Here is a 288,358-nt window from a genome sequence, read left to right as displayed (position 1 = left end):
TAATGTTGCATGCTTTGTCACAAGTGGTAGATTGTATTTTTATAACCCACAAGGAACTCAGCATTGGCTAGTGCACATACAAACAGCTCTTATTTATTTATTAAAAATAGTTCTGACTGGCAGAAGCTGTGAGGACTGAAGCTTCCTGTGTAGACACACAGCTAGTACAACAGGGTCAACCTTTCCTTACCCTGATTTACCCATCTGTCTCAAGTCTATCCTTTGGGCTAAGAGGGTAGCTTCTCCCCATTCAATCTGTAGCCTCTCTGCTAACTCTGACACCTAATTTGTGGTGGTGATTTTATGCTGTAGCATTCTCCTGAAAAAAGCAGCCTTGCATTAGGTGCAAACAGAGTCATTCTGTAACTACAGAACCACAGAACTCAAGACACAGAAAGCAATGACTCAAAATGGCAGCAGAAGCCAGGGCTTAACTATCCAGGTAACTACCCCCTTTTAGAAATTGAGCTAGGAATGAAAGAGGGGGTAGAACACCTTCCTTTTTATAAAGTAGTAGTATCCCAGAATTCTCTGTTACCAATTACCTGGGCCTGATTCTCTACTGCCTTGCACCTGGTGAAGTAATTTACTCCTGAGCTGAGTGGGTGGTACCATTCGGATTAGGTAGCATTCTTACACTCACTATTCACAGGTGCAAGGGAGTGGCTAATCACTCTCCTTAGTGCCTATTTCCAGTGACTTAGCTTTCTAGTCAGAACAACATCATTAGTCCCATCAACTCCCTCCCACACCCAGTAAAAAAACTTCCCCTTTAACTCAAGCCTCTCCAAGCACACCCTTAGAGAAGCAGAAAGCTGCTGTTGAAGGAACTATTCTCAGTAAGTAGTGCTATGTTCAGTTGAACAAGAGCTCACAATGTGACACTGTGGCTAAAAGACCTAGTGCGCTCCTGGGATGTATAAACAGGGGAATCTTGAGTAGGAATAAACAGTTTATTTTACCTTTGTATTTGGTGTTGGTGCAACCACTGGTGGAATACTGTGTCCAGTTCTGGTGCCCACATCTCAAGGATAGTGATAAATTGGAGAGGATTCAGGAAAGAGCCACAAGAATGATGATAAGCTTAGAAAACATGCCTTTTAGTGACAGATGCAAGGAGCTCAAGCTATTTAGTTTAACAAAAGGAAGATTAAGGAGTGACTTGATTACAGTCTATAATTAATTACATGGGGAACAAATATTTAATAGTGTGCTCTTTGATCTAGTGGACTAAGGTATAACACAATCCAGTGGCTGGAAGTTGAAGATAGACAAAGTCAGACTGGAAACAAATGTGAAAGTCAGGTGAGGGTAATTAACCATTGGAACAATTTACCAAGGGTCGTGGTGGATTTTAAAATCAAGATTGAATGTTTTTCTAAAAGATCTGCTCTAGAAATTATTTGGGAGAAATTCTGTGGTCTGTGTTATACAAGATGTCAGACTAGATGATCACAATGGTCCCTTCTGGCTTTTGAATCTATGAATGAATCTATGAAGACCATACCAGAGAGAGACACCTTTACTTGTATAACAAACATGGTAAAGCATTTGAAATCCATATATAGATGGAAGATTTTAAAAAGAGTGAAATAGAGGAGTTTTATCACAGAAAGTTGTAGTAAGAAGTGAAAGCTTAAAGCCTGTTTTACCTCGGTTACCTGCGCAGAGCTCGGACAGCATCTACACAGGGACACACGCACGCAGCCCACACTGATAAACTTTGGTAACCAACACAACGACTACAACAAAAGTCTTTCAACCTCCTCCCAAGCTAACAAGCTCTTAGTTTCTAAACAAGCTCTTAGAGGGGTGGCTAACCCACCCCTACAGGGAGATAAACCAACTCATTCACACAAAGGGTGCTGGGCAATGATGCATCACCTCTACCTAACATGGGTTGGATTTGAAAGTATAGTCTTTTCTCACTCATCTTATGTGTGGCACATTCTACAGAGGAGTGGGAACACTCAGGCTTCCTTTGGAGGGTCCACTGTATGTTAGCTGTTAACAGCAATTTATTTCACATAGACTGAATGCATAACCATCAGTCTATAGTGAATGCCAGTCATTACAGAGCTGGGTTAGAATTAGAACGAACGATCCAGGAGGGAAAGGCTTTGAATGTCCTTATACACTCCCTGAGGTAGCCACTTCCCTGTGCCTTCTCTCCCTATTACAGTGTTAGTGCTCCGTTTGCCCTAATATCCAAGGGAAAAGTCTTCAATTCCCTCCTTCAAGAGGGTGAATCTAGAGTAATGTCAACATCAGAGCTGGTTAAAATGTTTGAAATTTGGTGAGGATGGGGGGAGGAAGAGAGCAGTTTTTCACAAACATTTTTGCAAAAACTGTTCAGCCTTTTTTTGACCACATCTAGTCAACATCCAGAACTGGAACTGAAATGTAAAATTCCAAAGTGACATGATCCATTCCATTGGGCCGGAGCGACGCACAGTCGGCCCAGTTCAAAGAAAGGTGTGATGTTTAACTAATGTAACTAAACTGGTGCAACTGTGAGTGTGGATACTCTGACATGGGTTTAGCATAGCCTCAAACTAAACCAATGTTAGCAGGGTTTGAACCAACGTAAGACTGTCCATGCAAAAAGTTACACCAGTTAAACTTAACTGGTTCAAATTATGTGTTAACCAAGTCCTTAGTCTAGCCACACTGTGAAGGCCACACTACCGATGATTTGCTCTCTCTTGCTATGTCTACTAGGTGCCTCTTAATGATCTCAATGAATAAAGGGAGGCAGCATTGTCCAGTGGCTAGGCCCCTAGCTAGGGAATCGGGCGTCATGGGTTCTATTCCTTGCCTTACTAGCCTGCTGTGTCTCTTAAACTCCTTCTGTGCCTCGGTTTCCTTATCTTTCAAATAGGGATATAGATACCTCCCTTTTAAAATGTTTAAGATCAATGGATGAAAAGTGTTATACAGGAATGAGGTATTTATATAGTGTGCCTAGAGATTATAAAATAAAAACAATATAAATAATATAGGTAAATATCTGTTTAGTTTTAGTGTTCAGGAACAAAGTGAGAGAAAAATTAAGTCCGTGGCCTATTTATTGGTTGGTCTCTGCTGGAATAGCTACCAAAGGAAACTGCCTCCTCCCTTTCCCCTTGGAATTTGAAAACTCTCTTCCCCAACTTTTCAGATTTTTCTGTTCAGTTTCCTGTGTTTCATTGGTTGTTTGTTTTGTTTTTTCATTTTCTGTCCTGTTAATACCTTTTTGTTGAATTAGTAGCTTGTCATGGACTCCTGGAACAAGAAACCTAAGGAGCTGACAATTTTCTATCCTTACTCTGATAAGAGAGCTACAAAACTATTGCAAACAGGAATATTCTCTCCCCCTCTGTTTTCTTAGACTGTTGGAACAGAAAACGATCCCTTAATACAAGTAGGAGGTACCCTCAGAATAGATATCCTGAAATGTGTTGTAAATTGGATTCTTAACGTGGGCTGGTTGGAGGCTGTCATAATGAATTAAATATTCCCCGTGTTCAAAGATTTTGAACATCCACTGCCAAATATTAGGAGTTACTATTAATAATAAACTTTTGTGCTGCCCCTTCTCTAATATGTGATGATGTTTCCAATACAAAAAGGGCTCATCCTGGCAGGAGCAACACATGTACATGATTTTCATGTTCATGAAATATGCATGCATTCCCTGTCAAAACACAGACCAGAAAAGAGAACAGAAGAGAGGAGATGGGATTATTTTATGGGCCATGAAAGCAAGGAGAAAAGAAGATACACAAAAAGAGAATAATGTACAAAGAAAAAAAGGGGTAGAATTATAGGTCCTGATTCAGCAAAGTACTTAAGTAGATGTCTAACATTAGACATGTGAGTACTTCCATTGACCTCAGTGGGATTATTTATGGGCCAGATTCAAAGACCTTGAAGTCAATGGGGACTCTTTCCGTTGACTTGACCGGGCCTTGGATCAGGCCCTTAGGCATGGATGATGGATAATAGGGAAGGGAGGCTAGGCCTCCACTGGCACAGCCGTTGGAGGCCAGGGCCGTGGTGGCCCCAGCTCTTTCCGTCTCTGCTCTGCCCCTTCCCTGAGGCCCTCACGCTGCCCGCTGCATTGCTCCTTTTGCTCCCTGGGGTTCAGGGCTACTCCGGGCATTGTCCAGGTTTTGGGGCTGTGCTGGCAGGCTGCCAGGCAAGAGCAGGGGTGGAGCAGAAGGAGCGGAGTGGGGGGTAGGGCCCCGGGTGGAAGGGGCTGAGTGGGGGTCCTTGGACAGAAAGTGCGGGGCAGGGGGCTAGCATCCCTGAGGGGGTGCGCAAACACGGCCCATGCCCTTAGGGCCAGATTTTTAAAGGAACTTAGATTCCTAAAGATGCAGACAGTGGGATCCTCAGAACAACTTAGGTGCCAAACTCCCATTCCCCTTCAAATATCTGGGGCTCGAGTCACAAAGATTCTTCTGCATGGCAATGCTCGGTGTTGCCACACCAAGCTCCTAGGTGCCTGGCTGCCTAATGGAATTTTCAGCCCCAAGTGCGGTGCGCAGGCTCCCCATGTGAATCCTGGGGAGAGTGAAGTGGCTCCGAAAGGGATTCTCAGAATCCAGCACGCTGAGTGGGGAGCCACCTTAGCTAGCCAAGAGTCAACGCACAGGAAAGGGGTGGGATCTAGGTGCCTAACTAGCATGGATCTGGGCCTGTAGATGTCTGAATGACAAGCTGGAGGAAGGTGGCTCCCTTTACTTGGGTTCTCAGCTGTGAACCCTCTTCTGCAGCCAGATGCCTAAGCCTGATCTGTTGTTTTTTGCAAAGAGAGAGATGTTCTAGCCCAGTGCTTAGTCACCTGGGGTGTGGGTCTCTCAGTCTCTTCTGATAAAGCTGTTCCATTCTGTATAAATCAGTAAATGTTCATTAGGTCAGAGGCAATGAGAGATTGGCTCTATAGCATGGTGGTTATGGCACTCACCTGGGATATGGGTTCAAGTCCCTGTTCCAAATCATGCTGAGCCAAGATTTGAATCTGGGACTCCTACATCACAGGTGAGTGCCCTAACCAACGTGTTATTGGCTATACTGAGATGGGCCCTTCTCTCTCTCTCTCTCTCTCTCTCTTCAGAAGCAAAGTCTGGGTTTCATCTGTTAGAGGAAAGGCTGATGTAGGTGCCCAACTCCAGAACCGGGTTCGTGACTAAGAATCCTGAGCTGAGAATCCTCCCTCTGTCATGTCAGCCAGGTGCCTAGAGACCCAGAACAATGAGAGTTAGGTACCCAAATACCTTTGTGAATCTGGGCCCTAAGCCTCACCATTATCCTCCACATTTCACTCTTGACTAACTTAAGCAGCTCCTTGCTCAGCTTGCTGGCTTCAGAGGATCCCTTCCTTAGGCACCTAACTCTCCCCATGCATTGTAGAGGGAGCCTGGGTGAGTAACTCTGGGCTGTGGATTCCACTCGGTAGCATTACAACCCCTAAGCATCTGTGTGGAGTGAGCCCCTAGCACCCTTAGTGAAAAACAAAACAAAAACCACAGTTCTACAGAAATAGTCCAAACCACGATAGTCTCCCAAGACACTGCTGTCCTCAGTCACTTCGCTCGTCAGTGCTCACTCCTAACGTGACACCCAGAAGGAATGAGTCAACAAGACATTTATTTATTTTTCTAAATTTATCCTGGGGTTGGTGCTTTTCTCTCTCTTTTTTTTAACTGGTCATTTTATTGCTGCTGTAACCTTCCTGCCCTTCCTCTCCCCAGTGTTTTGCAATCCCCTTTTGTTGGGTCATGTCTGAAATTAGGACCCAATCTATAAACACTTATGCACATGAGTAGTCCCAAGTTTTGGTAATATCTAGCCCTTACACTGTAGCTCTTCAAAGTAGGGGTATGACTTCTTGCTTGTGCTCTGAAGTGTCTGGCCCATTTTTTTGGGTGCTGTAAAGCAATGAATACGATTAGGGATGAAATTCTGCTCGCCTTTAAACCAGTGCAAATCCAGATTAACTCCACAGGTGCCAGTAAAAGCAGAGTTTTGCCTTGTGCCATTTAACAGGGTTCCTGCAATGTTCTGACATATTAGGGCCAAGTCCTATACCAGGGCACTTCACTGACTTGCAAAATTCTTAAGCCAAAGTCTGCTCTCACTTACAGCTTGATCCAAAGCCCCGTGAAATCAATGGGAGTTTTTCCATTGACTCGAAATGGGTTATGGATCAGGCCCTCATACAGGTGCAATTCCTACTGGGCACAGTGTGCTATCAATTACACAGGTGCACAGTAACTGCTCTCACTGCATTTATTGACACACTCCACTGCAGTCAATGGAGTAATTTTGTGTTCATATCTGAGCAGAATTTGGCCCTCTGACTCCAGGGTGGTTCTACAGCTGTAACTGCAGGCAGCATTTGGAGCTTGGTGATAATCCTGACCATATAAAGCTCTTAAGCTCATTATTAACCTTAAACGAATGTGCAGTCTCACTGACTTCAGAGTGACTATGCTGAAAATTAAACACATGCTTCAGTGCTTTGCTGGATCAGGCCACAATGTTCAGCACCTTGCATGGCTGAGCCATCATTCCTTAGTGTAGAATACTGTAATAACTTGTAAAGATGGTTATAATGCACAGTCTCCATAGACATCAGTCTGAACAGGATTGAGCCTTTGCGGGCCAGATTTTAAAAAATATATATAAGCGTCCAGGTTTTCAAAAGGGTTCAACACGTTGAGCGCTGAACTCCTTCAAAGAGCTGGCCATAAGTGACCCAATGGGAGCTGCTGGCTGCAAGGAACTTATTAAAATATCTGGCTCTCATGGAGGTGCCTAAACAGGAGCTCAGCTCTTTTGGAAATCTGGCCCCAATTGTGGGTGGTTAGCATTTGAAAATCCAGCCATGAGCTCTTTTGAAAATCACGTCCTATGTAATACAAGAAAGAGGAAGAAACAGAATTAGGAAAGTTCAAAGGGAATGACCATGGGCCTGATTCCCATTTTCAATTTAAGACCCTCCCGCCCCCCTTTTTTTTTTGCACTACCCTGAGCAATACAAAGGAACCTTAGTGCAGATGAGAATCAGGCCAAGTATGTATTGTTTGTTAGGAAGCAAAGCTACTGAACAAATAAACAAAAACGAGGAGAAAGTGCTTCGAAAATATCAGCTCTGCCATTGCCCACAACTATGTTTGCACAAATATATGAAGGCTATCAAGAATTTTATAATGATACTGCATCACCCGTGGTTCTAGTTAAAACCACTGTAATAAACAAAACATACAGAGCACATCACTGGCAGCGGAGGCTATAATTTTCTCTGAGCAGAAATATTGGAGAAAAAAAGGGCGGGATTTCATCCAATCTAAAAAGAAATCTATGTAGATCTTTCCTTTCATTAAACCTTCTCAACTGTTATTAAAGGAAAGTCAGTAGCCAAAATTCTTTGATGATGACATTGAATAATTTGATTACATGAATGTTCTGAGTATTTTGAGAAGGGCTGTGAACACAGATCCCTGGTAAAAGCTTGAGCTCTGGGAAGACTTAACTTTCACAAGCTGCAATCCTTCCCTTTCTTGAGGGGAAATTCCTAACTCCCCCTGTGGAAAAATAAATGTAAGTTTTCCATTTAATGCTTCTGTTTTGCAGTAACAAAAGAAATGGCAAAAATTTTGCCATTTTTGACTAAACTTCTTGGTGATTTTGGATAAAGGCAACTATAACGGGCCAGGAAATCTGGTCTCTCAGAATACAAAAATATGCAATGCACAGGCTCGCTACTAATTAAGGGATTTATTTTCCTGTCCCGCTGCTCAGACAAATACATTCAATAACGAGGACCCTGTGAGCACCCAGACAAATTATTAGTCGACAATACACTACAGCACAGTAGTTAACACATGCACTGAACTATCCCCAAATCCTATCAATGATCTGGCCACGTTTTTCAAATGTGACACAATTTGGGAGGCTTTGGTTTTTGGGTGTCCAGCTAGAGATGCCTTGAAAGGGGACTGTGACGCTGGCAAACAAGGTTCCAGCTCATGCCCAGGCCCCTAGGTCTCAACTGGATTCTGACAAATACAGAGCTGGAACCAGTCTGGGTCACCTGTGTGTTACTGTTGTTAAAATAGGATCGGGGTGGCCAAACTTACTGACCCTCCGAGCTGCATATGATAATCTTCAGAAGTTTGAGAGCCACAAGACATGCACAATCTTGAATATTTCCTGGAGCCACCCCACACCCATATTCTCCACCTACCAGTCTGGGGGAGAGGGCAGCTCATGGTTTCTGCCCTGTGGCAGGGTGGTGGGACTAGGAGCTTGTGCCTTGCCGGGGGAAGGGGCTTGGGACTTTAGTCCCATGGAGGAGGTAAGGGCACGCAAGGGCTTGGGGGTTTAACTCCGTGGGGGAGGGACGCTGGTGCACACCCCTCTCCCCCACAGGGTTAAAGCCTCAAGACCCTCCTTCCTATAAGGCAGAAGCCACGAGCTCCCCCACCCCAATCTGGTAGGTGGAGAATGGAGGGGAAGATGGGGGGCTCTATGAGCCGCACTTCAACTGTAAAAGAGCCACGTGTGGCTCATGAGCCACGGTTTGGCCATGCCTGAAATAGGTATTGGATTGATAAGAATGTCTTTAGACTTGATGAAATGCTTGTAAATTGCTGTATGCATTAATTTCACATATAATCATAGAATCATAGAATATTAGAGTTGGAAGGGACCTCAGGAGGTCATCTAGTCCAACCCCCTGCTCAAAGCAGGACTAACCTCGGCTATATCATCCCAACCAGGGCTTTGTCAAGCCTCAGCTTAAAAACCTCTAAGGATGGAGATTCCACCACCTCCCTAGGTAACCCATTCCAGTGCTTCACCACCCTCCTAGTAAAAAACGTTTTCCTAATGTCCAACCTAGACCTCCCTCCCTGCAACTTGAGACCGTTGCTCCTTGTTCTGTCATCTGCCACCACTGAGAACAGCCTAGCCCCATCCTCCCTGGAATCCCCTTTCAGGTAGTTAAAGGCCGCTATCAAATCCCCCCTCACTCTTCTCTTTTGCAGACTAAACAAGCCCAGTTCCCTCAGCCTCTCCTCATAAGTCCTGTGCTCCAGCCCCCTAATCATTTTCGTTGCCCTCTGCTGGACTCTCTCCAACTTGTCCACATCCTTTTTGTAGTGGGGGGCCCAAAACTGGACACAATATTCTAAATGCGGCCTCACCAATGCCGAATAGAGGGGAATAATCACTTCCCATGACCTGCTGGCAATGCCCCTCCTAATGCAGCCCAATATGCCATTAGCCTTCTTGACAACCAGGGCACACTGCTGACTCATATCCAGCTTCTTATCCACTGTTACCCCCATGTCCCTTTCTGCAGAGCTGTTGCCCAGTTCATCGGTCCCCAGTCTATAGCTGTGCATGGGATTCTTCCTTCCTAAGTGGAGGACTCTGCACTTATCTTTGTTGAACCTCATTAGATTTCTTTTGGCCCAATCCTCCAGTTTGTTTAGGTCACTCTGTATCCTATCCCTACCTTGCAGGGTATCTACCACTCCCCCCAGTTTAGTGTCGTCCGCAAACTTGCTGAGGGTGCAATCTACCCCATCCTCCAGATCATTAATAAAGATGTTGAACAAAACTGGCCCCAGGACCGACCCCTGGGGAACTCCACTTGTGACCGGCTGCCAGCTAGACATGGAGCCATTGATCACTACTCGTTGAGCCCTATGCCCTAGCCAGTTCTCTATCCATTTTATAGTCCATTCATCCAACCCATACTTCTTTAACTTGCCGATAAGAATACCGTGAGAGACCGTATCAAAAGCTTTGCTAAAGTCAAGGTATATCACGTCCACCGCCTTCCCTACATCCACAGAGCCAGTCACCTCATCATAGAAAGCAATCAGGTTGGTCAGGCATGACTTTCCCTTGGTGAATCCGTGTTGACTGTTCCTGATCACCTTCCTCTCTTCCAAGTGCCTTAAAATGGATTCTTTAAGGACCTGCTCCATAATTTTTCCAGGGATTGAGGTGAGGCTGACCGGTCTCTAGTTCCCTGGATCCTCTTTCCTCCCTTTTTTGAAGATGGGCACTATATTTGCTTTTTTCCAGTCCTCAGAGACCTCCCCCTGTTGCCACGAGCTTTCAAAGATGATAGCCAATGGCTCTGAAATCACCTCAGCCAACTCCCTCAGCACCCTCGGGTGCATTGCATCCGGCCCCATGGACTTGTGTATGTCCAATCCTTCTAAGTAGTCTTGAACCTGTTCCTTCAGCACTGCGGGATGTTCGCCTCCTCCCCATTCTGTGCCACCCAGTACTGCAGTCTGGGAGCTGATCTTGTCTGTGAAGACAGAGGCAAAAAAGGCATTGAGTACCTCAGCTTTCTCCACATCCTCTGTCACTAGGTCACCTCCCTCATTCTCTAAGGGGCCCACGCTTTCCCGAACCTTCCTCTTGTTGGCCACATGCCTGTAGAAACCCTTTTTGTTCCCCTTCACTTCCCTTGCTAGCTGCAACTCCAATTGCGCTTTGGCCTTCCTGATTTCATTCCTGCACGTTCGAGCAGTGTTTATGTACTCCTCCCTAGTCATCTGACCAAGCTTCCACTTCTTGTAAGCTTCTTTTTTGTGTTTAAGTTCGCCAAGGACATCTTTGTTAAGCAAAGCTGGACGCCTACCATATTTGCTGTCTGTAGCCTATGTTATAAGGTAATATTTAAGTGTTTGCATTGTAATCTTCTGTAACCGTGTAAATCACCAGATAGGAAAGAGACGTGAATTAATGTAAAATCCTGGCTTCCAACAGAAGGTGTTCGTTCCTGCCCAACAGAGAAGGCCCATTGACACCAGATGAACTACTGTGGAATGTCAGAGGACAAAAGACTCTGTTGATTGCTATCCCCTTCCCCATCCACACCCCTCCCCAATGAGGAGGAGACATGCAAGTGAATTCATCCCTAGGTGCTGGAACTAGGGGGACTGGGCATGCTGCCGCACACCCTGGCTTGAAGTGGTTTCCATTATATACAGGGTTTACAGTTCAGTTCAATGGCTCTCTGCACCCCCGCTATAAAAAATTGTTCCAGCCCCCCTGAATTCATCCCATCAACTGAGCTCAGAGAAGGGAGAAAGGGAATACAAATCCCTGACAAGGAGAAGTTGTATCTCTATGCTGCTTGGACTCTAGGAGGGCATGGTTTTTTAGGTATAAGCAAGAGATCCCCAGCATTTAGTTCCAGTTAGCTAAGGGATATATAGAATTTGCTTATTATAGAAACATCTATTACCTTTTGAAACTTAAGATTGTAACTCATTTGTTTACCTGCTTTAGCCTTTTAAATAACTCATTTCCTTTTCCTATATAATAAATCTTTAAATAGTTTATTATAGGATTGGCAACAAGTCTTGTCTTTGGTGTGAGATCTAAGATGCAATTGAGCTGGGGTAAGTGACTGGTCCCTTGGGACCAGGAATAACCTGAATATTGTTGTGATGTTTGGTGTACGGGACTATCTATCACAAAGGCAAGCTTGCCTGAGTGGCAAGATAGATTGGAGGATGCAAGGGGACTGTCTGTGACTCTGTGGTTTGGCTATTATAGTGCCTGAGGCATTTACACTTTATACACTATAGTTTAGGAGGGGCCTAAGTGCGTGATTGAGTCAGGGCCTAAGACTGGCAAGAAAGGTGCCAATTAGTGCCACACACTGAAGCATCTGGACTTGTTCAGCTGTTGCTATTTCCTTTTAATGCCCTGGCACTCCATTTACTGCATCAATGCTGCAGTTTTCTCCTTCTGAGCTTTTTCCCCCCTCCTCCTCCCATTAGCTGGTATAGTCTCTGTTGTGCTCTCAATCACAGACATTGATACACACTTGTTATAAATCATCTGCAGTTTTGTAAAGTTCAATATTATTTCTATGACATTATGACTGAAACAACCATAAAAAAATCCGTATCTCCATTCTCCTAAAGATTCTTGGGGAATTTATGCACAGAACTTCCATTAGTATTAGTAGGGATTCCATATAGAAATTCTGTGTGTCTCAGTGGAACAACAGACCCTTTGATCTCTACTGGTGGGAATACAATATTCCAGGTTGGTTAGCATTTTCATTTGTGCTTTGCATTATTTTAACCATTTTCTGAAAGTGATATGTCGGTGGAACCCGTTCTCAGTCTTCTTTGCCCCTTTAAGTGCAGCTGTATACTGAACAGTGGCTGTGTGAAAATGGCTTCTTTTTCTTCTGATTTACATTATGCTTGTACCAAGAGGCACTAACTCAAGGATAAGGGCTCCCATGTCCTAAGTGTTTTACACAAACACACTGAAAAAAATAGTCCCTGACCCAATGTGTTTACAATCTAAGTATAAGAGGAGGACAGCGGATGTCTAAAACATACAGACAGAGGAGCATAAGGTTACAGTGACAATTATGAATACTGCTGTTCAAAAAACAATTTTCATTTGGCAGGAGATTTTGAAATTACTTTTCATTCCAAACTAAACCAAAAATCAAAATATCCAATTTTTTTATGAAACAATGTATTTCTAAATATTTCAAATTGAAAACATCACAATGAAATAGTCTACACTTTTAATCAAAACATTTCAACATGCCAAAATTTGTTTCAAATAAACATCTTTAATTTTAAAAAAAAATTGTTTCATATCCCAATAGGAATTCAAAGTGAAATTTTTCCCTTTGATTCCCATGATTAGACATTTCCCACCTCTAAATCAACCATTTCTTGTGGAAATCGCATTTTCCAATAAGAAATCTTTTTGGTTGATAAATTTGAACTAGCTCTAATTACTTGGAGGAGCCCACTAATTAGCCATGCTCACCAGACCTACTCTCCTCTGTACTCAGCAGCCCAACTCTCCTTAGCGTTACATCTACTGATTTCTTTGACAAAAATAAGCATCTACTACTTTGCATCCTGGTTAGCCCGGCAGAGCTAACACGAGGATCAAGAGGACATTGCATTCTATCCCTTCTTGGGCATCAACGACTGAATTGTTGACTAAGCTCCAATTACAGAGCTTATCAATGGCACCTGCGCAAAGCCAATGAAGGTAATGAGGTGGCATTGGTGTCATGTGGGCCATAACTAGAAGACAATGGATTTTTACAGGTATCACTGAAGGAAGAAATTGGTCAGCATAATCTTTATAATGCTGTTGAAACCCGAGAAAGAAAGAGTCCAGTCTGATTTTCAGAACTCAGGATGAGTTTGCAGTGCTGGCAGTTATGGGGAAAGTTTATCATAGAATTGTAGGATTGGAAGGGACCTTGAAAGGTCTTCTAGTCCAGTCCCCTGTACTGAAGGCAGGACTAAGTATTATCTAAACCATCACTGATCAGTGTTTGTATAACCTGCTCTTTAAAATCTTCAATGACCGAGATTCCACAACCTCCCTAGGCAAATTATTCCAGTGCTTAACTACTCTCACAATTAGGAAGTTTTTCCTAACAGCCAACCTAAACCACCCTTGCTGCAATTAAATCCCATTACTTCTTATCCTTTCCTTAAAGGTAAAAGAGAACAATTTTTCGCTCTCCTCCTTGTAACAACTTTTTATGTACTTGAAAGTTGTCATGTCTCCCCTCAATCTTCTCTTCTCCAGACTAAACAAACCCAATTTTTTCAATCTTCCCTCATAGGTCATGTTTTCTAGACCTTTAATCATTTTGGTTGCTCTTCTCTGGACCTCTCTCCAATTGTCAACAGCTTTCCTGATATGAGGAGCTGAGGCCTAATCAACACGGAGTAGAGCAGAAGAATTACTTCTTGTGTCTTGCTTACATCCTGCTAAAACATCCCAGAATTACATCTCAGTATTACACTATTGACTCACATGTTGCTTGTGACCCACTGTATTCCCACAGGACTCCTTCCTAGACAGTCATTTCCCATTTTGTATGTGTGCAACTGATTGTTCCTTCCTAAGTGGAGTCCTTTGCATTTGTCCTTATTGAATTTCACCCTATTTACTTCAGACCATTTCTCCAATTTATCCACTTCATTTTGAATTTTAATCCTATCCTCCAAAGCATTTACAATCCCTCCCAGCTTGGTAATACCCGCAAACATTATAAGTGTACATTTTATGCCACTATCTAAAATATTGATGAAGATACTGAACAGAAGATGAAGATGATTATTTGTAACACTGTAGTGCCTAATGGTCCTAGTCAGGGCCCCCTTGTGCTAAGCACATAGGATGAAAAGAGCATCCCTGCTCCAGGGAGCTTGCAGTCTAAGAATGAGATGAGACAGCAGGTGAATACAACAGGCAGACAGGAGAGAATAAGGTAATGGTGAGATATTTGTAATTAGCAAAATCTTAGTGCCCTCAGTACAGCAGCCGTTGTCAATTTTCCCCTCAGATTATCTTGGTTATCCTGTGCACTCCTATAACTGACAAAAAGAAGAGCTCAAACAAAGAGCAATTGTTATGCAAGATTCTTGCCTGTAATTTCTGACAAACCCACCAGATGGCAAAAGGATCAAGAAGAAAGATTCATGCTTGTTATGTTGTGCAGTATCTCACTTTCCCTGTCTGTCTCTCTCTTTCCAACATACAGTGACACAGAGTAAACAAAGGCGTGACCGTAGCGCTGGTAGACATACCCATGCCAACACTAACTTTCATCTAGCTCGCATGGATAACAATAGTCATAAAGGTGTGATGACATATAGTAGCCCAAGTACATACCCAGGATCCCTGGTGGAGTTGTACTTGGATAGCTAACCCATGATGAGCCCATGATGCTATGTCTACATTGCTAGTATTACTCATGCTAGTTAGATTAAAGCTAGCACAGGGATGCTTGTCCATGTTACAGTCACACTTGTATTTGCTTTGTAGACATACCTGAGTTAACCTTTCATTATCCTTTATGATCTACTCTCTTTCTTTCATGTACATTTAGAATTAGGGTGGACCTTCTTGGCAAAATCTAGGTCCAAGTTCAAATTTTGAATCCCTCTCGCCACAAGACTAACTGGATTTAGGCCTCATCTTTGCCACTTTAAGACTATCCCGCCAGTAATATTTTGCTGTCAGTTTCTTTTCTAAATAAGTATCACAAAAAAATAAAGGGATGAGCATCAAGGGCCGGGTTATGAGCTTGGAGAATGGATGAATGTAAGATGGTTGAGGCTTCATCCATAAAGATTTGGATGGACTGAGGGAAGAAACCAGAAGAGTTAGCAAGATCTGTCCTTTTGAGACACAGCATACACTTGCCTGTTGTCACCAGGTTCGCACGTCCTGGAGTTTTATTAGAGTTAGGGCTGCCTTTAGCAGATCTAACAGCAAAGGTAGCCAAAAATGGTGGGTTTTTCCTCTGTGTTTGGCTAGAAGCAAGTGATCTTTTCTTACCAAAGCAGACCCCGTTATTTTTATGCAAACCTTTGTTACCCCAAGAATAATCTACTGTATATGGGACATTCGCCCACTGTTCATTTAGTCTATTTGTTATTTGCTACACATGGTGTGTGATTGGTCACCTGAACCACCATTTTGTTTCTGCTCCCTGACTAGATATCTGAAATTTTTTTAACAGAAGAATAATCAATCATGTATAGAAAATAATGAAAAAATGTCAAATGTTCATTTGCACAAACACCCACCTTCACATACGGACCTGTTCATTCCAACATATGTGGATAATAAGTAACATGCAGAATGAGCTCCACTGAAACAAGTTCCCCTTCAGTATTCGAATGGATGTTCCTCAACATGGGATCTGCAGTTTTCGAAAAGCTCTTGTTATTTTATGCTCCTCTAGCTGCCTTATCCCATCTCACCAAGTTCACACGTCTTTCTAAATGCACAGGCCAGTCTTCTCATCAACTCTTTCCATCCACTGCTTCTTTTCAGTCCACCCGTAGCCAACATTGTTTTCTTTTTCTGCCCTCCTGCTTCTCTTTTCCTCCTTCCCACTCTGATTCTGTATTTCACTTCCTCCTCCTATTACTCTTCCCCTCAGCTTCTCCTTCCTTACAATTTTCTAGAGATACAAATTAACGATCTGAGACAAACATGGGATAGGAAGCAAAAATAAACTGCATTAGAATAAAGTACACATTTGCATTTGTACTATGCTGGTCTAAAACCTGCAACTCATGCTCAGGTTTTTTTTAAATCTATAACTTTCTTCATATTCCTCTCTTCACCCCATTTGGCAGAAAGTAAGGATGGTCTTGCAGTTCAAGCACTGGACTGGGACTCAGGAGATCTGAGTTGAATTTCTAACTCTGCCACAAATTTCCTGTGTGATCTTGAACAACCATCCTCGTCTGTGAAATGGAGATAACAATAATACTCCCTTGATCTATTTAAATTGCAAGTTCTAGGGAGCAGGCACTGGAATGTTTTAACCTGACTCATGCTGGTGAGTAGCCCGTGGAAAGGCAGACCCACTGCTGGTGTGCCCCTTGTGGCTGGGCATGGCGTAGCATGCTCTCCTTCTCTAGTGCCCTGCCAACAGCTGCTCCAGGCTTATGTGGGTCTGCTTATCCTAGTAACAGAGTCCCAAACATACAGCATCTCACACAACACTAGTCAATCAATCAGCATCCTTCTGCCCCTCCACGGCTTCTTTCCCATTCAACTCTTCTGTTAGAGCTTCTCCAGGGACTCTCTCAACCAAATTCAAACACTAAATGAAACACACTGGAAGAAAGTTCTGCCCCTCCCCAGGCTAGAACGTTTTAATCCATCCTAGGTTCTTCCCAGCTTTCCCTTCTTCTGCAGAGCACTGACTCTCAGGGGCTACCTCCCTGGAGTCTTGCCCCTAATGTGGATCCCCAATTCCAGTCTACCCCACAAAACCTTCTACCAGTGGGTTGCCTTCTCTCAGGCCTACTTCAGGAGTCTCTCTCACCCCTGCTACTCTCTCCCATCAGAGCCAGGTGTAAACTCCCTCTGTTCTCTATTACCAAGAGTGGGACAGCAGAAGGTCCTTCTCTTCTTTCCCTGCAGCCTCCATCTAACCTGTGCTCCCTCTCTTTACAGTCATCACCCAGCTCCTTCCCCGACTGAGCTTCCCCGATCCAGGTGCAGCCAAGTAGCCTAATTGACTTCAGGCCCACCTTAACCCTTTCGTTGCCGGTGTGGGGATACGCACTCCATCATGCAGACACTGGCTTAAGTGACTGTGGATCAGAGCATGACAAGCAGACATCTATAAAATCAACTGGATTTGGGTTTGCATAGAGTCCTGAAGGATTAACTCTGTAAAGATCAGAATAGTCAGGACTCTGTTGCACTGCATCCACTGTCCATAGCACACTGACCAACATTGTCTCATTGTTTTCTTGTGCTTCTCCATGGGCCTGCCTGTTGCCATCTGCTGTCTCTTGTCTTGTACTTAAATTGTAAGTTCTTTGGAGCAGGAACCGAGCTTTTGTTCTGTATTTGTACAGCACCTAGCACAGTAGGGTTCTGCACCATAATTAGGGCTTGTAGGTGCTATCATAATACAAAAGTAATGATGATGATAACTGGATTCCTTCTTACCTGCAGAGACAGATGGCTTGCCAAACTGAAGTTTGAGTCAGTTGCAAAGCAGATCCACGCATAAAATGAGCGCGTGGACTAACAGAAAATAGTGTAACCCCTGTTTGTGCAGAGTGGTGCTCTGTCCCCCTCTAGTGGTGACTAGGCCCCTGAGAGAATGATGAGCCTGCAACAGAGTCACCTCAGAGAGATCTGTTGTTTAGCTCACGTAGTAGAAGTGCTAGATAGTCCTAGGTTTGATCCCCACTGCCTCTGTGAGTTGGTGTTACGATAGCTTTCTTTATTTTTCAGGTATGCAACTATCAGGCCTCGTCCTGCATTCCTTAGTTACCTCCAGCCCCTCCACTGAACAACTGTCCCATGTCCGATCCATCTAGGACCGTAAGCCATCTGGAGCAGGAAATGTGTCTTGCTCTGTGTTTGTGAAGCACCAGGTCATGTGACTGTGCTATTAAAAATGGTTTTTGATGATAGTAGGATGAATGGGAGGTTTGGCTGTGCATGGAGTAGCAGAGACAGGTCTGTCCTCATGTGAAATGATTCTGTCGTTGCCCCTGGAATGAACACACCGGCGGCACAATAGTGTTTGTCTGGTATTTCCATTCTGCTCTGATTAGCCTAGCTGAGCGAGGGCTTCATGTGGTAATTACAGCACAGCTCATTTGTGTGTGTTTTACAATGGTGTTGATATAATCCCACTAGAGCACCCCATGCACATGCGAGGCGTTCCCACCAGAAATCTAAATAACGCCCCGGCCCTGCTGACAGCTTAATAACGTGACAAAGTTCAGTCTCGTTCAATGTCAGGGACAGGAATGCAGCCCAGGCTGCTCTGACCGAGAGCTTTCAAAACATTGTACAGTTAAAACTGAGCGTTTGACAAATAATCTTTTCTTTGCCTGCTCGAATCCATCAGACGTAACCAGGTGCCACAGAGAGCCCACATGCCACAGTTAAAATGTTAAATTGAGTGGCATGGCCATCGAAAGCTCGGGAGAGGGACATTTATCTTTATTATTATTGTTATTAATAATGCAGATATTGCTTTGCATTGCATTCCAAGGTATTTTTGCAGCACTAAATCACTCGGGTGCACATCAGCGGCACTGATAAATCACAGAACAAACCAAAATTCAATGCAGCTGTCAGACCAGACCCCAAGCGAATGTGCAGTGAGCTTAATTAAAGTTCAGCAAACATGAACTAGAAAGAATAGCAGTGTGCTAGTGACATTTTAGGCTCCAGGCATAGGCCAACAGTTTCAAAGTGGGCCAACCAGTCAGAATCAGCCCTCAACTCTCACTCATAGTAAAGCTCTGTTCTTCCCTATCGCCTCTGTCCCTCCATCTTTCTTCCTCAGTCTCCTCTCTCTCTCTCTCTCTCTCTCTCTTTTTGTATTTGCTATCCCTCTCTCTTCCCTCCTCTGTCCTGCTTCCATTTGTCTCTTTTTCCTCATTCTTTTCCCTCTCCTAGTCTCTCTCCCCTCCTCTTCATCTCATTCTTCCTCTCTTTCAGCCCTCTCTTCCTATCCTGCTTTCCCCCTGCTCTCCTTATCCCCACCATGAAAAAAAATCCTTCACCCAAAGGAAGAACAAGAATTGAATCAGAGCCAACTAAATGGGCCAAGAGGCTACATATGGAACCAGCAAATCACAGAGCCATGAAGGATGTTAGTGATTTAAAGTTATGTGTGTTGAAGTCTGAATCTTAAAATGAATCCATAATGATAAAGGTAACTAATGGAAAGACTTAACTGACAGCAAGTGGTGTTTTTTTTCTTTCACATTATGTTCCCACATACTCCTCTTTTATGGTCCCCACCCTTCCCCGGCTCTCCTTTCTGATTAGTTCAATGTCCACGCTGACATTGAAAAGCAAAAGCTGCTGTTTTATGAACAAAGATTTAAACCCATATGTCATAAATACAAGTGCTACTCCACACTGATGCATGGTAACACAGCCAGCGGCTTTGTCAGTGAAAAGACTTCACCCTGTAGCCTGATTCTTTAGCAGCAAGAATCCCCGGGAATCATCTCCCTCTCAGTAAGGGGTGTTGAATTCTCTTGTCCATACAGGAATGCGAGCACTGAACTTTCACCTCAGTACGTTAAATAACATCTTAACTAGAAATGAAGGCTTCAGAAATCAGTTGAGAATCGAAAAGCTGATGTCTCCCCTCAGGTGTCTTATATACTAAATGCTCCAGTTCCTATGTCATCAACATGGCCACCCAGAAATAACACGCCACTCGAAATGAAAGGTGCGGAAGTTCTCCACCACTATATTTTTCTCTCTCTCACACACACCCAAACCCCTGTGTTAAAAGAACATTAAGGTGGCAAAGCCAAAAATGAGGAAATGCCAGAATTAAGGTCGAATGTGCAATCTTTATACAGCCCCCTTGTTCACATGCATTTTTGTGATACTGTTTAATTACACAATCACGTTTTCCACAGGAGGGACTTGCTGCAGGGATCAATCGAGGATGCATAGTAAAGGAGGCTGTTGTCTGTAAGATCTCCCCACCTAATTTGTTGCAGAAGTTGGAAGGTGCATAATTAGTGAGGCAGGGGATTACAGGCAGAGAAAGGATGGTCTCCTGTCTAAGGCAGTTGAGTGCTGCCCTTGAGAGTCTATCCCTGCCTCTGCCACAGAGTTCTCGTGTGATGCTGGGCAAGTCACTTAAAGCAAACGTCTCAGAAGTGGACACTGGTTCTATGCGCCTCATTTTCTGGGTACCCGAACTGAGACCAGATTTGAGGATGTGTTGAGAACTCTTAGCTGCACCTGAACTTTAAGGGAGTTTTGTTTTGAATGTATAGAGTGCTACGTAATGCTAAGTACTCCCCAAACATCTCAGGTCCTAGGTTTTTCAACCAGGCCACCCAAAATTAGTAGATACTTTTGACCTTAATCTCTGCACCTCAGTTTCCCATTTGTAAAATGGGGATAATAAGCCCTCATCTCACAGGATTTTTGTGAAAGTAGGTAATTGATGTTTGTGAAGCACTCTGATACTATAGCGATGAGCATCATAGAAAAGGAAATTCATAACTGTGCCTTCAGAACAGGATTTCAATAGGGCAGAGTAAATAAATCACAGAGCCAAACACTGAACAACAAGGAGAAAACAAACTATTGAATAACTGCTTTAAGTGAGCACAATCTTTTCTGTGCACTGAATGAGGCAAGGAAGGGTCTTGTGGAAAACATACTATGTGGTCATTTAAAGACTGTCACAACACATACACAAGGGAGCTGAATTAAAATTGCAAAGACCACCTTAATTCGGGCATTTCCTCACTTTTGAGTGCTTGCCTTTGCCACCATAATGTTCTTTTTAAACACAGGTTTGTTCTGTGTTTACATATATTCTATATATGCTTTCTCCATATATGAGTAGGACTTCAACCTGCTTTTCCCAAACCCTGTGCTTCCAACAGTGAAGATTCTCCTAAAGGACCCAGAACTAAAGGAAACACCCCAGATCTATGTCCCAAAACTCTAGGCCATGACATCCACTTCAGTTTTATCATCTTTTTTAGCAAGACATCCAGTCATGACTTGAAGTTTGAAAGGGATGGAGAAGCCACCATGTCCTCTGGTTCATCTGGGCTGCTGAATCTGTCCCTTTCCAAATAACTGTGTCCCATCTGGCGTAGGATTAAATTCCCCTTTCCACTCAATTTCTCTTTAATGCATGTTTAAACAGTAGTTTAGAATATGAATGAAGGTCACTTTGGTGCATGTGTAACACACTGGCTAAGTGTGTTGCATCTCATGCTAGTAGCTGAATGACATAAGAGATAAGAGTCTAGTATTACCACCAGCTAACAGTCTATCTACTTTAGCTCAAGTGGCTAAGACATGTGATTTTTGGTGTTGAAGGACCAAGATTCAATCCCCCAGTGAGGTCATTAAGCTACAGATTGTTTCCTTTCCTGAGGACTCCTGGGAGGAGGCTAGGTACTGTTAGGAGTGGATTAATATTGCCTAGATTATGGGGCATGGGGGTATAACGTATTTCAGAATATCTGTTTGATGTTTTGCAAGCATCTGCTTAAGATTTCTGTGCTTATCTAAAAGGAGAAAGGACTCCATTCTTCCCAAAGCCAGCACTAGAAAATGTCATAACAATACGGGGCCCCTTCATTTCATCCCTCGCCAAAGAGACTCCAAAGTTCCTCCGCTACTTCTTGGAAAGCCAACAGTTGTAGCTGGCAATTAAAGGCATCTGCTGGGCCCACAGAGAAAAGTCATGCATAAGGTTAAGATTCTGCCACGGGTATTTTAGTAAAACTTAGGACCAGGTTGTGGGCAAGAAACAAAAATTCACGGAAGCCTGCAACCTCTCCCTGACGTTTACTAAAAATATCAGGGGAGGAGGGCACATAGTCAGAGCCCTGGTGGGGGCTTGCAATTGCTGCATCCCGCTGCTTCAGGCCCGGGTGCTGACCCAATCGAAGCTGGGACTGACAGCTGCACCAGCCCTACCCCAGAAAGCCTCCATGACAGAGTCGTATCTTTAGTCATGCACCAGACAAGAAGGATGAAGGACAGACGGAACTTCTAAACTATTGTACTGCTGCTGCAGATCCGATTACAATTATCCAGGATTCAGCAGCAGAAATATATTTATGTATTTGAAATCAAACAAAAAGCCTACCCCAAGCAAAGAGTTTGTACCCCAAAAGGGAGAAGTGTTGGAGATTCCATGAAATCCACTAGGAATTTGCAACCGCTATTGATTTGACATGGAAGGTGCTCAGATACGATGGTGATGGGCAGCAGGATAAATACAAAGATGATCTCTGTACCAGAGCTGAAGGTGCAATTTGCAGTTGGTTAGACATGCCCACGCTAGCTCCAATTGAGCTAGCATGCTAATAATAGAAGCGCAGTTGCATCACTGTGATCAGGACTCCTGAGTAAGGGGCTTGGACAGGATCATACTCAGGTGGCTAGCTTAACCCACCACTCATGCCATCACAGCTACACGGCTATTTTTAGCTCTCCAGCTTGATCGGAACTAGAGTAGGTCAGTCTACACAAGCTGTAAATTACACCCCTCGCTCCATGCAAACATACCCTAAAATAGACAGCCAGATTAGATAGGTGAAATGATAACAGACATAATTATGGGGTTCGATGCTGAAAATGATCAGAGACATGGAAAGTCTTCTGTAGGAGGAGAGGTTGAAAGTTTGGGACGGTGTAGGTCACAGAAGAGATGATTAAAAGGGGACATGAAAGAGGCATAGGAAATAATGAATGGTACAGAGAAGGTAAGTCAGTCCATACTAATCCCCCTCTCTCATAATTAAGAATGAGAAAACATGCCAAACCAGCTTGATTTCCTTCTTTGCCAGTGTAACTGAGTTGGTGGGTAGAGGGAAATGAGGTGGCCATAATATACCTGAACTTCAGCAAGGCTTTTGACACAGCCCCACATGAGATTCTGATAGGTAAACTGGAGAAATATGGGATTGGTAGAACTACCACTAAATGGTTACATAAATGTCAGATTGGAGGGAGGTCTCAAGTGGGATTCCACAGGGATCTGTTCTGGGTCCGGTGTTGTTTTAACATCTTTATTAATGACCTGGATGTAGGAACAGAAAGCATACTAATCAAATTTGCAAATGACACAAAGCTAAGGGGGTTGCCAACACTTTGGAGGATAGAGCTAAAATTCAGAGGGATCTTGATAAATTGGTGGACTGGGCTATAGACAACAAAATGAAACTCAGCAGAGACAAACGTAAGGTGCTACACTTAACGAAGAAAAACCAAATGCACAAATACAGAATGAGGCTAACTGGCTTGGCAGCAGCACTTCTGAGAAGGATCTGGGAGTTGTGGTGGATCACAGCCTCAATATGAGTCAGCAATGTGTTGATGTTACAAAAAAAGCAAATGCAATTTTAGGTTGCATTAAAGAGGCATAGCATGCAAGTCACAAGAGGTGATAATGCCTCTCTACTCGGTGCTGGTTAGGCCTCAGCTGGAGTACTGTGTCCAATTTTGGTCACCCATAGAAAGGATGTAAAGAAACTAGAAAGGATCCAGAGGCAAGTGACAAAGATGATCAGAGGGATGGAATGCGAGCCATATGAGCAAAAGCTGATGGAACTGGTTATGTTTAGTTTGGAAAAGAGGAGATTAAGTGGGGACATGATAGCAGTCTTTAAATACTTGAAAGACTGCCTTAAAAAAAGATGGAGTTAAGTTGTTCTCTCTTGCCACAGAGGGCAGAACAAGAAGCAATAGGTTCAAACTACAGCACAGCAGATTTAGATTAAATCTCAGGAAAAAAAACCTCCTAACTGTAAGAACATTAGAACAATCTGCCCCGGGGTGGTTGTGGAAGCTCCTTCACTGGAGGTTTTCAAAAGGAGGCTGGGTACCCTATCTGCCTTGAATGATTTAGACACCACAAATCCTGCATTTTGGCAGGGGTTAGACTAGCTGACCCTTGCGGTCCCTTCTAACCCTATGATTCAATCAAATTGAAAAACAATACATTTTAAATGGACACAGGGATGTGTGTGTTTTTACACACTGCATATTTAGCCTGTGGAATTCACTGCCACAAGATATCACTGAGACTAACAGCTTAATAGGATACAAAAAAAAGATTTGATTTACGTGAATGAGAGCCAAAGGTTCATTAGAATTTTTTAGGATATGGGGCATAATCCAACCACCACCAGAGGTTGTTTAGGAAGAAACTTCCCTTACGGAGAGTATTATAAATGTCCATGATGGCACGTTCCTCTGAAGCATCCAGTAGCAGCCAGTGTCCGATACAGGACACTGAGGTGAACAGACAGTTCTGCTCTGAGCTGTTCTGGTATAGCCTACACTTTCGAAAGTGGTATTCTTAGGGCAAGCAGGGGTACAATGACAAAGGTTTGTTCCTGCACCCTGGGAGTCAATGGGAACAGGAGCAGGCCCTCAGAGTGCAGCATCAGCTACCTAAACAAAAAATGGCCTAATCATCAGAGGTGCTGCACATGGGCCATTCTCGTGGAGTCATCAGCAATTCCAGCAAAACCGAAATAAAAAATTGTGGTGCCTGCATTTATGGAACCAAGTTAGAAAAATTAGCCTTTAAACATTTATCTAGAGTAAGTCAGCTGCAGGGAACTATGGAATATACATAAATAAAACCCTTCTGCCAGCTGCTGTCAGCAGCAGAAAGGACCAGGTTCAATTATCTAGTGGTTTTTCCTGAAAACCTAAATAACCCAACTCAGGCCCACCCAGAAACCTGGGAAAACTACATTAACTACTCGAGGTACCCTAAAAAGGTTTAATTGGGTGTCAGCTGACACCCAACCACCCCCACCCCGTGGCCAGGAGTAGCTCTGTAGCACCCTGCTTCTATTTCCCCTCTTCTGAGCCCCTTCAGAACAGCACATTCTTTCTCATGGGGCTAATACCACTCCTGCCTGGGACTGGTTTAATAACAGTTCAAAATAAAGTCCATCACCACAGCACAAAAATGCATACTCAGCTCTAGCATCTTCTATCATACCTGTAGCTCTACTGCTGTCCCAGTCTACTCTGCATCAAGCCACCCTTCCTAGCTGGAGGGAGCTCAGCCTGCTGACTGTGGCTTCCAGGCCTAAACTCTTCCCCCAGTCAGGGTCCCCTGCAGGAAACTCCTACTCACTGCAGCTGTTCTTTGCCACAGCTTCCTCTCTCCTGTGTCCTGTTCCCCTCTGGTTATTTATAGGGAACACCTGTCCTCTATCAAGCCCTATGAGGGGTGCTCCACTCACCGCAGGGATAGCACCTCCTTCTGGCCGTTCTGGAGATTAGCTCCTTGAGGCAGACACCCCCTTCCTGTGGCATCATGCTGTCTCCCCGTCAGCCTGCGGCCCCCTCTCACTCCAGGAACTGCAGTGTCCTCTTTGTCCCTGCCGGGACACCCAGCATTTCCCCTCTTCCAGGGTACAGTACTTCAAAGTCTTTGCCACTCCCAAAGTGACCCAGGCAGTCTTTCAGCTCACTGCCCCCCGCTGCCACTTCCCAGTGGGGGTTAGGGGAATCCAGGCCAGCCCCCTAATCTAGGTGCCAGCCCTATAACAGGCAGTCAAGGTGTGTTCAGTCCCCAATCTTGCTGCTTACTCCCTAGGCTGCTTCCTGTCCCACAGGCTGTCTTCTCCACCCTGCTCTCTTCAGGGTACACCCTTTCCCTGGGCCAGGCCCCCACCCTTTCTCTGGGTTCCCTCCTGCCCTCTCTACTAAGCAGAGGGTGACCACAAATTTCCTCCTGCTGCCAGCGTCCTGGGTTTATACTAACCCAGCCCACCTCTGCTCAGGTGAGTTTCCTTTACACAAGGCGCTCTCTGTCTGGCCTATCTCCCTCCGTTGCTGCTTAATGGGTGAATTGGCCCATCCAACCTCCATTAACCGCTTCATGGTGAGTGTGGGATGGACACCCCTCAAGGCTGTTCATGAGACACAGGCGGGCTGGAGCAGGTCTCTCTTAAGAAGCCAGTCCATCCTGTGACAATGTGCAATACTTCCCCCCCTAGAAAGCCCTGAGTCCAGGGGTTTAAAACAAAGAGAGAACTTTATTAGAGTGCAACAGAATGAACCTGGGAAAACCATCAATTAAAAAGTTAACACTGTCTGTCAGGAAAGACGCCGACCTGCCCGAAGTGTCTTCACTGTAGTTCCCAGCCTCAGCCCTCCTCTTGCAGTTGTAAGCAGCTAACGTGTTCTAGCCACTTCCTCCGGTATATTGAAAACTCTGTTAAAACTGTAGGCTGCCACTTTAAATTTTGGGTTTCCTGCTCCTGCTCACAGACTAGGCAGCTCTGTAGGGAAGCATGCGATCTGGGCCTAGCAGCTTGCAGACAGATAGCAAGGCTGTCTGCCTCTCGGTTGTGCCCCTCGGTTTCAGGGAGCTGTAAGGTGGGTGGCCGTCCCTCCCTGTCAGTTTCGGAGGGAGGCTACACCCACTCCTTACCCTGCACCGGCAGGGGTTGGCCCAGCCCAGGGCAGGGAAACAGTCTCCGGGCTCGGGCAGGGCAGCCCAAAAGGCAATAGCCCGAGCTCCAATGGGCAGCAAACAGTCCAGAGGCTCCCTGGGTGATCAGGGAAGGGGGACGCAGGCCCACCCGACTCTACTGCATCCCATCCCAGGTCCCTAGCGGTGGCAGAGGGGTATGTCATGGAGTCAGCAGGGTTCCAACCACAACACTGACTCACTGTCTGGCCCCCCAGTCCCCGGACCAGGTGACCCTTCCCCTGGGCTACTTCCTGCCCCCTTTCCCTTGGGTACTTGGTGTGCCACCAACCAGTTGACCTCATCGGGGTAGTCACCCAGGGGCAGGTAGCAGAAGCCCTCGATGTCATCGGGGGAGTGGGGGGGGGAAGAGGTGGTAGGTCAGGCAGCTCGTTGGGGAGGTCAGCAGGGGAAGTTCCTCCAGGTCCGGCCCTGTCAGGGCCCATGCCTTGTCATCAGCCTCTGGCAACTCCAAGGGCAACTCCTCCAAGTCTGACCCCGGTATGGCCACCTCCTCCTCGTCTGCATCCGGCAACTCCTCCAGGTCCTGGCTCCTCTAGATTACTGGTTCCAGCAGGGTGTTGGGCTCCGGGGGTACCTCTGGGCTCCAGGCTACCCACCGCTCATTCACTAGCGTGCGGGTGCTGGAGAGCAAGAAGGTACATCCTTTCCCTCCAGGAGCTGGCCACTGAGTAAGCTCCTGGGCCTCTCTTTTATACTTCCTGTCCCGCCCCCTCACTTCCAGGCAGGCGGACAGGCAGTCTCTGGCTCCACCCCCACAGGCCCAGCCTGTTCCTCCCTGTCAGTTTCGGACGGAGGCCACACCCACTCACCACAGGACCAATCTGCTTTCTCTCTCTCTCTCTCTGGTTTTCGGTTCTTGTTCTGAGTGCTTAGACATAAAGCAATATTACATTGCAGCCTTCCTGCAAGAGCATTTTAAGTTTTGTATCTAACTTCTCTGTGTGTAGGCCAGGAACGTAACACTTCCCTACTCCCCAGCACCCTCCACTCACAGTTTGTTGTCCAGGGTTGGTGAAGTCCAAGTGTTCTAGCAGGCCAGACTCCAGCCCAATAAGCAGGTGCTGCCTGAGCTGCCATAGAGGGTCTGTTACCTGACATAGCTGCAGTGATTTTAGCTTTAATTGCTAGGTAGGGAAGCCTGCTCTTGAGTCCCGTAAGTAGGCGGCTGCTCTCTGTGGCTTCAGCCAAGCCACTGCACTGCCATCAACTTCCTTCAGCACTGTCTCAGCTCAGCCCTGCCTGCCACCACAAAACTACCTCAGCTCAGCTCAGCAGCTTGAAGCCATTGATTATCATGATTCTGTCTCTGTGCAGAGTCTTCAGAGGGGGATCAATGAGTGTCTAGAACCCTTCACAGAATCCTTACTACCCACAAGGCACCACCCGTGTGAAAGATAAGAGCCACTGTCCTTATTTTCTCTTTAGCCTGCTCCAGGTTCCCTTTACCATGGGTATCTCACTGTAGTCTTGGCCAGGGTGACTCCTCACCCCAGGAACATTTGGTTTAGCTCTTTAGTCCCTTCATTTCCCAACAGGGTCAATAGCATTTTATTGCCCCCAAACTAAACACTTAACTGTATCTTAACCATAATGTCCCTAACAGTCACACAACTGAAATGCAAATGAGGTCTGGCCCATACAGTCACTTCTCCTTGCTCATCAACAGATGCCAGCAGAGAGCTCCATTTTATAGGGCCTCGGTCCATCTGGAGTTCTCAAGACACTGTGGGTTGCGCTTCTCCCTATTTACCAACATGTGTCAATAGTCAGCTCCATACTCTATAGGGCTTCTGGCCACATCTAAACTAATGTAATCTAGTGTATCATAGGAATATACCCAGGGACCTGAACCAGCGAGGTTGGAGTAAAATTGGGTGTAATGACAGTGTGGGAAGTAATGATGTGAAGTGTCTACTTGCAGCCACTAGATGTCTCTGTTTGCAGAGTTGCAGGTTGTGGTGCCTGTTCTACAAAGGACACAAAGTTGGAACTGAAGCTGTATGGAAGCCTGTTTGTTTGTGTCTGTAGTTGTTGCTGTTTGCCATAATAAACACCTCCTGTTTAGGAGGGGTTTTAATTCCATATTTTGTGACAGGCAAGAGGGGTTTGTGGTCTTCTAGCAAGATGACCCTCTTAAAATGGTTGGTTTAGGAGCAGTATCAGTGGTGCTCTGTTCTCAGTTATACCAATGTAATGTCATTCCTACAACTGAGCAAAGTTTGGTTGTTAAAACAAATAATTAACAATTTAAAGAAGAGGTCAGCCTAGTATTTATTTAATTTTATTCCAATAATTGACTGCTAATCAAGATTGGGAAACAGTATTATAAATAGTTCAAATACAAATTTTAAAGCTATATGAGAAATTTCCACTCTTGTAGGCAAAGACCTAGAAAGCAACAATGAGTAGATTTTTTTTAGCTTTAAAACGTGAAAAAGGAAAAAGTGCAACTGGTTCTTCAACAATAAAATATCCTTGTTATTATATAATTAGGACATTAATTGTATTCACCGTTTGTAGTGAGTACAGTCACATAATCATAACATTCAAGGGAAATGCCTTTTCTTTAAATTATTATTATTGTTATTTATTATGTGCATTGCAGTAGCAGTTATAGGCTCCAATCAGGGTCCTATTGTGCTAGGAGCTGTACACACATTAAACGAAGAGATGGTTTCTGCCTCCAAAAGCTTACAGTCAAATTTAAAATTATAAATGAACAGAATACATATGTCACCTGAAAATGACAAATATGCTAAGGGGCCAATCCTGTTTTCCTTGCTTACTGACAGAGTCCATGGAGGCTGTTAAGGTAAATGGTTACCTTCCATTGTCAACCACATTATACATGTTTTAAAAGTAGACATAAGCTTTTTTTTTTTTTTAAAGCCTGTCCAGATCTGAGTTCAAGGTTCTTTCCAGCACTTCTCCTGCAGGAGTTAGTGAGCTGAGTAGCCCTCACAGCAGATGAGATAGGTACATTCCCGACAGAACCTTAACCGTTTCTGATATTAAAGACCCTTTGCTGGAGAAACTCGGCCCCCCTGAACTTAGATCCTGGCAGGTAACTAAAAATTTTAATGTACTTTCATATGAATGATGTAGTGTTTGTACAGTGCTTTGAAGTGGTACAGTGCAAAATAAGTGTTAAGCATGATCATTATTCATATTCAATATTTTGTTTTAAAACATATTTGTAATTTTTAGAACAGCTGTGGGTCAATTTAGGGCCTGCATTGACCCACATCAGAGACTGGAAACTCTAAATTTGCATGCATATCTTCCTCTACGGGTTTGCCCTCAGGTGGAACCCACAAATTCCCCGTGCTTCTACACTGACACCGATCCTTCTCCCTCCCTGACATAGCAACAGTGTGTGTGTGGACTCCCACTACCTGCTTCCACTTCAGACCCATCCTCAATGCCCCAGGATTTTGTCCCCTTCACATGAGGGTATCTAACAAGTCAGGATTCTAAGCAGTTTCATATATTTATTTAGAGTTTAAAGGCCTTTTTGTTCACCTTTCAGATGCAATCATATTTCCTTATCCAATTTGGTTTGGAACAGTGTAATCAATAATTGAAAACACTCCAGGCAGAAAATGTCCGTGGATTAGTGGATCCTAAATGCTCTAGATACCATGGGGGGGGGGAGGGGGGGGAATAGATCTGTAGCTGATGTAAATTGTCATGGCTCCATTGGCTTTGATCGCGTGATGAGTATTTACTCCAGCTGAGGATTTACCACCAAAGTAACAGAGCCCCCTTTGTGAAGGGATTCATGGTCTCTGAAAATTCATCACATTACAACAGTCGATTTTTCACTGAGAAAGACTTTTCTCTTTCTTTTTCTTGCCAGCAATGCCCATCAGTTGCCAGAATTAAACAATGCAATGCACTCTCACTTGTTTGAAACCAAAGACTTAGATACAAAATGACATTGGAAAGAACAAGTTAGGGAGGGTGGCGACTCAGCACACTTAGGGGAACAGTTTAAATCCATTTAGCAGGAGGTTAGTGCTGGAGTACAGTGGGCTTTATGGATTCAGACACAACAGGGTGTGCATTGTTGTGCCATAATTGCCTGCCTTGGGTGTGTGTGGTGTGAGGCAAGAGGCCAAAGGCTGAGTGCCTTAATTCACCCGCATGAGAAATGAGATTTAGGCAGAACAATGCGTGTGCTTGTTGTGCTTTATTGTGATTATAAAATGGATCTGTGTTGTTGTTATAAATAGAAAACGACTGGTGACAAAGACGCTGGTTTGAATCACTTCAGAGTCCATACTCTTACGCTGTGGTTACTGATGTCAGACCAATTTAGTGGCTGTGCTTTAGGCGCATGGGTCTGACTCACTGCTAGCCAGTCCACATCACTTGATTTCTGAATCCCATTTTATAATGTAGTGCAGTGGCAGGGGTTTCACAGCAATCTCCAATGAGGAGTGCTGGAAATTCATCCAGGAGCAGGTTAGCATATCTTAAAGAGGCCTGGATGCAGCCCCTTGTACCGTAACCTGTGCCCACCCTAAGGCTCAAAGTGCTAAGTAATTACACTGTTCCCCCGAGAGATTACTATATTATCTTGGCTACTGAAGTCCAGATCCTGCTTCCACTGAAGAAAATGGTAAAACTTCCATTTAATTCAATGGTAGCAAGATCGGGACCTTGGCTGATTCACATGAGCGTAATTCTATGACACTACCTTCCATCCAAGGATCTCAGAGCCTTTACAACGTTAATCAATTAAACCTCACCACAGGGCTCTAAGGTGGGGATGGATTATATATATATCACAGATGGGTAAATGGAGGTGCAGAGGTCCAGACTGCCACCATTGTTCACAATGAATAGAAATTGTACTCCATAAATAGTCTCATTAAAGTTGATGGGACCATTCATGGAGGAATGTGCTACTCAGTGTAAGTAAGGTATCGAGCCCAGGAAGCCGATGTGTCTTACTCAAGCACCCTCAGCAAGCATCAAAAGAGTTGGGAATGGAACAGACTTCCAAGAGCTCAGTTCCAACAACCAGACTACAATCCCTTCCAGAATAAATATTAATTTAATCCTAAATCTAATATTTAAAACAAATGGTAATCACTCTGTTTAAACAGTCTGTTCAGAATCACAGAGCTCGCCGTTCCATTTTGTGTCACCATGGCTCACTTATTGGAGAGTCTCAAAACGTTGTGGAGAAGCTCACATTTCCTGACAGGCTAAGGATGGTCTGGTGGTTGGTTGGGTTTTTTTTAAGCTCTATGAAAAAGGTAGAGAAATTTGCTATTTGTAAATGTCATTTAATTATTACTTGTTTCCAACCAACAGTAGTTAACATTGCACAAAAAGAGATTAATTTGGTGCCAGCAGTCATTTCACAAATTCTTTACAGGCTGCGGCTCTACAGGGATGGTTCAGAAGCAACAAAAGCCATTCTGTAGCAATGCGGTATCGAGGCTGATATGACCCAGTTCCAACTCTAATGGTTCTTTGGGAGCTGAAGGATGTTCACTGGTGCTAGTGTTCTACAGTATGAACTGCTTTTAGGGGGTCCCTGGAGCACCCATTACCTGCAACACCCAAACTTTCCCACTGAGGTGCAAAATGTCAGGTCCTACACGGATACCCATTAAAGCATGGTGGGATTGCTTCTCCTCCTCTAAAAACAACACCCCACTTAGTTTTCTTTAAACAAGCCGCTTCATAAAAAGAGTGAGACAGACACAATGGGGGCTCTGTTATACCGTTGGATATCACCAAAAAGTATGTGGTTCTCTAGATCCATGCATCCCATTGTATCATAGGCAATGATATTAGACAGCCTGGTCCAAATTCTGCTCTAACCTTCACTGAGGTAAATGAAGACTAATTTCTAATGAAATAATTGAAGTTCTCCATTTACACCAAAAGCAGAATTTGGCCCTCCCGTTGTGCTTATCACTTTACTGAAAACCATATATCACTGCTATTTCTGTTTTCTTCAGATATTCATTATTGCCTAAAGACAAAAGCCCAGATGGGAGTTGGGCACCTAAATACCTCCGAGGATCCACACCAAAGTCTCTGAAGAATTTAACCCATTGGATGTCAAAGGAAACAGAATTTGTGCTCTTTATTTGTATAGACTTCTCTATTGTGAGTAGCCCTAATCCAGCCAAGCACTTAAACACGGGAGTAGTTCTGATTCACATGCTTAAAGCTAAAGATGTGCTTAAATGCTTTGCTGGATCAGGACTTTTGTGGTATTCTAGTCCTAGAAGCAACGCGCACTGAAGTCTAATACACTAGGGCTAGAGAACTGGGCTCAAGAATAGTGGCATTGGAACCTCTTCCTGCTTGTCTCTCTCTTTGTCTCTGGAGCGTAGCCAATGGAGTGGTCTGTAAGTAGACACTTCATAGAAGAACCCAGCCACCCCAACCGAGCCATCACATAATAGAAGTCTCTATGTGGCAGCAGAGCCTGCTGAACTATGATAGTGTCGTAGTTGGGGGTGATTGGTTGATGAGCTGCTCAAAAAATACACTGTATTCAAAGTGTATTATTGTCTTCACTGTTTAAAATTTCAAAATCTCTGCAATGGGGGAGGGAGGAATTATTTTGATCCTGTCATGTTGCCACAGGGGAATTCCTGGCTGCCCAAAATCCTAAGTCTTAGGCCATGTCTACACTAGCCTTATGTTGTTAAAACTTTTGTTGCTCAGAGGAGTAAAAAAAACATCCCCCTGAGCGCCAAAAGTTTTGCCGGCATAAGCGCTCGTGTGCACAGTGCAATGTCGGCAGGAGAGCACCTCCTGCTGACATAGCTACCGCCGCTCGTTGAGCTGGTTTTATGATGTTGACAGGAGAGCTGTCTTCTGTCGGCATAACACGGCCACATGAGCCATATCGGTACAGCTGGGCTGATAAGTAAGTGTAGACATGACCTTCGAAATGCCACTGAGTTCATATAATACTTGCTGAATAGTTAAAAATTCTTCTACACATGCATGCTTCTGATTTCCCCAGAGTAGCTAAGAGGCAGGGAATGAGCAAAGGATAGGCTCCACCCCTTTTCCACCACTCATTGGCCATCATAGCATTGGGGGTGGGGTCAGAATTTGCTGCTTGTACAGGCCAGTAGTAAATTACTATCCTGCAAATGCAGTGACACAGAGGAATCACTGTGACTCAGAGCGTGTCTCGAGGTCACAGTGCCTCCTGGTGCTACTCCTAGGATAGACTAATTTATGCACCATGCCTTGCTCAGCACTGTGTCGAATGTCATGGTCTAGCCCATAAAATAGAGTGTTCGTGGTTACAATATCTCTAGGCTACCACATTAAAAGAAATACATATGGATTTTAAAATATAAATAGGCTTTAATACTAAATTTCTCCAAAAATTCATTAGTTCCTTCAGCTACTCAACAAGTCTAATCCTTTCCTGTCTCTTCTGGCACCGTTAGATCATCACAGATGTGAGCGTTAATGAAGAGATAAAAGATGCAGCAAAGGGAGAAAACCTGCTAGAAAAAATGTCTTTAATCAAAAATATATCAGGAAGGATTATTATGTGGAGAGGACTAATAAACCAGTTCCAACTTTGCCATGCTTAAAATGCATATCTAAAAGAAAATGGAGGATTTCTTATCTTTTCTTAAAATGTTCAACTCATTTTAAAAAGTGAAATTTTAACATCAGCGGCTGGGGCTTAACATGGTTGTAAAATCACTCTCTGCCAATGCTGCATTTATGCTACCTAATTTTTCAACAATCCAATAAACCCATCAGTAGGCCCCAACAGGAAGGAGTCACTTCTGACACCGACTTCTGCCTCTGGCTTTCATTGCATAGTTGGGATGGTTTAAAAGATGTTATGTCCTGCATCAGGAGTCAGGAGACAGATGGGATGCTCTAAAACTGGGTTCTCAATTTATTCCTTTCCCCCCCCTTTCCATAGTGTAAGATATGCACACACCCCCGAACCACTGTCCCACCATATAGCTGGAGTCTATCTGTGACCCCCTCTCACCTAGCAATATGGGAAGGGCACAGTAGTCATGACCAAACTGAGGTTGAGAGGCCTTTTGTATCTCTAGTGCCTATGGTCCAGAACCTCAAAAGTATTTATTCTCCTAACTTGCACTGATTTCAATGGAAGTGAGCACCCTACATACCTTTGGGGATCTGGGCTTATGACCCTTTTTCTATCAAGTTTTGTTATGAGGTATGGAAAATAAAGGAGGAAAGAAATGCCAGAGCTGGGCTGAGACAGGGAGAGAAGGGGAGGAAAAGATGTGAGGATTTAACAAGTGCCTCATCAGAACAGACACCAGGCAAAGTGTGTGGTCAGCCTCGCTTGCCAGGCCAGAACAGAAAAATGGCGGCTTTTCTTTCCTCAGTCCCTCTGGCTAACTTCCTTCTGATACGTGCATGCCATTTCTCCCTGCCAGTTAACATTTAAGCTGATGCAAATATGGGACAAGGCTGATATCCAGTAGCCATATATGCAGCAAAATAGATCTTGGAGCTGCATTCCTATGGGAAAGCAACATCCTCTGAAGATTTTTTTCCTCGGAGAGGGCAGGTGCTTGTCATGATTCCCATTTTAAGTGTCCTAGAAACAGATACTTCCTTAGTCTTCTCACCTTTACAGCTAAGAAGGCTTATTAGCAACTCAAATATCCTAACAGAAAATAAGAGTGTTACAAATGTGTGAGTTCTCCTAGCAGTCCCAAAATTAATATTAATGAAAGAGGAATCGACATGGATTCCAAGTATGAATGGAGTTTGGGACTGAGTGAATTAGTATCTTTGAAACAAATACCTAAGAAATGTTTGGAAGAAATGGACATCTTTACAGACATTTGGTCTGCATTTCTGCAATGTAGATGATTAAATCCACATGGTTGGCTTCTTCCCCCTCTGCACTATGTCTCTCTTTACATCTTGCAAGAAATTTATGAACAAAGTTATTGTAAATCTGTTCTGTCTGTCTTGCCACTTAGATTCTTTTCAGAAATGTTGCTTTGCCAATGTAGATAAACAATCTCCTGCAGGATTAACACATACTACTTAAAATTCTAAATACAATGGAAGGCCACAAAAATGCCTTGAGTAGAGAAATTCTGGAGCTCTTTAAAATCTACTGGTTTTTTTAAAAAAAAAAAAAAAAAAAAAAAGAAGCTTATCTGTCCCTTCTGGGTCTAGAGAAGTGGGCTGGAAATCTTAGCAGCACAATCTTCTATATGGATTTCCAGTACTTCCTTTGTCTGGTCATATTTTGAGCCAAGATGCACAAAAGTGTGCAAAAGTTACCATCTTGAAAAAAAGGGTCTGAATTTCAAACTCACACAAAGTTCAGGAGGGTTTGGATCCACAATTTTGGGTCAACCCATTGTTGAGTTAGGGAAGAGGTGCAAAATTAGGATCCAGACCCAAATGTGAATCTCCTACAAAATCTCCTATAAAATTTGACATAGAGCTGATCAGAAGAAGGGTGGGATTTTTTTCCATGTGAAAAATTTTGATTAAAACAGTTTTTTCAGGTTAATGTTGAAAAACCAAAACTAATTTAGTAAATAAATAAAATTTAGGCTTTTAATTGCTGAAAACCAAAATTGTGGTTTGGGGATTTTCAATTTTTATTAAAAAAAGTCTCAAAAGCTTTCAGAGACTATGGAAATTTTCTCACAAAAATATCCATTGCTTTTCTACTACAAAACCAAAAACAACAACCAACAAACTTTAGAAGGAAAGTTTTAAAACCAGCTCTACGTTGAGGTTGTTCAGATTTTGGTTTGGGTCTGTTTTTAATGAAAATGAAAGCAAACAATATTAGAACACTTCAGAACCTTAAGAACTTTGGTTCACGTTTGGTTCAAGAAATGGAAGAAAAGTTCACACAGGAAAGCAGAAATTGGTGTATCTCCTGAACCAGTTCACCTACCCCTGTCTGAGACCCACTGTCTGTTTGTGTGAACTTCTTAAAGGAGCCAAGTGAAATATGCACAGAACAGCAGGCTGCACCCTCTTTCTACTTCTTTATTCACAGGTCACACATCACTCTGATTAGACAAAATCTCTGATTAAAAAAAACCAACTCTGAAATGTTGATTGAGAAAGTGCAGGGTTGGCCAACTAGAGTTCTGGTAGCCAAGCCATAGTGAAAAAAAACCCAAAATGACCATCAATCAGACACAGGAAAACACTGTTCATTACAAACTAAATTTGCAGAGCCTTGGTTATAACATAGTCTTACAGAGCGAGTCAGCTCGACCAATATGCTGAGAAGAAAGAAAGAAATTTAATCAATCAAAATAAATAATTAAATAGCTTAATTTAAAAAAAAAATATACAAATAATTCCAATCTGGTTATTTTATGAAGAAACGTTTTTAATGAGCCACATGTGCCCTGTGCAGACTCTTCTAATCTCATTGGGTTTTGCTGGCTGTCACTAGTGCTCTCAGAGCCAGGCGATTCCTCAGCAATATTTTAAAGCGTGTGAGCCTTCCGTTGTGTAAATAGCCCATTCTGAGGAAAGACTAGGGACTTTCATAGACTTTCTTCCATGGTTTTGGATAGTTCAGAACCAATTGCCTGCTCTGGGCAATACTATAGTCATCAGTCAACAGGCAAGATTCCGTTCTCAGCTGTGCTGGTGTGAATGCAGAGTAGCTCCTCCAAAATCAGTGGAATTATTCTAGATCTACATCAGTGTAAAAAAGCAGATTCTGGCCCTATAGATTGTCTCCAGTCCACTAGCTTTCTAACTGCAAACAAGGACCTGATTCTGGGTTCCCCAAATAAGGGTTTGCCAATGTGGACTCCTACTGAGGTCATTGTGGTTCCATGGAGGAGCAGGGGTCTGATCAGGAGGGAAACCAAGGAGGATGTAGATTGAGAGCCTTGCTTTCCCTTGTACATAGCAGGCTACGGGAGCTCAATCTTTTATATTTCATACAAAAGAACTGTCATTCTTACTTTCTTAAAGTAGTTGACCAACAAAGTGATCAGTTCTAAGCAGATGTGTTCATACAGCGACTGCCCATAGCACAAAGTAATCAGTTTCAGAAAACTGTCCTTGTGCATAGTCAGAAGGATCATTGTGATATGCAGTGATACGAAGCAGAGAATGAATGGGACAAAGCCACCACACTAGGTTTGTGCTAGTATATTTGCCAACCTTCTGGCTAGGATTGGGAGTCTCTCTGCTTCAGGACTCCCTCGGAGCACATCCTCCTTCAGGTTTTCAGGTCAACCTGCTCTCTAGAATGGGAATGAACATTGGAAGATGATCCATTTGGAGGTCAAAAATAAATTGGGTATTTCCCCCCATTCTAGCATTCATATGAGGCAACAATTTCCATCCCTCACCCAGGGTTCTCAGCCTAAAGAAGCTGGCAAGTATACAGTTAAGGTGGGAATATCTAACATGATTCAGCTTAGCTGTGAGAATTCTTTCTATGTAATGGAGTAATTATATGGCCCCTACCACAGTAGCATCTGAGCCCTTCCACCAACTTGCAGATCCAGTGCTCTTTCAAGACCCGCCCTCTTAATCTCTCATTCTCTCTCTTTTCCTTTTCTGAGCTGGATGAAATGGAAATATGCAAATCACATGCCAAGAAGCATCTGCAGGTTTGACATATTCATTGATACTTTTCCTCAGCTAGTGATACATAAGTAATGAGCATCTTATAACCTCCCCCAGCCCTGTTAAAACAGAGGTTTTTAAATATATCTGCTGAGGGAATTTCTCCCTTACAATCAAATGCTTCTTGCTTTCATACACACTTAGTTCCTACCTCAAGGTTCTCACTAGCAGTGTAATTTTGGGTAGATCACATCAGAAAACAAAGTGTCCTTGACAAGAGCCAGAGAAGAACCAGTTCTGGACATTCCTAATTCAACTACTTGAAATTTTCAGCTACATATCCTATTTTTTAAAGTTCCCAATAAAACAGGTGGCTGATATTCCAAAAAAAAAAAAAAGAATAGTTTCAAATACTGATGATCACCAATAATAATACTCGTTCCAGCTCTCGGGTTCAGATTCCAGAGGGTTTTTTACCCCCACTGTCGCCTTATGTTTTCTCAAGGGAGAGACAGATTTGGCCCTGACCAATACACTTTAACAGCTGAAGTCATGGGGATGCCAACCAGAAACATAATGATGAATATATCCTAAGGCAACAGGAAGAGGAGTCTGAACTGGGAAGCCCCTGGGGATACTAAGCCCTTGCTGATGTCCGTTAAGGTTTGCTGAGCCGCTTGGCCACGTCTGCATAGGCTTGCTCAATTTCTTTGTCCGCAGCGCAAGTATTGGTGAATTCATCCCTGGCATAAGCATTCTTCAGGTATCGCCAGAGCCCCGTCATCTCTGTTGGGAACTCGTAGTTGCGGTATTTCTTAGTTACAATCTAGAGCAAAGAGGGGGAAAAAAAGAAACCTGCTAGTTTTAGGCAACAGACAAGGGAGTCCAGAAATGCAGGGTCCTATAGCACAAGCCATCAAAAGTCAGCATTTGCCGACCATTACCATGCAAATACATTACCTAGTCTAAGGGCTAGTCTACATGAACATTTAGTTTGCAACAAGCTGGGGCATTACCCTACCCCACTGTACTAGGCCGCAGTGCACTAAGTGTCTGCGTTGTCCAGGCTGCCACACACTAAAAGTGTACTTTGATCAGCCCCGTTTTGAAACGGGAGTAAATTAAAGTGCACTAGGGACCTTCTCGTGTGTGGCAGCAGCATACATGTGGATACTTAGTGAGTGGCAGGCTAGCATGAGGTAGATTTATACCCCAGCTCGCTGTAAACTAAATGTTCATGTAGACAAGCCGTGAAAGAAGTCCAAGAGCTCTGTGTGGAAACTGATGCCAAATCCTGACTTTGTAATAGCAAGCACTGTATCCAAAGAGCCAATAGGCTCCACCATGGTTTTTTTCCCTTCATTCCTATGAACATCACCTCTAAGAGCTGTGCTCCCCAGAATGGTATCGTCAGATAAGAAGGTTGATCAAATGACACTTTAAAAAGGTCGATAGGTTAAAGGGTATGAAATGAGGAAAGATTAAAAGAATGAAATATGTACTGCTTGGTCAAACAGGGATGGCAGTGGATATAATCATCTACAAACACTGGAAAGAAAGACACAACAAGGAGGGGAAAGAACTGTTTAGATAGCACAGGGCACCATGATTTAGATACCAAGAATTAGGCTCTGAACTGGGAAAATATATCTGCATATCAGGAAGTTTCTGATGTCTGACATTTATTAGACTGGAAATCTCTGTGCAAGCCCAACCACTAAAGATATTTAGGCCCTGATTCAGCAAGGTATTTAAGCACATGCCTTACTTTAAATATGTATATAATCAACGGGATTAATTCATGAGCTTAAGGTAAGGTACATGCTTAAATACCTTGCTAGACAGGGGCCTTTCATCCTGATTGGGCAATGAACTTAATAATATACTGTATGTAACAATCCTCTAGTGACAGAATGGACAAATTGATTGGAAGGAAAGTATTAGTTAATTTATTGGGTCGCTCCCATCTCTAGTTTTTATGGCAGCATAAAGTTATTCCTGAGCATAAAGGGAATTACATCCATATGTACTGTACAGCTCCCCTCTGTTTTCTAAAGTACTTATTAGAGTTTCTATCCATCTCAGGTTTTTCAGAACAGCTCTGTTCTTACAAGGGATTATGGTTCATTCTTATTACCAGGATCCCTTTGGTATATTTTAGGCAAAATCCATTTCTAAGTTGCATCTATGCAACCCCACTTCTTTCAGAAGTGTTTCAGACAGAGGATAGAATCCACTCATCAGTTTAGGTTGATATGCACAATTTCCAACAGAAGTCTTTTACCAAATGAGAATGTCCTTATATGACAAACTTTTTCTTGTGTCTGTAAAACAGATCTAGGGCAATAGTCTGTGGCTGTGTATGTCTATAAGAGATTTAAAATTCTACAAGATCGGTTTACCTAGCTTTCATTTTGCCTCAAGGAGATGAGAACGAGCAATAGTCCACACAATAAAAGCTTTAAGCTTTAGCATTCAAATGTGTAGCTATGCCTCCATGAGGGAAGATGAGCCAGAGAAAGAGCGAAACCAGTGAGAATATCATCACATTACTTGTGCAAGTGACTTATGCATCACATTCTGTATTTGCTTTTTACATGTGTACAGTCAGCTCCCATGGCTTAGCTTATGTTTTGACTCTTGAAGCCAAGCTAGATGCATGACTTGGCTCTACTTTCCAGCTCTCTGACTTGCCAATATCTACCAGGTACTTGTTTTATTCTGAAAAAACATGTAATCTGATAAATTGAATAAATACAGCACTTAGAAGAGAGATTGATGTACATCTTTTGCACTACCCCAGTAACCATTCTGCATCTTAAACCCTGGATCCCAGAGCTAACTTTCATTTATTAACTTTGCTATGTGAACTACCAGCTGGATCACATACCCAAAAGCTGAACAGCTCTTGTTAGGTTATACATGGGTGGGAATGGATGCATAGGGTAAAAATTGAGAGTCGGGAGACCTGGATTCTTATCCTGGATCTGCCACTGACTCACTGTGTGACCTTGGACAAGTCACTTCAAGCTGTATCTCAATTTCCCCATCTGTACAAAATGGGGCAAATGATGCTTAGCCACTTAGTGCTTTGAGATCTATGGAGAAAAGCACTAAGAGTATGTCTACACTGCAGTTAGCTTGCAGGGCTCAGGCTGCAGTGCTGTTTAATTGCAGTGTAGACATTCAGGCTTCGGCTGCAGCCTGAATTCTGGGATCCTCCCACCTCACAGGGTTTTAGAGCTGAGGCTCCAGCTTGAGCCTGAATGTCTACACTGCTATTAAACAGCCCCATCCCCAAGAGCCCGAGTCAACTGGCACAGGCCAGCTGTGGGTTTTTAACTGTAGTGCAGACATACCCTAAGAAGTGTGAAGATTTATTTTCACACATGTGTAGTGCTACTTTATCTTGAATACACACAATAGTCAGAATACAATCGTTTATAAAACGGTCCAGTGGAATGAAAGAATCTGGACGATGAGAGTTTGCAGCTGTCATGATAGCGAGCTTTAAAAATACACTTCCTATCAAGGGAAGCCGAAAGGCCACAAAGCGCATACAACCTTATTTTATAAAACCAATGTGTGGGGGCCTGGGAGTGCAGGACGAAGGAGACAGGGGCATTTGCAAGATAATCAGTCCAAGGAGATGTATGGGTTAGTTCAGAAAGCCAGGAGTGATTTGAAACCAACACCAAGAAACAAAAAGGAATTATAGTGACAGCATGCAGCAAATGCAAAAGATTAAAGACAAAATATTTTTAAATAGACCAAAGAAAAAGCACACTGGCCTGTAATTAGCTGTGAGATATGCTGGTGTATTCCTAATAACTCCAGCTAGCACACACTTCTCTGCTTTTCTTCCTGCAAACTAGGGACACAAGGGAAAAAACTAGGGACACTAGGGAAAAAAGAAAGCTGTACATGTATAGGCCTGAAGCCCTTCCTCTTTTCCCAGTCACTGTGTGCCAGGGTGGTCCTGAGTCCATAACCCTGGCCCTTCCCCTACTATTTATATTCTTAAGGTTGGAGAATTGGACTCCACCAACCCAACTGTATCCAGCAGGGAGGAGAAGTTCAACCTGCTCTAACCCCTTTGCTATCATGCACATCTATCAGCAGCAGGGCAGACAATGCTTTGAGGGAGAGATCAGGTGAATTTAATTGACCACCTCCCTTTTACCTCATAGGAAGAGATCTAGCTGCCCCATATCCTGTTAATACACCTGCTAGACTTACAATTAACTACCCCCACTTGGGAGCAATAGGGGAAATCCTGTTTTCTCTACTTTAATTATGGCGTACATCTCACAGAACCCAAACACTATGTACTTGCTGACCCAGACTGGTGAATAGTGAGAGATGGAGTCTCTGGCTAGCTAGGAAGTACCATTCAAAACAGCTGCCTATTCTTCCCATCTCACAGCGCACTGGAGATGAGCCGGCATCTCACATTAATGCACACTCTATCAAGCAATTCTTCCTCTTTACAAATGAAGAGTATTTTTAGATCTTGTTTCATTTTCTTTGCACTGTTGGCCAAGATCTTAGGAACTTACTAACTATATATAGACCAGGCTCTTTCCCATAGAAATGAGGTGACTGAGAGATAGAGCTGCAGCATTGCTGGGGTAGGTCAGGTTTCCAGACCTGGGCACTTTACTCTCAAGCCAGATTTGCTTGTCCATCAGATGAGGCCTTTTACCTTAACCACATGAAGTTTGGGCAGAAGGTTGCAATCGGCAAGTGTCAGCTCATCCCCATCCAGAAACTTGCGTTTCGACACTTTCTCGTCTTCGGTGCTGTTCGCATCGATCTCTTCAGGCAGAGGGGTGTTCAGATAGTCGTCCAGCTTCTTTAAAGCCTTTGCCAAACCTCTTTCAAGGCCTTTGTCAACAAAACAAAATAAAATAAAAACAAAAGTCAGGTGGGTGGGAAGAAAGAAATGCTCAGAAACACTCTCATCAACAATGGCTGTGACCCTACCTAGAAAGCTAAGGCCAGATGCCCTGGTGTGGGGTTCCCATTGTGCTATAGGCTCAGTGGAATCTGACTGTAAAGCAGTTAATGAGGATTCCCCTGGAGTAAAGCTACTCTTCCAGTGACACAGAAGTGACATAGGGGACTCTTATGCCACAGCCCCTCCCTCCTATCAGTATAGCAACCAAAAGGCACCCTGGAAGGAGGAAAAGGATGCCGTCATGATGTTCCTGCACCGCGCTGATCCTAGGCTGTTTTCGGTCCACAGCAGCCATTGGATCTCAGGGTAGTTAGAGCAGCTGTAGACTGTATGGGGTAAATGGCCATGTACAGAGCAGAGCCATGAACTAGGCGATGCCCCTGTACCTCTATCACACTGTTGTTAGTGAGCCTCCAGCTAAGAAGATCAGTGGATTGGCGCTCCCACTTCCAATAGCACTATTCTAGCACTACCATATTGCGATTCCAGTGCTCTGTAACCACCTCCAGTTTATCAAAAATCAGACCTGGTTCAGTACTTCAGACTCATTTTTTCTTTCATGTAAATTCATGTCAATGAAGGTGGTAGGAATGTCTCAGAAGATGCCAACCATAGTGCTACAGCGACATGTTCTGTCAGTCACTTCGAAGACACAGTATGCTTGAAATGAAAGCCATGTTGACAGCAATGATTATATGATGCTACACAAAACACTCGTGAGGTTCAGCCAGGTTCAAATGCCTTCCAGTTTAGAACTGAATTTGGGTCAAGTTCTCCTTTCAGCTGGCTTCAAAGGGGTTGCACAACAGAATGGAGAATTTGGATCTTTCACTTTAAGACTTACTAAAGGCTAAATGCTGCCATCAGTTTTTCCACACATAAAATTCCTGTTGACTCCAGTGGGAATTCTGCATTCCAGACGACGACGAGATACAGCCTATAACAAAAGGTGCCAAATTCTCCTGCAAAAATATCAACTCAGGTGCAAGATCTCTGCGTCTACACTTTACCATCATGAGAATGAACGAATTACTGATATTTTACTTATCCATCAGAAGCAGTGTATTTGCCCCAGGTAGAGGCTTTGCAAGTTATTTCTTGGATTGAAAGCTCTTTTGGGCAGGGACTCTCTTTTTTGTTCTGGGTTTGTACAGCACCTAGCACAATGGGGTCCTTGTCCATGACTCGGTGCTATAGTAATACAAATAAATAATAATAATAATGAATAATGTATAGTGTGCAAAATAACAATGTGACCCTAAGGAGAATAAGGGCCAGAACCTCAGCTGATTTACACCATTTTTAGGCCCAATCCTGCAGTTTTACACCTGTGAGCTACTTTACTCAACGCTTATTTGTGCTGGGAGGCATGATTCCTAGCTGGTGGAGACATACCTGCACTAGCTCTGCTTAAGCAAGCGCACTAAAAATAGCCATGTAGCCTGGATAGCACAGGGGGAGGCTTGGACTAACCACCCAAGTATGTACCCAGGGTGTCTGGGCAGGTACCTATGCAGGCAGCTAGCCTGAGCTACCTCCCATGCTACCCCGGTTACACTGTTATTCTTAGCTCGTGGATATGTCTGTGCAAGCTGAGAATCCACCTCCCCACTCAAATGTCCGTGTAGCAAATGAGCGAAGTTACGCATGTGCATAAGTTTTTGCAGGACCAGGCCTTTAAACCCATCTGACATGGTGCAAAGTGGGCTTAAACCAGCTGAAGAATTTCACCTGGAATAAGGGAACTCTGCCAATGGAAAGCTGTCAGAGGTGGCTCTATCCCCTTTGGCATCAGCCATACCTCCATCTCTGACATGAAGCAGAGAGGGCGTATTTCCAGGGCAGTTGGGACAGAGGAGAGCATCACTGTGCCTGATCCTCCACTGGCAAACATCCATTACGGACCTTACACCAGCGGTGGAAGTTAAAGTAGAGTGCTGTTGCTTTCATTTCCACTAGGATTTGTTGGCCAGGGATCAAGGAACCACACCCGCTCTCTTTGGCTGCCACGCTCAGACATAGTGAAGAATCCCTGCAACTGAGAAACTACTACAATCCCAGCTGACCACGCCTGCCCCCAGCAAACATGGTAGGAAGGGTTAGAATTTCATGTCTGAAGGCAAAGACTTTCAAGTGATTGAAGCATTGCCATCTATAAAACAAAAACGTTGCCATCCCTTATTTAATCAGCTCCCAAATTTTGACACTGACATTCTACTGTCAGATTCTGGCATTATTGTATGTAATCTCCTGCAGCTGGGTTCTACTACACAACTCATATAGAAAGGTAATAAGTACATGATGTTTAATATACCCTCATGTGGCAATAATGCGGGCAATCTCTTTTTGTTTTGACCCATAACACCTGTTGAACAGAAAGTTTTATTTCTCCTGGTCAGCATCAGATAATATTCTCATATAGTGAACTCATTTGGAGACAATGGAATTGAATTATTCTGATTTAACTCAATTTAGCTCACTTGGATTTTTGAAAACTGGCTTAACACTGAGCATTTTTCCCGTATTCCCCCACAACCCAATAAAATCTTTGGTTTTGCTAGATCATCTGTTTTATATTTCCACTAGGAGAAGACAGTATTGGACAAGACTGGGAAAATGCATTAAGTGCTTTGTATGCTAGGTTATAGAGTCAGATAGGTGTGTTTATAAAGACAGGGCAGAGGTAAGGTGTTTTTAATGTAACTCTTTTCTGGAACTCATTCATTTCTCTTGCTGCTATCACTATATCAGTGTGTCTTAAGGCTCGCTCAGAAACAATGGCTGGACTGATGCCTGTTGGTGAGAGTAGAAAATAACATCTACGAGAATTCTCCAGGGCTTTTTAACCTCTTCATACTTAGAAGGCATTTGCCTAGTAGAATAGACACAGGAGTGTGCGTCACTAGATTTGTGTTCTAATCCAGAGGCTCTATTTGGTCCCTGAAGGATCCCAGCATCTCCCACTGAAATCAATGGGGAGCAATACATGTCCTGAGGTCTGACAACTGTGATCGTGGGCAATTGAATTAGCCTCTATAAGCCTTAAAATCCAAGGATGGTCCATCAAACCAGATCTGTTATTCCAACAGGAGAGAATTGTCCCAACCCCAAACTTACTGAGATAATGGTCAGTTCATGATAAAGACCTGGGTTAAAATTTTCAAAAGCTCCTCAGGGAATTAGGAGCCTAAGTTCCATTTTAGAAGTAATTTAGGCACTCAGGACCAGATTTTTAATGGATTTAGGTGCCTAAAGATTCAAATAGCACCTAGTGAGATTTTCAAAAGCATCTAGTCACCTAATTCCCTTGGTGCCCATCTGCATCGTCAGGTATCTCAATATCCTTGTACATTTAGCCCTTAGAAGCCTAAGTCTCACTGAAAGTCAATGGGACTTAGGATCCTAAGTGTCTAAGTCCCTTTTGAAAATGTTACCCCTGATCACCACCTCCCAGACCTCCAGTCCAAATCCAGACACTAGATCCATCGTCTGGACAGTTCTGTGAATGGATTCCATTCCCGTAGTTATCACGGCAACTACAGAAACCTGGCTCAGCTGAGAGAAATCATCTGCATGGACAATGAAAGCATCACGCACAATCAGCTTTGGGGATCCCAGAGCTTACATAGTGAGTGATCTATTTAACTTAGCTACAGATTCCAAGTTCTCCTGCCTCAGAGATCAGGTATAAAATACACAGTGACATCACCTCCTTTTTCCCCCCAGTGCCTCATGCTGGACAACATACCCACACAGGGACACTTTGGGTCCTGCAGTGTCATCTATAGTATTAGGGACTATACCTTTAAGAGTTAAGCTTCCCAGATAGAGCATCTGGGTGGGGTGCTGTGAAACTCTTGTTGTTATGCACTGCCAGTTGGAACCAGAGCACCAAACACAGAAGAAAGCAGAGCTTTTGCAAGCGTGTGAAGTACCAGTAATCCCTGAACACCACCTCATCCAGCCAATCATACAAAAAGAGATTGGTAAAAATTTCACACCATTCTTGTGCAAAGGGGTGGGACAGGAAAATTACAAACTTCATATAACAGTCCTTAGAAGCCAGAGAAATAACACTTTACGACCTCAGAGAAACCACAGAACATTTAATGCATGTATTACCATCTGCCAAATACACAGGGCGTGGTTCCGTTAAGCTGATGAGACCAAATTTATGATGATACCCTGTTTTCAGGATAAGGTTACTTGGTGTTGAACAATGAAAATAACAAATCCTGACATACACCGAATAATAAAGATTGTGACAAAAGTTAACAGTAATTGGCAAACTTCTGATGTCAGTTACACTGGCATAAATCTGAAGTAACTCCACAACAGCAACAAATTTACTCCTTATTTACACCAGCTTAACTGAGAATTTGGCTCAGTTACTCAAAGCTCCAAGCAAAAAACTTCCTTAAATGATTAGTCTGTTATTTCCAAAGAGATATGGAGGAAACTTGATGTCTTGAAACACTGGGCTGAACGCAACATCGGAGAATATAATGCAGGAAGAAAATCTGCAAGGAAAGGGTTACACAACAAAGATTCAGTGCTAGATTCTGAGAGTGAAATCCTGGCCTCATTGACGTGAATAGGAGTTTGGCCATTGACGTTAATTGGTTGGAGAGGGAGCAGGTTTTTATCCAGAGATTTTAAAGCCAGCAGGGACCATTATGACCAACTAGTCTGACCTCCTGACTAACACAGGCTATAAAAGTTCAAACATCATAGGTCTTTTCCACATCTCATTTCTATTATTCCAATCAGGGTAAAGTAAAATGGAAATGTACTAGATATAGGAAAAAAAGTTTGGAAAAAATAAGCATGGATTCAAACTGACCAAATCTAAGCCATTGATAAAGGTCAGTAAAGTAGTCTTCTCCCTTCTCCTGGAGGCCTAAAACGCTTTCTTCCAACATTTACTCCTACACACAAAACTTATTGTAGAGTCTCTGCAGACTTAGCATTAAGTCTTGGCTGGCTGCTGTGTCTATACTTGTGCATCCTAGGGTGACCGGATAGCAAGTGTGAAAAATCGGGTCAGGGGGTGGGGGTAATAAGCACCTATATAAGAAAAAGCCCCGAATATCAGAGCTATCCCTATAAAATCGGAACACCTGGTCACCTACTGGCATCAAAAGGTGCAGCCTGGGTCACACCTACCCTGGGAAAGCTGCAGTATATTCAAATGACTGGTGAGACTCTGGAAGCACAATGGAGATCAATAGGAAGGAGGAAGTGAGTTGATGACAGATGGGGAATAAGAGTCAGGGGGTCCAAGCTAGAGGTTCAGCCAAAAAGCTGATTAGTCTTGGAGGAGAAACAGAGCAGAGGAATAGATCATGCAAATGGAATAAATGGGAAGGAGGTAGGAAAAAATATGGGTTGGGGATTTGGGTGCTAACCTAGTACTTAGGCAGACCTGAATTCAAGTCTCTGCTCTCCCACAAGCCTCTTGTTTGATTTTGGGCAAAACACTTAGTCTCTCTCTCCCTCAGTTTCTTATCTGTAAAATGGGATAATAGCATTGCCCTACATTTCAGGGATGCTGTGAGGATAAGTACATTAGAGTTTGTGAGGGTCTCTGCTACTGCCAATAAGGGGGGGGTTGGGTAAATATTTAGTTTAGAAAGACAGGACACAAGGAAGCGGGGAAGGAGTAAAAAGCTCCCAAAAGACCGATTACATTCAGAAAATCATCTGAATCTGGGGGTTTTCTCTGAACTGAAGCTCCGGCTCACTAATAATTAGACAGCAAAAGGGCTACAGAAATCTATTAGATTCTCATACTAGTGAGAATATTTGTAGCTTAAGGTACCATTTTAAAAGATTGGTAGAAAATGGTGATTTTGCACACTTTGTACCTCCATCTTGTGGAGCCCTTCCTACGGGAGGCTCCAGTGAGCCTGTTCAGCTGCTATTTTTGAGTCAGAAATCAAGACTCCCCTCTTTTATTGAACTACTGAAATTCAGTTTTCATGATTTTTTTTTTGTCACCTTCTCTAGCCTCAGTTACACCAGTGTAAATCCCCAGCAGCTCCATTAACGTACCTCAGATTTGCACTGGAAAAAGGCAGAAGAAAATCTGGCCTTTTCTAATACTTGATAACAGGGACTTTTACAAATGAATAAATAAATAGTGATGATGGTTCCGTGTTATTGCTAGGATGTTTTATACCATTGATAAGGGGGCTCTTGAGGCTGGGGCTGAGAGAAACAATCCGGCAGACAAAGAATCGAAGTGCAACTCTACATTGGTACAGAGGTAAATCTGTGTAGATCTGCCTGCAGGATCAGGGCTTTAATTAATATGTATTACAATGTGAGGCATCAAGGCTTAGGGGGTACAATATGTGTGGTTCTTTCTCTGAGGAATACCATTGAAACCACAGTGACAACAACGCTTCTAAGTTGTCAAAACAAAACAACGTGAATTCCTTTGTATTTGTCATGTGAATCCACCCCAGAATAACCCCTGCAGAACTGCAGGTTCCTTAATTGTCAAGCTCAAGCAAGTTTAGCAAACTATGATCTGTGCACAACATGAATTGTGATTGCGGCAGCTACCCTGGGTAACTGATTGATGGTTTTTACTGCTCTTTTCGACCACCCCGCCCCCTCCAATCAAGATTTATCCCATAATACACACAAATGAACTCGATGAAATACGCAATGAGGGAAAAGGGAGAACAGCACATAAATATTCGCAGTCTCACACAAACAACCTGAGATTTATTTTTCCTTTAAGAAAACAAACCACTTTCCTTGATCACTTCCAGATTCATGGTGTTTGATATTAGAAGAGACCCAATACTGTTTTCTGGTAGCAGAGGAAAAACAACTTAGAACCAGCAATTTACGGTAAGAAAATAATATAATTCTACTAATCAAACAGTCTGATTAAAGACCAGGGATCCATGGTGTCAACTCCTTTTCTCCCACCCGCTCTTTCAAACAAGCTTAAGCTCTGTTTTATAACCTTTAACTTTACAGATTGGCCCTTTAACGAACGGATACATTAAGCCTGCAATGTACCTTTTGCCGTCGTACACAGAGGATATTTTTGCCTTCCGCTTTAAAAAAAAATAAAAATAAAATAAATAAAGTTCCTTTTCTTCCTTCCTATTGTTTCTCTATATCGTTAATTACAATGTTTGCAATTTATGCCAATTTGTGCTGATTCTGGGGTGGGCATCTGGCCCTGATCTCCTTTGCTTCTTAGGATGGGTCTACACTGCAATCATGGGTGTGACTGCAACTTGTGCAGATATATCTGAGCTATCTTTAATCTGTATAGCGTGGGTACCAGAGCCGTGAAACCGTGGCAGCCCAGGCTTCAGCGTGTGCTGCACAAGCCCGTCCGGCACGCTGGGTAATTACGTGGGCGGCTAGCGGGTGTTGAACCTCATGCTACCGTGGCTTCCTAGCTCAGATCCCCAAGCTAGTGGGAAGAAAGCAGATTTAGATACGTCTACCCGAGCTGCGACAGACAAACCCTTAGTTTAAAGTTCCTTCTATTCCTGAGCTCGCTCTTCTAGGTGCTGTCTCTCTCCTGCAAGGGCTTGAGTATCAGGCTCCACCTCCTGTCTCCACTGCCTAATGAAGCCATTATTTACATTTCAGGTACAATTTTCAAAAAAGCACCTAAGAGCCTATGTCCCAATTTTCAAAAGTGAGTTAGACACTTAGAAGTTAATGGGCCTAAGTCACTTCGACACTTTTAAAAAATGTTACCCTTCATCCTGATGCTACTCACTCTGCAGCCACACGCCAGTGTGAGGATCAGACAGCCAGAGGTACGCCACTTTGTCAGAACTGTGTCAGTTTCCACGCATTACCTAGCAGCCCTGGGATTGGTGGATGTTGCGAAGGGAAGAAGCGGAAACTTCACATCCTCTCACTGCCCGTAATACCCTTCTTTCGGTCAGAAGAAGGCTGGTCTAGTGGTTGGGGCACTAACCTGACTCCTGGGATACCTTTGTTCCATTCCCAGATTTTCTGCATGACCTTGGGCAAGTCACTTAGTTTTTCTGTTCTTCAGTTGCCCCTCTGTAAAACGAGGATAATAGTCCTGCCCTACCTCACAGGTGTGTGGTAAGACTAAATACATTAGTGAGGTGCTCAGATAATGAGGCCATATAAGTACCTAAGAGAGCTGTTCACTTTTTCAGCTGTGCTGAACTCCCGTGGGTCACTTTCCAATCTCCTCCCCCTGGACTTTCACCTCGTGGGCTCTGCTGCCAGGATCTATGTTGGCAGGAGCAACGAGGAGCTAGCCAGGAAAGGCTTGGGTCAGAGAAGGATCAAAAAGTTTGGCTGCTTCTTTGAAATTTATTTCAATGTATCTGAACCTGGAAATCTGGGAATATTAAGCTCTTTTGTGACATTTCCCAGTTTCACCCAGGCTGAAAATATCACAAAAATGGGGTTTATCACATTGTTTTGGTACCATCCGTTTTATTCCTACATAAAACAAGGTAACACAGATGCATTTGAAATGCTTTTAAAAGAAAGACGGGTGACTTTTTTTCAAGCCCCCCTAAAGCTTTACATTTCATTCGGTTCCAGTTTTAGGGTGAAGATTCAGGTTTATTCCTATCTAAAATGCTTTACTTGACCTTAATCTGGATTACAACGGAGGTGTAAAACACACATCAAATGGCCCTATAGTGCCTGTAGGAGAAGAGCGGCAGGAATATGTACAGAGGGTTGTTTTGAACAGAGGAATACAGGACTTGGAATGCAGTTAAAGAATGGATTTAAAAGGTTTCGCTTCCAACAGTCTGGCCGTTGTTTTATGGCCAGGAGATGGCAAAATGAAAAGCCACTGTTGTGTAGCTGCCTCAGGTAAAACACCTTGTCTTTCACAAAACATCTAAACTCTGCAGGGGAACACAGATATATCCCGTTCCAGCAGCACTTCCCAAAGGGCCTGATTCTGACCTTATTGACACTAGTTTAATACTTGTGTAGCTACATTTATTTCAGTGGAGTGACTACTGATCTGCCCAAGCGTAGTGAAAGAAGAATGAGGCCCTGAATGTTATAAAGCCACAGTATTTATTCAGAAGGCAGGATTTTCACTCCAACATCCCAATTTAGGCTGCTGTGTGTTTACCTAGACTATGCTGTGTTGTGTACTTACCAAACAACAAACAAGAGATGCTTCTGGAACTAACAAAGAGGCACTAACTGCAGGATTTTACTGGGGAAAACAAGAGAAAATGTTAGAGCGCACAGTCTAACTTTCAGTCACAGTGCTGTGGGGACCCCTTGTGTTCTAGTTGTTAAGCAAAGGAAATTGCTCCTTGTATGTTTAACATAGGCTTCTCTTTCTACTGTGCACACAATGGGCAAATTCTGCTCTTATTTACACCAGTGTAAATCCAGATGCACACCACTGATTTAAATACAGTGGCGTAGCTGAGAGCAGAATTTGGCTCAATAGGTAGAAATTGATCATTACTATACAATATATTCAGAATAATATTATGTTCACATACAGATAAAGACCCTGATTCTCTTCTTGCACCAATTGTGATGTTAATGTAACTCTATGGAGTTCTGAGTTACTCCTGATTTGTGGGGGTGGGAACAGCGGAAGGTGAGAGGAGGAGAATCAGGTCTAGAGCATTGTACTGCTATAAAAAGACTATAAGCTTTCAGGCAATGAAAGTATTTCAGAATGTCTGTAAAGGCTACTGGCACTGTGTAACTATTATATTATATATATATATCAATCTGGTTGCCTCATCTCTACTAGGAGAACTCTTTACTGAGATTTCAAAGCTGCTTAACGCATTGGGAACGTGGGAGCGTGGACTCAAATGCCACAGTAGCATTTAACTTCAGAAAGGGGAAGTACACAAAAATGAGGAAGCTAATTACATGGCAATTAAAAGGTACAGTCACAAAAATGAAATACCTGTAAGCTGTATGGAAACTTTTTAAACACACTATAATAGAAGCTTATATGAAATGTATTCCCCAAATTGAAAAAACAGAGGGGACCAGAAAAGTGCCTCCATGGCTAAACAAATAAGTAAGAGAAGCAGTTAGTCCTTTAAAAATTAGTCCTTTAAAAATTGGAAGTTAAATCCTATGGAGGAAAATCAAAAGGAGCATAACCTCTGGCAAGTGAAGTGTAAAAATAGAACTAAGAAGGCCAAAAAGGAATTTGAAGAGCAACTAGCCAAAGACTCAAAAACTAACAGCAAAAAAATTTTTAAGTACATTAGAAGCAGAAAGCCTGTCAAATAAACAGTGGGGCCACTGGATCATCAAGGTGTTAAAGGAGCACTCAAGGAAGATAATAACATTGCAGAGAAGCTAAATGAATTATTTGCATTAGTCTTCATTGCAGAGGATGTGAGGAAACTTCTCACACTTAAGCCATTCTTTTTGGATGACAAATCTGAGCAACTGTACCAGACTGAGGTGTCAATAGAGAAGGGTTTGGAACAAACTGATAAACTAAATAATAAATCACTAGGACCAGATGGTATTCATCCAAGAGTTCTGAAGGAATTCAAATGTGAAACTGCAGAAGTACTAACTGTGGTATGTAACCTATCATTTAAATCAGCTTCTGTACCAGATGACTGGAGGATAGCTAATGTGACACCACTTTTTAAAAAAGGCTCCAGATGCCATCCTGGCAATTACAGGCCGGTAAGCCTAACCTCAGTACCAGGCAAACTGGTTGAAACTAGAATAGAATAATCAGACACATAGATGAATCTGATTTGTTGGGGAACAGTCAACATGGCTTTTGTAAAGAGAAATCATGCCTCACCAATCTATTAGAATTTGTGGTGGGTGTCAACAACCATGTGGACAAAGGTGATCCAGTTGATATAGTGTACCTGGACTTTCAGAAAGCCTTTGACAAGGTCCCTCACCAAAGGCTCTTAAGCAAAATAAGCAGTCATGGGAATGAGATAAAAGGGAAGCTCCCCTCATGGATCAGTAACTGGTTAAAAAGACAGAAAACAAATGGTAGGAATAAATGGTCAATTTTCAGAATGGAGAGAAGTTAATAGTGGTGTCCCCTATGGATCTGTCCTGGGACCAGTGCTGTTCAACATATTCATAAATTATCTGGAAAAGGGGTAAACAGTAAAGCGGCAAAATATGCAGACAATAAAAAATTATTCAAGATTGTTAAATCTATGGCAGACTGTGAGGAGTTACAAAGTGATCTCACAAAACTGGGTGACTGGGCAACAAAATGGCAGATGAAATTGAATGTTGATAAGTGCAAAGTAATGCACATTGGAAAACATAATCCCAACTACACATATATAATGATGGTGTCTAAATTAACTATTACCACCCTGGAAAGATCTTGGAGTCATTCTGGATAGTTCTCTGCAAACATCCACTCAATGTGCAGCGGCAGTCAAAAAAGCTAACAGAATGTTAGGAATCATTAGGAAAGGGCTAGATAAGATGACAGAAACTATCATAATGTCACTTATTCAAATCCATGGTATGCCTACACCTTGAATACTGCGTGCAGTTCTGGTCACCCCATTTCAAAAAAGATACATTAGAATTAGAAGAGAAATAGAACAACAAAAATGATTAAGGCTGTGGAACAGTTTCTGTATGAGGTGAGATTAAAAAAGGGAACTTTTCAGCCTGGAAAAGAGACGACTAAGGGGATAAGATAGAGGTCTATAAAATTGTGACTGGTGTGGAGAAAGTGAATAAGGAAGTGCTATGGGCTCCTTCACATAAACGCAAGAACCTGGGATCATCCAAATAAATTAATAGACAGCAGGTTTAAGACAAACAAAAGAAAGTATTTCTTCACACAGTGCACAGTTAACCTGTGGAACTCATTGCCAGGGGATGCTGTGAAGGCCAAAACTATAATGGGGATCAAAAACAAACTAGATATGTTCATGGAGGATACGTCCATCAACGGCTATTAGCCAAGATGGTCAGGGATACAACCCTGTTCTCTGCATGTCTCTACCTTCTGATTGCCAGAAGTTGGAAATGGATGACAGGGGATTGATCACTGTTCTGTTCATTCCCACTGAAGCACCAGGCATTGGCCACTGTCAGAAAACATGATATTGGGTTAGATGGACCATTGGTCTGACCCAGTACAGCCATTCTTCTGTTCTTTATGGTGTTCAAATTTCTTTGCTGGCTTTGAACATCTCAGCCTTAAATTTTTTGTTCTTAATATTTTCAGTAATGCCAACTGAAACTCAGCATTAAAAAATCATGCATCAGTTCCTCAAAATCTTACTTAAAAACATGAGATCTTGAAAATGATAAACTTTGGGTTCTTTTTCTTTGCCTCTTTGTTTTTGAGACTTCAGAGCTCTCATGCCAAGCTTTTCTCTGCAACCAGGAGGGCTAGAAATTTACCGTTTTAAAAAAAAGAAATCTGGGATTCTCGTGTAATTACTTGCCTCCAGGAACGGAGTTTAAGAAAAACACTAAATATTCCAAGACATGATAAAATCACAAGAGTGGCAACATTGTTTTCCAGTAAGGTTTTATTAATTTTACCCCCAGTTCTCCTATGAAGATGATTTACGTCAGGCTAACAACCAGAAATGTTTTTTGGGGAAAAATATATTATGGCCTATTCCTGCTTCCGTTGAAGTCAACAGAAGTTTTGCAAACTGACTTCTAAGAGCGCAGAATTAGGTCACGGAATTCTATGTCATTAGATATTCTGCCCTATAATAACATATTCAGGAAAGTAATAAAGTATGTGGCTAAATTTAAGGCTGTAAGTAATCCTCCTGGAGTCAACGGGGCTACTCATGTACTTAAATTTAGACATGCGCTTAAGCAAAATTTCCTGAATCGGGGCCATAAATTCTCATAAATCCATGTCCATGACAACTCTATAGAGGACTTGATTCTGACGGCAGTGAAGTCAATGGGGTTACCCCAGTGTGAAAGTGGAGTTAATGAGATCAGAATGAGACCCATGGTGCCTGTAACAATCTCACAATCCATGTGTGTGGTACTGTTTATAGCAAGGACCAGCAGGGAAAGGAAAGGGTCACTGTAGCAATGAGGCGTAAAGCTGAATTGTAAATAATAATGCAATTTAGGCCTCCCATTCCAGCAGCTAGATGCTTAATTCCTCCCAAAAGTGCTGCTGCCAGATTGCTCTAATCCAGTTCCAGCCCCTCTACTGCTCCTGTGTGCGCGCATGGGAGCTCGGCTGGGAAAGAGAACAAAGTATCCCAGCTGAGCCAGCAGCAGGACTTGGAGGAGTATTCAGGCTCACAGGGGAAATAATGCTCTTGTTAAAAAAAAAAACCCAGTGTCTGCCAGCTAGTGTTCCAATTGCATTTACCTCGAGCTAGGCTGGACTGTGACATATAGGCCCAGCTTCAGTAAGGGACTTAAGCATATGTCTTATTTTAAGCATCTGAACACCGACACTCTCCCCTTGTGGTGGTGGCGGGGGTATATTTAAAAAGCTGCATCATCATGAGTTCATCAGTTTATTAGAAAAAGTGTTTTAGAAATGTATTATTATTAGTGCTGGTAGTATTTACTGTGCTCGCATCTAAATCAGGATCTGGGCCCTATTGCACTAAGCAACGTACATGCCAAGACATGGTCCCTGCCCTGAAGAGCTTACACTCTGAGAGTGTTTGGAGTTTGTTTTTTAAATCGTTGGTTCTGTTTTTCACATCCCTCCACCAGTGAAGCTGCATTCTTTAATTACCACGAGGCCAATTATAAAAGCCTCAAAAGGAGATGAAGACTGGAATGTAATGAGTAAACTTGTATTCACTTTTTAAAAATAAAAAGCCTCTAGTTCCGAGGCTAGGATTGTGCTGTATTTCATACTGAAAAGCTGGGAATCTTCCCTTTCCAAAGTTATAAACCCCTCTATTTCTAGCTTTGGGAAGTCACAGGATATCACTGGTGCCAGACTGAATATTGACTGTTCTAGGCCTGGAGCCAGTGCAATTTCGGGTGAAAATTCCAAGGAAACATTTCTCAAGCAAATTGATTTTTTTAAACGAAAGCTTAAGGAGATGTTAGAATAAACCCTAGGTTAGTGGTCAGAGTGCAGGTGAAGCAACCAGAGATGCATGATAATACACTTTATCACATTACTCAGCAGTTTAGCACCATGTTTGTGATGTTCGTATATATGTTTTTACAGAGCGAGAAAATAGAGGACAGGTTTATCAGCATGCCATGTGACTGAATTATCTGATTCATCCCACATGAAGGACTCCTGATACCACACTCTCCAATATGTATTCAGTATTTTATGTGCCAGAAATGTTGCAGAAAAAAACATTTTACATATGTGTTAAAAAGTGGGGAGGGACTACTTTTCATAACCCCATCCCAATAAAGCCAGGTGCTTTAGTTATCATGAGCCCAACTGTACTCAACTCAGAGAGTACCCAAAAAAACAAAACAAACAAAAAAAAAACCCACTAAAACAATTCTAAATAGCCTTTCTGTGCTTCAGAATGCCACAATTTAAGATCTGTGATCTTGAGATCTTCCATGGCTGTTTCCCCCATGACAAAGCAGGGAATTTTGCTTCCACAATGTTTCAAACGTCCATTTCAAGGCCTGTCTGGTCATAAGATAGAAGAACCTTAGACCCATCATTGTCAGGACACAACATTACCAGTGCTGGGCCCTGGAGAAGTGTGGGGTTTTGTGAGGCAGAGGGGAAATTTCACAACTGAGGGGAAGGAAGTCAACATTTCTCCAGCAGACTAGTTTTTTTTTTTTAATTGTGCCTTTTAGGGGTTTGAAATGTTGGGGGTATTCCTGGGAAAATGAAGAAGGGCTTGATCCAAAGCCCCCTGAAATCAGTGGGAATCTTGTCCATAGGCCCTCCTGATCCAACATCATTAAAGTCAGAGGGAACTTACTGATTGAAATGAGCACAGGATCAAGCCCTTAGTGTAAAATGTGTAGGTGAGAAGGGGTCAAAGGTGCATGCAAAATGTGCAACCATTTGCTGGATTATATTTATCCCGTGGTTCTGTGATTTATCCCATTGCTGTCACTGCTACATATAGTTTGTCTGAGTATTAAAAAAATAACAGGGACGCAAAGTGTCCAAAGAGAACACATGGGCCTACAGTTCTTCATCTTCTGTACCTGGTCTGGATGTACGATACGTAGTAGAACTCTTCTCTATTTACACATACCTAGTCTGTAGAAACTCATTTTTATAGATTCTGCTGATTTCTTTATAAGTTTTAATGGTGCCTAATGGTATGGCCGAGACAAATTTACAATCAGGATTTCAGCTCTGGGTCGAGCACTCAGTTTAGGGTGACCTGATGTCCTGTTTTTATAGGGACAGTCCCAATATTTGGGGCTTTGTCTTATATAGGCGCCTATTACCTCCCACCCCCAGTCCTGATTTTTGACACTAGCTGGCTGGTCACCCTAGCTCAGTTGGAGTGGACTCATGACCAACTGCCCATCACCCACGTGTGGGGGGTGCTGGAGGGGAGAGCAGGAGGTCCTCTGCTACGCTGAGCCTCAGCTGCTGAAAGGTAGCACAGGACATGGGCTGTTCTAACTCACGGGGGAGATGGAGCCAGGACTAATGCAGACTGGTCTGCAGAATTAGGGAGCTGTAACCATCTTTATAATGACCCCCATTCGCTCTGGCACCCAACAGAGCTTGAATTCAGGGGGGGAAATCTGTCCCACCGTCTCATCACTGCTGTAACCTTTCTGTGTGGCATAAATTCCTTTTGAAGTGAACTGATGTTTTTCTGTTTATTTACGGAGGTACATGATGGCCTCTAGGAAGGATCGGAACACACGCACACAGTGTTCATACTGTGCATGTATATACACAGCGGGGCTGACACTGCTCTCACCTGGTGTAACTCCATAGAGGGCAGTGGAATTAAACTAGCATAAAAATCAATGTAGGTCAGAGCAGAGGCAGGCCCTGTGCGTGCGTGCGCATATATATTATAGACATATATATATAGCACATAAAGAGAGAGAAATGTTTCTCACCTCACAGGCTTAACCACAAAGTATGATGTTGCTGCCGAAGGAGGTGAATGGCATTTAATCATATGTAAATTAATGATTTAATGCTCTTTTATTTCTGGACCCTTGATCTAAATCCAAACCAGACCAGTGGAATCCTCTGGTCAGACGGCTGGAAATTCCAGCGAGTTAAATCATGTTGGTGGTCTCCCAGCTCAGATCCTAGTGAAGAGCACTACAGTAAAACATCCTCTCGTTCCACTAATGAATGCGCCCACCCACGCAGGATCTAGTGCCCCCTAAGAACTCAATTCAAGAACAACTTTTTAAACTCATGAATGAAATCAAAGGGCTCATTCTACAAGCCAAAGCGTGAACAATACTAGGAAGAGCTAACTGCAATTGGGTGTTTACTATACATCGTCCCATTCATGAGCAATATCGACATGCAAAAATAATAATCATAATACTGAACACATACACAGTATTTCACGTAACTGATCCTCAGGATACTCTAATGAGTAGGTGAATAGCTACTGCTATCCTCATTTTATAGCACTTACGTGACTTGCTCTAGATCACAGGAGTCAATGTAAGAACTCATGAGATCCTGGCTCCCAGTCCTATGTGCAGACCAGGCCATGTAAATATCTGGCAATTAAAAGAATCTGCTCTCCAGTGAGGCAGGAAAACTCAAGTAACTAAAGCTAAAGAGAAGAAGAGTTCTGTGTAAGCTCGAAAGCTGGTCTCTCTCACCAACAGAAGTTGATTCAAAGAAGATATTACTTCACCCAACTTCTTTATCTATGAAACAAATATCAATATCACATGCATTGGGTTCTTCCTAGGATTTCTGTCTCTGGCATCAGCTGTGCAGGGGATTAAATGTTCCTGATGACAACCACAGCAGTGGAGCCTTGTGAAAAAGGTCAGAGGACAGAACAATCTAGTCACACTATCCAATCAGGAAGTGAAGACCACTCCTTTAGAGAAGCCTGTTAGGAAATTATTGGATGATGTGGGGGGTGGAAGGAATCAAGCCTGTTGTAACTGAACTGGCTTGAAATAATAAATACGCACACTTTCTTTAAACACAGCTGGCCACATCCTGAGAATCTGGAATCAATTCCTTCCCTTTCAAGACGCTTAAAAAGTGGTGGAACTTTGATATGGCACGAGTATGTTTGCTTCTGGGTTTACAGCCCTAGTCCGCCGGTTCCAACCCTTTCAACATTTTTATATTAAAAGACAGCAAAGTTAGCAAAACAAAGAAGAAGAAAAAAGGATCAGAAATTCAGAGAACTATTAAATCAGGGCAGCCTGCTGCCAAATACGTCTGGTAAGCAAATGAATCATGATCAATAGCATCTTGCCACACAGAGCTACACCAGAAGGTTATCATCAGCTTCTCTGCCAGGCACAAAATACAATGAATGTGGCCAATGGACCACTGCATGGATCCAGTGAAAATGACGTTTTCTCTGTTAACATTAAAGCACTTTGTTTAGAAGTACTTCAAGTGATCCTCTGACTCAACGTGAATTGATACTAGAGCTGATGGGGAACCAAAAACGCCATTCCATGGAAAATCCCAACATTTAAAAAGATAGTTCCAAATCAGAACAAAAAGGCAAAATTTCCCACAAAATGAAAATTCAGAAAAACTTCAGTTCAGAACCATTGAAATGTTTTGTTTGAATAGACCAGTGAAATAGACCAGGTGGATGAGGCAGTGTCTTTTACTGGACCAGCTTCTATTGCTGGAGAGAAAAAGCTTTCGAGTTTCACAGAGCTCTTCAGCTCTGGAGAAGGTAACCAGCATCCATGCTAAATGCAAGGTGGGACAAACTGTGACATATAAGGGATTCACATGTGTTGCAGGAGACCACTTAAAATGAAATAGAAAATTAACATCTCTGCAGTTGTAAAACAATGGAAGGTTAGGGCTGCTGTATGCTGGGAATTTACATCAGCATAGATTTGTCTCTCAGAGGTGTGAAAAATCAACACCCCCGAGAGACATAGGCCATATCTACACTACAAAAATGTGTCTACGTAACTTATGTTGGCATACAGCCACCACAGTTATAAAATCGCTTGTGTGCGCACACTTGGCTCCTTGTGTCGGCAGTGCATGTCCTCACCAGGTGCTCTTGTATCAAGTGTATTGTCAGTGTGGGGCATTGTGGGATGGCTGCTGAAAGCAGTAACAGTCAACGTAAGCAACGCAGTGTCGACACTGACACTGCGTTGACCTAATTACATTGACTGTGACGCTACACCGCTCAGGGAAGTAGGGTTTACTAAAACCGCATAGCGAGGCAGTTATGGTGGTGGGCGCTATCAAGGCAGCTTATGTTGATCTAACCATGCAGTGTAGACCAGGCTATAGCTATGCCATACTAACTCCTTGTGTAGACAGCATCAGGTAAATGGAAGAATTCCATTGACTTAGCTAACACTTCTCGGGGTTGTGGATTACCTGCACCGCTGGGAGAACCCCTCCAGTCAGCATAGGAAGTGTGTATATTGAAGCGCTACAATGATACAGCTACATCAGCGGTGCAGCTGCACTCTTTCCAGTGTAGGGCCTCAGTAGGCAGCAGGGTGTGTTACAAATTGCTGTCATGGGTCATCAAACCAGTGTCCCCGTTAAGTCCATAGTTTTTAGAGTCCAGCAGAATTATTTAAGTTCCCAGGCTTGTTTGGAACTAGGTCACTTTGATACATTTCATTTTATACTATATTAAAAATGAAATATCATACACATTTATATATTGTGTACCTAATGTTATATATATATATATATAAATATATTATATTCAATGAATATTTTAATGCAATATAAAAGCCAAAATGAAATTAATTGAAACGACGTCATAGAAACAAAACCTTTTAATATTGTCAAAATGAAATGTTTTGACTCTTTTCTACTGAAAATTTCATTGCCATGTCCCTGAAACATGCTCCGGTTCTTGAAAAAATTGGATTTTTTTTAATTGAAAAGGGTTCCAGAGAAAATTTGCCCAGTCCCCTCTAATTGACAGTAAAACTTGCTGCTTTATATATTCACCCATTTGCCAGCAGAGTGCACCATAACCCTTAAACCAATGAACAAATGTAGCAATGACTATTCATTTGCTGTCAGAGACACTAGAGCAGGCAACTGCACCTGTTGGTTTCCACAGTTACTTCTCTGAACCAGTTAAGCTTTAAGGAAAAAATCAGCTGCCTCAACTACTTCAAGCCAGCAGACTCTTTCACCAATAACTTCTTATCATCTTACCTTTGGAAATATCAAACATTACCAGGAGCTAGTTCCCCTGTCAATGGCACTACTGAGCCTGCCGCTGTTGCATGGCCCGATATATAAACCCCTCTGGGAAAAACGGCTGTTTTGATTTATTTTTGGAATTCAGTAAGATTCATTAATCCTCACTTCAAGAATTTATACGCCATAAATCCCGTTTGAAAAACCCAACCACTTCACCCCTCTTCTCAGGAAAGATACGATAGCCACAGGCTGTAGTGTGAGCTCATTATACTAAGATCTTATTACCTTTGCCAAACATACTACAGAACATTTACCAGGATGCTAAGAAGAGTGATCATAAATAATTAAAACTAAAACACATTTGTCAAAATAAGAGAGAGGCTGATGCTGCAAAACTTCAGTTCCTGAGTTCACATACATTAGTGAATTTATCCTCATACGCCCCAAATAGAAAAGTACTAATCAAATACCCCAAAGTTTGGTGAGCTGGGGTTCTTGGTATTTGAATTGGATCTATTGTTAGCCAAAATAAATGAACAAGTTCTATTGTGTGATATGATACCCTGGAAAGGTCTGAGGTATTTTTTTTTTTTTTTTTTAACCATGTGTGTTCAGCTACTCACAGATTGTGATTATTTGCACTGAATCTCCTAGTCATCAATGTAGATAAGTGCCAGTGTAGATAAGACCACTGAAGCCAGTGAAAAGCTTCAATGGGCATAAATCAGGCCCATACTGAAGATCTCCTGTACTTAGGGGGCAGTCTAGAAAGAGTTATGGCTACAGCTCCATTAGCGTTGGACATTTTCAATAGTTTATGAAAGTCTGATGGGTTCTATAATACTAATGTCTTGATTAATCAACCAAAGCCTGGAAAATACATATGCTTAACTAGATACTCTGGCCCTGGGTGCAATAGAAATAAATAGCAGAGACAAACTGTTTCTCTAGCAATTTGAAGTCTCTTTTCATTTCTCCCACTAATGTGGAGGTAGGAGATGGGACAACAATTCTTCTGTCTGAGGTCATACTTCTTGGCACTTACAAAGCACTTTCAGCCAGGAAAGCATCTTGCCAATGTTAACTAATTAATCTGGGCAGCAGTAAAGGGTTACTGAGGAACATGTTATTAGGCTCAAGGACTAAAATATTGGCTGGAGGCTACAAAAAATGTTCAAATATCTCTGAGCACAAGACTGCTTGTGACATTTGGCTCTGTGACCTTAGGTACTGGATCAGGCAGGAGGCAGATACCAGGCAAGGTGAGTGGGGCTGCAATCATTGAAATCTGGGCCTCCATCCTCAGCCTTTAGCCCAGCTGCTTTGTGCTGATCAGGGACCACAAAGCAGCCAGATAGCAGCCGTAAAAAGGGGATGTCACGGATTTCCCTGTCCCAGGGGAGTGCTCACATTGCTCAAATTGCTGAAATAGCCAGCTCTATGCCACTGACCCCCCACTTCTATGGAGAGGACATGTCAGAGGTATGGGATGGGAGTCAGCTAAACATGGCGCTCTGTCCCAACCTTAGCCTGTCGCATGCTGCAGGCGCTGTAATTGAGAGAAGCCCCCGGGCTGCTCTGAGTGATGGCAGGGGGGGATTTCAACCCATGGTGGCCCAAGGACCAGGGCCTAATTTTGATTTCACTTACACTGTTGTAAATATGAGCACCTGACCTGGCTTCAGTGCAGTTACATTAGGGTAAGCGTAGTGTGAATGAGATCAGAATTCCCACTCCCCTGTTTTGGGTGGTTTTAAAAAAGATACATCAATTGACAGGAAACAGAACCATCAGAAAGCGTGGGTAATTTGATACTGTGGTGCTATCATCATTTACTCTACTTCCTGTGAGTAGCCGAATATCGTTAAAAGAATCTAACCGAGGTGCCTGCCTTTAAACTCATGTTCTTGACTTGTCATTAAGCTGCTGTGGTACAAAGGCTCATTCAAATCACCATTCAGAGTGCTTTTCATAATTCTGCAGTGTAGGCATAGGTAGCTGGCCGGCTCTCAGCCTGGGCTTGGCTGTTGTCTCTTTACGCCACTTTCCTCTGGGTGCCATCTGGACCCCTCACTCCTGGGCAAGCTCACCGCTCCTGGAAGGAGTTGGACACACTCCCCGGGGCCCTTTCTGAGTCTAATTATCTCCTGTCCCTGGCACTGATTCTTAGGTCCAGCTACAGGTCACCTATGGAGAGCAGACATCCAGAGCCCCTCCCTGAGCTGCAGTGCCTGCCTGCCCTGAACAAGGCGGGGTGGAAGGAAGGAAAGGCTAGACACTGCCTAGGGATGGGCTCCCATGGCTATTGGGCTGTATAGCAATCTCCAGCAGCTTCTCTTCTTGGGCAAACTCCCCTCCTCCCCACCCCCCGTCCTGTGGCCAGTTTCACCTTTTTAAGTTCCCCTTCTCCAGGTAAAGCCTGGTCTGCAGGTGTGCCTAAGTGGCACTGCCTGTGTGCAGGGACACTCCTGAGGCTTGCTGTCGGTGGGATGGAGGGAGCATCGCAATGTACCCGCACTGTAAGGTCACACAGGGAGTCTGTGGCAAAGCTAGGACCAGAACCCACATCTCTTGGGTCTTCATCCACTGCCTTAACCACAAGACTAATCATTCCAGCTGATAACGCATGTGCCTGGTGCTTAACAGATAAATAGAAAACAGGGTGCCTGTCCAACAGACTTTACAATCTGAGGGAAGGTGTGACCTGAAGAATGATGGAAAACACTCTGCCAGACCCTCAACAGATGTAAACTGACGTAGATCAATTGACTTCCATGAAGTTGCACCCATTTACATCAGCTGAAGATCTGGCTCTCTGGTGGTAGAGGAGAATGGAGAAGAAGTGTAGCTGCACTAAGCTGAGGGGATAGATTTAGCTTTAATTGTGCATGTCAGAGAGGTGCTAAGAGGCATTTATTTATTTTTGACACGTCCACGAGAGTGCTTTAGAGGGGAGGTCTGGAGCTTCTCCGCTGCAATAACACAGGCTAAGAAGCCAAATCAAATCACTCCCTTCATCTAATTAATCTTTCAATAAGGTGTCACTGTTGTGCAGGCTATGACAGCAAACTAGCTGTGCCAACTCAACACAATCCTGAGACACTTGGGAGCAGCTCCTGATCTTGCTTAGATTGGTACAAATTTGGAGTAACTCCTTTAAAATTCACTGGCCCAAACTGATTGGCAATAATACCTGATGACACTTGGACACATCTTAGAACATGCCAGTGAGCTGAAATATATGAATGATCATTCATTTTTTGTTTTTTTAAGTGCAAAACCTCCTTGCAAAGAGCTGGTATCGCACCCTACTCACCGGCATTATCCTGCTGTTTGGTGTTTTTGATGTATGCAGAGAATTTGGAGAAGATATCTATCCCTGCAGTGTTTGATTCACGATGGGTAGCAGCCAGCTTGGGGTACCTGAAAAGGAGAAAAGCAATCTGGAAAATAACGTCCTGTTGTTACCAGCAGTACACTGGTACTCACGAATGCTATTTAGACGAGGAGGGGAAAAATATCCTTGTACCAGGAACTGTAATTAACGCTGCCACTTATCATAGCATGACAGCTTGGCAAAACCCTCTTAATAATACTGCTGTCCTGGGGACCCAGGCTTTTGGAGAGTTACAGAGTGATGATTTTATGACAAGGGTCATTGTACTAGTGCTTAATGTGGCAAGCAGCCAAGGTACAATGGCCTTAAATCAGAAAGAGGCGTAGATTTCTGAAGGGTGCAGAAGGGTTGGCAGAAAACTCCCTCTGTTATCAATTGCAGACCTATGCCTAATTCCCTGTGCTGAAAATATAGCCCAGAATGTGATAGCAAGGAGAAAAGGTAAACAAGTGTGGAGTTTTGATTGTGTCTGTGTGTTTTTAAAGAGACATCTGGTGCAAAGGAGCATATTTACTTGAAAGACCAGAAGAGATTAAAGGCCTGATCCAAAGCACATTGAAATCAACATAAGCATGCTCATTGACTTCAGTGGGCCTGGACAGGGATCTAACATGCTCTAGCATATCTGATCTCCTACCTCCAGCACTGACCAATAGCGGATGATTCTGTGGATGATGAAAACATTCCATAATGTACCTAGCCAGTTTTCAGATTCGTAGAACTTAAGGTCAGGAGAGACCATTAGATCATTAATGTGACCTCCTGTATAGCACAGGCCAAAGAATTTCACCCAGTTGCCCCTGTTTTGAGACCAATAACTGGTGTTTGGCTAAAGCAGATCCTTTGGAAAGGCAGCCAGTCTTGATCTGAAGACAGCAAGAGATGGGGAATCTACCACTGCTCTTGATAGCTTGTTCCAATGGTTAATCAGCTTCACCGTTAAATATTCATGCCTTATTTCTAACTTTAATTTGTCTGGCTTTCATTTCCAGCTGTTGATTCTTGTCATGCCTTTCACCCCTAGATTATAAATCCCTTTAGCACCTGCTATTTTCTTTCCATAAAAGTATTTACACACTGTAGTCAGGTCATCTCTCAATCTTCTTTTTGCTAAATTAAACTTATTGAGCTCCGTTGGTTTCTCACTCTAAGGCATTTTCTCTAGCCTTCAAATCATTTTTGGTGCTCTTTTCTACATCCATTCCAATTTTTCAACATCCTTTTTAAAATGTGGACACCAGAAATGAACACACTATACCAGTATGGGTCTCACCAAGGCTTTGTACAGAGTGCTGAGCTGTGCATAAGGAGAGAACATCCTGCAAGTATTAATCATGCAAGCAGGCTTTACACATGCAAGCAGTTCCATTGAAGTCAGCTGGACCGTTCTATGAGTAAAGACTACTCCTGTGAGTAACAGTTGCAGGACTGGGAGCTTCTTATAAGCTCCAGGTAGAACATCTTCCTCCATTCCTAAAAAACCCTGACAAAAAGAGTGCAGTTTGTTACTTTGGAGGCGCAAGCATCTCCTCCAGGAATTCCTCGATTTTGTTGATGTCTGTCTTGACCTCTCCATTAAAAGTCAAGAACGGCGGGTGGGTCCCAGGAGCCAAATTGTGTAGATCAGCTGGCTTTCTGCAGAGAGAAAAGGAAACTTCATGGTACCATCAGTCATTTATTATCATACAGCCGCACTGGTAATCATGGCCCTTAGGAAACCAGTCCCTTGCATCCCCTTATTTCATGCAGTATTCACAGTATTTTGAAAGAGTCCTATTTAATATGCAAAATGAATTTATTCTTTTTTTTTTTTTTTTTTTTAAACACAAATAAGAAATAATCAAGAAATGGAATCTCAGCTGCTCTGTCGTGGGTCTTCAGAATTATGTGCCTGATGCAAAGCTTATTGAAGCCACTGGGATGGGGGTGGGGGTTCCTCTCTCCCATAAAGAGCAAACTATGGGCCATTGCGATGGTTTTTAAATAAATAAACAAACCAATAACTGGTTACCTTTTCAGGTCAACTGTGGTGACATTAAACACAACTCCTTTGAGCCAGAGGATCATGAAGAGACGCTGTGAAAAAGGACAGTTCCCAATACTCTCTCCATCTATACCAGCCTAGGGGAAAGAAAAGGAAAATCATGAGCATGCACCACCCACTCTGCTCACATCCCATGAGAAGGAAAACTGGATGTCAACATAAAAATTTCCAGACTGAAAATAAATAATATTAGGCAACAGCATTATAGGATATCACCAACACAGTAATGGAATTACTTCAGGGCCTAGTTTTGAGCAGTAGTTTGAGGAAAACATCCTAGCCCTGTCATGACAGAAGGTCTGACTAGGGAAAGTGGGTCCCTAGTCATTGTTTAGCTAGTTTCTGGAACACTGTATAAACTCTGAATTGTGTAACAGAGCTATTAGAAAACTCAGGGTCAGGTCTTCAGCTGATGTAGATTGTCAGTGGACTTTGATGGAGCTACGACACTTTCACTCCAGCAGAGGCGCTGCCCGGCAGTCCCTATGAAAAAAGGATCCAAGCAAAGACTTTCAGATCCAGGTCACAATCCAAGCGTTTGCAACATCCAGGGATATTTAGAGCTGGAGTTCTAGTTTACAGCATAGATGAAATAGGACATTTGGATCCAGATGGAAATCTGAACTTTTGCAAAGTTCAAGGGAGATGTCAGCACTAGAGTTCCAGTCTGTGTCCATCCCTGGTAGCTAGTGAGTTTCCTGCAAACAGCTGCAAGACAATAAAAAACTGCTAGTCTTAGCATTATGGAAATGGCCTGGCTTTTCCTCCAGAAGTTTATGGTCCTTAGCCATGCAAAGATACAAATAACACTGAGCCAAATCTGTATCCAAGGACAACATCCTTGCATAATAATTACCAGGGTGGCCAAAGCTTTCAGGACAATAATGGTTTTGATAAACTCAATTTTAATTTGTGGTACCATTGTGTTTAAAAGATTCTTATGATCCTGGTGAAGCAACCAACCTTCCCTTGTTTACTCATATGGGTTGCATAACTATGATTTATGCATACAGAGTATGTCTGGGATATGACTGATGAAAGAATTTAGCAAATACATGTTCTTTTCTTTAGAAAAAATATTGTATTACTCTGCTCTCATAAGTTTTGTCTCCTGGGTACTGAAACTGAGAGGCAGCATTAGTGTGTCCTAGAGCAGGAATCATTTTTAATTACTACAGCTCTGCTAAAGGTTTGCAACAGAACCAGAAACCACATGGAACTTGGCTGCTTTTATCAAACTGTCTGTTTTGCTGAAAGATTTGCTGCTAAGGGTCATGAACCTTTCAGGTGACCAGGGCTTAGTTTTAGGTGAGCCTGGATTTGCAGAGACATTAGATTGACTCCGTCTGCAAAACTCCAGTCAAGATCCAGGATTTCTACTGCACCCAATGTTTTGGTCCAATCTATTAGAAAGATAGAGGCCATTTGAAAAACTCTAATTTGGGTCTAGGTTCAGATTAAAACATGCTCAGAGTTTGGGGACATTCAAATCTGAAGGTTTGGTTTGAGAGCATCTCGACTTCAAACCATGGATTTATCATGTACTTGATTTTTGACACAGAACCAGCAGACACTGGGGTAAAGCTGAAGAAAATACACTTGCACAAATCCCCGGGAAGTGGAGTAGCCCAGTTTTGCACAGCTCTGCAACATAACATAGTTATTTCTGTTCTACAAATTGCATGGCAAAAAGAGACACTGAGTTACATGGAAAACTGACCACTTTCACATTGTTGAACCCAAGTAATTTTTGTGAAATTATATTAATTTATTTTGCTTTCTTATTAAACAAGCACCAGGGCCTGTTAGCTTCTTACTTTTCCTAAGAAGAGGCTAGTGCTGCAAATGGATATGCTGGCCGAAAGCCAAATTCTCCTCTCCCTAACATCATGACAATTCCACTGAAGCTAGCCCATGGAGTCTATAGCCAACCTCCTAGATGGGTAAACATTTAGAGAACAATATAATGGCCACTGAGTCCAAGGAGAGATCATTGGAGATAATGGGTCTGATTCCTGTCTCATTTACATGGGTTTATTAATTCCATTGTGCCTGATTCACCATTGCCCAGCACTTTGTTCAAAGTGGGTGTGAAATGCCACCGCAGGTCACACAGCCAGTCACTGGCAAAGTGGACAGTATAACCCAGTATCCCCAGTAACACTATTTATCCACTAGACTATGCTCCCTCTCTGCAGAAAATATATAAGGCTCTGTTAATTTAGTGAGTCCTTCCTCATTGCTAATAATAGCTGCCAGCATTTCAATATGCAACAGTCAGAACAAGAGCAAAAACCTTATATAGGTAATAACTTCAAAGGGCAAGCAGAGCATTCTTGGATCATTTGTGAAGTCTATTAATACGCTAGGAAGAAAAGGGGAAGAAAAGGGAGCTTCCTCAGCTTACTCAGATTGAACTTCAAAGGAAAACAGTTTGCATGATAGCACCTGCCTAACAATTAAATAACAGCCCATTATACATCTGTCCAGCACAACGCAGAGAATAAACAACACCTTAGTCCAAATAAAAAGCCAAAGCAGTGGACAAGAAAGAGAGAGGCTAATAACCGGCAAGTGGAAGAAATTAGATTTGTTCTTGCCGCTATGCAAAGTGAATTTGCCATAGAAATGCTATTGCAAAAATGGTCTCTGTTGCATAGTGAACTGGATCAGACATTCATTCATAAGACAGAAACTTGATGACGTATGTTTCCTCACCAGATTTAATGACAACTCTTTTTCCTGATGGTGACTGGGGTTAGATTTGGGGATTATGAGTAGAAAGTTCAGGGGCTAGACTAAAGTTTTCTGGAAACGTATATTTCTTAAAGTATTTTAAGTGTAATGGCTATATCCATGGAAGGATAACAAAGCTCTCATAATTGCCCAGTAATCACTTCTTTCCCGCATATACACTGATCAGCCAATGACTATGTGTTCAAGTGAATAAGGGCCTGATCCTACATACCCTAACTCATATGAGTGACCCTTACCCATGTGATGAAGGAGTACTCTATGGTACTCTAGACTCTTACTGCTTATAACTTGACAATGGTGTATAGTTTGTGGGGAGTGGGATTTCTCTAGAACTGTCTCCCTCCATTTTTGAAACACCCCAGTTTGCTCATGTGGTTTCAATTCAACTCAAAATAATTTAACTACTAATAAAAGGTGTCTTATTTTTCTGATTAGCCTCTAGATTCTTAAATACAAAAAGTCCAAATCCAATTACAAGAGGGTCCTCCCCTGGAACTCAGTGTAAACACATTAGGATAACTCCACTGTCTCACCAGCTGCTTGCCTCTAAGTGGGGGCGGGGGGAAGAAAATGAATGGGATGTTCTGTCTTATTACTTATAGGAGACTCCTCCACAAATAGTTCAGCTACTTTTAATTTATTAATTCAACAATGGGGTGTGGGGGGGGGATGAAGAGTGGGGGGGTAGAGGGGTGATAGTTCACTGAAGAACAAAATCAGATGGGTTTAAAAACAAGTCTTAGTAACTTTATGGGCCTGATCCAAGTATTTATTAATAGCTTCAGGTAGTACCTAAAGACCCAGCCCTTGTCCAATGTAGTTACTAACGGTAATTGGCAGACTACAAGTGCAAGCTATTATAATGTATTAAATGTAATAGGCTCTCTCACTCATTCCTGAAATAGTCTAGCTGGTGTGCCCACACGGATATGCCATCTCACAGAGAGAACTGTACATTATTTTAATTAACCTGAAAAAAAATGCAGCTTCATTTCCAATTATTCCAGAATGCAGCAACTTGAAAGAAAAACAATATTGTCATTAATTATGATCATAAGAATGACGACGCATCCAGCTCAAGTATTGTAGCAGAATATTGGAAAGTGCTGGATTGCTGGAGGATCAGGATGTATTTGGAGCCATCTTGTCTCCTTGTGTTTTAATTTTTCAACTGCATGGAACCATTCTGTGTAACAGGATGAAGATTTTTCAGGTTCCTTTGGACACCATGGCAAAGTATGCAGACGTTTTTGATGATCCTCATATACTTTTTCTTTTCAAAAGGGATTTTAACAAGTTAGCAAAAGCAGGAACACTAATTGATCTACATATTTCCTAGTGAGGATTAACAAGAGATTCAGTTTCATTGTTCCTACAATCAAAATCTAATTTCATGCTATACAGGGTTACGCCCTCTCTGTTTTATAATTGGGAAGGAGTCTGCCTTTTGACACTTACTCTAGTTACTCTCAGAACCCAAAAGGGAAATGAAAACCCTATCTGAAATGTAGAGCAAGCCAGGAAATATCCTATTTTATTGCACCCCATATATATCTGCCTTAGTAATTATACTGCACATAAAATAGCATAAATCACCATTGGAGGAAAAGCTAATTGGCTACAAGATGAGATCAAGTGTGCCAATGTATCGCTGTAATGAAGAATTTCTAGTCTCTTTTCTTTAAGACATTCTCATCCAGATATGAAAGCCAGTAAGCTGTTTAGAGTTCTGTCAATGGAGAGACAAGCTAAGAAGGGTATATTCATAGTGTGGGTACCGGTAGCTCTCGGTTAAGAACTTAATCAGGTATTGTAGGAACTGTGTATGATAGGACATTCTTGATGATTGTGATCCCAGTTCACTATGAGCTGAAAAAATCCCAATTCAGGGTAACTATATGCTTGACTTTAAGCATGTACTTAAGTCCCATTAACTTTAATGGGACTTAAGCATGGACTTAAGTATTTTCCTGAACAGGGGCCTATAACAACAATAAATCGACCATTTAAACTTTGTTGGACTTCTTCCAAAACTTCAGCTCTTGTTAGAGGAAATTCCAAGCAACAATCCTGAAAATATATATTCTTGGAAATGGCACCATTGGTATATGAGCCAAATAGGAATGGAATATTTGCTAGAGAAACTGGAGGGCAGTAACAGAAAGGAAGAGCTGAGGTTTTCAGCCAGTTCTACAAAAGCCAGCCAACAGTGTTGTCCACATTGGGCCCAAATAAACAACATATTGTATACACTGTTAAACCAAACTTGCTCAGCATTGTTGGCTACTTGGCTGATTTGCATTCCTACAACATTTAGGATCTCCAGTGTAAGGGCTGGGGTCAGGGGGTAGAGGGGTGGGAAGAGGAGCTACGCTCTTGTGGCCTTTAGGATCTGCAGGGGGGCAGAGCTGCACTTTGGAGTTCCCTGGGGTATTTATAATGAGAAAGTGACAAATAATTCTCTTCAGATTTGATACACACACAAAAATAGTGCCATTTGCTAACCCTTTCTGTTCAGCTGAACGCTAGTCTGAACAGTCAGATGGCTTGAACCCTGGATTCTTCCCTGAGGATTTATTACTGAATCTGATCATTATTGAATGGCATGTTGGAGAGTGTGCGTGCGTTTTGTGGGAGATCTCCCTTCAGTACCTGTGAGGGAAGGAGATAAACCATTGGAAGCTGAACCTGCTCTGGAAATTTTTCACCATATATAAGGTTACTCCTTGAAAGGTTGAGTTCACAATTTGCAAAGGCATAGTCTCTCATTAGAACATGGCTTTGGGGAAGTAGGATGACCATGTGGTTGGACGCAGGACCAAGAACCAGGGATAACTGGCTTTCTATGTGACCTTAAGCAAGGCACTCAGTCTCTCTGTTGTCAGGCTTCAGTAATTACCATTTGTAAGGTGATTTGCGATTCTCAGATAAAAGTAGTAATAATACATTACAATTTTGTGAGACCAGCATGACAAGAAAGGAACTCAGGCACAGCCATTCCAAGTAAGACCAATAGTACTTTTAGCTCTATCTAGAATAGCAGCTAATTAAGCTGTTAAGCTTTTGCCTTGATGAATAGCAACCATTTATTTCTACTTTCTCTCTCTTAACCAGGTTCTCTTTCATTACAGTAAGTTAACAGCTTACCCCAAGACTGCTTGTTTCATTGCCAGAGAAGCCTTCTCATAAAGGATGTTCTCAAAGGCTTCTTGAAAATCCCAAAAATATGATCAAGATTTTCAAAAGTGACTAGTGGTTTGGGGTGCCTCAGTGGCTGGATGCCCAAACTGAGACACCTTAAAGGGGCCCAGTTCTTGGTGGGTAATTGCTCAACACTTTCTGAAAATTGGGCCCCTTTAAGGTATCTCAAGTTGGGTACCCCAAAACAGAGGCACTTAAAACCATTAGTAACTTCTGAAAATCTTGGCTTAGATCAGTTCTCCTTTATACACTATTTTGCTGACTCTCAAAGGACTGTCTACAAGCCATGTTGCTTTGTCCCTATTGTGCTGCTAAGGTTGCTTACATGAAGTACCTAGGCTTTGTTCCAGTGCACGTGGTGGAGTCAGTACAATTTAAAGGAGAGTCAATCCCTTTTGGTGTAAAAGAGGTTAGCTATGAACAGAATAGTCGGTATTTAGTCCAATAGCAAAAAATTGCTGTTTGTCTCATCCCTAATTCAGAGATTGCGATGTGTCCTTTCAGGAAGTATCATTCCAATTCCCGCTTATGTTGATCCTGGTCTGCAAATACAAACAACAAGATAACCATTTCTTGAGTCAATATATTGTTATGACCGATCTCTCCTCCTTTATCTTGATGACAAATGGCATGATATACTCACAGACTTGGTATCTGGTGCTTTAAAGAGGGCGGAACAGTTGGTATGACAACGCAAATCACTTTCATATGATAACGTTATTTACCCATGAATATTTCTGTGCTTTTCCATATTAAAGTTATAAAAATTTGCATGAAAGCCTTAAGGATTGCTAGGCTAATTTCTAATCCAAAATATAACAGGCAGAGACTGTGTGGTGACTCTTTATATGGCCTGTGTTTTATTGTATCACAGGGCATCTTGGCACTATGACACCCATAGTGTAATATTCCAAGTACTCACATCAGCTAATACAAAAATGGGATTTGGACATAACTACAGTGAATGGCATTAAAATCCTTTGCTTCCTTTGTGTCCTTCTTCCGCAAGTGCCTCTGTGCTTTTTTATGTATATTACAATAGCACCTAGGGACATGGCTGAGATAAGAGTCCCATTGTGCTAGGGGCTGCATGTTGAAATTCTCTTCAACACATTCACCTTGGGTTCCCAAGAACTCTGCTGGACTTCTAACTCATCACTCCAGTTTCGTTATTGGCATACAGTAGAACTACATAGACAGGATCCGACTCACATGTCAGGAGTGGGCACAGTGGATACCACACTTCCAAAGTACAAAATTATTAATTGGCTTCTATACACATTCTAAAACAGCCTGAAAGGTCCGTGGCAGTGCCAGGAATAGGACACAGGCCTTCTGATTAATGGCATAGCTAGGAATGGAAATTTGGGAGGGCCCCAACTTATGGTGGACAAGCAATGACCAGAGAGCTTTTCTGGGCCCTTTTTTTGGCTCTGGCACCGTTGGCCCTGTTTCCTATCCACTAACCCTACCACTACCATCACTGGAGATTTTTAAGAGCAGGTTAGACAAACACCTGTCGGGGATGGTCTAGATATTACTTAGTCCTACCATGAATGCAGGGGACTGGACTAGATGACCTCTCGAGGTCCCTTCCAACCCTATGATTCTACCCAGTCCCCATCACCTCTGATGTAATGCACTGTTCCCACACTGGAGAAGCAGAAGCCCCTGTTCCCCTCTGTCTGGTAGCTGCAGGCTCCTGGCTCTGTCTCCGGCTGCCTGTGGTGGCATGACCCCCATTCACGGGGCTGTGAGGAGCCCATACAGGTCCCTGCAGTGCGGGTGGGTTCCTCCGAGTAGTGTGTTCCCTCAGTCCCTGTTGGGTGGTAGAGGAGGGGCAGCTAACAACCAATCTGGAACAGCTTGGGGGAGACCCTGTCCTCACCCAGCACCTGCAGCAATCCATTGTTGCTGCTATTGTTACAGGGGAGGAAGGGGGGGTATTCACACAAGCGCAGATTTGGGTGGGGCTTGGCACTAACTGGCTGAACTACACTCCTGCTTCTGATGCCCAGGCCAATGATCTATCCACTAGACCACACTGCCCTCTATACCTGGAACAACTTTTCCCTGACTCTCTTTGCCACCCATCTTCCCTGTCCTCCTTCAGATACTTCCTAAAAAGCCATTTCTTTCATCTGACTTTCCAGCACTGACCCCACTCCTGTGTTTGTTTTAAAAGGGAAAAAAGGAAAGGGAACAGATCCCATGGCCCTATCCAGCAATAATTATACATTTTTAAAGGAACTTGCCCAGCTAACCTTATACTGTACAATTTTCACCCTGCTCTTACACCTCACCGTCTATCACGTCTCACTGTCCTTCGCCTTACTTAGATTGTGAGCTCCTCCAGGCAGGGTTGTCTGCAATTTCTGATTGTATATAAAGCACCATGAATATTTATGGGGTCATTTCAATAAATACATTATGATGAATTTCAGAACTCAGCTCCTGCCACGCTGCAGTGACTGTGCTTCTCCGGTATCTGTTCTTCTCCACCTAGGAAGATGCAGTAGTTACTGCAGGTTCCATCCTCCTGGCGCTCAGTGCTAGGATCATGGTAGTACAGCCCCTCACTTCTCTTTTGCCCCTTTACAGATACATAGGGTGAAAAGCGGGCCCAATGAAGGTTTGAAGGCCAGGAGGGACAATTATGCTATTTTTTCTGACCTCTTGTGTAACACTGACCATAGATTTCACTCAGTAATTCCTGCATGTAGCCATGAACTAGAGCATATGTTTTAGAAAGATCTTTCATGATAGTCATGCTGGACATAGAGTAGTAATAAAAACTCCACTCGTAGTACAAATTTGTAATGTAGCGGTGAATTCCTGGCTCCTTTGAAGCTAATGGCAAAACTCCTATTGACTTCAGTAGTGCCAGGATTTCACCCAAGTTAACTAATGTACTAATAGATTTACCACTTCTGCTAAAATGTAACACTCTCTCTCTCTCTCATTAGTTGTTGTGACAGGGTGTATGAACCCCACACTGACAGGGAAGGGCTTGGGAGGCTCTGTGTGCTAAGATAGCCAGGCCAGTCATGCATGGTCAGGAGGAGGGCTTCAAAAGGAGGAAGCTGCAGCACATAAAGATGGGAAGTCCTGTGAAGGAGTAACTAGAATAACTCCTGTAACAGCAGGAGGATTCAGGAACCCTCAGGCCAGAAACTGCCCCACTCTGCGAGGAGTCTGGCAAACCCGCAGGGTAAGCCTGTTCGGGAGGAGGTGACTTGGCTACCCAGCCATAAGGACTCCTCTAGCAAAGCTGCTGCTACCCAGGCATCCCGGAGGAAAGGCGGTGCCTCAGACGTTTTGCACAATGGGCAACAATGGGTTAAGGAACTACACTGGGCCCAGCCAGCCCCGCCCCAGAACATCTGCAGCCAATGTGCCAACTGGAGGAGGAGTTAAAAGGCAGGGAAACAGCTCATTTGGGGGCAGCCCAGGGAAGAGAGCAGACCTGCTACTGTCAGCTCCAGGAGAGATGAGCTGAGGGAAGGCAGCATCTCTTCTTACACAGCTGCCCAAATGTCCCTCCCTGAGGGAAAGGAGGGCCTGCTGCAGAGACAGCCCGAGAGGGAAGCACTCTCTCACGTATGAGCTCTGGACTTGTTTGGTCCCCTTTATTTTTTATTTGGACTTTTCCCAGCAGGGGAACGCCCTGGGACTGAGCTAGCCCCAAGAGGCTGGGCCATACTCCAGGAGGAGGCAGTTGCCACCTCAGAGGAAAGAAGAACGATCTCACTACACCCAGCTACAGAAGGTGCCCTGGGGTGAGCAGACAACCCTCACACTGCCTCACCCCAGACAGCAACCTTGGGAGGAACCTTGGTAGGAAGTGGCCCAAGCGTCCTGGGCTGTCAGAGCACCGATAGCCCTCAAAGGACCCTGGGTTGGAGCCCTGTGGAGTCCGGGGGCTTGGGCTTCCCTATCAACCAATTCCGAGCAAGGACCGTCACACCAGGAAATAGACACAGTGCCATAAAGGCCAGCACTTTGACTCAAGCGTCAGATTTCACCATGGCTGTGTTGTACTGTGACTAAGGTTTTTTTTGCATTGGAAGATGTCAGCACTTTGCATAAAATCACCCGGCTCTGTACGAAGAGCTCTACAATCCCATCCTGCCCTGGCGTACTGTAACATTCAATTGCTGCTTGTTCTTCCGTCAACTTCAGTGGGAGCAGAATGGGTGAGCCGTTTTAGGCAAAGGCTGGATTCAGTTTTTGTAAACAAATCTGTCTAGTTTCTGCCCATCAAATGTCCACAAAAAGGCTCAAACACTGAGAAAAAGATTTGAGGGCCTGGTAGCCTTCAGTTAGTCTGTCTTGGGTGTTCATAGAGCACCAGTTACCATAGGGTATGTCTACACTGCCCTAAAACACCTGTGGCTTGCCTCGGTCAGCTTACTTGGGCTCGCAGGGTTCAGGCTACAGGGCTATAAAATTGCAGTGTGGATGTTCGAGCTCCATGGAGTCTCAGATCCTAGACTCCAGCCCAAGCCTGAATGTCCACCTTTCAATTTTAGAGCCACTTAGCCCCAGCCTCTAAACCCACGCCAGCTGATCCAAGCCAGCTGTGGTGTTTTATGGCAGTGTAGGTATACATATAGCTTCTACCGTAGATATTTCTATAGGCTGTGAGCTGAATAAATATTTATAAAAATATTAAAAATTCCATTAAAAAAAGCAGTAGAAAATGGAGATGGAGGGGCAGTGGTAATGCAAATTATAGTAAAATGATTACTGTTTCCAGGGGAGCTAGGGTGCCTATACAGGAGTAATATCTGATGTTTCACAGTTACTACGCAAAGAGCTTTTGTCCCCACTGCACAGTGCTGGAATTCTGGACGTAGGTTCCTTGTAAGAAGTAAATCTGTGCACATCTGGAATTCCAATGTCTTAAAAATCTCTGAGCCTGGGGCAGTGATCTCGTCATTCTATATATTCTGCAAATGCCGATGAATGGCAGCCAAATTTCCATGCCTCTGAGCAGAGTATCAGGCTAACAAATAGCAGCAGCAGCCAGGTGCTGAAAGTTAACACTGAACCTGAAACTGGAGCTGTGGCTGAATTATTTATTGAAATTCCATGACTTTATTTGTACCATTAAAAGCAGGCAAACTTTCAGCTATTGTAGTATATGGACTAAAGGAGCTTTGTTTATGATAATATGAGAGCATTTCCAACCCTCATTTAACACCTGAGCCTGTAGGTTGCTCAGCACAGAAGTGCTAATCCTCTGCAACACCTATTTATTTCAATGGGATTATGAGGGAACTCAGCAACTCTTGGAGGATGCTCAGAATTTTGCAGGATTAGACCTTTCTCTACCATTCAGCCCCACTGAAGTCAGTGGTGTTGCACAAGGTGTGGGTGAGTGCAGAGACTTAATCCTAAAAAGTGCTGAACATCTAACACTCCTATTGAAATTGGTTTGAGTTACAGATGCTCAGGACTCCTCAGTTTCAGACCCAGAATTTGGTTCAGTGATTGCAACTTCATATCACTGTCTGTAGCACGTCAACACACAATACATTCAGTAGACAAATTATTTACTTTAGGACTAATGTTTCTGTATGGGAGTATTTGGACCAATCTTTCTAGCAAAGTGAATATAAATATAACAAACAAATTGGCTATTCCCTGGCTATACACAAAGTAAACATAATTGTGTTTAACATTCATGAGGACTTGTGCACATCTTTAGGGCTTTCTACCAGGCAGATACTGTATTTTGTTCATCTGTCCACTTGCACAGATTCAGGGTGAAATTCACCCATGTATCGACACAAAGCCTTTACACAAATTAAATGGGTTCACGTGAATTGTATTGGATATTACACCAAACAAGAAAGCAAATTATGAATTTGCAAACACAAGTATCTGCAGTGAAAACCAGATTCTAAGAGTTAAGCTCATCCAATTAGTGAACAGAAACTTACCATGTGACTTGTGTCCAAGACAGCTTGAACTTTCAATATCAAATGTTCACAAGAAACTGATAGAGGAGAAGTCACAGACCAAGAGTTACTTACAGAAATTGGTCAATGAGTAATTTTGAATTGAGAAAAGTGGGATCTGTGTATGGAACAAAAAAGGTGAAGTGTATAAACTATTACCAAGTATTTTATTATCTCATAAAATCATAGAATCATAGGAGTTAGCGATGGAAAAGACCTATTAGAATCAGTCAGTGGTCTTTGGATCGGACCTCTTCTATATCCTTCTTGGCAATGCAGGGTTGTTCCTAATAATACTTTTTCTAATATCTTGTCCAGTCTATTTTTAAATGCCCTAATGCAACTTCCATAACTTCCCTTGAGGAACTTCTTCACAGTCTAATCAGAAATCACTCATAGGAATGTTAGCTTGATGCTCAGCCTATATTTCCTCTCTTTTCATTTCATCCCATTACTCCCAGTTATGTCCTTTATACCTCCTTGAATAATTCCTCTTCTTCCTTGATATTAATATAGTCTGATGTCCACCTTTAGTTATGCCTTCAGCAAACTATCCAATGACCTCCCCATCTCTCTCTCCTCTGACTTGGTCTCCCAGTTCCTTGAGCATGTTGTCTATTCCTGTTGCTTCCACTTTTTTACCTTTAACTCTCTCCTGGATCCCTATCACGGCTATCACTGTGATCTTAATGACCTCACCATGGTCATAACCAACGGCCTAATCTTAGACAGTTAGTAACTCCTGCCTTCTCAAATCACTCACTCTCTCTCTCCCCCTCCCCCAACCACCAACTCTCTGCTTTCCACGTTCGTCTCTGACCTCATCAATTGCTCCTTGTGGTGGCTCCTCCTTCTCCCCTCTCTTACCCTCCCAGGACTGGTGTATCTCAGGACTCTGCCCTTAGTCCTCTCCTCCCCTCCCTCTACAGCTGGGTGACCTAGTCTGTTGACGTAGCTTCATCTACCAGCTCTCTGCTGATGGCACCTAAATCTACTTCTCCATCATCTTCCCTCCTTTAACTGTCATATCACTGGCTCTTTTTTTTGACATCTCCACCTAGCTGTTTCACCAACAATTTAAATTCAGTTTGGTGGAAAGAGAAGATCCACATACTGTCCCTGCTCTATCTCTGCTGATATGTCCCCTCACCTCTTTGTCACTTAGGCTTGTGCTTTCAGTGTCACAGTCAACTCCTCGTTCTGTTTTAACCAAGCTCCACCCATGTCCAGTATCAAATCCTGATAATTCTGCCTTTGTCATGTCTCTAGAATCCCTTCTTAATAATTATTTGTATTACCGTAGTGCCTAGGAGTCCCAGTCATGGACTAGGACCCCATTGTGCTAGAAGCAGCACAGACAGAAAAAATGGTCCCTGCCCCAAGGAGCTTACAATCTAAGTCTAATCTTTGCTCTCCTTCCAGGTGTTCAGATGCCACAGTGAATGATGTGGGTACTATAACCTAAATAATGCAGAAAATCCTACTACAAAAAGACTTGTGCATGCTTTGGTCCTCTCAGTGCCACTGCTGCAGCAATCTCCTTCTCACCTCACAATCATCCACTCCCCCAAATGCTGCTCCCAAAATCATCTGTCTCCTGCTGCTCCCAAAATCATCTCTCTCCTGCTGCTCCCAAGCCCCTTTGTGGTTTTTTTGTGCCCATCTATATCAAATCCAAGCACCTCTTCCTCAAGTCATTCCACAGTTTTGTGTCTCCTCTGTTTCTCATTTCCTCCTATTTCCATCTTCATAAACTCCAAGCCAGAAGGTACCACTGTGATGATCTAGTCTGGCCTCCTGTATGTCACAGGCCATTGAACGTCTTTCCCCAAAATTGCTAGAGTATATCTTTTAGAAAAACATCTAATCTGGATTTTAAAATCGTCAATGATGGAGAATCCACCATGACCCTGGGTAAGTTGTTCCGATGGTTAATTACTCTTACTGTTAAAAATGTATGCTTTATTTCTAGTCTGAATTTGTCAAGCTTCAACTTCCAGCCATTGGACTGTGTTACATCTTTCTCTGTTAGACTGGGAAGCCTATTATCAAATATTTGTTCCCCAGGTAGGTACTTCTTCACAATAATCAAGTCACCCCTTAACCTTCTCTTTGTTAAACTAAATAGATTGAGCTCCTTGGTCTGTCACTATAAGGCATGTTTTCTAATCCCTTAATCATTCTCGTGGATCTGCTCTGAACCATCTCCAATTTTTTTGGTACCTTATGCTCACTCAGCTTATCCTACTGCTCCCTTTGTTTACATCACCCACTTGTGGCTCTGGACCTCGTCTCACATCCCTAGTCCTGGAACAGCCTCCCTCCTCCTGTGTGCCAAACTCTCTGCCTCTTGCAAAGCTTTCCTCAAACTCACATCTCAGCCAACATTCCAGCCCCTTATCGCTGCGTTGGCACTAAGCTCTGCTGCGCCCTGAGCTAACAAACATATACATCCGTAAAACAAACCCAAGCTGCACTGAACAAGGCAATTTAAAAAAGACTGCAACTCAAGAAGATTGTTTCTTCTCTCCCCACTTCTGTTTCCTCCGCATCCCCACCCACGGTTATTCAAATTTACTGTTGGCCCTTATATACCACGCTAACAGGCACCTTAGATTACATTTTGTTGCTCTTCTCTGAGATTCCTTCCTCCACATTTGCCACCATCTCACTGCTGGAGATTGGTATTGTAACTAGCAGGGCACAGATATGGCAAAGCACTCTGAAAAGTTTGTGAAAACTATTTAAAACTGAGTCAGCTGGAGAAGTTAATGCCTGATTCCCTGTTAACATTTAAGTACCCTAGGGAGCTGGGTGGCTCGCTGGTTTATTAATGAGATACAAAGCATTATCTGGTTCAAATAAAGGCAGGTTGCTAGGGACAGAAAGTCTTTCAGTTAAGGGTTGTTTAGTGACCTACAAAAATAAGTTGACAAGCTCAGTCTAGTTCCCTCTGGATATTTGTCAGCACCATAAATTGGTGCCATTGATGAAAGTCTCAGCAGGCAGAGAAGAAGGACTCATGAAGTTTGGAGACAGAACCACCCTCTATCTAATCTGGGTTTTGTTTTGTTTTTTTTTATGAGCACCCGACCCCTGTGTTACTAAAAACACAGAAGCCCAGAATAGAGGAGCATGACTTTGCATCCGTAGGGGTTTTTCATGAGATGGGATGGAGAGGGATGTTTGGGATCTTGTGGTTAAAGCAATGGACTGGGATTTAGAATAGGTCTACAACTCGAGCTGGAGGCATAACTTGGGACGGCTAGCCCTTCTCACCACTTCCACTGCCAAAGCTACACTTTTTGTAGTGCCCCAGCTTAACCAGAACTAGCATGGATGTGTCTCCTTGAGCTGGAAATTACACCTTCCAGCTCAAGTGTAGACATACCTTTAGGAGACCCAGGTTCCTGCTACAGACTTCCTACAAAACCTTGGGCAAGTCATAATCTCTCTGTGCCTCCATCCCTCATCTGTAATTTGGGGATAACAATACTTCCTTTCTTTGGCTCTGTGTCTGTATTGTCTAATTAGACTGTAAATTCTTGGAGGCAAAGATTCTCTCTCACTGTGTGGCTATACAGCACCTAACACAATGGGCCCTGATCTTGGTTGTGACCTCTTGGAGCTACTGTAATACAAACAACTAATATAATAAAGCATCAATTCTGGGACAAGGCTTTATTTAAATAAAGTGTGGTTTAGAGCTTGATCTGAACACTCTCAGCCTAGGGCCAGGTCTAGGCAGAGCAGTGTGAGGAGTTGCCCTGCTGTTTCCTATGCTATACTTCCTTTGGAAGACACAGAGGATTTCAGTCTTCTGTCAATCTAGCACCTTTCACCGGCCATGTGGTTTTATTGTTTACCAGTTTGACAAACAGAACTGTTAACGTAAGCAGCTTCCTTGGCTGCTTTGTGTGTTATCCTGTGTGCCCATTAGATCTAGATGAGAGCCAGAGCGCAGATAAAGAGCCTTATTACAAATGTTAACAACTGACAATTTAGAACATGCTGTTTGAAGCATGTACTCCGAACATCAGCTGTGCAAAGCTTATTAGAACATCCCACTTTCATCAAATATTTCAGAAGCTGGGATTCTCCCAATGGATTTGCATTTTCTAATGTTTAATACGCTTCTGTAGACAAATAGGCACAACTCATTGCTTCAGTCTGATATTCGGGGAGGACGTATGCTGTCAATTTCAACCTGTGAAAACTGCCTGGCACCACATATGCACAGAGTTCGATAAAACGATCCGGTGATCTCAGTCCAGTTACGAGTTATCAACAGAGAAGAAGGATGGTCTTGCGGTTAAGAAACTGGACTGGCATTGAGGAGATCTGGGTGCAAACTTCCTCTGCCACAGACTTCCTGTGTGATTTTAGGAAAGTCACTTAATCTCTCTGTGCCTCCATTCCTAAACTATGAAATGGGGATTATAATCCTTTTTTCTGACCTGTATATTTAGGTTGTAATCGCCTTGGAAGTGTGACTGTGTCTTACTATGTACTTGTACAGTGCCCAGCACAATTAGGCCACAGAAAAATCCTCTGTAATGCAAATAAATAGTAATAAGCATCATAACAGAGAGGCAAAGAATCTGAACAGGCTGTAAAGAATGAGTTATTTTCTCATGCCTAGCTACAATCCTCTCTCAACTCTACAGGGATCTTTCATTATTGTGAAGTGCCACGCTAACCTGCGGTGCTGCAAAAATAACAAAGAACTAAAAATCCCATTGAGTAATATTTCGATTAGTCAAACAGCAATAACTCAAACACTCCCTGTTCTCGGAGAGGGGGGCGCCTCTCCTGATGCCTATTAACTGCACCCACTTTTGAAGCTTTTGGGCACAGCCTATGTCTTTGAATGAACAACAAGTTCACTGGTACGCTAGGAGGCAGTGTGGTCAGCTGGCTGCCTGGGTGGAGGCAGAGAGGTGACAGTGCTGGGAACACTGCTGGCAAAGCAGAGGAGGCAGGGGGCATTTCCTTCACCTGGAGAGTGAGTGTCTTCTTTTCAAGGTCTATACCTTCGTCAGGAGAATGGGACAGTGTTTCCGTTCAGTTCAGGCAGAAAAAAATCACATCCTTCTCAAGATCTGTGTTTGAACCTGGGCAGTTGTGTGCAGTCAGGACATATATCCTTACTGTGAGAGGATTAGCTATTTTGAGATAAACATCTGAATTAATAGTGGTATCTTTAGAAGGAAGATCTGCCAATCCAGAGAGCAGAAAAATGCTCAGACATTGTGGTGATGATGGCCTGAAAGTACTACATAGATAGGTAGCCCCACTCCAGGAGATAAACAACCTGTGCCTACTCCCTTCACATTCCTATGTCTTTGCTGGGCAAGTAGATGGGGAGGGTGTTGGCTTCTGGGATAGTAAAGAAATAATACAGCTAGAGATAAGCTCAAACCAACACCCCAGTCCAACATGCCTGTACTTTGAGGAAATTCAGACACAGCTCTGAACTTAGCAACTAGCTCTTTAATGGGGCAGAATCAAATCCCTGCCTCTGAGCACCCCGAAAGGTGAGAATCTGGATCTGGATTCAAACTGGGAAGCTCAGACACATCTCTTCTTTTAAAAAGAAAACAAACGAATGAGGGCATCTCAACCAAAGCAAGGACAATTAAATGAAGCAGAAAATACCCCCCTCCCATCCCCTCGGAGCTGCTTGTGTCAGTTAAGAGCAAGAATAGCAGAAAATGAAAAATGACACTAATTCCAGTAGAAAAGCCTATAGTGGGGTTTGATGATAAAAGGGGTTTGGGTGCCATTGATAATATCCTGGTGAAGTGCTCAGACAAAAATAAAGCTCCCATTCCCAGGGCTCCCATAACCTCAGAGTTTTCTCCAGTTCTCCCCCACATTACTCAGGAGCAGGTTTAAAATAATGCAGTGCTATAAATTAAACAAATAAGCCACACAAACCACCCGTTGCATAATCAATCAGCAACAGTGACTTGTGACAAAAGAAATAGAAGTGAAAAAAAAGTAATTTCCTCCCCTGATATGCAGCCATATCTCTGAGGTAAGCTGCCCGTTCAGCAGGGGAAAGCCAAAAGGAAAGCAGTAGCACAGCATGCCTGCTGACCACCACAAAGGGAATCTAGAAAAGTACTGGCAACAATAGAATCCATCTGTCACAGGCTCTCTCTGAATTCCAATTGTTTCAGCCCATACACAGGTGCAGAGAGCAGCACCTGAAACAGCAACTGCTGTACGTGAGGGGCACCAGTGTTCAGAACATTTGATTATTTTGGTGCTGAAACATCATGGAGAGAAGCTGCTTGAAACGACTCAAGGGGCTAGTCACGTCGTCAAAAAGATGCCACGTAGTAAAAAAATTGAGCTCTTCAGCAGTGTTTTTAAATGGATAGCTCTTAGAGCATTTCACAAAGGTGGGTAAATGTCATTATAACCATTTCACAGGGGAGGAAACTGAGGCACAGAAATATGAGGGGACCTTAGTGAAAGTCACAGAACAGGTCAGAGGCACAGCCAGAAAAACACCCAGTCTCTTCATTCTGAATTAGTGTCTTGGTTACTCCCTCAGCTCAACCACAAGGCCCCTATCCTGTCCACTTTTCTCTTAAAGACCTATGCCATGCTTCCTCCAGTGAAGAGAGTAGACTTGTATGTACATATTTTCTATTGTTTTTCTCTTTCCCCTGACTTATGTCTACCTGACATTAGATTAGATTGTTAACTCCTTGGACTGGCCCTTCTTGAATGTTTGCAACATGGCTAGCACATCCATTATTGATGCTATCATAAACAAACGTTACCTAATAATAATTAATGGCGAAGGGTTCCAAGTGAAGAGGCATGGAGAATGAGATTTTCTGGTTAGTTATTGAAAAAGATTTTTGAAAATCCCAATAGGTGTTTATCTGCATCCTTAGGTGACTAAATACTTCCGAAAACCTGACCTTCGGACACTATTATATGGGTCATATAAATATTGAACTAGATAATAATTGAACTGATACCATCTCCTCTTTACATACAAAACACTGAGGGAGATTTTAAAGAGACACAAATGACCTCTGAAAATCTCCCTATCACCACCTTATAATGTTGACCACTTCTATCCAGGGTTCTAGATCACTGGTTATGAAAAGTTCCTATTCCCATTATCTGTCATTTGAACCAGGCAGTTCCCTTTTAAACACTGTTTTCATTTACTTTATTTTTGTGAACTCAGTTTTGCCAAGGCCACCTCTAAACCAACAACTCAAACACAGAATCATAGAAATGTAGGGCTGGAAGGGACCTTGACAGGTCATCAAGTCCATCACCTGCCCTGAGGCAGGACCAACTAAGTAAACCTACACCATCCCTGACAGATGGATGTCCAACTTGTTCTTAGAAACCTCCAGTGATGGAGATTCCATAACCCTTCCTAGAAGCTTATTACAGAACTTAACTACCTTTATAGTGGGAAAGTTTTTCATAATAACTTGCCTAGATGGAGCATAGATTTTAAGGCTAAAGGAGAACATTAGATGCTCTGCAGTGGTACTCAACCAGGGGTACATGTAACCATGGGGTACACAGAGGTCTTCTAGGGGTACATCAGCTCATCTAGATATTTGCCTACCTTTACAACAAGCTACATAAAAACACTAGCAAAGTCAATACAAACTAAAATTTCATACAGACGACTTGTTTATACTACTCTATATAATATACATTGAAATGTAAGTACGATATTTATATTCCAATTGATTTATTTTATAATTATATGGTAAATATGAGAAAGTAAGCAATTGTTTAGTCATAGCGTGCTGTGACACTTGGATTTTTATGTCTGATTCTGAAATCAAGTACTTTGTAGAACTTGGGGTACACAAGACAAATCCAACTCCTGAAAGGGGCACAGTAGTCTGGAAAGGTTGAGATCCACTCCTTTAGTCTGACCACCCTATATAACACTGACCATAGAATTTCAGCTATGCAATCCTGTATTGAGACCAGTGACCCGTGTTTGACTAGAGCATGTCTTCTAGGAAGGCAACTGGTCTTCATATGAAGAGATCAAAAGATGGCAAATGAGAACTTCCCTTGGTAGTTTGTTCCTATGGTGAATCACCCTCCCAGTGAAAAATGTGTGCCTTATTTCTAATCTGAATTTGTTTCGTTTCAGCTTCCAGACATTGGGTCTTGTTATGCTATTCACTGCTAAACCAAACAGCCCATTAGTGCCCAGTATTTTGTCCTTCATGAAAGTACTTACACACCATACTCAAGTCACCTTTTGATCTTCTTTTAAATATGCTAAACAAATCAAGCTCCTCTCTCCCTATAAGGCAATGTTCCAGTTCTGTAACACTTCTCTGTACCTTCACCATTTTACTGAAAAATTAGAGATACCGGTATGTGCACTGGGAATGGCTAGAAAGGGCACAAGCGATTCTAAACCTTGACCCCTTACTTTTGGCAAAGACAAAAAGTATATAGCATTATTTTTTTACTAGTGTACATTTTAAAATGTATTATTATTTAATATTTACATTACAGTATCACCCAGAGACCCCAATCAGGAGCAAGGATCAGCCATGCTAGCTACTGTGCAAACACTAAGGAAACCGTGCTCCCTGCCTCTAAAAGTGTAGACAGTGTGGCCTAGTGGAGAGAGCCCTAGACTGGAATTTATGAGACCTGGATGCTGTTCCTAGCTCTGTCACTTGCCTGCTCAGTGACCTTGGACAAGTCACTTTGCCACTCTGTGCCTCAGTTTCCCCATCTGTAAAATGGGGAGAATGATACCGACCTCTTTTTGTAAAGTGCTTTGAGATCTACTGATGAAAAGTGCTAGATAAGAGCTAGGTCTCATTATCTAAGGCTCCAGTCTGCAACGAGAACCACGTGCACAAACCCCTGCACATGTGCAGTCTCACTAAGTCAATGAGGCTCTTCATTGGTGCAGAAATATGCCTGTGTGGTTCTCTTTTGCAGGATCTGAGCCTAAGAGGTATTTTCAGTAGACATCAGTGCATGAGAGAAGGTTACATGGCTTTTAATAGGCCCCAGAGTACTTAATACTAACTAAAAATAAAATCAAAGCAACTGCAGAACCTTTAAAAGCCTCTGGCTTTCTAATCTATTTAAAACATTTTTCTTCTGAATTAAAAGCAGTTGTTGAAATTAATTGGTAAATATCTTTAAAGCTGGAGTTGTATCTTGCTGGATTAGTTTATTATAGAATAACCTCAGCTCCCAGCAGACTGCAGACCCACTCAGCCCTGCATTCTTTGGAGATGATCAGCCTTTTTCCATGTGGCAGAGCATAATGGTTGTATGATTTATCACCAGCAGGCCTTAGAATAGGTCTACTAATTTTCATGGTCAACAGAGACCATGAGGTGGAAGTGTCTCAATACAAAGGCAGTACCCAAATCAACCAAGCTTCTCTTTGCATGCAAATTGGATTCTCAATGTAGCAAACAGGTGTAAATGTTTCATACGGCCAGAGCAAGAACTGCTGATGAGTGGAATCCTGAGTCATGACATTTTTCATCAGCTCTGTCATAAGCCTTGAGGAAACTGGACAAGTCCAAGAGAACTACCAAAAATAGCCTGGAAGTGGCTTATACAGTCTCAGTCATGAGAGGAGACAAGGTGTGATTTATTGTTCCCATTTATTATACTATCTGCAAGGTCGAATTGCATTAAAATCAGCTTAGGCCTTGACCCTTTTTGTGAACGTTTATACTACTGCAAAAGTACAAAGATTAAATAATAAGGATATTTATTTTCTGGCACTCGGTAGGATAATAATAGGGTAATAAATGTCAGGGCCTCTGCACTATGCATCAGGCACATGCTGATCAAGGGCATGAAATTCTGTCATCTGCTCAGTACACAAAATTATGACTATTTATCGAGAAAAGAGATTTAGCATAGCAGATTAACGCTTTTGGGGCAAGTTTCATCCTCAGTGTAATGCTATTTAAGTCAACGGAGTTACATCACGGATGGTCTGAGCCTCTCTGTCGTACGGATATGGAGTCAAATTAAGACATTGCTTCACAACTCTCCTAAATTACACCCCTTTACTGGTATTTTTGCCAAGTTTTAAGTAGCACATTTTGAAAGCCTCAAAGCACTTTACAGAACTGCAAACTAAACACCAATAGGGATATTTCATTTCACACACCCCTCAAATTCAATCTGTGGGGTGGACCAAAGTAATTTTCTAACAGTGTGCAGCAACATTGCACAACAGTTGGAGAATGTAAATTGGCAAACACCACATCCATTTCAGAATGTAATTACCCAAGCTGGATTTCAGCAATGGGGTTAATAAACAGAGTTCTATTAAAAGTGCCAGGCGACCTTTAAGACCCACACACTGTCAGGACTTTGGCTTGATGTCTTGACGACAGCACCATGCCCCCTTAAGTTATCGAAACAATGCAGTGCCACTTTGTCTCTCTAGCTGTAGCTCCTATTTCCGTAATAGCTGAGCCATTCACAGTCTTTAATATATTCATCCTCACAACATCCCTGTGAGATAGGGGTCATCCTTTTACAAAGAGGGAACTGAGAGCAAGTCTGTGACAGAGCAGAGAATGGAACCCAGGACTGTTAAGTTGCAGGCTAGTTCCCTGACCACGGCATTATCCTTCCTTGCTATCAAACCAGCCCACTGGTTTCATACTGACTCAGGAGAGATCCATTTATTGACTCACTAGTCTCAGTTCCTAGAGCAAATACGTGTTCTTTATAGGTCCCCCATCCCAGTGTTGGCCAGGCACCACTGTTTAGTTTGGGATTATAAAGTAGAATGGCTGCTTATCCCACCACAACTGAGACATGAAGAACAGAAAACAAGAATGGCCATGCTGGGTCAGACTAATGGGCCATTTAGCCCAGAGTCCTGTTTTCTGACAGTGGCCAATGCCAGGTACTTCAGAGGGAATGAACAGAGCAGGTAATCATCAAGTGATCCATTCCATCTGCCATTCTCAGCTCCTGGCAAACAGAGGCTAGGGACACTTCAGAGCATGGTTTTGCATCCCTGCCCATTGTGGCTAATAGCTATTGATGGACCTATCCTTCATGAATTTATCTAATTCTTTTTTGAACCCTGTCAGTCTTAGCTTCCACAATATTCTTGGCCAAAGAGTTTTGTGTGTTGTGTGAAGACAATGTCTGATACTACAGTAACACTTGAGTTTTCCCCTACAGTTTATTCACATTTAAACTGCATTAAAACCCTATGTGGATGCTCTCATTCAGGAAGAAAAGTGGCTTTGCTGAAGGCTTGATTTACACTAGGAACTTATTTCGGTATAACTATGTTGCTCGGGGTGTGGAAAATCCACACCCTGAGCAACATAGTTTTATACCATCCTAACCCCTGGTGTAGACAGCACTATGTCGACGGAGGACTTCTCCCATCAACATAGCTACCGCCTCTCAGGGAGGTGACATAGAAGAGGTTCCCTGTCGGTGTAGCTATCAGCGTAGGTAACATCTTCAGTAAATGCTACAGTGGTGCAGTAGTTGTGTCACTGCAATGCTGGACGTGTAGTTAAGCTCTAAGCTACAACAAATTGAAGCCACTTTACTTCTGAATGAGACTGTCCACACAGCTGTTTAACGCATTTTAAGTGAATGTGTTTTAAATTCACACTTTGAATTAATTGGCTGAACTTTCTCAGTTGTCTCTGGGTAAACGTGCTTTTTGGAAAGTTAATTTCAACACCTTCATTGGGTACGGCATTCACACACCCATTGTTTTATAGCTGCTTAACTTCTGTTTCAGGGCTTCTCAGGCAAAAAGCTTTGTATTTAGTAACTTCTGATAAAACAACAACATGAAAGGGAAACTCAGATGTAAAATAACAAAAGCTAGATTGTGGAGATCACTGGAAGAGGACAGATACTAGTAATTTGTATTCATTTGACAAAAATGTAACCATTGATCAGTTGCAAAATCATTTGCTTTCTAACTTATCTTGACAGGTAAAGGGTTAAACTGTACAACTCCATCCATCCCTACTTTTCTGCTCACATCTCTTTTTGCATTAAGGCCCCTTGTCTCTCAGTGATGCCAGTCTCACTATTCTGTCTGCCTGAGTCTCCTGCAAGTAGCTCTTTGCTCTTTTCCATGCTACAAATTCAGGCCTCAATTTTGCTTGGTGCAATCCCTGTTGAATCAATGGGCTACATTCATTTGTGCTAAAACTGCATTGCAGCCAATAACTTGGTTCTATGGGATTACAATGGAGAACAGCAACTGGTCCAGGTGAACTCTCACCTCCAAGTCCATTCATGTTAATGTTCCATTACTTGAAGTATGAAGCACCCAGATGAGGTGGAATGAGATCTGGACTCACTGTTTGGAATAAACATCTGTGACTATAGCTGCAAGTGGCCATCATTGACGATGACTCAGGGCCCAGTCCTGCACACACTTACGCATATGAATAAGTTTGCTCATATGAGTACTCATACCCAAGTCAATGGGATGACTCATATGAGTCAAACTCCTTATGTGCATAAGCAATGACAGCAACACTGCACAAAGTTCAGTAAACAGTAATGCCAATATTTTCAGTAAATCCAATTTGAAGTTGGTGCTGAGCCATTCCCTCTTTTTTATGTTGCATTGATTGTCGTTGTTGAATGACTGCCCCTCGTGTGTCTGAAAACACAGACAACAGTGCAAGAAAACTTTACCCTTAGGAAAATGCAGAAAGCACAGGACACCCACTCTTGGAGCCATCCTCTAGTGTAAAACGGTTTTCAAGGAAACTAGCAACAATCCCCAGAAATATCAATTCTAAAACATGATTTTACAAGCCTAGAAATACCGCGGTGCTTGAGCTTATGCTTGTTGAAGAACTCAGATGGCAAGATCCCTCTAACATTGACAACAAACAATTTCCATCCCATTAAAAATCCCAAAATTCTGAAATGTTTTGACATGCATTGGGATCAATCAATATCAAAATATTAAAACTTTTTGTAGAATGGAAAGCTCCAAATAATTTTTATTTGAAAATGTTGAAACATTTGATTTTGGGTGAGTTTTACATTGATCTCTTGTGCCTCATGGAAGTTGTAGTTTGGGTTCTTCAGACCTCCATTCTCCTGCATGGTCCAGGCTCCCTGTGTGAACTACATCTCCCTTGAGGCACGCATGATGGTTGAAGCAGAGAGAAGACTGCTGTACATCATGGGAGATGTGGTCCAGCCAGGAAGCAACACCAACAGAGAAAAATGGGAGCATGAGGCATGTGAACTACAACTCCCATTAGGTGGACACAGATTCCTGTCTAATTACTGCAAAATGAAATGCTTAGATTTCTGTAGGGCCAACTGGAAAAAAAATATTTAGTATAGTTTTTTCAAATGGAAAAATTGAAAAGTTTCAGCAACATAAAAGTTTCAAGGAAAATGTAAATTTTGTGGAAATTGCATTTTCTCTCAAAATGAAATTTTTAACCAAAGGAAAATTCCCAACCAGCTCTGTCTCAACAACTTTTCTCCCCATTCATGATTTTGTTTTGTTTGATATACTGTCCATTATTAGCAAATATAATCCTCTCCCTAGAGGCCAAACACTCTGCAACACAAGTCACAAAATAATTATTGAAATGTCAGAACAGAACTCCTTCCCAGAGAACCTCAATCTAATGCAGTCAGAGGCTTGGTGTACACTTACCTCGGCGATGCGGAGGCAGTCGACAGGAGTTACGCAAAGTACGCAAAGAACTTGCATAACTCCCGTCGACTTCTGCGCTTCTCTTCTGCACGCCATCTTCACTGCACTGCGCCACTCAAGGAGGTGGATTTAGTACGTTGACTTCTGGATCGACTGAGTGGGTCTTCACTGACTGCTCAGTCTATCCAGATAAGTCGATCTGATGGCGGCAACTTTGCTGCCGTCAGTGTAGACATAGCCAGAGAAAACACTAACTAAAGACTCCTAAGGATCTACTCTGCATTCATGTTCAGGCCCCGCTAACTAGTCTAGTGTAAAATGGCACTGACATTCTGAAAATCTGATCAGTTATAAAAAAATTCTTCCCTAAAGTTATATTAGACAGTATCATTCACTGTGGCTTGGGATCTTGAAAAGTAGCTGAATAGGTTTTTAATTATTTTTCCTTCACTGTAATGGCTTTTCATTCTTCATTTAAGTCCAGCGTTTTAAAATTGAAGACAGACATTCTAGGAGGATAATGTGATACTGTTTCACCTCAGCACATCCACAGAAGTTGAAGACAACTTTCATGCCCCTGCCTCAAAATGCATTTGTCTCAGTCATCACACCCCACTGAATCTCACTGATTATTGGCAACAGAGGGGAAGTGCAGTCTAGCAGCTGGCACAAGGGACTTGGCAATAAGGGGCATTGAGCGCTATTGTAGATCGCCACTGATTTGCTGTGTAAGGCTATGCAAGTCACTCAGCCTCTCTGTGCCTTTGTTTTCCTGTATTTAAAATGGGAATCAACATCCTCACCTGCCTTCATGGACTGTAAAAATTAGTTATTAAATGTTTATAAAGAACCACATACACCAGCTTCACCCAGAGCTGCAGAGTGGGGAGCATATTGCATCATCCAAAGACACAGAGCTGTATGCCTGCCCCTATTGTGTTTTGAGACGCTTTGGAGGATTTGTGCTGTCTAAGGCACATAATCCTTTCCTGAGCTTTCCCCTTGGAATAGTGCAGCTCCACCTCAATAAGGGCCTGTGTTTAAATGCCATAAACAGACTTTTTATTTGTGATGACTACGTCATGCTTCATCATCTTCCTGGGGCTTATTGAAGGGATGCAATTTAGACAAAGCTCATTCTAGCATAGGCAGAGAAGGTGCGATCCTCCTCCACTCAGGACTAGGGGCCTGATCCAATGCATTGAAATACTCCAGTTGACTTGAAAGGACTGTGCATCCAGCCTGCTGGACTGTGCAACCAGCCCAAAAACCAGCTCTCACTGACTCCCTCGGTGCCCTTGTGCAAGTCTTGGCTGAATAAACAACCTACATTTATATTCGACCTTTCTTTCATTCATGAACAAAACTGACACACCAACACGGAGCACTTTATCTGCTGTCTGTTTCTGCAACCAATGGAAAATAATTGCAAAAGCCTCCCAGCCAGAGCTTCCCAGGTGTAAAATGGGGATAATAATCGTGAGGTACCACCGTGAGGGATTGGGAGAATTAGCTCGCTGATGTCTGCACAGCCCTTTGAAGAATTAAGTGCTACATAAATGGTGGTGCTATACAAGGGTTAAGGATTGTTGCTGTTGGAGTGATTGAAAGTTTTATACTAAAGCAGTCACTGCACAGCACAACCGATTTTGCATAGCCAGCCAGGCGAGCTGATAACGACGTTTGACTTCTCAGCATGAACTAGTGCACTTTCTGCTGACTCCCTTGGAAAAGCTCCCTGTATATTTTTGGGATGCTATGTTAAATGATCCCTGTGACATTTACTGTTCTGGAACAGCCTCAGCACAGCCGTGAACTGCCAGTAAATGTTTCCCTAGGACATCTATTGGAGCTTCACTGACATCATTGAACTATGACATAACAACCTGTGAAGCTGATAAGAGGTATGCTTGCCTGTGTGGGGACGGTATAGGAGCAATGCCTGCAACAATCAGAGAACACTCAAGTGTACTGATTATCTCAGCGAGAGCTTCCAGGCACTACTGCAGTATAAATAATAATAATCATGAATTCCCTCTGTTCTTTCTTATCATTATGTTAACAGGTAAAAATGATAAAGCATTATATGTACATGATCTGGCTATAAGGATAATAATATTAGACAAGACTTGAGAAATAATTGGTAGATTGGACTTAATTAAGATATCTTCAATAACCTTATGATTCAGGCTACGATTTTGATGAGGAGGTCATGGTGTCCATGGTAGTTGTGAATGTGCGTAAAGTTTGTGACCCCCCCACCAGGGCAGCTCGTGGCCGATCTAGCTGGGCTCAGCTCCCGCCGTTGCAACCTGGCCCACCTGGTCACTGCGCCACTCAGGTTTGGTGCATCTGCCCCTCAATAGACGGAGATGGAAGGTCAGACATGCAGTGGCATTGCAACACCAATCAAAATTGACCTTATGCCCCTCCATCTTCACCTACGGAAGGTCAGATACACCAAACCTGAGTGGTGTTGTGACCACATGGGCCAGGTTACAGTGCTCTGAGCTGGGAGTCAGGCCCAGCTGTGGGATCAGGAGCCCCTGCTGCAGGGTGTGTGAGGGGTGGGCTTGCCTTCCTACCACTCCCTCGCAACCCCCCCCTTTCTGTGACAGATGGCTGTTTTCCCACACCTCTGCTGTGAAATTTATTAAAAATGTCTGTGGTAAATTTGTAGGCCAAGTTAAGGTACATGTCTGTGAGAAACCCACTCTTAACTTTTATGGCCCTAATTCTTCAAGCATTTAACCACATGGTTAAGCCCATCAATATTCAGCAAAGCATTTAAGGACATGCTTAACTTTAGCCATGTATTTAGGTTTCGTTAAAGTTTTAAGCACATGCCTGTAGTTAGTGACAAGTGTTTTGCTTGCTGAATAGGGATGGACTGCTTAATTAAGGCCTATAGTGTTGCCTTGAAAGCCAGCAATGATACAGCCATGCAGTCATATGGAGTTGTGATTTCAGTAATAGGAATAATCTTCAAAGTGCTGAGTGCCTGAGAATGTGACTTTTATGAGAGTTGAGACACCTCAGACTTGCCAGGCACCGTATTCAGCATCTAAGAACATTGGGCTATTACTGAGAGAAGGGTGAAGTTCATCCCGTACACATAGACTCTAAGGTTAGAAGGGACCAATATGATCATCTAGTCTGACCTCCTGCACAATGCAGGCCACAGAACCACACCCACCCACTCCTGTAATAAACCTCTAACCTTTGACTGAGTTATTGAAGACCTCAAATCATGGTTTAAAGACTTTAAGGTACAGACAATCCACCAGCAAGTGACCTGTGCCCCATGCTGCAGAGGAAGGCGAAAACCCCCCCAAGCCTTTGCCAATCTGCCATTGGGGAAAATTCCTTCCCAACCCCAAATATGGCGATCAGTTACATCCTGAGCATGTGGGCAAGACCCACCAGCCAGACACCCAAGAAATAATTCTCTGTAATAACTCAGAACCCACCCCATCCAACATCCCTTCACAGGTCATTGGCATATCTACCACCAGTAGTCAAAGATCAGTCAATTGCCAAACTAAGCTGTCCCATTGTACCACCCCCTCTATAAATTTATCAAGCTCAGTTTTGAAGCCAGCTCGGTTTTTTGCCCCCACTACTCCCCTTGGAATGCTATTCCAGAACTTCAGTCCTCTCATAGTTAGAAACCTGCATTTAATTTCAAGTCTAAACTTCCTGATGGCTAGTTTATATCCATTTGTTCTTGTGTCCACATTGGTGCTGAACTTAAATAATTCCTCTCCTTCCCTGGTATTTATCCCTCTGATGTATTTATAGAGAGCAATCATATCTCCCCTCAACACACTGTACCACTTATGTCCAATTTATACCCTCAAAAGAAGGCCTGTGCAGGTATAAAACACATGACCTATGAGGAAAGATTGAAAAAATTGGGTTTGTTTAGTCTGGAGAAGACAAGACTGAGTGGGGACATGATAACAGTCTTTAAGTACATAAAAGGTGGTTACAAAGAGGAAGATGATAAATTGTTCTCCTTACCCACTCAGGATAGGATAAGAAGTAACGGGCTTATGTAGCAGTAAGGGTGATTTACATAAGACATTAGGAACAACCTCCTAACTGTCAGGGTAATTAAGCACTGAAACAGATTACCTAGGGAGGTTGTGGAATCTCCAATCACTGGAGGTTTTTAAGAACAAGTTAGACAAACACCTGTCAGAGATGGTCTAGTCCATATTTAGTCCTGGCTCAGTGCAGGGGACTGCATTAGATGACCTAGCGAGGTCCCTTCCACTCCTACATTTCTATGATTCCATGACTTTAAGGTTATGTCTACACTACACTGGGAACAAACCTCCCAGCCCATGTCCACAGAGTTGTGTTAGCGGGTCTCACACTAGTGCACTAAAGACAGCTGCTCTGATACGGTGCAGGCGGGAGCTCCGGCTCTCGAGCCCACCCCACCCCCAGGCTTGAGAGCCTGACCTCCAGCCCCAGTTGCAAAGTTTGAACAGCTATTTTTAGCGCACATGCACTAGCCACACTAACACAAAGCTGCGGACTTGAGCTGGGAAGCTTGCTCCCACTATAGACAAACCCAAAGTGGTGCATATTAGACCTTGCATTGATCCCCGGCACAGGGGACAATTTCTCCCAAAAGGGAATGGTCCAGCTCAGACCCCTACTTGTTTTAAAGGTCCTTGGTTGTGCCTGCAGGTTCCCCATTTTTCCTGCACAGTTGAAATAAATGTCCAAATCCTGACCACAAGCGGGTTTGTAACTCGAGACCCAGTCCTGCTCCTGTTGAAGAGATGGCTGAGTTTCCATGAGGTGCCTTGTGCCTTCAGTTTCCATTTAGTTCAAAATGCCGCCCTTTGCTACTACCATCAACTCCTGTTCTCACTGAAATCAATGGGGAAACGCCTGGTGACTTGAATGGTGCAGGACCAGGCACTTAACAGGTAAGCGTTATTGTTATTTATATTGGGGCAGGGCGCAAAATTAGCTTTCATGTCTTCCAGATACAAAGGAAACCCTGAAGAGAGCATGAGCTAAACAGACTGTAAGAAGGCAGCTCATCCCTTAAGGGCTGGAGGGCTGAGGCTAGAGAATCCTGATTACCAAAGAGGCATACCTGCGTTTTTTCTTTGTATTGTTTGCTTGTTTGTTTTTGTTTCATGGTGAAGCAGACTTGATGGGATAGTCTATAGCTGCCACCAACTAGAATTCCTAAATACCTAGCAGATTACATCCTCTTTTTCTGCCTTGTGACTTTCAGGTAATGTAATGCCTCTCTAAGACTACCCCGTTTCCCTGATATTTTCTAAATAATGTAATGTACATTTTGTTACCATAAGCCGTTTAAATTCCTCAAAAAGCTTTTCCCTTTTTTAATCAAAGCTCTTACATACCCATAAAGGTGATCAGTAGTTTCTTCTAGCTCACAACACACACAAACTACCTTTGTGTTTGTTTATTCAAAAAAGATTTTTGCATAAACCAAAATAGCCAGTTAGTACTCGAAACAAAATTACTTCCTTTTTCCTTTCCAGGTCCTGAAGTATATCATTATCCTCAACTGTATGGCACAATTGAAAAATCTTCTTCCTCTCTTTTTTCGTTGGTCCACATTTTTTGCCAGTCCTCTTCTAAATTTTTCTGTAGTAGGCTTTTCATTTCTTGTTTATTCAAGGGTGTTTCTATGTCAATCCTTCCGTTTCTTACAGCACGTTTAGCTGCTTTGCCCACCATTTCATTCCCTGTTATCCCAATATGCACAGAGATTCAGATTAATGCTACATGTATCCCCATCTGTACTAACTCTGTTATTAGAATATATTTCATTGATTAAATCACTTCTACATATGGACACACCTTTTTTTATTGCCATAAGGCCCAATACTGAGCCTGAAAAAAATGACTGCTGCTGCTGGGTACACAACCCAGGTCCAGTTTAATGCTGGCATTATTGCTACTAGTTTGGCTATCATGACAGCTATAAAATTGGATATTCTTTTAGATTTACTAACTCCTAATTTTGGCATACAATATGCAGTCCCTACTCCCTGTTTTTTATAATTTTGGACCCATCTGTATATATTTGACAAAAATGACTCCACTTATCAATATATTGTTACACTTCATTTTTTATATCTATTGTCTCCTTTTTTATCTTTCAGTTTATAAAATAAATCTAAATCCACATTTGGACATGTAGCTTTCCCTCCACAACTAATATTCCCACGACTAAGAGTTTTGACTTTGTTTAGCATTTCCTTGTCTTTCTACTCCTGTGTCCACATTTTAACTTGAATGCCATGTGGATTTCTAACTCTGTGCTCTATAGTTCGCTTATTGAATTCCCAAAAATCCTCATATATTTGTTTGGTACTTTCATAATTGCAATTCCCATTAACTTTGGCACAGAGTTAGGTCCAGTAGTTTCATTCATAGTGTAACAGGTATTTCATTAGCAGCTATCTGTAGCACATGTATAGGTATTGTAATAAATGCACCACATGCAATTCACAGTGCCTACACTTATATTAAATCTAATACTTTAAGTTCTGATTTTGATGCTGTCCCAAAAGCTTGCCAGCCATAGTCAATAACTGGTCTGATTACGATTCTGTATATCATCAGCCGTGTTCTCTTATCCACCCCCTTCCACTTAGTCCCCTTGATACTTTTAAGCAGGTTGATCATTTTAAGCAGGTATTTATCTATGCATAATCTTTCCAAAGTAATTTAGTATCAGATATTACCAGTAGGAATTTAAACTTTTTAACTGTACCTATTTCTTCTCCATAAAGATAGAGTTTACATTCTTTTGTAGCTTCCCCCTTAATAAAGGCCAGTCCTTTGGTTTTAGCAATGGAGAACTTGAAACCACATGCATTTCCCCAGTCTGAAGTCTCTCGTAATATGTAGTTGATTCTCTTTTCTGCCACCTCAGTATTCCTACTCCTAACCCAGAGTGCAGTAAGGTGCAAACAGAATGTCACCTACCCTGGCACTTCGTCAGTTTGGAGATAATTTATCATAATATTAAATAAGATGAAGTTGACAACACTTCCCTGTGGTGTACCATTTTTAATATTTGACATAACTTTCCCAAGTCTGACCTGCATCATCTTTTTACTAAAAAATTCTCGAATCCATCCATACATTCTTCCCCTTATCTCTATTATAAATTACTTTGTACAATAAGCCTTCCCTCCATAGTATATCATGTGTTTTTTCAGTATCTAGAAAGACAGCTATCATGAAACCTTTGTTTCTCACACATTTGTGGATTTCAATTTCCAATTTAACAATATGGTTGATGGTGCATCTTCCTCTCCTGAGAGCACTCTGCATTTTATCTATAATGCAATTATTTTCCAAAGAGGCAACCAATCTTTCATTCACCGTTCCCTCCATAATTTTGCCCAGATAGTGCGAAAGTGGAGTTGGTCTACAGGCATCCACTTTTGTGAACAGTTTGTTTGGTTTTCTTATTGGAATTACAACAACAATTGGAATTACAACTACCCTACCTGAATCACTCTTTGTTCCCATAATAGAATCATAGAATTCCAAAAGAATCTCAATAAAATCTACCCATTTATGCTGGTAATGATTTGGAATCGGAAACAGCTTTAAAAACAAACAAGCAAAATATAAGTTGTCTTTTTTTTCTTTAAAGCATGGCTAACTTTTTGCTTTGCTTATGCATATCCAGCCACCAAATACAATTTTACAATAGAGGACATCATGTGACTCTATTAATCCCATATATGTTATGGCAAATGTCACCAGATTGCACTGTTACACATAGTCTTAAAGGTTCTCATAGCATGAGAGCAGTGTACAGACTCTGAAGAAATTCCATATCATTGTTAGATTTGTGCTAGAGTACTCTTGGTGGAAGCTGTGGTGAACTGCAAGAATGTTTGCTCTCTGCCTTAATCTCACTAATTAGAGTTGATTTTTGGTGCAGAATTGCTCCCGGGGACCAAGCACTGGGATGTGGTCTGGGAGTCTAAAAGAGGAGTTTCCCAGGCATGCCTGCATGCTTTTGTGATCACCTCTGTTCAAGGACTAGTGTATAGAGTGTAAACAAATTACACTAAGAAAACATCCAGACTGTTTACCAGTGATTTCTTCTCAAATAGGAAACCAACCTGCAATGCCCCTAAATCTGCAACCACTCAGCAAAGGGGCAACTAGATAGACAGATGCACTCATTATATGCATATTTTACGAACATACAAACTACCTGAAAGTATAAATTTTCTTCGGTATGAAAAATTACCTTTAATTTTATAACATGAAATTGAGTACTAAGAAATATATTTTATTAACAGCATAAGATCATGGCAAATTAATGAATGTCATGATTGATATATTCTCTCTGCCTCAGACACCTTCATTACTTTATTATGAACACTTAGCTCCAAAACTCAGGAAACTAGCTGCAGACTTCCATTAACTTTAATGAAGGCTCCCAAATTGGGCTCGTTTGTTTAAACAATATGACTTAAAGGGCTTGTCTACACAGCACTACAGTCCAGACTATGGGGAGGAGGGGTGAACTGTAGAGTGCTTTAATGTGTTGTGCTCCAACTACCCCATGTAGACCTTGCTAGTTGTAACTAAGAGGTACATAGTTGGCATTAACACAGTCCGAACTGTGGCGCCCAGTAGACAAGACCAAATTTTGGGGGCTTGATTCTCCTCTCACTGACACCATTTTACACTGGTGTGAACTCCATTGACTTTAATGGAGTTACTCTTGACTTGCACTGGGTCCCAAGTTTCCTCAATTGGTCTCATTATTGAAACAGTCTTGTAAAACTATTTGTATGGTATTTATGCTGGGATCTGGGCTACAAGTAACCCTGCACAATTGATTTAGCACTGATGCAGCATTCAGACCTGTTGATTTTAGCACCCCCATTGCGACTAAACTACAAAATGTATAAATCACATTGGGACATTTAGGCACAAACTTGCACTGGGGGGGTGGTGCGGAACTGTCCCAACCCAAGGGGGAGTTCAGGGAAGAACTGTGCACCACACAATCCCCAGTGGCTTTAATGGCAGTCACAAGTTTTGAGCATTTAGGGGATTATGTCACAGAAGTGACATAAACACTTAATGGTATCCCCACCCAAGTGCTAAACACTTAATGGTATCCCCACCCAAGCCAGCTTCCACTGGCATCATCTGGAAATTGTGGGGAGTTGCACATGCTATAATTTATTATTTGTATTATAGTGCCTAGGAGCCCTAGTTATGGACCAGGACCCCCATTGTGCTAGGCGCTGCACAAACATGCTATAAATATTTCACAGAGCAGATTTACATTGTTCTGTTGGAAACCTGCAGGGCTCTGCATAATGCATGATGGGAGATCCAGCACAATTTAGCAGACAACACTGGAGAGGGAGAATCAACCTAAATCCCCTAGTTTATAGGATTTGTTCTCATTATTCTCCTTCAACTCTGTTCTTTTTTTGAGTTACAAAGTACCTAATTATCTAGATTTTCAGCGGGTGCCAAAAAGCATAAAAACAATTATGTAGCATAGCAATAATCTGGGTTCACAATTGACAATAAAACATCTAATATGTCTTAAGAGAGAGAAGTAACTGTTGTAATTTGTTTTTCCAGATCTGACTCTGATCTCTGCTGTTAGCAGGCAATCCCTGGATGGCACTTTGTGAATCCAATATATTATAGAACAACAATCGTCACAAAAGGTGTTAAAAGAATCTTGCCAAGTTATTTTTCCCACTTTGTAAAATCATTATTTCCTCATTCTTTTTAATAACCTCCTGGAACTAAAATCAGTTCTCTTACCACAGTGACTCTCTCTCTAACACCAGGAACATGGAAGACTTAATGGTGAAGAGGGATCATTGATATTATGAGGATGTCTCCTCATTCATGTCTCCCCTTGGGCCTAGCTTGTGGCATTTAGCCAGAGCCCTGGGTTGGGGCCAGTTTGAAGTCAAACTTCTCTAAACTACACCTGGAGAAACACAATCTCCCAAGTACTTAATGAGACGTCAGTACTCCAATCCTCTCTGCCCCCTTTGGGGTGATTTCTGTCCACAGGGCTATGTAGTGGAAGCATCCACACTCTGGGCCTTTAACAGGGTGCACAAGAAGAGAGAAGAGACTCCTTGTGCCCTTTGCATCCTGTAGACCCATTAAAGTGCCAGTCTGGCTCTTACGGACCAGTTTATTCAGTGATAATATGGCCATCATCACAGCATCTTGAACCCTTGCTGGTGTTCTCAACGATACCTTACATTATTAAAGGAGGAAGAATTTTAAAAATAAAATGAACAGCACAAATGGCCCAAAGTGCATTTAAGTTCTGAATTGCACTCCACTTCAGCGATGCAAACAGATGACTTATTTGCATTTTTTATTCTAGTCTGTTTTGATGTAGTTTTACTTTGGGTTATAATTTTACACTTTATTTCCATCCAGGTTCATTTTCTGTTTTTCACATACTAGTCCAATTCTACAGTGGGAGAAATGTCTGAATCCAGACAAACACCTGGCTAGTACTGTGATTTAAAGGAAATCATGGAAATATTTCTATTGACCTTTGCTTCATCCAAATCTGATTTTTACAAAAATCTACATTTTAGATCTACTTTTTGAGTAGCAGCAGTTTGCTTTTAACACTGTATTAAATGGAACAGGCAAGACTCGCAGGAAAAGCTAAATATACTCTCCATCAGGATGTCATTTATATAAAATCACTTTGTTTCTCTACCACACAAAGAACTCAAATTAAAGTGAGTCACAGCAAGCAGGGCTAAGTACTGAGCAAGTTCTACCTGCTGCTGTCGACTTTCTTAAAGCTAGTAGCACCAGCATCTCTCCTGGCCACATTGCCAGAGGAGAGGCTGGCTGACTTCCTAATACCTTCTCAGACAAGTTTAGAAGCGCTGCTAGAAAGCATCAAGACTAACCAAGGTGCTGTCAGTGCTGGCTAATCTGTCTTCATGTTTCAAGAGATATCCAGCCTGCATTAGGCTACACAGCTCCATCCGTGTTCATCACCATTTATCTACTGCTCTATCTACTTTCCTTTCTAATGCTTCCAGTACCTTGGTAGCCCATGAAGTCAAGGTGTTTTCATCACAATCTACTATCGGGAAAAAAAATAAGTTAGCAAATATGCAGCTCTCTCCTTAGCCAAAAGTTTTATATGTACTATGGACTGTGTAATAGATGACATATAACTCTCTTGTATTAGTTTCTGTTTACAGGCCTTTCCCGTCTCTAAATATATCCCACACACCTTCTCTCACATACCCCATCACTCTCCATCTTCACACAACACCTGTAGTTCCATGTTCATTCCAGGATCCAGGTCAAAATTCCCTAATGGAATATTGGTTCCATCAAAAGCAATGGCAAAACTCCACTGGAGTTTAACAGTCAGGATTCCATCTCTTGTTTTTAAACTCTCCGCAAGCTTGCTCCAGCACATCTAGAGTCTTGCCCTTCTCCACTCAGCTCATCTGTAACCTGCCACCTTTCTAACCTTCTACACAACCTCGCCACAGTTGATACAAGAGTCTTCTCCGCTGCAGCTTGTGCCACATGGATCTGCCTTCTTATATCTCTCCACCTCACCAGATCTCCATCCCTTTAATTGCACCTGCAGACATCTCTTATTCTCGGTCTTATTCATTTTTTACTCTGTAGCTGTTTTATTGAATTCTGTAAAGTACATTTATTTTTTGTTTTAGTTTCCCCCCTGTATTTCATTTATTTGGACTTTACAAAAATAAAAAAAATCATCCAAAAGCTCAAGGCCCCTTCCATATCCATTAAAGTTTTAAATTAAAAAAGGCCAGCTATGTTTTTAAAACACAAATGGAAGGGGCTGTAGGAAGATATTAAACATGAGGAATCTTTGATACACACTTAATGCTTTTGCCCTAGCTCAGCCTCATGTAATGGGCTTCCTGCAGGAGTTGCTGGGGTAAATTCTCTGTCCTATGCTATGCCAGAGGTCTGACTACATGTCCATAATGGTTCTTTCCAAACTTAAAACAGTCTATGGACTACTTCCTAGCCACCATGAAGTCAGTGGAAGTTTTGTCATTCACTTCAATGGAGCCAGGATTTCAGCCTATGAATCTATAACACTAAAAGGAAAAAAAGGTCCTCTCTCCAACAACTGATTCCAGCCAGAAGATACACCTCAAATCCACCCCCACTCCCAGCATCAGCATAAAATTCTAAGCACAGTGAACAATCACTATTTGAAATCACACATTCCAGAATACATGGGAGGGTGACACAGTGCCAACAAAAGCACGAACATATTTCCCAACTTCCAACCAGCTCTCCACCCATCAGAAAAAGCCCAGGGATGAAATATACCTGGAAGCGAGGGCCACTGCCAGGCCCCCGTGCACTTCCTAAGCCCTTCGTTGAGAATTTTGCTGAACGAATGACCAACCGTGCGCTCTACCTGCCATGGCAAAGCTCTCCGTATTGGCCCTGCATGAGAGGCCACACTTGAGGCAGGGTGAAGGCAGACAAGGGAAGGGGTTGCAGATCTTGCATTGTGGATGTGGCTGCTGTTCCATCGTATAGGTTGGAATAGCAGTCATAAGGAGCGCAGCAGTCCTGCGCCTGGCAGGGTGGATTTCACCTCCCCCATTGCTATACACAGGGCCAGATTCAACTCCTATGAAAATCAACAGCAATCTTTCAATTGACTTTAAAGGGAGCTGATTCAGCCTCCTGGAGCCCAGATACTTGGGTTTTACAGGGGCAGAGTGTATTTCACCCTCGGTGAACAGTTTGCCTTTGCAGCATGCCCTGAAGGTCAACAAATCTGAGTTCTGGACTGGGATCCATTCTGCATGAAGTTCGCTATTCATGAAGTTGTGTGCACGATGGGCTTGAACCTGTGTTCGTTTTAATCAATGGCAAAATTACATTAAATATTTTGAAACCCTATTATACTGCAAGTACATTTATTTCCATATATATCCATTGGGCCAATTCTACTACCAAATACATGGATCTATATCCAGAGTGATTGAATCAATGGGGCTACTCTTGATTGACATCTATGTAAATGAGAACAGAATCTGACCATTTGTTTTTCACATTTGTGTTGTTGAATGGCAACTGCACAGCAAAGTTGTTGATAAAAATTGGGAGTATCAATTTAACCACCTCACTCCTTGTTTCAGAAGATGTCTGTGAGGTTAGGACTGCAGGCTTGTCAGCCCCTTGTGAAGTGTAGTATCAGGCCACCCCCGGGGTCTTCATTCTTCTCCCCCCACCGGCCATACAAATGGACAAGGAAAGCAGATTCTTAGTGGCAAACCTGGCACCCAAAAGGCGAGGCATGGCATAGCGTAGGCAGTGGGCTAACAAACTGCAGCCTCTACAAGGAGAAAGCAAACAATGAAATAAAAGGATTGTTACCAGACAATGCTATCTCCTAACATTAGAGCAGGGAGAGAGAGCAGCCCTCTGGAAACGTATGCAGGAGAATAGCAGGCTGTCAAAGTGCCGTTTCTGCTCTGGGTCACAGAAAGTTTGGTGTAAAAAAAAAGAAAGCTGCGAGAGTAAGACAGGTGTACAGCTCCGGCTGTGACTTACCTTCACAAAGAGCTCAATGTCAGGGTCTTTTCCTTCCCCATTAGCAGGAACAGAATCTGTCATTTTTCATACACACATATACACACACACACCTCCCCTCCAAAGCCAGTGGCTGTTCTCCTTCTACTACAAGGCAAGAGATGGTTTCAGTTAACAGCAGCTAGGTTTCCTCTCATGAACAGCTTCCACAAAGCTTTTAAAACACCTCGTCTACGGCTGGAACACCCCACAGGTGAAGAAAATCAATTTCCACGTTAATCAATAAAGCTGGCAGAGAGAGAGAGCCACTGTTAGAACCGTTTTTTGAAGCAACAAGTGCTGCTGTGCTGTGTTGTGGTATATGATCCTCATCTGTCAGAGCTGCAGCTCACTGCCAGCCCAAAATAGCCCAGAGCAGGAGAGAGAGGGTGGGGCTTACTCACAGGGGTGGAGACAGCTGCTGGTACCTAGACCCTTGTATGAGCCTTTGAGCAAAGTGTTTCATTTTTCTCTTAAGCATCTCTCTTTTTGTGTCTCAATTTCTCTGTCTCTCTTCCCCAGCTGAGAGCATCAGTGAAAGGAGGAGAACAGGGAAGCTTCACAGTGGACTGATTTCACCGTCTTAAAATGAAAAAAAGTGAGGGTCTTTTTCTCTTTATCTGAATCACGCTTCTGAGCGCTTTGAAATTCCTAGTATTTTCAGTGTGGAAAAGAGTAAGAACAAAAGGTTGGATTCTGCATTGTTTCATGCCTTGTGTAATCATTGTTACACCTGCTCAGAGGGAGTGTCCACTGCTATCAAATCAGAGTAGAAGTGTTTTATGCTCGCTTTGTACAGGTGTCAATGACTATGTCAGGTACAAAGTGGTGGAGAATCAGGCACTAAAGAGCGTGTCTAAAGGAGTGAAACTCCAGTAGTGCTGCAACACTTGTTGGGAGTGAGACACAAAGTAGAGGGAACATGCTTAAGTAGAATAGTGAGTCCTACTGCTATTCAGCACACAAGTAACAAACACTGACTTCAGTAAGAGTTCTTTCTACAAGGAGTGAATCAGCCGCTTGGAATAAACAGTTGTCTTTCCTTGCTTCTTTCTTCCTTCCAAGTTTTATTCCTTTTGAACATCTGTCATGCTTCTAGTTTCTGCATCCTTTATTCCCTTTGATTTTTTTAAAAACACAGCATAGGATATATAAAACAAGGAAATCAAACAGGGTTTAAAATACTACCCTCAGGCCCAATGTCTCAAACAATTCAAGTCTTAGGGTTCATGCTCTCAAAAGAGTAATCTTTCCCCACTGCAGACCTCTCTGTCTTCTGCTCTCTTAGCATCACAGCATCGATCTCTTGCATTCAATTAACTATTGACAATTCACTGACAGCAACCCTAGCCATCTCAGAACATTCACATCAACAGACTGACAAAAAGCAATTTCACTTTCCATTTCTAATATGCATCTGCCCCTTCTTACATAATCAAACACTAAGATTTTATGAAGGTATTCCTGGTGATGTGTGTTCATGATAAACATTAACTCCCTCCAATGACGTCTGGGTGTTAACTATAACAGAATTACCCCTCTGGGTTCAAATTTATATTTTCTAGGAGGGGATACAGGTGCATTAACTTTTATATTGCAATTATTTTTAGGCATGCAGTCAAATTTCCAGCTGCATGAACTAATTGTAATTACATGCATCAAAAGCATAATCACAGCATAATTATACAAATAATTGCAGTATGACAATTATAGATTAAAATAACTTTTGTAAAGTGCATCCATAAATAATATATTCTCATTTACAGAATTATAATCTGTTACTTCTACTGCAAATTTAGTCTCCCTAAGTACCTCAAATAATGAGTTAATTTTGCCCTTAATGAAATGGTTTTTGGAAAGAGAAGGTGGTAGCTGTGGCACTGGCAGACCAGGTGCCAGCTCATGCCAAGGCCCCAGGCCTCTCTGAACACTGAAAAATTGAGAGCTGAAAACCGGTCTGCCCCGCACATATGTTAGTATTGTTAACACAGATATTAGAGATGAAGAATGAGTTTGTTGTTTAGACATTATGAATAGCTTGTAGGATACTATATGTATTAGTCTCACTTATCTGTACTCCATGTTATAAAGCAATAGCAAATGTTTGCATTGTAAACCTCTATAACTGTATACCTCGTCAAATAGGAAAGAAGCCTTTTCTAATGCAAATGCTGGCTTCCTACAGAAGATGTTAGGTCCTGCCCAGAGAGAAGACCTTTGAAACCAAATGAGCCATCAAAAGAACAAAAACTTTGTTAATTGCACTCCTTGTGCATGAACTCATCCCATCAGCTTGGGACCTGGAGAGAAGGAAATAAAAATCCCTGACCAAGAGAAACTTGGTTCTGTTTGCTACTTTGACTCTAAAAGGGCAAGGATCACTAAGCATAAGCAAATAATTTGGCTCTTTTGCCCAGGTTAGCCCTAGAGGACACATGGAGTTTGCTTATTATACAAGTTTCTATTATTTTGGGGGATCTAAGACTGTAATTCATTTGTGAGTGTACGTTACCTGCTTTAACTGTGTAAATAACTTATTTCTTTTCTTAGAGAGATCTGTGGTACAATTGACCTGAGGAAAGTGATTGGTCCTTTGGGACTGGGAGTAACCTGAATATTGTTGTGATCTTTTATATAAGGGACCATCTGTCACAAAAGCAAGCTTGTCTGCCTGGTTGGCAAAATAGACCGGAGTTCCCTGGGGAGTGCCCATCTATGACTCCACGGTAAGGCTGTTATAGTGCTTGTGGAGTTCACATTTGTTACTTGGTTGATGAAATCTAATTATAGAACACAGTATATTACCACAAAACATCTGTTTTTCTGGAATAATAGCATCACAGGAGAAAAGGTTCCAACAGGGTATAAGCGATGCATCAGTTTTATGCAACAACAAACCAGTAAAAATGGCATGAATAGACTATCCAGTACCTTTTAATATCTTCTGGTCTACTTCGTGTTTCCTGTAATGTTTATCTTAGTTCAAGCTTTCATGCCCATTTTGAAAGATAACATAGTGTTTACGTGAATGAGGGCACAATGCTGCTTGGGACTGAGCAACGCTTGTAGGGAACTGAGTGTCTTTTCCCCCCTAACTCTAATGAGAGATGAGGGCATTCAGCACCTCATGGGAGGTATTCAGCACCTCACAGGATCAAGCCGCTAGGGAGAGAGAAACTGGTCAACAATAGGCACTTTATTGCTGAGTTTAGATAACTCTGCAGCTTGGTATGTTTATATTTTAGTTCACTGGCATTTAATTAAATGTCCCATATCCAAATGAGCTTGGCTTCTAAGTAACACACAGTTTGCTACTTAGCCTTGAAAGGAAGTTTATTAGCAATGATAGATTTGAACTGTCACAAGCCATTTCTTTTCAGTGGTTTTAATGTGAGATGCATTTCAGATATCTGGAGATGAATTTTCTCTCGCTGTGGCAGCATAAAAGAGACATTAGGGCGTCAGACCAGCCAGCAGAGAATTCCCGCTTGTGTAGGCTTTGCACAAGGCAACTTATGTTGCCTTATAAGGACCCCACCTCAAGCTCTGCTATGGGGGGGTAGCGGCAAGTAGGTGTTTTGGGATAGCAATGGGGTGCAGCTGTGGTATTTCCAGTGGCAGGTGGGGACAGGATGCCATAACTTAGGTAGCTTTCTGGTGGAAAGGGGGTTTAAGGCTCTTTAGCCCCCTCTCTTCAGGCTGCATTTATGTGCTCCACCTCTTAGAGGTTCAGCACAAAATTCTTCCTTTGGAGGGTACGATTTGAATAAAATGAAATAATGAGTGTATATATACCACTAAAGTCAAATGGAATTGGGGAGCATATTCTACTGATTTGACCAGGGTTGGTGGATCCATGTTCTAGCTCTGCTGTTGATTCATTGGGTGACCTTGGGCAAGTCATTACATATAGCCTGAGTTTCAGAGGTGCTGAGCACCCACAACTTCCACTGAACCAAGTAGGAGACAACTGATGCTCATCATATTAGCAAATCAAGCACTGAAGCCAAAGATTTCAAAAGTGTTCACTAATTTTGGTTGGCTCCATTTTTGAGTGCCCAGCTGAGTTACCAAAAGTTAATGAATCCTTTGGAAAATGTTGGCTTTAGTCTCTCTGCCTGTTTTACCATCTGAAAATGGGTAAAATAATATTTTCCAAATCCAGGGAAGAGCTCTTAGGGTTCATTTATTAACAGTCACAGAGCACTTTGAGATCTCTGGATGAAAGGTGCTATATTATTATGCACTTGGATAATTAAAATGGAGTTTTGCACTTTGTTGGGCGGGGAGGGGAGAGGGAAGAGTACAGCACATCCTTCCCAAAATTACAGAATTTACTCACTTAGTTCAGAATGAATTTTCTAAGAATTTGTCAGTAAATCTGCTAATTAGTTTGACTTAAAATGGGCCTTAGGAAATTTAGCATGTGGTGTCAGATAATTTGGGACAAAAATAATTATCTTAATAGTGCAGATCCATCATACGTCCCATATAGTTAAAATGCATTGAAATCTTGTTTATTGGCTACATTTGAAAATTTATTTTTTAGAATGATGGTAATCCTTCCCCTTCTTATTCTTCACAACTGAAAGCGTTTTCCTCCTCAAGGGCTGATGAAGAATATTCTAGTACAGAGAATGGCAGAAAGAACCACCCTCTTTCAAAATGGCTAGCGTTTCATATTGTTCCTAATGAGAATGAAGCTAAAGGTGCCTACAGTTAAGATTCTCTTCTTTCAAAAGTGTCCACTGTCACGCTGTCTGAAGTGGCTCATAAACATGGGTGCCAACCTCAGGGCAGGCTCTCGAGGAGCAGGGCACAAACCCCAAACTGACTGTGTTCCCTCTGTAGATGTATTAAAGATAATCTAATAACTGTTAAATAATTAGCACACTTATTTACTGCAAAGAAAGAAGTTTTTAAGTTGGGCCTATTGTTTTCTCTCAAGTCAGAAGTAACAAAGGCTTTCCGTTACACACAAGACCAAGATTAGGTACAGCTCTACAAAGTCTTCATAAGCCAGATCATTATAGTTTGAGGTTTTTGAAGTATGCAATCATGTGACCCCATTAATAAAACACGAGGACAACTCCAGAAAGAATTGCGCTTTCTGTGCTTTGTGCTTGAGTTTTAACATGCTATCAGCTTTCATAGGCCTGAACTAAGTCCCTTTTTCAAGCAAAGATGCATTTTGAGCAGGTCATTGGGAGGCCAAGTATAAAGAACAAAATTACAGAGTGACGCTGTCTCCCAGAATGACAATTACTCAGAGCGATCTTTGCAAAGAAGCATTTCATTGGGCTGACCTGGTCTTTGTACCCAGCCAAATATCATTTTGCTCTGTGAGGGTGGGGCACACTACAAATTTCATAACCTGGGTTACCTCTCCTGGAATTCAGTACAGAATGACGTCTTTTTCACATTGAATCTCATTTCCCCTGCAGTCCAATACCAGGGGTGAAATCTTACCTCACACTGAAGTCAGTGGAGGTTTTGCTATTGACTTCATCTGGGGCCAGAGTTTCATCCAAGAGACCTCAACTCTGTCTTGCGACTCAGAAGTGATCCACTTAATCAGCAACTACCTCATTAGCTAGCGAACACCATGCATGCTCAGGGCACAAAGAAATAAAGAACCGCTGGAAAAGACCCACCCCCTCCCCCCAGGCCAATTTTCAAACATTTCTAGCTACTTGTAATAGCCCTGTGTGCTATTTGCTTTGCTATTTAATACATGAGGGATGAATCCTGAAGTCCTGAGTAAAAGGGAAATCAAGCAGAATGATTTAATCCAGGGGAAATACACAAAATCAAATCCTGGGGTCCTTGCTCAGTTTTCATGGAACTGAAAGTGACTTTGCCTCATCAAATACTGGCTACAAACTGGGACTGGATTCAGCCTGATCCTTGCACCACTGGTGTATTGAGGGAGGGGTGAGGCAGGCCATGCCCCCGGCTGCCGGCTTGGTGGGATGCCAGCCAGGCCCTCCTTGCCCCCTGTCGCAGGCAGCAAGGGTGTACTCCTGGCCCCTACACCCCTGCGCTCGGCGCAAAGAGGGAGCCACAGGACCAGAGCCCATCACGCCCCTCCCCGCCATTGGGCAGCCCCCGCCACCCCCACAGTGGGAGGAGAGCGGGAAACGGGCCCGCAGACCCTCTACCCGCTGGATACCGCCGCTGACACTGCTGCCGCTGAAGTGGGGGAGAGCGGGACACACCGCTGCTGCTGATGGGGGGGAGGGGGAGTGGGACATGGGCCCGCACACACACACCCTCCCCACGAGGCGCAGCCACTGACGGGGGGGGAGGAGAGGAGCGCCAATGTAAGTATGGCCCCTGGGTGCCAGAGACCCACAGTATGCCACTGCCTTGCACACCTGCACAGTGTGTGGGGGTGGAGGGGACAGGACGTAAAAAGCTTGTCCCACAGAAGGGCCAGGTAGAATTACAGCACATATGCGACAGGGAAGGACACCGAGGTTGCTCTTTCCTAGTTCTGCTAGAGATTCATGGTGCCCCAAAGAGGGCAGGGCAGGATGAGGAGAGGAAAAGGCAACCTGTGGCTCTGCCACTCCCCTTCACCTTATGCTGTAGCTAGGGCACAGTGAGGAATAAGAGGCACCACACAAATGAGTCGACTGTGTGGCTCTGGGCACTCCAGAAGGCATTTTCCATCCCTGAGGGATGGATTAATGATCTGGAGGATGGGGTAGATTGCACCCTCAGCAAGTTTGCAGATGACACTAAGCTGGGGGGAGTGGTAGATACCCTGCAAGGCAGGGATAGGATACAGAAGGACCTAAACAAACTGGAGGATTGGGCCAAAAGAAATCTCATGAGGTTCAACAAAGAAAAGTGCAGAGTCCTCCACTTAGGAAGGAAGAATCCCATGCACAGCTATAGACTGGGGACCGACGAGCTGGGCAGCAGCTCTGCAGAAAAGGACCTGGGTGTAACAGTGGATAAAAAGCTGGATATGAGTCAGCAGTGTGCCCTGGTTGTCAAGAAGGCTAATAGCATATTGGGCTGCATTAGGAGGGGCATTGCCAGCAGGTCACAGGAAGTGATTATTCCCCTCTATTCGGCATTGGTGAGGCCGCATTTAGAATATTGTGTCCAGTTTTGGGCCCCCCACTACAAAAAGGATGTGGACAAGTTGGAGAGAGTCCAGCGGAGGGCAACAAAAATGATTAGGGGGCTGGAGCACAGGACTTATGAGGAGAGGCTGAGGGAACTAGGCTTGTTTAGTCTGCAGAAGAGAAGAATGAGGGGGGATTTGATAGCAGCCTTTAACTACCTGAAAGGGGGTTCCAGGGAGGATGGGGCTGGATGACAGAACAAGGAGCAATGGTCTCAAGTTGCAGTTGGGGAGGTCTAGGTTGGACATTAGGAAAAAGTTTTTTACTAGGAGGGTGGTGTAGCACTGGAATGGGTTACCTAGGGAGGTGGTGGAATCTCCATCCTTAGAGGTTTTTAAGCTGAGGCTTGACAAAGCCCTGGCTGGGATGATGTAGCTGAGGTTAGTCCTGCTTTGAGCAGGGGGTTGGACTAGATGACCTCCTGAGGTCCCTTCCAACTCTAATATTCTATGATTCTATGCTCTCCAGTACCCACATGGTGGCAAGCTTCTCTACTGCCAATCCCTCTGGGTTGTGTCTAAATGGCACAATCTACACTGTGGAAGTATGTAACTGCCTAGTCAACCTCCTACATGTTATCCTCTGTGTCAAAATCAGAGAGGAAGAGATTCTGTTACAGCCACCAGCTACAGAGGCTGGCTCTATATATCAAGCTGTCAAACCATATGGTTTTAGCTCTGGTGTTCTTGGAGTCAATCCCAGCTGTTGGCCAGAATGGTGGGCATCACATAAGGACCGCAGAATTTGGAACCATAAGCGTTTTGCCCAAAGTTAGATTTATATTATATGTGATAATGTTTGTTTTCACATGGGTGCAGTGTAGGACTTCGCTATAAAATAACATTAAAATAGGGTAATCTTGAGCAGAAAATTACATTGCTGCTCCTTGTACAGTGGAATTCCATTAAGGATAGATTTTGACAAAACTCATGTTCAGATTGTTATATCTGGATGATCACAGCCCTGTGGCACTCAGAAAACATGTGAAATTGTTTGCTAATGTTGAAAGCATTACGAAAAAACCACAAAATTATTCATCTTATCCTTACATTGATCGCGATAGCTGAGGAACAAACCCATCAACAGACATTTACAAGCCCAAAAATGTAAACCAAAATTCATTTTTTCAAATAACCCTATTTAAAAAAATATATTCTTTTAGATTAAGATCCTTGAAAGCTTTTAAGGTTTTGTTTGTTTGTTTTTTTACCAGGATTATTTAGTCAAACTGGCTTTCTTTAGTTAAGAATTGGAAAGTGATGTTTTTCTAGGAAAGAGCTGCCAATGCCTGCATCTTGCTTCCAATGCAGCAGGAACAAGTAATATGCATTCACTAAACTACTCCCTTTCTTGCTTATGTTCAACAGAGTAGCTTCTAGAGGGCAGTGTTCTCTTCCTTTTATTATTATTACAAAGCTGGCATCTCAATTAAAAACCAAGTTGCAGCTAAGAAAACTTTCCAAAAGGAGAAAGGAAATCAAGTGTCAAACTCTGTGAATGTTTTAGAAAAGTGATATTGCATCAGTGAAAAAAAAAATTACACAAATTCAACTGATGAAGGGAGGAAACCAAGGGCATATTTTAGCGAGTCACGTGAACAATTTGATTTCAGCCTTAGGCATGAGAAGATGAAATAGCCATTCTTCTTCCTCTGCTAAATAAATACAATCTAAATGCTAAGAAGGAATGCAATACCAGCCTCACTCAACGTGGTCTTATTCTTAGCCATTTTCATGTAGTATTATCAAATACTCCTCTATAGTACAAAGCAATCAGTTTTCCTCTTTTTGTCATAAAACTAAATTGTTTGACTTAGTCACATCTAGGGCCAAATTTCTGTTGCTGTAATTCCTCTGACTTTAAGAATGTGGGATCTAAGATTTTAAGATTTTGCCTACACACCGAATATGTTCTATACTAGTTATGTAGTTAAAGCAATACAACTCCATTACCCCTCCAGTGTGGTTATACTGGTATAAAGGTGCTTTATACTGGTAAAGCTTATTAATTCATAGGAAGGGAATGAGCCATGGTATAATGAGCCATGGTATAAGGCACTTTTATACACTTACAACTGCATCCACAGTAGGCATTAAGACTGTAACTATAACCAATAAAACAAAACAAAACAAAAACAAAAACAAAAACAAAAAAGTCTCCCCTAATCAACATATTTATGCCAGACCAAAACCTTTTTATGGTCATCAGATCATTATTATTTATGAAATATTTGTATTACCATAGTGCCCAGAGGCCCCTGGGCATGACTTTCTCTACCCAGACTTTCATCAGTTCTAGGGGCCAAAAGCTAAGGTTCCAACTCAGTTTGTAGCCAGTCCTCACTCAAGCCAACACCCATAGATTTGGGATTCTGACACTAAATCCATGTGTTTAAATTAACCAATGAAACAGGAGATTTTAACACCTTGAATTGTCCCATTATGCTAATGAAGTTTGACCTCTTCATAACTTGTAGCCTGGCTGGCATCATACTGGCAATGTCATATACCTTGTCTAAATGAATAACATGCAACCTACTGACCCCAGCCTTTCAGAGAGCTGCATGACTCTTCTGAACTCTGTAGAGCTCTGCCCTCATTCATTTTTAATCCTACTCCTTGATACTTTTGTGCTAAAGTTTCCGTAAAGTTTGCCAGTGTAATTAGGCCATTTTTCTTAGGGGATCATCTCAAGCGATTATCAGACAAATGTATCATTTGTCTGCAATTCAAAGGTTTTGCATCTTGAAGCATTTCAAGCTGATTTGGCTGTACTTTTAGTTGTTCCTTGCTTGGTGTGTCTTCACTGCAGAGTTAACATGGGTGATCAGCACCTGGGTCTGCACACCAGCTTAGCCTAGCCTTGGTGTCTGCCACCACACAACAAGCCATACCTGATGTGTCTTTACTGATGCTGAACATGTGTGGTGCTGGGACTTCTGAGGATATGGCTGGTGGTTCTTTGTGCTGCAGTAAGATGAAGTGCTCTGTGATTCTTTCCCAGTGAATTGTAGGAGAACTTGTCTATCCTGGGCACACAGGGGAACTGGGGAAAGGAATTGGAGGACTAGCAACATTCAAATGATATTGCCTGCATCTTAACTGCATCATGAGTTAGTTAACAATCTGAGTGAAAGCAGATGCCTATAATCCGAGACAAGCCAATTTGCTCAGATTGAAAGCACCAGTTAACTCAGATGAGACAGGTTAGTGTATAAATGGGATTCAGGATAGGGGCAACACTCAAGTAAAAGCCTGGGTCAACCTTAAAGTGATGACTTACCCTAAAGGTGAAATTTACCCTTGTGCAAAGAGCCAGCCCAAGTACTATGCCCCCCTTAAAATAAAGGAAAACTGTGTGTGCCAATTGTCACATGTAATTTTTCCCTTTCTAACATGAAAATCTTCCCTCCCTTCCTCGTGTCAGAAAGATATTCTGTAGTGCATGCAGGAGATCACTTGAACAAGGGAGGACATAGGCCCCTGGATACTGACAAATCCCGGACAACAATTTCACACATTATTGATAACCAACACTTTATCAAAACAGACTGGCATCTTTCCAATCTCACCATCCTTACTCAGTTGTGAGTGACTGACAGGACTCTACATAGAACTGACTAAGTTGTGGCAGGAGGGCCAGATGACTTAGGAGAATGCTAATAGGATACAGAGGGACAAGATGGGGGAAGTAATATCTTTTATTGGACCAACGTCTGCTGGTGAGACAGAGAAGCTTTCAAGCTACACAGAATCTGAAGAAGAGTTCTGTGTGGTTTGAAAGCTTGTCTCTCTCATCAACAGACGTTGGTCCAACAAAAGATATTACCGCAACCACATCATCTCTCTAGTATCCTGGGACCCACAGGGCTAGAACTACATTGCCTACAACAATAGGCTACCCAGTCCTTTACCTTGAAGTTACCAGTTCAAATTCAGCCCAGGCTATGTAGTAACTGATGCTAAATAAGTTCAGTATGTTAATCACTATTAATATTATCTGACAGCTATTTAGGGGGCTATGTGAAATAAGTTGGTGGTATCTTGCATCCAAGGAATCCATATCATACCCTCAAAAGAGTTGACATTCACAGAAGGAAAGCTAATGATTGAATAGACCGTGATGACTGACTTAGTCTCTTATGCCTATTTCCAGAATTGGAAGGAGTCACAGAGGGTCTGTCTACACTGCAGCTGGGAGCCAGCCTCTCAGCCCAGGTAGACAAACTTGTGATTGTGGGGCTTGAGTTAAGCTTCTAAAAACAGCAGAGTGAATGTTGTGGTGCTGAGAGGGGGCAGGAGGGCTTGAGAAGCTACCCAAGCCACAACATTCACACTGCTTTTTTAGCTCACTAGCTCTGGCCCTGCTATTATGAGTTTGTCTACTTGGGCTGGGAGGCTTGCTCCTAGCCGCAGCGTAGACATACCCATTGTTTGAAACACTGCATGAGAACTTCCTGACTGCTGCTCATGGAGAGCCTCTTCTGCGTATAAAAAGAGATCTTCGATCCCCAGGCTGATCAGTCCAGTGTCTTTCACAAAAATTAAATTTGATTTAAAAGATTTCTAAACTTAAAAAAAATACTTAAAAGATTAAGCAATTCTTTTATGAAGGCAAAACTGACAGAGCAGTGATAAGTGATCTTCTCAGAGAACTAAGTATATGTCAAATAAAAACTGAAGACAACTTCATATCAACACGATCAGCCTTGCAAGATATTATTGCTATTCTAAACAATGAAATGCAATTACAATGTTATAGCTTTACTGAAAGGCAATCTGACCACACAAATTCCTTTCACACTGCTATAAAAAATCACCAACACAGGAGGAGGATTCAGAGTGCCTGGTATCAGTTTGAAAGGTAATAATTTATTATAGGTGGGGCTGGCAGAAACCTAAGGTTGCTGACATTTTCCATTATAAGACTCTGTTTTCAGTTGCTTATACCTTACCCAAACATTAACTATTTAGCTAAAATTTTCTATGCTGGGTATGTGCCTCAGGCTGAATTTTTTGGGAAAATTTCAGCCAGAATGGTTCAGCTGTTTCCCAGAATGAGGCTGGGAGGAAATACATTGGTTTGCCCACATTAAAAGATTATGGTGATCTTTTCTTTGCAAAGATCTAATGCCCCCATGATTTGGAGCAGGGACTTGCGATTTGGCAAGGGTGGGGCCTTTGTGTCAGGGATGTGCCTTTTGCTGCCCCTATCTGGCCAAGCTCTGAGCCTTTCAAAAAAAAAAAAAAAAACCATCAAAGTTTACAGTTGTTCACTAGAGACGTCTTTGATTTTAGTAGCTAAAAGCTTCAAAGATTCTGTCCTCACAGAGCATGCTTCCTCACAGTTCTTCCACAGTAACCGAAGTGTGCATGCGCTGCCCCCACCAAGTGACTGAGTAAAATCCAGTCCACGACTACAGGGACAAAGCTGGGCTTTCATTGTAATTGCTGCTCCCAGCTGCCTTGGGCCAGGGGCTGGGCACTGGAACTGCGGGCAGGCAGCCTGTCCTTCTTGCGGAGGAGGAAGCTGTCTGATTGAAAGGCCAAGGGGACAAAAACCAGCCTTGGGAGGGAAAGGAGTAGATTGGGATGAAAAGTGTGGTGAGACTGGGACTAGAGCAGGATTTGAGGGAGAGGGAAACTGGGCCTGGGAGCCAGGGAGGCTAAGGCTGGGACTGGAAGGAAAGGAATGGTTGGGCAAGAGACTGGAAGCCACTGAAGAAAGTGGAGATGGACTGAGAGTCTGTTGGCTGGATGAAGAACATTGAGATTGGATGAGCAGCTGAGAGGAGTGGGAGAAGGGGAGACTAGGACTGGCTGGACAAAAAGCCTGGGTCTAGGAACCAATGTGCGGGGAACAGGGAGGGGAGATGGAGATCTGGGATTGGCTGGGAAAAGACATTGGGACAAGAAGGGAGGAAACTAGGACAAGTAACTGATGAGGAGTAGAGAGAAGAATGAGGTCAGAAGAGGAGCCCAAAGAGGAAGACAAGGACATCTTAGATGAGGATCTGAGATGTAGGGAAGTAGGAATGGCTGAGCAAGGAGACTGGGACCACATATGGTAGGGGAGAAAGAAAGACAGTGATTAGGAGGGCAGGGAGAGATTGAGACTCAGACAGCAAATCCAGAGGGGGAGACTAGGACTGGGATGAGAAGGATTCATCTGCTTTAACAATGAGACCCTCCTTTCTGCAATCCATTGCCTAATTCACTACACACCTTCCAACTTCTATAACAAATGAGGAAGGGGTACTACAGCCAGAACCTCCCTTCCCTACACAACCATGGTTTATTCTCAGAGCAGGTCCAACTTGTGCATGGAATGAGACGGGATCCTATGGAAAAAATAGTAAGTGATCATGTAATTAAAGGCTATCATAATGAATATGTACAAGGGGAATGAAATAAGCTTATACTTCTTATGTGGCATCTCCATTGCTGGAGGTTTACAACCATGGTTGCTTTGTTCCATATGATGGTCTGCTAATCTCTTCATGGATGAATAGTCCTTTTGATCCACCCAGGACATCACATTGTCAATCCAAGATCTTCTTTTTCTGCCTCATGTTCTTCTGCCATCAACGTTTCCTTCCAGTGCCCGTAAACATGCATCACCCACTGAACCTCTTAAAAATGTACCCTGCAAATCAAATATTTCGTTTCATAAGATCTCTGGCTGGCGGTTGCTGAGTTCCACTCATCTCCAGTACTTTGCCATTGGTTACATGGCCATGACATTTTCAGAATTCTTCTATAACACGATAATTCAAATGATTGTGGTTTCTTTATTATCAATTGTTTGAATGTCTGTGTCTCACAGCTGTAATTTAACACAGCCCAAATGGCAGTTTTTAAGAATCAGAATTTAGTCTTCAGATTTAAGTCCTTTCTCATCAGATGTTCATTCTTCCAGAATGTCTCTGCACTCTTGCTGTCCTCCTGACTTCAATATGCTTAGACAGGCAACCTTAATTCTTGCATTCCCTAACACTTGAGTGTTTGACTTTGCAATCTTAATAGTGTTCTTTCAATGTAGTTTTTTATGTGTGATGATTATCTATATTGTGGTAGTGCCTACAGGCCCAACCAAAATCAAGCCCTATTGTGCTAGGTACTGAATAAAGTACATAGCTATACTTTCTGCCCCCAGAGAGCTTACAGTCTAAAACGACAGATAAAGGCTGGAAGGGGACAGAGAGAGACATATGGAGGGGAAGTAACTTGCCCAGGGTCAGTGGCACAGCCAAGAATACAACAGATCTCCTGAATCCCAGTGCAACATCTAATCCAAAAGACCACACTGCCTGTACTGTACATAGAGAAGGCATTTAGGGTTTGTCTACACTGCAGCTGGGAGCATGCTTTCCAGATTGAGCAGAAACACACACTAGCTCTGCTTGAGCTAGCAAGCTAAAAATTGCTGTGTAATAAGGGATCGCTTGGGCAGCAGCTCAGGCTAGCTGCCTGAATATAAACTCACTCAGACGCCCTGGTACATACTCAGGTGGCTAGCCCACACCATCACTTGTGTTACCCCCACCTACATTGCTAGCAGGTGTCTGTCTACCTGAGCTGGGAAGCTGCAGTGCAGATGTACCCTGAGGTACACTCATGCACTCTGAAGGTTTAGCGGTTGCACAGTTGTGGCCTGATTGGCAAGACAGGCTCCCAGTTTGCACATACAATTACCTGACTGGTTCATGCAAACACTGCCTTGCACATGAAACTGCAGATATTTTGCAGGCAGTTTCACACAAATGGTCACAGGTCAACTTGTCACCACCTGCTTTGAAAATCTGGCTGTGTTTCCCTACATTTATTTTGAAAAAAAATATGATTGGGTCATTCCTCTCATGAGTCAGCCAGTCCAGGGAATACATACATTTATCTGAAGGGTAAATGCTGACTGGAAATTAACCAGAACAATGTGGTCAATCGTGTGTGAAACCTGTGAAACACTTCATATCCTTCCTTGTTGGCCTCCCAGAAAGGAATGCTTTCTCAGTTTCCCTGGTCTCTTAGGTTTTATACCATGACTATTTTTAGCTGTTACCAGCTGCAGTACCCAGAACCAATCAGATCTCAAAGCTTGAAAGGAATTTTGCTCTGGTCCAAACTTCATTCTCTGTAATCTTATAGGGAGGAGCCAAATAATCAAGAGTTTATTGCTTCAACCTTTGGTAATTAGTAACAGCTTTCATTAATGCAAGATAAGACCATAGCCCAGCATAGTAAAGGGATCAGTCAGGACTGGACCAAAATTAATATGAGTCAATTGATCAACACCTTTGACAAAACTACATTTATTCGAATTAGGAAAAATGTAGCACGTCTGATGAAGTTCAATTCACTCTGCTAGACAGCAGCAGTATGAGAGAGGAAAAACTATCTGTTTGTATGCTTTACACAAATGAGCTTTTAGCTGTGTGGAGCTGAGACAATATTTATCTTGGATTATTTAGAGTTTGTTGTGCTCCAGACACCTGACTCCTTCATTCACAGAAGAAAGACAGCCTCTTGAGCACTGGCCACATAATGTACTGTAGTACGTCTGTGAGAATAAAACTTCTGGTGCCAGTAAGGTATCTGGAGTGAAAGACTGAGCATCCTGAAGTCAATGGCAAACCTTGAATTGACTTAAATGGGGTCAGGATTTCACCCCCTGTATATAGCATTTGTTCAGAAAGGTAATCTCTTTCGTTTCAGTGAGCTGAGTAGCCAACATATTGTTACAGACACAAGTCTCATCACTTAAATAATAATGCTAAACAAATGTCCCTTTATACATTTGCTCTGGCAAGTTTTATTGTCTTTAATCTCAGAGATCATCAATGTAGAGGGATTTGAACAAGAGATAATTAAATTGTAATGGAATAATTAGCTCGATCGAGTTTCCCATCTTATGACATCAAGATTCTTCCATGATCCTCTCCCTATGATAATATTTTGATGCAACTACATCACTTGTAAAGTGAGCGATGGCACTGCAGAATTCTCCCTTTGAGCATCCTCCTACATGAACATTGTGGTCCATTTCAAACATACTGATAGGATCCTTAGGGCTTGATCTTTCAAGGTGCTGAGAATTCTGGCCTGATTCAGTAAAGTACTTTAGCATACACCTAAGTTTAAGAACGTGAAGTCACTCTCAAGAATATAAATAAGACTATTCACGTGCTTAAAGTTAAGCACATACTCAAGAGCTTTGCTGGATCAGGCCAGAGGTCTTAGCACCTTACAGAACTGAGCCATTAGAGAACATTTTTGAAAAATATTGGAAGGATGTAATCTTCGTACATAAAAATATTTTCTGGATCTCTCTTCAAGTGCTACTTCTCTCATGATGCATACAAGAAAGGGCATGCTGAGGGGCTCTGTTTCTAATGGTATTTTAAATTAACCCGGCCTTCCTGCCTGAATCACAATATAGAGAACGTGAAAGCTAGAAAAGTCCTCTTACATCATCTAGACTACACCACGCTGATGCAGGATTGTGCTATGAAGTATATTCTCCAGCACTTTGTCTAGTTCAATTTCAAATAATGAGGCTTTCACTATTTCCCTTGAGAAACTATCCCCTAAATAGATGTAAAAATGAGTAACAATCTCCTCAAGTTCAAACTATATTTTCTTTTCATTCCAAGTTGACTTAATTTTATCCCATTACTCCTAGTTAATGAAGACTCACCAATGCTCTATAAGGACCACCCTGGCCTGTGATCGGCTGCATCTGAATAGTGCAGGCTCACCTAATGCAAGGCCAACAAGGCGTCAACATTACAAATAAAGATGAAAATGTCAAAATTAAATCAAGTAGACATTAAGTTGTAAAACAAGAGTATATGCAAAACTGGTCTGTGCAGTCAGGGATAGAGACCCTATTGTATGTCACTGTTTTGAATTGAGTATACCTTAAGGAAACATTCAACAAGATGCAAGTGCATTTGGCTAGAGGTCAGAACAAAGACCAAATTCATTTATGTTTAGACTCAAAGCTCCTGCTGCTCAACTTTGCCTCCCTCATCTCAAATAATCTGTGTGGCTATAGTCCTGATATTGTATTTACAGATGCTAAGTGTATACAAACACAATAGTGTAGTCTGAGGAGGAACCCCCCTCCAAAACTCAATTAAGAACCTGGAGAGAAGTCCTTGAAACACGGCACTAGTGAACTTCACACTCAAGACTCAACTCCGAGACACTGAGTATTCTCCACATCCAGAGATGTTAAGGGGAGTTGCAGGCCCTTCTAACTTTGCAGAACATGTGGAACGGTAGGTAAAGCAATTGCTATTGATAGGAAAACCTGCTAAAGTAAATGAAAATTCTAATTTAGAAATAAACTATTAAATACACGAGAGATTAAATAAAACCTTTGATGGACTTTATTAATGTGTGATTTGCTCATCACATTTTATCCCACTTGCAATGAGGTGTTTATTAATATAGGTAAATAATGTGAGAGGAGATTGTCAAACACTTATTGTAGTATCATTTAGTCATATTCTGAAGGTAAAGGTCATCTGAACTTCCCCACATCTCCCAGATTCTATGTTATCCAGATTACTGTGGGCCAGAAGATCAGTGTTTTCTTCCTAACTTTGATATAGTTTTTCTGGGAGACTTGGAAAAGACACTTACCCTCTCTGTGCCTCAGTTTTTACATCTATAAAGTAGGAATGACAACACATCCCAGCCTCACAAGATGTGTTGTGAAACTTACTTCATTAATGTTTGTGAAATACTTTGAGATGTGTGGATGATGGTTGCTATAGAATTGCAAAGTATGCTATTATATTTAAAGTTGGGCCTGACACAAAACACTGGGCTCAGAGATCCCTGAACTCTGGGGAATTTGGATCCATACCCAATCCAATTTACATTTTGGCCCATCTCTATTGGGTTATAACATCTTCACTGAGGTCACATGTGTGGAAACATTGTGAGTGATGCAGCAACATTTAATAAGGTCACACACAAATATACTGAAAGTGATATAAAAAGAAACAGTCACTGTGGTCTAAACATAAATATCCTGCTTTCAGCTAATAAACCAAAGGTTCATTCAGAATCCAAGCATCTCCTGCTGTGTCCTTTAAAGAAGGAGCAGCTGCATGAGGAGTCATAATCTATGTCATTAGATAGGCGTATATAAGCACTGTTAAGTACTCTTGATGGGAGTTGTTTACATCCTGAAAGAAAAGCTCATAAACAAACGTACTGGGTAGCTATCACATCTATGCCCTTCCTCAACCATGGACTTGCTGATAATGAGGGACAAATATGTGGGTAATGTGATAGTTTTAAACAGATCAACAAATAAGTTATAGAATGGTGGAGAAGGTCCCTCAGTCAGGTGTCTCAAGACCTGAAAGGACTCCACACAGATTTTCTGCACAGTGTTCATGTTAAAATCCTACACAAACCAGCTCTAGAGCTAGTGTCAGCAAGTGTAATTCCAGTGAAGTCAATAGATTTGCATCTACTAATTTGGCACCTAAAATACAGAATAGCAACTAAACAAATGTATTTGAGAGACGGAAGCAGAAGTAGAGGACTTAGCTAAGGGTTTTGTTTTGTTGCTCATCACTACAAAGCCACCAAGGAAGCAGAAGAGAGTTGGAAGGCCTTTGGCCAACCTTTATCCAACCTTCAGAACAAAACAAAACCAAAAAAGCTCATAGATTCCAGTCAGAAAAAAGGGGTTAGGTGTGAGTTGATTCTTATTTGAACTAAACCATGTTGCTCAATTAGTGGCACATCAAATCAACATTAGCATGTTGGGTCATTATTAGGGTGACTATACATCCTGTTTTGGCCGGGACAATCCCTTTTTTAAGCCCTATCCCAGCCATCCCAACTTTTTTAGCAAAATTGGGCATTTGTCCCATAAAAAGTGGGGTGCGTCCCTTAGTGGGCCATGGAGGAATGTGCAGGGGGGTGAGCCGCGACACCAGCCTCGCATGGGAGGGAGGCCTCAGGTGAGCGGCTCAGCCTGGCCTGGCCCCGTGCGGGAGGGTGGCAGGGACAGGCAGCTCAGGCTGGGCTGGCCTCACATGGGCAAATGGCAGGGGGCACTCGGGCCTGCTCTGTGCGCAGCAGGGGTGGAGGGCTTACGTGGCCCTGCGTGGTGTCCCATTTTCCCTTTGGGAAAATATGGTCCCTCTAGTCATTATGACCCAGTAATCACAGCCCCCTGAAAGCACAGACAAAGGGACTCTCATCGGGAATGTAGTCTAGATTTTAAATGGCTATTTAAAAAAAATCCTTCTCTGATACCTTTCATACTGTAGGATCCCATACTTCTTTACACACCAGAAAGCCATATACAGCGTGCACCATTATAAAATAAACATTTGCCTCAACCACAGTCATTATCGTATGATATCATCTATTCTAAATATAGGATGATACCAAGGTTAATGGAGTGGGATGGCAAATATTAAGGTTATAATGGTGCTCAATGTATGAACTATACCTCGCAACCAATTCACCTGCCACTGAAATGCAACCAACTCTGGGGGGACGGACACAGTAGTTGTTTAGCAGTGCACTATTACTACACAGATATCATCCTCAGTGATATCATCAATAATAAAGTAACCAAAGCCCAAATAAGAGGGTTAATTTCAGCGCCATTACATCTTCATGGAAACAAACAACGTGTTTACATGGGAAAGAACACACTTGGTTGGGATGCAAATGCTATTTTTAAACATCAAAGAGAGAATTAAAAAATAAAAGAGCAAAAATAAGGCAAGGAAAATGCTGAGTTCCTTCAAGCAAGTGACTCTCTTTTCAGTTTCCCTTGACTATGACCCACATACTTGCACTTCATTTGTCGTCACTGAAATCTCAGTGCAGTAATAGCTTCCTAAAAATACGGCTCCATATTTTAAAGCTGTTGCTATGCTACTGTACTATACCAAGCCATTGCTGGAGCCAATATCTGAAGAGAAACAGTGATGTCGGCTTCACATTGATTCATGGACCTTTCCAGAGGGAGAAATGGCCCATCTGCACAGTGCATGAACAAGACACGAATTCAGCGGAGGTCAGGAGTAAAGCTTTTTACCCTTTGTACCCAAAAGATTGAGCAAGATGCTGTGCCTTGGTACTAAAGCACACATTCTGTTCATAACAGATAGTCTGGTAATTCTGAATGGGAGGTTATCTCGTACAGAATTGCCAGTTTGCTAATCTTCTCATGCACACAAAACAATTTACATAAACATAAATCAAGCTGTAAAGAGAGAACCACAGCACAATTCTCTTCTCAGAGGATTACTGTCGCAGATGAGAAACACAGATCAGAAGGTCAGTTTCTCTCTTGGTTTCTACGTTAAAAGATAACCATCCTACCCTCTGATAAAGTGGCAGCAACAGTATATTGTGCAGCCATGCTGTGGACAATCCCTGGACTCCTGCTTTCTAGGCTGCTAGAGCCGAGGGGGCTGAGGCTGAGATCCCCTACACTGGATTTACAGTATAATCCTTTGACTTCAAAAGAGTTGCTCCTCCTTTTAACGATGTGAGATCAGAATCAGGCCCCAAGACTATGAGAGACCCAATGCTCTTGAAGCCTGAAGGCAAAGGCTAACTGTGTAGCTGTCGCATTGCATTATGGTTGCTTGTTAATGGAGAAGGAGCGATGGAGTCTCAGAGGATGGTCTTGATCATTCAGTTACAGTTAGAAATGTTTCTTGGGAAGGTACTAGAATGAGGAAGTGAGCTTTGTCTAGGTTCTGTACTCCAAGCGGAAGAAAATTTTGAAAGGACAAAACACGAAAGACAAAGATATCCTGGATAAAGTCTACCAAACGAAGGGAAAGTTCTGATGCCCTTACTCATGCAGTATAGCGCTTTACTGCACCAGTGGACTCACTAAAATTAACCAGACTACTGGTGGGGTAAGGCAGTAGTCAACAGTCAGATTTTAAAAGATATTTTGACATTGCTTGTGCTCAGCGTTGCAATGTCCCACTGATTCAGGAGCCTAAATCTCATTTTCAAACGGGATTCAGGAGTCTAAATATTGGATTTCAACTGCTAAATTCCCAAATCCCTGTTGAAAATGAGATTTAGGCTCCTAAATCAGTTAGGCATTGAGACGCTGAGCACAGCGATGGCTAAATACTTTTAAAAGTCTGGGCCAACATGAGTGTACCCAAATCTGATGCAAAGCTAAGACATTGGCTTTCCCGTCAGTCATTGCCACCACCTCCCGTGTGTTAGTTAATTTGAGTTGCTATCACAACTTGGTATTACAATAATCGGAACACTCGGAAAAAAACTTTTCAATTATTCTCTTGCTCAAGCTGTTCTGTTAACACTCTTTAAAGACCCTGAGGAGGGTCTCCATTTAACCTCTCCATTTCTCAGTTGGCTCATACGTGGAAGGAAAATAACATTTGCTTATTTACTTCAAAGAGGTGTTATAGTGAATATTTATAAAGCATTTTTAAAAGTGTCATATATATCCAAATTATTATAATTATTTCATCCACATATATAGAGGCAAATTTTCAATCTGGCCTTAACCAGACCTCCATTTTTGGGTGTGCAAAATTTGCTGGAGGGAATAACTACAGATATAATTTTGCACCAGCATTCATTACTATGCACTGAAAATGAAACCTGCAGTGTTTGCACACTGTGGCCACAGAAACAAACCAGCATTTGAAAATCTGGCCCATAACATGAAAAACAGATACTCACATTTCTGTAAATTTCCTTAGCCTTAATAGAAGCTGCCCACACAAAATTCCCATTGAAAGTTAAAAAAATAAATCTAGATTCAGTGCTCCAACAACTCTCCATGATTTTTATGAGTACTCAATTAGCCATGCTGATATGGGCACCAAAGTTATTACTTGCTTCAGATGGGTAAAGGGCATCCAGTTCAATGCATCATTGATCTTAAGATAATTTTCTAGCACTAAATATTTACAGCATGTGCTTTATTGACCCAAAACCTAAATATGTATTTTAAAATGAAACTTTCTCAGTACTATCCATGTTTCATAGGCCATGGGAAAACTAATAAATGGAAAAGTATGTGGTTTCAATAAGTGTAATCTGACAGACTTTCACTTTGTCATGATTATAGTGCCTTTCCTTATAATCATCTACTGAGAACAGACAAAGCCTCTAACCATTGCTCCATTAATCTCTAACAGCCCAATCTTGGAAATAATGAATGAGGTAGTGGGTGCCCTTGACTCTCAGTGACTTCTGAAGGGAGCTAAAGGAGTTCAGCACCTCCAGGAAAGACTCAACACTTTGCAGGATCAGTCCCTTCAGACAGTAAATGTGCTTTCCATCTTGGTTGATAAATTCCTGAGAAAATTAATAAACAGATCTAATCATCACAAAGGAAAGAGTTAAGAGATAAGAATTTAAATGCTAATCTACAAAGCAGTTAGGGTTTTTCTGTCCTTAAATTCACACATGCATTTTTGGGTTAAGTTATGGGTATTCCTGTGTAGGGAACTGAGGCAGCATTTAGTTCTCAGAATGCCTTGCTAACAACTACAGTGATCAGTAACGTTCATACTAATGGAGTGTTGAATTTGTGTCATGCTTCCAGTTGTTCAGCTCTCCTTCTGATTGTTTTTTTTTCAATGTAAGATGTAATAGATTGAAAATTGTATTATATTCTGCAAGATATTTTCTTTTTACACATCATAAGATAATGACCACAAATGATAACACAGCACTCATCTTTGTCTCAAAACTTCTAAACAATTTCCATCATTTTCTTGATCATCATTTTCTTGTCCTTGTGAAATTCCTGTGTCCTGAACATCCAAATTCACACCTGCTATCTTTTTTCAGAGGCTGCTTTTCCCCATTCCTATTAATTCTTTATTTCTCCTTCCCATTTGTGTAACAATTACATGGACTGATGTTAAATTTATACTATAATATTATCCATATGCACCATTGTCCTTTGCTGGATGTAATCTGAACTGCTTACCTGTGTATTACAGGCCCTGTACTGCCAACAGGTAAAATACTTTCTCCTTTTGTTAAAAACAGACAAAATAGTATTAAAAATGTAATACAAAAAATGTAGATTGAAATAACACCCAGACTGCAAAGTAAAGCAGTCAAACTCCCAGGAAAAGACAAAGTTAAAAGGTTGCCTGTGCATTAACATCAAGGGAGTTCAGCGAGCACAACAGGGGTTCAGTCCTTAACAGGGAGCCACACTATGGGAAAAGATGCTCACAATTTGTGCATATTGTGGGTTTGAAGAGGCTATATTTCTAAACAAAGCTGCATCTCAGTCCAACTGCCCATGTAACTAGTACCCTAAGTTGTATGTCGATCAGATTTCAGATTTCAAAGGCTTTTGTTTGAAGAAACCACAGGCTTATTAAATAGGTACTGAGTGGTTCTGACAAGTCCAGACATGCTGGACTGACACAAACATCTCCATGGTTAATGCTTGTTGTACTCTTTATTATTAGAGGTACAGTGAACTTCTTGATAAAGATCACATACTAAATTCTGCTCCAAATTACACCAGTGTAAATCCAGAAGAACCCACTGAATTTGAGTAGTAAAACTCATTGAAAGATGAATTAAGAGGCAGACTGTGATCAAGAGTCAGCACACACCAGCATTTACAACTATCTGAGATACTGCAATTATTTTTCTATCCTAAGCCGAGTTCAGATTGCGCTACTTCCAGAGTATACAGTGAGCTGGCTGCCATTTTGTTTTCCTCTTCCTTTTCCCTGGTTCTCTGTCAGCAGCTTTCATTGTCTGACATTGTCATCTCTTACCAATTCCAAAGATTTACTGCTGCCTCTGTGTGCGTGTGTGCACACTACTGCTGCCCAAGAGAAGAGGTCCTTCCAGATTGCTACCTGCTGTATAGGAAGGCAAACCCAGAAGAGGAGCACAACAGTTTGAAAACAACCATCCAGCAAACCTGACTAAAATGAGGCAGACACAGAACTCCATTCAGCCCAAAGGAGCAATCACAGGCTCCGTGGCCAGAGATGGAAGCTGGGGAGCCAGACGAGCAGAGCCAAGTTTTGGGAGGTCCCAAAGGAGGAACAGAGTTCAGCCACTGGAGGAGTCATTAAGGAAGCAGAGCACAGACAGGGGGAGCAGACCCTAGGAGGAGAGAAGCTAGGTTCTGAGCAGAGTCCACTGGGGGGCAATGAAAAGAGGAGGTGAGCACGGGGCAGCAAAAAGGAAAGAGATCCCAGCCATGGGAGGAGTCAGAGAGGTAGCAGAGCCCAATTGTGGGAAATGAGGGAGAACCAGATAGAAAGCAAAGCTCAGATGATGAAAAACAAGAAGAGCGGAGTCCAGATGGGATATCAGGGCTAATCAGAAGGAACAGGGTACAGATAAAATAGGCCACCCCATTTTGATTTTATCATGTTTTTATCAAGTCTTAAATAGTTTATTTGCTCTAAAATATACTGGTGCACAGAAACCTTGGGATTTGATGGGCTGTATTAGAAATACATGGTCCATTATTAATTATCCATTGTTGTTTGTCCAAGGGCTCGGTTCCTAAGTGTAATGGAGATGATAGAAGGGGAAGTCTATTTTGCAGTCCTTGTTCTAACTTAGCAACAATCACAGGCAGTAGAAGAGAGAAAGATGCTTTCCCAACTCTTTTAAGTGGAGACCCCTTTTAGGCTGCCATTCCCCATATAGGAGTGAAAAACACCAGGGAAGCTCCCTAAGTGAATCTCACAGAAATTCAAATCATTCCCCTCCCAACTGCCCAAGAATGGAGAGAAGATTCTGCATGCAGATCCCTTCCTGCAAGGAAAGGGAGGAAACACTATCACCCCCACCTCTGAAACCTGTGCATGTGCTCTGAGGGATTCTGGTCCACTTTGGGGATAGAGGTGAAACTTGGGTTGGTTGGAGGCAAGAGTGGGAGGGGCCAGAGCTAGTGGCGATGTACATTCTCTCCTCTCTGCCCCCATCTTGCTTAGGTAGAAAAGATAATACAATCCGGTGACCCCTCTCATAGGGCAGTTTGCAGAGGTGGGGGTGCCAGCTAGCACAGCTCCACTGAAGTAACACTGCCAGGGAGCTGGGCACCCATTAGGGGCCAGAGCCAATTCACATGAACAGGACCACTGTGTGGATGGACCTGGTCTTCTGTAGATACCCCTGATCCCCGCACTTATTCCCAACCAATAAGATGATGTGGAGGGATTTCCACCAGGCGATCCTTGCAGAGATTTTCTCCTCTAAAGCCTTCTTCAGGAGGTTTTATCATGGGAAGGAATGATCTGGGTCAGAGTTTCCAGTCCCCTGTGCAGATAATTTCCACATAAGGTATGATCTGGCTCAAGAGTTGCAGGGGCTTTTTGTCGTCTTTTTTTTTTTTTTTTTAAGTCCAGGTACATTAGTCCTGATTCTCCTCTCACTTACACCAGTTTTATACTAATGTAACTATTGACTTCAAGAAGTTAATCCTGACTTACATAGATGCAAGTGAGAAGAGATCCTGCCACTCTCATTCCTGGCATCAGCGTGATCAATCTTTCTAATCGTTAGCTGAATTTCACACGTATAAATCTGCATTACAATGGGGGGTTTTAGCATCTTCTGTGCACTTGTACTCCAAAATATTCTACAGCATAGCTGCAATTTTCATGTGCAGAAGTGGAAGTTTCATGTAAATACAGGTAAGGAAGGGAAGATTTGTTTTCAGCTTGAGATTTGAAATGAGATAGAGAGTTGAACAAGTGGAGAAAAAAAGGGTTACTGCAGATGGCACAAGCGGCAGAGGAGAAGTCTCTTGGAACAAAGGTGGCAAGAATGAATGGAGGGACAAATAGCAATAATTCCAAAATCCCCAAATGTTGTTTTAAAAAAGAGTTAAAATTCCTAAGGAAACAAAATATACTTAGCTATGACATTAGTTACAAAACCCAAGCACTTATAAGTAAGGGAATGACTGGGAAAGGGCATCATAAATCTTACAACACCCACATAATAAACACCTTCTTATCAAGTGCCATGAACCAGTTGCCAGCTGAGGTAAAAGAAGATCTTTGTCAGCTGTCGAGTATAGAAGGCTTCTTATGTTCTTTCTAAGCAGTAACCACACAACAGAAGGCAACCAAGTGCTTTCCACACATAGTGCCCTAGCCTGCTCCCATTGATGTCAGTGGTGAAAGCCTCTCACTTACATCTGTGGGAACAAAAAACAGGCCTAAAACTCACAAGGAAAGCGCTGGATTCGTCACACCAAGACTGAATGCCTTTCTAGAATGTGCTGTAGTCAAACCCGAGTTACTGGGCTCAGTGGAGGGGTAACTGGGTGAAATTCTGTGGCCTTATGTTATATGGGAGTTCAGACCAGATGATTTAATGGTCTCTTCTGGCCTTAAAACCTATGAATAAAAATCATTAATAACAGTGCATGAATTTGCAAGGAGATTTAACTGTACATGTGGGATAACTGGAGGGACAGTAAAAGACATTTTTGACCTAGAGGGAGATAAAGGAACATTAAACAAAAGAAAAATGTTCAAATTATAATACTTTTAATGTCTTCTAACTGGAAAATAGTTTAATTAATTAATTTATATCATCCAGAAGTGTTCTCCTTTATTCTCTAAGAAAATACGGCAATTTTCCAGCCAAACCAATTTTGCAAGCCAAAGGCGTAGAGACTTTGTTATTACTTAATAGGGCTTGTAAAAGACAATCCTTTCCCTCTCATTATCACACGTCAATGCAAAGGTCATTATATGCTGTTGCTTAATATGCTCAATGTCAAATGTTAAAATTGCTGAGAGCATTAGTGGTAACACAGACTCAAATTCTCCTTTCAAAATATTCAGATCACTTAGGGCCAGATTGTGATAGGGACTATTCAAAATGAAAAAGGGTAACTCCTCAAGTTGTCCCATTGAAGTCACGGGACTACTCATGGAGTAAGGTGCTGCTTACAGTAAGTAGTGCAACAGAATTTGGTCCTCAGATAGTAAAAAGGGAACAATTTCAAATGTTTTGTTTACAGTTTATTCAATATTGAGAAAGGAGGTGTAGCGAGGTCTTCTGAAGGAAGCATAACATTTATCTAAGAGCTTAGGAAAATGTGATTTAGAAACTCAGCAAGGAAAAGAGTGAAACGGACTCCCTAGGGATTCAGACCTGACTTGAATTTCACTAATAGACACTTAAAATCTGTGTCACAGAAATAACTTCATCTGATTGTTGTAATAAATAAGTTGGATATGTACCAAAGATGAACATGGAAAGAATTTCCCTGCTGCTCTTCATTTTAAAGATTTGTTTTCCTTTTATATTAATATTTATAGCACTTGATCCATAGCTCACTGAATAGGAGTCTTTTCATTGATTCAGTGTGATTTGGATCAGGCCCATATAGCACTTTTCATCCAGAGATCTCAAAATCAGTACACACAGGTGGGTAAGCAGTATTTATCCCCATTTTACATGGAGAAACAGAGTCACAGAGCAGGTAAGTGACTTGCCCAATTTCACATAGCATGTAAGTGGCAGAACTTAGCACACACTTCAATGAGTCAGAAGATACTTGGATTGATTCTGGTTCTAATGCTACTGTACATGTCTAGGAGCACAAGCCCTTACCTTAACAAAGAGGAAAATCTCACAATCCTGAAAGTTGTCAGTTTCTCCCAAGTTGTTGTTAGTAGAAAATCTGGTGGAAGTTGGGGAGCTGGTGGAAGTGCCCGGGCTCTTACAAAGACTGAATCCAGTAGGAGAAGGAATTTTATTTTCAAACACCATCCTTTCTACATGTTTGTCACTGTGCCTTGGGTGCATCATCTCCATCTCTTCCTGGCGATGCTTGTCCTCTTCAGCCCCTTGCTGAGAGGACACAGAATTACTGCTGCTGTGTTCTGGGCTCTCCTGAAAGCTGATGTCCATTCTTTCTGGAGTGGTGTTGGAAGAAGAAGATGCTGGGTCTTCATAGACTTGGTCATAAAGATGATCCCCTTTTGCTTCCTCTGAATCTGGAATCTCATAGAGGCCAGTGTTCTCTACATTTTCATAGATGTTGGTAAAGCCCCCAACTTCCATGCTGGCTGGTTGGTTGGATTTTGCCTTTCTTTTGGTACGTTGGGGGGGCTGGAGATAGCAACAGATAAACACTGTTTAAAAGTAAGCAGTGTTTGTGGCGTGCTTTTTGAATGCACTGCTACACATGACAGGTTTCCAACAATCATTTACTGAGAGCTTTAAATCAACAAACTATACTTCCACTGAAGTCAAAGATAAGGTCACTTAAAATCACTTTTAACCCCTTCCTGGCTCAGAGCACTTGCAACAATATTTAATCATTATTTGTTCTTCCCAATAGATCTTAGTCAGACTTCAGTATATACAGTGAATCCAACTCAGGCAATTACCAAGAGACAGTAAAAGTCAGTTGTGAAGTAAAAACTGGTCTTTATCTGAGAGTCTAAGATAACTTTGGGATATTTTGCTTAAAGCCTAGAGGAGGTAGATCTCACTGTACTGATTTTTTTTGAGCATCATTGAAAAGCAAGGGTAACCAGCTCTGATCACAAAATGCTACCAACAATGTAAACAAGCTGCAACACTTCTGTGGTTAATCGCAAGCCAGTGAAGAATCAATTACAGAAAAATAAATTAAAGAAGTAGCACAGTGGATAAGGGACCAGACTGGTTGTCTGGAGATTTGAATTCTCGTCCAGGCCCTGCCACTAACACACTATATGACCTTCAGCAAGTCATTTCACTTCTATCTGCCTCAGCTTCCCCATTTGTAAAGTGGGGACAACAACATCTACCCATATTGGTAAATTGCTTTGAGATCTAGAAATAAAAGTGCTAAGTGTTATTATATTACATTTAAAATGTATTATAGGTACATTTATATCCAGGTTTTATATGTCCTTTTTCTATTAGAGACGGTCCAAGTCACAAAGTTTGGATTGGCAACTGAACTTTCCAAAGTTTGGGGAGGTTCAGATCTAGTGATTGGATTCAGGACATCACTCATTTCTGACTCTCCTTATATTCTTAGGGCTCAACTGCATTCAATCCTGCATGGGTGGGCAAGGAATGGGAGAAGATGAAAGGAGACCTTTCCTCCTGCACCCCCATGAAAGAGCTTGGCATAGTGAAGTCCTTGTGCTTCTCTGAGTTGAGTGCTACCACCAGTTCTGGATTCCTCAGAGGAACAGAGGAGGTTGAGGAGACAGCAAAACTGATACCCCACCCACGTCTGCACAGGACAAAGAAGTGCACACATAACACCATTGTTAATATGTGGAATAGCTGATGCTGTCCCCCTGAAATCAGGAAATTGTGGATTAAGGTTGTTATTTTTGTATTCAGCCTATCAAAGCTGTAATAAAAATCAAGCAGCAAAAGTGTAGCAGCCTTTAAATCTACAGGCAGCTGGATTCATCACCTAAATCATTCTGATTTACGTATGTTTAATTTTTATATAGACAATAAAAATGCTGTGAATGGAATTTGCATTCCCTATCTAAAACTAACACCATAGGTAGAGTTAAATATCAGAAGGAAAATGAGATACTTTGATACATGATTACATTTCTGGATAGGCACAAATTGAGGATTTCAGGGATGTATAATTCATATTCAGTGTGTCACTCACATAATTCTTCCAGATCTGCAAGCAATGTCAGCAAGCAGAACAAAGCACATTTCCCCTTCACTGTTTCCGTATGTAACTGGCACATTGCTTGAACATCTTCTCAAATCCAAATTAAAAGATTATCAAACTTATGTCAAACCTCATCAAAAATCATGTGTCAGGCCCAAAGAACCATGAGACTGACTTACAAATCATGAGATTTTAAAACAATAAATATGGGGGGGGAGGATTATTTACTTTCTGTTTTTCAAACCTCAAGTTATTGGGTCCTGTTTTCAAGCTTTTCTCTGCAATCATGAAGGTTAGAAACTTGCATTTTTTAAAATGAAAGCTGAAATTCTTGCATAATCATTTGTCTCCAGGACCTGCGGGCTTCAAATAAAATATGAAAGGTTAAATTCTGGCTCCATTGAAGTCAATGGGAGCTTTGCCATTAAATGCAGCCAAGATTTCACACCAAATATTGCAAAACTTGCAATAAAATCATGGGGGTTGGCAGCACTGACAATTTTGATAGGCTCTGAATTCTGTGCAGCTCCCAAAACTATATTAAGGGGCCCGATTCCACAGTCTTAGGCATATCTTGTCTTCTCCTCTATGAATGTGAAGGTCCCCCTGGTGGCAGAACCAGTGCACTTCCACTGCATAAGAGGACTGAATTCAGAGCAAGGAGTTGTACAGCACAAGAGCTCAGCTGCATGAGAGCTCCTGAATAAGAAGGACCAGGCAATGAATGGTAAAGGCAGAAAATCTTCTGCGGTATGAAACCTCCAGATGCTAAGATGCTACTGAAAGGCAGCTTCATGCAAACCTGCATCTCCCCCAGCACAAAAATCTGCTACCGGGCTGAGCACTAGAGCAGTGGATATGGCCTCATATGCACACCCAACACATCCGTTGATTTCAGTGGAATGTTTGGGTGCCCAAGGTAAGCAGGGTCATGACATGACTTGCTTGCTTTATCCCTCTGAATTTTGTAGATCATACTGTGTGGACCCACCCCCACCTTATAAAACCCAAGGTGTACCTAAGGGAAAGATGGGTGGGGATAGAGAGACAGCTCTTCAAAGCTGCAGTTGAAGTGAGAAATGTTATTTATTTCAACAGTAATATTTTTAAAAGGCTTTGGGGTAGAAGCATCTCTCTCCATATTCATCTTGCGGAGTAGAATGTGCTGCCCCACAACTGCTTCAGTCCATCCTTCTCCAACCTTACCCCTTCTTTTAATATGCCTCCTTGGCTTTTTGGAGCTTTGTTTGGGCTTATTGTTTGTTATTTTTGTATACAGCCCAGAGAGCTTGGGAGAGATGCGGAGTGGAGGAGCCCATTGGTTTTGTATGACATTTTTCTTTGGTTTGCAAATTTTCTTGCTTTTAAGAAAACGATTGGTGTGTTTTCAAACTTTGCAAGAACATAAATGCACTTCACCGTCTATCCTGTGCTGTTCAAAGCCTTCTCTGACCAAGGGCTCCATGCTGTAAGCGCTCTCCTTGCATAACTCCCATTGATTTTAAGAAATACTCTATGCATAGAGCACTTTACAGGATCAGACCCTCTAAGATCATCAAAATGCTACTACCCTGGTCTTCTCCCTGCTGCCACCCAGTCTTACAAATCACTGAGAGGGGAAAAAAGAACAAACACCAGCACCATTGATGACTGCTTTAGAGGAAAACCAACGTGCAGCTTCTACAGAATGAAATCATCATGATCAGTTTTTCTCAGTGAAAGCATTTGCAGTGAGTAGCAGCACCTGCTGGAAATGAGCAAGAAGGCAGGTAAAATACAAATATTATGCAACTGTTTGAAACATAGCGTTTCATACTTTTAAATAATAAAATCCACTTCTCTTTTCCCACTCCTGTGCTTGCCACAGAGCACAGTTTCATTCTTCTGGAAAATCTGGACTTGAGTCTACTGTCTTACACTGTATGTAGTCATTTATGCCTTTTATTTATTATTAGTTTTTAACATTTATATTGGTCACAACCAAGTTGGACCTCAATGTGCCCGGCAGTGTACAAACATAATAAACAAGAGTCCCTGCCCCCAAAAGCTCACAATGTACTAAAAACAGATATACAACTTATATCTGTGCAAAATGCTACTCTGATCTGGTAGCATTTTATATCTACTTTGGACAGGTATAAAGGACTATATAAGGAAAAAATCAGTGAAGAATTTGGCCCTCTCTCTGCATCGAAGAAAGTCCTTATTCAAAATAAATCTGGGAAATGAAGAACAAACTTCCTTTTCACCTTGCAGCTTTATCTTCACTACAAACTTTTGTGTTCAAATACACTGAAAAGTCAAATTAACTAAAATGATGCTGATTATTACTTTGCAGTTAGTATGGGTAAGACCAAGTTATTATTGTCAATGAGTAAAATTTTCAAAAGTGCCTAAATGACTTAGAAGCTACTCTCATTTTCAAATGGGACATAGGGTTCTGAGTCACTTAAAAGCATTTGAAACTTTTAGCCTGTATCACGTCTCGGCAAGGTAAAGCCTAAAGTAGCTATGGAATGTATTGGCTACTTAAAAAAATTTAAATTAAAAGTAAGAGGATGGACAGGCATGGGCTAGATTGAAAGTGCTAGACTCAAAACAATTTATTAGCCCAAACATTTTCACAGCATCCATTGTACTGTTGACAAAGTTTCACTATTTTCCCTTCCAGTGAGATGAACAGAGAAGTATTTTTCTTTTCTTAATTCATTCTCTTTGTTTGAGATAATGCACATTGGGCAGGATGACTTGCTTGTTTAGACCATCTAGAGTCAACAAGCCTGGCACTGAATCTTTCTATAGATTCATAGATTTTTTCAAGGCCAAAGCAGACCTTTCAATCATATAGTCTGACTTACTGTATAACACAAGCCATAGAATTTCACCCAGTTATCCCAGTATTGAGCCAATAATTTATGTTTGATTAAAGTATATCTTCTTGAAGACTCCAAGAAATAGAAAATCTACCATAGAATCATAGAAGATTAAAGTTGGAAGGGACCTCAGGAGGTCATCTAGTCCAACCCCCTGCTCAAAGCTGGACCAACCCCAATTAAATCATCCCAGTCAGGGCTTTGTCAAGCTGCACCTTAAAAACCTCTAAAGATGGAGATTCCACCACCTCCCTAGGTAACCCATTCCAGTGCTTCACCACCCTCCTAGTGAAAATTTTTTCCCTAATATCCAACCTAGACCTCCCCCACTGCAACTTGAAACCATTGCTCCTAGTTCTGTCGTCTGCCACCACTGAGAACAGCCTAGCTCCATCCTCCTTGGAACGCCCCCTTCAGGTAGTTGAAGGCTGCTATCAAATCCCCCTTCACTCTTCTCTTCTGCAGACTAAACAAGCCTAGTTCCCTTAGCCTCTCCTCATAAGTCATGTGTTACAGCGCCCTAATCATTTTTGTGTCCTCCTCTGGACTCTCTCCAATTTTCACATCCTTTCTTTAGTAGGGGGCCCAAAACTGGACACAGTACTCCAAATCATTTTTGTTGCCCTCATGTGGACTCTCTCCAATTTGTCCACATCCTTTCTGTAGTGGGGGACACAGTACTTCAAATGTGGCTTCACCAGTGCTGAATAGAGGGGAATAATCACTTCCCGCGATCTGCTGGCAATACTCCTACTGATGCAGCCCAATATGCTATTAGCCTTCTTGGCAATAAGGGCATATTGCTGGCTCATATCCAGCTTCCTATCCACTGTAACCCCCAGGTCCTTTTCTACTGAACTGCTGACTAGTCAGTCGATCCTCAGTCTGTAGCAGGACATGGGATTCTTCTGTCCTAAGTGCAGGACTCTTTTGATCCTCATCAGATTTCTTTTGGCCCAATCCTCTAATTTGTCTAGCTCATTCTATATCCTCTCCCTGTCCTTCAATGTATCTACCATTCCCCCCATCCTAATATCATCTGCAAACTTGCTGAGTGTGCAATCTACCTCATCCTCCAGATCATTAATGAAGATGTTGAACAAAACTGGCCCCAGCACCGACCCCTGGGGCACTCCGCTTATTATCAGCTGCCAACTAGACATTGAGCCATTGATCACTACCCGTTGAGCCCGATGATCTACCCAGCTTTCTATCCATCTTATAGTCCATTCATCCAACCCATACTTCTTTAACTTGCTGATAAAAAAACTATTGGAGACTGAGTCAAAAGCTTTGCTAAAGTCAAGGTATATCATGTCCACCGCTTTCACCACATCCACAGAGTCAATCATCTCATCATAGAAGGCAATCAGGTTGGTCAGACATGACTTGCCCTTGGTGAATCCATGTTGACTGTTCCCGATCACCTTCCTCACTTCCAAGTGCCGCAAAATGGATTATTTGAGGACCTGCTCCATGATTTTTCTGGGGACTGAGGTGAGGCTGATCGGTCTGAAGTTCCCCGGATCCTCCTTCTTCCCTTTTTTGAAGATGGGCACTATATTTGCCTTTTTCCAGTCATCTGAGTTTTCAAAGTTAATGGCCAATGGCTCTGCAATCACATCAGACAACTCCCTCAGCACCTTCGGATGCATTGCATCCGGCCCCATGGACTTGTGCATGTCCAGCCTCACTAAATAGTCCTGAATTGGTTCTTTCAGCACTGAGGGCTGCTCACCTCCTCCCTTTTCTGTGCTGCCCAACGCAGTAGTCTGGGAGCTGACCTTGTCTGTGAAGACAGAGGCAAAAAAAGCATTGAGTATGTAGGCACCCTCTACTTGAGGGGCCTCGGAACTTAATTGGGAGTTTTACAGTTGAGAAGATACTGGGAGACTACAACTCCCATGATGTCTTAGGGAAAAAGTGAGAGAGACTCTTCCTCTTCCAGGGAGTTCGGAAAAAAAGCATGTGTGGACTCCATTTTTGGGGTGGAGCGCAGCCGAGGCTGGAAGCTGCTGCTGAGAGTCCCGAAGCTGCTGCTGCGAGCCTGCTGGAGTTTTGATCGAGCAGGGAGCTTCGGAAGTTGGTGTCATTGCCCAAGCCAGGGCAGGGGCTGAGCCTGGAGCTGCCTGAGGTGGACCAGCAGTGAAGGTGATGTGAGTGCTCCCCTCCCTTTGTTTTGGGGCAGGGCTTGTAAAAGAAGGGGCACAGCAGAGAGACTTTGACTGGTCATGAGAAGAGGCAGAGAGATATTCTCTTTGAGCAGGGCCAGGATTGCTGACATTTGGTTGGGCCAACTCCAAATCTTCAGCTTGATATCTTGGCTGAACTGATAGCACTCTGTTGGTTCAGTGTATTTCCTTCTTCAGATCTTCAAGCATGCCCACGCAAGCAAGGGGTTAGGGCCTAAACTCTAGGGGAGTGTACACTCCAGAGGTGGAGTAAATAGGGGCAGTGGAAATGCCCGTTAGAGAAGTTTCATTTACTACTGTATACTATATTTATTAATTGATTTATCCAACTGCCCCTGTGGATTTAAAATAGTAGTGATATTTAATTTCAGCCGGGGGCTAAAGACTCACCAACCGCTAGCTTTTTCCTGCCATAGACTAAGGCACCTTGGCCTTCCTCGGAGCCTGGGCCTGAGGAACAGCTGCAACCCCCGCTGCTGGGTCGGACCACACGCCTACAGGTGGATAGAGGATCACACCTATCCTACATCATCACTGGGATACTCAGGATCTCCTTTGTTGTCATCAACCTTAGGCACCTGTGCACACAGGTGAGTGTAGCCTGCTCCCAAGTAACCCTCCCCCAAAAAAGGGGTTACAAGTACTTCAGATTTTTCCACATCATCGATCACCAGATTCCCCTTCCATTCTGTAAGGGGCCCACACTTTCCCTGACCTTCTTCTTGTTACTAACATACCTGTAGAAACCCTTGTTACCTTTCATGTTCTTTGATAGCTGCAATTCCAATTGTGATTTGGCCTTCCTGATTTCACCCCTGCATGCTAAAGTAGTATTTTTATGCTCTTCCCTAGTCATCTGACCAAGCTTCCACTTCTTGTAGGCTTGTAAGCTTCCTTTTTGTGTTTGAGCTCACCGAAGACGTCTTTGTTAAGTCAAGGTGGTTGCCTGACATATTTGCTATTCTTTCTGCACATCGAGATGGTTTGTTCCTGTGCCCTCAATAAGGTTTCTTTAAAATACAGCCAGCTCTCTTGGACTGCTTTCCCCCTCATATTAGCCTCCTAGGGGATCCTGCCCATCATTCCCTGAGGGAACTGCATTTCTGAAGTCCAGGGTCCATATCCTGCTGTTCTCCTTTTTTCCTTTTGTCAGGATCCTGAACTCTACCATCTCATGGTCATTGCTGCCCAGGTTACCACCCACTTCTACTTCCCTTACCAATTCTTCCCTGTTTGTGAGCAGCAGGTCAAGAGGAGTACGGCCCCTAGTAGTCCCTCCAGCACTTGCACGAGAAAATTGTCTGTAACACTCTTCAGAAACTTCCTGGATTGTCTGTGCTCTGCTGTATTGCTTTTCCAGCAAATGTCAGCGTGATTAAAGTCCCCCATGAGAACCAGGTCCTGTGATCTGGAAACTTTCACTAGTTGTCTGAAGAAAGCCTCATCTACCTCATCCTCCTGGTCTGGTGGTCTATAACAGACGTCCACCACGACATCACCCTTGTTGCTCTCACCTCAAAACTTAACTCAGAGACTCTCAACAGGCTTTTCTCCAGTTTCATACTGGAGCTCTGAGCAATCATATTACTCTCTTACATACAATGCATCTCCTCCACCTTTTCACCCCTGCCTGTCCTTCCTGAACAGTTTATACCCATCCATGATAGTGCTCCAGTTGTGTGAGTTACCCCACCGAGTTTCAGTTATTCCAATCACATCATAGTTCCTTGACTGTGCCAGGACTTCCAATTCCTCCTGCTTGTTTCCCAGGCTTCTTGCATTCGTATACGGGCACCTAAGACAATTATCCAATTGCCTTACTTTCTCAGTACGAATCAGGAGGCCTCCCCAGTTGCAACCTCCTCCTTGCACTTTCTACTGGTGTCCCACTTACCTCTGGGGTTAAGTCCCCATCCCCCGGTGAACCTAGTTTAAAGCCCTCCTCACTAGGTTAGCCAGCCTGCCTGCGAAGATGCTCTTTCCTCTCTTTGTTAGGTGGATACCATCTTTTCCTGGCAATCCTTCTTCCTGGAACATGGTTGAAGAATCCAAAGCCCTCACTCTGACACTCCCTGCATAACGATGCATTTACTTCCACAATTCAATGTACCCTACCTGGGCCTTCCTTTGGTAGTTTGTTCCGAAGGTTAATCATCTTTGCTGTTAAAAATGTGTGCTTTTTTCTCTTTTAAATTTGTCTGCTTTTAACTTCCAGCCAATGGTTCCTATTGTGCCTTTCTCTGCTATATTAAAGAGCCCATCACTATCAGTATTTTCTCTCTGTACACGTACTTATATGCTGTAATCAAGGTACCTCTTGATCTTTTTAATAAGCTAAAAAGATAGAGCTCCTTCAGTTTATCACTGTGAAGCATCTTTTCCAGTCCTTGAATATTTTTTGTGGCTCTTCTTTGCCCTCTTTCCACCCTCCCCTTGATTCTGATCCAACTGTGATCCACTGGACGCAGAGTTTCATCTTACTTACGACACTATCACTGAGATCAGAATCTGGCACATAGACTATTCAACAGAAGGGGTCTGATAATGCTCTTACTTACTCCAGTGTTCTATGAACTGTCCTCAATAATCTCTAATTAGGAATATAAAATAATTTCTAGTCTCTTGATCCAAATGTGAAATAAGACTAAATTGCTAAATTGGTTATTTTAAATGCCCTATTCTTCAGATACAAAAAATAAATATGAAATAATGAAGCAGCCATGTTACTAACTAGGTAACAGATAAAGACAAGAAAATCCGACAGAGGAATCAACTGAGTTACTCTGACTTAAACTAGCTGAGGATCTACTCTTTCATGTGTACAAAGAGAAACTACCTAGGGTTTATTTTGTGAAGGCACCCGGGGCGTAACTATAATTTTAACTCTGCTGCAGCCCTTACATTTTTTTACCTGGACTACAATGAACAGACTTTCATAAAGTAGGAGGAATTTCTTAACTCTTACTTTAAGGGCCAGATCCTCAGCTGGTGAAGTCAATGGAGCTTTACACCAGTAAAAAATAATATAGCCTAACATTTTTAAAAGGTCAGAACTGAAAATGGGTGAAGAGAAGGTATTAATTCTAACTATAAGAAAAGAGAGAAGTGGAAAACTGAATGAATAAAATAAGGCAATCAACCTTCTTGGAAACATTCAAAGACAACTATAGTCTGTAACTGGAAGATGCTGAATTTGCTCAGCAATCACATATTGCAGTAGGAATTGAGGGATCTCAGCACCTCACAGGATTGGACCCCTCCTTTGCATTTGACACAGCCATCACTGGGGAATCTGATGGCTATTTAGACTGTCTAGTTTACAAAATATTATATGAAAGTTCAGATTTCTCCAAGCTTTTGAAATCTATACTGAATATATTTTTCTCAGGACTCACCTAATCCTCTATAGTTTTTCTGTTTGAGTTTTGAAACCTTTTCATAAAAAGATCTAGGAATCTTTGGAAAGAGTTCCATGAAGATTCTGGTTCAACATGCAGTGAAGGAGAAATAGGAATACGATAGGCTCTCGATAACACAAACAAACTTGTTGCTTCTTGTCAGAACCTAGATTATGAGTTCTCTGGGACAAGGACAGTCTTTTTACTATGACATTCTATGAGACCTACTTTGGGGGCTGGCTGCTGTCACAATTTAAGGGGACTTCACCTGTATTTCCCCACCATGGTCCAACAAGGGAACCCATTCTAGGCTCCTTGCTTCCCAGCCGTCACTTCTTTTGGGCAGTGACCTGCGTCTCTCTCCCTCCAGACCAGGATATTTCCAGACTGCACAGCTCCCTGTCCACACTGTGACCTCTCCAGCAAAGTCAGGCTGTCCTAGATGGCCTGCTTTACTTTTCTCCTCAGAGACAGTACACAGTGAACTTACCATGCAGAAATTTCTAAGTAAGCACATTCATCTTAAGGTAAAAGCATTACAAAGAAAACATACTAAAAACAATAAAAGATGCTATATAAGATGCATGCTAATAGATGCATGTTAATATGCTTACCAGAGATCACCCCCTCACTCCAACAGGGGATCTGGTTGGATAAATCCTGCAAATCCCAAACAGGGGTTTTTCCTGTGGTCACAAGTTTATCACAGCTTCAGCTCAGAACCTCAAAAGTAAGTTCATTTACTCCTTTATACAGTTTGTCTTTGAACTATCCTCATGTAGCAGGTGATAAGAAGACAAAAAGTCCTCCCTCAAGGTGAACCTTCAAAGACTAATCCCCTCCTCCCAAGTACCGCCTAGGAATTCCATTTCACATGTATTGTCCGAAAAGATCATTAATGTCTGCTACATTGTTCAACAGTCTTTTGAAGCCCACAGCACTTTCCAGAGATTGCTTTAATCCTGTCTTCCACCCAAAGAAGTTCAGTACAAAGCCACAATAATACATAAACAGTTGCATGTTTAATACAATCAACTCCTAAAATACTTAAACTTAATTCAGTAACATTTGTCTAAGAAATTGCATAATTATCATGGTTACCTTCTTCCAGCTGGATGTAAACAACACAGCCATACCACCTCCATGATGATCCCTCTTTGGTTCACGCTGCACCAGATGACTGATGGACATCAATAGCACGTAAATTGATTCTGCAGTGTCTTCCAGCCAGGTCTTGGTGGTACATAAAAGGTTAGGGCCTCATCAAAATACTGCATAAGGTAGCCAAAATGTTCAAATATGGATGCCTAAACTTAAACACCAAAATAAATTTTCTGACTTTTAGAGATCCAGAGCACCCACAAGTCCTGAGAAGGCTTCTTTTTTTTTGGACTGTGTGTTATAGATGAAGAATTTCTGGCTGAGGGAGTGTTACAACTCAGGATGGCCTGTGCATCCTGCCCAAGAGATCTCTATTTAGGTGTTCTGCTCCAGCATTTTGATGGTTGCCTTAGGGAGGCAGAGGAGGTAGATAGAACAATGCTACCATGACCTGGGAATTAAAAGCCTGTGTTTGTACCCTGTGTAATTGGCCAGATGCATTTTGTACGTGTGTGTGCAGGTGCACATGTGAGGGAGTAGGTTTGTTACATTTATAAAATAAACAGCAGGATCTTATTCAGGGGATAAGACAGTATACCGCGTTTATTATGAATACCAAAAAGAAAAACATTTTAAAAAGCAATTGCCTAAAACACACTCTCTCTCTCTCTCTCTCTCTCTCTCTCACACACACACACACACACACACACACACACACACACACACAGTTCTGCAGGAGGGATATAATTACCAGTCCCTTGTTGCGCGAGCTGAATCACTGGCCAGGTGATTCAGACATGAGGGTGGAGTCAGGCTCTGCCAGTCGCGACACAATGCTCCTTGGGGTTTGCAGAACGAGCCCAAAGTCCAGGTTTCTTCTCCCCATTTTTATACTTATCCATCCCCATTCAGGTCTATGGATTTTGTCATGTCATATAGTCTCCTTGTTTGATGTAATCGTCAATTCCGTTTGATATCGCAAGTGTGACAGCTTTCCTATTATTCTTTCATTCCTGTTTCACACTTTGTCTTGTTCCTGTCCTTGGGTGTTAACTCACCTGTTTTCTGAGGTTATCTTGATCTTCGGCCATCTGGGTTGTAAAAGTTCTCTAAACTAAAGCATCTTCTCTCCCTCCTGCCTTTGAAGGCTGAGAAGCATTATCTCAGCAATTACTTCCTCACCGTCTTATCTCAGTAGACTCAAACTGCATTCACTCCTCATTCATACTTACTATAAATCATTACATTCTTATTCTATTACATTGGTACATTATCTTATACTTACTAACATAATAAAATCCTTATACCTGTACCAATTTCTATTAATACCAGTTTTACTAAAAGGAAATAAAATAAATCTTATTTGCCCTCTCATTGCCCCATGATTTACACATCAACCACATTTCTGATACACATTGGGCACTTTCCTTCATTTGTAAATTATCACAATTAGATTTCAGGATGTTCCCAAACATCAGAGATGTTCACAAGCAGGGCCCCAATGTGTCATAAATGTTAAATTACAAAATGTTTAGACAGGATGTTCCCACTCATATGTTCAAGCAGTCAATTATCATAGTGGAGCCTGGGTGGCATGAACAAACAGTCAATGTGTCTGGAACATCCTATCTATAATGCCTAGTTTTGTTCTTAAGGATTAACCCTTAAGTTTCAAATACATATCCATGGTCCAGGCCTGCTCTGGTTCAGGCCTACATCACAGTGCTGGGGCCTACAGGTTCACCTTCCTCTGAAACATCTGTTAAAGTTTACTGTCAGACAAACTATTGGTCCATGTAGCTCTAGCAATATCTGTGCTTTTGGGGGATGAGAGTGAGGGGGAAACAAAATCAGTGATCAGGAAGATTCTGATTTACTGGAGAATATTTAGTCTCCAGGTCTACTTATCCACAAGCAGTTACAAAGTGGGCAGCGGCCATGCAAGAATCCCCACAGTCCTATTAATGCACCTCAGTCTTGACCTGGATGCTGTGTTTGTACAGCACCAAGCACAATGGGGTTCTGGTCCATGCCTGGTGTGACTGTAATACAAATAAATGAATAACAACAACAATAGAATCATAGAATATTAGAGTTGGAAGGGACCTCAGGAGGTCATCTAGTCCAACACCCTGCTCAAAGCAGGACTAACTTCAGCTATATCATCCCAGCCAGGGCTTTGTCAAGCCTCAGCTTAAAAACCTCTAAGGATGGAGATTCCACCACCTCCCTAGGTAACCCATTCCAGTGCTTCACCACCCTCCTAGTGAAAAACTTTTTCCTAATGTCCAACCTAGACCTCCCCCATTGCAACTTGAGACCGTTGCTCCTTGTTCTGTCATCTGCCACCACCGAGAACAACCTAGTCCCATCCTCCCTGGAACCCCCTTTCAGGTAGTTAAAGGCCGCTATCAAATCCCCCCTTATTCTTCTCTTTTGCAGACTAAACAAGCCCAGCTCCCTCAGCCTCTCCTCATAAGTCCTGTGCTCCAGCCCCCTAATCATTTTTGTTGCCCTCCGCTGGACTCTCTCCAACTTGTCCACATCCTTTTTGTAGTGGGGGGCCCAAAACTGGACACAATATACTAAATGCGGCCTCACCAATGCCGAATAGAGGGGAATAATCACTTCCCGTGACCTGCTGGCAATGCCCCTCCTAATGCAGCCCAATATGCTATTAGCCTTCTTGACAACCAGGGCACACTGCTGACTCATAGCCAGCTTTTTATCCACTCTTACCCCCAGGTCCTTTTCTGCAGAGCTGCTGCCCAGCTCGTCGGTCCCCAAGTCTATAGCTGTGCATGGGATTCTTCCTTCCTAAGTGGAGGACTCTGCACTTGTTCTTGTTGAACCTCATGAGATTTCTTTTGGCCCAATCCTCCAGTTTGTTTAGGTCACTCTGTATCCTATCCCTACCTTGCAGGGTATCTACCACTCCCCCCAGTTTAGTGTCGTCCGCAAACTTGCTGAGGGTGCAATCTACCCCATCCTCCAGATCATTAATGAAGATGTTGAACAAAACTGGCCCCAGGACCGACCCCTGGGGAACTCCGCTTGTGACCGGTTGCCAGCTAGACATGGAGCCATTGATCACTACTCGTTGAGCCCTATGCTCTAGCCAGTTCTCTATCCATTTTATAGTCCATTCATCCAACCCATACTTCTTTAACTTGCTGATAAGAATACTGTGAGAGACTGTATCAAAAGCTTTGCTAAAGTCAAGGTATATCACATCCACTGCCTTCCCTACATCCACAGAGCCAGTCACCTCATCATAGAAAGCAATCAGGTTGGTCAGGCATGACTTTCCCTTGGTGAATCCGTGTTGACTGTTCCTGATCACCTTCCTCTCTTCCAAGTGCCTTAAAATGGATTCCTTAAGGACCTGCTCCATGATTTTTCCAGGGATTGATAGTGCATCATCTCTGCAAGTGAGAAGGTAGTTCAGTCTCAATCTGCATTCAGCCTTAGATTCGCTGCTGAGACTGCAAAGAAGGATGCCATTTGGAGTCAACTGCAGTCATGGGTATGATTTTGTATGAGAAAAACATCTGTCCACTGGAAGCTGCACTAAGACCACCAAACTCTTTTCACATGGACCACTGAATTGCTCTCCAAAGATAACAGTTTTCAATCCTTAATAAGCTGGGCCTAACTGGAACTGGCAAACAGCTGTGAAATGCTCAATTAGCTATTGTCAGTACCTTAACCATCGCTATTGATTTAAATGTTTTAGAAGCCTTTTATTCCTGGTTTCCCGGCAAGGTCTTTTATTTCTGTATTTCATGTTTTATTCTCCAACCCTATTGTTGAATATACCGTTGCAATATTCCTCAGCGATACTGATTTTCTCCTCCTCCCCAAGCAACTGCTTCAAGAAAAACATGCTTGTTTATCACTGAAATTAGGGAGCCCAGGACCATATATCAGTCTTCAGGCTTTTGCATATAGGAAGCTCTAGTCACTGGATGAAATAGAGAGCACAGTGACACTAAACTACTATATGTCACCCTACCATCCTTGCATGATGCTGGCTGACCCAGGTCTTGCTAGAGTGTATTCAGGTCAATTCACTTGTGTATTAGTCTAGATCAAAATGAGTATAAATGTAAGTGTATTCAGGCATTTAAACATCATGAAAACTAGTGGAATGTTACTTGTATTGTTTTCACTCCTCTGTTCCTGTTATCATGTAATAGCAAACACTTACATGGTGTATATCTCTGTGATTAAATAACCCATCAAAGAAATCTTGAGAAATGCTAATGAAGGACTTAAGGGCTTTAACAGAAAATGCTAATTTCAGAGCAAGTGGCCATTATGCATAGTGGTCAGAGGGCAAAAAGCTAAGTGCATTCCTCACACATCGTCCTCAAAAGAAAAGCCCACATGGGTAGAGACTGTCAACTTGTCTTCTGTGAGAAGATATAAATAAGGATTCAAAGAAAGATACTCTATCTCTGGACTATTTGGATTCTAACAGAGCAGAATAACTGAACAAGAAGACGGAGCCCCTCCACAGTTATTCTAAGTAGCCCTGAGAGACTTTTGGGAAACTAGCAGATTACTACATTTTTCTGCTACCATTTGGAATTATAGACTGTGACTCACCTGTACATATATTTTACCTGCTTTAACCTCTCAATAACTCTTATTTCCTTTTTCTTAGCTAATAAACCTATATTTAGTTAACTATAAAATTGGCTGCCAGTGTTGTCCTTAGTGTAAGAACTGGAGTACTAATTGATCTGGGATAAGTGACTGGTGTCTTGGGAGTGAGAGAAACCTGATGTGGTGTGATTTTAGATTTAAATGACCTTTTATTACAAAGTTCAGTTTGTCTGGGTGGCAAGATAGACTGGCAGATCTAAGGGGACTGTCTGTGACTCCATGGTAAGACTGTTACAGTGATACAAGAGTTTGTCACAGTTGTTGCTGGTGTTACTGGTGAAATCTAATCATATAATATACTATCAGTTTGGGGTGTCTGCCCTTGTTTTCTGACAGTCTGCCCTGAGATAGGCATTCACAGTTGTGAGCCACTACAGATAGCATGACAACTTGAAAGAGTGAAAACAACCAGCATCAAGGCAGTGATTATGAATGTTCAGCTTAGATGGACAGGTCATGTTATCAAAATGGGTGATGACAGACTTCTGAAAAGTCCTCTGTGGTGAGTTGAAACTCCGAAAGCACAGGAAAGTCAGTCAATGTAAACACTTCAAAGATACCCTGAAGCATTAGGCATATATACTGATGACTTCAAACACAGTCAAGGACAGATTTGAATAGAGAGCAACTCTCAATAAAGATCATAAACACTTTGAGAAAGACAGATGCGAAAAATGCATTAAAAAAAAGGCCAGACTTCATGCATACCAAGTCTTCAGTGGGAGTCTACACATTCTTTGGTGACATCTACTCATGACCTTGCTTCTTGCAGATCTGACTATATAGCCACAAGAGAACACAGGAGATGCCATGATGTCATTGTTGAACATGACAGACACACATATACGTGTGATTTTCGGAGTATCGTTTTATAAGAAGTGGGAAGAACTGTGCAGGTAGAGTTCCCCTCTGTTTACACTTATTTCTTCAGATTAAAGGGACCCTCACTACTTAAAATCTAATAAATGTAATAAAATTAAAAATAGTTTTAGGTCCTACTTGTCACTTTATGGTTTTATAAATAACATTTTCTAATATTTTTATTTTTCTCTCTCTCAGCTGTGTGCAGGATCCACACAAACAACAGAGGATACTGACTGACTAACAGACTGTCCACGGGAAAATATAGACATAAGTGTACACAAAGCTCTGCCCAATGCATAAAATAAACTGAAAGAAATACAGAACAAATATTTTTTCTCTACAAGTTCAGTTATAGTAATCTAATTATTACCACTAACAGAATAGTAATAAGAAAATGTGTGATGTTAAGGAGATGATATTCCTTGAATTTTAAGAACAAATTTAATGCAGTTGATTAAGCTAGTAAGTTTTCACATCTTGTTTTTAGTTGGATCAAAACCAAAATTAGTTAGGAATTGTTTTTCATTAGTGTTTGGCTAGACCTACACAGAAAATAAGAGGGATTGCAGGCTGGGAACCATACTCCACTAAGGAATTTTGTCATATCCTTTGCAAATAGATGAAGTAAAGCACAGGTAACACCAGTGTCCTTATACAGAGCTTTTCAAGACAAAGTATCATTATTTTTATTGCAGTGGGACCAAAAATATGTGTTAGGTGCTCTATAGATTTAAAAAAAGAAAGTCCCATCCTGAAAGCCCTTACAATCTAAACAGACAAGAAGTGGAGAGTGGAATACAACATACAAGCAAAGTGGTCTGGGTGACAAAAGGCACACATCTTTCTAGTTCCTTGTTTTGATTATTTTTTCTAAATAAAAATAAAAATAAATTTTATTGCTGTCTCATTTTTGTAGACATTGTGGTATCTAGGGGTCTTAAAGACCTTGTCTAGATTAGTATTCAAAGTGTGATGTTTATGTGCTAAGACATTTTAAAGGTATATATAGTGAAGGCATGCTGCCTTTCATACGTGTTAAGATGGACAAGTAAAGTAAGCTTAGCTTTCAATAACTTCAGCAGGATTTTAAGCGCACACTTAAATGTTTTGGTGAATGGGGATGTAATTACTCACATTTTTAAGATTAAGCACACAGCTTTGTTGAATTAAAGCCAATAAGAATAGCCTTTTAACTCTGAAAATCTATCTGGATCATTGTAGGATACATCATACTTTAAGGAATATGTTAGAAGCTGGTAAAATGCCTGGTCGGTATGAAAAATAGGAAAAGGTATACAAAGATTAAATAGGTTAAAGGGCTGGGAACTTCCTCCTCTGTCCCCACACACTCCTAAGCTCCCCAAAATTTGCTATGCTATAGGATGACAAATATCTTTTTTACAAGAATACAATAAGGTCACTTAAAAGAGACATATCCCTTTTCTACTGAAAAATAGGCATGCAGTAATTCATGTCCATAAATACTTATCACTATGTCAGATTCAAATCAAGGGTTTTGTGTTTCTTTTTAAAGTCTGAACAGCTGCCAACATTCAAACTATTTATCATCTTTATCTGAATTCACCTGGGATGATTTATACACTCCTGTGGTTTGACACATCTGCTACACCTTGAATACTGCATGCAGTTCTGGTCACTCCATCTTAAAAAAGATATATTAGAATTGGAAAAGGTACAGAGAAGGACAACAAAAATGATCAGAGGTCTGGAACAGCTTCCACAGGAGGAGAGATTAAAAAAAGTGGGACTGTTCAATTTAGAAAAGAGACTACTAAGGAGGATACGATAAAGGTTTATAACATCATAAATGGTGTGGAGAAAATAAGAAAGTGTTATTCACCCCTACACATAACACAAGAACTAGGGGTCACCCAATTAAATTAATAGGCAACAGGTTTAACACAAACATAAGGAAGTACACTTCACACAACACACCGTCCACCTGTGGAACTTGTTGCCAGAGGATATTGTGAAGGCTTAAAGTATAATTGGGTTCAAAAAAGAATTAGATAAATTCAGGGAGGATAAATCCATTAAAGGCAATTAGCCAAGGTGGTCAGGGATGCAACCCCATGCTCCAGGTATCCCTAAACTTCCAACTGCCAGAAGCTGGGATTGGACAACAGGGGATGGATCACTCAATAATTTCCCTGTTCTGTTCATTCCCTCTGAAGCATCTGGCATAGGCCACAGTTAGAAGACAGGATACTGGCCTAGAGGGATCATTGGTCTGACCCAATATGGCCATTCTTATGTACATTCCAAGAACAAGGGTGAATCAGGGTTATGCTATTTTATTTATAGATTTTCTAATAGCTTTCCTGCATATTAGCAGTATGCCAGGTCTACACCTCCATTAACATTCAGAGTGGAGAACAGAGATTCCAAGGCAGGGACCGCACTGAACTCTGGGACCAGAGAAGCAGGAGCATTGCATGATGGGGGAATCTCTGCTCTAGCTGCTAAACGACCTATGCCTAAACACACCGAGCTCAGCATTTATCAGACCAATTCTAGTAATTGTAAGAAATACCTTTTCAATTTATCCACTTAGGACTAAAAAGGTCTAATAAAGAACATCGGATACAGGTAAAGAGTAAAAAAAACTACTTTTTATTCCTTTAATAGGTTTGCAAAGCTGGGCACAACTCCAGAACAAAAATCTGTTCTGAAAGGAGCGCGCCCCTCCTTTATTATTCAGCAGTATATATTTCCTATCCCGGCCGAAAGAATCCCTCCCTTCGTTCCCCATTGGCTGGGTACTAAAAGGTTTACACCTTTCGCGACCGCCTACTACATACATGGTCTTTTTCATACAAACATCATTCCATGTTCATGCTAATGAACCAATTTTCTGTGCAGGGTGTGCGATAATATTCTAACACCTCATTACGCATGCATCTTTTAGGGTGCCTTTTTGACCTTTTTCTAACGGGACTGTTTGTTGGCACATAGCCTTAGCAAAAGCGGGTAGACCTTGGTTTCTTCATCTTGTGGTTTGCCCTTTATCTGTATTCAGGCACTTGATGTCTGTTTGGCCTTCAACTTCTTCTTTATCTATTAGCCCCCCCCTTCTTTTCTTTTTAAAGCATTTCTTAGGCTTGAAGCTGATTAAGTAACTTTCTAAGTTAATATATGCATATAGCAAAAATATTACTTTTCTATACCTACAACTATTTTATTTCTTTTAGTCTTTTAACTTTTTCATAATGAATCCTTTTTGGGTACCCAAAATACTGAATCTGCCTGATTGTAATGTGAGCTCCCTTGGAGTAACATTGCCCATAGCCAGGAATGATCAGTTCCTATTGTCCAGCCTAAACAAAACAACTCTGGTATACTCCCTTGAATCATCATTTATCCATAAACAAATCTAGTGTTCTCCCTTGAACCATTGTTGCTTCCCTACAAAAATCCCTACCCAAGTTCAAAATTCTGTTCTGGTGCTTGGATCCAAAAGCTGCACCAACTCTACTGGAACGTCACCTTTTCACTGATCGTGTTGGGGGTTTTGCTGGTCTCAAGCGCTCCGGACCCTCTACAAAGAATACCTGGGAACCTCGACCGGGTCAAGTTTCACTGAGTGATGAGACCCCCCCAACTCTCTCTCTCTTACTCCAGGTATAACTTTCTAAACCTGACTTTTGTGATCAAATTTGAGCAGATTTCCCCAATACCCCAACTGAAACCATGTAATATTGTAACTGTTTCGTTTGTTTGTCTCTCCTTGTATGGTTATTACTATTAGTACCATTATAAGTTTTATATACGTGGCAATAAAATAACTTTTATGGTCAAGCTGGTTGCCATATGGTCTTCAAACTTCAGTTAGACTTTTTTCTTGATTTCCCTGTTTGCTCTGCAGCAATGCTCCTCTAACGTAAGCCAAAGACCCCTGTAATGCCCAAAAATCCTGTGGGGTCTGCTCATCTAAGAGGTTACTACCAGGACAATTGTGACATGAGATTGGGGACGGGAGAATGCTGAGTCTGTGGCATATGAGGGCTTGAAAGTGCTGATTGATTCTGCCTGCTCAGATACTCTGTTAATCTGTGTGTATGTATCGGACTGCATTTTATGGTTCCCCTGCTGAACTAAGTTCTGTGCGGAGTCCATGGTTTTCAACTGATTCTGGGCTGGAGGAACACAGCCTTGTGGAAACTAAGCCCTGTAGGGTAACCCCATTGAGGGAGGGACTTGCAAAAGGGAGAAATAGAGCTCCGTATAGAAAGCAGTGCATTGATAGAATTACAGGGACCTCAGAAACGTAACTCTAATAAATAAGCACACCCCAAGGTGATGGGCAAATCTGGTAACAGGCAGGTCAGCATAACATACCAGCCCCAGTGTGAACATGAAGCTCATCAAAAAAAAATCAAAGTAGTTTTGAATTCACGCAAGATTCAGTGTGAATGTACTAAAGGCATGTTATCTAAAGCTAATTCTAGCTGTTTACCTCCGCTGAAGATAATAGTTAAGCTAAAGATAAATGTGGCTCCATTTCTCTATTTTTGTGCTCAAATATCAAATTAAAATAAGACTATTGAAGCTTCAATAAATTACCAGTTTATTCTCACAATAAACTGCTAAGGTACATTTCAATTTTCACTGTTCATATGTTCTGTTGGTCTGATTCTATCCTTACTCCCATAAGTGTAAATCCAGAGTAACTCCACTGACTTTAGTAGAAATACTAATCTTTATTAGCACCTTTTATATAGATGGGGAACTGAGGTACAGAGAAGCGCTATTTCTTTCCCAAATCACACAGCAATTAAGAGCTACTGTTTCTGGAATCTATTACTTGTGATGACATAGAACTTGCCAGAGAGTGAAACTGAATATTCATGGCAAGACTATAGACTTTAAAGTTGACTCAGGAACTGACATCACGGGGCTTGTCTACACGTGAAATCTTGTAGTGGCTCAACTGCACCACTGCAGCTGCGCCACTCACTGTAGCACTTTAGTGTAGACACTGCCTACACTGACAGCAGGAGTTCTCCCATCAGCGTAGATAACCCACCTCCCTGAGAGGCAGTAGCTAGGTCGATAATAGAATTCTTTCATCGACCTAGCACTGTCTACACAAGAACTTACGCTGGCTCAATTATGCCTTTCAGGGGTATGGATTTTTCACACCCCTGAGCAAAATAGTTATGCTGACCTAATTTTCTAATGTAGCCAAGACCACAGCCATCTCTGAGACCTTCGTCCCCTCTCAGGCTGAAGTCACCTGACATAGCTCTGACTAATCCTGGAGGTATTCTGAACAGCATGGGCCAGTTCACACAGAAACAATTTACAAAGACAAAAGCCTTGCATTCAGAGTGCATGAGATCAAAGCCTAACAATCTTCTCAGCTGCAGCATGGCAGCAAGGGCCTAGTGAGAAAGGTTGAAGAACTCAACAAAGGATTTGATGATACTTGGACTTTTGAAAGGAGATCCAGTACAAATCAACTTAAGAGACAATGCTGAACCATACAGTGTACAAACCCCCTACCAGACAGTCCTTGGAAGAGACGAGTTGGAGATTTAAGCAAATTCAGAAGACATCATTACCTGGTCATAGTGGACTGTTTTTCCAGGTATATAAAAATAATGTACTTGAAAGACATAACCTGTGGCAATGTTATCTAGAAACTGACGTGCACTTTTGCTCACTTTGGTATTCGAGAACGACTAGTGATGGACAATGGACCACAATTCACTGAATAGAATTTAAGTAATTCCAATGAAATATGATTTTGATCATATTACTAGCAGCCCACATTACCCAAAGCGAATGGAGAGGTTGAGGGAGTTGAACAGACAGCCAAGAAAATCCTACATCAGGAAGATCCATTCCTTGCTCTTCTGAGTTACAGAGCAACATCAGTAGTGTTTACTGGATATAGTCTAGCACAATTCCTGATGGAAAGAGAACTCAGAACTACTGTTCAAATTTTGGAAAAGAACCTATTTCCAAAATGGTCAGACATGATAAGAGTAGCCAAATCAGATAAAAAGGCTAAAAGAGTTTATGAACATTTCCGCAAGAGACATTATTCAGTCAGAGAACTGCCAGCTCTAGAACCAGGTAACCTTTTTTTTTTTTTTTTTAAAAGCTGTATGGAGAAAAATGATGAACAAGTCCAGCTGCCATAAAGAAAAAGATTTCAGTGCCCAGATCGTATGTGATCAAGATTGTCTGGGGACAGTTCAACAGAAACTGTCGACATCTAAAATTTGCTCCTCAGAAAGACCAATCAACAGAGATGTACAGTTGGAGGATGTAGTACAAGAAAAAGATTCAATGATTCCAAACTGACCATAGTCAACCATTGTAACACCCCATGCTCTGGGTATTTCTAAACTTTTGACTGCCAGATGTTGGGAATGGACGACAAGGGATGGATCACTCGATGATTGCCTGTTCTGTTCATTCCCTCTGAAGCACCTGGCACTGGCCACTGTCAGAAGAAAGAATACTGGGCTAGATAGACCATTGGTCTGACCCACAATGGTCGTTTTTATGTTCAGGAAAAATTAATGAAGATTTTTGCCCTTGAGAAGGAAGTAAATATGAAATAGCATACTGCCCTTATTGAATATTTGAGACTCAAGTTCTACACACAAGCAATGACACGTCAAAAAGCAGGAAGGGGTGGATTGAGAGGCAAAACAACAGTTGCAAAAGACAATCCCCATTGGTGGACCAAATGCAAATGAAGTTTTGACATCAGACCTGGAAATCAGTCAGACTGGAAGTCACATGATCCAACAGAATAAACTTGCATTATAAAAATAAGAAGAAAAGGAATTTAAAAATTCCAAATTAAAAATCACAGTAAAAACCATAACAAGTGTCATACTAAAAACATTGCTAAAACTAATACCAACTATTTACTTTTAAATATTTTATGAGTATTTGCTATGAAAATAAAAAATAAATAGCACAATGACATGCATCCACACAATGATAATAAAGGCAAATAATGAAGCAGTAAGAGTAATAACACTGATTAAATAACATTTTAAAAGGAGCAAAACTATACTGAAAATAGATTAGAAGGAATGGAGTGAAATTCAGGGAATCAGCAGCAGATGAGACACATTTGTGAACTGTTAGGGGACATATAAACTGAGAAGGAAGTCTTTTAAATACCCAAAATGTGTGACACACAGCCTGGGGGTAGGGGGTATGTAATATATTTCACTGAATCAAGTCTCCTGTAGCACCTCAGCGGGTTGAATCAGACAGGGAGGAGCTGCCGGGTCTAGGCATCGGGGTACCTGTGCCTTTAAAAACCGAGCCCTAGGAAGCAGGTGCTGAGAGGGGAAACACAAAAGCCCCTCTGTGCCCCACCCTATGTTTGCAAACACCCCCGTGGGATGAGCCCTCTGCTGTAACTGTCATCCCCTCTGCCCCTCCCTGGCCGGGGTTTTGCCCTCTGCCACCAGCTGGCACCACCCCTGGGCTGAACCCCGGCTCCTACCCCCATCCCTGACTTTGCCCCTCACAGCCCCTTTTCTGCCCCTGCCTCCAGCTGCTTGACACCCCGGGCCAGTAAAATTCCGCCCCTTGCCCAGACCTAGCCCATCCCCCCCCCCCTCATTTGCCCCTTTTTAACCTCTCTAAAGAGCAGGCAACAGAATCTGACCCCAAGTAAGGGCAGCGTGATGAGGTCACGACAGCGGCTTCAGCAGATGTTACTGAGCATGCTCAGTACATCCTAGATAGCAAAGTCTGTCAGGGAGCCGTTTCTGGCACTACTCACCGCACCACACCGCCCCGTCCCCTCCCCCACACAACAGCGCCCCGTCCCCTCCCCCACACAACAGCGCAACACCTTCTTCTTCATTTCCCCTCCGTTCCAGAACCCACCCGGCCAATCAGGCCACAGGCTTAGGGCGCTCTGACCAATCAGAGCGCCTCCGGCTCTGAGTTCCCCTCCCCGCCCCCGGTAGCCTAGGGCGCTGCGGTTCGGTTTTGGCAGTTAGGGGTCGTTGAAGGAAGAGAGGTGGCTGCAGGGCGCGCGCACGGGACGCGGCTGTCTCGCTCTTTCTGCCCTTGGGAGGAAGCAGCGAGCGAGCCTGGGGTCTCGGAGGGGTAAGTTGAGGCTCCCGGCTGTGGTGGGGGCGGGTTGGGGGAGACTCCGCCCCCCGGGGAGGGGTTTGCAGAGGGGTCTCCCCTCCCCCTCTCGGCAGTAAACCGACGACCCCTTCCCCATCCCATTTCTCGCCTGGCTTCACGGATGCCTGGTAGTGGTGGGGGGTTGTTTCTTTCCCGTACTCCCTTACCCCCCCCCCCGTCGGTGGCACGGGCGCCTGGTGGGAGGGGGTGTCCCCTATATCCTCTCCCCCAGTCACATGCGGTCTGGTGGGTGTCGCACCCCCCTCCCAAGGGCCTGCTGAGGGGCTCGCTCCTCGCTCCACTGCCGCCCCCGCCCTCAGTGTCTTGGGTGCCCGGCTCGGCAGGCTGCCCTCCCCTCCTTGCCTGCGGGGCCAGTGGCATGCGGTGTCCTTCCTTGCTTCCCTGAGGGAAGCGGGGCTGGGCACCTGTGACAGTCGCTCCGTTTCCACCCAGAGCCGGCTGCGTTGCAGGGGGAGCTGAAGCGCTCCCCGTCCCCTGTCAGCGTGTGGGGCTTCTGGGATCGCCCAGAAGGAAAGGTGTTCCTGAAATCCATGTCAGGGCTTTGGCTGGGGAAGCTGGAGTCTAGATTTGTTTTCAGACCATGACACAGGTTGGGAACAGAAAATGGAAGTGTAGTGTGGCCACCTCGATGAGTTTGTGAGACTCTGCATGTGAAATCACCTATCCTGGGGATGGTTTTGTAAGTAAATGTCACTTCCGCAGCCAGAAATTGATACTGTATTTTTCCTTTCCCTGTATCTTGTTTCTTGGGCTATGAAAGCTGGTATTATGCAAGATTTGTGGGTATATATTCTGAAATTAGATTGCCAGCTTATTTCCTAACACTTTCTCACAAAGTGAAATGAGTATTAGGTTTTTTGGAGGGTTGAATCGCAGGTAGCTTCCCTTAACTGCATAGGAAATAGGAATGTTCTTCTGACTGTCAACTAGCTTAGATCCCAATTTTAGATATATTAAAATAGTTTTGCAAATTTTTTTAAATTCATTTCCATGAGTATGGTGTTGGAATGTTTAAATCCAAAAGCAAAATCCCATATAGTATTGTGAATTCAAATGCAACACATTGTATTAAACAGGAAGTGAAACTGACTGGTCTAGTGTCATTTTTCCAAACTGAGTAGCACACACAATGAAAATATAGTAAATTAGATTTTTTTTATGGATTCCAGCATTACTAACGCCACCACTTGAGTTTATTAACAGAGGCAGGGAAACTATTTTAACACCTTTATCATCTGTAAAGGCAATCCTAAATATTTTGACTCTAACATTTTAACTACAGTTGTAAAATTCTTACTTAAAGAATGGTCAATACTTTGTAGCCTATTCTTGTGAAAGACTTTCAAATGAATGGAAAACCAAGATTTAACAGGTATACATAGCCACAATGTCAATAGAATTATCTATCAATATCTCTTCTAACAATTAGAAGTAAAAGGTCACTTGTAGACCAAAAATTTAACAAAGAGTTTAGAAAATCTACCTGTGTCATTCTAAGGTGACTCTTACTGTGGTATGTAAGGTTTTGTTTGTATTAGGGATTTTTGCACCAAGGTAGCTACAGCAGTACAAAAACTCTTCATGTAGACAAGGTATTGGCCCTGATCTCCTTCTAGCAAAGGCTGTTGCCATAAAGAATTTATGAAGACAGACCAGGCTGAAATTCTACTCCTTGATGCACCATGTAGTCATGTTTGTTGATGTAATCATGTTTGTTAATCAGGGGTTGCAAGAGCTTTAGTTTTGGCACTCTTTAAGGTTTGGGAATAGTTTGTTCAAACAGAACCCACGTTAGGTCACGGTTTTAGATTGAAATTGTGGTTCCTCAGCTGTCAACATATATATTCCACTTGTGCTAATTAGTTCCCCACATTTCATTAAACTACATAAAATTCATGAATATTAAAAAAACTAAATGGGAAAAAAATGTCAGTTTTCAAGGCTTACGTTGCTGTGTTTAAAGTAGCAACACCTATTATCCAGGTGGCTTAGCACTTTCCAGGGGTATTTTAGGTAAAAGTCATGGACATGTCACAAGTAATAAACAAAAATTCACGGCCCGTGACTTTTCCATGACTTTTGCTAAAAATACCCATGTCTAAATCTTAGCTGCTCCTGAGATGTCGCTGCTCTGGGGGGCCCTAGGGTGCTGCTGCTCTGGGGGATACCGGGGACCGATGCCTGGCTTCAATACAAATCCTTAAGCTAAGGGGGAAAATAGGTAGCTTTAATGAAGCTAAGCCATCTTTTAGAATTTTAAGAGCACTGGTACCTCAGGGTTTGAAGTAGATACTTGGAACTTGGCAGTGGAAATAGTTCTGTGGTGAGGGAGGTACCATTTGCTAATCCCTGATTTGGCTAAACTACAAAACACAGAAAACTGCCTCTTGCATATGTACAGCAGAGTTTGTCGGAAGCATGCTGTTGAAATTCATCTTCAAGCAATATTGCTAGACTGGCCTACGCTTCAGGAATATGTCATCTAAATGATATTACAGGAGGATTTGTGCAACCTGGAGCTTCACATCATCTTTCTTAGCGATTTATTAGGCAATCGTAGTCCTTCCTACAGAGTCCTCATGCCACCCATGCTACATTGGAGCCATCCTCTCTGCTCCAGGCCAACTCTTCCTGTCTGTTACAAGGCATAACCTTGTAAAACATGCCTTCAGAATTTGCATTCCTGTTTTCTGGATTAATGAATGGTCTGGTGATGTAACTACTTGTTGTAGCATAATGTGTCTACTCTAAATTCTCTCTCATTGGAAAACCTGACTTGTAAAGAATTATCAGTCTGTTATAGTGGGTGTGTCCAAGAGCTAGCTTTGAGGAAGGTAAAACTGCTGGTCAATTTGGGAATGTTATCCATGAAACAGTCAGGGGCTTGTCTGCAAACAGTTATTTTGCAGCAAGTTGGGGTTTGAATCTACCTAGTGCTAGCCGGCTGTGGACTAACTGTCTGTATGAACCCTACTGATGTGCATTAACAGTTTGTTAATGTGCTTTGATCTTGTCGTTTCATAGAAGACTAGATCAAAGTGCATTAGTAAACTGTTAGTGGACATCAGCCTAGTCCTCAGATAGTTAGTGTGGGGTAGATTGACAGCCTAGCTTTCCACTAATTAAATGTTTGTTTCTCAGGAGGTCCCCGCTCAGTCTTCTTTTCTTAAGATTAAATATTCCCAGTTTTTTACCTTGCCTCTTAGGTCTGGTTTTCTAAACCTTTTATCACCTGTATTGCTCTTCTCTGGACTCTCTTCAGTTTGTCCAATCTTTCTTCAAGTGTGATGCCTAAAACTAGACACAGTACTATTCCAGCAGAGGCCTCCATAGTGCTGCGACAATTACTTTACATGTCTTACATACAAATACTTCTGTTAATAAACCCCAGAATATTATCCTTTTTTTTCTTGAGTGCCTCACGTTGGCTCGTATTCAGTTTGTAATCCACTACCGCCCCCAGATCCCTGCAGTAGTACTGCATTGCTAGTTATTCCCAATGTGTATTTGATTTTTTTGTTTGTTTGTTTGTTACTAATTGTAGTACTTGTCAATTTGAGACCAGTTCTCCAATTTGTCAAGGTCCTTTTGGATTCTAATTCTGTCCTCCAAAGTGCTAGCAACCCCTCCCAGTTAAGTGGTGTCCACACATTTTACAACCACACTCTCCACTCCATTATCCAAGTCATTAATGAAAATATTGAATAGTAATGGACCTAGGATGGATGCCTGCAGGACCCCACTAGATATATTCTCCCATTTTGACAATGAGTAATTGATAATCACTGTTTGAATACAGTCTTTAATGAGTTGTGCATCCACATTATAGTAACTTCATTAGTAAACCACATTTCTATAGTTTGCTTATGAGAATGTCATGTCAAAAGCCTTACTAAAATCAAGATATAACACATCTACTGCTTACCCTTAGTGAATATGGGTATGTCTACACTGCAGTCTACTTTAAATCAACTTTCACCCACTGAACTGTAGAACCTGCAGGAGCATGATCACACCACACTCCTTGTGTTGGGCTCTTGCGTCCCCACTTGCCATGCTTGGGTCGACATTCAAAGCAGTGCACTGTGGGTAGCTATCACACAGTGCAACTAGCTGAAGAGGCTTTTGGGATGCTTGTCTTCCTCCCATGATGCAAGGTGCTTCTTCCCCCTCCCTTCTTGTCCCAAACAAACTGCAAATGCTTTTTCACACTGTTTTTCTATGCCACACATGTACCGTTGCCGGAGATGCATGGAGCCCGCTCAGTTCTGCACTAACATTGTGAGCATCACATATACCTCATGGCTTATCCTGCAGTATTTTCAAAGGTGAGACAGGAGCCGCAGGATGGAAAATAGCAATGTTACGGAGGCCGTCCTGCTACAAGCCATAGAGCAAAACAATTCCCATTTGCTGCAGGCTGTCACGCATCATCTTCAGTCCGTGGAGTACCAGTTCTGGTCCCGGGAAGCAAGCACAGACTGGTGGGATCGCATCGTTATGAAGGTGTGGGATGATGAGCAGTGGCTGCAGAACTTTCATATGCGAAAGGCCACTTTCTTTAAACTTTGCACGGAGCTGTCCCCAGCCCTGAAGGGCGTGAATACTCACTTCAGATCAGCTCTGACAGTGGAGAAGTGAATGGCCATCACTCTGGAAGCTGGCAACCCCAGACTACTACCAGTCAGTTGGGAATCAATTTGGAGTTGGTAAATCCACTGTTGGAGCTGCTGTGATGCAAGTGTGCAGAGCCATTAATAGACTTCTGCGATGAAGGGTAGTGACTTTGGGAAATGTGCAGGACATAGTGGATGGGTTTGCTCCCAAACTGGGGAGTGGCAGCAATAGATGGCACACACATCCCTATCCTAGCACCTGACCACCTTGCCACAGAGTACATAACCAGAAGGGATCCTTCTCAGCGGTGTTGCAGGCCCTTGTGTTTCATCAACATCAATGTCAGGTGGTCTAGAAAGGTGCATGGCGTGTGCATCTTTAGGAACTCTGGTCTGTTCAATAAGATGCAGGCATGCACTTTCTCCCTGACCAAAAAATAAATATTGGGGATGTTGAAATGCCAGTAGTAATCCTGGGGGGGATCCTGCCTAGCCCTTGCTCCCTTGGCTAATGAAGCCCTATGCCGGGCACCTGGACAGCGAGAAGGAGCGTTTTAATAACAAGCTCAGCAAGTGCAGAATGGTAGTGGAATGTGCATTTGGGCGTTTAAAGGCCAGATGAAGATGTCTACTCACTACGCTTGACATCTGTGAAAAGAACATCCCATCAGTTATATCTGCATGCTGTGTGCTCAATAATTTGTGTGAAACAAAGGGTGAAAATTTCCCCCAGGGTTGGGCCATGGAGGCTGATAGGCTGGCTGCAAATTTTGCGCCGCCAGATTCCACTGCTACACTCAGAGCCAACCGCGGAGTGCTTTGCCTGTAAGAAGCATTGAAAAACTGTTTTTTGCAATGAACCACAGTAATGTATGTCTCTGCTGTGCCCTTCTTTCCCACCCCCCACCCTTGCACCTGCGGCCCCCTCCCCTTCTTTCCCTGCCCAAGCTATGAAGGAATAAAGACAGATGTTTTTTAAAGTCTCAAAGTTTTATTTGTGACCCGTTTCAATGGGGGGAAGGGAGGATAAGTTAACATTGTAAAGTGTCACTGTGCAAGCAACTGTTGTTGTATGCAGTTCTTAAAGGGGCTGTCGCGTCTTTCTGCTCGCCTCCACTGGTATGGAGTGCAGCACGTACTGCATCCTGTTCGGCCTCCTCCTAGAGCGCTTGGAGGTGGGGGCTGGTAAGAAAGTGGTAGGCAGTTGAGGGTTTTGGAGGGACTGCAGAGGGAGTCTGTCCTGCCGCTGCTCTTCCTGGAGCTCTACCAGACGCCTCAGCATGTTGGACTGATCTCTCATAATACGCAACATCTCCTGTTGTGTATCACACTCCTGCTCCTGTGCTGATCTTCTGTGTTCCATGTCCATGTCTGGTTTTTCAGACAAGGACATCCTCCAGGCTCTGAGCTCTGTGTCAGCAGTCATGGAAGCGTTCATTAGTTCTCTGAACATGTCCTCTCGTGGGGGTCTTTTTCCACTTCCTAATCTGGGAAAGTCTTTCAGCAGGAGTTCTGCAAGGTGGGCTGAAGGCCGAAGTGTAAGAAAAGCAAAGCACAAAGTTGCCATTGTTAGCTGACCCAAAGTAGTAAAAGAAATGTTACGATATAAAAAGAGCTCCCCTTCATGTTAACAAGGCGAAGCCCGACCCGCATTCCAATCTGTACGTATCAGATGGGTCGGAGTGGCATTCCAGACATTGTAAGCAAGGGGCCCTTGCATCCATTGTGGAGAGCTTTCATTATCACTAAAATCCACAATCCATACTTGAGCAAGAAGAGGGATCAACAGGCTCCCTTGTAACATCCCAAGGACCGGTTTGGGAGGAGGTAGACAAAACAGATTAGAGCACGCTGTGGGTGAAATGTAGCCGCAGAAAACATAGGACAACCAGTGTCCCGACCCATAACGCCTATAGCAACAGTGCCAGTAGTAGGAATTGTCTTGGGGAGGCGCCCAGGGACACTGTCCATAGCAGAGGAATAACACAGAGTGACTGTATTGCCTGGGTATTTTAAACTTGTGCCATCTTCCCTAGGTGATCCTGTGTGATATCCGTCTCCTGAGGGTAATGCAGGCAGAAAGGGAAGATATGCTGCAAGAATCGGATGCTTATGGCCCTTATGTGCTATGCTGTGTTCCGCGATGATGCCTGCTCATTTAATAGCAGAGTGGTGGGGTAAAGTCTCCTACCATGGCAGGAGAAATAAGGCTGCCCTCCCCAGAAACCTTCTGCAAAGGATTACAGATTACCTACATAAAAGTTTCCTTGAGATGTCCACAGAGGATTCTCGGAGCATATTTCTGCACATAAATAGTCTGTTCCGGGAGTAATCCCCCACTGAAATTTGCCAACACCCAGGAACACAACTTCCTTTTAAGAAGCTGGACTGGGGACATAATTGCAAAAATTAGATTTACCACACACACTCACCAGATGTGCCTTCCCTGGCATCTCGATCAGTCCCGCTGTCCTGTGTGTGGCAGGGCTGCTCTGGGGTAACAAAGAGGTCCTGGCTCTCAGGGACAATGGATATCCCACTCTCCTGCACCCTGCTCTCCTCATCCTCTTTGTCCACAGAGTCCTCCTAAGTCATTCTGGACTGGGATTCTGCGGAAGTATTGATGCTGCGTGATGGCACATTGGTGGGGTCACTGCTGAGAATCACATGCAGCTTCTCATAAATGTGGCATGTTTTGGGCAAGGAGCCAGAATGGCTGTTAGCTTCCCTAGTTTTCTGATAAGCCTACTTCAGCTCTTTGATCTTAACGCGGCATGCTGCACGTCCCTGTTGTGCCCCTTCTCCAACGTGTTGCGAGATAGCTTCTTGTAGATATCTAAATTTCTTTTGCTGGCTCGGAGCTGAGCCAGAACAGACTCTTCGCCCCACAGACTGATGAGATCCAAGACCTCTGGTTGACTCCATGCTGGAGTGCATTTGGGCCATGCAGTAGCCAGGGGCTGTTCAACTACAAAGCTCTCTCCACGCTGTCCAAACCGGAAATGGGAATTCAAAATTTCCTGGGGTTTGAAGGGAGGAGCTATTTCCTGTTCACATGGCCACGTTACAGCAGAGTGTGAATGTCTAGAGCAGTCACAACAGAGCATTATGGGATACCTCCCTGAGGCCAATGGTGTCAATTTATGTTGTGCTCTGCCTACACTGCCGCAAATGCAACACATGGAATTCAACTTCAGCGCTACGCCACTTGTGGAGGTGGTTTTATTAGGTCGACTTTTACTGTGATTTAGATCGGTGGAACTTACCATGCCAGTGGGGAGACATACTTTAGGGGGTCGACATAAGCGGCGTTATGTCGACCTCCATTGCCAGTGTAGACCAGGCCTAAGCCAGTAACCATGTCAAAGAAGGAAATTAGGTTGGTTTGGCATGCTTTTGTTTTTGACAAATGCATATTGGCTATTATCTATTGCTGTATAATCCTTTCAATGATCGTTGAATAACTTGTTCCACTATCGTTACAAGTATGAAAGTTAGGATGACTGGTCTATAATTAATGTCCTTGAAGTGAAAAGTTCAATTGCTCATGTGTTTAGGTAAACACCTAGGGGCCAATTCTGCTTCTATTGATGTCAATGGAAATTTTACCACTGACTTCAATGAATCCAAGATTGGGCCAGTAGTGATCTCACAGTTAAAACCCTCTGTAGAAAGACACACATGCAAAATTTTAAATATTTAATATAGCTACCTAAGCCATCTCCAATGTAACAAATATTTTAGATAGCATGTATAATAAGATCTTTTTCATTTTTCAGGTACATCAGATTGGCTGCTGGAAATACTTTGAAATGTTGTCAGCAATGAACTTAATGTTAATGCTCTTTCTTTCTAGAATCATAGCCTGTCATGGTGATAATCCTAGCTATGATTCAATACAAAAGTTACTTCTGGTGTCCTTCGATGGTTTCAGGGCTGACTATCTGAAAAACTACAGACTTCCTCATCTCCAGGAGTTTATTGAGGATGGTGTGTTGGTAGAACATGTTACAAACGCTTTTATCACAAAAACTTTCCCAAACCATTACAGCATAGTGACAGGCTTATATGAAGAAAGCCATGGCATTGTGGCTAACGAAATGTATGAAGAAGATACAAAGAAGAAGTTTTCACAGATTAATTATACAGATCCTTTCTGGTGGAATGAGGCAACTCCTATTTGGGTGACAAATCAGCAGCAAGAAAATAGAAGAAGTGCTGCTGCAATGTGGCCTGGTACTGATGTAAAAATTAACAACACAATGCCTCATTTTTTTATGAAGTATAATTATTCAGTAACATTTGAAGAGAGAATGGAGAACGTTACTATGTGGCTGAACAACTCTAACCCACCGGTTACATTTGCTACACTCTATTGGGAAGAACCCGATGCAAGTGGGCATAAATATGGACCAGAAGATAAAGAAAACATGCGTAAAGTATTAGAACAAGTGGATAAACACATTGGTTCACTTATTTATAAACTCAAGGCATTAGGATTATGGGAGAGCATTAATGTTATAATTACAAGCGATCATGGAATGGCCCAGTGTTATCCAAAAAAGCTGATTAAACTGGACGAATGCATTGGCCGTGGTAACTACACTCTCGTAGACAAGACACCAGTTGCTGCAATACTGCCAAGAAGTAGTATGTATATTTTTTTTCAGTCATATACTGAGAGTGTTAAATTTTGTCTCTCACTGAGAATTTCACATTGTGGTAGATTACTCACAGAAGCTGAAAAGACAATGCAGTTCATGTTGCACTATTTAGGTAGAAAATAGTTTAGTTTATTCATTAACCCATGAAGGGTATCTGTTACTTAAAAATAACTGGGCTGTAGTAGTCAGTGATGTACTGAGGGTCTCTGGTGCCTGGGGGCCAAGCCTACATTTGCGCCTCCCCGCAGGCCTCACGCGCCCCTCAGTGCCTCCTGCGCCCCCTGCCCGTCATGAAGGGGCAGGCCAGCATGCCTCTCCACACTTACTTGCTGCTCCAGCCCGGCGCCACTCGGATGGGGTGGCCTCACCCCCTCTGGCCTGGGGGGAGGCGCCGGGCTGGCCCTTCATGACACGTTAGAGCCTCCTGCGTCTCTCGCCTCCTGTGCATCATTAAGGACTGGACCAGCACCCCCCACAGGCCAGTGTCCAGAGATCTGTTTCCCCCCCCACTCATGGTATGCCACTGGTGGTAATGAAGAGCACTTGTTGAATAGTTAATATTTAACCAGCATGCTGTATAGCTCTGCACATTGAGGGGTTCCAGTGTGACTTATTGCTAAAGTAGTTATGGTGGAGTCTTCATCACTGACAACTTTTGAATCAAGATTAGATATTTTTCTAAAAAATATGCTCTCAAAATTATTTTGGGGATGTTCTATAACTTGTGTTATATGGGAGGTCAGACTAGATCACAAGGGTCCCTTTTGGCCTTGGAATCTGAATCTATCCATTTGTTATTCATGCTTTTCATCCTTTGTTCACCCTGTCAGTTACTCAGTTATGTCATAGATATTTACATAGTGCTTATTATTAACTTCATTGGGGATTGAAAATTATACTGATCTGAGGTTTAGGTCTTTTATATCACTAGTTATAATCTTAAACCACATAATTTTTATTATCATTTTGCCTCTTTCATCCCCCTTCAATTACAGTCTGATTTCAGTGGTCAAGTCTTAAATTAATAGAGCTAAAACTAATGCTATATGAAAGCTGGAATTCCTTCCTTAATACCATTATATGCTAATCTTTAGTCATGACTATCAAAATAGGGCCAGAAGTGATGTGGTTGATGAAAAATGATCATCAGAAAAACATGACTGACTTTAATGCGAGGTTCACCTTTTAAAAAAAAAAATCCAGTCTCTGGCCTGTGATGATTGAATGTTAGAGAGAAACTATATTTGTACCTCAACTTTGGTTCTCTCATCAACAAAATCTGAGAAGCTATTAGAATCCCAGACTACAAAGCAGAGCTTTTGAAGGTGAGGATGGTTAAAGCAGAAACATGGCAAAGTCCACACTAATATCCGCAGTACTCCATCAGGTACAAGGGTGACACCCCCTCTCCTTTGGTTTCAAAAAGAGTTATTTAAAAGTTGTATTGTTTATAGATAACTACAATAAATGGACAAACTACATAGATAACTGAATAGTTGCTGTTTCACGTGCTGTCTATTTTCTTTGCAGACAAAACATACGTATATAACTTACTGAAAAACTGCAGCACTTCCATGAAAGTATATCTTAAAGAGGAGATTCCAGACAGATTTCATTACCAGCAGAATAAGCGCATTCAACCCATAATTCTGGTTGCAGATGAAGGCTGGACGATTGTACAAAATGAGTCCCCTACAAAATGTAAGTGTGTTTGTCCTTCATGCTCCTGCTGGCTTATATTGTTAAACTCTTTTATTTCTGTTGTAGTAGTACCTCAGGACCCAATCAAGGATCAGGACTCTGTTTACTGTGCATATTACAAAACCCCACAAACACTGGGTTGACAATTAGACAAAATGATAGATAAATAAAACAAATGTGAAGGGCGTGGGAGGACAAAGTTATAGCACAGACAAGTTTGTATGCATAAATCAGCAGTAACAATGGTCTCAGTAGCCACAAGTTATGATAGAGAATTTAGACCAATATGCTGAGCAGTAAAGTCAGATGTAGTGTAAGCAAAGTGTCTGCCTTCCATAAATTTGGGTAACCAGAAAAGAAAAATATAAGCTTGCTGCCCAAAAAAAAAAAAGTTACTTTACCTTAAGTCACAAGCAGTACATTTCATGATAGTACTTATTGCTCTGGAACTTTGCCACAGCCATCTATCTCCTTGATGAATCTGACCGTAACAAATGGTGGTTGTCCATAGAGAATAACTTAAAATTGGTCATCTGCACTGCCACCACATTCCCAATTTCATCCATATTGTTGCATAGGATGTAAAGCTGTCCTTCTGTTCCCTTCATGTAGGCGGTAATAGCATATTCTCATGAATCTCTTCTTAAGAGGAATCCAACCACTTAAAGCTGCCTCAGTGTGGGAAGGTGGTGTCTGGCTCACCAGACAGCTAAATACTATGCATTTAACTACACAAGATATGCATGCCCTCCACGTATACTTTCAAGTGCACAACTGACAGCTTAATGGAGTTAGTCAATGGATAGTCCCAAGTTCTTTTAATGTTGCTTTATTTTTCTACTAATACCACCAACTACCACTGCCACCATTCCTATTTCTAGCAATATTAATAGATGAATTCTCCTGCTTAAAGCTCAGTGAGGGCACTTGGTAGGAAAAGGTCCCTTCAGAATAAATGAGTGCATAGAAGCAAAAAAAATAAATTTAGCTTAAACAAAAGCAAGCAAGCAATTGGTGGAAGTAATTTATGATTTACTCCAACATTGACATTACAAAACAGCTAAACAAAATAATACTAGAGATACTGTCACGGGATCATAAGAGAATGTAAATAACAAAATCCCATATCAAAATCTGAATTGATTAATGATACTGTCAAAAATGCACTTTGGACAGACAAACTGCCACCAGGAATTAGATGTACTGGAGTTAGATTTGGAACTCTAGCCTTGTGCTAGAGAGCACTGTGAGGAAAAAGTTACAGTCGAGAGAGATCTTGAGCAAAGATGTTGTTCAACTTTAATGTGTGTGATAAATAGAAGCGTTTTCTATTGTATGTTCTACAGAATCTCTTGTAAAAAGCTTTCCGAGTTGCACATACATTCCATTGTAGCATTACAGGGAGAAATTTGCTAAGGCCTGGAGCAATTGAAAAATCCTGCCTCATATATGATTTGTTGAGTTGCTCAGGTCAGGAAGAAACCTTGGATGAAGACTCTATTGTGTACTGAGACTGAATATATTCAAGCTAATGTGCTGCAAACTTTTAGAAAGTAATAAGTAGCTGTCTCTTTAATTTTTGTTCATATATCTAGTAAGAGAAGAAGCCCCATATGTTTTGTGATCTGTTTTGCTGACACATCCTGTAGCTTTCACAGTTAGAAATAGCACCAACTCTTTCTATATCTTCAGTCTTTTGAATGGTCAGTCATAAAAGAATATTTTAAAAAGCACTTTTCCTAAGTCAGTGGTTTTCAACCTTTTTTCATTTATGGACTTTTTTGGAAATTTCAAATGGAGGTGTGGACCTCTTTGGAAATGTGTTGTCTGTATATATAGTTGAAATCTGTTCAGTCAGTTTATAGTCTGTCTTTCACGAACAACTTAGACATAGGCCACAGACTATAGGTTGAAAACCACTGTTCTAAGTGTTCAACAATCAATGTTATTCCTATAATTTATAAGGGCTTAGAAAGACAAACCCTTGTCATGAGTACAGAGAAGCTAGAAGTGGCAGAACAAACATTTTTATATTGCCCTCTAGAGAATCCCAATAATTTGTTCCAACTGTTTCGGTTAGAAGGAGGCAGCCATGACCCTTGCAAAGAAAAAAATGTATTTAATGTGCAAATAGCAACCATTGTGTTGGCATCTTACACAAGCTTAAAGCAAATACAAAAGTGTCTCTAGAATAGTTGCTATAAAAACCCACTATTCTCTGCTGTTAGGGTGAACAGCAGATAAAGACCTGATTGAACAGTGCTTCTACTCTGCATCGTGAAATGCTTCAAATTCTGAGCCTGGCAGACTACTAGGGATGGGTTTCAGATGCACAAGAGAGGCTTGGTTTTGGTTCTGAAGAGTTCAGTCCATTAACCAACAACCTGAGTGACCCAGGAAAGTACAGCTGTTTATAGCTGGATACAGGGAAGATGTTTGGGTTTTATGTTAAGTGGGTTCCAGAGCATTTAGGCCGTCTACAAAAGGTGGTTTGTTTGCATTCTAAATAATGTCATAGTCCAGAATTTGTTTATCCTAAAGAAACAAACAAGATTGTTTACCCCCCTAAAAAAAACCCAAAAACTATCCTCTTGCTATGCCACATTGCTAGAATCCTAAAAGTTAGACCTACAATATAATTTGTCTTAAATGGATTATTGCTGCAAAAACAAAACAAACAAAAAAACCACACACACACACACACACACGCACAAATTGCTGCATATCCTGTATGTGAACTAGAGGTTAACGTGCATATTAAAACTGTCTTGAACTAGTAAATTACCTATCTTGACCACTCTTTTAAAAGAACAATTCTGGCTACAACCCTATCATATCATAGACAAGGATGACAATCACCTTCATAATACAGATATTTTTGCCTGGATTCAAATTTCAGGGGAGGTGCAGTGTATGTAGGGTTCTGCTCTAATCTAAAGAAACTTCTGCAGAGTGCACTGTTAATTTTTAAGTAGGAAACTTTGCTATTAAAATATTCTTGTGACATCCATGGATTACTATAAGTGTTGCATTATTTTACTGTTCCTTTTTTAGGAATAGGCAACAGTTAATGTTATAGATGACAAAGTTTGTAAGCAGCTTAGTTTCTGTTAGTTTACAACATTCATTTATATTTGTTAACTTTGCATTTCTCCTTTAGTAGGTGACCACGGCTATGACAATGCTCTCCCAAGCATGCATCCTTTTCTGGCTGCTCATGGTCCTGCTTTTCACAAAGGCTACAAGCAGAACACAATTAATACTGTTGATATTTACCCAATGATGTGCCACATCCTTGGATTAAAACCTCAGCCCCATAATGGAACCTTTGGCAACACCAAGTGCTTGTTATCTGACCAGTGGTGCGTAAATCTCCCTGAATCAATTGGAATAGTTGTTGGTGTCCTCATGGTGTTAACTACTTTGACCTGCCTTATAATAATCATGAAGAATAGACTGCCCTCTCCCCGTCCATTCTCCCGACTTCAGCTACAGGAGGATGATGATCCCTTAATTGGATAGCAGATGTAGGAAATCTAGCCTCACTACATAGATATTGGTGTCTGGAAATAAGTGGTATATATAATCTGCAAGTTTGCTTATCATTCTAAGATGCACTTTAAAGGGTACTCATTTAAAATTGCCTAAAATGTACAGATAAACCTGTTAAACTGTTTGCCTATGCCTCTTGACTAACAATTCAGTAACAAAAGGAAATTACACTGAAGGGATCCTGTGTGTCCTGCTGGAAAAGGCATTTAACAAGATAAGGATGTTAGTTTTTCCATTCAGGCCTTTACACACTTGTAAAGCAAAATATCAACTATAAACTAGCTAGGGTAGAAGTCTAAGTGAACTTTAAAATTTGTATATTAAACTGATTGCATTTTGTATTAAATTTAATAGTGGTGATCTCTTTACAATTCTTGCACTCATGTATCAGTTGGAAAAATCTGTCCTGAGTTTGAAAGACTTTAAAGACCAATGGTTTTCTGGCTGGTGTATATTGATTGTTCTTGGAAACAGGGATTCTAATTTTTTACATCCAAATAAACCAGCATTAGAAATTCAACACTGGTGGTAGTTCTCCTCTGCAACTATTATCAGTCAAGTTGTACAATGTTCAGTGTTTTAACTAGGAAGTAGTGTAGTCTAAAGTACAGGAATGGGTAAATAGATATCAAGTTTCTTGTCCCACTTTTGACTGACTTTCTGCATGGCCTTGTGCAAGTCAGTTGACTTCTCTACCACAGTTTTACCATCTGCAGAATTGGGATAACACTTACCTACCTCACAGAGTTGTTGACTTTAATAGTTTAATGTTTGTGAAATATTTTGGGATTCTCAGGTGCAGGTCTTGAAGTACAAAATACTGTTAGAGAGGAATATGAAAATATTTCTCAGATACCCCCTACTTACCTATATGCAGTCTTTCCATATACACTTTAAAAACAATACTGAGTTTGGGATTTTTTTTTTTAAATGGGGACCCCTCACTTCAGGATTCACAGCTTAAAACTTTAAGCTTTAAAGCTTAAATCATGTTTAAAACATGATTGTAATAACAAATGAAGAAAAACTTGGTTTAGATGCTGAAATAAAGATCTACAAAAGCAATGGGATTTATCCTATGAACATGGTACCTTTTTGGATCTTAACAGATTAACAGCACAATTTTAAAGTGCATCATAATGGCAGGTACTTCTTATCTGAAGACTAGATAGACAGTTTTGGTGAAGGAACATCAAAGCTCAAATGTCTGTTTTGTAATACTTGGTGTTAGCCGGTGGTTTTACCCTTACCTTGAAAGAGTGAACTTGTCTTTTCAAAAACGTGTTCAAACTCATTTATGTACATGGGAAAAGATGTGCCGATGTTAATCATATCATCTTCAACTAGGAACATGCTGGATTTATGATAGCTTGTGCTTAGCACAAGATGTAAGCCAGTAAAAACCAAAAAACTGAACTGTGTATCTAATTCTAACAGTGTGTGATTTATTTTTACTTTTACTTTCACAAAAGATTTAGAAGAGGTTAATAAAATATTAGCCAGAATGACCCTATGTCACCTTGCTATTAAGAAGAAGTTGATGTTAGAGCTGTACAACAAGTAGACCTGAGTTGCATCTTAACTTTTTATTTCCTTTGGGTTGGGTAGGGAGGCTAGAAGTACTGTGAAGCCAGCTTTCTTAGGCTTAAGCAGCAGGGACTTGCTAGTTTCTGATGTTGACAACTGAGGGAGCCAAGTCACATCTGCAGGGCTTGGGGAGAGCGATTTTGAATGAAATTTTGTAAAGCACCACTGTTACTGCTTGGAGGAAAAAAACCTAATTGCTTTTTTGGGGGGTGGAGTCTTTGCTCCATCTGGTTTACCCTTTAGCAAAACTTTCTCCAAATCCATCTTGTCTTAAGCAATGTTTCATTTAAATCATACACATTAATGATAGTTCTTAGAGTTAGAAGACAATTTGTGTGTTTCCAGTATAGCATTTCATGCAGTGTTTTCATAATACTCAAGCTCACCTCATCAAGATTATAGTTACCAGAAATACAAATATTGACTAAGGCCAGTTTAAAAACTTACCCCACAGAACACTGATCCAATCTGAAGTGGATATATTGTTGCAGAAGTTATAAAAGGAATCTTTGACATGGGGTGGGGAGGAATGCTGTGTATAGTTCTTTACACTCCACAATCACCCTCTTGATGGGGATGGTATCGAATCCACATGGTGGGTCACAGTACAACTCCCCTAAAACAGAGAACTTGTGCTATCATTTAGAAATACTCTTCTAGTAAAATAGGCCTTAAAAAAATCTAGTACTAATCATTGTTGCTGATAAACAATGATTTCTGGGGGTAAAAAAGGAGATGGTTTTGCAGTCAAGGTACGTAACTTCAGTTGCTGAACTTGCATACCAATCACAGCGTAGATAAAGTGTATCCACTGAAATTACTTGTCATGCACCTGACTATTTTCAGCCACTAAGATCTGCATATAGTTTCCTGTATTAGTGATGCAGTATGTTTGCTATATGGCACTTCACTCCCAGGCTGATGATCAAGGTTGGAAGAAAGCTCAAAGTGCTGAGTGTTGCCTTTGAGGGGTGCCTTGCTGACACTGGGAGTGGCATTGGTGGCTTCAAAGGGAGCTGCATCTAGTTGTCCGGGGTAGAAAAAATGGAAAATGAAGGGAATTAGACTTTCCCACCTCCAAGACAGAATGTGTGTATATAATGTGCTTAAGATCAGACTATTTTTAAATGGCTAGTGCCTTATAACATGATGAAATATTTATATTTTGATTGTATGGTTTTGGTTCCTGTGGAAAGATTTTGCATATGTGAAATAAATTTTAGTACGTGTCTTAATTTTTCTTAAACTGTTATTCGTTTCCTAAGTAAAAAGAATCCGGCATGTTGCTCATCTTCTTGGAACTGATATAGCTTTTGCTGTTACAACATGATGGAGCAGACTACAATCTTTCATTGGGAAATGCTACGTCCAAAAGAGGCTGTTGCATCTACAAAAACATCCATTAAATTGTGCTAGGCATATAAGCAAATTGGCAAGCTAGTTTTTTCTTGCCTTTAGCAAAAACCTTGGCTTTTTTAATTTTTAACCTTTGTAAAGTAGAGAGAACTCTGCTGAAGGGGCAGGGGCAATCTCCTCTGCTACAGTCTAGATTTCAAATCTATTTTGGGCTATAGAGGAGAATCAGCTCCTAAAAGCACTTGAGACAGATAGCATCTCTCTGTGGGCTGGGCAAAACTACTGTACTGAAATGCAAACTGAATTTATTCTTCCAGGTCAGATCCTGCCATCCTTGCTCAGCCTGAGAAGTATCTTATTACAACCATAATCCTATTGGGCAGTGGGCTATCTGTGCATTAAGGCGCTAGTCAAAAGTAAGGGTTTTAGAGTGCTTCTTATTCTAGTTGTAGTGAACTGACCTCATTCTACTCATGCTGAGTATTCCTATTAAAGTCAGTGGATTTCTGAAGCTGCTACCTTGCTGCTAGTAGGTAGCACACTCTCATCTTTGTCTGTCAGTCCAACTTCCAGCCTTTATCTGTACCATACATTTAAAAGGATGAGGGCAGGGATCAATTAATGTTTCGGATTCCTGAAGTAGTTATATGGGCTCACTGGGTACAATTCAGCCTCTTGACTAATACTAAGTATTGAGTAAATACCCCTGGTAAGCAGAACACTTGAACATGTGTAAATATCATAACATGCATGTGCTCATCTGCAATATCCCTACAGCATTTCTGATGCACAGAGTCTGATGACTACATTCAGCTCTAACTATCTCAGCTGATCAAAGGCCCTTTCTTTGTAGTACTGTAAATGGGATTGCATTGCCCCTGTTCACTACAGGCTCTTTCTTCAAAAAATCCTACAAACTATGGAAGCTTAAGTGACCAGGTTTAAACATGGTCAAATCCACGAGGTTCCAGGAAACCCACCCACAGTTCATAGAATCATAGACTATTAAAGTTGGAAGGGACCTCAGGAGGTCATCTAGTCCAACCCCCTGCTCAAAGCAGGACTAATCTCAGCTAAATCATCCCAGCCAGGGCTTTCTCAAACAGCAGCTTAAAAACCTCTAGAGGGAGATTCCACCATCTCCCTAGGTAACCCATTCCAGGGTTTCACCACCCTCCTAGTGAAAATTTGTTTCCTAATATCCAACCTAGACCTTCCCCACTGCAACTTGAAACCATAGAACAAGGAGCAATCATCTGTTATCATTGAGAACAGCCTAGCTCCATCCTCCCCGGAACCCCCTTTCAGGTAGTTAAGGCTGCTATCAAATCCCCCCTCATTCTGCTCTTTTGCAGACTAAACAAAGCTAGTTCTCTCAGCCTCTCCTCATAAGTCTTGTGCTCCAGCCCCCTAATCATTTTTTTTGCCCTCCGCTGGCCTCTCTCCAACTTGTCCACATCCTTTTTGTAGTAGGGGGCCCAAAACTGGATACAATACTCCAAATGTGGCCTCACCAGTGCCGAATAGAGGGGAATAATCACTTCCCTCGATCTGCTGGCAATGCTCCTATAATGCAGCCTAATATGCTACTAGCCTTCTTGGCAACCAGCGCACACTGCTGACTCATATCCAGCTTCTTATCCACTGTAACCCCCACAAGACCTTTTCTGCAGAACTGCTGTCTAGCCCATCGATCCCCAGTCTGTAGCTGTGCATGGGATTCTTCTGTCCTAAGAGCAGGACTCTGCACTTGTTCTCGTTCAACCTCATCAGATTTCTTTTGGCCTAATCCTCCAATTTGTCTAGGTCATTCTGTATCCTTTCCCTACCTTCCAGGGTATCTACCACTCCCCCTAGCTTAGTGTCATCTGCAAACTTGCTGAGGGTGCAATCTACCCCATCCTCCAGATCATTTATGAAGATGTTGAACAAACCCAGCCCCAGGACCGACCCCTGGGGCACTCCGCTTGTGACCAGCTGCCAGCAAGACATGGAGCCATTGATCACTACCCATTGGGCCCAATCTAGCCAGCTCTCTATCCATTTTATAGTCCATTCATCCAACCCATACTTTTTTAACTGGCTGATATTACTTACTGATGTATACTCTGTTCAATCAGTGTATGGCACTATCACATAGTTTTTCTTTTAAAATTGCTCTTAAATTAATTTTAGTGCCCCAGGTGCAGTCTTTGCTGGAGAACAGTACTGCAGCAGTGCAAGCTCCTCCTCCCCAGTCTACTTGGAGGGACCACATCTCTGAGAGGACACCTTTTAAAAAGATATGGGCAAGGTTGTGCACATGGGGGGAGGGAGGGAGAAGAGAGTCTGTTCACCTCCATAACATGTTGCACAGAATCTACTAAAATCCATTTAATTGTCTAGTTTTTCTCCATGTGACAAGTTTTCATGTTGCTTTGTAGATAAAATCACCCAGACTCATACTGAACTTTCTCCCTCTGGCAACAACATCTTGAGGGGACAAGTGCTAGATAGATCTGAGTTCTAGGCAGTTTCCTTGAAGGTTCTGGAGTTGGGATTCATGGTTTTTCTTGCCAGTCTTCACTAGCCAGGGAAGTACTGACCCAGTGAATAGACATCAATGCATCCCTGCTGCTGGAGAAAGCAGGGTTGTCGCTGTCCTTGAAGAAGCAGCTGGTGCTGGAGTCAGATGTTGGCTGCATGTACGTGTTCTTTCAGTGTGCTGTCCCAGTGCTGCACAGAGAGCGGACACAGCAGACCTCAATCAAACCATCCAAGACGACCACAGACTCAGTTTCAGTAGCGAAGGCACCTGGCCAGGTTTACTGGCAACGAAGCACAGTATTAGTGCCCTATGCATGTTACATGATCATGACCTCTGAGCTTGAGTATTAATTGGAAATCTGATGCATCTGAATTTTATGCTAAAACTTTGAATTTTAGGGAAAGAGGTAGAGCTGTGGATACCCCGGAGGAAGTAGAATAAGTGAAGAATTAAACCAGTCCTATTCTAATTGTGGCTTTCAGTGCTTCAACTGGCAGAGTAATTTCCTTGGCATATGTGAAACTTCTCTCTCACCAACAGAAGTTGATCCAATAAAAGATACTGCCTCACCCACCTTACTTCTCTCCAGAGTAGTTTAATATTTAAGCTAGCAAAGACAGCAATAAGTAATTGTTAACTTAACCATCTTCATAAAAATATTTTCTGGGTTAACTTGCATATGTCAAAGTAAAAAGATGAATAGAGGTGAGGTTTTAACATTTCATATCCGAGACACCGGACTCACTCATATTCCAGTTATGAAAACAGCACTCTCCCATGTTACTTTATTATTCATTAGAAATAATTACAACAGTAATTAAAACACAGTCCTCTTAAATCTTTTCTTGAAACGGTTACAAGTTTGGATTTTTTACATAATCTTAGTTATGACTTGAGCACTAATCGCAATTATAAAATATTTGGAGTTTACAAGTGCAAATAGGACAGAACATTCTTGACTAGAGCTCTAAGCATGCCACAGTTTAGTAAGTATTTTTTTAACAGTGCAAGCCTGCCCATTCCCTAAACTTGCAGTTGCAATATATTTTAATCCCAGCTTCCACTAACTCAGTCACACACCATCTTAAAGTACTCAAAAAGGCACACATCACACCCTGTGCCCTTTTAAAGAGAAACGTATGGAGCATTTATCGCAACATTTCTCCAATGGGACCACTTCTTGTGCTTACAGGTTTAGGCTTGTGCATCTGTCAACTGAACCCATATCAGATAGCTTGTTTTCATGTTTTGTTTTAATAAATAAAATAAGCTTTAATGTCGATCTGTTAGGAATATTTGCAGGAAACCTAAGACATCTTTGATTATGTAGGATATAAAAATCAAACTAATAGCTGAACACACAAATTTCCCCTCATTTATTTTTATAGCGTAATGCATTCTTCAACTTAAATAAGCTTTGTGACTACTAGAATCCCTTTTTCCTCTGGCTATGGGCTCACAAATACAGAAGTTTCTCTGAGATGGAACACATTGCTCTTCACTAAACTGTATGTTTGGGTATGAGAATTCTGGGCAATTATTATTGACAGATGTACTGAATTTCTTCTCCCCTAAATGAATAAATTGCCTAGCAGATTAAGTTATACAACTTTTAACCTGTTTTTTTTTTTAAATCGCAATTGCTTACTGTATCCTTGAGGATATAAATTTAATTGCTCACTGTGCAGTTTGCTAAAAAGTCACTAATTCCACTACTATAGTGTATAACTATTTAATTGTGCAAAGACAGATCACATTTTCTATCTTGTGTGAAACCTTTAAAACCAGTCAGTGGGAGGATGGGAGAGAGCTAGCATGAAGAAGCTACTGAAAACAGACAGCAAAATTTACTACGTAACTTCTAATGAACAGTGTCAATTATTTAGGCTTCCACAATGCAGAAGAGCTGTCAGACTGTAGGTCTCAGTTCTGTATGTCAATACATGCATTCAATATTTAATTGATCTGCAAGAATTGCATAAAGGCTATTAAAATCAGAAAAGGTGGAGATTTCATACATCAAAACATCTCCACCTAATATCCATCCATAATGTTTTCTATCTAATTCTTGAGGACAAAATGGCCAAAGTAAAGATTGCAGTGAATCCTGACCTTTCTTGGGTAAAGTTTACTGGTAGCCTGATTATATTTTAGGTTCACCTACTCTGAGCTTCAAGGTCCTAACCACTACTGAGAACACCATTTTCATCTGTTTTAGAAAAATTATTTGTCTCCTGAGCTAACACTGGAAATGGCATGACAAGTCCACTCAAGTCCACTCTTTCTGATATCACCTGATTCACTAAAATACATGTTGTGGGTTTATTCCTGTAACAGGCAGCTTTACATTACAGCCACTGTGGCCACCACAGGGAGATTTGCCTTGCCTAAGCAAAGACGGATATGAGTCAGATTAAGTTATACACACTGCTGAATTTTGAAACTTAATACTGTGGCTACCAATCCAGTTTCAGTATTCTTCCCCACCCCAATTTGACAAGCTATGGATTCCTACATGAAATACTCACCAGCCTTCTGTGGGTCATATAACTCAAATTAGAAATGCACAACACTGCCTACTAAAAATTAGAGACTAAAATACATAGTGGCCTATTTCAGTTATAAAGATGTCTGCTACAGAAGTGGAATTAGTTATGGTTACAGGTCATGACTAAATTCTGTTGCTACACAACTTGCATCAAGGAAGAATTCTGGCTGATTATGTCAATTCTCTTGCTTCATTATTTCAGACTATTCAGTTTGATCCACACTCAGTCAAAAGCCACCCTTTACAATTCAGAGATTTTTTTTTTACATAAAGAAACTATGCTAGTTTTTAAGAACTTAGAGTTACAATACCGTCTATCTTGAATGGGAGAGGGTCTCCTTGCCACATTATTCCTCAGCAGTATCCAGCGTACACAGCTATAGTTTCTGTGGAAACTTTCCAGATTCCTCTCTACAACAAACAATTTAAGGTGATGCAGATTGTCCTGTGACTGCTAAGAAAGTCCTACACATCCCCCATCTGGCAAAGATACATTATTTAAAAGGACTGAGTCAAGCTCATTGCTGACCATTAGGGGCACAATTCCATTGACATCAGTGGAATCACACCTGCTTAAGCTAGGGGTGGATTTGCCCTGCTGTGTCCAATATTTTGTTGTCTATTACCTCCAGGAGATGGCAATCCTGCAGCAATCCTTTTGATAATTTAGCCCAGCATTTCCTGGTATACTATAATACAGGCCCAGCTATGTTCTTGTTAGTTATGATTTTTTTTCCTATTTCATTTCCTTATTGAATATCTTAGTTCACTGAAGTCCTAAACATTTTAACTAAATACAGGTTCAAATAATTTAATGTTGACTGATTACTAAAGTAACAACACTGAAATATATCAAGGTATGTATTTTAGTTGCTATAATTTAGAGAGAATTCAGAGACGTATATAGCTTTGCAACTTGTACAAACACTATTCTAGTGATATTTATGTTGAATGCACAAAATGGGAGCATTTTTGATAGAATATATTTAACCTGCCCATCCTCCTACTGTGGATCCCTTACACTAGCATTTTTTTTTAAATCAGTGATTTGTTTAAATCCACAAGATAAAGACCAAGAGCTTAGCGGATCTAATATGATTTTATTTCCCTAATAAAATTAGCTCAAGATGAGGTATCCAAGGGTTTAAGGTTACTAAATATCTACATATATATCATTCCAGGTTTATCTAAAGGGGCTTCCAACTTCTCAAAAATCAAGTGGTTATATAGTGCAACAGAAACATGCTTTCCCTGCATGCAGCTGTTACACATGTACTCCAGTGCATCAATGGATCAGCACTCACTTCATTTCACTTTGCATGTGTTTATTTTTGCAGATCCACCTACATAATTTCTGGGAAAACTTCCTTTAAGCTCAAAATAACTAAGAAAAACAATAAAGTTATTTTAAAGTGCCTCCATTGGAAAGTTTAATATTAGCCTTGTAGTAACGGCTGGGAAATTTCAGTGTGTTGCACCTGCATGCTAGGTAGTTGGCTGTGGGTTAAGTGTTTAATAAAAACTAAAAGAAAAACAAAAACAAGAATGCTACCAAGAAAAACTCCTATAAAATAGGCATAGGACTCCTGTTCATAATATCTAGGGTGTGGGTCTCTTGGAACTTCCCCAATAAGCATATCCTCCACATTGCTGAATGACCCATTGTTTGGCAATGGATTGATAGCAAGCAGATGGCACAATAAGGGGTACAGATCTGTGAGGCTCATGGCTTCTTTAGTGATATTTTTTCTAAAGGCAGGACCATGGGCCAAGAAGATTGGGTGCATTTCTGGTAGGATGTTGTCATATCCATGATTACCCACTGGAAAGAGAAAAAAATGTGAGTTATCAAACTTACTGACACCCTGAAGTTCTTAAGCAAACATTTACATTGCTCACTAAAAGTATGAAATATTGAATCTTTGGACCTTTTCCCAGAGAATCCATGATGCAAAAGGGGGGAAAATGGCCTAATTTACTGTAGCAAAGATTTAACAATCACATTTTTGAACAAGAGCACAAACGTTAAGGAGTTACTAACTATCGGAGTGATAATATTACACATTGTGAATCATAATGTTAACCTTTTAGGCATTCATTTCACATAAATCACCAGGGGGTGATTTAAAGCTAGACAAAGCATTCAAGAATGTACTGCGGGAAGCTTCTGTATTGGCAGGGAGGACAGAGGAGATGACCCAACAGCAATCAGCGCCAGGAGAGGGCTATGAAGAGTAAGCTCACAAGACTTTAGAGTTCAGTGTGCACTCACAGGCTTTATGCACTGAAGCCTGCTTCATCTAGGATTCTACTTAAAGGGGAGAATTCTACTCTGCAACTGGGCTGGCTGCTCCATACTGCGTGGGGGCATATTACTCAGCCTCTATTTGACTGCTGGCCAATGTCCAGACTTCTGGAATTCTGAGTAGTTCAAGACCTGACTCATCCTCTGCCCCACATGCCTGTCAATGATACGGAAAAAATATGGTGACAGGAACATAAACCAGTCTTGCAACTAGTGCTTCAATGCAGTTTTCTTGAAAAGAGCCTTTGTCTCAGAGCTCATAGGCTGCCCTACAACACGAGAAATGTGTGCACATGAATAGATGCATCATGGAGGGGGAAAAAAGTGAGGAAATAATTGCATTACTATGAACAGTAAAAATATTTGGTAGGCTATGAAGACATCAGTTTTTTAACAGTTGGAAAGTTTGCTTTTAAGTAGGGCTGTCAATCACGGCTAACAAACGATTAATGCAAAACAAATTAAGTAGATTAAAAGAGTCTACAAAGAAGAATACAAAATGTACACTGCTCACTTTATTTTTATTACAAATATTTGCACTGTAAAAAAGAAACAAAAGAAATAGTATTTTTCCATTCAACTCATACAAGTACTGTCCTACAGTCTCTTTGTGAAAGTGCAATTTACAAATGTAGAATTATTATTAGAGCGGTCAATTCATTGCATTTAACACATGCAATTAACTCAAAACAAATCATCCCTTTTTTTTAAAGGAGCCTTAGTCTCACACCTCCGGAGACGGGACTCGGCCATGGCCGGGCGCAGAGGGAGGCACCAGCTGCAGCAGGGAGCAGGAGGCAGCCAGGGACGAAAGACTCCGTAATATCCAAACCAGACGCCCAGATTACTGAAATGCCTCCCAACCCCTCGGAGCCGATTGCACACCCCCTCCCCCTGCAATAATCTATCCATTTGTTTGTTTTATGTGCGGAGAGGGGTAAGGACACTGTCAGCATCTGCCAGGATGCGAAGCAGGGAAAGGGCGCGTCCGCTGCAGCAGGACCCACGTCCTGGGTGACTCCAGTGGTCTCTCCCCCCCACCGCACTGCACTAATCAACTGTGACCCTGTCCCATGGTCCGCGGGCGATTTGGGAGAGCCGGTAAAATACATTCCAGGGAGGAGACAGGAGCCCAGCTCCCTGCACCATCCCCTCCCTGCTGGACAGGGCTGGCCTTAGGAGTGGGCGAGCGGGGCCACCATCCAGGGCGCTGTGTTCAGTGGGGCACTGCTGCATGCCTCCGGGCAGGGGTGCCTCTCCTCCTGTCGCTCTGCTCCACTGCTCCACCTGCCTTCCCCCCCCGCATGGAGCTGTCTGTGGCCAAGATGTTCCGGACTGGGAGCCTGTCTCCTGTTTGCTGCACAGAGCGGGGGCAGGGAGGCTGATGTTGGGGTGTCCCCCTGTCTCCGTGTACTCAAGTCATCGTGGGGAACAAGAATCTGTCTGCTGCTGCTGCTGGATCAGGAGTGAGTGCTGCCGACAGCAGCTGCTGCTGGCTGAAAAAGCGTTCAGGCTACTGAGTGCGCTGCTTAAAGAGACCACATTGCCCCCCTCCAAAAACCAAACCAAACCAAACACACATCCCCAAATCTGAAATGGCACCTCTCCTGAGCTAGGAGTGGCCAGGGGGCTGTGGGACGGCCCTGAGCTCCAGAAAGATGCAGCCCCCGTGCGACAGCACGGAGCCCACCTTGATCTGCAGGACGAGCTGCAGGCACCATAAGCCACAGTGCAGAAGTAAGGGTGGCAATATACTATATACCTTGCCACCCTTACTTCTGATTGGCTGAACAAGAAGTAGGATTCAGAGTGGACTTGTAGGCTCTGAAGTTTGACATTGTTTTATTTTTGAGTGCAGTTATGTGAAAAAAAATAATTTACATTTGTAAATTGCACTTTTACAATAAAGAGACTGTACAACAGTACTTGTATGAGGTGAATGGAAAAATCCTCTCTTTTGTTTATCTTTTTAACAGTGCAAATATTTGTAATACAAAGTGAGCACTGTACGCTTTGTATTCTGTGCTGCAACTGAAAACAATATATATGAAAATGTAGAAAACACAAAAATAGTTAAATAAATGGTATTCTATTATTGTTTGAGTGTGATTAAAACTGCGATTTAATCTCATGATTAATCTTGATTAATTTCTAAATCATTTGACAGCTCTATTTTTAAGTGGAAAGTAGAAGCATGAGGCAGAATCTGATTCACTAATCAGCATTTACACTTCCTGAGAATATCACCTCCAAACATAAGCGCCCCAGATTAACCTTGTAATGAAAAGCCTCCAATCAGACAACGTGTGGTTAGGCTATTCTTTGCCTAGATTAACAAAAGCATTCTCCAATTTCTGAATTCTTGTATTCTGTACTAGAGACTAATCACACTCAGCTGAACAGGCTGAGCTGGCAGTACTTCATGCCTTCATACCATACTTTACAGAATTGGACCCTAGGTTCTTAAGAGTTCTAAGAACCAGCTCTTGCAAGAAGAAGTTGCTTATTTTTTAAAGTTATACAGTATTTGTGATCAGATAACGTTTTTGAAGCCAGTTTAGGACTTGATTTTCAAAACCCCTACAAGGAGCTGGGAGCAAAAGTCCCACTGACTTTCAATGTGACTGTATATCTAACTCCCTCTGGGTTTTTTGAAAATTGCACCCATATGTTTTAAGACTTTCTAGTCCTACTAATTGAAACCAGCTATGGGGCTTTTGGGGCTGGAGGGGGGTTAAGAATTTAATAACCTTATTGTGTTATTTTGAATAGAAAAGAATTATAGATCTGAAACAGAATGAAAAAAAGATATACTTACAGAGAAGTTGATCAGACTTGTTTTGTAAGATTTCCCATCCCTTATCAGCCATTGCTAAGATTGGCTGAATTTTACTGTTGTGTTTATAATGTAATCTATTCGGAATCTCCTCCTTTTTATAAACAGTCATGTTTGGATGAGCATTGACCAAGGCTTCATACACTTCATCAAGTTTGCCTTCAGAACAAACAAAACAAGAACTTAATACAGTGACAAAATACAAGTAATAATGAAGAATCACATAATATACACGCTCCCAGTAGCTTAAATTACCTTTTTTCTGCACTGGGTAAGAAGAATAAAATAATTGTTACACTCAAGAACAGAATTTAGTTTTAAAGGAAGTTCTAAATAGACAGTATGTGATGCTGTGATAATTTTAGTGTTAAGAGCTTTGGGTGGGTCTGGTGAAATCACGTGACCATAAGAGCATATTCCACTAAGTTGTGATGTCCTCTCAATATAGGTTTGTAACAGGGCTTTTACGTTGTGATTTTCTTTTTACTTAAACACAAGAGTAAAATATTCTACTTTTTATTTTATCATCATTGTGCACAGCAGTATATGAATTTCACATATTCACTTCAGTTAGGGGGAATTTAGTTAAGCCCTTTTGTGGTTAAACTAATTCTTCCCCTTTGCATATAAAGCTTGATAGCAGGGAAGCGACACTTTCTCTGATGTTCTGTTCAGTGCCCACAGATTTCTTAGGGAGCAGAGCTTCAAAGGGAATTGCCACATTTCTCCTGAAACCATCTACGGTGCTCAGTAGCACCTCAGGGGCTGTTGGGTTGCTTTAGAGTTTATCTTCCTTTAAAAAGCTGCATTGGGAGCTGCTGATTTTTCCCATGGCAGCCTCGAAAAGGTAACCTTAATTTAATGGGAAGCCAAAAATCTTCAAATAGAAGCATCTTGTATGGAGGGGAATTAACTAGATTTTATTGACTTTCCAGTTTAAGTCCATAGTGTTTATTTTAAAAGAATTTCAGTCCCCACTTTGGTACCTGCCCCTAATTCATTTTATTTTCTCCTCTTTATTTCATGATTTCAAATGATGGGGGTAGCAATTTTCTTCAAATGGTGGTTAGGTCCCAACTATGCACTATTATGGCATCAAAGATGCACAGCTGGCCAATTAGCTCATGTTTCAGGGGAAATGTCCAAATTTGTATTATATGATCCTAATGATATATTCGGTCTTTGGAAATTCTTCGCTTATTATTGTTAATGTTCTTGTAATGCCCAGAGGCCCAAATACAGATTAGGACATTACTGTGCTAGGCACGGTACAAAAACTGGTCCCTGCCCGAGGAGTTTATAACTTCATTTAATACAAAATACTATAAGCAAGAAACCAGCAGTAAGTTGGAGTGGGAAGGAAGATGAAAGTCATTCATAAGATCAGAGAGTTACATCCTCTAACAGCATGCACAACTTGAATATTCAAACTAGATAAATATGTTTTTTATACTTTTCTTTTAAACCTCCACCAGTTTCTATATTTCCTCTAAGATTTTAATCTACAGGTTTCTGTTCATCATCATCTATTATTTGTATATAGTGCCTCGGAACCCCAGTCATGAACTAGGACCCCATTGTGCTAGGCATTGTACAAACACAGAGCAAAGACATTCTCTGCCTCAAAAAGCTTACAATCTAGATCTATTTCTCTCTCCTTATAGAAATCTAGCTATTTCTATACTATTTTTATCATTTACCTATTTCTATTTTCTGTAAATTTTGTTATAAAAGCAGCAATGGAATGGGAAGTGGAGGAAGATGAGGGGAGAGTAATAGGGAAGGAGCAGTGCAAAGGGTGTATGCATGGAATAGCGCTAAGAAGTAATAAATAGCAGGGTCCAGGAGGCATGGTGAAGTAAAAAAAAAGTATCAGTAAATGTCAAGACTCCACTAATGAAAACTGGAGGAATCAAAGGTGCTGCTTTGAAGAAATATTGTCTGATGCTGGGAATCTGCCCTTGTCTTCATCCCCGGCTTATAACACTACTCTCCTGTGATTCAGCAGGAGCTGAAGGCTTTACATTTCCACTTTGAAAGCCTTTGGTGCCAAAAGCCCCAAGGAGATCAATTTCTTTTTAAGTTTTAAGCTCTATACACAACCTTGAAGCTCACATATTTTTATTTGTCCCCATACAAATAGCTTAAAGCCACATAAAAACAAAAAACCCACCCACAGTGTTACTATAGTTATAACAATAATCTCAGTCTTTTCAGATCTCTCTGAAAAATCATTCACCACCTTTGTGAAGGTTCAAGACACAAACTAATATCCTTCCTGTGTACAAGTAAACTGACTTGTATTTGTGCAGAGATATTTTTAAAAATCAGTAATTAAATCTCATTTATGTTACATAACAACTACATTAAAAGAACATTAAGGTTGCAAAGTCAAGCATTTAAAAGTCAGGAAATATTAGAATGAAAATTGCCTGTGCAATCAATTACAGGTTCTGGGGGAAAGTGTGTTCTAGTGGTTATATACCTTTCTGCTCCTGTGCCCACAGCCAGTCTGTTCTCCTCTGCTCCTATCTACCCCCATGGCCCCCATCCCAGTCCCCTTCTGCACCTATATACCTCCCCATCCCTTTCTGTCCTCACTACTCTGGTCCCACTTTGCTTCCCCATATCTTGTGGTCCTGTCTTCCCTCCTTGCACCATTGGGTTCCTGCAATACCCTCCCATTTATCACCCCTCTGCATTCAAGTCAGGCTGTTCCCTCATTGTCCCCAGTCCTCCACCATCAGCACCCCAGCAAAGGAGGCACTGAGACCCCAGGAGAGAGTTTCCTTGCTCTTACTTCCTATGCCTGTGGCCACAATGACCAGCAACAGCTAGGAAATGCAACTGTAGGGAAAGTTCTGCTCTGCCTTTGCTCATCCTGGGGATGGAGCGTTCTCAGTACAGGTGGATATTTGGATAATTTAACTGCCAAAGGCACTTCTGAGCATGTGCAAATAGATTTTTTCAGAGGTTTATAACTTGGCCAGATTTAGTTAGATTTTCACAGGGACAATAAAAGGCACATCCTTAACACCATAGGATATGTCTACACTGTAATAAAACACCCGCAGCTACCCATTGTCAGCTGTCTTGGGCTTACAAGGCTTGGGCTAAGGGGTTATAAAATTGCAGTGTAGATGTTTGGGCTCATGCTGCAGCCCCAATGCCTACACTGCAATTTTATAGCCCCCTGCCCTAGCCTCACAAGCCTGAGTCCCTGCCAAATTTCAAGTCCCTGTGATAAAGCATGGAAGCAGAAGAGCTTCAGTTAAATGGTTGTAATTTTTTTAAAAAAACCACAGCCAACACAATGTATTTTCCCCTAATCTTATTCACTGAAAAAACAGAACTGTTTTAGCGGAAAGTTTAAAAAAGTCAGCCTGAGGTAGCCACCTGGCCTGGAAAATTTCAGATCCAATGGTTAAGTTTGGCAAGTTATAATCAACTGAAAACAGGGTCTTAGAGTTGAAAGTGTCAGGCAAACAGATTCATCTATATAGTACATTCCATCTTAAAATATAAAGGTAACCAAAAATCATTGTCCTCAATTCCTTTCTTGGTGTGTTGTGCTCAGCATTTCCGTTTCACTCTGCCTCACAAGGCCCCATCCTTCTCCCACTGAAATCAATGGGAGTTTAATAGGCAGCAGGTTTAAAATGAACAGAAGGAAGTATTTCTTCACACAACACACAGTCAACTTTTGGAACTCCTTGCCAGAGGATGTTGTGAAAGCCAAGACTATAATAGGGTTCAAAAAAGAACTAGATAAGTTCATGGAGGATAGGTCCATCAATGGCTATTAGCCAGAATAGGCAGGGATTGCTGTTTGCCAGAGGCTGCGAATGGCAGATAGGATGGATCACCTGATGATTACCTGTTCTATCCATCCTCTGAAGCACCTGGCATAGGCCACTGTTGAAAGATAGGATACTGGGTTAGATGGACCATTGGTCTGACCCAGTATGGCCGTTCTTATGTTCTGGTGATGGCATGACTGGGTACCCAGTGACACTTAATCACACAGAACAGAGCAGTCACCTAAAATAGCCTTCCTGGCCTTGTTTAGATGGTGGTTATGCCATCAAGTTTCATAGAAGGAACTCTGAATCCAGGATTTGACAGATTAAACAGATGAGGAAGGAATTTTTAATTACATTTGGTTTGAAAACAGATGTGGTTTCAGTTCTTAAGCTTGCTTATATACGTGCCTACTTTTCAATATTAAGAATTTGCAGTTTGCTTTCCCTTGCTATCGTGCCTTCCCCTCTCTTTTAATAGTAATGAGCCTGCACAACGTGCTGAATCTCTTTACGATATAATTTAGGATTATGTCACATGCATTGTGCAAATCATACTTTTATTGCTCTTACTCTAGCTGGGCAGGAAGTTTCTGCAACAGCAACTGATATTTAGAAATAAAGCTGCTATATTCTTTTTTTACACATTTCAATTTAGGCAGCTAGCCAGACCCTGACTATTGGTCTCTTTGCAGCCTAAAAAAGGAGTCGCCCAAATTCAGTACTGAAGGGTAGGAAGTGTGATTGTTAATGGTCACCATGTGTTCCTTATTTGTCTTTGGGGCTAAAATTATTACTTTATTTAACAAAAAGGTCACGGTATGCTTCTTATGACTAGCTCTTCTCTCTCTTCTCTTTCCTCTGTTTGCCAGACCAAGTTCTGTTGTCAGTTACACCATTATATTCTGACTGAAGGCAATGTGGTTGTACACGTATACTCCCTTCCCACAAAACTCATCCCCTCTACAAAGCATTTCAGTCTCTTTTCTCAATCCTAGACGCAGAGGAGATAGAAACCTCTTCCTGGACATATAACCTTAGCTTCAGATTAAAGTTAGTCACATTTGTATGTAAATTAAGGGCAGAATTTGGTCTATAATTTACAGCATGTAGGAAGATGTACTTCACCCAGAAAGGTTCAAATACCACTTAAGTATATCACACAACTGAGGTTACCCAAGCTGAAAAATGTCAAGTCTCTCTCTCTCTCTTTTTTTTTTTTTTTTTTTGGATGGTGTGAGCAGTGCAGGGAAGAACAGGGAAAAGAGAAGCATATTCTGATAGGAGAAATCTGATACACCAAACTCTTAGCAAACACTAAAAAACATCTCAGCTTCTATCTTTGATACAAGTCATTGGCTTCAACCTGTCAACTATAAGTAAGAAGATAAGATACAATGAAGCATGGGTTTACCTTTGCAGAAAGTATCTGCACTCCTGTCTTTTTAGAACAAGTTTTTCCTCACCTTGCTGAAGACGGGCATATTGCTTTGTTTTTGATAGATTTACTGACCCTTGGGGACTTGAACAAGTTAAACAAGAGAATAGTGACTAAATTTTGAGCTGCAGAAATAGCTATAAGAATTTACTGTTTTATTTAATTTCTTAAAACATAATTCCACACAAAACTTGAAAATAAAACCTTTAACTGTGAATTAGTAACTGAAGTAGTTAATTGTTGGACAATTCAAAAAGAGAGTTAAAAGCCTATTGAGAAAAAGAAAGTAATTTTACCTATCCCTATGAAAGACTAGTTTTATATTACTAGCAAACTAAAGGACTGAAATAACAAAACACGAAGATCTGCACTTTCAGGCAAAAGATGAAATTTTTTAGCAATTACCTCTGGATGGATTTTGTTTTAAATGTATTTATTTGTTTAAAATTCAACCTAGACTTAGGACCTAGATCAGCTATCAATGCATGTTTATATTTCATGGACAGGAATTATAAAAATAGGTAGAAATTGTTAAAAAAAACAACTTTATCATAAATATATTGCAAATATTTTAAGGGAGAAGGCCCTCTGCATTCAATTTTAAAATTCTGTGCCACTATTTTCTTGTCTGTTATATAATCAGCGCAGAACCAAAAAGAAGTTTTATATTTCAGGGATATCATTATAGACTAATGCACTAGTTGTCACTGCTGGAGAGTCGTGATCTAATTCTTTTTCTATGCTGGTGAGAATCAGGGGTAACCCTGCTGAAGTCAATAAGAAAAACCAGCATGAGGCTCTTGGTGATTCAAGTCAAAATAAATATAGAAAAACCTTGCTGGATGCTCACCCACATCAAATTTCTCAAGGTGATAGGTGCCTTCGGAATAACCAATGTCACAAAACCATTACTCTGTATGACACAATTGGCAGTTCTGCTCCAGAGATGCAAAACAGAAGGGCAGAGCTGCTGCAGGTCCAAACTGAGATATATCGAAAGAGGGATTAGTATGATGGCCACCATGTTAGCAGACACATCGAAGACTGAGCTAGCAACTCCCAGAGCTGCAGGCATGATTCTCAATAGTTTGAGCTAAGGAGCCATATTTTTTAGCTCAGGCTGTAAAACTGACTCACATCCTTCATAGATTGAGGAGGCAGGGAAGACACATAACATACACTATCTAAAAGGTTACATCAGGAATCTTCAAGGTATATTCCATACCTGCAAGCACTCTGGTTCTAAATAACGTCAGATAATGCTACAAATGATCTTACAATCTTTAGTGTTTATAAAAAGTATCTGGTATTGACGTAAGCACACCATGTTTGTCACAATTTTGGGTTGGCAAGTAGTACAATAATTTAAAAATGAGCAAGTCCATTTTCGAAAGCTATGCTAGACAGAATTATCAATACTAAACAAGGGCATGAGCCAGCAAACCTTAACCCACACAAATCAGTTCATGACAGAAGTCCCATCGGCTTCATTATGATTACGGACCTGAATAATGAGCCAAGCCCACAAGAGCAAGACCATTTTGATACTTCATTTTCTCTCTAGACACTATAGTTCCTACCTTCTTTTGGCAAAATGGCTACTACAGGGGAATGGTCAACCATTGTATACAGCTCTCTAGCCACGTATTGATCAAGCTCTATCAGCCTTTCTGAAGAGGACTGTGTCATTCCATGGTCACTTGTGATTATGATATTCAGTGTGTCCCACAACTTTGCTTTCTTCAGCTCTAACACAAGATATCCCAGCTTGTCATCAATCTCACTAATGACTGCGCCCATACGTGGATTTTCTGGGCCCAAAATATGCCCCATCGCATCAGGTTGCTCCCAGTATAGAAGACCAAAATTTATGGGTTCTTCTGATGTAAACCAATCAATCAGTTTGGCAACTCGATCTTCGAATGAAACAGACTCATTGTAAAACATATAGTGTGTAGGAAAGACTCCATGTATTTTTATATCTGTTCCAGGCCACATAGCAGCTCCGCTTCTATGTCCTTCCATTTGGTTGGTGATCCATATTGGACAGGCCTCTTCCCAGAACTTTGAATTATAGATGTTCTTGCTGTTCAGGGAGAAAGTTTCGTTCAGGACAGGATCATACATTTCATTAGCAACTATGCCATGACTCTCTGCATAGAGACCTGTCACCATTGTATAATGATTAGGATAAGTTTTTGTAACAAAAACATTAGTAACCTGTTTAACATGAGCACCATTCTTCATGACATAATGAAAATTAGGCATTGGGACTTTATAAATATAATCCCATCGAAATCCATCAAAAGATAATAGTAACACTCTGGGCTGGTCCTGTTGGAAAGAAACAGTGCTTGGAAAAATCATCAAACAGACTGCCAAGACTCCACAGAGGCAATTCAAAGCCATCCTGGAAAAGATTTTTCACTCAGACACAAGGTTGGTATCTGTAGAATACAAAGGCAAAATCCAGTTACCATTTTCGCAAGTGAAACATCTTGAATACTTATCTTCACTACAGTATCAGTGAATTTGAAACAAGTTTGTGAATAAACCTTGTCTAGAGGTACTCATGTGGCTCCCATCACCGTAGTATCGGAACACCTCACAAACATGCGTTAATTTACCCTCACAACACCCCTATGAGGCAAGGAAATCGTATTATCCCCATTTTACAGATGAGGAGCTGAGGCAGAGAGATATTTAATAATTTGCCCAACATTACCGAGGAGTCTGTGGTACAGGCAGTGCTCTGAACAAAAAAAATTCTTCCTCTTCCACTGTGACCAATTTGCCAACATTTGAAGACTGAATAAAAATGCTTCCTCTCTCCTCTCATAATGGAATGCTTTCTAAAGTGATGGAAAAGGGGATGTGAAGGAACTACTGAGGCTGATGACATCACCAGAGAGGTTAGAGCCTCTGGGGGGGTTCGTCAAAGTACCAGTGGATCTCAGGAAGGGAGAGTCAAAATTGTGACAGGGCAATCACAAGAAACCATTGGGAGTCAGAGGTTTGACTGGACTTGCTTGGAGAGGTGGGCTAACTTAAGACGGGTTAGTAGAGCTGAGGCGGGAGCCTGAAAAGAGGTCATCTTTGCGTGTCCCAGAAGATTCCCACATAGGCAGACTGTGGTTGGCTTTGGAGATGAGAAACTCCCCTGAGAAAGTGAGTGACTCCCAAAGCCATCCCAGTAATTTAGCAGCAAGAGTTGACACTGGGAGATGACATGAGACACAGGCAGGTCATAGCACAATATGTATGTATATATGTAAATAAAATAGAAGCTCAAGATAGACTTACATAGACAGGGTAAAAAAAGAGAGGTTTCTGTGTATAAAACTATTTCTTTAACGCTTACAGTTCCACGTTAGATTATATTTGTTCTTTGAATAATAAATAAGGTACTTTATTTTTACTAACTTTAAGACTAAGCCTGATACGTGAAACTAAGTTATTTAGACACCCGACTGCAGCTTCTTGAAGTGACACTACATTAGTAATTATCATGTGGTAGAGTGCATTTCTGGGTTTCAAGTTCCTGGGGAGAAACGACTAAAGCCTTTTAACTCTAAGTATAAAAGAGAAAGGAGTCAATACCAGATGATGGCAGCAAAGGTACCAAATAAAGAGTCACCAAGTATATGTCAGCTGTTCAGCAGAGGGAGAGCACGTCCTCACAGGGGTGCTACAGTTAAGATTCACTAACACCCCCTAAACATATTTTGATACTGAAATCTCATACACTCAGGGCATTTATAATGGGGAAAGTGGTAAATTAAGTGTAAAGCACATTTTAGGTTAATGACATACTAATTATTTCCTTTTCCAGCTTGCATGGTACATTTAAAAAAAAATCCAGATATCAGAGTCATAGAAATGTAGGATTGGAAGAAACCTTGCTAGGTCATTTAGTCCAGTCCCCTTCACTGAGGCAGGACTAAGTATTATCTGAACTATTCCTGCCTGGTGTTTGTCTAACCTGGTTTTAAAGACTTCCAATGATGGAGATTCCATAACTTCCCTAGATAATTTGTTCCAGTGCTTAACTACCCTGACAGTAAGGAAGTTTTTTCTAATATCTAATCTAAACCTTCCTTGCTGTAATTTAAGTTTCCAGTTCACATGACCTGGTTCTCATGGGGGACTTCAATCACTCTGACATCTGCTGGAAGAGCAATACAGCAGAGCACAAACAATCCAGGAAGTTTTTGGAGATTGTTGCGGACAACTTCCTGGTGCAAGTGCTGGAGCAACCAACTAGGGGCCGTGCTCCTCTTGACCTGCTGCTCACAAACAGGGAAGATTTAGTAGGGAAAGTAGAAGTGGGTGGCAACCTAGGCAGCAGTGACCATGAGATGGTCGAGTTCAGGATCCTGATAAAAGAAAGAAAGGAGAACAGCAGGATATGAACCATGGACTTCAGAAAAGCAGACTGACTCCCTCAGGGAGCTGATGGGCAGGATCCCCTGGGAGGCTAATATGAGGGGGAAAGCAGTCCAAGAGAGCTGGCTGTATTTTAAAGAAACCTTATTGAGGGCGCAGGAACAAATCATCCCGATGTGCAGAAAGAATAGCAAATATGGTAGGCGTCTAGCTTAGCTTAACAAAGAAGTCTTTTGTGAGCTTAAACACAAAAAAGCAGCTTACAAGAAGTGGAATCTTGGTCAGATGAGATGGTCAGATTAGAGAGGATTATAAAAATACTGCTCAAACATGCAGGAATGAAATCAGGAAGGCCAAAGTGCAACTGGAGTTGCAGCTAGCAAGTGGCATGAAGGGGAACAAGAAGGGTTTCTACAAGTATGTTACCAACAAGAGGAAGATTAGGGAAAGTGTGGACCTCTTACAGAATGGGGGAGGCAACCTAGTGACAGAGGATGTGGAGAGAGCTGAGGTACTCAATGCTTTTTTGCCTCTGTCTTCACAGAGAAGGTCATATCCCAGACTACTGCACTGGGCAGCACAGAACGGGAAGGAGAAGAACATCCCTCAGTGCTGAAGGAACAGGTTCAGGACTATTTAGAAAGACTGGACATACACAAGTCCATGGAGCCAGATGCAATGCATCTGAGGGTGCTGAGGGAGTTGGCTGATGTGATTTCAAAGCTCGTGGCAACTGGGGAAGGTCCCTGATGATTGGAAAAAGGCAAACATAGTGCCCATCTTCAAGAGAGGGAAGAAAGAGGATCCAGGGAACTACAGACCGATCAGCCTGACCTCAATCCTTGGAAAAATCATGGAGCAGGTCCTCAAGGAATCCATTTTAAGGCACTTGGAAGAGAAGAACAGAAACAGGAACAGGAGAGTGATCAGGAACAGTCAACATGGATTCACCAAGGGCAAGTCATGCCTGACCAACCTGACTGCCTTCTATGAGGAGTTGACTGGCTCTGTGGATGGGGGGAAAGAGGTGGACGTGATATACCTTGACTATAAAATGGATAGAGAGCTGGCTAGATCATTGGATTCAACGGGTAGTGATCAATGGCTCCATGTCTAGCTGGCAGCTGGTCAAAAGCGGAGTGCCCCAGGGGTCGGTCTTAGGGCTGGTTTTGTTCAACATCTTCATTAATGATCTAGAGGAGGGGGTAGATTGTACTCTCAGCAAGTTTGCAGATGACACTAAGCTAGGGGGAGTGGTAGAGATACCCTGGAAAGTAGGGATAGGATACAGAATGACCTAGACAAATTGGAGGATTGGGCCAAAAGAAATCTGATGAGGTTCAACAAGGACAAGTGCAGAGTCCTGCTTTTAGGACAGAAGAATCCCATGCACAGCTACAGACTGGGGACCGACGGGCTAGGCAACAGTTCTGCAGAAAAGGACCTCGGGGTTACAGTGGATAAGAAGCTGGATATGAGTCAGCAGAGTGTCCTGGTTGCCAAGAAGGCTAATAGTATACTGAGCTGCATTAGCAGGAGCATTGCCAGCAGATCGAAGGAAGTGATTATTCCCCTCTATTTGGCACTGGTAAGGCTGCATTTGGAGTATTGTGTCCAGTGTTGGGCCCCCCACTACAAAAAGGATGTGGACAAGTTGGAGAGAGTCCAGCGGAGGGCAACAAAAATGATTAGGGGTCTGGAGCACAAGACTTATGAGGAGAGACTGAGGGAACTAGGCTTATTAATCTGCAGAAGAAAAGAGTGAAGGGGGATTTGATAGCAGCCTTTAACTACCTGAAGGGGAGGTTCCAAGGAGGATGGAGCTAGGCTGTTCTCAGTGGTGGCAGACGACAGAACTAGGAGCAATGGTCTCAAGTTGCACTGGAGGAAGTCTAGGTTGGATATTAGGAAAACATTTTTCACTAGGAGGGTGGTGAAGCACTGGAATGGGTTACCTAGGAAGGTGGTAGAATCTCCTTCTTTAGAGGTTTTTAAGCTGCGGCTTGACAAAGCCCTGGCTAGGATGATTTAGCTGAGATTAGTCCTGCTTTGAGCAGGGTGTTGGACTAGATGACCTCCTGAGGTCCCTTCCAACTCTAATATTCTATGATTACTTCTTGTCCCATCCTCAGTGGATCAGGAGAACAATTTGTCACCCTCCTCTTTATAACAACCCTTTATGTACTTGAAAACTGTATTCAAGTCCCCTTCAGTCTTCTCTTCTCCCAACTAAACAAACCCAATTTTTTCAATTCTTCCTTGTACGTCATGTTTTCTAGACCTTTACTCATTTTTGTTTCTCTTGTCTGGACTTTTTCCAACTTGTCCACATCTTTCCCAAAATGTGGTGCTCAGAACTGGAAACAATACTCTAGTTGAGACCTTAACAGTATTGAGTAGAGTGGAAGAATTACTTCCTGTGTCTTGCTTACAACACTCCTGCTAATACATCCCGGAATGATGTTAACTTTTTTTGCAACACTATTACACTGTTGACTCATATTTAGTTTGTGATCCACTGTAATCCCCCGATCCTTTTCTGCAGTACTCCTTTCTCAGGACTACCTAAATCACTCCATTTTGTATTTGTGCAGTTGATTATTCCTTCCTAAGAATAGTACTTTGCATTTGTCCTTATTGAATTTCATCCTATTTCAGGCCATTTCTCCAGACTGTCGAGATCATCTTGAATTGTAATCCTGTCCTCCAAAGCAGCGTCAACCCCTCCCAGCTTGGTATCATCCGCAAACTTTGTAAGTGCACTCTCTATGCCACTATCCAAACCATTTATGAAGATATTTAAGAGAAACGGACCCAGGAAAGATCCCTGCGGGCCCCCACTTGATATGCCCTTCCAGCTTGACTGTGAACCATTGATATCTACTCTCTGAGTACAATGTTCCAACCAGTTGTGCACCCCCCTATAGCAGGTTATATTTCCCTAGTTTGCTTATGTGAATGTCATGTGAGAGAGCATAAAAGCCTTACTGAAATTGAGATATATCACATTTACTGCTTCCCCTCATCCACAAGGCTTGTTACTCCATCAAAGGAGGAGAGTAGGTTGGTTCAACATGGTTTGTTCTTAACAAATCCATATTGACTGTTACTTATCACCTTATCTTCTAAGCGCTTACAAACTGATTGATTGTTTGCTCCATTACCTTTTTGGGGACCAAAGTTAAATAGACAGATCCATAATTCCCTGGAGTTGTCTTTTTAGTCCCCTTTTTATAAATAGGTACTATATATGTTCTCTTTGAGTCCTCTGGGATTGCCCCCATCCTCCAGAGTTCCCAAAGATAATCACTAATGACTCAAAGATATCTTCAGCCAGTTCCTTAAATATTTTAGGATGTATTTCATCAGGCCCTGCTGACTTGAAGACATCTAACTTGTGTAAGTAGTTCTTAACTTTTTTTCTCCTATTCAAGTCTCAGATCCTACCCCATTTACACAATATATATCTGTTTGAAAAGCAGATTAGCTACATACATCGCATAGTATAGTTTCTTCCTAAAGAAACTGCACAATTATGTTCTAGTGAAACAGGATATCCTGTTTCCACCACAAGCCACTGTCATAGTTAGAATTTATATATTTGAATATATTAATATATCTGGTATATATATTATATAAAGGGAGACTTTAGTGCTTGACAAAGTCTTCAGATAGATAAGACAAGACAGGAGTAGCAATAGTTCAAATTTCCCCTCAATGTCCCACCAACATGCCTTAACTCTGCCCTGGACAGATTTCCACTAGGGGCAATGACTTTATTCTCCATGCTCATTCAGTTCTTGGCCTCTTTGCCACAAAGAGTGCCAGTTAGTTTGTGAGGCTTTTGAAATACAGAAACTGGATGACAGCACAAGCAGTACACAACAGCTATTTCAATCACAAAGGCAGTATCAATTTTAAGCTATTGTCAACCTGGCTCATATTGAAACTAGAGATTTAGAAGTAAAAGACTCCATACAATTCTCAGCCATCTCAATTCCCCTCCCATATTAATATTTTAAATCTGTTACCAAAAGTCTCTTGATTTATTAAGGGAAAAGGAGAAGGATTAACTCGCATCTCCTATGATTCACAATTGCATTTCCTCATCAGTCCAGTGCTAAGCATAAAAATTCATTTGTCCTTTTAAATGAAGAGTCACTGACTTCTGAAGATAATTAGTACAAAAAGCATGAAATGAGAAATTCCTTGCTAAAATGAGAATATTCTCATAGCCAGTCTGACCGCTGCAAACGAAAACCAGTGGCCATTAAGGGTTGCATGTGGAAAATGTTTTCTTCCTGGACAGCCATGAAAATTAGCTCTGTGTCTGATCAGCTGATTCATCAAGAAATCAGCTGCCCTGCAGAAACCCTGAAAAGAGTTATCTATACACAGCAGCAGATGCAGAGCTCATATAAAATGAAGTCATCCTCTCTATTTATTCACCAGACTTTAGTTTTATCCTTTCCATAAACTCCTAATCAAGACTCAGTTATTCCAATTCAAGGCAGTAGTATGTGCCCTGTAAAGCCTTGGATGCAGGTTTATATGCAACAGCTCATTTTCCAAAGCCCATTTAAAATGCCTGTTTGTTTTGCCAAGAGGACTATTCCTGTTTATTATGGGCTTACTGTATATCCTAGCACCTAAGTTATTTCCTGGTTCTGTTATTATTTTAACCAGTTCTGGCCATTCTCACATATCAGCAACAGTGAGGCACATCATGCAGATTTGCCTTTCACTCTTTACCCAGTACATTCATTATTTAATGACTCTTTTTAAATCAACAATATACAGCCTTCCACTGAAATCAGTACTAGCTTTACTGTGATTATCCACATCCACAAGGCCTATGATTGACTGTCCTTGTGCATCTGATCCCTCAAATTGAACTTTTCTTAAAAGACGAGACTGCTTTATCTGTATGTGGAAACTGACCAAGTACTTGTGAGACAAAGTCTTCCTCAGTTTAAATCTCCACACCCTTTGGAAATTTTTTCTCCTTCTCATCAGCTTCCAACCTGGACTCCAAACCCCACCTCACATTAGCTATTTCCTATAACATCTCTATCAGTCAATCTAAACTACCTATACAAGCACTGAAATGGCCCTCATATATGAACACTTCACAAATACTAATGGATTTATCCTCAAAACACTTATCTAAGGTTATAAAGCATTGTCTTCATTATATATATGGTCAAAAACAGAGACAGGAAATGAACCTGGATCTCCTGAGTCCCAATTCAGTGTTTTAACCTCATGGTTTTTACAATTCCTGCTTCACAATACAATGTTTGAAATCACAGCAACAAAAGTGACAGAGGTCTAGACCTAAGCAAAAGAATAAGATTTGGACATGTGAAGACATTATAGTCTTCAAATACATGGAATGACCAATTCCTATCATAAGTCACCAAATAGTAATGGGTTTAAACTAGAGCTGGGGAAAAGTGAGGTTACATTTTAGAAGAACTTGATAACTATAGAAATTATACTGCAATAGAACAAATTACCAAGGAAGGTTATGGAAAAGAATCAATTAGAAAATACCAGTACTAAAGGCCTCTCTAATCTTGCGGAGAAGGACATAACAAAAATCACTGGCTAGAAGTTAAAACCAGACACATTGAAATGAGAAATAAAGGCATACATTTTTAGCTGTGAGGTTATTAGCCACTGGAACCAATTACCAAGGGAAATGGTGAGTTCTTTATCTCCAGGAGTCTTCAAATTAAGACTTGGGTGCCTTTCTGGATGATATGCTTTAGACAAACACAAGTTATTGGGCTTAAAGTTGGGGTAATTGGGTGAAAATCTATGACCTGTGTTATAAAGGTCAGACTACGTGACTGTGACAAAGTGAGAATTTTCTGTAATATTTTTATGATGCCTATGTGTGCCTCAGTTTCCCTCTGTACCTTGCATTGCTACCTAGGAATTGCAGAAGGGTTAACTCTGCTCTTGGGGCAGAGCAGGAGAGGTGGAATAGACTGGCAGGGGGAAAATGTGAATTCAGGAACATGTAAACACAATGTGGCTCTGTAGGAGGACAATGGACTAAGAGGTTTTAGGTGGCTGGGGATAAAAGCTGGCATTTGGAGAGACACAGAGCTCTCAGTTGGGACTGAGGCTATGTTTACACTACATCACTTACAGCAGTGCCACTGTAGTAGCTAAGCCAACAAGAGAGAGCTCTCCCATCACTTTAATAACTCCTGCCAACAAAGTATGCCGGTGGGAGAGGCTGTCCTGCCAACATAGCACTGTTTACACCAGCACTTAGGTCGATATAATGTACATCACTCAAAAGTGTGGATTATTCACACTTAATTTGGAGTGTAGCCTGATAAAGAGAGGGGAGAGAGCCAACAAATGGATTCCCCAACACCTTTTGCTGGGTGGAGCACTGGCTTGGCCAGGATGTCTTAACCTTTGCTTCTCTATGCTAACCTAAGAACTTCCCAATGCTGTGTTCCAATTAATACTCCCTACTCTGTTTTGAAAAGGCTGCCTGGCTGAGATACATCAGTCCCTGAAAAATGTAAAAATCAGGAATCTATTTCAGTTGGACTCACTGGGCAGAGTTCACCTTTAAAGTGGCCTACCTTTAAAGAAGAGCAGGACCCCTTGGGGATCTGGTACACTGAAGGGGTTCCTCCAAAAGACAGTTTAGAAGCTGGGGTGTAGCACAGATTCCAGATCCGTAACAATGATCTAATCATCCCTTCTTGCCTTAAAAATCTATGACCCATCTATCAAAGCTTGAGATACTAGGGATGACGTACTAGATGAGATCAGAGATCAAGAAATGAGATGCACCTTCAACCCAGTAGCCCTTCTTCAGTCACCCCAACCAACCATGTTCACTCCTGTCATTTCAAGCTGATATAGGCGGTTGCTTAAGTCATGCACCTTGCCTTGGAGAAATTACTGATGAGAAGCCCTGGGCATTCAGATACACCAGGGCGATGGGCTCAGATACCACAGACAGTTAACCTGGACTGCAAGTTTTGAGACATGCAAAGTGTCTCTGACGCACAGCTCAGTGTAGACATGCAGACGGGATCAGTGTGGAGCAGTGAAGCATTTGGATCAAGCAGGACAGAGGGAGATGTGTGTGGAAGGGGGGTGGGGTTTTTTTTTGGGGGGGGGGGGGAGGTCGGGGGGAGGGTCCTCTTCTGCTTCCCACTGACATGCACGTCTAAGATTAATCAGTGAAATCAGCAGTAACGTAGAGCGGAGCAAACCTCACCCAGCCCCACCCGCAGCCAGGGATCAGGAGACAGGCACCTGCTGGACGCACGCAACCTGCTCTCGACCAAGGGCAGCGAGCCTCAGAGGCGACCATCCCATCCCCCACGCCCTCGCCGGGACACAGCCGCTAGAGGAGGCCAGTCCCCGCGACATATCGATATCCCCATTGGCGGGGGGAGGGGAGCCGGCCCCGCGACATATCGATATCCCCATGGGGGGGGAGGGGAGGAGGAGGCGCCGGCCCGCCAGGGGAGCGAGAGGCGGAGGGAGCGGGTACCTCACCTCAGCGACCCGCGCGCTCCCGCTGGCAGGCGGCGGCTCCCGAACTCTGCGCTGCTGAGTCCGAATCCCTCCCCCCCACTCAGGCCCCGCCCTTTCCCGGCTAAGCCCCGCCTCCGCCCCGCCTATTGTTCGGCCCCTTCCTGTGCGCCGCTCCCCGCCCCCCCCAATGGGCAGCGGCGCTGTCAGTCACGTGTTGGGGGAAGGCGGTCGTGGGCGAGGCGGAAAGGGGCGCGTGCGCAGTTGAGAGAGCAGGTGATCAGCATCCTGGGGGTTGCCATGGTGCCCCACCTCCACTGGCCCGAGCCCTTCCTGCTCCTAGCCCAGGCTGGCTGCCGGCCTGCGCCCCTTTCCCCTCCACGCCCTGGGCATCCCAGGGCCCCCTCAGGTGGAAGGTGCTGGCCAAGGGGGACTCGGGGCTCGGTGAGCCTGGCCCAGGGGCAGGCCTGGGGCCCAGCTCAGGGTGGGGCTGGAGGCAGAGTGGCCTTTAGTTAAACCCTGGACGCTGCTCTGTCCCTTTGGCTTTCAGCCGAACCAGCCCTGCTCAGCCCTGACCCCAGCGCCCTGTCTGGAGCAACCCCTCCAGCAGCATGGGCCCTCGACTGCACTGCCGCCGGCCAGGGCGTAGAGCCAAGCACCCGCTGCCAATGACAGACAGCTTGATACAGGTATGGCGGAGTTGCCTGCGCTAGCAGGGGCTTGGACTCAGTCCTCCGGGTTCCCATCCAGCATTATGTGGACTACACTGGACGGATCCTGGATAAACCTGATTGAATTAAGTTTAGTACCTTTGGGGTCCATTATAGTAAAAATACAATTTTTTGTGTTCTTGTAGGGCTATAGGTAATGTTTCCAGGAGACTTGACTAATGTACACCTTGGGGTCAATGGTAAGAACTTCAAAGAACTGTTTAGTACCATATGTATGAAGTGGGCTGCTTTTCTTTCCCGTGCTGCTCATATAGCACTGCTACTGATTTCCTTGCTGCAGGAATTGCAGCTTGTCCCTTACTCTTCCCCAAATTAGCAAGATCTCTGAGGTGGTAAACTCATTTTGATTTCACGAGACTAAACACAGATTTTTTTCCCCCAGTAACAGATAGGGATGATGCAGAATCATATCCTGTTAAGGCACATACAGCAGGAAGTATAGTGGAGAAGTCAGAAGTGAGTGTATCACAAATTACATGGAAAGTAGTGAACAGCAGGGACCAAAACACCTGTATCATGTGACCTACTTACTATGGTTCCTTTGACACCACCAAAAGCCATATTGGCACAAACAGCATGTAGAAGCATTGTTGTGTATGCTTCCTCTTGTGTACTGTACAACACTTGGACTTCTTCAGCACCTCTACTAGTGAGGGAATTTGCTTCTTCACCATTGGAAAAGCCTCCAGCACGAAGGAGTGTGTGTTTTCCATGTGTTCCTATACTCTCAGCACCATTTTTTGAACATGTAGTCACAGAGGAATTTTACAAAGGACTGCTTGTTGGATGCTACATTTAGAAACGTTCCATGGACACACAGGGTGTCCAACAATCCAACCTTAGATCCTTTCCAGCACTGTGTCTCTGCAGTTTTTATGGAGTTACTTTGTCATATCTGTCAAAGATTTCAGTTACAAAATTAGCTTTGTCAAACCCTTGTAGGAACTGCCTCAAGAATTCAGCAGCCAATTCATCACGTGTGTGCCATTCATCTCCAGCCATCATTTGCATGGCAGCTGTGGCATCACTGATGTGCACTGTGGTTTCTTTGTTGCATACTCTTAGCTTATGGATTCTTTCAGCTTACCTGCTGATGCCCTAATTCAGCTTTTTCTGTTCTTCTCATTGGTCCACCAGCATGAAAAAGGGACATAGGCAGAGGTCCTATTGGGTGACTAAAACAGTTACTGTTGAAACATCATCTCTGCACCTTGTTAAGGACAGGGCTCTGGGAAAAGCAATTTCTGGACTGATAGCTACTGTGATTGTTCCTCCTTTGCCAGACTTAAATATGGTTGTATTGGCCATGGCAGGTGTACCAGATTTCTTGATTGGACCGAAGAAGGTACATAAAATCCCATAAAAATCAAGTGCACTTCCCAGAAATCTCTCCATTTGTTCTTCTCCAATATCTGCTATTTTCAGCAGAGACTCTTTACATCTGCTGTTATACGCAGTCCAGTAGATATGTTGCTAAGCACTTTTGGATGTGATTCAGGGTCAAATGGGATTGTCATGTTGTTGATGACATGGTTGGCAAGAGCTGTACATGCTCTCCATTGCTCTTCAGTACAGAGGCAAGGACTTGTTTGTGGATTTTGTCTTCACTACTTCTTGTTAGGTGACTTTCTCATAGCTTTTGCATAGTCACTCAGGACACGTCTTGTGGGAGTCCATCTACTAAGGGCTGGCTTCTTGTCAGTCCTACAATCCCACTGCTGCCCTTTGAATCTTGGCTGACAGTATTCTCTGTTCCCGCATCACTCCAGATTCCATTGAAGGAACCAGATGTATGATATACAGCAAATCCCCAGCCTCAAAGGCATCATGTACTTCTTCAATGAGACTTAACACATCAAGAGTGTAGGCTGGTATCTATCTGGCATAGTCAGGTCTGTTTGTAGTATGGAACACTATGCGTGTGGGGCAAGTTAACCAGTAAACACCACAATAAGGTGTTGAAATTAACTTAAACAGTAAAAATCTCTAGTCATAGTCAGGTTTCAGTGTTGGAACTGTGCAAAAAAATTACACTTTTTTAACCTCATCTACAGGCTTATGGCACCTTTAGAGACCTCCACATCATACCTCATCTGAACATACAGAAAGTAAGCTTTCAAGTGACATAATGTGTGGATGTGTGTAGGGTAGGCACATCCTTAATTATGTGTTTTGATTTGGTGGGGGAGGGGATGTATTTAGGCAGACTTTTCATTACTGCATGGCAGGGCTGAGTTTTTATATACCTCCAACTCATCAAACACCTGACAGTACAGGTGTTCTCCATTGACAGGTGTAAATGCTCAGTACCGTACGGTTGGGAGTCGTATAAAGCCATAGGCTGAATAGAAGGGAATGGAGTTACTCTTGATTTAAACATGTGTAAGATCAACATTCATCCTCAGAACTTTAGACATGCAAGTCTATTTTTTCTCCTTCTCCCTCCTCTCTTTTAATGAACAAAAATGGGACCTGAACCAAAGCGTATTGAAGTTAATGGGAATGCAGTGGTCCATGGCCATCCCTCCCCATCAGTCTCAGTGGGAGGCCATGCCCCCTCACTACATTGTGCCCATGGGTGCAATGCTCAACAGGGAAATTAGCAGTCAAAGGTCTCTGGCTCTCTGGGCAGGGCCGAGTAGCAAGTAGTCTAAAGGGGCTCTGGGCTGGGCCAAGCAGCAAGCAGATGCAGGCCATCCGGCATAAGGTGGGTAGGCTGCAAACCCCGACATGGGACTGGCAGCAGGGGGTAGTGGGACCGGGGCCCACCCTACTTCACTGGGTCTCAGCCCAGGGATCTGAGAGTGGCAGAGCCCTCCACCACTGGGTCAGTAGGGATCCTACTGAAACACGCTGACCTAGAATGATTCTGGCAACACAACCGGATTAATGTCTGATGTCCCTGGGCTACTTCCTACCTCTCTCTACTGAGGTTCCTCCAGATCCCCAGTGGAAGTCCCAGTAGCTCCTCTGGGTACTGGTCAGTTGGCAGTCCCAACCTCCTCTGGGTCCTTGGTGCTGTAGAGCTCCATCTCAGGCACAGGGCTCTGCTGTGGACAAGAGACATCTGCTTCCTTCTCCAGTTCTTGCACTGGGCTGCAGGGCCTGCCTTTTAAAATGTCTATCCCACCCCCCTGCTTCTGGTGAGGAGGGGTGTGACTTGCCTGGCTCCATGGGTGGAAAGTGGTTTCTTCCTGTCAGTCTCAGAGGGAGGCCACACCCCCTCACTGCAGGGAGCTATTCCATTCAGTTTAATGGGCTTTGTATCAGGCACATTAACTGTAAAGCTCGGAAGCAAAACTCACTTTCCATTTGAGTTTCTGTATGCAGTGATTTCAAACTAAGAGCAAGTGGATTTTGTTCCAAGTATTTGTTAATCAGTACTCCGAGGCTATCAAGTAAATGCAAGTGGCTACTGAATTTTGTTCAGAACCAGTTCTGTATTTTTTGTGGCAGAAAATTATTTTTTCATGTTAATATATATAAAACCCTTGGCACTGCCATTTGGGAGTGGTCAGTGGCAAAAATTGCAGTTGATAGAAAGGCTATTGCGTATTGAGCCAAACCCTGGACCATGAGCAAAGCTTAAATAAAAGTTTCGCTTTGGAAAACAGAGTGTGTTGGAGGCAGTGACCTGACTTCAGGCCAGGGCCAACCTCACTGGAAACTGAACTGCAGCTGGCACAACCTATAGCTCTCCCCTTCATCCAGGAATGAGATTATGAGAGACTGTACTATGCAAAGACCCAGTGAACGTATCCTTTATATACCCCCAGCCGAATCAAATGTACACACCTCAATGGTGTGTGTGTCATATATGCATCAGTAAGCTCTCTTTAGCACATAGGGTTGTATCATTTATTGTCCTTTTGCACAGCAGGTTCACTCCCTTTGGCTCTTCCACTGGCACACAAATAAAGATCTGCCCTTAAAGTATAAAACATGGCAGAATCAGGAACAAAAACAAGCTCTTGTGGGGCAGGTCTTTTGCCCACTACAATGAAAGCAAACTATTTCTGTCTGGCCCATACTGTTGGATGTTAATTATTTATTAGTAAGGTATTAATTGTACGTTTCACACTCACACATCTGTCTAGTACTAGTAATATACAATGGCAGGAAGCGAGGGTTGTACATAATCCCTTCGAGGCCGGATTCTGTCCCCTTGCATGGAGGGATGCCTTACTCTGTGAAGTTTATTTCAATGGTCTTCTCATACAGTAAGGTACCACTTAACTGAGGGACAGTGCAAGCATTTGGTCCTCTACCATTTTACCTGTTTTCCGTAAACATGGAGGATTGGTGTTCTGTTGCTATCTGAACACATCTCAGTGCTGGGGATTATAATATAAGATGTGGTTGTTATATTAATCATTCATTTTCTTAGCATCTGTGCTTTATTTCATAATCTGAGTTATTAAAGCTCAAATTGACAAATGAAAAACTAGAGGTCCAAGTTTAGTGCACAATTTCAGTGTATGGTGGAAATGTATATTATTGGTCTGATTAAAAAAAAAAAAGAATATCTATGTGACATCAGTACATAGACATTGACGGACTGGATTGGATGACCCAAGGTCCATCTAGTCCAGTGTACTGTGTCTGACAATGGCCAGCACCAGATGCATCAGAAGAAGGTGCAAGAAACCTTACATTAGGCAGATGTAAGATAAAATTGTACACAAGTATGTGGTTAACAAAACCTACTTAGGTGCCTTTAGGTAACTGTTAAACACACCCAGGTGGTCAGTGGGACTTGAACCTTTATCCTTCAGCACCAGAATGAGGCCTCCTTCTAGATTAAAGTGCTAACTGGCAAGTGTATAGTTGCCAGGGCTAGCCACTAGAGGGAACTGTGGGCATACACATTAAACCAGCATGCTGCATTTATCTATCTGTTGTTACATATAGCTAGAATGGGAGTAAAGTTTTGTTGGCCGTGGGAAATGCTTTGGCTGCTTGAAATCATTATACTGTGGTGATTCATGATAATCAAAGGAAATTAAGCATAGGCAAGAAGTTCAGTAATTCCACCAAAATGTTTAATACCATATTAGATTTCCACTGAAGTACAGAGCTAATGTGAGTATTTGTACAAAATATATGGTTAAAAATAGTATTGATTTATAATATGTACAGATATGTCACATCTGTGTCAGCAATCCAGACACTTGAATGAGAAGAACATGATTAATGGTCTCAGATCCACAATAACATACATGAAACGCTTCTGCAGCTAACCACAATAGGACAAGTTGCCAAATCAACATTAAGGATGAATCAGTCAATAAGGATGACAGAGTCCTTTCAAAAATTTCTGAACAAGAAGCTGTCTGCTCTAAAATGGATTCAAAACATTTATACTTTTTTTTTTCTAAATTGAATAGTGAAGAGAACCTCTCTTCAGAACACTAATGAAGACACAATGATGGTCTTGTATTAGACACTAGAGTAATGATCAGTCACTTTCAATGGTTTATTAAACAAGGCTGATTTTCTGATGTACAGTGGATAGACCAGTTTACTCCTGCTGGCCTGATTCTATTCTCATGAAGTCAATGGGAAAACCTCCGTTGACGTCACAAGAGCAAGATTGGGCCCTCTCTATCATGGTTATGAATTATAGGGGATTAAATCATGGAGTCTTTATTTGGGTGCTGAATGCTTTTAATTCCCATTGACTGTGAGGATGATCAGTGCCTCCCAGCGGTTCCCAGTGCTTACTTGAGCCAGATTCCCTTGACAAAGAGTCCTGGACTCTAGGACTTGCAGATACTGCATTGTTGGGATATTGGTATTCAAAGTGTCCATGGATGACCTTTACCCATCTGGGAGTGAGCATGTTAAATGGGTCGATAAACCTTATTATGCCTTCTGAGCATCCTTACATTGTCTACACTTAGGTATTTACAGTGACACAGCTGCACTGATACAGCTATGCTACTGTAAGAGTGCTTGTGTAGCTGCATTATGCCAATCGGAGAGAGCTCTCCTATCGACATAATAAAACCACCTCAACAAGCGGCAGTAGCTATGTCAGTGAGAGAGACTCTCCCACCAACATAGTGCTGTACACGAGTGCTTGTGCTGGCAAAAGTTATGTCACTCAGTGGTGTGTTTTTTTCACACCCCTGAGCAACAAATGTTTGGCTGGCATAAGTGCTAATGTAGACAAGGTCTTAGAGACAGCACGGGGTCTTGCTACACCAGTGAGAATGCAGGGTAGCATTTTGTCTTAAGGAGTGCAGGCACTGTGCTACTTCTTAGGGTGTGACCTATTCTCTTTTCCAAGCCAAAGAGTCTGCACTGGCCAGTTTGCAGGTGCCTCACCCTCGTTGGGGTAGGGGGCACTCGCTCCTCACAGTCCTTGCACTCAGTTGAGCACAACTAGTGGAACCATGGCCAACCCTCACAGCATGTGAGAAGAGAGATCTCTTGTGCTCCGCTCCTCCTTACACATCACACATAGGGGTACAGTACAATCTGCCCCATAGGGAGGCTTTTAGCCACACCATAACTCCAGCTGCAAACTCTTTCTGCTCAGGTGAACCTAGTACATTGTGAGTTGCTGAACTTCCCCCTGCATGAGCTTCTTGAACAATAGGGGCCAAATGCCTCACAAGCATAACTATTAATTTGTGTTGTTACACCAGAGATAAATTTTGGCCATGGTCTGTCCAGGACCTTAATCTGTACTTTATATTTTTTAGCCAGCAAAATCTGGTAATTTATTGTAAAGTGGTTTCCCCAAGGAGAATGCAAAAGCTTCAAGATGAGACACTGCTTCATTTTTCTTACAAGTTAGCACAATGGTTAAATAATTGCAATACTTTAAAAAAAATCTTCTTGCAAATGTAGTTTATTAAAGAATCTTGACGATAGGGGGAGGAGGGAACCTGCAAACAGTGTGCTGGTGATTTTGAATTTCACTGGCTAGCAGGAAATTACTCAACCAAAACCAAAACTAGTAGCAGTTGCACTAATCAGGATTATTCCTAATAACCTGCCCAACAGCCCTCTTCCAAGGAAAACTAGTTCCAACCCCACCCCTCCAGATCTACAACAAAGTACTGTAGGACTGTTGTCACCTCAGACAAATCATTCTGATGAGTCGGGGGGTAATTCTAACAAATAATTTGCAGACTCTCCGTTATCATGCAATAAGTAACTATGGGTCAAATGCTCTGATGTGTTGAGTCCCCTTTGAAAATGGGGCTTTGGTGTAAGACGTGAGTCAGAAATAATCATTCTAGTTGTTACCTGCTCTGAGCTTCCCAGTGCATCCTGCCTGCTCTAATGTCTATCCTGTTTATGTTGTAAACCTTCCAGGGGGGATTGTCTTGATTTTTGTCTTGCACAGCACCGGTCATAAAATGCATGCACAACTTTGTGTGTGCAGTCAGTTGTGTAAGTAATCATGGCATGAACCAGTAAGGCGCTGAACAACAGCTGGAGGTGAACCACACCTTCAACTCTGACTCCCAGGAGTCACTCAGCATCTTGTAGGATCAGGTCCTGATTGCACACTATCATTTGTGCGTGCAAATGCCCTATTACAGAAGTGTAGCAGCCCATTTGAATGTGCAGATTAAATGCTTAATGGGGTTTCATGCATACAATTTCTTTTGTTTACATGTGCCCATAGGCCTGTCTGGAAACATGGCTCCAATGTTCACTTTAGCAACCATTGGGCTTATTTCCAGGCAGTGTGGTTTTTCCCTCTTATGCACTATTCCGACACAAATTGCATTTAGACAACTTTCACGCTTCAGCCCCATTCAGCTAAAGAATCTTTTCTTATGTAGCAGGGGCATGCTCACATGCTGCCTCGTAGTAAAAATAATTAGGAATTATACAGCACATTTTATCCCTGGATCCTATCACTACTGCTTTTTTATAACAAAGACAAAGAATAAGGCCTACATTTTCAAGAGACCAATGACTTTTGTGTGCTTCAATTTTTGGATGCCAATTTGAGACACCGAAGGGTCCTGATTTTCACAAAGTGCTGAGCACCACCCCTCTGAAAGTCAGGCCCCTTTAAGATGTCTCACATTGGGCACCCAAAATCACTAGTCGCTTACGCAAATTAGACCTAAATGACTTGCACAAGGTCACACACAAGAAATCGATGGCTGAGCTGGGTAGAGAAGCCGTATCTTCTGGCTCTAGTCCTTTGCCTTAAACACTAATAACCTTTCAAGACTATCCTAGAAGAAGAAAAATACCCTACTTGAATTGACATGGTAGACCATAAACCATCACTCTGCTATTTTGTAGTAATCAGGATTATTAGTATTTTTTTTTTTTTTTTTTTTTTTTTTTTTTTTAAAGGTTAGGCATTTTCTCAATGCCGAGTTACCTATTTAAACATACATATGCATCACGTTTACCCATTTTAACAGCCTCTGTGGAGCCATTTCACTTGGTAGGGACACATTTGCTCTTCTGAAGTGATGCAGTGTGCTATTTTTACATACTCCCAGGCAAACTCATATGGTATAAGCTGTGTAAATTCATGAAAGTCAATGGAATTGCAACTGCGTACATCAGATCTGAGTTTGACTTCATATTTTGCCAGGAATTGTCACAATTTGTATAGCAAACAATAGCGACTGAAGTGCAGGCTTGCAAATATCACACTCATATTTCCTTTACCTTCCTGCTCCAGAAACACAGGCCCACTTGAGCTAAAGGCTAAACTCCAGTCAGCAACATGTGGCCCGTGACACACATTTAAGCAGTTCTGATTCCATCCAGTAACAAGCTGTAGTGCACAGTCAAACTAGCCCGTTCGTAGACTTTTAGTCTTTTTGAGGATTGCTTCTCAAAATGCCAAAAGCAAGCAGAACACATGGACAAATCATCGTTTGCCATATTTATTTTTTAAAACTAAGCTCTGAGTTATACAAGTGCAAAAGTGATTCATTAGCCAATAACTTTTTTTAATACTCCTATAAAATATGACTAAATAGAATATTTTTAAAAGGTGTGTATAATGGAAATGCTGACACAAAACTAACTGTCACAGTGCTAGGACATACCACTGTAAAGTTTCGCAAGACTATTTAACTGATTATCACGCTATACAAAAGACATTCCCTTTATCTCAAGAAAGACCCTTTTCATGGTCATTGAATGAAAAGAGAACTAGCCAGTTTGGGAGCAAATAAATGTGAAAGAGCAGGATTGTAGTTTACCCACAGGACACATTTTAACTCTATTCAATGTTTTTTTAAAAGTACTGATCCATTTAGTTCAGATATTATAGCATGATTTGAGGGAAGGGGACGATCCTGTCATGGGATCAGCTAGCGTGCTGTTCCAGGGATAACACTGGGACCCCACAAGAGTATGGAGGTCTCACTGCAACAGACTTTAGATATTGACCACTATTTATCTTTGAAATGCTTGAGCTCCCTGCTTTGAGTTTAGGGAAGTTAAATGCACAAATACATTTACAAAAGAGGTCATCGTATGCAGCGTATGAAAGAGTCTAAGTTCAGAGAAGACTGGGGAGGACAATGGGGTAGAGGGACAACAGCAATAGCAATTGTAAACTTCATTTTCTCTACTCCATTTCTAACCAGAGAAGTGGGCAATGTACATCCACTAAAGTGTACCATTTCACCTCTGGAAAACCATTTCAGTAGTATCTGAGAACCCATTAAAAGCAAATTAAAAGAACCAGGGCCAAATTCTGCTGTCATTTACATTGGTGTGAATCAAGAGCAATTCCACTGAAGCCAGTGGAGCTGGCCTGATTTATAGTGCTGTTATAAAGCAGAAACTGCCTTTGGTGTTGTAAATCCTCATGCAATGAGTGAAAATCATAGTAGCCGAGTTTGCAGATCCTACAGAGACAAAACTCACATTGAAGTCAGCAGGGACTTTGTCCACAAAAGGACCACAATATCTGTACTACTGAATTTATATAGAAAATTTACTTTCCAAAGTGGTCGCCCTTTTTGAGGAAGCGTGTTTTCCATACCAGTCAGGCTTAGACTGCAGGCGAGATACAAAGCACACTTGCTAGGTTCACAAATGCTGTTATTTTCATGCTAGAGAAGTTAATCTATAATATCAGAAGTATTGTTCTTTTCAGATGGTGATCTATTACACAGTGATTTATAAACCCTGATTGCAGCCACAAAAGGATTCCGTTGGGTTGTCTGAATCTTTCAGTTGTGATTTTCTTTCTGTGGTTTGGACAGTGAAGCTATCTCCCACCCCCTCCTGCGTGATATTTTACAGCTACACTCTTTTAGGACCTACCGTAATCAATGAACTATGCCTGTCTTTAAGTATTCCTTGTGTGTATGTCCCATGAAGACAGAAGAGAACATTAAACTACAACTTCATTCACAATAGGACTTTTAATCCAAGTTGGGCCCAAATTATGTAGTTTGGACCAGGATCCAAATCCCACAAAGTTTGAATTTGCTTTGATGTGGAGACTAGATTTGGGCTCCTTCTTCATTTTTTCTTTTTGTACATAAAATGACCAGATCCTCAGCTGGTGTAAACTGAGGTAAATGGAACTACATGGATTTACAGCAGCTGAGGCTCTGGATCCCAAAGCTCTGCTATCTCAAAGTGACTGTTTTATGCAGGAAATATTACATTTAAACCTGACCTAAAAACACTTCTCATAATCAACTGTCTAAAGCCAAGGGATCTTGCCATCAAAATAGCTTTTTATCTACACAGTGACACATGAGAAAGAAGGGGGTTTGTTCTCCTTAAATACTATAGCTTGCCTGATGTACCATTTTCAGCAGGAATGGTCATATTATAGTCCTAGGGTGCAAGGTGATTTAAAATAGTAATATCATCCTTTAAATCAATTCTGAAAGCATCGACAAAAAGCAATAAAGTGAAATATCTGAAAAGCTATTCTTTTTTGTTAAAGTCAAGTCTCATTTAGGTTAGGTCTCTGCTGCATTGAACATGCTTGTTTAACCTAAGTGTGAATGTGTGCAGTGAGAAGCATCACCATAAGGGTTATGCATAAGCAAGGCTCTAATTCTCAGTAACAATATTAAAGAATGGTGATGATCAGAAAAGGAACTCTGTAAAAATGGGCACATTCTTACTCCCACAGCTCTGTTCCCCCCGTGTGCAGTGAGAATTCTCTATGCTGATTTTAGTGACAAAATTACATGTTTTTCTTTCAGTCAGTATTTCTGAATCAATACAGCAGTGAGAGCATGAGCTGGAGTCCACTGAAGTGTGTGCATCCTTACTGTTAATTAAGATTCTGCCACTGGAACTTTCAGAAACTTCCTAACAACGGAATCTTGATTACAGAACCGAGCTTGGTTTCAGCTCCTAGGGTGACCTTGCAGGATTGGGAAGTAGAAAAACTTTATTTTTACTTGTAAATGGAGCAAATTTGATAGGAAAGTCATTGAGACTTTAGACATGAAAACCCTCTCTACAGTTTTTTTCAAGGGGAGTAGAACTGCAGTTCATTAATTTATGCCCCAGTCCTGCAAAGTCATATGCATATGCTTAACTTTCATTTCAGTGGAACTACTCCTGTGTGTAAAGTTAGTCTCAGATGTCTTTGTAAGAGCAGGGCTTAGCTCTCTAGAAAGCACTTTCTCAAATTGGTGCGTGTGCTTGAGAATAATTAACGAATATCTGCCCAGGCAGAACATCCAAATATCTAAGTACTGTCTGCTACCAGCCACGATGAAAGCACAAAAATGTCATTAATCCAGTACATTTATGAGTGAGATAGGAGAATAAATTCCATGCAGTCTAAATTCAAGTTTAAATGTGGTCCTGTTTTATTTGGCCTGGGAGGATGGGTGGGTGGGAAATACTGCATACAGCTAAATATGGATCTTAAAACACATCAAGCAAAGGGGGGAGGGGAAGTGCTGATTATTAGGGATGGGCAAATATTTGCAAAGAGCTGGAATATCTGGGCTATCCAGCGTACCACTCTGGAAACCTCTGCCCATCACTGCAGTTTGCTGCTACCGCAAGCTAGCAATGAATCCCAGTGTGATGGGAAGTTAGTTCTCCACCCTCAACCTCAGGGATGCAGGGAAAGAGAAGTAACACCCTTGCCCTCCTCATGGGAAGGAATGTGAGGATTTCCCCCGCTGATGGCAACCTGGCCTTCTCATTGGAGGGCAAAGGACTGAAGGGCACCTCCCCCTTCACAACATGCTGTCTCCCTTTTCAGCCCCGTCCACTCTAGGATAAAGGTCCCCAAACTGTAGGGCATGCCCAGGCTAGCCCTCAGGGGTAGCAGGGAGAGAGCGTCATTCTGGCACCTATGGCCTTGGCCTCTGGCTCGGCATTCAGCCACCCTTCCCCGCCCCCAGCCACAGTACCAACCCCCAGTCCCCCATCTCAGCTCCCAGCCACTGCAGTCCCACTCCCCGCCTTTGCCCCTGGCCTTTACCACAGCCTGCCGACCATGGCCCTGCTCACAGCTGCAGCCCCCAGCCCCGACTGTGACCCCACTCACCACCCCAGCTGCAGGGGGGCACAGACAAGGTAAGGGGGCTGCAAGATAAAAAGTTTGGGGGCCACTGCTCTAAGCTGTCTCAGCCCGATTTAAAGGGCCAGTATATTCACAGCAGTAGGGGGATAGGAGTTTTCAGTCCTCCTGATGAAACTGAAACATGCAGGGAACCTGCTGTTCCCTGAAGAAGTTGCCAGGGGATGTAAAAGGCTACTAGAGTGTCCCTTCACAAGATAAATGCTCAATAAGTGGAGGTGAAGGGGTTAAAGGCCACCAAGCTGATACCTCACAAGATGACACCAGTAAGAATGAGGAACAAGGAAGAGACCCAGGTCTGCTGAGGAGTAGTGGAGGGCTGGGGAGGGGATCCTGTGGGAAAGGGGCAGAGAGTGATATTCTGCTAGTCTGAATGTTAATCCCAACATCAGACTAGCACAAATTTACTAAGCGATGCTTCTGGTTTTGCTATCATTACAGTGCAATGCTATGAAAAACCCTCAAACTGAACCCCCACTTCTCTTCCCAGCCTATTCTACCCTCTTTCACAAGATCCATTACACATGATGGCAGGTGATATGGCTACATGTACAAAGAACTTTTTCCTAGCCCTTGTGTTAGACAGGCTTGAGTACAGAGAAGGGATCTCAATGAGCTAGATGTCCCATTACCCACAAGGCAATGGCTGCCCTTCAACAAAACATAGCAAACAGAAAAACAGAGCTGTGCTGGAGGAGAGAAGTGCTGCTCCGGCTGGAGAGGCTCAATTAGACATGGGAGGAGGCAGGCCAGGACGCCGGGTTTGAATAATTTTTGGCTTTGGAGAATTCTTTGGGTCCTCTTCTTCCTCTGTGTCGCTGTCACAGACGTGCACCACCACGCTCGGGGTGGACTCTGTCCCTGCATGCAGCTCGTACTTCTCCCCTGGAAGTAGACACAAGTCATTAGGTCAAAGGTCACAAGTCTGGGAGAGCCAAACATTGAATTTGGCCTTGTCTTTCTCCAGGCATTTCTCCTGATTCAGCAATCAGTATAGCTTTGCCATGGCCGAGCCCTAGGCATAGACAAAGACTTGCAGGAGTTTACTCTGACTGAGCTAGTGGAAGTTTATTCCTGCATGCCCCTTTTTACACATAGGGTTCAACACCTGAGCAGCTATACCAAAAGCTGGCCACTGATTACTACCTACACCTCTTTCCAAGTGTGGACAAGGCCTAAGGGTGGAATCCAGGATACGCTGCACTAGTTAAAAACAAACTGCACTGGTTTTCAGCTAATGCAGCCATGCTGGGGCTGAAATCTCAGACTAGCCAGGCTTAAGTATATGTGTAAGGAGAGATCTAAGGTAGCTGTGTGTCATGGAGATGGGCCCAGCTCCTAAACATACGTACCATGGGGGGAGTTCACCTCTGGACTCAAATTTCATGGCTGCCCCTTGTATCTAAAATAGGTCCACCCCAGGCCCAAACGCCCTTAGACTCTGGGATCATTCAGAGTCACTTACAGACACTACAGCTTGGTCCCAGCTCTAGCTGCTGTATCTGTAGGCTGAGGGAGAGGATAACAATTACAGCTATAAGCATCTCTAAATATCCCTCACCATTGCATGTACTCATAGCAGCTACTTAGCACTTATGGTAGTCACCACCTTGGCCAAAGCATCAGGGATTGAACCAGAGACCACTAGAGCAAAAAGCATGAGCTGGTACAGCTTGAGCCAGTGCTCTGTAGCTGCAGTTGTAAAACACTCATTTCCTCTGCAGATTGGACACTGAGTGGGACATGTTACACACTCACCAATGGGTTACACACTTATGCAGCACTTTAGATTTCCCAAGTGCTCCGTGCACATTCATTACTTAACCCTCCAAGTTCCCCTGGGAAGTAGGTCAGCATTGTGGAGGTGGAAACTGGGACAAGGAAGTGAAGTGAGTTGCCCAAGGCACCAGAGTAAGAGCCAGGTCTAGAATGGAGTAATTCCTAGCTCCCAGTCCTGTGCACCGTCCCCTAAACAAGGCTGTCTCTGTTCAGGGTGGTACACATAGAGCTGTAGCTAAGAATAATGGCATGGAATTAAGAAAAAGTAAATTTAAGAAGAATATCAGGAAAAATTCCTAATGGTGAGATCTGAGATACTGGCCTGGTCTCCCGGAGGAAGCAGGGAAAGTCTCATGGCTTGGGATTTAAAAGTCAACTGGAGAAAACATTAGAAATTGTGTTGTAGGGAATAATCCTGCCCTAGCAGGGGCAGACTAGATGTCTGATTGGAGTAGGTCATTTCCATCTCTTACGGCTGCAAGCACCAGTGCAGTTTATTTAAATTTGACAAATTGGCTTACTAAGACCTTGACAAACAAGATGATTAACTATTGACACACGCTACTATGTCTCTGATAAACTATGCTTATACGAATGCTTTGAGTTAAGTATGGCCAATGCATATTTACTGTAAATGCTCTAGGAGGAGAGCAAGGTATCATATAGCTAGGTAAGATGGAACCCCAAAATCCTATTTGCCCTAGAATAAATTATTATTACTACTTATAATTTGTATTATGGTGGTGCCTAGTAGCCCTAGTCATGAATCAGGACCCTATTGTGTTAGGGGCTGTTTAAACACAACAAAAAGATGGTCCTCTGCCCCAAATATCTTATTATCTAGGTTTTATAAATTACTGAGCCTGATCCCAAAAGTCTTCATTCACATCATTATTATACAGACCTTTGGTAGGACTATTCATGTCGAGAATAATCGTGTGAAAAAAGGTTACAGGATTGGGCCCCTCTCATTCCAAGTAACTCTGCATCTGCCACCAGGAAAGGATGGGGTTTGTGCTGGTTTGCTGTTCATCCTAGTGAGGTTTACAAGCCTGGGATTAGGGGTCAGTGTGCATTTTTATTTGGAGGGTGGGAGGCAATTTTACAATCAAGATAATGGATAATAACTATAAATTAAGCTTCTTGCTGCAAGAGATATTTTATTGCTGTGCTCCCATTAATGCTGACTTTAAGTTTCTCTATTTTTGGAAATTTTTTTCCTGGATCCACATTGAGTAGCATTATGGGGCTTGTTGAGAAGCTAAAATGTAAAAAGAGAAACAGCTTGGTCATGCTGTATGGAGAAATTATATGGTTTTGCTTTTCCTATTTTCCCTGCAGGCTGCAGCTAATTTCTCAACTATGGGCTGACGTCAATGCTGCTAACCAGCACTGAGGGCCACATTGGTCACTGTCAGCAGCAAACAGCTCAGTGGTGCAGTGCACACACAAAGCTGGGCCATTTCCTAGCACACCACGTACAGTAACTCACATTCACTGTCCTCTTAAAAGGTAATAATCCCAGTTCACATGCCACATTCTTTTATGCTCAAATTCTTCCCCAAAGGTTTATTTCCACTGAAAAATAAAAGTGGAAATAACTATAAACACTGGGACAAACATTCAGAAGCCTCTGGCACAAGTAACTGCAGCAGCAATTAGTCACTTGAACGAATCAGGACTCAGTGATCCCATAAATCATGTTCTGAAGGTGTCCAAGTGAAGAACGGTTACTTGCCCTAGAATAACTGAGATTCTTTGAGATGCTGTAGGCAGTGTGTGAATTCCACTGTAGGTACCTGCAACCTTGCACATGAGATCAGATTTTTCTTGATTAGTAGTGTCCATCAGGGCCATTTATGCAGCCAGTGCCTCCCTGTGCTCCTGCATAAGGCCATAAAGGCTGGAGCAGTTGCTACCCTCCCCCAGTTCCTTATAGTTTGAAGCCTATGTGGCTGAGGACACCAAAAACCAGGATTGGAGGACTGGTTGTAGGATGCAAATTGACTGTATCATTTTGCAAAAAAAAGTTAGTGAAGAGTATTTTTCTTCTTCAAGTATGTGTCAGTGTGGATCCCACTGTAGGTGACAGGCAAGCAGTATCTCCCCCCATCCCCCGAAGTTCAGTTCCATCAGTCAAACGGAGATTAAAGTACTGCTGTCCTGAACTTGGTTGCCATGTCAAATACATAATGATTAACAAAAGTGTTAGCAGGGGGCTCTGCATTGCTGCCTCGTAGACCTGAGAGAGCACCATGTTTCTGAAGTGGGTGGAAGATGCTGCCTGTGCCCTGGTGGAATGTGCCTTGGCATTTGAAGGGAGAGGCTCGCCAGCCAGCTGACAGCAAGTGGAAATACTCTGCATAATGCACTTCAAAGAGTCTCTGTGACAAGACAGCCTTTCAAGGCACCGGCTATACCCAAGAAAAGGTGGGGAGACAGCCAAAACGGTTTAGTCCTGTTGAGGTGAGATAGAAAGGCTCTGGAGACATACAGAATATGGAGCTTCTTTTCTCCCAGCATTGAGTGCATTTTCAGGATGATGACAGATATGTTATATAGTAATATTTAAATATTTGCTTTGAAACTGTAAAACACGAGGCAGGAGAGAAGCATTACCAAGTATGAAATACTGGTTTGCCGCAGAAGGGGTTGTCTCCTGCCCAACAAAGGAAGGTCCATAAATACCAACATCAGAGAACAAAATACTTTGTTGATTGCACCCCTCCACACCAACGAAGAGGAGATGAGCAGGTGGTCTTGTCTCATCAGCTTTTACTGTGGGGGAAGGGAACAAAAATCCCTGACAAGAAGATACTATCTTTATGCTGCTTGGACTCTGAAGGGCAAAGATTACTTAGCATGAGCAAAAGATCCCCAGGACATATAGAGCTTGCTAGTCATAGAATTTTCTACCACATTGCTAGGTTGGTGAAATCGAAGTATAGAACTCTCAACCAGTTGGGGATTTGTGCCCTACTTCTTAACATTCTGCCCTAAGATTGGTATTCATGCTTTCGAGCCACTCCAGACAGCTTAACAGGTATATTGAGCATCCAATAGCAGTTCAAAAGGCATCTCCATAAACTTTAGAAGGATGACACTGAGGTCCCATAAGGGAGTTAGGTCTCTGACTGGAGAGCAGATATGAAGAAAGCCCCTGGATTTTGATACTGGAGGACGTGAGAAGGCTGAGTGCGATTGTACTGCAGCATAACATGCCGATATTGTAGAAGGGCAGACTTTAAGAGAGGTAAACACTAACCCTGCTTGTTTCTGGAGCAGGATATAGTTTAAGATCTTTGGTAATGGGGACTCCTCTCTCTAAGTATTATTCCAAGTTGCCCAAATGGATAATCTTATCCATTTGAAGGACTCAGTTATCCTGGTGGAAGGTTTCCTGCAGTGCATAACAATTTTCTCACCTGGTAGGGAGCAGTCTCTGTCACTTGCTCAGCCAGCCAGCATACCAACCTGTCAGATGCAGCAACAGTGGGTCTGGGTCTGATGTCGGGCAAATTGGAAGGCGTATGTAGGATGCTGCTGAGACATCTGGAGCAGATCTAATAGTCAAAACTGTCTTAGACAGTAGGTGGCTGTCATGATGACCAAGGCCTTATCTCATATGACCTTGGACATCTTCCTAGGAATCAGAGGGATTGGTGGGAATGCATACAGGAGCTGAAGACCATCAGAGGAGGAAGGTAGAGAGCCTGAACTCATGCCTCTTCTGGAGCAGAAGTTCTGGCACTTTGTGGTGTCCTTTGTGGTGAATAAATCTATGATGGGAGTTCACCACTGATGGAATTATCCAGTTTTGGGCCCTCCACTACAAAAAGAATGTGGACAAGTTGGAGACAGTCCAGCGGAGGGCAACAAAATTATTAGGGGACTGGAGCACAAGACTTATGAGGAGAGACTGAGGGAACTAGGTTTGTTTAGTCTGCAAAAGAGAAGAGTGAAGGGGGATTTGATAGCAGGCTTTAACTACCTGAAAGGGGGTTCCAGGGAGGATGGAGCTAGGCTGGTTCTCAATGGTAGTAGATGACAGAACAGGGAGCAATGGTCTCAAGTTGCAGTGGGGGAGGTCTAGGTTGGATATTAGGAAAAAGTTTTTCACTAGGAGGGTGGTGAAGCACTGGAATGGGTTACCTAGGGAGGTGGTGGAGTCACAAAGCAGCACAGAATGCAGGCAGAGCCCCAATGGACATTACTAGCCAAGAAAAATCCAGTGTCGCATGCAGTATATGCACACCTACAGTGGGACCCACACTGACACATACTCAAAGAAGAACCTCAGTTATTCCCGCAAATAATTGTGGATAGAATTTTGTATTCACAATTTTTAATGCCTAAAAAATTGTGGACCAAAATATGGAAGCTTTGTTAAGGGTGGGCTGAGAATGGGGCCAATCTAACTAAGTTCTTGGAACACAGTCATGTACAATCAATAGGATTTTTATAAAAATAGTCTGGTTTCTACATGTAATTGTTATTTAAACATTTAAAAGAAATACTACTAAGGTAATATTAATAGATCAGATACTAAGATAATAAATACAGTATGAAAAAAATAGATATATAAATAGATAGATAGATCTTCCCACTTTTTAAAGGGACACTGACCCCAGAAATCATGGGCCAAATCCCCAACTGGTATAAATTGGTGTGGCTCCATTGAAGTGATTGATGTTTTGGTGATAATCTCTTAGTCCAAATTAGTTTTACAGGTTTAATTAAATGGGAGCTATGCCAGTTTACACTTGCTGATTATTTAGATTGTGGTAGTGCCAAAATATGCGAGGTGTGTTCTCCAAACACAGAAGACAGTTAGTCAGGAGCTAGAATTAGAAATATAAAGGTACTATCAGATAGTGTAATGACACAGCAGAAAAACAATAGCAGTCCACAAGGTCTCTACCTCAATAGTTAGTCTTTGTTCTAAAGAAACAAATTAAGTTAAATTAATCTAATCAGAATGAGAAATAGGATTCTCCCCAGTTTGAAGTTCACCCAGTCATTCGGGGTGCTGATCCCTAACTTCCCTAAGGTATTTTCCTTTTCCTTCTGTCTTCCTTAGTATCTATGCAAGAGAAGAGAAGAGGACTTAAAGTTTAACCTTTTGTTCACCAGGGAGATCCAGGTAACAGGTATGTTTTGAGTGAAGGATTGAAACAATCATCAAGAAAGCTGACTATTGTAAATCTGCTCCATTTAGTACATTATTTGGTACTCAGGTGTGAGGGGAAACTGACAACAGCACAGCCTGAGACCATGACTCATTTGGAAGAAATGTGTTTTTAGTTTCAAAAACCCTTTTCTAAATCCTCAAAGTGACAATTATGCTTTAAATCTCTATTAAAACATATTGGACCAAATTCAGCCCCAATGCAAATGGGGGCAACTCCATGGACTACATCCACTTACCCCAGGGCAGGATTAGAGTTATTGTTTCAACATTAATCTGTGTTATTTTTGGAAGAGCAGGAATTAGATTGGCCCAAATAGTTTACTTATTAATTCTTCCAGCAAAACCTGTCAGTTTTAACACACACTTCATACACACTCAAAGTAAAGCTAAGTGCAGACATCACATCCCCTCGTGCACAGAATCCTATGGTTTATGGGAAGATGGGTTCAACTGATGTATCTATCACAGCGGAGCAAAATTTTTCTGCAAAAACTAATTTTTTTTGCCCAAAAATGTGTATTTGAGTCGACCAAAACATTTTGTGAATTCGTGTTGAATCCGCTGAATTGTTTCAGTCACAAAATCAAAACACTTCATTTTGGCATTTTAAAAACAAAAAGTGTTTTGATTTTTCAATTTGAAATAACTTTTCATTAAATGTTTCATTTTGGATAGAATGAAATGTTTTGTGTGACCCAAAACAATTCCCCTCCCCGATTTTTCAGTATGGTCAGAGAACCGAAAAGTCAGTGATTTGCTCTGGTGCAAAACAGCTCTGGTGTTTGTTAAACAGTTCTTTGCAGTGAGACAGCGTGGTTGTACAGCTGCCCACACTAAAGCTGTCATGTACTTCTAACATTTGACTTTCTGATAAACCCTTCTCCCTCCCTGCACAGGATCTTGCTGGCTTCTTTTAGAAAAAGATAGACAAGGTATGCCACAATTTCCCCACTCCCCATTGCTGTCCCCTCACCCATCAATAACCAGGTTTCCTACCCACTTTTCCCTCCTCTAACCCTGCCACTTGATCCCATCCTGTCCCGCCTCCTAATCCTCACCCTCAACCCCTCCCTTTTTTTTCTCCTCAACGTCTCCTCTTGCTCCTTCCCTGCACAATTCAAGCACGCTCTGATCTCCCCCACCCTGAGAAAGCCAGCCCTTAACTCCATCTTCCTCTTCAATCATTGCCTTATTTCCTCTCTTCCTTTCACTCTTCAATTCCCTGAATGTGCTGTTCACAAAAGCTGCCTCGAGTTCCTCTCCTCCAGCTGCACTCAGGATCCCCTCCGGCCAGTATCTACCTTCTCCACTCCACTATAGTCACTGAGGTGTTCCAGTCTTTTCTTGGCCACTCTCAGGACCTTTACTCCGTCTTCATCACCTTGGACTTCTCAGGTGCTTGTAATACCGTTGACATACCCTTCTTTCCAATACCTTGTCTTGTGTTGGCTTCCATGATTGCACATTGTCCTTATTCTCCTCCTGCCTCTCTGGTGATTCCTTCAGCATCTCCTTTGGGTGGTCCTTCTTCTCTCCTCCCTTATGTCACGGGTCCCCTCCTCTTATTCTTTACTCCCTCACATTAGGCAAATTGCATAATCATTTGTCTAAATTATAGATTATCTAGCCAGCTCTATAAAATGAATGGATTAGGGAAATACACATCATCTTGTTCAGAAGAATATCACAAGGTTCACCAAATAAATTCTATCAACTCTAATCTGCCTGGAGGGAGTGATGCACAGAAGAATTAAGCTGTGGCACACATCATGTCCCCTTGAAACACCAGAAAATGCACCTGTGGAACTCCTAGCCCTCTACAAATATCTTACATTTTCCTCTACTGTTTTTGTTTAGTTGGCAGACGAGAAAAACAGCACTAGGGGACTTATATCGCAACCATTATGCATTATGCAATGAACCAAACTACTCGGGATGAGGCACAGTTTGCTTCAGTGACTTCAACCATAAAAGAATCGGTGACCTCTGGTGATTGCACACACGGCAATAATAGCACAAGAACAGACTGGTAATGTTTTAGAATGTAAAAAAAATCATACAAAAAATGAATAGTATGTGGTTTTATATTGCTCTATGAGGCAGTATCACGGCTTCTCATAGATGGGCTCCTCTTGTACTATGACGCTTTTATTGTCTGACAATGGATGTATTTTGTGGGGTTGATTAATTAGTTATCAAGGCAGAGTAGTGGTGTTTTGAAGCTCCCTTGTCCCCTGTTCTGAATCATGATCAAGTGTTAAAAGGTTCAGAACTGTCTGCTCCATGTTAAATGTGTCGTTAGCATCATAACAACATCTTACATTTATAGCCTTTACAAAAAACACAGGTCAGATTGGGTCTGGCCTGTGTGTGGGCGCTGAAGGTAGGAGAAGAGGCGTAAGGAGCCAATCCTGTACTGCACCTCCAACACAAGGGCTTACCACAGGTGAGAGGCAGGAATTGCTCCTGGCTAGCACCCTCCCTGATAAAGCATTAGTCATACCAGTTGGCCAGCAGAGGTAGACAGTTCTAGATTGAGAAGCATCTCTCGAATGGACAGTAAAGCAGGCACAATGCCATTCAGAGCAGGGCTACTCTGCACCACTTCCAGCCTGGGCCTGTACCTTAATTGTAGAATCTCAGGAACCACTTAACCCACCACTGAATTCCAGCCACCTTTGGATCATTCTGTGCAAACACCACACAACAGTGGTGAAGAGGGAAAGTGTAGCAGGATCTAGCCTTTCCCTTGCAGGCTTGCACTCCCCAGGCCTTCTGCTTGGCAACTAAGATGAGCCTCCCTGCATACAGCAGCCCCCCTGTTCCTTTGAATTTCTTTGAACTCCAGCTCGCTGACCTCAGGCTACCCTTTATATCTCCCAGTATTTAAGTTGGTGGTGAATCAGGTCCTCAGTCACAAGGCTGGGGTATGCACTAGAACAATGCCATGCCATGTTGCACTGAGCACTACAGATCGATCTTTTCTTTCAGTGGCATAGTATGACCCTCCATCTCCTATTTCCAGGAATGTCCTATAAAGTCTTCTTAGGACTTATTAGGAAAGATTTTTATTAGGGTTTTTTCCTTTTTGGGGAGGTGAAGGAGAAATTATTTTAACAAGAACTCTGAAGGTGCACAAGGGAGAGAGATTAAACTTGCCATTGGATAGTTTAAATGATGTGGATAGTAGAGGAGGACTTGAAGACCAGCCCAGAAGGTTGAAAACTGTAGCCAGGTTGTCCAGTTAGTGAAAGCATAGAGGTTTAGAAACTATATCCTGCTAACGTTTACTCTTGGAGAATTCTACTGACTTCAAAAATTGCCTAATGGTCAGAATTTTTCCACTTATGCCTCCTAAATTTCCTGTGTTTCCTGCACTGTTTTGTGTTTTGAAAGGCACTGGCATTTCTAGTCCTTTTTATGTTTATTAAATCACTCATTTTTTACTTACTTAAAAAACGGTAACTGCAGTTTCACTAAATTGTTAAAAATAGGGCTGTTTACATGTAACGTACATGATATTAAACATATATCAGTTCTAGGGCCCGATCCTGCAGCCCTTACTCCGGGCTAGATTGTGTATTTTCAACTGCAGCTGCATCATGCTTGGAGGAACCATAGCAGAAATTGACTCAGAGGCACAGTATCTCCTGGGGCACTCCCCAATTACACTTGGCAGGTCTCTATAATTTGCTACAACCCTTTTCAGGGTGGTTTACTCCCACCACATGACCAGCCAATTCCACAAGTCAGCACAGGCCATGTTGGAGGTAAAGCATGGCTCCACCTATTCCCTGTCCCCGCTGCCCCTTGCCTCCTGGGCGGGACTATCTGCTGCACTATCCATATGCTCTGACAACATCTGGAACTAAGATCTAGGTATCTCCTAACATAAGCAGTGCAAGGAGGGTGGAAGTTTCTTACTCTTTTGCAAGGCTGCATTCAGGTTAGTCACAATCTACCCCTCAGGTGAGTAGACTTTACCCATATGATAGGTCCCCTGACTTCAACACGAATAAAGACTGCAGGAACAGGTTCTAAAGTTGGCCTTTGACAGATCTTAGTTCTATGAAATGAGTATACCACACACAATAAGGTATCAGCATGAATAACTATATGGAAGGGAGTAACTGTTTGAAGAATCATGCCTGTAGCTCCCTAATCGAGACATATGATAGAGTCTCGCTAGCAGAGTATGGACAAAGCCAGATTGAATGTGGATTCTGATATTGGGGCCCAAAGGAAGGCACATCATAGATTTGTGGGAAGAATTCTGCAGGAAATGAGGGTAGGGACATTTTGGGAAACAAAAAAGGATCGGAATTTACTGTCAAAGGAGTTTTGCTTTTTTTAAGTGGGGGGAGCTCTGAGAAAATGTGGGTTACTTTCTGGGGATTTCCCTACAGAATGCTCTCCAACCATCCAGAAATAGGAGGCAACAGACGGACACTGGGATTATATCTGCCTGGCAAAATTCTACTTATTTGTGCAAATCACCATTTTCTTTTTGTTGGGTGAATTTTCCCTGTTATGATCATTGCTTGGGTGGCTAATTAGTGTTTGTACCTCCTAAGACAAAGGATTAAACCAACAAACATGCCTGGCAACAGTAAAACTCCACAGAAACGTGGCACTTTCCCCTTTGTGATACAGTGTTTGAACACGAGTAGGGAAGACCCAAATATAGATAGCCAAAAGAAGGTCAGACCAACTTCACAAAAAACATGCAGACAATAGCCCACTGTGTAAGGTTCTCATGCTTTGTACCACTGATGGCAATAGGATTTTTTACATAGTTTTTAATGCCAGCAGCTTTTACTCCGAAGGTGACAAGGCTAGCACAAGGCCTATGGGCCCACTCACATCCTCAAAACAGGGCTGAAGTAGGACTTAAGTGGGCACATAGGCCTTTGTGCTGACCTTTTACACAGGGATGCACATGCATCCAATAGAGGAAATAGACCCTCGTGTTAAGGACTCTGGTCAAGTTATTTTCCTTCTATAATACTTCAGTGCAGTGATTTCATATTTTCTCTGGCATTTGTCACTGAGTAATTCGTGTTGGTATACAGATAATTACTACAGACATAGGAATGTCATTAAGATAGGAGGAATTGTGGGCTACTGGTTAGAGGAGACAGGGAGTCAGGATTCCCAGATTCTGTTCCTGGCTCTGCCACTGGTTTACTGCATGGCTTTATACAAGTGACTGAAGCTCAGTCTTGACATCTGTAATACAGTGATACTGCTCACCTATCATTCCAGGGAATGCAAGGGTGAACTAATTAATGGTTGTAAAGTGCTAAGAGATTGTTAGTTGGAAGGTACTAGATAAGGATGAAATTCACCCCACTGCAGGGTGTGTTGCTTAAACCCTTTATAGTCTAAGGCCCAAATCCACCTCCTGGTTTGAGTATCACAGCTGGGTACCAGAGAGACGCAGAGGGGAAAGGAATCCTCCCCACCCAGGCCTCATAGCTGCTCAACAGCCACTGCTGCAACCTTGAGACTGCAATAACGCTTGCAATCCTAGCTATCCCCATCCCAGGGCAGGGGAAAAAGACAGGAGGATCCACACAGTAGCAGATCCTTGGGTTCATCTCTACCCCATGCATCCTGCTGGGCAGGGAATCTCCACAAAGTTGGAGTATGTGCCCCTTGAATCCAGCCCCTCCCATTGCACAGAGGAACTTCACAGGTTCTGCTGCAAGGCAGCCTTTCTGACTGTGAAGGCAGGGGCTAAATTTGCCCGTAGGTGCCTATTATTACCAATGCCTAATATTCTGCAGCTCATTGACTTTACTGGATTAAAAAGTATCAAGGCTCGGTGTTGGGATTCGATTCCCAGTGAAATCAATGGGTGAAACTCATCCCTGTGCAGAGGGCCAGCACAGGTACTATGCACCATTGAAATCTAGGCTTGCAAGGATTAGATTTTTATCTGTAAATGCCAGTAAACGTCAATTTCACCGTACACACACACACACACACACACACACACACACACACACACACACACACACACACACACACACACACACACACACACACACAAACTGAAGAAAAAATATTTCTATCAATACTTAAAATTGACAATCGGCAAAGCAAGCAAAATGCTGCTTGAGATCTGTCTGATATAATGAGCATAAGATGCTAGCAATTGTGTCCTTAGCCATGGCAGCATGTTTTAAAGGAGATGAGATGCAGAGGATTGTGTTGTTGTTTTTTAATGAAATACTAATTATAGCAAGAGCACAACTGAGAACTGCAGCACTGTTTTAAGACCTCCTCTGCAGTTAACTAAAATTGATCTCCCTAACAAGTGCTAAAAATAGAAGGGGGGGCAGGGAGGAGGAAGAGCAGACAATGACTTTTCATATTGCTCCCTGCAGGCTCCTTAAATCAGAGTGAATATGACCTTCGTGCAATACTGTCCCAGAGTGCAGAATAATGAGTGATATTTCACATTTCACTGCTCCAGAACAGGAATTGATTTATTACTCAGCTAGCTAGAGGATTCATTTACATGTTTCCATTTATAATGCTGCTGCAGCAAGGGGAAAGGAGGGTTCTTTGTTTTCCTTTTATTCAGCAGTTTAAAAGCACAAAGCATTGATGATGGGAATAATGGACTGTAATACAGTAAGAAATGTTGGACCGATATTCCCCATCTGCAGGAAAATCCATGTGAGAGGACTAAGAGGGAGGAAATATCTTGGAGATTCCCCTCCTGCAGATTTCTTCCCTGTTGTTCCATCAAGGGTGGGGAGGGTTCATGGGTCCACACTGGTAAAGGATATGGGGTAGTCCACCACCCTTTTGGACCCTGGGAGGTGGAGGGATGAAGAAAGCCCGTGTTTGGCAAAGCAGTTCCAGTAGAGATCCACTGATAGGGCTTCTGTTCCTAGAACAGTAATAGGGCTTCCACACCAGAGCTGGGCAGGAAATGGTTGTCCCATCCTGTGCTAATTTTTGAGATTTTGAAAAACTTTTCCATCCCAAACAGGATGAAACATTGAAAATTTTCAGAAACCAAAACTCTGAAAAAAATTAAGAATTGGTTCAATTGAAAGATTTGGTTTTAATTTAGACTTTTTGATATTTTTCATACATTTCATTTACATTCAAACACATATTTCTAAACGAAAAGTCATTTCGACCTAAAAAAAACAGAACTTTTTCATTTCTAACATGTTGAAGAAACAGGCTGTTTTGACAATTGTGATTTTTTTTATTTTTTTCAAAACAGGAAATTTTTGTGAACTGACTCTCTCCATGAACAGCTTCAGTTTCAGTTTAGACAAACAAGCATTTTCTGATGAAAAAAGTGTTGAAAAATTCCCAACCAGCTCTATACCCCACCATAAAATGGGAGGACCTGCCTGCATTATACCATGTTATCCAGTCTCCATCTGCCTTTCATGTCCCTGGGCGCCACACTGACTCCATTCACCTAATAGCTTCTTCATTCACACTTCTTTCAAATCTCCCCATTGTAACCAAAGGGGGGGCTGTTCATTGGTTAGTTCTCTTAACGAACAATCCCAAGAGAGTCACTTAGAATGTTAGCGTGTGCTGCTATCTCAAAATGCACCTGATCCTGTGTGGGGCTAGGTCCCTTGGGTCCCCACTGAGCTCAGACCTCCCAGAAGGCATTCAACATCTTGCAGGACTGGGCCCTACTAAATTTGTTGGAAGGAACTCTTAGAATTTGCTCAATGGCATTTATTTCTGACCTTTGTATAATCTAGTGTATAAACCCACCAACTCGATAAAAAAACAAACCAATGCAATGAAAACATTCTGTGTGATCATCCTCTGGGTCTGTCAGTGCATTCTTCTCTGATTTTGACAGTCTGCATTTTAGATGATAAACTACTGGGAGCAGGACCTATAGCTCTGTGTATTGTACAGCACCAAGCACACTGACTGAAGTTAAGAAATAATAATTATACATATAGAGTAAAATCAGTCCCGAGCAGAGAGCCAGTCCAAGGCCTACACATTACTTAAATGCCACATAAACCCATGGATTTAAGCTTCATATAAGCCTTGAGCTGCTCTCTGTACCGGGCTGAATTGCATTCTTAGTTATTCATCGTCACTCTATTTCCAATCTGCCTAAGTCAACACATTCTCATACAAGAGGGCTGCAAAACTTACCTGGTCCTAGTTTAGAAACTGCATAAAGGAGGTCATAGTTGATGACGGGTGTTGCATCATCTATTGGCTGCCACCCTACAGGAGGGGAGGCTGGAGGCGAGATGAGAAACTGTTTTGCGGGCTGTGGTGGAGCCAAATGAAGCTTGTCCCCATCTGTCTCAGAGGTCTGAACCTTTTGAATGTATTAGAAACACAGATTATTTTAGTGGTAGGGCATGCAAATGGAACGATGACTAGACAGTCACAAACTTCAAAGAGCAGATACTACTGTTTGTTTGGTAACATCTGTGAAATATGTTGGTGAGTCTCAGTCAAGTTTCCAGTGCACAGCTGTCAAATCACAAAGGCCACTGCCACATCAGTCCTCTTGTTGGCAGCCTCAGCAGAGAGGACAAAGACTGAATGAGCCTGGAAACAGAATAATCATTTTATCTCTAGAAGTGGTTCCTCCAAGGCACATTGGGTGCTGCTATGTGAGCCAGCCTAAAGTGCCTCTGCCCATAATGTTCCTCCTCTGCAGATAAATGCAGGGCTTCAGTCTCCACAGCTGTTCATGAATAGATTCTAAGGCCAGAAAGAACTGTTGTGACCATCTAGTCTGACCTTTTAGCATCACACAGGCCATAGAATTTAACCCAGTAATTCCTGCATCAAACTCATAATTTCTTGTTAAGACAGTATCTTTTAGAAAGACGTTTAATCTTGATTCAAAGGCTTCTAGTGATGAAGAATCCACCATATTACTAGGCAGATTGTTCCAGTGGCTAATTATCCTCACTGTAAAATATCTATACCTTATTTCTAGTCTGAATTCATCTAGTTCTAGAGAGAGGAAGATGAATCTCTTTATGCCTTTGTCTGCTAGATTAAACAGCTTTGTTCAATCAGAAGTCTTCTCCCCCTGGAGGTAATGTAATAGAACGGAGGTGTTCTCCTGGGGGCCCATCCTGTTAGCAGGTTTCAGAACCCTGCAGGGAACTTCAGGTTTATTGAGTACTCACTGGTGTGGCTTAGACTCAGTACTGAATAGAAGGAAGGAGGGAATAACCTTCTAGAAAAGGCAAGTAGAGCCTGGGATAGACAGGTCCTGAGGAGAAGGGGGAAGTGTTCATGCACTGTTATTTTGGAACTATCTTTTTGTTAATAAATCAGAATGCTAAGGGATGACATTTGGACTTGACAAAAAGTGTATAGCTTTAGTCTGGAGCTGAGGAAACTCAACTAGCTTACTAGAGCCTTTTATGAGCACTGAAAACACAGAGTCAAATTCTGCTTTCATGTATACTAGAGTAAATCCAGAGTAACACTTCTGACTCCAGAGGAATTGGTCCAGATTTACACAATTGTAACTAAGAGCAGAATTTGGCCCATTCACTTCAAAACAGTCAAATATAGCTATTATTTTCATCCAATATTATTAGACAGTGTGTCTTTAGTAACAAAAGATCATACAGCAGTCACCCATTAAAACTGAAGGAGAAAAAAGCTTTCATGCCAAAAGGTTCTTACCTGTGCAAAGTATAGTTTTAATTTCTTTCCTCTGAACTGTGTTTCATGCAGCTCTATCCTGGCCCGAGCAGCTGATTTAGGACTGCTGAAATTTATCCGCACACGTCTAAAGCTTTTAAACAACTGGAACGTCACACAGTCATCATAGGTACGGAACAAGCCCTCAAATTTCTCCTGTAAATGAAAAGACCTTCGTCATGTTAAGGCTCAAGTTTGTTTGTGTTCTGTCCTGCCAAATCCAAAACATGCTATAAAAGCGGATGATAAAAAATTAGACTGTGTGATTAATTATTTACATAAATCAGAGCACAAGTGTGATTGTCAGGGTCGTTTTTAAAAGTCAGGGTGAAGATGACAAATGACATGCAAATATAGGGCCTGATTGTGAACTCATTTACATGAGTGTAAACCAATAGTAACTCCAATGGAATCACACTAGTGTAAGCAACAGGGTAAATCAGGCCCACAGTAACTTTGTTGAAAAGTCTTGGGCATCATTTTGTATCCAAAATAACCTTTGATTCTCCAATTTTAGTACAATTAAAAAGAACAGGGCGTATTCTGAAATTTGGAACATGAAAGGTGCCTCCTCTTGTCAACTGAATTCATCTCCCAAGATTTTTTTTTAAAGTCCTGTGAACTGCAGATCCTGGCAAGGAGAGGGGGATGAAAAATTCACAACTTCCTAGGAAACTAAAGCTATGATTCAGACTCCAGTGGTCTGGTTCTTTGTGTGACCAGAGCAAAGTTACTGAGCTCCACCATTACTGTCCCTTCCAACCCTATGGTACAGCATACCTTTGCAGCATATTATCTCTGATTTGTTCAGCTGTTACCCATTACATCCAATCATGTGCATCCATCTCAAAATGGTAAACCATGGGCACTATGTTAAAAAATACAAACTATTTTATGTATATGCAAATCATGGCATCCATTATTGGCACTAAGGTTCGATCCAAAGCCCACTGAAGTTAACAGAGTCTTTCCATTGATTTTACTTTCCTTCTTTTCCTATTTATCTATATCTTGTCTTATTTTACCACTGTACATGTGTTATGTCTGTGTAGTATTGCCCGTTTTGTTTTGGTTTTTTAAATTGTCTAGTCTTGCAGCTTTGACAAATTGTAAAAATTGCATAATTGCCTAACTTTGTTGGGGATCCCAAGAAGCATGTGGCATTTGGAAATATACAAGCAGTAAGTTATTTGCCATTTTATATTTTTTATTGCTTGCTTTTTCATATAAAATCAATAAAAAAAATCACACACACACAAAAAAAAGAGAGACAGTGAGCCATCCAAACTGATGATCAAAACAGTAACTGTCAATTTCATGGTAGTGCTTTAACAGACAAGAAATGTATTCTCTGTAACCCTATATAGTTGGATTTTTTTTATAGTCCACTTTAACATAACACAAAATGATGTGTAGCAAAGTGAAATCAAGGGAGAGTTATGTCGGGATAAAGTTAATCAGCTATGCACAGTAGACATCTTAAAAAATTGGATACATTTACACATCTTTGATATGGAAATAATTTACTGATTTCTGCTATCACATCTGTAATTCTACTGGGCCTTTATTTTGCCCAGGTCAGAGCAAAATTTGCCACTGCTAATATTTTATTGCTACTTCCAGGTACAATTCATATTGTCCAAAACAAATTGGTATGAAATAGAAAGAGAGAGTTCAATGGAGGCAATGGCAAGAACATGCTACAATGATGAACACCCTTTACCCCCACACCTTTCAAGATCCATAGGTCCTACTCACATAGGCTGTACCTGCTCCAGTTCACTAAATGCCCCAACAACAGGTATGTGGGTGAAACTAGACAATCACTACACTCTCAAATGAACTCACACAAGAAAATGATAAGACAATAAATAACACTTCTCACCTGTGGATGAACCCTTTTCACAAAGCGATCACTCTATATCTGACCTATCGGTCCACATCCTCAAAGAAAGCCTACACAACACTTTCAAAAGATGAGCCTGTGAGCTTAAATTTGTAACTCTGCTAGACACTAAAAATCATAGACTGAACAGAGACAGTGGATTTATGGCTTATTACCACAATCCTTAACCACTAATCTCCCCACTTTTTGTCCTAAAACTGCAGAGTTGTTAACAGACCATTCTACCTTGAATGGTCCCTTGGAATATGGGCAAACTACTTATGCTAAGCGATCTGTTCCACCTTGCATTTAGCTTGACACTTGGAGTACCTTTCCCAGACCTGAAGAAGAACATTATGTGGCTCGAAAGCTTGTCTCTCTCACCAAACAGAAGTTGGCCCAATAAAAGATATTACCTCACCCCACCTTGTCTCTCTAAGATCCTGGGACCAACGCAGCTACAACTACACTGCATACATGAAATGTGTAATTCTCAGAATACTATAGTTTAATGGAATCCTAAATAAGTACCTGTGGGATTCCAGATGCAAGTGGAAACACTAAAATTGTACCACGAGGAACAGTGATGCGTTGGTTGGGAGCGGCACTGGATGACATAATAGGTTTCTTCTATTGCTAGATTCTATGGGGGCAGATCTTCAACTGGTATAACCTGACATAGCTCAACTGGCTCAAGTTTACACCAACTGAGGATCTGCCCTGATAAGTGAAGGGAAACTAGCCAAATGAAAAAACAACGAGAGTCCTGTAGCACTTTAAAGACTAACAAATTTAATTTCTGCAGGCATAAGCTTTCGTGGGCTGTAACCCACTTTGTCAGCCCATGAAAGCTTATGCCTGCAGAAATTAAATTTGTTAGTCTTTAAAGTGCTACGGGACTCTTGTTGTTTCTGCTGTATACAGACTAACACGGCTACCCCTCTGGAACTTGTAGCCAGATGTAGATTTACAAGACATTGGGCATAACATGAAACTAACCACCACTCCTCATGCCTTTTGTCTTTGCCAAAACGAAGAGCTAAATAGACATTATTCAATGTCACAAGACTATTCAAGGCAAGCTCTCAGACTTGGCTAAATACCAGCGTTGTCTGAGTTCTCTTGCGAGGCTTTTCACATATCCTTTAGCCCCAGGAGAAGTAGGTTGTAGTAAGATGCTTGAGTCCTCCTTGCTTTACATCTCATACAGTCTTTTACACCTGTTCAAAGTGAGTGAAAAAACACAACTCTCCTGAGCTGGTAGGCAGAGGGCAAGCCAACCCTACAACTTTAGTTTTCACAAGATGAGCGAAGCTCTGTGGTGTCACAGTAGTTTATGTTTAGAAAAAGTGAATCACTTAGGAAGTCATTTAAACAAAACAAATCAAAACAAAACACCCTCTCTCATTAGGCATTGAAGAGAGAAGGCACTTCCCACTCTCTCAGAAGCAGAATGTAACTTGGCGAAGTGCTGCTTATTAAAAAAATGACTCCCTCTAAAAGGGGTAGAGTAGAGTGTTTGTATTGCATGGTGCAGAGGAAAAGTGCATTGATGCTGCATAATGGCAGTTTCCTTTTTGTTAAGAGCTGGTCCTGTGCTGCAAAGTTTGGTTCTGGATCTCCGAAGTAACACTGGGTTATTTTTTGGATCAGGATTCTGGTTTAACTCATAGATATCAGACAAAGCTGTGAAGTTCACATCTGCATCCTGTTGTCCCTGAAGTTCAAGAGCATTTGCATCTGGTGGGTTGGCTGCTGAAATTAACTGTTATGACTAATGTGTCTCCTAAAAGTCATGGCATCATGAAGAAAACAGACCCCTTTGGATTCTTCCATTCTATTTCCATATATCTGATTTACACCAAGAGCTACTCATGTCAGGTGGAAAATTTTTTTTTTTTTATCGCTGTAGTCCAATTTCGGCCTTGATACACCTGAATTATCTCCAGCTTAAATTAGAATTTTACTTCATCTCCTGAGATTCATCTTCTTTAGCTCTAAAGGGGCAAAACAATTCCTGACCCCTTAAAGAAGATAACTGGAAAAAGCTGCAGAAGAAGATATAGAAAATTCAACTGATGTAATCTAAATCGAATCAATACTCTAGTCCTGTTTGCATTACAGGTGGGGTGGGAAGTAGAGCACTTTTCAAAACAACCTTTTTCACAGCAGATATAGCACATAAGCATCAGGAGGAGACACCAGCATTGCAAGAGTTTCCACTGTCAATACAATATGTCTCTTAAGGGGTTACTTATGAAAACCAAACCTAATGTCCTGGTGAGATTGAGAGGTCTTCCTGGCACACATGCATTAGAATTACCTGCATCCCTGCTTACCTCCTTCCTCCATTTCCACCTCAGGGCCCTCTTCTGCATCATTTATATTCTATCACTTCAGATCTCATCTACTGGCTTCTTTGCTCCATCCTGCTCAGCTGCTACTACATCCTTACTGCCTAATCCCAGTTCCTGCCCTTACCCTGTAGGAGATATTCCATGGTGTGCGGAAAGGAAGGAGATAGTTCTGTCTCAAACCACATACCTAAGACATGCTGCTTATGGGAATAATGTATAAAGATGCTGTGTCTGTATTATAGGTGGAGCTCGTAGCACCCCCTATTATTAAAGTTGCCCAACACTTTCTCTTATAAATTTTCAGTTTTCAATTGTTTTAAATTGCTTATTACTTCTCAAAACTTTAATCCGTGCTGAAATTTTCAATGCCAGGTGTCTACCTCAGGCTGTTTTTTTTAAAAAAAACAAAATATTCAACCGAAGCAATTCAGCCATTTCCAAGAGTGATGGTAGTGAAAAATACATCATTTTGCCATGTTAAAAAAAATATTTCTTCAGGAAGTTCTCACACCCCCTTGATTTGGAGCAAGGACTTGAAATTTGGTAAGGAGGTGGCCTTTGTGTCACAGATGTGCCTTTTTGCCTTCTCTTAAGATCTGGCCAGATTTGTGCATGTTATAAACATATAAAAAGTCACAATTTGCACATGCTCAGCAGATTTGCTAGGGCTTTGCAGCTAAACTCCCCAAAGATTCTGTCCACACTGAGCATGTGGTAGCCCAAGGTTGCAGTGACTGGGCAGGACTTTCTCTTTAACTGCAGCTCTAGATGGCTGTAGGCCATGCACAGGAATTGAGAGCAGGAATCTGCCTCTTCTGTATCTCATTGATCCTGCTGTTGGTATGCAGGCAGCGTGGAGGAGGAAGCTGTCTGATTCAAACAGAGGACAAGAGCAGAACCTGGGGGGAGGGAGCAGACTGGGATCAAGAGCCTGAGAAGAGTAGACACACGACTGGGACTGGGGACTGGAGGTTGATGGGAACTAAGGGTGCAGAGAGGGAAATTGGGACTGGAAATTGGGGTGGAGGGAGAGAAGAGAGTCTGTGCCCACCACAGCATGCTCCCCTCCAGAACCTGGAATGAAACCCAATATTCCTGAGTCTCACCATTCCTCTGCTGTCAGCAAATATCTGTGAAATCCACTGACAAAGCATCTCATCTTCCTCTAGAAATGGTCCACAGACAATGAAAAACAGTGACAGATTTAGACTTGCTTTGTAATAATTTATGACTACGCTATGGTGGCCTGGTTAGTGGGATGTTTACTGTATTTAAATATTTGCTTAGCTCAATAGGCGGCTGTATGGAAAATGGTTAGGCAGGAAAAGAATGGCTTAAGATAGCCATTTGTCTCAGCAAACACTTAAGAATTGTTACTGGACAATGCCAGAACTATTAGCTCTGATTATTTCAGCTCCGTTTCAAGCCAACCTGCAAAACTGTTTTGGATCAGGAAAGGTCAAAGTCTGGAAACACAAAAAAACAAAAGCATTATACAAACAATTCACTCAAGAGACAGAGTAGTTGTTCAGGGGAACCAGACTGAGATAAAAGACCCTGATGGGTGTGTCTGAAGAAGCTAGGCCTGCCTAGGTTACCATCATAAGATGATCGTAAGATAAACATGCATGTTGACTGTTTTAAAATCATTTTTTTCTCTAACATTTTGTTCCTAATGCTAAAACTAACAATATTTGGTTTAAGAAGGCTGTCTGATCACTGTATACATCACAGGTCACAGACTTCAATAAAGAAGAACTGCAGGTACATGAACTCAGTCAGATCATCAGAGTAAACAGAGTGGATACAGAGGGTCTAACAGTGAGAGACTGGTGAAATTCCACCCTGATATAGGTAAAGACACAAGGACTTAAATCTGAGGGGATGCAATCAGAGAGACCAGAAAGGGGACAGAGGTGCAGCTAGCCCTGTAACCAGGACCACAACCTACTGTTACTATCAGCTGTTGGAGTTAGCTCAAGTGATAGAGGCTTGTGTAGTGGATCTGAAGGTTTCATGTGTGTCAATATGATGCCACATGATGGAGTTGGTAAAAAAAGAAAACTGGAAAAAAAAACAAACAAACACACACACACACACACACACACACCCCTTATGCTAAAAACATTACTAAGACTGCAAAGGCAAGCACCCTAAAGTTAAAAAATACCAGAATTAAGGTTGCCCATGCAACCTTAATTCAGCCCTCTTGCACATATACACTGAATGAAGCTGGGGTCCTGTGGAAAAAATAGTATGGGATCATGAAATTAAAGACATGCAAGAGATACAAAAGCAACCTTAATTCTGGCATTTTCTAAATTTTGATTTTGCAACCCTAGTAGTGTTATCATAACAGTTTTTGTGTGTCATATCCATATACAGGGAGAGAGCTAATATAAAGAGTGTCATCTACTAGCACAAGAATATGTAGCATTGTTTACAATTCATAGGTTAGTAGGTTCAATAAGATTGTTATGCTCTGCAAATGGCTCTCTGAGTCCAGCTCTTCATATTTACTTATAAAATAAGTAAGACATCCATCCCAGGCTCCCTGATCAACAGTTTTAAAAATACACATTTAAGTAAATGAACTCCCTTACATATACCTGGATCATAACATTATGAGAGAAGTTCTGTAATGGCTAAACAAGAACAGGGAGATGAAAGACTTCATAAGCAGTGTCTGCAACAAATTTCTTGTGAATCAAAAATGGGAACCACTTACGATGCAAGAAATAACTTATCAACCATGAAACAAGCTAGGCATGGACTTATGTATGTATAGTGGGAAATCTGGTACTGCTCATGATAGTTGATTATTATGATTGGGAAATCAATCCCTTATGTACAACAGCTGCCTCTTTCATTTTATGTTGCAAGCTCAGCTTTCCCAGCACAGAATTCCAGAGATGATGGACCTCACTTTGCCTGTTGGGAATTTGCACAGTTTGCAGCATTATCAGAATTTGAACATACATCCTCCCCACATCAAAGCAGAAGCAACTGTCAAGATTGTCAGGAAGGCCTACTGAGATAATAAAGACCCATGAACAATAATACTGGACAGGAGCAATACACCAACTGAAGGCATGGGCAGCAGCCCAGTTCAGTGCCTCATGTCACTCAACACACAGATTCTGCTGCCGCCATATTGTAATCAAGAATCTAGAGCATAATTCCTGGGTTTTGTAGGACCTGTAAAACTTGTCAGTAGCATTGCAAATGCCCACTTGTGTGCAGTCCTTTACATAAAGCTGGTAACACACAAAAACCCGGCAATGACAAAGAAAAATAAAAATAAATCTGTAATTTAAATCTCCTAAGCACAGTGGCTTTTTCATTTATGGACCCCTAAACATTTTTGAGTGAAGATGCAGACCCCACTGGAAATCTTAGACAGTCTGCAGACCCACAGGAGTCCACGGGTCACAAGTTGAAAACCACTGGTCTATAGTAACGACAACCTTTTGCAGACCCCTTCTTAGACATAGTCTGCAGACAGGTCCACAGACCACTGGTTGAAAACCACTGTCCTAGCAGAGTCTCCACCACCATTACTCAGCTAGTTGCATCTCTTGCCTAGTTATACTGTAAGCTTTTTGGAGAAGGATATGTCCTATTTTATGTTTATACAGCACAGACCATAACAGAATCTTGATACTGACTGGGGCCACTGGTTGGTGCTGTAGCATAAATAAATAATGGAGGAGATTAAAATGTTAGTGACAACATGGACAGTAAACATAAGGATATTCTGTGCACATTTCTGTATACTAGTGGCACACATTCTCATCAGGTATTGAAAGAGACAGACTGGAGTGACTACAATAAAGCTGACTGAATAATACTGGACAGTGAATGTAATATTGAGAGATCATGAGAACACATTGGGCCTCATTCTGATTATTTAGCAGTTTTACTCTTGCCAGCTCTATGCAGCCAGTTCTGATTTAAAATTATGTAAGTCAGAGCAGAATCAGGCCTCCTATTTGAGTAATGTAGAGGGCATTCATTCTGCAAAAGTGTCCTCCTGTATGTATTGTACCAGCTGAAATTGCAGCACCCATAAAAAAAATCTAAATATCTGGATTTTCTTCATTTTCAGCTGAGAACAACGACCTTAGCAGAAGGCATTAGTCATCAGCTTCAAGTTAATGGCTCTCAGCTGCATCATGACCCATCAAACTCCTCCCAACTAGTCATTAATCCGCAGGAAATGCCTTATGCCTCAATCGTTATTGCCTTTGATTTTTGATATATGGCAAATGTACATATTTTGCTAATAGAATTTAAAACCTCCTTCAGGGCCATTCTGATCTATAAAAAGTACATTGTACGCTTTGCAAAGAGGTATATAAATTCTCTCCCTCCCTTTGATGCAAGTTTCTGTTCAAGTTTTTTGGGAATAACACAAGATTTATAACCAACTCAATCTGCAATTTTAATTTTTTTGTACAATATATGAAAAATGTTGGATTGCAAGATATGTTCAAAACAATAGTGAAGGCATTTTCTATTTTAACAGTATTGCCAACCCCAAAAGTTCAGAATCATGAGTCAGACCCACCCAAAATTATGAGATTAAGGGGTTTGTGGGTTTTTTAAAGATTATACTGTGATTTTTGAACTCCCCCCAACACTCCCTACAGAGAGAGAGAGACAGTTAGTGTTGCCAACTCTCCCAGATTTATTGAGTAAAGTGATTTTGACGCCTCTTGCAGAACTGTCCTGAACTGCCAAATGGTATGGAGCTTCCAACTTCTCCCGTCCCCAAAATTCTAATTAATTCTATGTCCCTGCACTTCACATCTGTCCATCCATCCCCTGCCCAGTAATTTATTCTGTCTCCGAGGTCCCTCATCAGATCTGTCTCCACCTCCCCACCCTCACCTCACCTCTGCTCGACCTGCAGCTCCTGGGGCTCTTCACGCCCATCTCCAAAGCCTGGGGGACAGTTGCAGTGGACCCTCTTTCCAGGCCTGGTGTTTCAGGAATGGAGAGGGAAGGGGATAAGAGCAGAGAGGAGCCAACTCATTGTTCAGAAGATGGGAGCAGAACAACCTGGAGCAATTGGACTCTTTCTGTTCCTTCCTCTCTCTCCTCCTGGGAGAATGGTGTTGGCTCCTTAGGGGAGGAGTCAGAGCTCTGCTGGCTTCCTGCAGCAGCTCTGCTTGGCTGCTGTACCCCAGGAAATGGATAAGTGGGGAAGGCAGCCAGTCAATGGGCAGTTTTCCCCCCAAAATGGCTGAAATTTGGGAGAGGGCTGAAGCTTCTTGTAACATCATGACACTGGTCCAAACTGTGAGACTCACAGAGAAACCATGAGACTGGTAACGCTTGCAACAGTGAGATCCATTCCCTAATTTCCACATTTGTACTTTTCTGCCCACAGTGGCAGGAAACATGCTTGAAGGCAGTGTATTACTATGGTGGGAGTCCCCAGATTGCATGGTAATACATAGTTTTACCAGTTCTTTTTCTTTGGGCGCATGCTGAATACTGTATTGGAAGAAACACTGTATTGTGGTTAGCTTTTTGTGATGCAGTTTCTTTTGGGGGGGGGGGGAGCTGTGATGAAGAGCAACAGGTTTGCTCTCTGCCTCAATCTCTCTAACTAGTTGATTCTTAGTTCAGTGTTGCTTCCTGGGAACTTGGCACTGGTATTTGGGCTGAGATTCCTAAAAGAATGTGATTGACTGTGTGCTGTTTGTTACCACCTCTGTTCAAGTACTGGCATACACAGTGTAAATAAGTTGTTATGAGAAAATAGCCTGCAACAGGATGCTTGAAGAGCCTGATTTCCAGCCCCTTGCTTCCCTGGCCAAGGTGCCTCAGTCCTGTAGGCAATGTGGAAGAGGGACCTGGGCCCTCCCTCTTCACCAGGTCCCAATCCAGGGCCCTGTGTGAAGCAACACCTGAACAGGGACCTCCCAGCAGATAGTTAAGTCCAGTGCCCTGGGCTACTTTCTACTGTCCTTTAAGTTTGGGGCATGGCCCCTATAGTCCAAAAAGTTCATAGTGGCTTAACTCAAATAGCATCCCCTCATGGACCTTGATCATGGTCCTGCCACAGCTTCAGGTTCCTCTGAGTGGGGAAGCTGTAAAGTTGGCAGGGTTTAACCCCACAATGTCTCTACAGTTCAGTCACCCAGTTCACTCGGATGCTGGGTGCTCCTTGGTTTCCTCAGCAGTATCCCTCAGTCAGAAAGAGTGATTCTTCCCCAGCGGCTGTCCCAGCTGTCAGGCTCCTAGCGATGCTCCCCTCCAGTAGGGAGTCAGCTAGTTCCTGTCTCTTCGCCAGTCAGCCCTGAACTGAACTAGGTTCTCTCCTTTTCTTCTCCCTCCCAGCTCAGCATTGGTTGCAGATATAGCAGGGCGGCTCTCTTTAACTCTTTCTGTGTTGGTGTGAGGTTTGTCAGCTTCATCACACTGATTTTCTCTTCAATGGGAAACTGACCTTCAAGGCCCAAAAAACTACTACTGCTCAGAAAAGTGACAGTATTAGCAAATATTAGCAAATTTGGGCCACCCATAATTATTTCAATTTAGGGTGAATATTTCATAAGTTTATCAATTTTTCACTGTAACTTGACAACAGGTAAATTATCCCCAAAGCAAAGCACTAGATTAATCCAAACCAACAGTTAATAATGGGAGTCAAACAACAGTGAACAAATAATTGTACGCCTAAGTAACAATCAGCATATGGCAAAGGGTGATAGTGGAGAACAATAACAGAGCAATATTAGAGGAAGAGGAGAGAGAGGTCTTACAAAAAGATTATACCATGCATTTTTTAGGACTGTGAGTAAGCATTGTACAATATATAGAAGATAACAGTCCCTGTCCCAAAGAACACGCTACATTCTAAAATGTGATTCTTTCCTGTTTCTTTCATGGACAGCTTTATTGATATTTTACTCATTTAGAACCAGAGCCAAAGCCTATTGAAATCAATGGAATCAATCCACTGACTTCAGCGAGCTTTGGATTAGAGTCAAAACATAATTACTTTTTATTACTTGGCATATTTATGCCCATTACCACCCTTGTTTCACATTGTGACTTATGGAACAGCTGTGGTTTAAAACTTTAGATCTATTCCTTTTCCTAGATATTTGTATACAATCAAAGTAAAATGGTAAAAGCAACTATTGTCTGCTTTGATTTTTCATTCTTGTATGTAATTAGTTATTTGGGTTTTTAATAACGTGTGCATAAGGGAGCATTCTCAGCCAAGACGGATAATTTATTATTATTATCAGATATGTTTTTCCCTGAAATACTCTTACTTTCAGTATACAAATTTTCCTATGACAATGAAACAGTCAAATCTCTTTCAGTCCAAGGCCCTGTCTGTACCTATGTAACTATATTGATGTGGTTATACCAGTACAAACCAGTGAGGTAGGTGCACTACACCAGCACAAAACAGGGCTTATATGAAAGCAAGTTGCCCTGGGGTAAGCCCTGCTTTGCAACAGTGCAGCATGTCGTCATAGAGCTGGTCAATTTTTTTTTCTGAGAAAATAGCTTTTGTTTTCTCTACTGAAAAGGTTTGGCTTTTTTTTTACGTTTTCCTGAGAACTGATGGACATTTTTCCAGTTTTCATTTTTCTCATGGGGAAAAAAAACATTTCTTTTTAAAAAAGGAAGAAAACACAAGATTTTGTTTTTGCACTGGAAATACTTCCCATTTGCCAGCCAGTCCTACGCCTATGTTAGAGGTTAGCACATGTGTAATTGCAGTTCCTTACTGTAAATAGTTCCCAAGAAAGGGTGGATTTCTAATTATCTGTCCAGATATTGGTTTCAAAAGTTAAGCATACGTCAAGATCTTCAAACAGGGAGATGGAGCACGGAGTTGAGATACATTCAAGTAAAGGATGGAAACGCCTTAAATGCCTGCAGCTTCTGAGAATAGCCAAGGTGGACAAAGGTCTAATTGACTATCATTAGTCTTCCTGGTTCTAAGAAGGAAGTCCTTACTCTCAGTTCTTCAAGATGTGAGGTGGTGGGGAGGATGGTGGTCTGTGAAGTTAAAAGGAAGTGTAAAGGAGGTGCACAGTCCCTCTCAGTCACTGACACATCCTGGTTGGTGAGTCTATGAACTAGAGAGAGAGATCAGATCTAAGCATTGGTCTTCGTGAGTTTTGAATTTATGTTTGATCTTTCTCTGTATCAAAAGCCTCCTGCCTAAAAGCTACAGTTGTAGAGTGATGGGTAGCATGCTGACTGATCATTCAAACTGAACTCTGAGTCCTAGGATTGGGTCTCTACACATAGAATTCTCACTAATTTCAGAGGGGCCCTCATACGGTACATTATAGACATATGTAAATATCAGAGTCGAGAGCTGCCACATGCATTGGAATAGAGAAATGTATCCATCAGCATGAACCAGTGCCATGCACACTTTAACCTAAGATCACCTTTGTGTGAGAGAAATTATGGATGTCACTTCAAGGGAGGCAGTGGACATGTCTACAAAGCATTTTGGAGCGAGCTTTTGACCTGGGTCAACAGACTTGGGCTAGCAGGGCTCACACTAGCATGAGCAAGGCAGGCAGTTGAAAATACTCCTTATTTAATTATTTCATTTTATTTTAATATTTTATGTCCTAATACTTTATAGTTATTGGGTACCCCCGGGTATCTTAACATTACATTAGTTAGATTGTAGGCAGGGATGGTCTTTGGGGCAGGGATGATCTTTGCGTTTTGTGTTTGTACTGCACCTAGCACAACAGGGTTCTGGTCCATGACTGGGCTTCTATAATGCATATAAATAATTAATAATGTGGTAGGCATCCAATTCTCTATTCATTTAGGGTGAAAGCACTCTGTCACATCACAAGCCCATAACCAAAAGTTTTGCCTGAGCAAAGCCACTGTGGACCCTTTGTAAAAGAGAATTTACAATGGACAATATGGTATAGCATGAAATCCTTCTCCCCTTCCACCTCAGATTGGGTGGGTGCAGGACAGCTGCTCCTTAGCAACTTCTGCAGCCCACGGATTGTGGCAGTGGATACTCACATAAATGTTTTGGTTGTAAGAAAGCCACATAAGAATGAGGAACAAGTGTGTGGTGAGGGTGAAGTGCCCTGGTGAAGCAACAGAACCTGCAATCGATCACTCGCCAAAGAGTGATTTTAGAATAGCTCTGAAATTCCCCAGCTGAAAAGAAATCTTCAGACTGCCTGAGCTCCAGAATGCCTTTGTGTTCCATTTCCAATATAGCAGTTCAACAAAACGGCCCAAGATACTATCTAGCCAAGTGCGTAATGAAACTCTCATTTGCGTTTCAGGAGAGGCTGACAAGTGTCAGGGGCAGAGAATGCTGCTGCGTTGCCTCTTCTGTTTTTAACCAACTCACATCCCTGTTTACCTCACAAAATGACGCACATTCCTGCTGCTCAGCTCTGCTCATCTGGAAACCAAAGGCGCCTTTAAGATAAAATAAATTGTTCCTGTGGCAGTGCCAAGGGGGTGATTTAATACAGTTTGGAGAGTTCTCAATTTAATTTCACACCCCCATGATTGTACTAAAACCCGTGCCACACATCTAACAAACCCACTGTGACTTAGTTTTCTTCTTTACAAGGAGTACAAACTGATACAGAAGAAAAGCAAAACTTCCATGTCTGAAGAATTCTAATATTCTAGACACTGTACAGATCACATTACTGTTGTCTAGACACTGTACTTCACAACATTATTTCAAGAGTGGCAAACTTGTTGACCAAGTGTACAGTATCCACCTCAGACTTCCTGGTCCTGCTGCTAGCACTAGGAAACATGAAGAGTTCTGTGGAGCTATTGTTCTTGGCTACCAAGAAAGTTACATCAGACCCCTCCCTTAATACTGTGTTGCATTGCATTCCTTGGTTCTAATATAAGATCCCTTATGCGGAAAAGGGGGAAAAGTGACTGTAGGTCAGTGATGAACCTAATGCACCCCCAGAATTCCAGGTTAGTAACCTTGTTTTTTTACCTTGAGAAGTCCTCCATAGGTCACCTCTGTGAATTCTGAAGTAGCATCTTGAAAAATTAAACTGAGAATCAAGGTATGAGAAAAAGTGCTGGAGGCCTGTCCTTTTGGAAGGAGCATCCGTTCTGGTGCAAGTCCAAATAATAATAGCTGGATAATGTGTGTAGTAAACTTTGAGTGGCATTTTAACATATCTCCAAATCCTTATTCAAGAATCAGTGCTTAATTGTGCCAGGGATTACCAGGGCTGAGCCCCGGTACCTCTAGGCTTTGGCAGTTCATAGCTCTGGCACCTCTGGGCTTGCTGCATCAGTTATGAATGTAAAAAAATTGCTTGAGCCCCAGCACCTAATTTCTCGAGACCCGGCACTTTTTTCATTACAAATGAAGCACTGCCAAGAACATCCCTATTGTAGCACTGGCTTTGGATCCAGCTCTGCTGCTGGAAGAATTTGAATCCAACTAATAAAGGCTTGTCAAACAACTTGTAACACAAGGAAGTATTGCTCTTCACTTACACAAGCCTGTTTTGAGATGAGAAACTGAAAGACTGCTATTATCTTAATCAACAAAAAGTTAAGGAAGAAAGAAGCTAGCTTCTTAGTGAACAGGATCTCACTTGATAAAAATAGTGATAGTTGGCCTTTCTTGGAAAAATAAGGCTAGGAAAAGTAATGGATGGAGGAAGAATCCTGAAACAACCCTAGAGAAGAAACCAGAGTTACTGAACACATTCCTATCTGTTATGAGAAACCATATAAAAGATCTTCAGATGAATAACTCACATAATTAAGAGAAGAACTAGGATAACAATAATATTTTGTACTTTTATTATGCTGTTCATGTCAGAGTGCTTCACAAAACTCAAATTTAGCCTCACAGCTCCCCTGTAAACCAACTTCAAGGTCTTGATCCTTATCTTTAAAGAACTCCATCTCCTGGGTCCTGGATACCTAAAAGATCATCTAAAGCTCTGGGACAACAGCTATGAGCAACAAATACACTCCTCTGGCAAAATGGAACTCTCAACAGTAAGTGTACACTTACACTGCAGTTAAACACCCATGCCTAGTCAGTGCCAGCCGACTCTGTCTCACCAGGCTCAGGCTACAGGACTGTTTAACTGCAGTGTAGATGTTTGGGCTTGGGTTGCAGCCCAAGCTCTGGGACCCTTCCCCCTCGCAGGGCCTTAGAGTCTGGGTTCCAGCTGAGCCTAAACATCTACGCTGTAATTAAACAGCCCTGTAGCCTGAATTCCATGAGCGCAAGTCAACTGACCCGAGCCAGCCGCGGGTGTTTTAGGGTATGTCTACATAGCAATTAGAGCAAAGCTAGTCTGTGCAGGAGACAACCTTCTCTGCTCATGGTCTGAGACAGTGGCATGGAGTCCCTCAGGAACTAAGGGGCATCACGAACCTCACCTCACTTTCCGCTCCAAGTACAAGGAGCATTTCTTTGACTTTGACTTCTCTAATATAAACACAGAGCAACAGGTATATTTAATAATAATAAAATAATAATAAAAACTGTACCAAAGTAAGACATTCTACTACACATACTTCTCTCTCTGCGGAAAGAATGAGAGAACAAACACCACATGACAGATGGGAAGACATGTTGCTTAATGCATTATTAGAAGGTTCTCAGACACTACCCTGATGATCGTAGTATAAAACCTACTGCGAACAGACAGAGAAGTAGTATTCTTCACATATTACAGATGGTGAAACTGAAGTTCAGAAAGCCCAAGGTCATATGAAAATCCTATGGCAGAGCTAGAGATAGAAACACATTCCCTTGACTCCATTAGGACCATCTTTCTTCCATTAGCAATGAAAGGTCTCAAATGGATGATCAAGAAAGCCTCAAAGCAGATTCTCTCACTTTCTAAAAGCCTTATCTTGAGCCCATTGAAATATGTAAGGAAGTCTCTATTGATGTCAGTAATGCAGGATCAGGCCTATGCAAATAAAATAATAAATACTAGAAGGAAACATGATCAAAAGAAACCTGCGAGCAGAAGAACATTGTTTTCTGGCTGCACTGCTATTTTATAACCTCACTAGGAGTTGTAATGTTATAAAACCACCATAAATGCATGCTATTCATTTTGAGGCTTTGTCACTCCATTTAGACAAGAAAGATAAAAAGTGAAAAAGCCTGGAACAATTTAAAAAGAAAAGCTTGGCTTGCTCATTCCCGATTCACTGTTCTACCCAGTGTGATCAACATTTGTAGCATTTCAGCGGTTTTTCCCTTTATAGTCATGGGGGAAGCTCAACTGTAAAACCACAAATAACTGCACCAGCACAATTTAAAAAAAGATACTGCCTACCTGCCTGAATTTTGAAAGGCCAAACCAAACACACTGAAAGCTGCCCTTTGCAAAGTCAGACAGCAGAGGGATTGGTCTGCTGTGTTATACTGACACTATTTACTATTATATGTCTTTTCCTAGGAGGATCCCACAATACTTTACAAACATTAATTAATCCTCTCAAATGCCCCACTAAGGTAGATACAAGACAACACATTACCTTTCATTCTTATTCTCACAAGACATGCCATGATGAGAGAGACACACTGCTGAAGTCTAGCTCAAATACTAAGATAATTGGGGCTGCCTAGAAGCAAGGTTTTAGACTCTTTGGGAATCACAGTTGGGTTTAGCTGAGGTACAGCTAATATTGCCCAGGCTAACAGTGTCAATTCCTTTGCCCCAGCTCTTACAGTTAAATCACAGTGGAAGAACTTCTCCTAAACAAACACAAAGGCACTTCATTGTCCTCTGTCAGATCCTTCCTTAAAACTTTCCTTTATCATGATACCTACATAAGGCTCAACAATGGCTAGGTGCCTGGAGTTCTGTGACAATTGCCTATCATGCTAACCAGTATTCTCTCATGGTTTCCTTGTACTCCCGAGTTAGGGTGACCATATATCCCTATTTTGGCCAAGACAGTCCCCTTCTTAAGCCCTGTCCCAGCCATCCTCTGATGATCAGTTGTCAAGAGCAAAGGGGACAAATGCCCAGTTTTGCCAAAAAAGTGGAATGTGACCCCTAGTGGGGCACAGAGGGTAAGCAGCGACACTAGCCCCACACAGAAGGGAAGGCTTGAGCGAGTGGCTTGGGCTGGTCCGGTCCCGCGTGGGTGGGCAGCAGTGGGGGTTCAGTCTGGCCCTGTGTGGCTCCCCATTTTCCCTTTGGGAAAATATGGTCACCCTATCCCCAGTCTGTCTGTATACATTTGTAATCTTCTCTTATAATTAGATTGCAAGCTCCTTGGGGAGGGACTGTCTTTTTGTTCTGTGCTTATACAGCACCTACCACAATGGGTTCTATGATTGGGGCCCCTAGATGCAATACAAATAAATCATCATCATCATCATCAAATAACAAACAAACAATGTGCAACTCTCCAAAGAAGGTGCATAGGTGAGTGTGGTTTATTACAGAATACCAAGGAAGGACAAAAATTGCAAATACATTGTAAACACAACTATATGTGAAACTGGTTTAAGGAATGTGTGTCAAAAACACATATTGGGATGGGGCAAGGGATGAATGAAAAAGAATTCCATCCTTTTCCAAAAGATGGAAAAGAAATAAGATATGGAACAAGACAGTAGTCTCCCCTTGCTTTAAGCATAATAGTTCTTGCACTACTGGTATCTCTTATGGGATACAGAGCTCTTTTTGGGGCCCCATTCCTGAAATCCTTGGGCCTGTTTCTCCTCTTACATCAATTAGGTGTAGATCTGGGATAACTCCATGGAAGTCAATTGGTTGAGAGGTTGTAAGGAAAAACTCAGGGGAATGGCAGCAAAGTTTAGACCTTGGCGGCTGATTCGAGGGTCTCGGAGCTGGAATCTGGAGTAGAGGGTGAGCCTGGGTTCCCCTGCCAATCACTGGGGAAGTGGCACCAGCTGGGCAGTGAATGGGAAGTCTGCTGGAGACAGTCTGTACAGAAAGACTGACAGAAGGAGACTTATAGGACAGGAAGGTGATCGGGAACAGTCAGCCTGGATTCACCAAGGGCAAGTCATGCCTGACCAACCTGATTGACTTCTATGATGAGATGACTGGCTCTGTAGATGTTGGGAAAGCGGTGGACATGATATACTTTGACTTTAGCAAAGTTTTTGATAGTCTCCCATAGTATTCTTGCCAGCAAGTTAAAGAAGTATGGATTGGATGAATGGACTATAAGATGGATAGGAAGCTGGCTAGATCATCGGGTCAACTGTAAACGACAAAGTTTAAACCACAGTTGTATCACAATGTAACACCTATAACCTTAGGCATTAATATGACCATGAAAAGAAAATTGTTGGTCCATCCTATGTTATATTCACATTTACAATATGTTGCACAGCAGGAGAGCAAATATGTATTGAAGTACAACATGATAATACAGAAATCACATTTGAGGTCCAAAATGATAATACAGAAGCACTCAAGTGCTGAAAACTATTGCAGATGCAAGACATCACTCATGGTGGCAAACACTATTAGGGTGGTCACATTCTGCAACTGGTATGCTAAATATAATGGTTCACCCCATTGTGGTGATCATTGGAATCCAAATAGCTTTATTAGTAAGCATAATAGTTTTGGCTTGCTGGATGGAGAACTGTTCAGAGAATACAGGAAGATGGCATGCAAAGTCAAATAAGGCCCTTGTTAATTATACCCAGGAGGCAAGCCCAAGCTCAGCAGGTCTAAGTATTGAACTCCTATAAGAGTAATTACTTTAATCAAAGTGTCATTAAGGAGGGAACTGTAAGGTCTGAGGCTTTGTTTTTAGGCTAAGCTTAGGCCTTGTTCTTGGACTAAGCACTAGTAGCCATAAAAGGGGTGACAGCAGCATAAGCTAAGTAGCATGTAGTCACATCTTCATATTCTTGAAATGACATCAAGACAATGTAATACTGGCTGCTAAGAAGGTGCTGCTATCCTAAAAGTACCCACCCCCACCATAAAAAGAAACGTATCTTAAAAGGTATAAAGAAAACTTTGTTAAAACAGCATTCTGTCTGGCAAGGAATTACTTTTTAATAGTTGTAATTGTAAAATCTACACTTCTTATTGTTTTTTCTTTATGGTACCCAATTCTCTATTATTTATGTGAATGATTTCTGTTTGGGCTCTTTGACTGTTTCATAACTAGGTGTGAAATAATTAAATCAATTAAGGTGGTCGGGTATGATTGGTCAAATAATTATTTTGTAATATAATTGGTTAAAGTATAGCTAAGCAGGACTCAATTTTCACAATATAAACTGAGGTCCAAAAGGAATTTCTATGGAACCTAACTCCAGGACACCACTCAAGAGCTGCCAGGCCTCAACACCCTGCCAACCATACTGTGCAGAAGCTAGAGTCCCCAGATGATCTAATCCTGATTAGCCACCAGGAGAAGTTGGCTTGCCTTATAGGGGGTGGTGAGCATTGTATGCTTAGCGTGTATTCTGTTTTGGTAATTGTTAATAAAGACATTACTGTGTAAGACTCCTTCACTGGTAAAAGATCCTGCAAACCACAGAGAATTACACCCGTAGCCCTACGAATTGGGACAGGGTGGGTGCTTCGATTAACCAGGTTACACCTGGAGCCCTGCACCCTGGGAATGGGTGATCCTGAGCCCTATTGTGTGAATTGGGTAAGGGTAGGTGCCTTTCCCCCAGAACTCTACAAATTGGAAAAGGGTGGGGGTGCCTTAACCAGGTTATGCCTTGAGCCCTATGGACTGGGGTAAAGGCAGGGTGCCCTAGTGTGCAGGTACACAATGGGTAGTGAGCAATGACTCAATGTCTAGTTGGCAGCTGGTATCAAGTGGAGAGCCCCAGGATTAGGTCCTGGGGCCGGTTTTGTTCAACATCTTCATTAATGATCTGGAGGATGGGATGATTTGCACCCTCAGCAAGTTTGCGGATGATGCTAAACTGGGGGGAGTGGTAGATACGCTGGAGGATAGGGATAGGATACAGAGTGACCTAGATAAATTGGAGAATTGAGCCAAAAGAAATCTGATGAGGTTCAACAAGGACAAGTGCAGAGTCCTGAACTTAGGACGAAAGAATCCCATGCACTGCTACAGACTTGGGGACTGACTGGCTAGGCAGCAGTTCTGCAGAAAAGGACCTTGGGGTTACAGTGGACCAGAAGCTGGATACGAGTCAATAGTGTGCCCTTGCTGTCAAGAAGGTTAATGGCATATTGGGCTGCATTACTAGGAGCATTGCCAGCAGATCAAGGAAAGTGATTATTTCCCTCTATTAGACATTAGTGAGGCCACATTTGGAGTATTGTGTCCAGTTTTGGACCCAACACTTCAGAAAGGATGTGGACAAATTGGAGAGAGTCCAGAGGGCAACAAAAATTAGGGGGCTGTTGCACATGACTTATGAGGAGAGGCTGAGGGAACTGGGCTTCTTTAGTCTGCAGAAGAGAAGAGTGAGGAGAGATCTGATAGCAGCCTTCAACTACCTGAAGGGGGGTTCCAAGGAGGATGGAGCTAGGCTGTTCTCAGTGGTGGCAGACAACTGAACTAGGGGCAATGGTTTCAAGTTCCAGTGGGGGGGGGAAGTCTAGGTTGGATATTAGGAAAAACTTTTTCACTAGAAGGGTGGTGAAGCACCGGAATGGGTTACCTAGGGAGGTGTTGGAATCTCCATCCTAAGAGGTTTTTAAGGCCTGACTTGACAAAGCCCTGGCTGGGTTGATTTAGTTGGGGTTGGTCCTGCTTTGAGCAGGGGGTTGAACTAGGTGACCTCCTGAGGTCCTTTCTATCCCTAATCTTCTATGATTCTATGGTACCCCGAAGGGGGAAAAGCACATAATGACCTGCCCAGAGGCCCAAACCATGAAGGGAGAGCACCCAGAATCACAGAGACTGAGAAAGGAGAGGGGACAGGGTATGCAATGACAAGCGGAAGGGGCATCAGACTTGGAAAGTGCTAATTTCCAGAGCAATCAGGAGTTGGGGAGTATACCCTGTGACACTCCCCTATCTTCCTCCTTACTGTGGCAGAATTTACATTCAGACCTTAATCCAGAAAAGCACTTAAGCATATGGAAAGTGCTTGAAGTCAATGGAACTGCTCATGCTTAAAGTTAAGCACATGCTTTAATGCTTTGCTGAATGTGTACCATATTGAATTCAATAGAAGTTTTGCCTAAGGATTTTGGGAGCCAACCATTTGTGAGAGCAAGGCATGACAATGTAATGTATATTTCTTCGAGTTTCAGAGGAAAATTACACGAGGCAATAAACAAGCACAATCTTTCATCGTTTTATTAAATGTTTAAGGCTTTTTCTAGACAACACTTTTTATTCTTTTTCTACATTAAAAGAGTGGTACAAAGGGGGGGAGGGGGAATTTGGAAAAGGTGAGCAAGGTTCAGGGAACAGCTTGAAAGTGGGTGTGAAATATAGCTAGCAGGGCAAAAACTGGAGGTGATGCATGAAGCAAAGTAACTGACTCCCTTACACTGAAGTCTCCCTTAGATCTACTTACTGCCTGTTACTGATATGCCAGTGTAAAACTGATAAACATTACATGTCAAGAAGCTAGCTAGGCCACCCCATACTTGGTCTTACATATTATTGAACCCTCTTCTTGGTTGCTTTTCTTGCTATATTTCTCTTTTCAGCTCTCTCAATGTGTGAGTTACACTAACACAAACTCCTTTATAGGATTTTTTTTAGAATAGGAAAAGAAGTCAAGATTAAGTTGAGATTAATTTATCTCACTCTCTTTTCCTATAAACTTTCTTTTCTCTTTTCCTTCCCCCCAGATACTCAGTGGGTCAAATTCAGAAGTGATGTTTATGACCCAGTGAGCCCAGGCAGCCAACTGGCAGAGGGCACAGGACCTGCATAGGATTGCACAGGGATCTTGTAGGCCAGATATTTGCCTAGTAGTTCACTAAAGGGTGGCATGTGAAGTCTCTATCGAGAAGCAATAGCCCGCTGGTCATCATAATTGTTGTGAAATGTTTTTATGGAGAATATTTAAGGAGTTATGTATCTATACTAAAATTGTGCTTTTGAGATCCTGGAGTTAAGGTAGGACACTAGATGACATACCTCAAGCCTGAAGAGAACATCTCTGAGGTAACAGACACCTGTTTTTCTGTCTGGCCTTTATATATTGTCTGCCTCTCACTGTAGGCCTATTTGCATACTGAGCTGGGACAAATGAAAAGATTGAGAAATCAACTAGAGGAATTATACAGGAAGAAAAACATTTTGGGATGTCCTGTTTATGGATGAAGGAAAAGGATTGGTCTGGTGTATCTAGGATTGCAAAGACACACACTGAATCCTTCACCTATGAGGGAAACTAACAGTGCCTGTCTCATGGCCTGCCTGGCTGTAAAGTGCTGCAGGGATTTGGGATGAGCAATACTTTATTAGACACAAGAGAATTTCATTAATTAATTCTAGACTGTGTGTTATGATTTTATTTTATATGTAACCATTTTTTCCCCAATACTTCTACTTGCCATGACTTGAATCTCTGTGAATTGTTAAATAAACTTATACTTGATTTCACACTAAACAAATCTAAGTGCTGAGAGTTAAGGGGAGCAGTGAGCTGAGGTGGAACTGGCAAACTGGGGTGTCCTACTTCTTTGAAAGCAGTGAATCAGTGAATACTGCAAGTGTCCAGTGGACTTGAGTTACATGCTCCTGGGAGGACTCTTGGGATTGCTTGGAGGACTCAGGGATTGCTGCGTGCTTATTGCTAACCTGCAGAGACACAGCAGGGCCTATGTAGGCTGAAAGGAAGTGCTTGTGTTGCTGTGGCGAGTGGAATTGGCAAGCTGATTCCCGGCAGGCACAGACAAGGGTTCCTCACGCTAAGGGCAGATGATAGCAAGATGCCTTGCAACCCAGGATGCCCCCGGGAAGCATCACAATGCGTAAGACAGCTAAGTGTATGCAAGCTACGCACTGATAGCGTGGGAATGCACCTAAATGAGAAAGCAAATCTAAAGAACTGCATCAGGACTCTAAGTTGGAATAACCTATAAACTGAGGGAGCTATAAAAAGGTGGAAGTTATACCAACTTGAGACTCTGTCTAGACTTATTTAGGCTCATCTCTGTATCTGGCTCACCATCTTTATTGCCAGCAGTTTAACCTGATTTATGGAAATAGTAAAATTGCAAGATCTAGGCCAAGATCTGCAACTGCCATGCACCTTTGTGAAGCTCTGCATCTATTTCAGACACTGAAGAGTGAAAACAGTGCTTGCACTACTCTGGAAATATGTGGAATGTGAATTCATTGGCTCATTTTTCTCTCTCTCCAATTTCTTACCTCAGTCTGGGTTGCAGGTAATCAGCTGATACTTCTAGCAGGTGTGGGGGCAAGATGTTTCTGAAAAGTAAACAGATTTGCAATACTAAAGTGCATTCTACACACATTCCCTTTCCGACACTGAAGTCCTTGACACATTCCCAGTAGAAACACTGGGGGAAAAAAGTAGGAGAAAATTTAATTAATCGTTCCAAAGTGGTCTGGCCAAAACTGTAGCCAGAAAAATAAAATGTTAGGTGAGTCATTCATCACCCATTCTCTGATCTCTTCCACTGATTGACTATCACCATGGGTGAAAGCATGTTATTCACTGAGCAAAACTGTTCTTGATATGAGCAGTAGAACCTGCCTCCAACAAGGGAGGGAGTCAAGATTATTTTGCTCCAGTGTTGAGAAGAAAGATCATAAATGTCTTGGTCCAAATTCCACCATCAAATTTACACTGAAATTAACCTGAGCAGTGCATATTCTTCCAAAGGCTGGATCTGGCCCTCCAGTATATGAATCTTACTTTGCTCTTCAGAACAATCTTGTTTCCATTCAAAAAGATTGTCAAAAGGTAACCTATGGTCAAAAACTGTCACTGAAAAGGTACAAAATGAAAGAGGGAGTCCCCAATGACCCTTTGACATCTATAAAAGGATCCACACACAACTGTACTTTACTTCTATTTTGATATGAATCAATATAAAAAGGAGGATTGGATATTTATATGGATAAAAAGAACATCGAGAGTTATAATAAAGATTAAAAAAACCAAGAGTTTTGGAAGAGTTAGAAATACTACTGCTTCAGTGCATAAGTCAAACTCTTAACTACCAGAGATCAAAAAGAAACTTTTCCAGTGGACAGGTTACCCCATAATTGCCACAAAAGGGTCCACCTTCTTCTCAACAGGATGCTAGACTAGACAGACCATGAGTCTGATCCAGTCTGGCAATTCCAAATTTCTGGATTAGATAGATCGGGGACCCCAAAACTATTCTTCTTTAATTTGGCAACCAGTTGTATACACCTCTGAAGAAAGCTAAAGTTCGTGACCATTTTTAGAACAACACATGTGCCACTTCCAAGACAAATGGCTACATTCTATTTGGCAGAGGTTTTGTTTTGAAACACAAGAATGGGAAAGAACAATAATTCTGTTATATACCTAAAAACATTGCAGTTTTTCTCAGCATCTTTTTCATTTACTAATGTGGGGAAGAAGTATTAATCATCAGCAAATCACAGTAAAAATTATGTTACTGGATTGGACCTATTTAGTACAATGCCCCCTAAGTAGAAGCTTGCATCTAATGTACTATAGAAATCACTGACAGGGAGGCAAGGATGTCTTGTAATTGGAGAGGGGATTGGGTGACTAAAAAGGTGGGGGTTTGTTCCTGTGTATGAATTACTCACTGTGTGACCTTTCATGTCACTCATGGCCATATTAACAAAGATATTTAGGCACCCAAAGATGCAGATAGTTGCCTGCTGGGATTTACAGAAATGCCTAAGTGAGTTAGGCAACCTCGCTACCAATAAAAGTCAGTGGTGACGAATGGTGAAAGTCAGGTGCCTAATCTGCATAGGTACTTTTGTAAATGCCAGCAGGTTCCTATTTACGTCTTTAGGTGGCTATATACCTTTGTAAATCTGGCTTTTAAAAGTTCAATTCTGCCAAATTTTACTCATGTGAGTAATCCCACTGAAATGAATGGCACTATTCATGTAAGTATAATTTTGCAGAACTAGAGTGACATGAAAGTGAATGGGACCACTTCCTTTTACTTTAATGGGCTCTGGATCAGATCATGCTAAGGATCATTTACGAAATTAAGGGTTTGCGGAAACAGGACATTTGCTCTCTGTGCTTCAGCTTTTTTCCATCTGTAAAATGGTGATAATAATACTTCCCTATGCATCAGGAATTACTGCTTGTAAAGTCCTTTGAGAAAGTTTCTATGAACAGTTTCTATGAAAGTGCAAAGTAGCAGTAGTAGCAATTCAATTATCTTGGTATTTTTGGTTATAATGTAATTTTAAACATAATTAAATGCCTGTTGCTAAATTTTGAGTCAGCTCATACAACATTTTATAATTTGAACAATGGTATTAACATTTATGGTGTCCATGCCGTGGATTGATTATTAAAATGTATTATTCATATTACAGTAGTATCAAGGAACCCCAGTCAGGTATCAGCACTGTATAATCAAGTACCAAAAAGGATAGTCTCTGCCCTAGATTACTCACAATCTACAAATCATACAGGATATAAGAGGTGGACAAAAGAGAAATAGATTGAGATGAAGTGGGTGGATGGGGTAACAATAAAACTAACAAATTTTAGCAGAAAAGTAGAAGACACATGCCATTTTGGTATTAAATAATGATTTGTAAAAGATATAGTAACCTATGGTCTGTCAAGCCAAAAATAACAATTTGGGGAGATTGTGGATTTTTGGGTGCAACTTGTTTATTGTAACCAAAAGAGGAAACTGATATATAACTACATCATAACTAGGTGCGATAGATTCCAGCTAAAGGTAAGCCAGACCACCATATGCTATTCTTCTTACAGATAAGGAAGACCTCATTCGTGACCTCATAATACAATAACTATAGTTTCCAGGATTTCATAGCAACAGGTGAACACCAGTCTATAACCATTAATAGCTACATTATGTATATATGCATATACAATCTCCGTGTGTGTGTGGTGTATTAAAATAAAATACACACACAGAAACCCCTACCTCCTTAGCTTCTCCATGCTTATACAGTCAATACTCTTCCCTTTTTCAAAGTAAATAGTCCTAGACATTTGCAACCTTCTCTGTATAAAATCCTCTTTCTGTGATGATGATTTGTGCACTGCTACTCTGCCTTTCAAACTGAATGAATCAAAAGCTAACAAACCATTTAAGCAGAGAATGTACCATGAATGTCCGTAATGGCATTATTATAATATTTTCCATATTATTCCCTATCCTATGCCTGATTCAACCAAATCTCTTATTTGTTTTTATGACCAATACTGCACATTGAGCAGACATCTTCATTCAGCTGTGCTCAATGACGCCACAATCTTTCTCCTAAGACACACAAGTAATTTGGGAACCAGCGGAGTGTGTGCATGTAGCTTAAATCATTGCTGTTGACAAAATGTGTCAGTCTAGTTATTCATTGCTAAAGCAAAAGAGATTGTTTAACGCACCTGAACTTTTAATTCGTTAATTAAAATATGCAAGTTAAGAAAACATGTTCTCTTTGCAGAAGTTGTATAAAGTTTCCTTCTCACTAATACAAAAAACAGATATAATGCTGTTACGGATAACCAGCATTTGACCTGATTTCCAGTACTCCTTATTAGTAGGAAGTTTGGTCTAGTCCACTGATTCTCAGACTACTGTTCACAACCAGTGGTATCCTGTAGAAAATTGGCTTTCCTCCTTGTTTCTAGCTCTTAAATTGCTTTAAAAAGCTACTAAAATACACTAAATACTTTTCTGATTGCAATTTAAACCCATTGTTTGTTGTCCTATCTTCACAGGTTAAAGAGAACAATTTTTCTCCCTCCTCTAATGTACTTGAAAACAGTTATGTCCCCCTCTCAGTCTTCTCTTCTCCAGACTAAACAAGCCCAAATTATTTTTTACACTCTCCTCCTAGGTGATGTTTTCTAGACCTTCAATCATTTTTGTTAATCTTCTCTGGACTTTCTCCAATTTGTTCACATCTTTCCTGAAATGCGGCACCCAGAACCGGACACAATACTACAGCTGAGGCCTAATCAGCGTGGAGTAGAGCGGAAGAATTAATTCTCATGTCTTGCTTACAACACTCCTGGTCATACACCAGAGAATGTTTGCTTTTTTTTTTTTTTGGCAACAGTGTTACACTGTTGACTCTATTTAGCTTGTAATCCACTAAAACCCCCAGATCTCTTTCTGCAGTACTCTTTCCTAGGCAGTAATTTCCCATTTTGTATGTGTGCAACTGATTGTTCCTTCCTAAGTGGAGTACTTTGCATTTGTCCTTATTGAGTTTCATCCTATTTACTTCAGACCATTTCTCCAGTTTGTCCAAATCATTTTGAATTTTAATCCTATCCTCCCAAAGCACTTACAACCCTCCCAGCTTGGTGTCATCCACAAACTTTGTGTGTGTACTCTCTATGCCATTATCTAAATCACTGATGAAGATACTGAACAGAATTGGAGGCAAAACTGATCCCTGCTGTACTCCACTCGATACACCCTTCCAGCTTCACTGTGAACCACTGATAATTACTCTGTGGGAACAGCTTTCCAACTAGTTATGCACCCACCTTATAGTAGCTCTAGGTTGTATTTCTCTAGTTTATTCAGAAGAACATCATGTAAGACATCATCAAAAGCCTTACTAAAAATTAAGATATACCACATCTTCCACATCATTTTCCAAAATTGAGGATCTTTTGAAAAGATACAGAATAGCAAATAGAAAACTTAAATAGAAAATATAAGTTAAAAAGAAAGCCCCATACACATAGACTCAGACTCATAGACTTTAAGGCCATAAGGGATCATCATGATCATCTTAGCTGACCTCCTGCATATTGCAGGCCACAGAACCTCACCCACCCACTTCTATAATAGACCCGTAACCGCTTGCTGAGTTACTGAAGTCCTCAAATCATGATTTAAAGACTACAAGTTACATCATTCATTCTACGGTCTTCTATAGCAAAACAAAATAAAATAATAAATATTTGGGGTGAATTTTTGTGAAAGATTTCAGAGTTAAAATGAGGCAATTTTTAATCAAATACAATTTTCAAACAAAATTTTTCCTCCTTTTTTCAGCTGTACATTGACCTCTCTTGTACCCAACAAAATCGCAAACAATGTAACTGAAACCAAGTAAATTACACCAGCATAAAACTGGAGTAGCAAAGTGGCGAATTAAGCCCTCTATCCTATCTATGCTCCTCTGAAACAGAGCCAGTGCCACAGTTGTAAAAAGTTACAAAGTAGGAAAAGGAAAAATAAAGAGGGGGACCTGAACTTTCAAGAATTTGAACATTTTAATTTAAAAATAAAAAAAGTTCTGTTCTAGACTCTGCGAAAGGGAAACAATTTCAAAATTTCAATTTTGTTCGCAATTTTAATTTTTCAATCAGCACTAGCTAAAAGATCAGGCAGCCAGGTGGCGGTTTCAAAATACACCAGCAAAACAATGGGAAAAATGCAGTAGTGAAACAGGCCCACTGAGTATCCAAATGCAGTACAGAGCTGATTAATTGGAAAATGAGAGTATTTCTAGCCCTGATTAGTTTAGTCATCACCTAGTTCAGTGGTTCTCAACCTTGACAGATTACTGTACCCCTTTCAGGAGCCTGAAGCATGTAACTTTGGGGCCCCAGGCAATTGCCTTGTTTGCTACCTTATAACACCAGCCCTGCATCTGAGAACCCCTCTAAACCCATCCTGGGAGCCCCAGGTTAGAAAACTCTGATCTAGATGAGTTGACGTACCCCCAGAAGACCTCTGCATATCTCCAGGAGTATGCATACCCAATTGAGAACCACTGACCTAGTTCTTCTAAAAAGAGCGGTGACAAAAAATAGCCCAATCTGAATTAACCATCAGAGTAGGTTAGTGTGATATAGCTCAATCTTAACTATGTAGGAAGTGATGAGGTAAAACTAGAAATTGATAAGATAGAGCAGGGCTTGACAAACCCCGGGCGCCAGGTCGCCATGGTGCCTAGGAATTTAATCCTGGTGCCTAGTATTTCTCCCAGTAAAGGAATAGGTCCCAGGGTGAGCGGCTGCCACTCTCTGACCAGGGCACCACTGCGTCCATGTGGCAGGGCTGGGAGGTGGGCATGTTGCGGCTGCTGTGCTCCAGCAAGGGTGCCCTGCTGCTGGGCCCATGTTGTGTGAGAAGGGTGGAGGGAAGGGACAGGGCTGGGAGGGGAGAGTGGCTGCTGCGCTCCGGCCAGGGCGCCCTGCCGCTGGGCCCACATTGTGGGAGAGGGGCGGGGCTGGGAGGGGAGAGCAGATGCCGCACTCCGGCCAGGGCACCACTGTGTCCATGTGGTGGGGCCAAGAAGGGAAAGTGACTGCTGCACTCCAGCCAGGACGCCCCGCTGCTGGGCCCACGTTGTCTGGCTCCTTAATTTTTGGGCTGGTTCCTAATTACAAAGCAAATTTGTCAAGCTTTGAGATAGAGACAGTTAATGAAGTGCCCATTCCCTTCCTAAAAGGGAGGTTAATTATTTGGGAGGTAAACGGGATATTTATTGGTTCTTCAGCCATACCTATTCCAAACTTGCTACACGGCTCACATATCTGATTTTTTTTTTTTTTTTTTTTTTTGGGGGGGGGGGGAAATGGAGAAGTTAGGTGGAATGAGACTTGTGACAGAACATTTGCTGCGTTGAAGGATAAACTCTGCATTGATTCCTACAAAAAGAGGACACAGCACATCAATGCTTCCTCTGCACAGTGTGGTTGTGTTCCAAGGCCTCCATTTTTGACCTCTTAAATATCAAAGTTCTGACATATAAAGTGTGTTGATGCTATAACATGCAGACTGGAACTCGCTGGCACTTCAGCTTTGTGGTGTGGATCTGTGCTGACATCACTTACCTTAAACTTCATGGCTTCAACATGTTCACAAAGGGTTGCTTTGTAACAGCATGGGTACTACAGTTTCAAGGAACAGTTCTGCCCCAATATCCAGAACCTTGGGGCCTTTCTGCATTGAAGTCTCTCTCTGCTGGAAGAGTTGCAAGGCCACATTTATTTCAGAAGCTGTGCTACATGTTGCTTCTTTGAAGCACTCCAGGTCTAGAATGGCTTGGAATCACAGAAGTCTCATTAAGACTCATTAAGTTCTGAGACTATAACATTTATAAATTTTACAGTGTTGCCAGCTCGCATGTTATTACTGCAATTCTCATGTTATTTGGTATTTTTCTTAAAATGCTATCTCCTGGAGTCATGAGATTTCAGATTGAACATTTCAGATTGCTTACAAAAACACAGTACCCATGATTGTGGAGAAAAGTCTGAAAATGTGAACCCTAAGGCTCAAAATCCAGAAGACACAGACTCAATGTATTATTAAATAATCGCATGATTTTTAAGACAATCTCATGGTGTTTTGGAGACCTGACTCATGATTTTTTCAATGCTTGGGGTTGGCAATACGAAAACGAGCAGTAATACTCTGCCTTTCTAGAATGCCTTTTGCTTGGCTTTCTCAAAGCACTTTAAAAACATTAAGCCTCCCAGCATCCCTGAGAGTTACCCAATTTCATCAATGGAGAAAGTGAGGCACAAAGAAATTAAGTGACCTGTTCAAGGCTGCCAAGCAAATCAGTCTCAGTGGGCAAGTACTATCACAGTCCTTGCACTCCTTGAACTTCACAAGTCTAGAAGTAGTGTCAGACTGCTAAACTTTCCAACGGGAGAGAAGCAATGGAAGGGCAGAACTATGACCAGAACCCCTCCATCCAATAGTGAGCTAATTACTGCACCCTAGTGTCTAAATGCAGACAGCACACCTGGCTCCAATGTGCACTTGCCCAAAGTCCCCAGAGCCAGTCAGAATAGTTCTCCGACTAATGCATGGCCCCTCTTCGCTTCCTCCCAGAGCACACTCTGGGTTAAAGCCAAAACACTGCCCGTTCTGCATATAAGGCAGAACTTTTTCCTATCATTGAGATACCTTCCATATGCCACTCTGTACCATATCTGCAGCACACACAGTAGGTTCATATCCTTTATCATTAATATTTATTATTATTTGTATTGTGTGGTACCTAGAGACTTCAATCAGGGATCAGACCCCATTATGCTAGGTGTTGTACATAGACAATAAAAAGATTCCCAGAGCTGAACAGGTTATAGTCTAAGAATTTCTCATTTGTATCTTTAAAAAAATCCTTCATTTTTATATTATTCTCTCTTTTCCTTATTCACTTATGTTTGATATCTCCCTCCCAGAAATAAACAAGATTTTAATTAATAGATGTATTTCTTGCTTTTGTAAAAATGACTTTACAATAAAATGACAACGTGAAGGCATTAAAATAAAGTAGAAATCTCATTATATAATAGAACTATGTAACTTCAGGAGTGGAAAGGAGCTTGATGTTTTCATGACTAGTATTTGTATATACCTATTTTATCTGTCTATCAAGCAGTCTTGGATGCTTCTCCTTGATATCTAAGCACCATTAAATATGCATAAGAAAAATGGAAACATCTGCATTAGCCTAACCTGTTCTCCGAAGTGTCAGATTTATTATTCAAAGGACCAATTTATATTAAATGAAGTGGACAGGTGATTTAAACCTGTGGTTGGACAGCTTAGTCTATACACCATCACTCTCTGGGGCCTCATTTCAACTCTCTAACTGTGGATTTAAATGAAATGAGATGGGCTAAGTTGACACCACCCAAAGCCCATTGAATATAGCAGGAGTCTTATCACTAAAACTTTCCTTACTGCTGTGGGAAATTGACTCTTAAAATGACTAAAAGCCCATATTGCAAAGCCTACTGAACTACCACATGCCTTATAAGAAAAGTATGTTCAAGTGATTGAGATAGCAGGCCTTTCGGATACTGATACAGAGAGTTCCCTGCAGTCCAGGGTTCCTGTAAACAGTAATACAACAGCAGGCAATCTTATAGTGCAATAGCTTGAACCACAGGAACATGGAATTTCATTTTCCCCCCTTTGCAAGTCAAATTTCAGGCACTGATGGCATTGGAAAAAAGGTACTGTGCCTGTGTTTGCTCCCTCCCTCCTCCAATCCCCATGCCCATCTGCCCCAAAAGTGACTTTTTACTTCAGAAATACTGGAATGTCAAGTCATACCTATCTATCTATCATTGATCTTGATGCCCATCACCAAAGTGTCTTAGAGCCTTCCATATAAAAAAATCAAAAGGAATAGTGAAGTCCCTAACAGAAGTCAGAGACCAGTCTTCCTTGCTGGAAGTTCCCTTGGAGAACCAAACAGCAGCAGCAGCTTTCTCCATCTTTAAGTGTCGGGAATGTTGAATCTTTAACAAAGAGTCTTTTCTTCCAACTGTTTGTTCAGATATTTGAGTTAGAAGTTTTTAACAAAAACAAACAAAACACCCAAGCATCTAAATAGTCTGACACATAATCCCTTCCCCTCTCAACTGTTGATTTGTGGATCCATGTGCCAATTCCTTCAACATCTCCGTAACCAGTTTTCTCTCTTTCACCCCAAATTCTTCAGCCATTCTTCCTGCATGATACTATTCATGGTAGGTCTAATCCAACTGCTACTGAAATCAATGGGAGTCTTTATTTTGACTTCTATGACAGCTGGATTGAGCTCTGTCATTACTGTAGTACAAACAGGTTCCAAAAATAGCACCATAATTTTATTGCATAATCTGTATTCAGCATAAAATTCTGTAAAGTATTAAAAGGCACAGTTCACTCGGTTGTGAGTCCCTGTGAATACTGCTTAAAATTCTGAACTTCAGATCTATGATGTTTTCAGATGAAGCATAAGCACAGTCAAACATGTTCACATGCACTGCACCACTTCAACTACAGGAAAACATGTCACTACCAGCCTGTTGTCAAGCACACCTGAAATATGCATCAGCCACTAGACTTTCTGAATCCATTTACAAACTGTATTAAAAGCTATTGCATTAAAAAAAAAAAAAAAAAAAAAAAAAAAAAGGGCAACCAATGTCTTGAATTGAAGAGCCTCCTGCTAGTAACACATGAGCACCTGTGCAAAGTACACACAGTACCACCTGACTGTACATTAACAGAGCAATACAGTGTTAAATAAAGAGCACAGTCTGCTGGAAAATGACTAATGACCAAATTCTCAATCCTTTACTCACACTGGTGAGCAATAATTCACACAAGTATGACCCATGGGACTACTCATGTGGGTAATTAGAGGAATGGGCTCAAGGCCCTAAATTAACACAGACCTCCATCCTTCCAAAACTGTATTTGTAGCTGTATCCTCTAAATAAGATGCTACATCTCACTGCATTTTACTTCTGAGCTCTTTTGAGATGATTTGTGAAAGACACTTACAATTCCTCTTTCAAAACTTAATTTGTTGGGGTTCTTTTTTGGTAATAAAAGAACAATTGAAAAAGATAATTGGTTTCATCAGGGAGCAATTACCCATGACTATTAGACAACTGCTGCAGGAAATCAAGGACGACAAGCATAGCATATTAAGCCTTAGAATCAAGCATTGTTTTCAAGTCATTCATATTATACATAAGTTGCCCAGCTTTTACATACGGTTACATTGCAGACGCACCAAAAATACTTGCTACATCTTTTTAACCCTTTAATAAAACATAATGCTTGATTTGACTGTAAAAAAGAAATCACGAAGACCACAACAAATTGCTGCTATTCAATTGTGTGAAAAAACCTGAGCCATTTAAAGCTAACACACGAACCAATGCATTGTTTCCATATCTGAATTGCCAAGCAGAAATTGGTATTTATGACAGCTCAGAGCTATGAAAGTGACACTGGATTAAAATACCTTTGAGAAATAAAAATTAGTCCTTTTTTATCATATCAGATGAAACATGCATAGACTTCAGTTATGCAATCCATTTTTTGTATCATTAAATGGTAAAGAGAAGGCTGTTCTGTTAGCATATCAAAACCTAATAAAAGGCAATCATTACCCTCTCTCATTTGCTGTAATTAAGATATCCACGCACTGCATGTGTTTTTACCAGAATCTCATCTGCCTCCTTCTTTTAAACTGCTCTACTCCAACTCCTCTTACTCTCAAGGCTCTTACAAAAAGAAGCATCTGTAACAAATGGATTGCGGGTGCATACCTTAATCTCTTGATTGGTAAAAATCTCCACATCCACCACACAGGCAACCAAAGTGGAGACATCACAGTCCATGCTACGGGCTGGCATCCCCCCCTCTTGCACACAAAGAGTCAGGCGGCCTCAGAATTACGAATGATTAGAAAGCCTCTGATTCAGTTCTGCTATCGAACAGTCCGAAATTCTGCTTTCAGGGCTGACAACAGCTGTAAGCCTCTGAAACAGACTTTGCATTTAACTGAGTCGCTCCTTGATTCTGCCGAGTGCACCCACCAACTGAGCAGGCACAGCCTGGTAACAGCGCTATTCCATCTCTCCTGGCAATGACATCACCACAAAGACTGACATAAGCTAAATCTATTTTTTCAACCCTTTTATCTCCAGGCAGCACAGTGGATCAAATTGAACATGATTATGTGCTAAGTCTGAACGCGGACTGAATCAATTCAAGCAGCATTCGCTGGCAACTGAGTCATATAGCTGTTTGTTTCAGCTGAGTGCTTATGTTGACAAAAAAGACACCCTGACACTGAAAGCTCCACTCTGTGTGTAAATTAATTCAGCATTTAAGCCATTCAAACTTGGAGACAGAAGTTTTTATTTACTCTACCTTAAAAATAAAAAAAAGGGGTGGCGGAATGAGGGTTTTGTGTTACAGTACTGCTTATGCTAATAATCTGATGTAGATTTTTTTAATAGCTGCATGTTTGTTTTGGAAAAGCTACAGAATACACCTCATCGGAGTGGAAGGTGGTCCAGCCACCTTTCGAGAGGTGATTTTGCACATTGCAAAACTGGATCCTGTATCTGTACACACAGGTAGCAGTAAATAAAACCAGACAGTTGTAAGGAATATAGAACTGGCTGTATATGAACAGGAATTTGGCACCCTCCTCAAAAAACAACCAGAAGCAGACTGTCTTTTCAAATTAAGACTCTTCACTGAACCACCATTATCTTACCCATCCTTATAGTTGTGCCTTAATGAACATACGGAGACAGATCTTCACCTGGTGTAAGTCAGTTTAACCCCATTGACTTTAGTGAAGCAAATCCAAATTACACCTTTTGGGGGAGGGTGGTGGTTGTCAAAGTCCAAACCCGGCCACACTCCCTAGTGGCAGCAGTCTGGGCTGTAACACCAGTGGCAAGGGTCAACGGCCAAGGATAGGAGAATCCAGGCCCTCCATGCTCATCTGGGTTCCAGTCCAGTACCATGTGAACAATAGCTCAAATATGTGACCTAGCTGTGGGTGCCCTTATGCCTGTTCCCTGTGCCATTTCCTATCCTGGCTTTATTGTCCATCAAAGCCACTGGTCTGTTTTGGAAGTTCTCTCTGATCGCACTCGAAAGGATCTTCCTCTATCAGCTGCGGCCCAGCGTTCCCGGCATCTGTGGCATGAAGGGCTAGTGGTTGGTCAGTAGCGGGGACTGGTCTCAGATGCGTAGAGCCCCAGCACCCTCTCTGCAGGAGTTGGCAGTGCATGACTGCTCTCCTGCTCTGTCCACCCAGACTGACTGGAGCTACTCTCTTTTGAGCCCTGCCTCTAATGTGAGCATGACCAGCAGGTGTGGCTGGATAGGGCCTTCTGGGCCCAGAGCTGTTCTTTAACTCTCAGTTCACCAGTGTGGGGCTTGTACACCCCATATCACACTCTCCCCCTCAGGCTAGGGCCCGATGATGCATTTTTCTCCTGTTCTCCACTCCCTCCTGAAGAAAAAAAAAAATCAGCATTTGTGTGTTCCGTATGCAGGTGGTGGAGCACCTAGAAGTCATAAGGCTGCAGGGAGAGCCTTATCTCTTAATCCAGGCATTCATGTCTTTCATGGAGTTTAGCCAGCAGAGGGGGGCATGGTCTACAACGAACAAGAGGAGTTCCTTAGTAACTAATGGTGTAGGGACTCTATGGTCATTTCACATTAGGGTCTCCTTTTGATCATGGATTAGTTCACCTCCCGTGGGAATAGCTTCCTAGAGAGATACAATATCAGTGCGTTGGTGCAGTGTTCTTCACCTTCTATTTCTTGAGAGAACAAGGCCTCCAAAACCCTTTCTGACATCTGTCTGAAAGATAAACAGCTTTGAAAAATCAGAGTGGAAGAGGACTGGGCCAGTTCTTCAAAGTGGTGAAGGCCCTGTCATATGCCTCTATCCACTGTACCTTCCTGGGGCAGGTGCTTTTTACCAAGTAGGTAAGGGGGGCAGCTATGGTGGCAAAGCCAGGTACAAACTGCCTATAATAGCTGGTGAGGTCTAGGAAATGTTACATCTGCTTCTTGGTTAATAGGATCAGGCAATCGGTCAGTGCCTGGACCTTGTCCACAATGCACCAAAGGTACGTCACTTCTTTCTGCCCAAGGCGGCACTTGGCAGGATTCGCAGTAAACCCCACTTTCTCGAGGACCTGCATGACTGCGGTGGCGTGATGTAGGTGGTCTTCCCGGCTGTAGTTATAGATGATGGGACAGCCTAATTTAGCAATTAACTGATCTTTGACTACTAGTGGTAAATATGCCCAACGGCCTGTGATGGGACATTAGATGGGGTGGGTTCTGGCTTACTACAGAGAATTCTTTCTTCGATATGTGTTTGGTGAGTCTTGCCCACACGATCAAAGTTTAGCTGATCGCCATATTTGGAGTCAAGAAGGAATTTTCCCCCAGGGCAGATTAGCAGAGGCCCTGAGGGTTTTTCGCCTTCCTCTGTAGCATGGGGCACGGGTTGCTTGCTGGTGGATTCTCTGTACCTTGAAGTCTTTAAACCATTATTTGAAGACTTAAATAACTCAGTCATAGGTTAAGGGTCTATTACAGGAGTGGGTGAGTGAGATTCTGTGGCCTACATTGTGCAGGAGGTCAGACTAGATGATCATATTGGTCCCTTCTGACCTTAAAGTCTATGAGTCTATAAAGCTGGCTGCATGCTGGTTGTGGGAAAGCAGCACCTTGTCCATAGTCGCTGAAAGTGGTGGCTGCTCCATACAGGCTGCAGGGCACAGTCACAAATCGTTAGAGGCCAAAGGGAGTAGTAGGGAAGGCTGTATTTTTCTGGATGTCCTTGTCAGGGGGATTTGCCTGTATCCCTTGGTCAAATCCAGCATGGAAATGTATTCGGCACTCCCCAGTCTCTCTAGTAGTTCATCCACCTGGGGAATCAGGTATGCATCAACTCTCAATGTCGTGTTGACCTTTCTAAAGTCTATGCAGAACTTTGTCAAGCCATCAGGTTTTGGCACTACCACAACAGGGCTCCTTCATTCGCTGTGGAACTCCTCAATGACACCCAGAGTCAACATAGCCTGGAGTTCTTCATGGGCCGCCTCCCACATCTTCGGCGGGGGTTGATGATTCTTGCTTATTCTCTGCCCTTGCATCATTGTGATGTGGTGGTGGATTAGGCATGTCGTCCACAGGAGGGCTGAGAACACTGCAGGGAAGGCCTGAGTCAGTCGCAGTACTTGGACTTGCTGCCTCGAGTCAAGCTCCAACCCCCCTGGCACAGGGGCTGGGTTCAGGGATGTCATGGCTTGAGGCCATAGTTCTGGTTCCAGGAGTATGAGGCTATCAGAATGCCCTCCTGAGCCCTCCAGGGGATTGATGTGATAAATCTGTGTCCCCTTCCATCTCCCAGGTTGACGGATTTTATAGTCCACTGGTCCTGTTACTACTTCAAAAAGTCCCTGCCACCAGGCCAATAGTTTTGACTCAGATGTCAGGAGTAACACCACCCCCTATCACTTGGTTACAATGTTCATATCTGTGCCACCTTGTTGTAGGTAGGTTCCTGAGCTTGTTGACAGATCTTCACCTGGAGTTAGTCAGTTTAACCCCACTAACTTCAGTGAAGCAAAGCCAATTTACACCTGGTCGGGAGGGTCGAAGTCCAAACCTGCCAGCACTGCCTAGTGGCAGTGGTCTGGGCTGTAACACCCTGAGGGTGAGAGTCAACAGCCAGGGGTAGGGGGAACCCAGACCCTCCCTGCTCCTCCAGGTTCTAGCCCAGGACCATGTGAATAATAGATCATATATGTGACCGAGTTGTGGGTTCTCTTATGCCTGTTCCCTAGGCCATTTCCTATTCTGGCTTTCATTCCTCTGTCAGTGCCACTGTTCTGTTTCAAGAGTCCTCTAGGACTTCTCTATGATAGCACTCAAGAGGACCTTCCTCTTTCAACTGCGGCCTGTCGTTCCTGGCATCTGTGGAGTGAAAAGCCTGTGGTGGCTCGGCAGTGGGGACTGGTCTCGGCTGCGCAGCACACTTCTCTGCAGAAGCTGGCAGCGCACGACTGCTCCCCTGCTCTGTCCGCCTAGACTGAGCGGAGCTGATCTCTTTTGAGCCCCACCTCAAATGTGAGTATGGCAGCAGGTGCAGCTGGGTAAGGCCTTCTGGGCCAGAGCAGTTCAATTCAGTTCACCAGTGTAGGGCTCGTACACCCCATAACACACCTGCAGAATATTTAGCACAATGGGATCCATGATTAGAGCTCCTAAATGATACAGTAACACAAATAAATAAATAAACATTATCACTTTGTTGATCAACCACTAAAATATAAATGATAACTAATCCCGTGATTTGTGGCAATATTTCAAGTTGATTTTTTGCTCCTGAGGTTTTTATATTAAAAGGTGGGTAATGTTTCACATCTGTGTTGATCCATTAATAACTTTCACTGCTGGCATGTCTGCTCAATTGAAACAGTTTTTGTTTCAAGCCTGAAGGCAAGATTCCAGGATAAATCAGGTTTACAGACAGAAAAACAATGAAATTCAAAATTAAAGCACATTTTGGGCAAAATAAGAAATAGTTCTGTACCAAAATGCTAGATGTGAACACCTACAACATAGGAACATAAAAACTATGTCACACCAAATCCATCCAGTTCAGTATCCTATCCTTTACAGGGCCAGCACCAGATACTTCAGAGGAATGTGCAAGAAATCCCACAGCAGTTAATTATAGAGTAACCTGCTCATAGATGAAGTTTCTTCCTGACCTCTGTAGTTAATGGTTGGTTTATGTCCTGATGTAGAAGAATTAATACACCTTCTAAAAATTTACCCTATCTAATGTAATGAGGAAGTCCTCACTACTACAGATATCTATTCCTTTTTCAAATTATACTAAGCTCTAGACCACATCATTATTATCCTTTCTTATTTGTACTGTAATAGCACTTGGGAGCCTCAGTCATGAAACAGGATACCAATGAGTTACCAATGCCATACAAACAGAACAAAAAGACAGTCCCAGCACCAAAGAACTTGTAATCTAAGTATAAGGCAAGAGAAAATGGGTGGATACAGACAGACAGACAGACTGGGGAGTAGAAAGAAAACAATGAGACAATATAGACAGTATGATTGGCAGTGGTCTCAGCACACCAGCAGTTTTTTGTAGGAATCATGACAAAGGAGACTTTTAAGAATAGGGGACAATATGGTGGCTTTGTGGATGTCTACTGAGAGCTCATCCTACGCACAAGGGGCAGTCTGGTAGAAAGCACAAAGATGTTCACTGGAGCCTGGCGTCACTGGCTGATCACAGGCGGGAGCTGGCATTTTGACTGCAAATGAGAGATGACAGGTAGAGTAGGGATAAGCCATGGAGGGCCTTGTGAACACAGCTACCTTATGTTTGATGTGATGGGAAAAGAAGAGCCCATGGAGAAAGGCAAAGAGTGGTGATATAATCAAAGAAACAGGCTAGGAATAAGATCTTCACAGCAGTATTTTGAATGAAAATGAGCAGGGCAAGATTGGATTTGTCAAGGCTAGAGAAAAAGGATGTTGCAGTAATTAAGACATGAAATAACAGCTCGGACGAGAGTTTTAGATGTGTGGATGGATAGGAAACATGAGAGAAACATCTCTAGAAATACTATGCAGAAAAAAATATGCAAGATTTAGACACAGCATGGATGTAAATCTAGAGAGAGGGACAAGTTGAAGATGATGCCCAGTTTATGGGCCTGAGTGACAGGAAGGATGGTGATCAAGAAAGGTAAGAGGGACAAGATCTTCTGGAAATGAGTTTCACAGGTTATATGTTGCATAATAAATTATTTCTTCTTAAAAGTTTTAAATTTGTTGCCTTTCAATTTCAAAGAATGTCCCCTTGTCCTTCTATTATGAAAATCAGTAAATAAGAACACTGACTTTCTCTATCCTGTTATTTATTTTTGTACTTCTATCATACCCTTTTATTCATTTCCTCTCTAAACTGAACAATCCCAATATTTTACTCCCTCCTCATAAGAGCATCTTTTCGTGCCTCTAATTATTTTAGTTTCCTGTTACTTCTTGCCGATTCCTAATACAATCAAACATCTTGTATGCTTTTTGAATACCACTGCATACAGAGACATTTTTAATGAGCTGTCTACAGCATCTCCCGGCTTTTTTTTTTTTGCACCAACTGACTACATTAATTTCAAACCCAGCAGGGTTTATGAATACTTCAGCTTATTCCTTCCAATGTGCATCACCTTCCATCTGTTAAAACCAGTTTTCATCTCTCAACATGCTCCACATTTATCCAAGCTTTGTTAGGTCTCTCTGAAATTCCTTACAGTCTTGTCTAGTCTTAATTAGCCTAATTAGTTCTAGATCATTGATATATTTATTTTATTTTGTTTAAGGATAAAAAAAAATACTTACCAGTGGCTCTAGGTGCTCTTGACAATATTTAGATTTCCATCACGAAACTCCCATAACCAACTACAGCCAAGTAACATAGACTTTATAACATTTCAGTCCCTAGCCTTTTAACCCAAGAGGTCTGCAGATTGAATACTTCTGTTATTCATAGTGGTGGTAGTAACACAAGGGGACAGAGGCATCTCTCAAGTTGGCTGGTTCCAAGCCGCTGAAGGCTTTACAGTGCAACATCTTAAGCTCCATCTGGAAACCGTGAGACAGTCAATTTAATGAAGTCAATGGAGTTGCACTCTCTTACCACAGGCTGAGTGAGTCCCTCTTTCATTTATCCTAGTTCCTTCGCAACTTGTTTTGATTAGTCACTTTTTTCCATAAATATTTCTTGCTTTGCCCATTATAAAAATTGTGCACTGATGTAGATGGGCATCATGTGCAGATGCTTCAGAGGTGGAAATTAAAAGAAAATGAGATTTCCTATTAAACTTGCTGGGTAAGGGCAGTCCAAATATTTTTGTTTTTATGGGTGGCCTTATGAAACCATCGAATGGGCTTTAAAACTTGCAATAATGTTGAACACACTAGGAGTCCAATTTCCCCTCACTTATCCCAGTGTGACTTCATTGACACCAGTGGAGCCACTCTTGATTTACACCAGAGTGAGAGAAGAATCATGTCCAAGCCTTCAAACAGAAGAGCTCCGACAACAGTGGAAGATCAGTTCTTTGGGGCAGAGACCATCTTTTTGTTCTGTACTTGTACAGCGCCTAGAACAATGGGGTCATCGTCCATGACTGGGCTCGTAAGCACTATTGCAATACAAATAATAAATAGTATGAAAAAATAATCACAGTTGCAATTAAACCATAAGCTGATAAACATAAACAGTGCCTAGAAGGCTTAGCACCTGAGACTGAAAAGTGTCTAGTGCCCTCATCTCTCATTGAAGTAAATGGGCCAAATCCTGATCCAAACAAATTGCCCCTGATATGGCCCTATGGGAACAGAAGGCACTCAGCATATCTGAGGAGGTCTCTGCATCTCACCATATCTGGTTCTCGGTAGCAACATCAGATACACAACACCTGGTAACTGGAAATATCTGCTGTTGATCATTCATGAACAAGTGCAACAGTGTTTCTCTCAGGATGTGAGAATAGTGCACATTATTATTAATGATGGTAATGCCATGGTAGTACCGAGAAGCCTGCTGTCCTGCATCAGGACCCCATTTGCTAGGCCCTTTACAAACACAAAACAATAAAATTGTCCATGCCCCAGCTGTCCATCAGAATTTTGAACGGAATCCCACAAATAGGCCATAAAGTCTTTCAGGTATGTGGCAGAACACATAGTTAAGGATTTTTTCCCCCAGTACCACTCACTCACTGTAAGTGATGTGAGGGGACAGCAGAAGTTCATCAAGCTCCCTGGTTTTTCTTGCATATAGGAATAGACTTTTATAAATGATCTGTTGCTTTCCCCCCAAAAGTCTAATCATCAGAAATATTAAAAATACTTAGGCTTTAACTAGCCAAAATAGATAGTTGATATAAAAAGGCACTTTGTGTGTTATAAATATCAAAACCCTGAACTGGCCTCATCTTCTAATAACTTGTGTACTGATGTACTGTTTATTGGTGAGCAATGGTGAATTTTGCTCTCTATTTCATGACTTGGCTTTTTTGTGCAATTCTTTCCTCATTAGGGGCAAGGACATTTAACTGACTCTTCTTAGAGGTTGTCTGCATTCCTTAGGATTAGGAAGTGGGGACAGTATCTCCCTGACATCCATAAAACACTTCTGAACCACTCATGAGCCTTCCCCATACTAAAAGGGTGGATTCACTGTTGCCTAAAGAAACACACCAGAGACCCCACCCCATCCCTATTCCCAAGTACACTGACCAATGAACATGCCACACAAATTGTTCAATTAAGCCTCTTTTTATGTTGCTACAGGTGAATTCTAACTCTGCTGGGATATGACCTTATTCCTAGACCACAAAGCTTCAGACCCAAGCCCATTAGTCAATTTTCCAGGAATGTAGGAAATAGCTAAGACCATAATAAATTAGGCCCTGGAAGAAACCATCTGTATGGGACTACTTTTGCTCTAGGTTTTGAAGTGCTATCAAGCCTGCACAAATTTCCAGAGGCTAGATACTTTTACAGGAAGATCATCAATAAAGAAGACATCAAATAAAACAACTTTGAAATTTTTCAGAGATGCTAACTAGATAAATTATGTGTCAAATACAAATCCTTTCTGTCCAGGATATATTAACTGGAATTTCATGGTAAGCAAGGAGCAGCTGTGTATCCAGCACCTACAATACCATCAATCTTTGCTAGCTGAGATTGTCCCTCCATCCAAAGTTTCATTGAATTGTGGCTTGATAATAATACTGAAAAAAGGCCCTCGCAGCTCCACCTCCATTTTAAACAAATAATCATGAGGCTTTTTGAATGTCTGAGCTAGAAATACTTAGTATTTCTAATCATTAGGTTTTGAGATTTATAACAATTTATAGAATTTTGACCAGGAAGAAAAAGCTGTCAATGCTAAAATGATCTCCTGAAATGGGTAAGCTTTTGACTGCAGAAACATTAGAGTTTGCAAAGCTCTTAGCTATAACCTTGGCTGTCCTTGAATTTTGGAAAGGGAACCTTTATATTCAGTAAAAATGCTTAGCTCTTTTGCAGCTCAGGAAATTTCTGTTATGAGAGAATTTATAGCTCTCCAAATCTATTTTTAAGTTGATGGGGGGAGAGAGAAGGAGGGGGGGGGAACAATAACTATTAAATGTATTTATATATTTGTCAAATTCAAATTTATTGAAGAATTCTGTTAATGATTTGGGATCTAAATTTTTTAAAATATATTTATTTAAAAATCACTTCCATTTACTTTTGCCTTCTTGTGGATTTGTCTCCACCCACTGAGGATATTTATTTAACGTCTTTTTATTTTCACTGTCATTACAGATGCTTTCTCAAGGCAGAATGCCCTTGATAGAGGTTGGAATACCAATGCTCTCAGCTGTGAGAGACCTTATCTTCTAACTGCAGCTCTCCATAGGATATGCAGGTGAGAGATTTAATGGCCCTTCTGAGAGAAAACAGTACTTATTGCCAAGCCAGCAAAATCAAGCTAGCTCAAGGGGAAAAGATAAGCTATCAAAAAGGATGCAGTCAGATAGCAAACAACACCTAATGAAGCAGTGAAACATTAAATACAATGCTTCATGCAGTCAATGGTTCATTGCCCAAATATTTTAAAGAGGAGGGGGAGATGAGGGATTTATTTGGTTTCAGGCATTCTTAAATGCAGATATTCACTTCTCCCACTGCATTAATGAAAAACAAATTGTTCCCATTTTACATTTAGCATCATCAGCTATCCACCCCCTCCTTCTTTCAAGGCGGAAGGAAATATCTGCCCAGTTAGAGAATTCTGGACATAATAGCAGAGGATCTAGGTAATGTTCAGAGCATAAAGTGATACTAGATGATTTGGGAACGTGTAATAGGATAAAAAGCTTTCCCAATGACTTCAAAATGAGGTTTGAGGTCTCAGCCCAGTTCTAAGTGGAGAAGCAGCCACATAACACAAACTGCTACCCGAATGACACTAAATAGCATTGCTGGCTGTTTCAGAGATTCATAGATCCCAAGGCCAGAAGGTACTATTGTAATTATCTAGTCTGACCTCCTGTGTAACACAGGCCACAGAACTTCCCCCAAATTAATTTTCGAGAGCAGATCTTTTAGAAAAACATCAAATCTTGATTTAAAAACTGTCACTGATGGAGAATCCACCACAACTGTTGGGAAATTGTTCTAATGGTTAAATTACTCACCATTAAAAAATTACACCTTATTTCCAATCTGAATTTGTCTAGCTTCAACTTCCAGCCATTGGATAGTGTTTTACCTTTCTCTGGTAGATTGAAGAGCCAATTATTAAATATTTGTTCCCCCAGTTGATGCTTACACACTAATCAAGTCACCGCTTAACCTTCTCTTTGTTAAGATAGATAGATTGACCTCTTTGAATCTATGACTATAAGGCATGTTTTCTAATTCTTTAGTCATTCTTGTGGCTCTATGCTAAACCCTCTCCAATTTATCAACATCCTTCTTGAGTTGTAGTGACCAGAACTAGACAATATTTCAGCAGCAGTTGCACCAATGCCAAATATAGAGGTAAAATAACCTCTTCTCCTACTTGAGATTCCCGTTTATGCATCGTAGAATCACATTAGCTCTTTTGGCCACAGTATCACACTGGAAGCTCATGTTCAACTGATTATACAACCACAACCACCAAATCTTTTTTTTTAGAATTACTGCTTCCCAAAACAGAGTCCCTCATCCTGTAAGTATGGCCTACATTCTTTGCCCCTAGATGTATAAATTTAGTCATATTAAAACACATGTTATTTGCTTGTGCCCAGCTTGACAAGTGATCCAGATCACTCTGAACCAGTGACCTATCCTCTTCATTATTTACCACTCCTCCCATTTTTGTCATCTGCAAACTTTTTCAGTGATGATTTTATCTTTTCTTCCAGGTCATTGATAAGAATGTTAAATAGCATGGGGCCAAGAACCGATCCCTGTTGGACTCCACTGGAAACACACCCTCCCAGCAATGGTTCCCCATTTACAATTACATTTTGAGACCTAACAATTTTTAATTCATTTAAGGTATGCCATGTTGATTTGATATCTTTCTGTTTTTTTTTTTTTTTTTTTTTTTTTTTTTTTTAATCAAAATGTTGTGAGGTACCAAATCAAATGCCTTAAAGAAGCTTAAGTACAAATCTAATAGGAGAGGCCAAAGACGAAGCAGGTTCAGGGCTACTGCACCTATGTCTCTTTGTGACAGGGCACCTGCCCCTCACTGCCAGGAAAGGGTTAAAAGGATCCTTGGAAAGGCAGTGAATAGGAAGGAGCTCTGTGGCAACCAATTAGGGCCCAGGAGGCCAGTATATAAGGAGTGACAGAGCAGAGCAAAGAGGGTGCCTCCCAAGAGCTCTAAGGGGGAAAGATTAGCAGTACCCTGGACAGAGCAGTGGCTGGCTGCTGGGAATCAGCAGAGCCACAGGTCCTGAAGCAAGGGCAGAGAAGATACTGGGACTGCTGGGAAGCAGCCAGGGGAAAGCTACAGAGGAGTTGGAGGAGACCTGCTGCAGCTGAGGTCCTTGGACCGGGACCCGGGTAGTGGGCAAGCCCAGGTCCCTCCCCCAGCCCAACTGCTATAGCACTGGTGGCAGGACTGCAGTGGCCACTGTGGGAAAGGGCCTAGAACGGACTGCAGAATCCCTTGGAAGCGGGGGAGGCCAGACTTTGACTTGAGCGGAGGGCCAAGCAGAGAGGGACCAGACACCACAGAAAGAGGCGTCTGCCCAGCTGCAGGCTGATTCCCCAGACAACCAGCAGGAGACACCAAGGCAGGCAGTCACAACCTTGTTACACACCTCTCCTAATCCCTCTAAGTGCATATCTCTCAGGTTGTAGGCCTCTTGGCTCCACTTGTTCTGGAATGGAATCCAGCAATTCGCCCACTCTTAGGCCTGATTCTGGGGCTACCATACCCAGTGTGCCAAACATACGTGCTCAGCTGCAAATCCTCCCTTCAGTAGCAGACCGGTGGTGAATATAGAAACAGTCTTGTCCAGACGAAGTGTTGCTTATTCTCAACAGAAGGAAAAAAAATTATAACAAAAGAAAAGGGCTTTTAACAAAATTTAAAAGGTCTGCATGCTTATCTGTGTTATCTCAGACATCCCAGTCTCTGCAGACTCGAAGTCAGGGCAGTGCTGCTGTAGCACTTAAGTGAAGATGCTCCTATGCCAACAGGAAAGCTTCTCCTGTAGGAATATTTAATCCATCTCCCCGAAAGGTGGTAGCTATGTTAATGGGAGAAGGTCTCTCATCAACATGGTACTATCTACACGAGGGGTTAGGTCAGCATAACTACATAGTGCAGGGGTGCGGATCTTTCACGCCCCTGAGAGAGATAGTTATACCAATAGAGGTCTGTAGTGTAGACCTTGCCTCAGTCTACTCCCCGGCAGTCTCTATTTCTCTCTTCCCTGTTCTTGAGGGATTGTCTTTTCATCCAACCCCAGAAAAGTTTTGGTCCAGTTTCCTGCCTGGATTCCCCACTCCCTGTGCCAAGCCCTGCTGAAGAACTCAGCGTGATCAGACATAAAAGTTCAAGGCAACTGACACCTGCAGTGTCCTTCAAGTACTGATAACTGGGCTATCTGAATCGATGGTCCCCTTTTCTGAATGCGTCAGTAATCTCTGGTTGAAATTATCCCCTTGTAATCCTACAGCAACACCATACTTCTCTACTTCACTGGAGTGTTGCAAAGATTAACATCTATGAAACACTCAGATACTATGACTATGGGAGTCATAAGTAGGTAGGACCAGATATACAAAGGTACTTAGGTGCCTAACTCTGGGGTTTAGGCACTTAAGTCCAGTTTTAGGCATCACTGCAATCCACAAACACCACCCCCCCCTCCACCCCAAGCTGCTACCTAACCCTGTAGGTGCCTAAACTCATTCAGCATCTAAGTTTTTGCAGTAAAAGTTCCCTCAGAGCCTATGTTTCTGCTTTGGCCATATGCACCGCTACTTCAGGCTAAGCACCCAGATGCCCATTTCCCATCTACACACCAGCGTGATCCATGAACTGGGGAAGATAGACAGAGAAGCACTTAGCTTGCCTCTGAGGCTCAGTCCAGTAGGCATGCTCAGAGGCTGACTAATTCCACACAAAACGAAAGAAAAAGGAGCTCCTTTAAAACCTTTAGCTCCGTGGTTAGGGTACTCAGGATATAGGAGACCCCCAGTTCAAGTCCCCCCTTAGCTTGAGGAGGAGGTGGGATCTGCCACCTCTCAGCTGAGTGCACTGGACTATACAGTGATTCTTGCTCTCTCTCTGGCCCAATTTGCCTCTGAGTATTCAGTTATTCCATTAAACCAGAACTTCAATAGGAGAGATGGAGAAAGACCCACATCAGAATATCCCATAGTCCAGGGGTTAGGGCACCCCTGCCAGGTAGCAGATCCCCATTCAAATACTTCTCATCAGTCAGAGGGGCGATTAAAACTGGGGGGGCCTCCCACAGTCCAGAGGAGAACTCTAACCTTTGGGCTAAAGGCTACGAAGGAGATGGTCATCAGCCCACCCCCTGACCATGCTGTGGTGAGTGACGCAGGTGTCTAACTCATTCTTGCCAGATATGAATTAGGCACCTAAACCACCTGACTCCAGGAGAGGGGTTCCCAGTTGTGGATCACAAACAAAGATAAGTGCCTCACTGCAACCCAGGTGTAGGTGCCCAACTTGGTGAGGGGGCAGGGCATAGGACACATGCCTCTCATCGGCATCTCCCATTGTCTAGCCTAGGCAGCTCTCTGCCCATTGTGCTAACTTTTATGGGTCTCAGTCGAAAGATATGTCTACATTGCAATTAAAAACCAGCAGCTGGCTCATGCCAGCTGACTCAGGCTCACAGGGCTCATGCTGAGGGGCTACTTAATTACAGTGTAGATGTTCAGGCTTGGGCTGGACCCCAGGATCTAGCAGGATCTCCCTGCGAGGTGGGAGCATCCCAGAGCTCAGGCTGCAGCCTGAGCCCCAACATCTACAACACAATTAAACAGCACCTTAGCCTGAATGGGCCAGATGCGGATTTTTAATTGCAGTGTACATACCTTACAGTGCATATCTCTCCCCATTGATTGTACAGGGAGCCCACGCACCTAACTCAGGCTCTATGGATTCCATTGTTGTTCCAGGGTCCAGACACTCAAAAGGGAGGACAGAGCATCTGAACCCCAACAAATAAGCAACAGAATCATCTGGTTGTAGACAATGTTATTGTGTATAAAAATACGTCAGGTAAGTTATTTTATGCAAACTTGTAATGTCCTGAGCTTGATGGTCATTAGGCGATACGCATACAAATCATGGTAATGATTGTATGCATGTTTATAGGTGTAGAAAATTGTAATTGTAACTATAGTGCAACTACATCACCTCACAGCAATGTGGTTAGGCAATCAGGCAGGGAGGGGACCTCCAAGGCTAGGTGTTTACACGAAATTGGCTCCAAGCACCGAGTATTATCCACCCTTAAATTAATGTGAAAATATTGAAACAACTTGAGGCCAAGTCTACATTAGAAAATTAGGTGGGCATAACGATGTCACTTAGGGGTGTGAAAAATCCACACCCCGATCAGTTAAACTGACCTAAGTCCCCATGTAGACAGCACTAGGTCGATGGAAGAATTCTTCCATGAATCTAGCTATCACCTCTTGGGGAAGTGGATTGCCTATGCTGACAGGAGAACCCCTCCCATTGGCATTAGTAACATCTACACTGAAGCTGTATATGTAGTAGCAGTTCAAGTGTACACAAGCACTGAAACTGAAAAGAAACCCTCAGTCTGGGGGAAAAAACCCTGCTCTCTATAATCATGAATTGCCATAGTCTGAAAGACGAGGGATAAAAAAAATCTGCAAACCCTGTTAAAAGATAAGGGGTTTGAAGTGCAGGCTATCCAGAAACTGAGGGCCAGCATCTAAATAGGGTGCGGTCAGTGAAGCAGTGGATCCCCTCTAGGACAGAGGGCATACTGGGAAACTGTTCAGCAGCAATAGGTAACTTGTATTAGGCCTTGTCTACACTAGTACTTATGTCAGCAAACTTTTCTAGCTCAGGGGTGTGATAAAACCTAATTTTTGCCAGCATAAATGCTCATGTGCACAGCACTATGTCATGAGGAGACACTCTCCCGTGGTCATAGCTACCGCCACTCATTGAGCTGGTTTTATTATGTCGATGGGAGAGCTCTCTCCCATCGGCATAACACAACTACACAAGTGCTCTTACAGTGGCACAGCTGTATAGGAACAGCTGTGCCATTGTACACTTGTAAGTGTAGACATGATCTTAGAGAAGGGAATTTAACCAATATACAAGTGTGAAACCTGAGATTGTGTCTTTGTGTTTATTTACCTATTGTATTTATTTCCTCTGAAGCACCTGGCATTTGCCACTGTTGGAAGACAAGATACTGGGCTAGTTGGACCATTAGTATGACCCAGTATGGCTGTTCTTACATTTTCCGTGTAACTTGTATGTGTTTGCTTTTCCTTATGATTTCATCTTCGAATCTATGATTTTTCTATTACATAAGTTTTTGTTTATTTTTACCTCAAGCAGATCTCTACATGGTCCAAACTGTGGCATGTGTGTGCCAAAGTGAAACTGGGGGGCAGGTTTCATTCCTTTGGGGGGTAATGAAGCGGAGTGCCAGTTTTGATTTCTGAAGAGCTCTAAGCCTCTTAAGTGGTGCCACTGCCTGAAGATGGATCTATGATAGATTGATATGAATGGGAAGTCTTTGTTCAGATCATTAGCCAGATCGTAGCAGGCAAAGTGGAGATTGTATGAAGACCTAGTGGACCTGTTATATTAAATGTAAAAAGAATCTGTGTAAATGCAACACTAAGACTACACATTGGAAAAATCATTAAAGTCAGAAAATACAAAATTAAAATTCCATAAGGCCATTCATTCAGTCACATTGCCCATCACATATCAAAATCAATGACGATTTTAAATTATGCACATCAGATATGACTATTAAGTCAGTGCAGAATTGTTCTTTGTAAGTATAGTACCTTTTCCCGTGTTTTGCCCAAACAAATTTTAAATGCCCAAATGATGGGACTTCTGCCACTTCTTTCAGGAGATTATTCCACAGCCCAATACTGTAGCTCTTACTACAAGAGCATTTTTCCTTTTATTCACTTAAACATTCCTTTGTTATACTCCTTTGTACCACCTTAAATAATTCTTTCCTATTCTCCTTGTTACAAACCTACCTCATATTAGTCATCTCTTGCCCAAGCTGTGTATATTTAGCACTTTTCAGCTTTCCTCACAAGTCAATTACTCCAGCTCTCTGAACATTTTTGTTGATCTTTTTTCTGAATGAACTCCAGTTTGTCAATTTCTGTCTGGTAATATGGTGCCCACAATTCAGTGAAATATTTTAGATACAGCTCCAACAGAGTTGTATAAAGGAGCTCTATCAGCCCCTCTTGATCCATGATGTCATCCCTCTATCATTTATCATTACCTTTTATGGCAGCCTTTAGTGTGCCCCATATGATAACCACCACATTTAATCAAAGCCAAGGCAAAAACAGAAAATACGTGTACTTCACATTTGTATTGAAATGGTAAAGGTGCTGCGGATATTAACTTCAGCATTTCCTGATGGCGAGTACTTTTAGGTCTGCAATTTTAATGCTTTATTAGCATTCTGAGTATGAACCCAAGTCTTCGTTTTAAATTTGAATCGATGGCCTTTTGGCAAAATAGACAAGAATGCTGCCATCCTGACTGATATTAAAATAAGAAAAGAAATTGTGTTTTGTACTGTACAATGAAGTGAAAAAATACAGCTTTATTCTATGGCAGAGATGCTTTGTATTCTGATTAAACAATACTAAACAAACAGAAAAAAAAAGGATGCCAAGATAGAACATTCATTACCAGCATTCAAAGTTGTATGGAAAAATACAAGAACAGAGAGCCACTCTTCTTACTGCATACCAAAAAATAACATTGTTTTCCTCTGATCTGATCTGTGGCTGGTACATTAATCTCAGAGAGATAAGTTATTTCACTTAGCTCAGAGGCAGGTCTGCAAGGACATAAGTGAGTAAAGAATTTCACATTGCTGAAAATCCAGTGTGCAGAATATTAGTCATCTTTCACTGCCTTCAGTTTATGCAGTTGTAATACGATACTTCTCTTCACTGATGTAATGCTTGCTTTTTATAGTGCTTTGTCACTATGTGACTTGGCATGGCTTTGCCAAAACATAAACCCTGCTCCCAGAAGAGGAAGAAAGCCTAAAAGCACAGGGGAAAGAATTACTGCTACAAACAATGATGTTTCAGCTCCAGTAGAAAAAAGTTACTTACCTTACAGTAACTGCGGTTCTTGGGGGTGAGCGGACCATATAGATTATATGGTGCACGCATACCCATGCATGAGAAATAGGATTCTTTTGGCCTCCTCTGTGCCCCCAGATGCCCTCAAGCCCCCTTCTCCCCAAAGGGCATAAAGGTCAGATTTGGCCCAATCATCTCTCAGTTCCTTCATCAATACAGAATCCAGGTATAGAACTCTGTAGAAGCAGAGGAGGAGGGTGGGTCAATTAATCCATGTGGACAACACATCTAAAAAAAAAAAATCAGTTACTGAAAGGTATGTAACTGTTCTCCTTTGTGTGACTGTCCATATAGATTCCACTTCTTGTGATTAGCAGGCAGGGACCACATACTCAGGAGATGAGTGCTCAGAGTCCTATTTAAACAAGGATTGAAGGACAGCTCTGCCAAAGCAAATGTCAAGATCTTGTGCTTCGACTTGGAATAGTGCTGGAAGAAAACGTGGACTGATTCCCATGTAGCCACCTTGCAAATTCTGAAACAGGGATACTACTTAGAATGAGCTCTAACCTGTGGAGATAGGTGGAGATAACCTAGCTATTTCATAACAGGACTTACTATAATTAGATACCCATTTAGACAGTCTGAGTGGATACTGCCTGACCCGTACTCCTATCTACAAATGTTACAAATACTCTAGGGGAGCTCCTGAAGGACCTTGTCCTGTTGAGGTAGTATGAAAGAGCCCTGACCACCTCTAGGACGTGCTGTTTGGCTTCCCCCTGGTTTGAATGGGGCTTGGGGAAGAAAACTGGCAGATGAATCAGCTGGTTTAAATAAAAGTCAGACAATTTTAGGTAAGAACTTGGGGGTGAAGCCAGAGTCGCTTTGTCTTTATGGAACGCCATGGAAGGACCAGTCATAAGGGCTTGAATTTCCACAACTCTCTGAGCTGATATTATGGCTCCTAAAAGTGTGCTCTTCATAGACTGGTTGTATAAAGAATAGGTTACCAGGGGCTCAAAGGGGGTCCCCCCCATTAAGCCAGATAACACTATGTTGAGGTCCCAGGAAGGATGTGGCACCCAGATTGGTGGAAAACACATGAATAAGGTCCTTGAGAAAAATCTAGAAAATGCAAATATGGAAAAATATGGTGTGACCATGAATGCGGGGGGAGAAGAGGGGAGACGACGTGCAGATATTGCTGCTAAAAGTACCCTTACTGAGCTGATGGACACATCTGAATGGCTTAGGGTTAGCAGAGAGTCCAGAAGAGTAGAAACAGGAGCTTCCAAGGGAGACGCATGGGAATGGGCTGCCCAAATAGAACATCTCTCTCATTTAGCTGTGTAAGTCAGTGTAGTAGATCCTTTTCTGCTATGAACCAAGATGTTCTAGACATCAGCTGAACAGC

The 288,358-nt window shown here is 42.2% G+C and overlaps 4 protein-coding genes and 1 long non-coding RNA gene across 9 annotated transcripts; 2 read left to right on the top strand and 3 right to left on the bottom strand.

Moving 5' to 3' along the window:
• Positions 1-36,560: 36,560 nt before the first annotated feature.
• Positions 36,561-135,324, bottom strand: CLIC5 (chloride intracellular channel 5). Of its 3 annotated transcripts, none has more exons than XM_067544935.1 (6): positions 134,812-135,324; positions 67,764-67,873; positions 67,262-67,387; positions 65,672-65,778; positions 42,840-43,021; positions 36,561-38,960 (listed from the first exon to the last, which is right to left on the bottom strand). In XM_067544935.1, the coding sequence occupies exons 1-6, from the start codon at positions 135,262-135,264 to the stop codon at positions 38,793-38,795; spliced, it is 1,146 nt and encodes a 381-aa protein (XP_067401036.1). In that variant the 5' UTR covers positions 135,265-135,324; the 3' UTR covers positions 36,561-38,792. The 3 variants fall into 3 exon arrangements, with proteins under 3 accessions (XP_067401036.1, XP_067401038.1, XP_067401037.1); XM_067544937.1 differs by lacking the exon at positions 134,812-135,324 and adding an exon at positions 117,087-117,219; XM_067544936.1 differs by lacking the exon at positions 134,812-135,324 and adding an exon at positions 107,037-107,346.
• A 24,625-nt stretch (positions 135,325-159,949) lies between these two features.
• Positions 159,950-177,575, top strand: ENPP4 (ectonucleotide pyrophosphatase/phosphodiesterase 4). Of its 2 annotated transcripts, none has more exons than XM_067544933.1 (4): positions 159,950-160,057; positions 168,498-169,368; positions 170,913-171,083; positions 174,244-177,575. In XM_067544933.1, exons 2-4 carry the CDS (start codon positions 168,531-168,533, stop codon positions 174,603-174,605), a joined length of 1,371 nt encoding a protein of 456 aa, XP_067401034.1. In that variant the 5' UTR covers positions 159,950-160,057; positions 168,498-168,530; the 3' UTR covers positions 174,606-177,575. The 2 variants fall into 2 exon arrangements, with proteins under 2 accessions (XP_067401034.1, XP_067401035.1); XM_067544934.1 differs by lacking the exon at positions 159,950-160,057 and adding an exon at positions 160,624-160,781.
• Positions 177,576-180,855: 3,280 nt separating this feature from the next.
• Positions 180,856-205,024, bottom strand: ENPP5 (ectonucleotide pyrophosphatase/phosphodiesterase family member 5). The gene is made up of 4 exons (XM_067544932.1): positions 204,961-205,024; positions 194,613-195,479; positions 187,777-187,953; positions 180,856-184,475 (listed from the first exon to the last, which is right to left on the bottom strand). The coding sequence occupies exons 2-4, from the start codon at positions 195,439-195,441 to the stop codon at positions 184,090-184,092; spliced, it is 1,392 nt and encodes a 463-aa protein (XP_067401033.1). The 5' UTR covers positions 195,442-195,479; positions 204,961-205,024; the 3' UTR covers positions 180,856-184,089.
• Positions 205,025-205,433: 409 nt separating this feature from the next.
• On the top strand, positions 205,434-235,085 carry LOC137150887 (uncharacterized). The gene is made up of 3 exons (XR_010919112.1): positions 205,434-205,625; positions 225,047-225,116; positions 234,881-235,085. It is a non-coding gene; the product is annotated as an uncharacterized lncRNA (long non-coding RNA).
• Positions 210,688-270,300, bottom strand: RCAN2 (regulator of calcineurin 2). 2 transcript variants are annotated; one of them, XM_067544930.1, is made up of 4 exons: positions 269,283-270,300; positions 234,830-235,003; positions 233,321-233,492; positions 210,688-219,072 (listed from the first exon to the last, which is right to left on the bottom strand). In XM_067544930.1, exons 1-4 carry the CDS (start codon positions 269,367-269,369, stop codon positions 218,912-218,914), a joined length of 594 nt encoding a protein of 197 aa, XP_067401031.1. In that variant the 5' UTR covers positions 269,370-270,300; the 3' UTR covers positions 210,688-218,911. The 2 variants fall into 2 exon arrangements, with proteins under 2 accessions (XP_067401031.1, XP_067401030.1); XM_067544929.1 differs by lacking the exon at positions 210,688-219,072 and adding an exon at positions 231,750-232,197.
• Between the last annotated feature and the right edge of the window lie 18,058 nt (positions 270,301-288,358).

Source organism: Emydura macquarii, unplaced genomic scaffold, assembly GCF_026122565.2.
Source record: "Emydura macquarii macquarii isolate MOO-44397 ecotype Brisbane River unplaced genomic scaffold, CSIRO-AGI_Emac_v2 contig_1039, whole genome shotgun sequence".
NCBI classification, from domain to species: Eukaryota; Metazoa; Chordata; order Testudines; family Chelidae; genus Emydura; species Emydura macquarii.
The sequence above is the reverse complement of the archived record's forward strand: the minus strand, read 5'-3'. Positions and strand labels throughout refer to the sequence as shown.

What these genes read in the sequence shown, in the direction of transcription:
- CLIC5 (XM_067544935.1), bottom strand. Translation starts at nt 135,264, where the DNA reads ATGGAAGTTGGGGGCTTTACCAACATCTATGAAAATGTAGAGAACACT. An exon ending in CAAACAGCAGGATAATGCCG is followed by an intron (nt 43,022 to 65,671) that starts GTGAGTAGGGTG and finishes TTGTTGACAAAG; the next exon opens with GCCTTGAAAGAGGTTTGGCA. An exon ending in CCAAACTTCATGTGGTTAAG is followed by an intron (nt 38,961 to 42,839) that starts GTAAAAGGCCTC and finishes TCTTTGCTCTAG; the next exon opens with ATTGTAACTAAGAAATACCG.
- ENPP4 (XM_067544933.1), top strand. Translation starts at nt 168,531, where the DNA reads ATGTTGTCAGCAATGAACTTAATGTTAATGCTCTTTCTTTCTAGAATC. An exon ending in TGCAATACTGCCAAGAAGTA is followed by an intron (nt 169,369 to 170,912) that starts GTATGTATATTT and finishes TTTTCTTTGCAG; the next exon opens with ACAAAACATACGTATATAAC. An exon ending in AAATGAGTCCCCTACAAAAT is followed by an intron (nt 171,084 to 174,243) that starts GTAAGTGTGTTT and finishes TTTCTCCTTTAG; the next exon opens with TAGGTGACCACGGCTATGAC.
- ENPP5 (XM_067544932.1), bottom strand. Translation starts at nt 195,441, where the DNA reads ATGGCTTTGAATTGCCTCTGTGGAGTCTTGGCAGTCTGTTTGATGATT. An exon ending in AGCCATTTTGCCAAAAGAAG is followed by an intron (nt 187,954 to 194,612) that starts GTAGGAACTATA and finishes TTTGTTCTGAAG; the next exon opens with GCAAACTTGATGAAGTGTAT. An exon ending in CAAGTCTGATCAACTTCTCT is followed by an intron (nt 184,476 to 187,776) that starts GTAAGTATATCT and finishes TTCTCTTTCCAG; the next exon opens with TGGGTAATCATGGATATGAC.
- RCAN2 (XM_067544929.1), bottom strand. Translation starts at nt 269,369, where the DNA reads ATGCCAGCCCGTAGCATGGACTGTGATGTCTCCACTTTGGTTGCCTGT. An exon ending in TTACCAATCAAGAGATTAAG is followed by an intron (nt 235,004 to 269,282) that starts GTATGCACCCGC and finishes TTTCATTTACAG; the next exon opens with GAGAAATTTGAGGGCTTGTT. An exon ending in TAAAACTATACTTTGCACAG is followed by an intron (nt 233,493 to 234,829) that starts GTAAGAACCTTT and finishes TACATTCAAAAG; the next exon opens with GTTCAGACCTCTGAGACAGA.